The following is a 276,517-nucleotide window of genomic DNA, read 5'->3' as shown; positions in this document are numbered from 1 at the left end:
AATGCAAAAATTGTAATATATACAAATGACCACCTTTTAATGACACACGCACGCTTTGGTCCCACCAGTCACTCTTTGTAAATTGATGTCACATTTCCAGGTCCTCCATTCCCTTCAAGAACTTTGTGGTTGCTTTATACACATCCATCATCTATGAACAGAACAAAGTCAAGGACATAGAAAAAAAAAGAAAAAAAATATATCAACAATCCTCTTCAAGCTGCAAAATCTAAAATTATTAAAAAGTAGCACTTGCCATAAGAACACAAAAGGAGCCCTATAGACACTCCTCTGTGTAGCATTGCAGTGAATCAAGAGGCCATCCTGGAGCCACACACTCACTAGTTATGTGCAGGTGCAAAGCCCTGACGGAGGGGGAGCCAAACACAAACCACCATGAAGGCAGAGTGGCTCATTAGACACAACCATGTACCCCTCAACCAATGATGGTTCTAAACACAAATTAATGTTGTAATGTCTCTGTAACTGCTGGTGTGAATAAGCATGCTAACAAGTTCACCACTATACTGTATCAACTTAGGGTCAGCGTTGTTTACTCAACTTATTTCAGCTAGCCCCAAGTGGACAAAAACAAAAAACGTTTTTTGCAGGTTTAAGATATTCGGGCTAGCTTCTTTGAGTGCTATGTGTGGATTTGAAAACCACCAGTCTTACTCCATGACATCACGAGATGAAATCTAAACGAATGTTGTCTCACACACTGAGTACTGTTTCGCCAAGGGTGGCTGCAGGGCTCAACGCTAAAACCTACATAACGTGACATTTTCGCACATTTGTAAAACTTAACATCATGCTAGAGGAGCAAGACTGCTAGAAGCAATGTTGCAAACAAGCAAACTAAAGCAGGTCTCACATTTTGTACTTCAGTTGCCACAAAAGCAGAACATTATAATAAATCACAGAGAGGTCACTGACAATGTGAACAAAACAAAAAGCAGAGCATCTGCCATTAAATGGCACACTGGAGAAAGAATTGCTCTAGACACCCGCTAATTAAATTGTTAACACCCAATCATAATTAAGACAGAGACATATAATGTAGAACATATGTTTACCAGTCAGCAGATGTCATTTCTATGGTACGGTTCTCTTTTAAGGTTCCAGCACCTAAAGGGGAACTGCCAAACCCATTTTACACATCAAAGTTTACAGGTCTCAAGTAGTACTACTGTATATGGAAAAAGTTGTATAAAGCCTTTTGTCTGCTGAGGGAGCTGCACAAAATTAAACTGATGAATTGTGATGTCATGCAATGATATGAGCAAGAATTTTTTTTGTAAAATGGTTTTGTGAAAAGTAATCCATTTTATATTTTCTTTGTCAGTGTCAATTTTATGTTATACATTTTATAGATAATGTTTTTTGGTTAAGCTAGAATGTTGTGAAATGTTGCATTTTACAATGTAGACACTGCATCTGTCAAAAATATAGACACATATGGTACATTTATACTTAGATTGTATACACACACACACACACACACAAATGACTAAACAACAAAAAGTATAAACTCAAGATGGTGTACCCCTATTTAAAACAATATCTTAATCGCATAATTTACTGTATTGTACATGATGCAGTTTTGCTAGAGTAGTGTCTTCTCTTAAGCCCTTTACATGTGCTCTTGCAACTGCCTTTGCCTGCTTATTAGCAGCATCACTGCACAACAATAGACAGGCTGTTTTCCAGCTGTATTTATAACTAACTTGGTTCACAGTATAAAATGTGTGGAAAGCATGAAAACAATGTGTCAATTATATTTATAGAAGGATTTGAACATTATTGCGTATTTGATATTGATAGCTTACCCTCACGATCGTCCAATGATGCAAATATCCAAATCCTTTTCCAGCAGTGCAACAGCATTTTTAGCCTCTTCCCCAAAGGAAGCTGCAAGTCAGAAGAAACACTTCTCCTTCACTGCTTAATACTTTTCATGGTCAATATGCGCATAAAGAGTTTAATTTATATGTCTTAATTTAACATTTGTACATATTGCAACTTTGTCTCACAATCATCACACGTAATACATACAATTTCTTTTGACCAGAAGATGTCCCTTGTGAACACTTGAAGTCTCAAAAAAAATGAACACCTCTTAAAAAGCATTTAGTTGGAAAGACTTAGTTCCTCAAGAAATGCCCATCATCAACATGAACTTGATGTCATGTAAATACTTATTCTGTTGTCTATGTTCAGCCTATGAGATATTTCCAAACTGATTACCTGCACCAGTTACTTGGTCAGGCGGTGAAGGCAAAAAAAATAAAAATAAAAATAAAAATAAAAAGGTCTTGATGTTGCTTCACAGTCTAATGTTGAGTCCAGTTGTTTTCAGCAGTGCAATTGCAGCTGCATAATTAGTGCAGAAGAGCTTGAGGAAACAAAAGTCTATCAAAAAGCACTTGGCTATACCCTTTAGAGTGTGTGTTCAACGCCAGCATGCCACTATCTGCACTGAATTGGCCAATCACTTGAAAAAGGGTCCAAACTCTTGCTTTTATAACCCATAACTCCTCCTACTACAGGTAACACCACTTAATAAATCAATGAAATCACAGAAGTCATGTCATGTTCCTAAAAATGTAAATATCATGATTTAACAGTGCATTAATCTCAGTAAACATGTCAAACAGATTAAATTTACCAAACAAATGCTCCAAAACTATAGTTTACTTATAAAAACATCACAAAACATCCCTCTACCTATCTCACACTTTGCCAGGCCCTGGGTCTGAAACTGGAGATGATGTGTGCTGCAGGCACAGACCAACTGAACTAAATAAAGATGTTAAATCCAAATCTGTGTCATATTTTCTGAATAAGAAGCAATACAAACTGTGTGATATTTTACAAACATCTTACAAACTCCCAAAGTATCAGTCAATGCATATTACTAAAGAACAGACACTTTAATACTGCCTATGAGATGAGTTTGTTTGTACGTCTTACTTGGTGTAGAGGGCGTGGGGTATTCCAGGGATCTATTCAAGGAAGCAGGTTACCTTGGGAGCTGTGGATTACCATCCATGTATATTGCATTTGAATTTAAGTCTCCTTCTTCCTTGAGGTTTTATGGCAGCTAGCATCCTTGTAGTTGCATTACTGCCATCTTCTGGTGCTTTCTGCCCTGCACCCTACCTCCACACTCAGAGTAGCATTCATTCTTGTGTCCTATACATTGTGACTCTGTCATCACTTCCTGTCTCACTACTGCTTTTTTTTTCCTGCACACACTCTATGGTTTCAGAATCTTGCTATTCTCAAACAGTTTTGACATTTTTCCTGTCAGTTGAAGAATGCTCTTTACATTAGTGTCCAAATTCTCAATCTGGTCTGTTTACAGGGTTCTAACCTGGTTACTTTCCTGGTTCTTCTTATAAATGCCTTCCCCTTTGTGTCATGCTACTCTTGAGTAATTTCCCTCTATGCTTTTTCCCTCTTCCAAAGTTTACTCTTTACTTCTATATTGCCGTTAACAAGCAGCATGTTTCTCAACTTTCTTATTTCCGATGAGGATTCAATCATTCTCTTGCCTGTTGATTGTGGCATTGAAACAGCTTTAAAGATGAGGTCAAGAACTAATTGCAGTACTACAAAACTATGTATTGCTCAGTTTTCTGAAAAACTTCTCAATGTTTTCAACTTTGATATGTTTAACAAATTCAGAAAGAGTTTCTTTCTGTCAACAAATGTCCATTCTTGTACATTACATAATTATTTACATCATACAAAACATTACAAAACAGTAATGTTTTATATTAGGGCCAGGTTTGGCACAATTCTCCACCCAGTCCCCCCCCCCCTAAGAGTAAGACAGATGTACAGTTACTTCCTCTCAGGTTCAGATTGTATTCTTTTCAGTTTAGCAGGGCTTGGCTTTTATCTTCAGTGTGTTGCATCCCTTTTATTAGCCTGAAAGTAACTGCCAGAGATTCAGAGCTGTTCCTGGACATACCAAAGAGGTAAAGGAAATACCTAATTCATAATTTCTGGATTTGACAGAGTCATAATTTGTGCATTTGAACATGTCAGAGTTGAAGGTGCTTTGACCTCACTGAAGTGAGACATGATGGCCCACAGACCTCCAGGATCTGTGAATGTGGCCATGGCTGGACCAGACCACACCACATGATTCCCATGCTCATTACCTCAGCTTGGTAGGTGGCTGGCCGTCTGCGATGTCAGTCTCTCTGTACATACGTTTGTGCTCTGGAGGCTCATGGTATTCTATCTCTATTATGCATATGCCATCCAACACGGTTTAGTTACACCTACAGCCCCATCACAGATCTACTGACAGGACTTACTTAGCTACGTGGTCATAAGCCGTCAAGGTTTTTTTTGGGATCTCATTAGATGCAACAGTTAATCTTCCTGGGGTTCCATTTAATAAAGTAATTTGATGTGATTATGTAAATCAAACAAAAGAGAAGGTATTACCCATATATACAAAGTACACATAAAACAGGTAATTTAATAATATAAAAGATAAAGTACTAGTCTGCAATATAATGAGCAGTACTGCAGCATACACATAACTACCTACTCTACAAATACAGCATAGGACACTTCCCCATTATATTTTTCTCAAACTATAGAAAACCATGTATCAGTACAAGTAGCCTGAAAGCTATCTATGACTCAACACTTCAAACACAGTTGCTGTTTTAACTATTATATGGATTTTATCTTTTACTTTTCTGTTTTCATCTAAATGTATGGATTTATAAAAGTATGTATTGAATTAAAAAAGCCTCTCAATTCTAGTTGTATGGTTTCATGTAGCATATTTACTGTTTCATGCTGTATTTTACTATTTTGTGCTGCCACAACTCTTAACTCACCAAACTATACTGATAAAATACACAGATGAAATATTAAGTAAACTTTTATAATCATGCAATTCCATTTGCTAATTGTTGTACTTCTCACACAGCACATCTCGGATGGAACACGTCATGCCATTAGTGAACCATTTAAAAGTATCACTAGAGGGCAGCAGAGGACATGTTATGCAACACAGCCACACATACCGGTACATGCGCTTCACTTAACTGACTAGCCAATATGTCAAGATGAACTAGATCCAGATGTGCTACAATTGCATTCATTTTAATGACATTTTAATTTCTACAATATTTTAAAAAGATGGTCTAGTGATAGAGCTCTTCTGACCTGATTAAATATATTAAAAGATTTTTTTTTTTTTTGATCTGTTTCATGAATATATCTGTTCCTCTAAACCCAGAAAACTGACCACTTTAGTCTGCCCCATGCCTGCACACTTCCACCACAACCTGTTGGGGGATGAGGACGACTGTGAGGTAGGAAACAGGGTGGGTGTGGGGGGGGGGGGGTTCATCAGGAAGTTGGAATGTGGGTCTCTGTGTGTGATGTGATTGTTAGCAGAAACGTGTCAGCCCCAAGCCCACCGCCACCAACCCTGAGCCCACAGTCCTGCTCGGGTTGTGAAAGTAGAGCTCTGTACGTGAATATCCATGCATGGGTGTGTGTCTGCGTATACACACAGTATACCTCTTAGCCCTGCACTGCTATGGAGGCCCAGATACCTTATCGTTGTCTTTCTAGTGGAACAAGGGTAAACTCACTCACGAGGTCGAGGGTGAAGGGAGGGAGGGGAGTAAAAAGACTCTGGGAAGGGGGCAGACCACAGGCCCATGTGTAGCCATGCTGCGTGAAACCATACTGGATTAGGAGAGAGTTTATAACTCTCCATCTTTCATGTAGAGAAGGTGAAAGACAGAGGAGGATGGTGGTGGGTGAGTGGGAGCGTTCATACTCCTCAACCAACAAGTGACGCATCAATCAGTATACATCTCTTTCCAGTCGTCATATTAACCTAACCTGCAGTTTTAGCATTGTTTCTAATGTCCTTCACTTTTTGTCACAACGCTGTAATGCTGCCTGTTCCTATAAAAAAGGTCATAATTTCAAACACAAAACTATATGACACACTTTGTATTATGCTGCTGGCAGTTTAGATATATTTTAAATCAAGGGGTTGGGCTTTAAAGGTGCAGTCTGTAGAACAGTATTGGCTTCTTTACTCATGTAGTTACATTGTCTCCTCATTTGACACTGGAATACACAAACAGCTGAGTGCTAAGTATTCATAAGCAACAGAACTTTATCCACACAAGAATGACTCACCATATTCCTTTGTTTATGTTTTAGAAATTCATGTTCATAAAATACACTCCATGCTTGTCTTAGACCCATTAATACTGTAGAGTGCAAATGAAAACACATTGCAGGCAGGAATGAATATATTTATACATTGTTTAAATAAAGAGACTTCAAATTCATACTTATTCTGTCAAATTAGGCAACTCCTTAGTGCCACCTGGAAAAGATCTAGCCTAAAAAAAAAATGCAATCTCTGCAGCTTTTGTTTTCCTTCTCTCCCTCTTTCCTCTTCTCTGGCTCCTGAGAGCCAAACTGTGGATGGGTTTTCAGCCACAAACCTCACAGCTGGTCTTTGGTGCAGAGCATCTGGGCGGGCTCCCCTCCCTGATCCAGGAGTCCTGGCAGGACTGGTGGTTAGCCACACCAGCACTTTCACCTGCCTGTCTGCTAAAGTCTCACCAGACTTTAAGCAGCTCTAAGCGGTAACATCAGACCACACACTCAATAGTACTGGACAGCCAAGAGGTAGGTAAGTATATTTAATCTGTGTGTGTGTGTGTGTGTGTGTGTGTGTGTGTGTGTGTGTGTGTGTGTGTGTGTGTGTGTGTGTGTGTGTGTGTGTGTGTGTGTGTGTGTGTGTGTGTGTGTGTGTGTGTGTGTGTGTGTGTGTGTGTGCAGTGTGTGCGTGTGTGTGTGTGTGCAGTGTGTGTGTGTGTGTTGCACTGAAACCATGGTTGTTTCCTTGTAATCCTGCAATCAGCTTTTATTCCCCTTTTTTTCACCTGATGCTTCAACCTATTCTATTTTCTGGCGCCTTGTCAGTTGTACCTGGATGAGTTGGATTTGTAGTTCTTCAAGAGGAACGTTTGGTGACACACATGCTATTAAGACATGACCTTAATGGGCTTTGGATACTGTTTGCATCCAGTGGTTTTTATTTCTAATGCTGCAGATTTACAGTCTAGCAAGAGCAGCGGTGAGACTGTTTAAATGCCACCGGTCAGCATACTGTTGCTTACTGACTTCTGTGGTTGATGCATTGTATGTCTTCCAGGCTACATTTAGATTTTATGTTTCAGAGTGAATAGTAATTAGCCAGCATGGTCAAGCAACATGTTGAGATTTATTTATTTTAGAAGTGAGGACAGGTTTTATGTACTTTACTGTGTACATAAACAGGTTATTTGAGAGATTAACTATATTATACTATAGAAAGGATTTGATTCCATGTTTGTTTGTTTTAAATGTAGAGAAAGTTATTCACAAATGCAGTTTTTCCTCTGCCTTTCATTTTCATCAGCAATGTCATTTTTCTACCAAACACATTAAGTGATAAAAAAAATATATAGAATGCTATATTTCACTTTTTAAGCTCAGTCACAGTGTACATTTTTTTAATCTCTGAGTTTGGGAGGAGTATGCAAATAGAAAGTGTTTTGTCTTATTTGGAGTAAACAAAGATATAATCTTGGGATGTACGATTTTGTATATGCAGTTTGTTAAATTGTGTGTGTTGCTATAATTTTATTTTCCTGACCTCTGTATAGCATTGTGGAGCAATTGTTTTCCTCTGTCCTTTTAACTTTTAAATTCACTTTTACATCACACTGTAATTTATTTATTATGTATTGTATTAGGTAGCATTAGAGTTCATTTGTTTAGTTTTTGCAAAGTCTTAATGTTGCTCGTATGTAATCTCCCAATGAGGCATTTACTTAACTTAACTAAAGGTGATTTGTTTATGATGTGCAAATATTGTAAAAATGTTTCTTGTTTTATTAATTAAGTTCAATGATTACTGCATACACTGATGCGCGGATAATCGATGATTTTTTTAATGTGATTTAATACGAATAATATCAAAAAGCTATTTAGTTTTAATCTCTAATTGTTGGATTAAATTTACCTTTAAATTGCACGCTTATTTTAATAAACTACCATGTTACATGTACATGTGTTACATGTTTTTCTGTTGTGGCTGATCAGTCCCCATCAGGGCCGATTTATTTTACACTGCTTGTGTAAAATATTTTCTTTTAAGTGCTATCCCTATCAAATCATTGACAATCTCGGTTTATTATAGGTTTATGGCCAGAAATTGTTTATTAACAAATACGTTTTATAAATCGACCCACGTGTCTATTTGGTGTGACACTATTAATACCTCTCTAAATTTCCCCCCTTGTCTGTTTTAGTGGCCAAAATTACGGATTCTTTTTTTTTGTCACTGTCAAGCCAGTTTATTTTTTTAGATTCTGTTTGTGTGACGCACCGTTAAACAGTTTTAAGTTCATTACTATAGTGTGAAGCTTTCATGCTGCACCGCTGCATCCACGCCATCTGTTTGTGAGGGTAGCCTTTATTTTAAATGATCAAAACGTTGCATTTTGGGCTTTTTTTTAATTACTTGCTCATTAGGCCTTCAATCAATTTCCACGTGTGGTCATTTCCTCTTAAATGAGTTTCACTACAATATCTCTCCAATACGTGAGTTCTCATGCCAATTAGTAGGCCATATGGCTAAAACGGAACCATGGAAAACACATGATGACATAGGATAGCTGCTGGGCTATTTAGATTTATATTAAACTGATTATCAATTTGGAATATTCTTAACTTCCAATATGTTATAGACTTATTAGTGATAGATTTTCAACTGTATTATATCGACCTTGGCATTATATTGACCTTACAGCGCCAGACTGAAGTTCGTGACATTTAATTTCTATTGATCCAAACGGTATGCCCTGTTTTGATTGTTGATGGGACGATTTGTTTTCTTCTTTTATCGATATTCTGTTTTTCTCTTTCAAAGAAATGCAGTTTTTCCTTCGCTCTCTGTATTTATCTCTTTATTTCCAAACATGAGCTTGATGTTGGCTATTATCAGGCAATAACGCTGTAATGTAAAACAAAGTATAGCTACAACCAATAATCACACGTGTTCAAGGAACTTGGGGCCAAATGTGAGGCCTGTATTCTATTTGTATTTGCACTCTGAAAACAATATTATTGCAATATAAAAGTTCCCTGTAGCCTATTCCAAGTTCTGCAAAGCTAATAGTTAGGTTATTTGTGTTAGTACAGTAATGGAGAAGCATGCCATTAGGACGTCCTTCGGAGCTCTGTGTGCGTGCATGCGTGTGTGCATGCGTGCGTGCGGGTGCAAAAGCGAGAAAAAGAAAGTTTCCCTATATACTATACCCTTAACTTTTGTAAATTGTGTGTGAGACTGATTAGCTTCGTTTTGTTTCATCCCACTTCAGTAAATGTGTTTTTTGGTCAGGGGCAACATTTGCCATAAGATTTCTAGATATCCAAATTAATTCAAATGTACTTTTGCTACCTTTTCCAGGAAAATGTTGTTGCACATAAGCTACCATCCCCAATATCTTAAAATGTTGATGTTTCGAAATAAAATAGTTGTTTTAACTGCTATACTTTCAAAGCTGCTTTCGACACCACGCTCGCTTATTCTACTATTCTATCATTAGGCCTACTCCGCGTGTCAGTCCTCCCCGTCATATCTACTCAACAAGTGTTAGTATTATTGACAGCTTGCTAATGGGCAAACATCCACCTCATACTGTGTCTCTGTATCACACCGAATGATGGCGAAATTGACTCTGTGGGCGCGTGCGTAATCAGATAACAGCCTAAAAAAATGCAAATAAGACATTGTATGCGCACACTGCAAACAACTTGAGCAAGTTGTGTGTTGTCATAGCTACTGCTCCTGTCTTTCTATTAAATCAAATATGCTGCTTAAGTATATTATTTCCAATGATCAGCCCAGTCAGAGTTAAGCCCCATCCAATACAATTACAGTTCAAGAACAACACTAATAAAAAGAAATTTGGGATGGTAACATTTCAAACCACTAAGGCTGATTCCCATTCTACCTTCCAACACTATTGAGTGGATATTTTTCTGTCAGCTAAATACGCGTCTGCTTGCGTGTCTAACCAGGCGCTGCCATTGCAAACATGGCTCCATACGTTTAGTTGTGATCTTCAGATGATGTCAGAATATGAAGTCCAGTGTCCAGTGAAACGGTCCGCGGTGTGCTGACTAAACCTGTGTGAAGCCACAGGCCCAAACATAGCTTACACCGACTGCCCCAGGCTTGTGTTTTCATTGTGGGGGCAAATATCCAATTCCGACCTAACTGCGTCTTTTTAGCCTCCTACTCTCAGTCGTGGAAGCTGTTCTGTGCAGGGAATGGTCCAAGGTTCGTATAACATTACTTGAGCTAACGGTCCGTTAATTGGTAAGCCTATTCTTAATTACCCACTAACAGAACCACAGGCAAAAACACATGCTCGATTAATCAATTAATCATTCCTTGGCCATAAGCAGAGACAACATGTTAACCCACAATATCTGATGATGCTTAATACACTTGATTTCTATATTGTCTGGAGGCTATGACTGGCGTAATGGCGCATGAAGGAGCTAATATCAAATGGATTCCTTCTACCAGACTGGGATTATTGAGAGGTTTAGGAGAGGAACTGGGGTGGGTGCCTGGAAGGGATTATTTTTGGTGTATAAACCAATGCTATTCCTGCGCAGACTGCTCCCCCCATCACCCCCACCCCCTGATCTACGCCGCGAACTCCGCTTCCGCTTCGCACGGTTGGTCATTGATGCGCAGTGGCGGGTTGGAGAGGGAGCGCGCGCGCTCGATAGAGAGAGAGAGAGAGAGAGAGAGAGAGAGAGAGAGAGAGAGAGAGAGAGAGAGAGAGAGGAGGCGCAGAATTGACAAGGCAGAGACTGGGATAGAGAGGAGGGGAGAAGGAGGTGACGGACCTGCTCCTCTGGGACTCGGCTACAGAGTACTACTGCTAGGTGCTATCGCCGGGCTCGGCTCACAAAACGCTCTTCAGCTGTAAAATGCGCGATTAGGCACCGAGCTTTGCCTTGAAGCTGTCACCGAGCTCCGCGAGGGTCTTCACGGTCGCGGCTCCGCTTGTAGGAAATCTGGACTAACTGAGAGAGGAGGGAAAAAGAAGCATTCATGGAGATTCTGCGCAGCTTCGTTGAGCAAATCGCCTGGATTATCTGATTTGGGGACGGGGCATTGCACATTTTAAAGACGAAGACGGTGTTTCTCTGTTGTGCCACCGCCGTGCCAACTCTAGTCCACGACGTGTTTTTGTTTTTAGGTAAGCTGATCCCGCTCTGACCCGGCTACGTGTATTCGTTGTTGCAATTCATCGAAGTATAGGCTCCTCTGCGTTGCAGGAACCACTGCTCTCTGCAGAAATGACAGCGTTTTAGTGTAGAGGGCTGTTTTTTAGGCTTCGTTGTGTCCTGGACTTCACCATGTCGCGATTACAGCAATAACGCTCATGTCTTTTGTTTGGGGAGCATGAATAGGAAATACTGTTTTCTAAAAGAGAGGGGGTCCTGGGGCTTCATCAATGTGCCGCCTTATTCTCCCAAAATAAGTCAGCAATCACACTTTTAATGTGAGCAATTCTTTAGACTGTGCACTTCCCTCTAATTCAAATAATGTCTTTGTTCATTTCTCAAAATAAAGTTATATTGGTGACAAGGATCTTGACATATGATACCAAACCATCTTATTTAAACAAATTCAATTAATTTGCTGTTACACTGAAAACATTCAATTTTTTAAATCAAGTTGGTATGTTAATATGCTATGTTTTCCTATCTTTTAAGTCTACTTTGATGCTGTAGTTATTAGTATAGCACACACCTCCGAAAATTAGTAGACTGCCTTTATTGTCACAACATAAAACTCATTTGTGTCTGTCTGTATATAAACTTATTCAAATCACTGTAAAAATGTTAATAAGCAGATCCAGTCTCACACACTGACATCTTTGTTTGGGTCTTACAGCTGGGACAGTAGTTTTCGTTGCTCCGGTCATGGCGGACCAAGAGGAGACTTTTGCCCTTCAAAACTCTCCTGGTGGCTCGGATTCAAGGGAATTACAGACCGATAATAAATCAGAGAAACAGAACGGGACATCAAGCAAATCCCCATCATCACAGACAACTTACATTCAGCAGGTTAGTATCAGTATGAAGGCCTCAGTGTCACTGCTGCGAGCCGAGGCTGCTTCCACTCACTTATGGGGTCCCTGTAAAAATAATTTAAAATAAAGTATTTATATTCGTCCGAAAAAGTAGGTTAACTATATTGTCGTTTGGGGTGTTGAAATATAGCCTACACGAAATGTTAAAGAAAATATCTGCCAATGTGATGGAGTAATTCTACTAATTTTACTTATTCTAAAGTACAGATATAACTTAATTTGAATCCGATATTTAGTCTGTCTTAGTGAAGTGTTCGTTGTCTCATTGCGTTTCTCAAAGAAACTGATTTTAGAAGATCAGAAAAGTTTCAAAGCAAGTTTAACTTGTTTTTAGACTAGACTTTAGAACTGAATATAAGACTAATACATTCTGTAGGAAAATATGTTAATCGTCAGACATGAACTCTTTCCTTATACTGTATATGCCTAGTTAAGTGCCCAACAGGTTTCAGACTACATAATTACAGAGTAGATCTTAAATAAGTAAATAAACAAGGGTTACATTGCCCTAAATTATTTATTGTTTAAACTTAAATTGAAAATTGAAATGTGTATTTGACTGGCATTTATAATTTCCTCTTTGGCAGCTTTTGACCAACTAAGAAGGCCTCAAAACCCTGTTTGACACTTCTGCGTAAAATTGAAGTTAGAAGCTTATTACAGCATTCCGGTGGACACTTTGGGCAATAATATGCTTTATTTTGAAGGGAATGGAGGGAATAAAAGTTTATCTGCACGAGAGGGAACTCTGGACAAAGTTTGACGAGGTGGGGACGGAGATGATCATCACCAAAGCCGGAAGGTAAGATCACAATATAAAAAAGTATTTATCATCATTATGACGGGAAGCCACTAATCTGAACAAAGAGGGGGGGGGTGGGGGGGTATTGACTGCATGTCTGTTAGCTGATGAGGCTGCAATCATTTCCTATGAATTGTATGTAGGCCTAGAATTAAAATGTAGTTATAGGCCTGCCTGGATTTATTTTGTGTGTGTGTGTGTGTGTGTGTGTGTGTGTGTGTGTGTGTGTGTGTGTGTGTGTGTGTGTGTGTGTGTGTGTGTGTGTGTGTGTGTGTGTGTGTGTGTGTGTGTGTGTGTGTGTGTGTAGATTTAGAAATATACAATGTTAGGAACCACAGGGAAAACACAGAGCATCTGGCGGAGGCTTAGCGCTCTGCAACATCACGAGCGCATATATAGCCTACATTTTTGTCTGGGTGGCCCTTATGGGGAAATGCAATACCATCGACCAAACAGAGAGAGAGAGAGTTGAGTTTGAGTCTATTTTACTCAACATGTATTTAAATTCAATAAAATATACTAATTTCAGGAACATATGTTCTGCCTTTTGCAAACGCTGTGTGTGTGTGTGTGTGTGTGTGTGTGTGTGTGTGTGTGTGTGTGTGTGTGTGTGTGTGTGTGTGTGTGTGTGTGTGTGTGTGTGTGTGTGTGTGTGTGTGTGTGTGTGTGTGTGTGTGTGTGTACGCAGACACTTAACGTGACAACACTTTTGCAGCAACATGTTATGCAGGGACTGTACATGTGTCTCGCTGTCTGCTCCACAGTTGCCCTCAGACTGCATGCAGTCAAAATAGCGCTCGTCTGCTGAGTGTGAACTTGCATATATGCATGATGACCGCTAGTGTCTGCTCATGTCAAAGTGGCCGCTGGCTCACATGTGGCTTGCCATTATAAATGAATGCATATTTATAGTTTAACACAGCAGCATTTCATTGTGCTCTCCAGTGCGGGCAGATGCCAGTTGTTTTCTCACAGCTGCATAAAGTCTACATTATATTCCCGTCAGTCATTTCTCTCCTGTTTTTGGTGTGAAATGATGTTACAGAGCAGCTCCCCTTCGTCCTCTTCAATCCTTCCTTTTGGCTCGTGAGACTAGGCTTACTCACATTATGTGTTTGTTTGTTTTTTTACAATATGACAGCTATCCAATATCTAAAATCCGGCCCGCAGTGAAAAACGTTTTTATAATGCGCAGGTCCTTTTCCAAAAAAACCCCCCCCAAAAAAAAAATTTCATAATGCCAGCCCCTCCCCAAACCAACCCCCCCCAAAAAAAGGGTTTACTCTCTCCAAACCAAATCAAGGCATTTATTTGACATGTTAAACCATCAAACGTGACCTGACTGTATAATTTAGTTTGCAAATTGTAATAATTATAAAAACGAGAAAGTCATAAGATTTATTCTGAAAACACATTTGTTTTCAGTCACAGTTTTGTAAAACTTTGTAATGCATGCCTGTGCCCGCCAAATGTTTGAAAATGGCTAAATTGGATGGGAATCGTTCCTCTACCGAGCAGAAAATCACAACAAACCGCAGCCTATGTTTGCCTACATGTCGCCTTCTTTTTCTACTGTCTGACAGAAATACTATACAGCGCCATAAACCGTGTTTTGTCCTTTGCAGGCGAATGTTCCCCAGCTTCAAAGTGAAAGTCACGGGATTAAACCCCAAAACTAAATATATTCTCCTGATGGATGTTGTTCCTGCGGACGACCATCGATACAAATTCGCCGATAACAAATGGTATGTAAAATCTAACACACACAAAAAATAATTTTTGAGGACTTTTTCTTGCACTTTCAAACGTTTCTTAAATACTACGCGCACGATATTTCACAATAATGGGGGTTGTTGTTTCGAGGGTCGCAGCTACTCTCTCTGGAGCTTATCCCAACTGGACATTTTGAAATTGTTGCCCTGATGGATGAGAATCGGAAGTGAAGATATTATTCGACAGAGAATTATGAACTGTGTATATTCTAGTGCTTGCCAAGAAATGTTGTCAGCGGGGAGAAATGTTTTTGCCGGAGCTTGTTGAATGAATGTTGATGACTTTTCCTATAGCTATACCAGCCTATATGTGCACTGCAACAAGGCTGTCTTTCACAGTGGGGAACAAACAGGGTTATTTCTTTAGTGTCATGTCGATCTCTCTAACCTTGGTCTGGAATCTCTTGTTTTGGGTCAGCGCCTTTCAATGAGGGGATACTTATAGAGGATAATCACATGCCAATACTGCCGATAATGACCTGTCCAAAGCATGTCCTGGAACTAATTTTCCTCTTGATCTAACGATGTTGGAAAACAATGTCTGCCAGCTCTTATCTGACCTCTGACCATCCAAAACCAACTTCTCAAAGTATTCAATATAATTATAAGTTCTTGCATTAAAGAAACACTAATGCAATGTTTTGACCAGGAGAGAAACATCCTCAAGGCAAGTAGCAACAGTGTCCCGATTGGTCTCTTTTTTTTGTCGTTTCTTATTTTAATTTGATATTTTTCTCTTAAATATGCCTACGTCGCATTCAATTCAGATATCCCTCTACATAATTTCAAATGTTTGACAATGAAATATTAGCCTAAAAATGACGGGGAAATGTTGTCTACTTAACATTTTACACTGAGAGCCCGTCCGCTTTCTTTAGTGGCTGCATGGTCCAAGGTGTGACTGTGTTGCTGTGTTGCTGTGTTCAGGTCTGTGACCGGGAAGGCAGAGCCCGCCATGCCCGGCAGGCTCTACGTCCACCCGGACTCTCCCGCCACGGGGGCGCACTGGATGAGGCAGCTCGTCTCGTTCCAGAAGCTGAAACTGACCAACAACCACCTGGACCCGTTCGGACACGTAGGTGCCTAGGACTATATATATATATATATATATATATATATATATATATATATATATATATATATATATATATATATATATATATATTATTTAACCACATGTCTGTGAATACTAGCCTGGTGCTGCACTGATTAACGTCCAGGGAATGTATTTTTCGCTTGGTGTGTTGCTCAGTGGCACTTCAGCAGGGAGGCTTGCCACTGAAACACACTCGTCGTCACTTTCTACTCATCTTTACAGCTTTTACAACACAAGTGCTGGTTTGCACAGCTGAACTTTGAGTAACGATTGTTTTCCTTGTTTAATTTCAAAACTTCGTTACACATTTGTATGAAAATCACCCAGCTAAACTAGACAAAACCAGTGGCGTCAAGACTCACAGAGCTACATTTGGGGAAAAAAAAGTGTTGCAGAGACCGAACTGTGCGAATAAATGAATTAAATAAATTATGAGTATTATTATTATTATTATTATTATTATTATGAATATTGTAATTGTTAATAGTATTATAATTAATAATATTATTATATAGAGCATTATTTAAATTTTAGAGTTGTTTAGTTTAGGTTTTAAGTTGTAGCTGTTTAAAAAAATGAAAAATATACAACTGCCTCCCTCCTATTGGTTGTGATTTGCATGATCAGGCACCATGGCTGAATGTTCAATTTAATTAAAATGTAGTCACTCCTCCACTTCTCCATCACCAGCTTCACGGATGTTATGAAGTTCGGGTTTTTCCTACTTTCTTGTTTTAATTGATACTCTTTCAAACCTCCTCTATTCTGAAATAATTCCGTCTTTTGCTCAGATAAACACCAAAGGATACAGTTCATTATGCCTGTGGAGTTTCCTTGAAACTATATTTGCAGATGTTACAAATTATAACTATATAATATTATGTAATGCAAATGATGGTTTTTGGTGTTTGATTGAAAAAAAAGTTCCTGTAAATATAATCCATTTTTCTTTTTACTGTAAGGCAAAAAAATAAATCTCAGAAAAACTATTTACTTATCGATTTCACAAATTAACTATGCATTCTTGCACTTAATTCTTCATTGAAAACAATCACACCCAAGGAAGATGAATTAAACAACAGGATATTGAATTAGCTGCAAGGAAAATAAATACATTTTTATAAATACTTGAATAATTAATTCAAGTATTGCCTGTTGTCCTTTTGAAAAACAAGCCAAAGGGATAGACTTGTATCACTGAGAAATACATGAATACATGCTTTGACAAAGTGAATCTATATATATAAATATAATTTTCTCCTTATAATGCAATTCACCACACAATGAAAACAGTGTAATATCGTATGTTCTGATTTGGGTCTCTGTGATGTGTAGAGAAAACTGCAATTTCTGATTCTGATTCTCAACTAATTTGAATTTAGACTCTTTGTCATCGTTGATGGTAAAGAAAAATAACATATTTGGTTCCAGTGGTTGCCCAGGTTGATTATAGCCCCCCTAGATGCATTAAAGTTGTAGACCTCCTGGAAGTCAGCTTAGATAAGTAAAGGGGAGCAGTTGTGCATTTCTTTTAAGAGGCAATTGCACCCCCACCCATCTCTTCCCTCAGCAGTTAGGGACTGTGTATGGTATCCATTTCCTAACTTAGCTAAACTCCTCATTATTCTACACTCTATCTGGCCTCAGGCTTTGGTGATTCCTGTCTTACCCAAAACACAAACATCACTTACTTCATCAACTAATGAGCCTGTTGGCGTCAGGTTTTCATAAAATTCTAAGTTGATGGGCACACTGAGGCCAAATGAAATGTCTTGTTGTAGAAATGGAAAAGTCAAACAATTAGCTCTCTTACTAATAGGCCCAGTCATTAGAGGAGAAAAAACTATTATGAGGTTGGCAAATGGTACATTAATAAATACTCTGGTTTTAAGGAGGTATGTAAATAATGTGGAAAACACAAGAAATTGAATTAGAGATCATTAAACGTGTTCATGTTGATAAGAGGATGAGGATTATTTGTTGACCATATAAGAAACAATAAAACATGCAGTCCTGTTATAATGTTCTAGTGATAATATTTAATTTATTCCAATCATCATTCGTACTGAATGCAAATTGACAACTAGTTGGTCGTCAGGTACACACAAGCCCCTCTCTATCCATATAGCGCCTATATCGTTGTTGTTGCATTGCCAAAGCCCAGCTGGTGAAATGAAATTGGAGCTCTGTCGGAATGTGAGCAGTGTTGTAAATTTTGGGTTAAAGTGCGTTTTTGATTGGTTGCAGTGGTTCCTGGCTTGGCCTCTTTCGTGCTGGGAGACAGCACCCTGGGATTCATAAATGAAAGGCTGGTGGCTGGCCAGAAATATACTGCATCGGCTTGTTGGTCCAGCTGGTTGAAATAACTTGTAGATGACTTATAATTACTAGCAGTGAGACATGATACCAAAACATATTGCTGATGTTGAATGGGCCCATTTAGGATGGGCCTGAATTGATCATATACTCCAGAAATGTCTGGTAATTGGACACGCGTCAGCAGACTGAGCTTACCAGCTCAGGCCTGTTGTGAGGAGTCTCCTAGGAAACAAGGGAGGCTGAGCCCAATGGGGCCTGAGTGTTTGTATACAGTTAATTGTTTAGCTTTATTTTTGTATTCAGTTGATATGTCAAGAGGTTGTCTCCTAAATTGTTATATACCACTAACTTGCGATGGCAAATGTTTTTTTAGGAAACAGGATTTTGAAATTATGTAAATTGTGTAATCGTAGTTTTGAATAAGATGGTGTGTTTATTTTTTTGCAGCTTAATTTTTTATTGATATGCTCAGGCAGAAAGAGTGACATGACAAGTACATATATGTTGTAAATGTTTAAAGTATTTGATCATATATTGGTCTCAAAGTAATCAAATGTCGCTTCTCCATACAGTTTATGACAAATGCAGTCTAGTTGAGGATAATGCATTTTGAACATGGTTTCATGGTGAAAATGGTTTTATTTACCATTGTAACATGCATGGTAATAAATAACTGCTGCAGTTTTGGAAAGTATCTAACTAAGTACATTTACTCAACGTACTTAAATACAATTTTGAGGTATTTGTACTTGAGTGTTTACATTTTAAGCCACTTTATACTTTTACGCCTTTACACAAATGTACTTTGTATGCACTAAATGTATTAGACGGCTACAGTGTAGTTAGTTACTTCAGAAGCACAAGTAGTTAAAATGAGCTTCACCTTGACCATCTGCTTACTGAATGCATCAGTAATAATCATCCATTAGTATTGTGTATATATAACAATACAACACGCTGGAAGGGGCCTCTGCATAAGTACTTACATTTGTTATACTTGCTTTTAATACTTCTGTACATTTACTTAAGTAAAATTTTAAATGCAGTACCTTCACTTTTTTTTTCTTCCTGTATTTGAATTCCTAAAAAGCATTTGTTTTTGTCTCAGGTTTCATACAAAGCTGCAGTTTTAGCTTTGATCTCCTTCTCAACTCCTGGAATATTTCTCAGTGTTATTCATTTCCCCCCTCAATTTGCTCCTGCACTCGTCTCCCTGTCTTCCCACACATGTTTTGGCCAGGAGGGTGGAGTGTGAAGTGTGAGGATCGCACTGTTTACATTTGAATGGCAGTGTGCGATGAGCAATAGATGATGGTGTACAAAGCCTGTTGATCCCGAGGCTCGGGGAAACTCTCTGATGTGGTGGAACATGAAAGCAAAGGGCAGAGGCTCGGGACCCAAAGTGATCCCTCACTATCATTAAATACTATCATCCAGAGGTTGGGGGGAACAGAGATACAGGGACCCAGGCAGGGCAGCGGCTGGGCAAGGGAGACGAAGCGTGTGCTGGGGCCCCAGTGGGTGGTCCACAGCTCCCCCCCCCACACACACACACACACTAACACACATACTGGACATCAGGAACCCACACTCTGTGGACCGTGCTATGTTCCAGGTTTAAATGTGCATTTGGATATTTCCACGCAACTTCTAATGTGTCTTCGTGGCAGACATTTTTAGCTCCCAAAACCATGTAGTGTGTTGAATGACGTCTTTGCATTGGTGGGATTGTTGTGTGGTTTGTCCAATCTTGGACGCATCTTTGCAGACCTCAAGTAAGCCTTTAATGAATGCGTGCATGGGAAAATGTTTTGTTTAACCTACTTTTTCTCTGCACTGTGTTCAAATCGTTTTGAAAAGCTCTTTCACTGGACTAAAAGCCTCATTTACAAATCCAGACAGAATGGTAGTGCTGCTTGGAATGTGTGGTTATTATTATTTTTTTCATTTGCACAATGACATTACCTCACAACACAGGAACCAATGCAATCCCACACTTAAAACAAAACAGAGCTACCATGGAATACAGCAACACAATTTAATTTCTCTCAGCCTGAGGCTCAGTTTTGGTAAAACTATTCTCAACCTTAAAGCCACTTTACTGGTATTGTCAAATCAGCAAACACGTTTCCATCCACAAGTGACTCTTCCACAGCTTGCTTATCTAACTAAAATGATACACTCAGCTGACATTGTATCAGGGTCAGTAACTTCCATTAAATCATCTTGCATCTACAAGGTGCATGGCAGGCAGTTGAAAAGCCATTTTTTCCCAGTTTCTGCCCATTACAAAAACCTATTGCACCATGAAATAAGATCAAGTTCAGCTGGAAATTGAAAATGGATGACTGTTGTATTGTCTATGTAACCCTTTATGGTTCACTTGGCTCTAAGAAAGGACTTTGGGGTTATGTCTGTTTAATGCTATAGGATGCCCCCACAGGTACTGGAGGTCAGGGCGATCCCTTGTCTCCTCTCATGCTTGCAGTGAAAGGCAGGTACAAAAACAACCTTTAAGATAACAGATAGGAGGAATGCCTAAGGGACAGAAAGGTGGGGGTCGTTGGGTGTAAACATTAAATAAAAGGAGTGGTCGAAAAAAAGCCCCTTTTTTCAATCTTTAAGAGTGGATGTGATGAAAATAAAAACCATTAGATTTCTTTGGGGCTGATGACCATGACTCCCTGGTCCGTCAAAACAATTAGACTTAAGACCCACGGATGAGAGGGCCTCAAAAGAGAAGTTCAAGGCTCAAGTTCAGCTGTGCAGACGCGTCTTTATGTCGCCAAGCTAGCCACGGGTAGTAGTCATCACTTAACATAAACTAGGTTAGTCAGGTTAGAGGAGCAAAAGGAGAGAGGACATGCTTATGTTATCCTATCACTCTCCCGGGACTGCTGATCTACTCACAGTACTGTAATAATTTCAATATAGTGAGTACTGTATCTGCAAACATACAGTAATGAGTTTGGAGTTGCATAACAGGGGAAGTTTTGTTTCAGTTTTGGCTAGAATAGAAGAAAGGTTAGAAAGAAGAAAGGTTAATATGAGGAAACCATCTACAAAAACAAAAAAAGAGCGCACATGGCCCAATTTTATTTCAAATATTAATGAAAGCAGTAAAACTTTCATTACATTTTGTAACGCAATAAAAGTTTACCTTTTAGTCAAACATGTAGGCTAATTTGTCCAAAAAAGTACCGTTCTTCAAACTTTACAAACATTTTAATTGAATCTATTGGCCCTCTGTGAGATTAATAAAGTATATTGCCTTGACCTAAGATGCTGCCAAGTCTTTTGTTGCCTTTTCCCACCTTTAATGTCTGAATTGCACAAAGTATGCCAAGTACCCCCCTCCCCATCCCCCCATCCCCTCTACTTTCTTTTATCTTTGTCATTAGGCTCAAATGTACTGCAAAATGGTAAGCATTGTCAGCCTACAAGCTTTCATCAAATGTAGAAATTGTGGCAACACAAAATAAAGTTTGGATGCGTGCAGCCAAAAAAGGATTTAAGGGAAATTAAGTTTTTTTTCTAAGCATTTACTAAGAAACCCTAAAGTTAGACTGTGTATCTGTTTCTCTTTTCTGCGAGTTTTATTTTTATAAAGGGTGTTTTGCTGTGATTACATGTAATCTAAGTATCTAACGATAGGCTCCACGTTTTATTTTTTTCTAGATTATCCTGAATTCGATGCACAAGTATCAGCCGAGGATCCACATTGTGAAGGCGGATGAAAATAACGGCTTTGGCTCCAAAAACACGGCCTTCTGCACTCACGTCTTCCCCGAGACAGCCTTCATTGCGGTTACGTCCTATCAGAACCATAAGGTACGTCCTTCGTGGGCAATTTTTGGATTTTCATAAGAGTTTCTGTTGCAGCCTGTGACATAGTAAATACCAACTTTAAATTCACGGCGTATTTTATTAGGCGATTTAATTTGAATAGTGTTTTAAAACATAGCAAACAAATGAAAACGGCGCAGAAATACAAACAGAACTAGCCTACGCATTGCGCATTGAAAACTATTGCGGAATTATGTAAACGTTTAATTTCCCTTTCAAATTAAAAAAATAAGCAACAACAGAAACATTGTTTCTCAAGAGTTCCATTGAATGTTGCCCATTTTTACGGAACTCCGACTGGATGTGCTGACTGCAGGAGAGGAAATGAAAGGCGCTGTTCCCTGTGAGGTTAAAGTAAAGCCTTGTCACTGTCAGCTCAAGTCCCTGATATCACGATGAGTCACTGACAGACGAGAGAAACCTTCAGATACCCGACTAGACGACGTCTGACCTCAGGAGACTTTTCTCCAAGTTCCAGGCCTGCAGCGCTTTGTAGAGCGAGACAAGCTGCAGATAAACCGGAGAAACGCCAGTGTAGCCTACCCGACCTAATAACAAGAGAAACTACAACAACGCATCATTATAATAATAATAATAATAATAATAATAATAATATTAATAATAATAATAATAATAATAATAATAATATTGAAAATTGAGCACTTTGAAATACTTATTGTCAATTATTTGGTTAAAATGTGTTGTTGTTTTAAGTCAATTTTACAGTTGCCGAAAAACGCATACATGAACTTGATTACCGGATGACTAGATTATCTGTAAATTATTATCTTTTCTATTAATTAAAATAACTCTTTGCGTGACAGATGCGCAACATTAGTTTTATTTTTTTGTTTAAAGTTCTCAAAAAACGAAAACGCTGACCTGAAAACTATATCAAATAATATAATAGTCTACATTATATTATAAAAGTCCTATAATATATTTAATATAATTTATAACGGTTTTAAATGTTCACTTCTATTATATAATTCTTTCCGTTGAGGTTTCGGCTCTGTTGTTGCAGTTGACGGTGCAGTAACGTGTAGCCTAACGTTAATGAATAGGCCTAGTAGCCTAAATTAAAATTGTTGCCATGAGTTTGTAAAAGTTGAAATTCTGGAAGATTTCCTTGCTTTTTATTCACACAACAATTTAGAAAAGGGTCGCCTATAATAACACTAAATTAGAGTTAAATGAATGTGTGATTTCACAGTTGTTTATCACTTTAGTTGAGAATTTTGGGGGGAAAGATGTAGAAATAAAACTCAATATTTACTCAGCAGAAATTCCAGGGGGAAAATCTTGGGAATACAGATATATGTAAACAGCGTCTGTTTAACATCATGTTACCATGTAGGCCTATATGTTCTTAGTTTGGGGAATATGGGAGAGAGGGGCGAAAGCTCATAATGTCCCCGCAGCCAATCAGACGTCTCTGCGCTTCTGGGAACAGGAAGCGCAAATGAACGACATGCTGTAGAACCATTCATTATTTTCCAACATGTTATTGGGGGCTCAGATCGTAACCCCGGGCTAATTATTGGGGCTTTCCAGACCTGCAGAAAAACAAGTATTTCTGATCTGCAGGCACTTTACCACAACTGTCTAATCAAACAGTCTAACATCTGCCAAAGCAATATGTGCTGCAGGCATGTGTCCAATTCACCTGTTAGACTCTCAGCTAATGAAATGGTCAAAGTCTCTGGTTTCAAGTATTTCCTGCCACTGCTGCAATTAAAACATTTTTCCAAACTGTTTTCTGAGATATGATTTCCTTTAGAATAAAAAGTGAAAAATGAGTAGTCAATAACTCCAATCTTATATTTAAGTTAGCCTATATTAATACATTTTATTTGAAATACTTAAAAGTAGTTCTATAAATTAAAATAGCCAAAAGCATCTTGAAATGTGTTTATATAGGCCTTCGTTTTTTTAATGAGCATAGTTTGACACAGTCTATTAAAACTGTGGTCTTAGAAGCCGTGAATGAATTTAGCCCGAATGTCTTGAATACTCTCAAATTATTTTTAACAGTATTCATATTCTTTGCTCTGATTCTTTCCACCCTCTGAGTCCAGTCAGTAGGAGAACTGTGAATTGCAAAATACATTATTTTCTTTAAACTGAACTCCAGCTATCACTTGGAATGAGATATTATTTGTCTAGCTGTATTTCTTCTTGGAAGGCCCGGAGAGGGTAAAAAGAGTGCAACAAGACTCTGCCCTTTTTTTTATTCCTAACTTTTAAAAAAAAAGATGAAACAATATGTAAATCCACTGCCAGGCTGCGTGCATTAACAAGAAGCTAGCAAAGTGTCATGAGAGATTTTACAAGGTTTGGTGAGAGTGTCAGCCAGCGTACAGACAAACCTCCAGTCTTGTCAGAAAGCTGGAAGCACACAAGAGCTGCCAAGTCATTACCTGCCAGAAACCACTGCTCATGAGAGGGATATCCCTGGATTGGGTTTAACCTGTTTGGGATTAGCTTTCAGGGTGTTTCTCTTCACTTTTTTTGTTTGATATTTACAAAGACATTTTTACTAAAACATAGTCATAATAAATCACCTTATTTGCATCTGTCAAGCATGCGCCAACTATCTGTTAAGCCAGAGACTGTCAAATGTAACATTATAAATTATGCAATGAAAATATGTCTCATTGAGACATGTTTTAATTTAATTTTTTTTATTTTAGCATCCCTAAAAGCATCTTGGCTTCTGGAAATGTGATCTATTTAATTCTCTTGGGTAACTTGTGAGCAGTTAGATGCATCCAACAACACTTCAAAACTCAGCTCGACAAAAACATGCTGTAATACTATCATTGAGCCTCTTGCTAAAGAAGACATGTCTGTTGTGAGAGTACAGCACATACTGAAATGTTGCATTTTTTTTATTTAAATAGCTCCTATTTTTACGACAAAAAAGTGACACACGTGTTATTTATTTGGGACTACAACTAGTACTTGTAAGTGACACAACCAGCACAACATATGGCTTTCATTGCACAATATGTTACTAATTAGGTATTTTTGCTGTTTTAGATAACCCAGCTGAAGATTGAGAACAATCCGTTTGCAAAAGGCTTTCGTGGAAGTGATGACATGGAGCTGCACCGAATGTCCAGAATGCAAAGGTAGATAGACAAAGTTTTTAAATCTGTATTTTATTGATTTTGGAGCATGTGAAGCGATCTGTTATTCATAATATATTTCTTTAATTGATCCTTGCCCATGACACATGGAAACACTGACACAAACTAAATGATGTCAAATGAATACATTACAGGGATTATTGACATCCTGATCACACTGTCACTTAATCAATCACCAAAATGCAAGCCAGTTATGAGTGTTATTTTCAGTGAGTGTTATTTTCAGTGATGTAAGTGTAGTTCTTGATACCCGGCCAGTTTTCATGCTGAAGACTTTTATGGTTGATCTGGCAGAACCTCTGAAACACGACTGCAACATCTCTGCACGTCCACACAGCTTTTTCTACCAGGATGTTCTGTGTGTGTGTGTGTGTGTGTGTGTGTGTGTGTGTGTGTGTGTGTGTGTGTTGGTTGTATGGCTTGGTCCGGCAGCCAAGGCAATGCACGACCACATTGCTCTCTCTCCATTATTCAGTCCAGATGAGGGATGGAGCATGCGTCCGTACTGCGTGGAAACACATTTTCAAAGGAGAATATCTGGTTTTGAAACCTACGGCCCACCCACTCCCCCCTTGGGCAACCGATACAAACGTGTGCATTCAAATATAGAAATCCCAAATCAGAAAAAAAAAAACTGTAAAGCTGTTTGGCTTTTCCACAAGGTGCTAAAATCCTACCTCCTTCCCATAACCTGTATTCTGAGCCACAATAATTAAGCATTTCAGATTAATGTCATGGTTTATGCTTTGGAGAAAAAGCCATGGAAATCTGGGGAGAGATTTTTGTAGTTTCAAGTACTTGAAAAAAAAAAAAAAATCACACATTTGATTGTATCAGACAGACATAAGTGCCACAGTTTAATACAATGTTTTGAGTGAAATGCATTTCACCTATCAAAACTTGCAAATGTTTAGAGCATGGTAAGAGTCCAGACCACACTATCAATCCTACATGCCATTGTCCGATCCTGCCGAGTACAGTAAGCTATGCACGTCTGCTCTTGGTTACAATGTTGAAGGGAGAGCTTATTGCAAAACCAGGTCACTGTTTCAACTGAGGAGATCCCTGAAATCAAAGAAGCAGAAGTAGCAAAATGATCTATTGACAGATCCTATGGATTAATAGGAGTGAAATACATGCTGGCGTTTTCACTGGGAAGAGTTTTCCCCAGTGGAGCCTCTCTCTCTGTGTGTGTCCTAAGTAGGTGTGATTCACTGATGGTGAATGTTGTTGACTGTCTTTGAGAACAGAACTTTCGATGAATCGAACTGTACAGAAATAAACAATTGATATTCTTTTTTTGAATAAACTGTTTTACGATAATATTTTGGGGGGTCAACTGCAGATAATTACTAACAACTGTATTTGTGTCTGTGTGTGCGCCTGCACATAGTACCAAGGAGTATCCAGTAGTGCCTCGCAGTACGGTGCGCCAGAGAGTGGGCTCCAGCCAGAGCCCGTTCAGTGGGGAGGTCCAGGGCATGGCCACCCCGAGCACCCTGAGCTCCCAGTACTCCCAATGTGAGAACGGGGTCACAAGCACCTCACAGGACATGCTGCCTCAGTCGGGCTCCTACCCCCTGCCACATGAGCACGGCCAGGAGTACCACTGCATCAAGAGGAAAGGTAGGAGACAAATATGGGAGACTGATGTATCAATGTCAGTATCCATATCCATTGATGTTAACGCTGTGGTTCTATTGCGGTATTAGCCTTGCAAGCTGAGCCTTTTTTATTTTTGAATTAATTGGGTGTTTTGGGTAATTTGGCCACTAACTACCCATATAACAGTGATAAGTAAGGGCAACATATGTATTTTAAAATGACCTTCTTCTATAAAAGGGCACACTAAGTATATATATATATATATATATATATATATATATATATATGTATATATATATATATATATGTATATATATATATATATATATATATGTATATGTGTATATGTATATATATGTATATGTGTATATGTATATATATATATATATGTGTGTGTGTGTATATATATATATATATATATATATATGTATATGTATATATGTATATGTATATGTATATATATATATATATATATATATATATATGTGTGTATATATATATATATGTGTATGTGTATATATATATTTGTATATGTGTATGTATGTATATATATATATATGTATATGTGTTTGTATATGTGTATGTATATATATATGTATATGTATCTATTTTTTCACATAGATTATGTCCACTTTTACACAGATTTGATACGAAATTATGCTAAATTTGTACTTGTGTATTTATTTTTCATATTATTTTTCAGGAACGGCGCACGTTAGTAGTGCAAAGTATATAAAGTATTTGCATAAAATGGACAATAATCATCTGAGCAAAAAATACTCAAACATTATGTGTTTATTTACAAAGCATGTATATTTGTTTTTCATGAATAGCATTTAATTGGCAGTCAGATAGTGGGAAGTAATTATTTGTTTTGGTGTCAATTAATTAGCAGTTGAACAGAATTTAAAGCCAATATTGCATTATTCCAAAACGGTTTGTCACGTTATTGACATGGAGTTGCACATTTTTTTACTTTACAGAACTTAAAGATAACACTTGAGTAACACTGTTATTTCACTCTGTAATTCTCCCTGCAGTGGAGGATGACTGTCACTCAGGTGAGCACAGCTATAAGAAGGCCTATCTGGAGAGCTCGTCCAGTGAGGAGGACCATTACTACCGTCCTGTTGGCTACGCCCAGAGCCTCGGCCTGGCCAGTGGGCCCTACCGCAGTGAATCCAGTCAGCGACAGGCCTGTATGTATGCCAGTGCCACCCAGGGTGCTGAGCCAGTTCCTAGTTTGGAGGACATCAGCTGCAACACTTGGGCCAGCGTTTCACCCTATGGGAGTTGCTCCGTCACCACCATGCAGCCAATGGACCGGCTGCCCTACCAGCACTTCTCCGCTCACTTCACCTCAGGGTCTCTGGTGTCCAGACTTGGCGGGGTGGGGGGACACGCCTCTCCGCAGCTGGGCGATGGCCACCACGCTGCCATGTACCAGAGCTCCATGACCCACCAGACTCTGGGCCGCCAGTGCAGTCCTGGGGCTGGGATCCAGTCGCCAGCAGCTGGCCTACAGGGAAACGAGTACCTCTATACACACGGTATACCACGTACACTATCGCCACACCAGTACCACACTGTACATAGTGTCAGCATCATGCCAGAGTGGAACGAAAACAGCTAAAAGAGCTTTTTTTCCCAATCAAGAGATACAAATATTAAAAGGAAAAGACAAAAAAAGGACCAAAATAAGGCAGGGTTTAGATGAATTTATATTTATATTTTTAGAGGACGTGTAGCTGATCATCTTAATGAGATCAGTGTTGGTTCACGGACAGCAGTGGATATTGGTAAGATGGTGTTGAAGTTGGAAAGCAAACATCCTATCACTTAACTTGTTGTGACAGCATCTGCACTTATAAGCAAATAACATAAACATGAATAAAGTGTAGCTGGACCAGAATATACACAGACTGCTAAGGTGCAGAGAAAGTGAACACAGGGGACACTGAACAGAAGAACAAAAAATGCTTCAGATGCTTTGCCAGCAGTCCCCAAGTTGATGGCCTTCTTGTGCGTTGGTGTTTTTTGGATGTCAAAGTACAAAACTCTTGTTTTGTGTTCATGTCCCAAATTTATGTAAAAAAAAAAAGGATATTGTCTACTGTCACATTATCCTGAGTTCTCATTTTCTTTTAAATTTTTGTAGTTAAAATCTTACTTTGTGGTCAAATTGCTATAAGTTAAAATGAATAAGCAGATGGGAGCTTTTGGTGTGGCTCTTTGGCGAATTTGCTTACTCTTAAAATCTCTCCTGTTGCTGGGTACATTTACATGTTAAGGCCATTATGAGAAACATGACCTGGCTTCATTTTTTCAGGTATATTCGTACTAATACAATGACGTACATTTGCTAAATCCATTTTTGGTCGATTTGAGATTGATTCACACAGATAACTGTTGGATTGGGACATAACATAACATATCGTCTTGTTCTTCCAGTATGGAAGTCATCATATGTCCAGAAACACTGAGAACTGATGAAATGTTCCTCTGTGTCTGGATGTGTAATTAGGCACAGGGTTGCTAACACATTACCACTTTATAAGGTGATAATATGTCAGGGCTGTGGGTTTGTCGCCTTGTTGTGATGTTCTTCTGCCCTCAAGTGGACAAAAAAAATCATGAATGCAGCTTTAAGTGTAGTAATTATTCGATACAGCTACATAAAGATTAGCAGTTGGAGTGTGACGGTCATTAAGTTGAAAGAGCATGTGTTGATCACGGTTTCAGTTTCTGATGGAGAGGTAGCTTTACAGTAAAGAAACTGATGTAATTCAGATCAGAATAACAGATTTAAACCCCAGACTTAAAACATATTTCTTGAAGCAATTGGCAGACACTATAAATTATCACTTTGATTTGGGTTAATACTGCAGTTACAAACACTATTAAATCATGCTCTGTTTAGTGAAGACAAACACACAAGCAAGACATGCGGTTTTAACCCTAAATGTGTTTGTATGAGCTCTATATGATTAAACCTATTTTCCATGCCAACATACAGTATACAGTAATGAATAAACAAGCTACCTGACATTCATACTTTTGTTGTTGTTCAGCAATGCCATCCTGCAAAACCTTGCCACAGTCCTTGTGTTGTGCATACGTGTAGGTTGTTACATTGGAAGAAGTCTAAATCTAAAATTATTATTTATTTGGATTGTACACTATACCACACTCTCCATGGGGATTTGTGTGACAAACTACAGCATTGCAGTATAGCATTGTAATTTCAGATAGGTTGAAAAGGTTCTGACATAACAACCCTGCAAAGTTTGGAGATTTTTTATCTTTTTATAAGTTCTAGTTGTGTTTCATGCAGTCTCATGCTGTACTCAGTGAATGCTTGTGCTCTAAAATATTTTGTATTAATCCCCAAAATGGCACTTCTCTGACAATCAAACTAAATGAGTGTATGTTAATTCAAATTTTTAAATGCGTATGGTTGATAGAATGCTATTTGTCAATAGTATTTATTTTTCAACTCTGTAAATCAGCTTGCTCCTGCATGTATCAAAGATAGATGGTCCCATTTCTTTTTTTATAGCCTGTTTTTTTATGATTGTTTATAGGATTTTCTAATCATACTTCAGGAGATTACAGATACAGCTGTAAAAAAAGTATCAAAATTAGATTGAAACACATGGATAACTTTGTAAATAAACATGTACATAACAGAATACCTGCAATAAATTTAAAAAAAAATTAAAGTTGTGTTCTTTTGTCTGTTAATGCTAAATTCTCTTTCCATTTTATTCAGATATATTTGTGCTATGTAAAGGTAAAGCCCCATGGGTGAATTTCATTATTTGGGCTGATTGGACCTCCTCTCATTACTGTTGAGTTTAATTGACATCTTATTGGCTCTACTGTTTGCCTTGCTGCACCGGTCAGGGCAGGATAAATCACACCTTTATTATTCTTATTAATTTGTGATATTATGTAGTTTCATCATATCTCCTCCCACCTTCAACCTGAGGTCTAATCAGGATGACTGGAAACACCTGTGTGGGTGTGCAGGGCCTTCAAATTGTACGGCAATTTGTGTCTGTAAACCAAACATTATTTGCCTGGGACACAGACACCGAAAGACAAGAGTTAAATTCTGATAAATGCACTTGTTGGTGGCAAGAAATCACACTTCATTATTCTCAACATTCATTCACCCTGTAGATTATTCAAGGAATTAAATATCTGCTGTCTGGACAAAGTTGGTAGTTCAAGCTTTGTTGTGTTCAAAACTAGGCCTATACAAGCACTGTTCGTAAGGGTAATAGCTCAGTAGCCAACTATTTTTGACAGTTATCACATCATACCTGTTTCTGTGGCTTCCGTGGTCTTTTAATAAGCTTTTAACAAGGAAGTAATGTACTGTGTATCACGGCTGAGTGGACAAGCCGCAATCAGGCACCAGTGAGGGGAGCTCCTCTGCTAAAAGCGACTGATTAGGTCAGTGACAATGATAATTCAGTATAGTGAGTTTAGTTTAAAAATTTTGTATAAAGGTTTGTTTGTACATTTATTGAAAACCTAAAGTGGCCACAAGTGCTACATGCTAAAATAATCAATCCACAAAGAGCATCAGTTTTCTCTCTCAGAGCTACAACCAAGTTCACGGGTTAATAAATAATAACAAATATAATAACAGTTTATTAAAATATGTATTATTATTATTATACGATTAACTTCGGTCTCAAAGCTGTTTGCAAACCATTTCTATTATGTGAAGCAGTTTATAGAAGCATGGGTTAAATAAAAGTGGATGGTGTAAGACAGCTAAAAAAAAACTTCCATCGCAAATTTGAAATTGTCACGAAAAAGTTGTGCAGTACTTCACCCCAGCAAGCAAATCAAGCGATAACATTGTAATAAATTGATTTATGATGAAATATTACCACATAGTTGACCAGGCCTTAACAATACTATTCTTTACAACATCATAAATCAAAACGGCATGAAAGATGATAGTATCCTGCCCTCTAAGCTCGTTTATGTCATCTTAAATTCCACTCACTTCTGTTTATGGAAATGTTAATTAACTGGTGAAAACTTGAACATATGATACATTGAACAATAATGAAAGCAGGTAAGATATGAAATTGAAACATTCAAAGGAAATTAGAAAATGACACTGTCCATTCCCCTTCCCCCCTATCCCTTGACCCTCACAGTCTCTTGGTTTTGCTACTATTTATCTTTCACTGTCTCTACCCGTCCCTCTTCATCTCTTTTACTCCCCGTAATCCTGTTCCCAATCCCTCCAACCGCCCCTCCACTCTCTCCACCACCCCATGGCCAAAAACAGTGACCTAGACTCCCAGCCTCCTTTGATGTGAGCGATGTGACCCCTGCGCTCCAGATGCCCCTACACCGCCAGTCTTATCCTCTCCGAGAGCCGGCACAGCCCACAGAGAGGACCAGTGATTAACCCCGCACAACCTGGGCCTCCCCTCCACTGCTTAAACACATGATGTATCACAACACCCACCCCCTTGCATCCCCCGCGATTCACCCAAACATGCATGTGTGGGCGAGAACCGATGATGCAATAGGCTCTTTAAACATTTAAAGAACGGGTCAGCTTTTCAAAGGGAGGAGATGGAACCTTTGGCCACTGCTTCAGTTATCATGGTCAGTGCTTGAAAGTCTAGTGATATGTCAGAAGGAAAACAAATGAACATCTAATAAATGGAAAGCCTGGATGATGAATGAAACTTCACACTGGTGCATTGCTGGTTTATTTGGATTATGAGTGTATATCTTTGTCATACCTGTGCTGATAGAGTTAAAGAGGATGAAAAGAAACTTGCTTTTATCTATTAACTGAATATGCTGAAATGAATCTTAGGAGAACTGTTTATTATTCTATGTGACACTTAAATGAGTACATGCAAATTGGAACAGCACTGAATTCCTTATAACTACATCAAGTATCTTTCAGTAAACCCGACATCTTTTTGTTACTTCAGCAGAGAGAAAATTAAAACAAGTCTTCTCAGAGTAATGATGAGCCATGGCCTCAGTCAACCTTAAATCTGAAACCTAAACAAAACATAGTCTGGGTGCCCCACATGACAAAGGAGAAGAGTGCAAGAACAAGAGCATTCCTAGGGGTAGAAAAACGAGGGAGGGGATTACTTTATTAAGATGTACTGAAACACAGATCACCACAGATGGATGAGCCCCTCGCACAAAGAAGGTTTTCATAGAATCAAATCCATCTCGTGCAGGAGTCACAAACATCTGTTTGAAAAGTCCGACTGTTGCAACTTAAGGTCTTTCATTAGAAACTTTTGAAAACCTTTGGACAGCCAGCTAAGACATCAATGTCAGAAGGCTCTGTCTAAGTCTAAAAAGAAAAAGAGAGAAAGGGACAAAGAGGTTCTCCTAATAACCACAGGGTTGTGCTTATCCATGCAATTCTAATAACGAGGCTCCAACCTGGGCTTCAATCGACAGAGCATCTGGGCTATCCACATAAGGAGGCAAATGCTAATATTGCTCTTGCTGGCAGATAAAATAAAGTCTAGCACACTTTTCCTGGCACATTTCCAGGGCAGATGTCTGATGCCTGGCCTGAGGCTTCTGATGAGATGGTGGTGGGGGTCAGTCTAGAATTAGGAGAGCCCTCCATCAGATAACACATTTTCTGGTTCATGTAAAGACGTACAGCATATCAACGGAGACATGCATCACTGTGATGTGAGATCAGCATCTGTGCAAGGCAGCCGATTTTTGCCTCCGCAACCGGCTGAGACAAGTCCTGGGATGGGAGCGCTGAAATGGGAGCACAGACCCTTCCATCTCCCACCATTCAGTCTTTCAGCACCACTCCTGGCCATAGTCCTGGGGAGAGAGTGGGAGGAAAGGGGGGAGGGCAGGGAGCGTCCTCCGAAAAAGGCAGACGGGGATGGTGCAGTGTTGATAGGGTCAGAACCAGAGAGTGTCTCAGAGCTAGAAAGCAGAGGGAAAGCTGTTAATCCATATCCATACGGTGACGGGAAACCTTCATTTTGCACATAAGTACATTTGTGACTTAAACAACCATCTGCCTATATCTAAGCTGTCCTGTCAGTGTAAAATCCTAGTGACTCACAACTATATGCCTTTCTGGAGGATAATAATATCCTTTGATTCTACGGTTTATTTTGGTAAATAAACTGCTTTCCATGGGTTCCGATGATTTTGTTTACAGCTGGTTCAAATCAGCTTGTTCAGACTACTGTTACCGATGGTTTCAAATCAAGTCCTCAGATGGACGATAAAGGTGTCCCGCAGGGATCAATATCGGGCCCTCTGCCATTTACTCAATATATATAAATAATATTTTTTGCATTGAGTAAATAGATCCAAATGTATTCATTATTTATATATTATATATTAAAATATGTTTAAATAACATTGCAACAACAGTCTTTATGCTGACCATGCCATACTGTAAATTTGGCCTTCTCCAGGTTACAGTCTGGTTTTAATGACCTCCACACCCCTCTTAAGAAAAAAAAACATTATACAATCCACAATTTTATTTACACTTACACTGGATTATGGAGATATAATGTATGCTCATGCTGCTACTATGACTCGTAAATCACTGAAAGCCATTTATTGTAATGCCTTTGAGCCTGTGTTTCTATTGCCTAATAGATTACATCGTTTGTGAAGTTCAAGGTGAACACCCATGACACCAGACCATAGCATAGGTTAGCATTCCTCATATTAACCCTGAACTAGGGAGGAATGGTGTCTGGTACTATGCACCTTACTACTAGACTGAACTGCCAAACAAATAGAAATGAGAGACTTTCATTACTCTGAAGTACAGTTCTTGCCAATATTTGTGTGAATGCTGATTCAGCATTAATCACTTTTTTCAACATACAATACTATGACTTTTTTCAACATACTACACTTTGGCTTTTTTCGACATGCTATACTATGATTTTGTTATCACTATTTTTTTCGACAGACTTTTTAAAGGGGTGATAGAATGATTATATAGGGTATTTTACACTGTTCCTTAAGGTCTCCTAATGTAGTATGTAACATTGGTTGGGCTGAAAATTGCCCGAATGCTATTTTATTAGGCCCTTAACTACCCTGTGAATATGGCTCTATTTGGAACAAGAGCTTTTCTTCCAAATATGGTATGCTCATTAATATTCAGAATGAGCTACGCACTGATTGGTTTGAGCAAACTACATAGAAACACATGGGAGCAGGTCTCATTGCAAAGTTATACATTGTTTGTCGGGCTATTACGTTATTAAATTCACTTCTGAGACTTTTTTAAGCGAGAAATCAACTATATAAAGCTCAAATATGGGACGTTTTACGAAAATTGATGGCTAATTGCAAATTTGGTAAGACTGTGTGTCGGAGTTCAGCTGCCGGTGCTGCCTGTGTTGCTGCCTCGCTGCACGGCCTGCCTTCCTTTACACACCCCGGCCTGCTCTGAGCTCCGTTACCGCTTGCAGCCCACAGCACTCTATACCCGCGCAAAGTCACCGTTTTGGGGTTAATGGACCAAACGCTGCTTCGCTGACAGAGATCCAGGGCCTGCAGCTCCCCTCTTCCTGCTAGCTAAATGGCCCGTGTGTGAGAGTGATAGCGCAGTCAGCGAGCTTGTTACACCAGCAATCTCTTACAACAGTTCCAGTTAATCTTGGCTGGCTGTCAGCATAACTAGCTATATTTACAGTTTGAATTTTGTCACGCCACTTATACAACATATCTCTAAAGGTCTTATAAAGCTAACAACCGTGTCCGATTTCAAGTTAATGAATTTTTGTGAAGATTAGGGGTTTCGTTATCTATGACTGTCCCTTCAATCCTAGCTATGTGTGGCTAGCTACAAATCACGGATAGTTAGCTTCATTTTTGGCGTAATTTCTGTATATTTACAGTTTGAATTTCATCACGCCATTTATACAACATCTCCCTAAAGGTCTTATAAAGCTAACAACGGTGTCCGATTTCAAGTTAATGAATTTTTGTGAACAGTGGGGGTTTCGTTAGCTATGACTGTCCCTTCAATCCTAGCTATGTGTAGCTAGCTACAAATCAGGGATAGTTAGCTTCATTTATCGCATAATGTGTGTATATTTACAGTTTGAATTTCGTCACACCACTTATACAACATCTCCCTAAATGTCTTATAAAGCTAACAACGGTGTCCGATTTCAAGTTAATGAATATTTGTGAATTTCAGAGGAATTCTAGGAGGAGCTAGCTCTCATTGATAGAGCTACATCCAGCCGCAGGCTCTAACAATGAGACTCGCGGACAAGCGGCGTTTATTTCCCCAATCGTTTGTTTAAATAACTCAAACAAACATTAAAAGATTAACTGGAACCTGTGGTAACAGATTGCTAGTGCAACAAGCTCGCTGACCGCGCTCTTAGTCACACACACCGGGCATTTAGCTAGCAGGAAGAGGGGAGCTGCAGGCCCTGGAGCTCTGTCAGAGCACCGGCGTTTAGTAGTCCATTTGCCAAAAACTGGTGACTTTGCGCGGGTATGGAGTGCTGTGGGCTGCAAGCCGTAACGGAGCTCAATCGAGCTCAGAGCAGGCCGGGGTGTGTAAAGGAAGGCAGGCTGGGCGGCGAGGCAACAACACAGGCAGCACCGGCGCTGAACTCCGACACACAGTTGGACAAAATTTGCAATTAGCCATTCATTTTCGTAAAACGGCCCATATTTGAGCTTTACATAGTTGATTTCTCGCATAAAAAAGTTTCAGAAGTGAATTTTGTAATGGAATAGCAGAGATCTGCGTGACCTAGCTAGAGTCAGAAGACTACCTGATCTCAGGTCAGTTGTGTAGCCTATGTAAAGGTTCCGGATTTTGAGATGCTTGCGTAAGCAACTAGCTTTGTTGGGATTCGCCCGTTTTCAGCGGCAGTTTCAAAATATGAGATTTTCATAGTAAAGGGGTGTCAGTGGGGCTTTGAGCTTCTATGTATGTCCTATTTACCCACCGAACTGTCGTTATTCAACTATGACAGGGTAAAATCGGTTTTGCATTCCATCACCCCTTTAATGGCTTTTTTTGACATGTTACGACTATTACTGCTTTCAACATAAAGTCTTTGGTGGCATACTGGCTCAGTGGTCAGCACTGCTGCCAACAACCAACCAGCAAGTAGTCACCGTAGAATCTGACCCAGGTTTGATACCCTGTCCAGGCTGGCATTTCATGACGGATTTTTCGACATACTATGCTATGATTTTTTTTTTTCGACATACAACACTTTGACTTTTTAAATGGCTTTTTTCAATATACTATGACTTTTTTGGACATACTATACCATAACTTTGTTATCACTTTTTTAACATATATATGCTACGACTTTATTTTATATATACACTATACTATAATAGTTTTTAACATTCTATACTATGACTTTTTCCGACATACTATACTATCATTTTTTTCGACATACATACATCACTTTTTCATCCCTTTTTATGACATGCTATACTATGACTTTTTATAACTTTTTTCAACATACTATATGACTATTTTTGACATACTATACTATGATTTTTTCAAATCCTGTACTATGACTTTTTTCAACATACGACTTTGTTATCACTTTTTTCAACATACTATACTATGACTTCTTAATGGCTTTTTCGACATACTTTGCTATTAATGTTTTCAACATAAATTAAATTGGTGGCACACTATCTCAGTGATTAGCACTGCTGCCAATAGGTAAATAGTCATTGCAGAGTCTGTCCCAGGTTCAATACCCAGTCCAGGCTGGCCCATTTCATGACTTTTTTTCGATATACTATACTATGACTTTGTTATCACGTTTATCAAAATATATAGTTTGACTTGTTTTATATACTATACTATGATTTTTTTTTTACATTCTACACTATGACTTTTTTATCACTTTTTTCAACGTACTATACAGAGACTTTTTTTCGACATACTACACAATACATTTTTTTGACATACATACGATAATTTTTTATCACTTTTTGAGACATACTATACCATAACCTTTTTATATACTGTACGACTTTTTTCAACATACTATACCATGAGTTTATCACTTTTTTCGACATACTATTCTATGACTGTTTTTGGCATAATATGACTTTTTTCAACATACTATATACTATGATTTCTTTAGATACACTATACTATGATTTTTTTAAACATTCTATACTATGACCTCAACATACTATACTATGACTTTTTTTTGACATAACATACTTTTACTTGTCGACTACTTTCGACATAATAAACCACGACATTTCTTTTGGCATTTTAGGCCTTTATTTGATAGGACAGCTTAGACATAAAATGGGAGCGAGAGGGGAAATGACATGCATTAAAGGGCCGAAGGTTGGAATTGAACCAGCAGCCACTGCAGCAAGGACTGAGCCTTTAGGTACATTGGGTGCACGCTCTACCAGGTGAGCTACGTTTTTATCACTTTTGACATACTATGCTATGACTTTTTTCAATATATTATACTCTGACTTTTTTATCACTTTTTTTCTATATACTCTTTCTATATACTTTTTTCGTCATACTTTGACTATTTTATTACTTTTTTCGACATTATACTTTGTTCGACAAACTATACTATGATTTTGTGATTTTTTGACACACTATATTATGACCTTTTTAAGACTTTATTTCGACATGCTATACTATGACTTTTTTCGACATACTATACTATGTCTTTTTAATTACTTTTTTTCAACAAACTATACCATGACTTTTTTACACTTTACTATGACTTTTTCATCAGTTTTTTTCGACATGCTATAATAGGTTTCTATTAGTTTTTTTTTGTTATACCTATACTATTACTTTTCGACATGCTATACTATGACTTTTCTTTAAAAACATTTTTTATATAATTTAAATATTCCACTTTCATTTAATACATTATTGGTATTATTCAACTTTTCAATGAAATTCTTACTAATTAAAACCATTCCCACTTTTCCAACTTTTCCAACTTTTCCCACTACTTCACCTTCTTTTTACGCAAATATGCCAGCAATCCAGTTTAGCTTTAGCAATTTAGCTTTTCAGCATTCACAAGCATCTTCTGCAGGAAATGTATTTTTTGTTATAATATTTGCTCTTGTTTTAATAAGTGATCCTGAGTGGTGGTGGTTGTTGTTGTTCTGAGTGATTATGATCAAGACCCCTAAATAAAGCATTAACAAATTAACAATCTGGCAGGGTTTTAAGACAAACACATGAAAAAATAGACTGATATGAAGAAAGAAAGGAAAGAATTTTGGGAAAAGAGTCTCAATGCATTTTGGTCTGACAAGAAAAGATTATGGTACTAGTGAGAAAAATGGTTTTATCACGTAAAAGAATATTGAGGAAGCCTGTGTGATTCTGGGCCAAATCCATTTACAGTAACTGATGAGAAGTCTTTGTATGACAGGTAAATTATGACTTCGTAAAAGCCAGTTCAGTTGGGTGAAATAATGTGCTTTACCAACCATGCTATCCAGTTCAGTGCAAAGAACACACATCTATTTATCAATTACACAATGACATCTTGGTGGAGACTCTTTTTAATCACAGCCAGCATTAATCAGGATTTAACATTATGTTTTCATCAAACAAATAGGGTTCACTGTCCTGCAATGACAGACCATTTTTAACCAAAAAGCTGCTCTCAACTTCAGCTCTCCATGGAAGATAACCAAGAGCGAGTGAAATTATAGCATTTGCTCAGTAAAGCCATCATACCAGATTTGAATGATTGGTTAACATTGCAGAAGTCTCATCCATCCTTGTCATGGGGAGACCATGCAGGGTAGACCATAAGTGTTTCAATGTCAAAGCTGGGCCCAGCTGGAAAATGGCCTCCAGCTGTCTCATCATTAGAACTGATAAGGCACCGTGGCCAGGCTCCCTCCATTCCTCACTCAGTCCGTGGGAATTACAGGTACAGACTGTAGGGACTGGCGAGTAGAAAACACGTTGTTCTCTCATACACCTGGGTAGTAGTTTCCCCATATGGAACACATTTAGACTTGTGTCAGTCCTTAGAGATATTGAGCATGCTGGTTTGTTTCAATCTAAACATCTCTTTCTGCTTTATCCTAGTAAGATCGTAGTGTGCTGTATTTGTCTAGCTTCACATGAAACAGAACAAATACAACACATTAAACAGATAATCAGAAGAGCCCTAAAATGATGGAGTAGTCTTCTGACAGCTATTATGCTTAAAATTACCATATAATTACCATAGAAGTACTCATAATTGACTTAAAGGATACTTCAGGTTTGTTGCAGCCTAGGCTTATTGTTTGGTTACACATTCTGTCTTTTCTATAGACCACAAGAAGAGCTACCATAGAGTAGGGCTGTGTATTGGCAAGAATCTGGCGATACAATACGTATCACGATACATGGGTCACGATTCAATATATTGCAATATATTTCAATACTTTTTTCAAAGTATAATTTTAGAAAAACTAATATTTAAAAAAAGACATGATGTTCATAAAAGTCAAAGAAGTTTACTTTAGGTAAACAATTCAGTACACAGAAAATCAAAACAGTTTGGGATTGTGGTTCACAGGTTCTTAGTGAGCTAATTTTTATATGCTAAATTAGGCCAAAGTTCAGCCATAGCTACATTGTTAGCTTCTAGCAAAAATTCAGGCACTGCTAGGCACTGTTAGGCAAGGACACTAGTGGTGCGTCTCAGCATAGCCATCTAGCAGTAGGGGGTTTGAACATAAACGTGAACCACTGTCTTACATGAATATTTTTGAACGTAAAATTAAAAATCGATAATCGACACTGCCTTTTTGAAAATCAATACATAATTGCAAAATAAAATATCGCGATACTCAAGTGTATCGATTTTTTCTTACACCCCTACCATAGAGGCCATTAAAGGTTAGCTAACACTGTGTAATGTTTCAACTTAATATTAACAATATTTTAATACAACTGTATTCCTTTTACTTTTATTTTTTATTTAGACACGATGGAATATGGTCACATTGTAAATGTTCAAATTGATTGGAGGTCTTGGTTAAACAAGGTTGCATGAACACTGATCACATAATCCGATACCAGCATGACACAAAGAGCGTAAATAATCTGCTCATGCAAACTGTTGATTGAGCAGCATTGTGACAAGAGGGTACCCCGCCCTCGTGCAAAAACCCTGCTGGTAATTACGAACCAGCTTTGGGATACCTCAGCCATGACCACAGTCATTGCTCTGTAGGAATACTCAACAGGGAGCTTTGTAACTGCTGGGGGATCAATACCATGCATACAGAGTAACTGAACCCAAGGGTAGTGAGGCAACAACCGTGCCTGCCCCCTGTGTGCCTTCAGAGACAGTGTGCCAACACAGTAGGTCAATACGTCTAGAAGCAACAGTATGGGGCCATCACATTTTGGGACAGTAAATTGACTTATCATGCATGCCACAGCCAGACTTGTGAAAATGGTTCATTTAAATAATGTTAAATCTATCAAAAGAGTAAATGTTTTATCAAAGGTTGGAAATTGCTGTAGTATAAACTTTGAAGGTCCAATATGTAATACTGACAGCTAGCGTTTAGAATAGCTACTGCAGTCCAAATTCAAAATACTGGAGAGTCGTCTCCCACGGCCCCTCCTCCCCAGACTTGAAGTTCACGGAGGTTGCCAGGTTGAGAACACAGCATCCAACAATGTTGCTAGACGCTAGTCTCACATAGCCAGACGTTACTACACAGCGCAGCGGAGTTCCTAATGTTAGATGCTGGCTATGTTGTCAGTCATAAAAGCCCATGCTCAAGTGGAGCTCAGTAGCCTACCCGACTGACAACCACCCTATCTCGGCTTAAAATTACTCATCGTTGGTCGGCACAGTTGTTCTGCCAAAGTTAAATTGCATGTTTCCATTATGAGGAAGTCAAACTTGCAGTTTCTGTCATACGTCTGTCAAGGTGGTTGTAAACAGCGTGTGGCCCCCTTGCCTGGTCCTCAGGAAACGTTAGCAGTTATCGCGTGCTAGCGTGGCGGCGTTAGCCAGGACCAGTCAGGATCACTTCCCTTGCTGTGTCATAATTGGTTTTGCAAGTAACCAACTCAAGTACTCTATATAATTCAATGTGAGTACACAAATGTTGAAATGACTGAAAATGCCCATCCCTAATAGCCGTGATAAATTAGCCTGAAGCTTAATGCTGTCCTGTTCAGGAGGAAATTAACCAACTCGGCGTCCTTTTGGGCTCTAGCTGTCTCCATCTTTCAAAATACATCTCCAATAGTTACCTGGGGTTTGTTACGTCTCTGGTCAGGCAACTGTTAGAAACATGCAGAGTTTTTTTTTTTAGGTAGGGTAGAATCTATCTCCGTTGATCCTGTGAGTTTGTTTGCTGCTTCCATGGCTGTACTACAGCTGTCGCGCACTGGGTTTGCATTTTTACAGGTATATCTGGCAACCCGGCCTGGCTGTCAAAATGGGCAGTCGAACACAAACAGACATAACGAAAAAAGGAGAAAAAAACTGGCTTTAGCATTGTTGTCAGAAAAGACAGTATTTCAGCTTTACATGTTTCCTTAATATCTGATGACATATTGTGGTAATTTTTTGATTTAATACAGTAAATATATTACATATTGCACCATACATTTGTCAAGTTGTCAAGACATTAAATCTATTTTGATTATAGGTTTTCCTCAATTATTCTAATTTTTTTTTTATATTGATCTAAACACAAGTCAAATATATTGTCTTTCATACTTTTAACAGTGTAACTATTACATTACAAGGTGACAAGAATGGGCGAGCCTCTTATGGGATTACTACAATTTTGCTTTGGAAACGTAAAAAGATCAGACTTGAGTGGAGCATATCAGAGATATCGGCTCCTTCTATTAACACCAGTTTCAAATCAATAAATGCTATTCTCCAGAGCCACTCTGAGTTGTTTGTGGCAAGGTATTGATCTCCCTAAATGCAGGTGTCTGCATGTTGCTCTTGGAGAGCCACTGTGGCCTCGCTGTGTGCCAGTTTACCCCCAAAACTCGCCCCCACCCCCTTTGCCCTTTGCTTCCATTCCTCGTCCCTCTCTCTCCCGCCACCTGGGCTAAGCAGCCAGCATGGCACCTCCATAGAGGCCAATGTGTGACTTGATGCCATCAATAAAACCATCATCTAAGATGGACTTCCATCGCGCCCCGCACAGTTAGTCAGGCCCTCTGTGATGATAGAGGCAGGCCCTCGAGGAGACAAACACTCAATATCTCACCAGTAGGTTTTCTCAAATCCATACCAGTTCATGTTTCTGCTTTTTTTCTGTTCTCTGCTCTATGTCATTAGGGTTCTGGGTTAGTCAGCAAGAGTATTCACCGGATCAAGGCATAGTGGGTTTGAAAAGTATGTAAAGTAAACAGTGAATGAATGACAGTGAGTCAACCAGAGAGGACAGTTAAGACTCCCTCTAAAATGGAAAAAAACTGGACCTATAAGCTGTTGTGAAAAGAAGTATTTAGACACTGAAATGGCTGATAAACACTGTTAATTTTGTATGTTGTGGAGTTTTACTGTGAAGACGGAGCATAATGAAGCTTTTTGTGTCTGTGAATCAGCTGTTCTGTTTTTATCTTATCCCTGACAGGTTGTTTGGTTTTTGTAACAGCTTATTATCTACACATGTGAAAAAGGTCACACTTTTATAAATGTGTGTGTGTGTGTGTGTGTGTGTGTGTGTGTGTGTGTGTGTGTGTGTGTGTGTGTGTGTGTGTGTGTGTGTGTGTGTGTTGTGTGTGTGCGTGCATGTGAGAGAGGCTGTGATATCAAGCTGGTGGTCTTTTTCTTTCTCACACTTGAAAAACAAACTGGCACTTGATCTGTAAATTTCCACTTTTACAAGACCAAGCATCAAGTTGCCACATAAGAAGATTTTGTAACATATTGTCTTTTGTGAGAGGATTTAGTATTTGTTGCACAAGCCTGAAAAAGATTTATATGGCATGTGAGGCTGAAAGCATTGGTTAGCAATGTGAATCTAACACTTGACAGTTGACAGTAACAGTATGGAAGACACCCCACGGTCCCATATCTTAACAGAGCACCCTATCAAGATGGATGGCTCTGAAAGGACACTAAATGGCTAAACTGACTGATAGGATAACAAACAGACACCAGTCATGATAGCCAAGTATTTTAATGCTGCACACAAACATACTATCTAATGTGTGTATGTAATTTAGATTATACTAGTCTGGTCTTGGTCATACATGAGCCACTAGTTTTCGCACCACAAATGGCCAAAGAAGTCTTTTGGAGGAGATTTGAAAAATGAGGTGCTGCATATATAGAATCTGATGATTTATGAAGTCAGTTACTGCCATTAAAGTCTGTGAAAACGTATGATGTTACAGAAATTCCCATCATAGTCACTGCTCTGTCTATGTATATCCTTGCTGGTGTAGTTTATACAATCTTTTTTCTCTCTCCTTCCAAGATCCAGACTGTAGGTAACCTACTTCTGCAGTGTTTGGGCTCTCAGGGAGAGAGCTGCTACGCCCAGCGTTGGTCCAGAATGTAGCTGAGATGGATGAGTGTATGACAGCACTCTCCCTTTGCTTTTTCTATGGGAGGCTCGCACTGAGCCACGCTGTGTGTGTGTGTGTATGTGTATTTTTGTGTGTGTGTGTGTGTGTGTGTGTGTGTGTGTGTGTGTGTGTGTGTGTGTGTGTGTGTGTGTGTGTGTGTGTGTGTGTGTGTGTGTGTACTGGCTGTATAAACTCACCCAGAGGGACCCCAGGCCTGTGGGAGATAAAGACCTCTCCTAAAATGTAAACACGCTCTGATGTGGCGAGCGGGGCAGCTGTAGTTGCGCACACACACATTTAGAGTAATGCAAGCCTAAGGTCAAGGTTAAGCTGTACACTCTTTCAAGGCTCACTTTCCCTCTTGACCCTCCATCTTGACAAAAGAAAATCAGTGAGAAGGTGCAAAAGACTGGTGTTACAGAATGGTGGTACTGCTTCTGACGATTGATAACTTTTAGCGCAACACATAAAAAAAAACAGGGAATTGGAGCTTAAAAGCTAAATAATATGTATTTTAAGTGAATGTGGTAAAGATATGGGGAATCAATAACTGCTGTGTAAGATAGCTAGAGATAGTTCAGAAGTGGGAATGAATGAGGTACTTATCCATAGTCAGTTTATTGCCTACAGTAGATGGCGGTTGCCATGCCCCCAGTTTGAAAAAGCAGGCAGGAGTCCCGACACTGAAGAGAAGGATGGTCACAGCAGCTAAATGTATTTTAGCCACCTAAAACAATGCCCACCCTAAAAAAGTTGTTGTTGAGTTGCTGGTCTTCAGTATCGATCGGTAAGTTTGTTTCTTAGTTTTGTTAGTTCCTAACCCGTTCAAAACACCAAAGTCAGACAATAACACAAACAAAATAACTATGGATAATACCTCATACAGTACAAGCCCACTTCAAAAACTATCCCTTTAAGATGGAATGATATTCATCCAAAGGACATTTTCCACAGTCTGTATTAGAATACAAAACATGTGCACTTTACAATATACTGTAGTTAGCATTTGCAGACTTACTGGCAAAAACGTCAGAGAACAGCAAACACAGTTTGGGGCTTTAAGTACAATGACAAAAGACAATAGCACAGTTATGGATATAATCATTGTTGTAAGGCTTTCTTAAACACTGTTAACCAAACATTTGTTCTTGGCTTTGCACCCAAAGATTGTGAGGATTAGCTCATGACAACCTATTCATTTAAAAGATCAGGAATAACTGACCACAGATTAAAGCCAAAATTCTCTAAAAGTATTGAGAAGAAAAAACCCTGCAGTATCAATAATAACCATTATCTCTTTGCCTTACTCGTATGTTCTATTGACAAATTGGGTAAAAAGGTCAAATTAAAAAGTAAATCCCAGTGTACAATGTCTGAATACAAAGGTCTCTAAAAAGCCATGTACACATATTCACAATAATGATCTCTCAAGTGCTGTGTAGGTGTGCTATTACCAGGGTGATGTTTGTGTACAAAGAATAACACACTTAACAAGTACTTAACAAAGTACCTTCTGCTCAGTGAGAGTGCTGTGAAAAATGAGAGGGGCTGGCAGGAATTGCTGGTAATCTTAGCTTGAGTCCATCTTTATTATCTTGGTCAATGGACAGAAGTGGATCCCGAGGTAAAAATATCCAAGCCTGCTTCTCATCAATGTGATGCTCTTATCTGACATTTGAAATACATTCAGCACGATGAGCGAGTGCATGATGTATGGAGCCGTGCTGAGATTGGTCTACTTCATTTATATATATAAATACTGATATTAAAAACCCTTTGTAGTTTAACTTTCCCTAATCATTTCATGTGTGTCTTATGAAAGACACGTTGTAATCACTCAAACTGGCAGTAAATTATAGATACAATTTCTCAAAAAGGCCTTAAAGTTGGGTTTTAAAGCTCCCATATAATGCTCATTTTAAGGTTCATACTTGTATTTTGGGTTTCTACTAGAACACGTTGATATGCTTTATTGTTAAAAACACACATTATTGTTCTCATACTATCTGTCTAAATATACCTGTATTCACCCTCTGTCTGAAATGCTCCATTTTCGCCTGTCTCTTTAAGACATCCCTCCCGAAAAAGCCCAGTCTGCACTAATTGGTCATCATTTCCGGGTTTTCGGCATCATCACTCTGAGTCTCTGCACCATCATTGCAGCCAAGGAATGGCTGTAATGATACTGTGATGGCACTTTGTACCTCCATAGCATTTTGATGCTAGCACCTCATCCTGTTTTATAATTTTAAAAAATACCCTGAATTAGATAGGGTAGTCTGGTCTCAAATCCTGCACGGCCGTTATGCACTCACTCTTATTATTATTTTTAACATTATTATTGTCAGTGCACCGCCCAGGTAAATTGAGACCCGCCCAGGTAGATACAATCCGAATACAATTTTCTTTCCCCCTTGCGAAATTGCGTGCCGCGCGCATTACAGCTGAGCACTTGCTCAGAGTGGCTATTGTTACGTTAGTAGTAGCATGCTGCTGGTGGTCTTGCAATGGGATTAACTGTACTAATAAAACCATAGAAACCGTGCCTGTAGCCATTAACTGTACAGACCCGAGCCCGAATAAAACCCTTCATTTTATTAAATTGTCTGTAAAAGTTTCAAACTACAACTCAGAGGTGTTTGAATGACAGAATACTGTTCAAATGAGATCGAAATGAGTGCAACAGGACATGTTTAGTATAGAACAGCATGTTTAGGATCCCAAAATCACGGATTAATACACTTAAAAAAACGAACAATGATCTAACCAACAAAATGAACAAGAATTAACTTTAGATAGCCCTAGTCTTATATGATTTAACAGGAGTTAGGAGGGGACAGTGCTAAGATTAATGATAACATGTAACTTTCTGTATGGATCATAGTATATTATTACAGGTATTTTATGTGCTGAACCGTTAACATTTGGCACAAAAAAAACCTGATTTAATTGACAAAGCACAACATGGCTACACTTTTTTGTCGTGTTTAAAATTTAACGAGCAATTTGTCATATTTTAGCAAAATACTGAAAGCAGCAGTAATGCAGAACTGAGTAGGCTACATTGTAATATCTGTTTATCACAAGTTATATAATTATCGCGATATTCAATAACATTAGGGAATATCACATATTTTCCTCATATCATGCAGCCTTAATAACTATCCTGAAATTGTGTCAGATGCCACATACTAGGGCTGCACGATTATTTGGATCAATATTGAGATCACGATTAATTATCACGATTATTTGTTGATTTTAACCAAAACAAATGTTATTGTCACAGGCTAATTATAACTGCTTTCACATCCATATTGTGCTACATTCTTGCATACTGTATGTGCATCAAGTTACATGATGTACTGTGAAAAGTTTGAGGCACCCCCATCACCACATGGTAGTTGATGCATGACGTGAGAGCATGGAAGAAGGGCTAGAGCTTTAGGTAGGTTCAATGAATGCAGCAGCACTACCATATGAAACTGTGTTGTTGTGTAGCCTGTGGCTCTTATCAGCATAAGGAACTTAACTCTGTGACAGTTTTTCATAGATTAAAGTAGCATTTAGATGTGGTATCATACAGGCTAGCCCAAAGTCAGCAGACTAAAAGACAGTTAGAAAAACATAATATTAAACAGTAGCCTAGTGTCATGGGTGATTTAAAATACACGTACATGACAGTGATTAAAATGCCAAAGACATACCTGTTCAAGCAACTGGTAAGTAGTTGGGACAATATAAAATGACATTATAAAAAAATCCATTAGTTATATAAATGTATGCATTGCATGTTTATTTTTTACAATCCTTTTCTGTGTTATTCGCGACCACGTGACTGCCCTTTGGTTTTTTTGGGGCTGCTGTGCACACGCTCCATCTTCCCCTTGATCGTTGAGAGAGCGTGCGTCAGAATTCAACAGCTGCACTATGAGGACTCGCCAAGTAGAACAAATATGATTCACATCCAAACAATTGAAGAGGTGAGCTGTTATTGAAGGGCGGGTCTTGGCGTGGCCATAGTGGGAGCGCTAGATTGGCTTTGCAAAAAAGAAAAAAAACGTTGATACGGAGCGTTCTATGGACGGAATGACACATTTTAAATATCGCTCGATCACGCCAATTTGATCGTGGTAAGCCAAAATCGTGATCATGATTAAAATTTGATTAATTGTGCAGCCCTACCGCATAGTGTCGCAATATTTTCATCTGTATCTGTAGCATCTTTTAGTCTAATTTGTTTAATATGTAAATAGTTGTTTCCCTTTTTTATGTTTTTGACTCCCATATGCAGTAAAACCTACCTACCTTTGAAGCAACATATTTCAATCCAGTACAGGGAGGAGGAGGCAAGGGGAAACATTAGCTGTGTTTCAGAACAACAAGGTGAGAAATTGTGGCTCACAGTCTGCAATAGTTCCACTCTAGTGAGCTATTGATTTTGTCCCGTTTTTCTTTGGCTCTGGACACTCTGCAGCCTTTGGTGGAACTCTTTCATTCCCCTCTGGGATGCGGGGTGAAAGGATGCCACCACTGAACAAGTAAACGAAATGTGTTGTGAATCACTCAGGGAAACACCTCCAAAGATGGCTGTCCTTTTTTCAAACTGAGATAATAGTCCTCTTTGTTTGATGCCGCATCCCTAAGCTGCTCAGGGATGCAAACACTTGCTTGAGAGTCAGTCAAGTGCAAAGAAAAAGAGACAAGGACCAGAAAACAAACAGGACTGGGATGAGGAAAATGAAAAATGCAATAAGGCACCTTGTATATCCACACACACATCCGGAAGAGTGTGTCAGTGACATGCAAAGAGAAGTAAGGGTGGACAGCCACCTCACACAGAGAAGCACTGAACGACCAACATGTCACAACACGACAGCTGAGCACTTTAGCTGCCTGAATATTAAAGTATAACAAAGTTTTATAAATCTATATAAGTTAGCAGTTTATTATTTTTCCCCATTTACATGCACGAGTATGCAGCAAGCGTGCAGGTGTTCTATCACATATTGTGCTTTGTGTTAACAAGACACATACATATGCACAGGCACCATTGTGACAATGAAGCATCACCCTAAAACTTTGGGTTTATCACAAGTAGTAGTTTAAATACAGTGGGTGATGATTTAGTTTTTTACTGAACTGTATATCACCAAGATTAATGATACTATTTTTCCTCATATATCATCATGTTCCTCTGGCTTCTTGTTGCTTTTATTTCTTCATAAAGTAATTGGAGAAGGCACAGCATTCAGCAGTTGTCTTTGTTCGGAATATGACATCATGATTTTTAAGACCAGTCCCTTTGACATCTTAAATTATCTATTAGCTGTCTCATCTACCAAAGTACCAAAGTGGTTACTGCAAAACCTGTTTTATAGCAGATAAACATTAACATTCCACCCATCCCCATGTAGCAGTGCTTGTAACTGTGATTTAGTTTGTTCAGAGCTAAATTCATTTCCCCCTGAGGTGTTTATTTTATTGAGTCTATGTAGCCTACATTAAGTTGTCAAGAATAGCTTCAATGTAGTATCAGATCTGATCATAAGTTCTTCAGTGTGAATGGCAGCAGCGGTGAGGGCATTAAGGCAGCAGGCAGGCAGACGGGCAGGCGGCAGATAAAGAGGACTCTATTAGTCTCGGCTCATTGTGCCACTCTGATTTCTTTCTACTTCCTAATTGGCTGGCTTCTGTGGGGTTGGCGGCCATATTTCAGTTTAAAGGGGAATGCTCCATGGGTCACAGGAATAAAGGGGCCCATTTGACAGGTCAGCAGGCTGATGTCTACAACATAGTCTTGGGTCAAAGGTCAAACTAACATCAAGATAGGCCATGGCAGTGTAGGTCAGCTCCTACACCAGAGAGCCCAATAAGTAAGTCGGCAGACTGACTGGAATGTTGTATCTTAGCAAGAATATCTTTGCAAAGACAATGAGGTGATTCATTTCATCTAGTATATTATTTAAAAAACACTCATTGATTTTTAAAGAAAGATTCAGGCCATATGGCTGTGGTGAAACTGTCAGATTAACAGATTTTAACTTACATGTTTAAGAAAAGTCATGCCCATTACTAATAATGTGCATTATATTCAATTACTGAATTAATTGATTTGAAACCATTCACTAATCATTATCCTTCAATACTGAAAATTAGATAATTTCTTAACAGCACCTTTTATTACACAATAGCATGTCTCATGTTGGTCATCATGAGCCTAAAAAATATAACCTTAGTCCTCCCCAGTCCTCCCCAGTTTTAGTATTAACCTACTATAGCATGTCCAATGCTCTATAAGCAAAACACATAATTTTTAACTGTACTGGAGCTGATAAATTGTGTATTATTCCATCCGAATAATCTAATTATACAAATCTCATTTTTAGCGGTTATGCATTGCAGTTAATAAAAAGCAGTAGTGAGACTTTATTTTCAGTTAGAAATTAAATAAATTGTTGATTTTACTCATTATTTTAGACATTACGGGAGCAAAGTAAGACAAAAATAACGAAAGTAATCCAATTATGAGTAATCCATGAATTGCAGTAGTCAGAGGGCTTAAGTAACTGACAGTCAGTCAGACAGACGGTCTTTAGGAGGGATTTGGTTTGTACAACAGATCACATTGGAAGCAGCACCCTCCTAACTCGATTAGAATTAACGTTCACCTCTAGGAAATGAGTAGCCCGAAAACATGAAATTCACCATGCGCATTTACTCACACACTTACACACGTATACGTGTGCACACACACACACAAACACAGGATAGTCTGCCTGGCACCAGACAGCAGTGCACAGCTAAATGAGATGTGTGAGAGCCCCCTGCTGCCAAGAGGCGGACAGGAAGAAGAAACAAACCCTCTCTAATGGAGACATGACATGCTCACTGGGGCGGAAACTCAAACAAACGATTAATGGGCCATGGAGCCTTCAGTACAGCAGCAAAATTCCCACCGCTGCACCCCCTCTATGTACTCCCTTACTCTTGTCCTGTCCCATGTTGGCCGAGGGGGTTCGACATTTCAGAACCCAGGCCACTGCCCCGAGGCGACATATTTCTACCACCCCCTAACCCCAAATCTACCAAGATCCCTGAACTGAATTAAGTGGACAAGACAACATCAATATCGTGAACATCTCAGAAGAACCCTCATGCAAAAGAGAGAAATTCAACAGTAGGACAGACATTTATTTAATGTCCTCAATATATTGCTATGCATATGTTTTAAGAGTGTTACAGCTGTGATAGCCAAATATCCAACTATATTGTAGTCCAATTGTAGCCTACATGTGAGCTTGGTTGTAAAACTGTTTTGAGGAGCCAGAAGTTCTGTCACTATCAAGACGAGACAAGAATCCTGCGATCATGCCCTGACTGACCCCCAGTGGAGGTAGTGACCTAACAACGGTGACGCAGCACCAAATGAGACAACAAGGCCTGGTAAAAGATAAAGAGCAAAGTCCACACAGAAGTATTTCCAGCCACAAGCATGGTGGAAGGTATTGATAATACAGTCACAGACTTTTGTATAAACTTCAACTTTTAGTGACATTTTAGACAAACTCTAGCAGTGTTTCTGCAGGGACAGCTGAGGCGCCTGAATGAGTCCAGGAAGTGATAGGGTGGGGGTCTTTAATTCTCATGGGGCCATGGAGGTCCATCCAGTCCAGTAGCTGTTGCAGTCTCCTCCATTGTCTTCCCTTCTATCTCCTCCAAAGCCCCGGCTCAGCAAAGAGTAGCGAAAGAGAGAAGGGAAGAAGGGAAGCCCCTTACGTTCATGTGTTTTGATTAGCAGGTAATGATCTTTGATCTAATGCGCTGACTGGGAAAGTGCGGCTCCCATTGAAATCCGGTGGATGCTTGGCCGACCTGGAGCCAGTGTCACTTCTCGTTAGGGCCTGCAGCTCCATGACCTCCCCAGTGCCAGTCCCAGCCCCCTCCTCGCAGCATGTGCACCCCGCGTAATGATATCAATAGCAGCAGGGGTGCAATGAATACAAATCCGCGTGCAGAATGTTTGGACAAGAATCCGCTCCCAGCCCTCCCTCCTCGTGCCGCCCCACTCACCACCGCTCAACCTCTATCCCCCACACAAAGGGCGAGGTTAGGCTGTAATCTGGATGGTTGATTTCACACAAAATAGTTGGCTACTGCAAAGAACAAATGCCCCCTGCTGGTTAGCTATAACTGTATATATTTCATAAAGTACTAGGTACTCCGTTTGTACATCCCCTCCATCACGGTGAGTCATACTGGGCTTTGAAATCTGCGTGTGAAAATGTGTGTGATTGCACCGAATTGTTTAAACGTATTCATGCATGCAACTAAAATCATTCAAGCTTCAAAGTATATGATAATGACGGTTACATGCTTAATTGAAAGAATACAAAACTCAGTTGTCCATTTTGCATTTCAATTAGAAATATTGTTTGTTTCACATTATCTCAAATAAAGTACATTTTTCCTATGATGCCAGGCCAAAATAGTTACAGTATTATCTATACGCCAGAGGACTCCAGTTGTTCTTACTGCAGCAAAATATATTTGTATTACTGTATTTCATATCATAAAATATACAACACCAACTGGCAGCTGGAAAAGGAAACTAATACACAGTTCTGTGACCAGGCACACAACCATCACCTATCGAACACTCTGTCCAGTGTTGGGCCTGACATGGCAGTCACCTGATTTCCGTCTCTGGTATTGACACAGCCGTTTAAAGCAGCCTGGCCACCAGTGGCCATAACAAAGGTATGTTCATGGAACCAGCCAAGGAAATCAGGGAGGAAAGAACCAATTCATTTCTTTTCTGAATTAACAAGACTGGAAAAGCTATAAAATCCCTGCTATGAGACCTGTTTATTATCAATTACTGCGGCTCAATGCAGTCAGCACACTGTGAACACACATACATGTGCTGCAGCCATGTGCCTCTCTGCAAGGACTGCATGCCATGTGCACAAGCCCGGTGCACACAGAGTCCTCTCTTCTTCACTCGCCTGGTTCATTACAGCCCTCTGAACACACCTCTGTTGCTTCCTACGAAACTCGCGGTTACATGGTTCAGTGTTTAATGTCCTATGAAATGCAGCAGTGTCAAGAACAATGTCCAAGATGGCTTCGTTTTGTTTGGAGGAAGGGACGAATAAAGCGGATGAGTTGCCCCAAAAAGGCAAACTTTAGTGGTTGTCGAACACAGATTATAAAAGTGCTAAAATTCTTCTGTCAAATTATAGTGGTTCAAAATTTGGTGTAAATTATAAGGGAAGGTTCTTATTTGAAATATAACTTTTAATCTATTTTGACATTTTATTAACTGCACATGTATGCAACGTTTCTATAGGCCTACAGTGTGTGATGAATAGGTCTACTGCAGCAGCATATCAACAGTGAATAGTTGACTAGCCTCAAAGAAGATGACGGTGCTTGTCACGAGGCTGTTTTGTTCCAGGTTTGGGTCACTTCTCTAAATGAGCATTTTACCTTCCGACCAGCCAGTAGGAATGGAGTCAAAACCATGTGATAAGAGATGACACTGCTCATGGGAGTGCCTGGACACTCCTTCACCACTCTTGACTCAAATTAATATCTGAGGCGCGACCCTTCTCACAGTTTGACTGAATTTCCTTAGCATGTGGTCTGTCATCGCTGAGGATGACATCGTTTGAAATCTGTAAATTGTGAACACGCAAGTGGTGCACGCTGTCAATCTGTTGCACGAGAGGCAAATTGATAACTTCTCGCAGGAAGTGCCTGGTCTTGTGCTTCTTTTCTAAAATGCCCTGTGTAAAAATATTGTACGTTACTCGTCTTTATTTTGTGAGAGATTCTATTTTGTATCCATTTTTCTTTTATTAATAGAAAAACCTATATTTTTAATAAGGTTTGTCAGAATGGACCACAGATCAGTCAAATGAGGAAGGTGTTGAATATTTTAGTGTGTAATGCATAGTCACTTTAAAAGCATGATATTTACACTGGTGTAAGAAGTCCCATCTCCTCTGACTCAACACTCTAGCTTTTTTTCCAGTACATCTCAAATGCATTAGCATTATAAAGACTACAGGAAATTAAATATGTATGAAGAAGCTTCCTCTGGTCACACATCTTTTTTCATACAGTGTCTACAATTTACAGCTAAGTACGTTTGCAGATTTTTTTTTTTTTTTATTGTTTTTGTTATTTTATATGCAGTGGTAACAATATATTCAACACTATTATTTTCACAGATTATTTTCTCATAACAAGATGTTCTTCGAATGTTTGATAACGTAATGAAAAGTGAAATGGCCCCCAACTCCATCTCGGCTAAATGAGAGGAAAGATTAAGATAAATAGCTACATCTGGCTCTCACTTGAAACTCTAAAGGAAGTCTAGATAACCCAAGGAGGGTCTGGTTATTCATCACCATCCAGACATGTGCCCGTACACAACTGTAACGGCTTAAAAAAACAGACAGGGACAGACGGAAACTCACCAGCCATGCATACTCCAAAGCAGCACCTGACTTTTTTTTTTTTTTTTTTTAAATAACCATTTACAGAGTTATACTGTAGAGGAGCAGAAAGGAAAGCAATGGATTGACAGCTGGGCCAGGAGGGACCTGGTTAATTTCACCTATCATCCAAACCCTTAGTGCCCCACACATCCCCTTGCATCTCTCTCTCTTTTTCTCTCCACTCTTTTTCTCAAGGGAGCAACTTTTTCTCCAGATCCTGACTGACATAAACCCCAGAGCCTCAGACCCCAAACAGAATTTTCTGCAGACCCCAGGCTGCTTGTCTTCTGTCTGCTTCATCTATCTCTTTCTTCCACGATTTCCATCTCCTTAACCATCGCTGCCTTTGTTCTTGCAGTCGATCGATGCACCATAACTCAACTGGCCTCCGGTGTTTGATGTCTGAGCTCTGGATATCATTTCAACCGTTTTCATTGAACCAGTGAACCACATTGATAATACTATGTCTCACGAACACAGGCGTGCAAATCATGTGTGCACACACACACATACATTGACACACACATACACGCACAATATATATATACACTTAGTAATAAAAAAAGATATTGAGACAGAGGGATAACGTGAGGGGAAAAGAGAATGCAGTAAGTCTTCATGAACAGTAAGCTTTAAAACAGTAGGCTATATATCACAAGAGTAAAGTTCTGTACAGATGTACAGTTAAAAAAAGAAAGACCTATAAGCTAAAACACTTGATGGTAATGTGCTTAAAGTGCATTCCATCAACAAAAATTAAGGAAGATGATCAATTGCTTATGGTTTAATTAAGTGTCTTTTAATCACACATGAACATCATAGTCATTTGCCAGTTTGAATCAAACCTTGTAAATGAATAAGGCCAAATCTTTATTCTAACTTAAATCAAATTTTGGATTTGAGCAGGATTTCAGAGAAATTAAGTGAAAGTTCAACAAGGTGTCTGGAAATGTATGTACTATTAACTACATGATGAGTAAAAAAGGGTTGGTAGATTGGCATAGACCTGCCCTTCTTAATAATGTATCCATATTAGGTTTGATGTGTGATGCAGCAACATTCTGTTTCATTCTCATGCACACAATGCAACCCAACCACAATTGTACCTGTTGGTCAGATGTGTTTATCCGCCTTGCTCAAGAATACATCAGCAGTGAACAATGAACAAAGGGCAAATGCTGCTAATTCACCTCTCCACAAGATTGAACCTGCAACCTTTTGATTTCTCAAACCAAAATCTCCTGTGGGCAGTGCGACCAACAATAGCTACCTGCCTCACATGAGGAATAAATAAATTGATGGTGGATGACATACTCACAAATGGTCACAAAAATACACAACTAACCTGAATTACTTTTATGCTAATTTAAAGAACACTATGGTGCTGTAGAGTGAGCTAAAATAACTAGGGGGAAAACAGCAGCAATTTTCAGATATTCAATACTGGATTTTCTCTCTTCATGATCACAATAATCATATATTTCAGATTTTCTAATAAGTTGATCTAAGTTGGTTTTTTTCAATACAAACAACAGCTTTTATCGGCCTGTAAATAACCTGTTGATGAGATAACACATCTGACTAGATTGACAGAAGCAAAAAAAAAAGTATTTAGTTAAAGGTGCAATATGTAATACTGACAGCTAATGTTTAAATAGTTACTCCAGTACACATTCAAAATACTGGAGAGAGTCGTCTTCCCCGCCCCCTCCTCCCCAGACCCGTTCAAGGAGGTTGCTGCAGCATCCACAACAATGTTGCTAGAAGCTTGTCTCACATAGTCAGACATTAATTTGCGGCACAGCGGAGTAGCTAACGTTAGATGTTGGCTATAATGACGCAGAGCTCTGTACCCAACTGACAGACACACTTTTTCGTCTTAGAACCACTAAAAACACAACAATCTCGCTCACTGTCCTCTCCACCCGACGGGCAGACACACTTCCTAGGCTTAAAATTACGGTAGGAACCGCTAAAAACATAACAACCTCGCGTCCTCTCTACTCGACGGACAGGCACACTTCCTTTGCTGTGAATTACGGTGAGAACCGCTAAAAATAACACTACCTTGCCGTCCTCTCCACCCGACTGACCACACTTTATTGGCTTAGAAGTACGGAAACAATCGCTAAACACACTGCAAACTCAAGGTCCCCGCTTCCCGATTTACAGCCCCCCCTCTCGGCTTAAAATAACTCACCGTTTTTCGGCTACGGCCGCTGAACAGGCTAGCTACACGTTGTAAACAGCCGTGGCCCGTTTGCCTGGTTCTCAGGTAACGTTAGCATGGCGGCGTTAGCCAGGACCAGTCAGGATCACTTTACTGGCTGTGTCTCAATATTTTTTGTGTCTTGGGTACTCTAGCTAGATATATAATTAAATGTGAGTACACGAATGTTGAAATGACATAAAATGCCCGTCCCTAGTAGCCATGATAAATTAGCCTGAAGCTACCACTAGTTACCTGTTCAGGAGGAAATTAGCCAACTCTGCGTCCTTTTGGGCTCTAAACTGTCTCCATCTTTCAAATACATCTCCACTATTTACCCGGGGTTTGTCACGTCTCTGGTCAGGCAACTGTTAGAAACATGGCGATTTTTTTTCATCGATGTAGCTATACGTTTTTTTTTAGGTTGGGTCGAATCTATCTCCGTTGATCCTCTTCGTTTATTTGCTGCTTTCATGGGTGTACTAACCTTACAGCTGTAGCGCGCTGGGTTTACGTTTTTACAGGTATATGTATATCTGGCAACCTGGCCTGGCTGTCAAACTGGGCAGTTGATAACAACACACAGACCAAAAGACAAACAGAAATTCCCTCACGGAAAAAGGAGAAAATACTGTCATTAGCATTGTTGTCAGAGAAGATAGCTAGTGTTTCATCTTAGTATGTTTCCTTAATATCTGATGATGCATTGGGGTCATTTTGGATTTATTACAGTAAATATATTACATATTGGACCTTTTAAGAAGTATATCATACAGTTACTTTGTCATTTGCAGTTGTATTAATCAAGTGTGCCCAACATTTTGTAAAAAGTGATTATTTATAACAAATGTCATATAAAAAATTTCAAAACAATTAATAAAGTTATTAATATACATGTTGAAATAACTTGGAATGCCATTTTGATAAAGGTATGTAGAGGATAGCTGTTTTTTCTTTTCAAATTTTAATTGTTTGTCAACCAAGCCAAATGCTATGACTTGGCTGTTTACATTCAAATTAAAATTACTCTGAGATTTCTTTTATTTTGAAAACGTTTTACAACACAGAGCATAACCAGCAGGTATCGTAGTCGGTAGAACAATTCGGTTTTCTTAAATGAACAGTTACAATCAAATTTTTTGTCTGTGTGGGAAACAATTCAAACCAGACATACTGATGAATGAGATTTGAGCAATACACAATTATTTTATTTCTCAAGCTGATTATGTACAAGGTGTAATTTAATATAATAATCTATACAACTCCGAGCTCAGCTCCCTGAAAGCAGACTGACTTAGCAAACCGTATAGCCGTGAGAGCTCTGATTTGACCCATCATGTCATGAGATAGAGGAGTGTGTTCAGGTGCAATGAGCTGGGAGGGAGTGCAGTTGTCATGTTCCCTAACGTGTAGCAGGATGTATTGCTGGCAGAAGCAGCAGGGGAGATCCAGAGTCTCTCCTGAACACTCACAGCCTCATGAAAGAATGATGGTTGATTACCTGCAGGAGATGAGCTACGCGGGCCCTCCAGAGTCACAGGATAGCACTTTAGCGCTGCAGAGCTACACTGCTGAAGATGACGATAGAAGGTGAAAATCAATCTTTGTCCTGTTTGTAAATTGAGTTTTTTTTTTCTAGAATTGTCCAGAAAATAAGACCCCACACATTTAATGATTTAAAGCATGATTTCACATTTTCACATTGATGATCTCTGCATCTTTGATTTCACATTTATTTGTTTTTGTTAAAGAAATTTCTGAACAAAATGTGCAATAAGAAACATATCTGACCCAAAAATGTTATATGTGGTAAATATGTAAGAGAGCAAATGACCAAAAATCTAAAGGTGTTTTAGAAAAGATGACAACTTTCAGAAACAGATTAGGGCTGGGCGATATGGAGAAAATCAGATATCATGATATTCTTGACCAAATACCTCAATATCGATATTGCGGCGATATTCTAGTGTTGACAATTGGTGCTTTAACAAAATATCTTCGCACTTAGATTTTAGATAAATAATCATCAGTAATGTAGACATAATGTCTAAGTGGGGAAAAGGAAAATAATAGAACAGCTAGAACAGTCTGGTAAGGAAAGTACATCACTTTACTGTAATGCAGACTTTAAAACCAGGAAAAGAAAACACTTATGTCATATTACGATATTACGATATCCAAAATCTAAGACAATATCTAGTCTCATATCACGATATCGATATAATATTGATATATTGTCCAGCCCTAAAACAGATATTATTTCAGTCAGCAAATTGTGGGGGTTATTCACGAATCAACACATAAATATGAATACCTTAAACTGTTAATGCCTCCAAAATCTTTTCTTTACTAAATTGTATTACCTGTTTACCATCAACACCTGTCAACACGGTTACCTGACACTGGTTTTCTTTGTTTTAAAATCAAAATCAAGTAATATTTTCTTTATGTATTACTTACTGTCGATACCCTTTTGTGCCACAGCCCCGCTCTCTGGGAGAACAAGGTCCAGATGGCTTGGGGGGACCCGTCAGTTTTCCTCCACCAGCCACTCTGCTTATCGGCAACTTCACTTCACTTCAAGGAACAACTGACAGCTCTGTTAATTAGCACCTTCAGCCGTTTTTCCCAGACACGGACAACACAAAGACTTTCATATGTATTTTTACTCCTGTTCTCTTCCCACATATTTAGCCTATTATGCCAGTTGGCTTTTCATTGATATCCTGTTATGCAAAAAATACCAAATTAGTGGAGATAAGGAGTGGAGATATGTCTCTGTTTCAAGACAGAATTGAGTGAGCGGGTAGTTAAAATTGGTCAGGAATAAATAGAATCATCATTAACAACAGAAGTGTAGTTAGTTAGTAAACTGGTTATTTGCTCTACTTTATGACATGATTTATTGTAGCAAACTTGAAGTGAACTTCCCATTACCTCTAAATGTTAGTTGTAATGACCACAATAGAGGAAACAAAAAAAAACAAAAAAAAAAAGATGTTGACCCCTTTATTGACATTAACAAATATATGATTATCACAGCATTGAAAACTAATAATACAGACAATAAAAACTTGAGTCATTATAAATCCATCGCCTCATCGTTATCATCACCACTGTCACAGTCTCTACACCACCACTGAACTACTTTGTCTGAAACTGAAAGCCATAAGACACAGTTCACAGTGGCATCAGTGTAGGGTCAGTCCCAGGCCTTTGGCCTCTACCCTCAGCGGAACTGAGTTCCTGACCTGTTGGCCATTTGTCCGAAGTGTAAGTTAGACCTCGGACAGCCTGCAGAGGAGGAGAAGCAACCTGAAGCTTTGATCTGCTGTTACCTTGGATTGGGAGTAATGAAAGTGCCCCTGCTAAATTACAGTGGGGTTCAAAAGACTAATAATTAATCATGTCCAGCAGCTACAGGTGACTGGTACAGATCTAGGTCACATTCTGTATTTAAAAAGCAAATATGATTGCTGGTGGATCGATAGATATTTCTAGATTCTTCACAGCAATCCTGCAAAAATGTTTATCTTCTGCACCAAATAGCAATAAATCAAACACATTTCATCAAACATGAAAAAGTAACTTTCAAGGTTTTCTATCAATGAAAGAATACTGAAAATAGCTGTGATCTGTACATTTTATTTTCTTATTGAGGAATAGCTTAGATTATTGAAACTTGATCTAAAAGTCTTACAATTTGGTAATTTATATTAAAGATCAACAAAAAGAGCTGGCCATGGGTCTGATCCTTTTGTGTGTTTGAAGTGGCCGGTTGGGGGCGGGACAAAAGGCGTTGATTGATAGCCACTTGGCCTATAGGGCCCGCCGAGCTTCCTCTAGAAGGTCACGTCCTGTCTGGCCCCTGTCCACTGCACACTTCCACAACATATCCGGGGTCTCGGCCCTCCAAACTGGCTGGAGCACACAACATACACACACACACACACACACACACACACACACACACACACACACACACACACACACACACACACACACACACACACACACACACACACACACACACACACACACACACACAAACTCTGTACCTCCTTGGCGCCATGCTGTGGCGGTGGTCAGGGCCTTGCGTGCCATCCAGGGTCTGGTGTGAGGGGGAGGGGAGGAAGCATGGGAGAGGGGAAAATAGTCTTCAGCCAATCACAACCCTCAATTCTCCTCATGGAAAAGGTTACAGCACTCCTCCTCCCCTTCCCAAGTGACTGTAACTGTAATTTTAGGTAATTCTGTCTTTCACATCTTTATTACTCAACACACCAGATGTAAAGAATATAACCTAGCTCTGCACCTGGCTGTATATGTATTTAGGCTTCAAAGGACTCGTACGACCATTCAACTCTACAATATCACAGAAAAGTGGTGGCTACGTTTAAAGATGCAGCATAGTGTTAACTTTGAGTGATCCCTGATGAATGGCTCCTTACACAAACTTTTCCACACTGTCCAGTTTGTCGGCCCTGATCATTTCAAGCCCACTCACAAACATCCAGAACTCAAACCACGATGGGAGGCCCGGAGAAGCTCACTGGTTTCCAGCCTTGTCCGTCTGACCTTGGCCAATGGCTGTAGCTCCATCTTTTGGTTGGTAAGTTAAGTGCAGCAGTAAAAGGACGTGTGAAAAGGTTTTTCTTTGGGCTGACACCAAAAAACTGTTTAAAAAAAAATTTTATTTTAAAAAGAGAAATTGCTTGAATAAATTATAAAAAGGAAAGTACATACTTAACACATTACATCATTACATGACAGTGAAGCAAAGTATAGCAGTAGTTGTGTTTATTAATAAAAAGATAACATTGGATTATGCGGCCACTGTTGTTAATCAAAAGCTTTTATCAGCTTGAGGAAATAAGATTTTTCATTTTTTTATTTATTAAACAGGAAAAGATTAAAGCTGTTTTTGTATACAGGCTTACATAATGGAATATGTATTAAAGGGTAATTGAAGGATTCTATTTAAGTACCATTGACAAGTTGATTATAATATACAATATTAGAGTGATGGAAATATTCATGATTAATGTGTTTTACTTATTTTATTCAATTTTGTTCATCACTGTGTATGCGATTAAAATGCTGCACTCATATTTTCAGCCAACATATGAATAATTCAAACTTCCCAAAGCTTTACAATATCAAACAAAAATATTAATAATGCAAAAAATAATATAATGTGCTGAAAGTTTTTAGTAAATAACTAATCAAATAATTATTTGGTATGGCCAGCTTCTTGAGAGCTCTATCTTAACACGTTTTGTCATCTTGTTATCCAGGGTTTGTCTTAAGCTTTCTCCTACTTCAATGTCCAGTGATTATTTTGATTTTCGGTGTTTCTCTGATCCTGGGGAAGACAAATGAAGTGCGTAACCACAGAGAGACAGAGCGCTCACAGAGGGTGAAAAGAGAGTCTGGGAAAACATTCCTTAGACAAGGAATAGAGAGAAGGGAAGAACGGAAAGATGTAGTAATAACATTTTTCGATATGCTCAGTCTTGTACAATATCAAGCAAAATATTACAACCCAGATTAGGATGTACTGCTGAAATTAAACTGACTATAAAAAGGATAGATAAATAGTATATGACACTTTCATTGTTGTAAAGTGCAAATGCATTAACTAACACGGATTGCGGTTGTGTATTATCAGAAATTTTACATTCTACATAATCACACTTACACTGAATGTGCATATCTTAAATAATTACAGCGATTTTAGTTTAGCTTTACACTGAAATCCCATTAACCCCAAGGCATTGTCATATGGTCAAAGCAAAATACACCTTTGCTCTTCCCCTTCATCAATAATGTAAAACAAATGAGACAGGGGAGAGAGGGGAGAGAGGGAGGCTTGTTAAGGGTTGGGGAGAGAGTACTGCAGATGACAAAATTTGAATAAAATACGATTGTAACTAAATTGTATTTAGTATGAAATTGAATTGACTGGTATACGATACAACTTTATTGTCAGCCAAAGGCTGAAATTCTTTGTACATATGGTATAAGAAGTGGTAGAGTGTAAGAGGAAATGTGGTAGAAGGAGATGTATTTAAAGTGCTCGGTAAGGCCAAGGGTCACTTTAGGATCTGTGCCAGAGAGGGGCAGAAGGTGTTGACTAGATGCAAACGAGTTGGCCCCATCAAGGAGCGACAGTGAAGCTGATAACTCACTTTCCACCCACCCAGAGAGGACCTCTTTATAAGGGCTTTCTGATGGGGCAGGCACCTGAGCTTCCCCAAAAATAACCCTGTCTGAGTCCTATCCAATGAGCTGTGGCTCCATGCCAACATAACAGCAAAACACACTCTTGTACAAACATATCCTCTAATTTAATGTTAGCTTCCTTAATTGTGAATTAATGTTATTGATTAGAGACATGCAGGATCAAATAGTCAACTTTCAAAAGATTTTGTTGAACCCTGCCCTTTGGTTGTATATTTAACCTCACCAAATATGCATTTGTGTGCAATCCCAGTGATAGGTCAATTTTTCCACTTTAGAACATACACAACAATCCACAGCAACTTCTGCTTTCAGGGTTTGCGGTCACAATGACACAAAATATGGGAAGTGTGGGAAGATGCTGAGGGTAATAAAAAAAGCAAAAGAGGTGCAAAACTGAACAAAAAGAGGCCTTTGCGTGCTGACTGTATTTCATTTTCATGGCACAAAGGCAAGCAGCGGAAACACTGTCTTGCAGCTTGCTTTAGTCGTAATAGTCCCTGCTGAAAAGCCTCTTTCCTTTCTCAGAGGGTGCATCCAGATTTACAGCTTGACAGCAGTTACAGATCATAGCAGAGACTCAGTTCTCTGGCAATGAAAGATGTTCTTTACATCAATATTGGCAGGTGGTGGTTTCAGGCCGCATGGTTTTCCCTGTTTATTCAGAAAGCATAAGATTGGATACTTGAACATTTATAATGAGACAACTGAGTATTTATGTCGTACATCTGTAAATCCTAAGTAATCTTGAATTGTCCCTGACAATTTCAAGCCCACAGGAAGTCACAGACATATTAAATGATCGTTACTAAACATCCCAACATAATTATTACAAATGAGAAGGTCATTTAAGTCATATAAGTCAAGCAGTGCGCATGTGGCTTGTTTAGTAAGGTTAGGTGAATGCTGGGAGGTTCCCAGTTATCAGGAATCATTGAAACATACCTCGAAAGTTTTTAAAAGAGAAAGGTTTGGTATGTACACATATGGTACGTACATAGTTTGGTATATAGCAAGACTAACCGAATATTAAAAGAAGTTAACTATAGATTATGTCTCAAAAAGTGTATTTTCATTCACAATGTGTTAACCATTAGTGCCATTTCTGAACTCCAGCTTGTCACACTTCATCATAGAAATTTCATGTTTTCAAAGGGATTCAGATCTGTGTGATCATTTTCCCAATCTGGTTCTTGTTCAACTTACTGTAAATGGCCTACAGCCAACACAACCCCAACAGACATTTTTATCTCTAATTAGGAAGTTTCTGGCCCCGAGAAAGTCCCAGTGACTCCAGTTCTCTCCTTCTGATCAAGCTAATTTAAGGTTCCCTTTAAGCGTCTGCATGTTAGGCTGTTCCAAACATCTTCATGAGCTGCATGTTGCCCCAAACAAAGCCACAGCACTGTAATTATCACATGACAATAATCCGAGCTAACCAGCAGTTGAACCTACAGTAACGCCTCAGCTCCACCCAGTCAGAGAGAGCAGCCCTGTATGCCCTTCATTAAAAAGCACAAAAAAAAAAAAGTCCCATTCAAGACATTCGTTAATGAGTTGTCAGCACTTTTCTATATAGGAGAATGAAATTGCTGAGGCGAGAGCGGCTAATGTCAGTCATGTTGGCCCTGTCATTCCTCAAGTGGCCTTTTGCCTCGTAAGCGATAGCCTGAGAAAGGGCAGCAATCTTATCATCGCAGGGAGCACACAGAGAGGAGCCAGACTGCAGGGACGGCTGCTCAGGACACAATGAAACAGACACAACACTCACGTATCTGCAAACAGATAATTGCTTTGATAATGGATTAAGATTAATGAGATAATTACGGAGGGAAATCTCACCACACTGTTTATATATATCTAGAAGGAAACACAGAGTAGGAAGGGGGTTATGGATATTTCCGCTTTTCTAGATTTAAAGGACCATTCCACTTCTTACATGTTTTAGCTCATTCACTACACATCATGAAAGAGTTACTAAACAGAAAACATCTAGAATAATAAAAAATAATGTGGAGGAGGATCCCGAAATTACTGATGAATACACACATACATGATATACAGTAGATCTTCTTAATAACACTTTGTTATACACATAATTGACATTTTTTCAACAATAACTATTTAATACGCAAGTATAATATATATATTTTTTTCTTTCTATTTTGTCCCTTTCCATAGGGGCAGGTTTTGTCCCCTATATGGGAGTATCAGACAGCTCTGCTCTGATTGGTCCACTCAGAGTAAATTAGTGATGATCTTTGTTAGATCAAAACATTGCCCTGTTAAATTAAATTCACTGGATGCTATCAGTAGTGTGCAGAACTTTTGTCAGACTTTTGCCTTCAGTTTGTTTTTTGATCCATCGCCTGTAAAAAGTTTTCGATGTCTACACTCATAACGTTTTACATTAATTTCCATCATCCAGGCAGCCACCAATTACAATTAATTTCCCAATGTTATGAAAATCAACTTGCAGAGAACTTGATCGTGTACATATGGACAAGCAGCCATCAGGCTCATGAGCTATGTTGTCAGAAAACTAAGAGGTTAATAAAAAAATATATATAGAAATCTGGTTCTGTCAGACAATGTCTACAGCTATATACACACACAGACAACACAGTCCCACTGTAACTACAGCCTAGCATTTACATCCCTGTTCTGAGAGCAGCAGTGCTCGGATGCTCAGGCTGTTTGGCATATCTCAAGTGGATGCTGTGTTAGGCCTGGGAACCCTAAACAAAGATAAAGCCGCTGTTCCTGATGACTGGAGAGCTGCTGTAGCACTAAAGAGCACTGGGACCGGGAGAGGGGCCATCAGATAGACGAGGAGGGTGAGGGATGGTTTCACAGAGGACAGGATATGAGGTAAAGGCAGGCTGTAGCTTAGTATCTCTGCGTGAGGATTAACTGATATCGTAACATAACCTCCTTCACTCCAGTTCATTCTGGTCCCAGATAGTTAGGGGACAGACGGTACAAATGCCCAATCTGGAGGTTGTTCGCCACAAATAACTTTTTGTAGCCAGCCCAATGGTTTGCTTAGGGGTGTGTTTCATCAATCAGTTAAATGAAGCACTCCAATATTTCAAATTTTATAAGACTCATTTGGACACCGAGATGCAAAATGAGTTATTTTAACAAAAAACTACAGAACATGTGTAAAAAATGTAAAAAAAAAAATGTCAGCTAATAGCGTGAAAAATACTGCTGAGCTTTTTCAAAAGTAAAGCATTGTATGGACAGTATTAAAAAAAACTCTAAATGGATAAATGGGCAATGTCTTGGAATATGTGCAAGTATTATATTTTTACAGGTTTGTTAATATATTATATATATATATATATTCACTATTTTTTTAGTTTTATAATATGTAGCTTTGTTTTTCTATACTTATATTCTATTAAGTCTCAAAAAGATGTGCAAATATATGAATAATATAATAATGTGTGAAATATGTGTAGGATTTTTTTTTTTTTTTTTTATTAATACACGACTGATACAGCTGTGGCTTCTCATGAACTGCACAGCAACCTGAAACGCTGCTTGCTTTACCCTCTAGACAGAGTAGCTGGTGTGTTTCATGAATGGTGTTATTTGGAAGATCCCGCTGATATGAAATATGACAGTGCTCTGGTGCGTGTCCCGTGACAATCGCCATGGTGACTCTGCTATGTTTGGACCAAATACATTGCCCAACTACCACCCATTTTCTTCCATCTTTAGCAGCATTCACACATACGACTGAAACGCACCAATCTCGGCCCTCGAGTAACCGCAGCCATGAATAACCTTTGATGACAGGTACGCATATCATCCAAAAACCAGCTAGCACTGTAACCACATCCAGATGGACTGAGCCACTTGTCTCCCTCACTTCTACTGGTGTAGTACTGCTCTTTCCTCCCAGGCTGCTGTGCATGTGGTCATGTTTTGCACCTTCCCAACAGCTGAAAAAATGAGCGAATACTCCTTTGCTGGATGATCGACTGTTGTATCTTCTGCAGGATATAAATTACAAGATCATTTGACATGTGGCCAGAAAAAAAAAAAAAAAAAATTCGATACTTCTCAGATGCCAGATGACAAGTCCATTATTCATGACAGAAAAAAACTTTTGTATGATATTGTTGATGAAAATAAAGATTTAAAAAAAATATAATAAGTATAATAAGTCTTAATTCAAATTAACTAAATGGGTATTGTGAGAAGTTAAATTCATTAAGCCTTAGTATGAAAATATATTAAAAGAAATTACCTAAAATATAAAACCTTTTATCCATTACAATACTTTTAGAACATATTTGAATCATGTTAATTAAATGCCACTATAATACAAGATTTATTTTTTATATTATGCCAATCAAGCTCTTAAATTATATTACAGATAAATATGGATATATTCCTAATAATTAAAGGTTATCATTGACACATTGTGAAAAACTGAAATACTGTTTTGTATTGTTTAAGCATCTAAACTGAATCTGAACACTAATATTTAAGGCAGTTATTGTCCCAGTGACATGGCCTCTCTAAACATATATAACCCATATACATTTTTTTTATGCCATACTATATATGCAAGTATACCCACCATAAGTGGTGTGAGTAAACAATGGAGCACAGCAGTCTTCAACACTCCGGGGACACGGATACAAAATGATTTGTAGTGCTGGTTCGCCACCAAAAGAGTGCAGCATTGTACCTTATAAAGATGCTGTACTATTTTTAACCATTTCATTATTAGTAGAAAATTAAAAGTAGAAAATCTTAGGTCTACATACCACAAAACCAGTGGCTTCAACTCCTTCACTGAACACAATTTGGTGGAGAACATTCATTTTACAGAGATGAATTCTCTCACCATAAAGAAGCGGTAGGACTCAGTTTAGAGGTTCACGCAAACCAGTACCTAATTTTTCATATCACATCATCCACTGGAGTACAAACTGGGAGCAATCCAGAAGGCAGAAGACAGGGAACAAAGTCACATCAAACATCCTGTTGTTACCCTGCCAGGGCTTTCATTTAAATAGCAACTAAATGTCCAAAGGGACAACAGATAGAGAAAGTCACACCACAGTTCCCCTGATATTATAACGCTGTTTAATGGAGCGTTATCATCCATAGGTTTCTCACATCTTAAAGATTTTCTTCCAGACACAAGACTCCTGCTTTTTAAAAGTAACGGACCAGAACCAGTGTTTCCTGGAGCAGATCAGGGACACTTCAGTCCCTCTTCATCCCTTTGGCACAGCGTAGAGCCTTTTTGGCTGGCATTTAGCAGATTACAGTATGAGAAACACAGCTTTAAGACTGAAAATGTATATATTTTGGAAAGTCACGTCATAAACACACCAGGTTTTTTTTTCTTCTATCAACATGCAATTGACTACAAATGAAGACGCCCCAGCAGAATATTGTCTTATTCACATCTGTATTTTGATGTCAGTTAATAACGTGTATAGAAATATCTCAGTACTCAAAAACAATCTGCCAACACACATAAGAGTAAACTCAGTTCATTGGATCATTTTTATACATACTCTGCCAAATCTAGACTTCAGTAGTTCATCTCTACAGTCTAGAAATGCTTTCCTCAACTCATCTTTTCCTTTAATCCACAATCATGAAAGACGTCGTGAAATTATTTAAGGTGGTTTGGAAAGATAATAGTATTCATCATCCAGTCTCTCATGACGCCCTCCATCTCAACTATCTCACGCCATCATCCCTCCGTGACAGTTGTCCCTCTGGGTCCTCCTCAGAGTCTCTTCCTCATCTTACCTTTCTTTTGACCACCCCGTCCAAAACCTGACTTATTGACTTCTCCGACCCACTGTTTGCTCTTGTTACGGAGATTCTTCAGGCCTCCACTCTGCAGGAACTGGTGCTTCTGGTGTTTCTTGCGCTGCTTCAGGATCTGCTCGGGCGTCTTCAGCTCTGAGCGCACTCTGCGGCCACCGGGTGTCTGCTGCGGTCCTACAGGGCTCTGAAAGTTAGGATTACCGCCACGACCCCGGCCACGACCTGGGAGACGGAAGGATACAGAAACAAGTATTAAGAAAAAAAATATTTGTTGTATTTTTTGATGGTACATGTAGAACTGAAAGAAGCATGTACATACTTGTAATGTAGACAGTGAGTTCTCCTTTTTTTCGGTCAGAATTAAAGCAAACTAATTTCACCACACCGTTGGAGGTTGGGTAATTCAGATTCAAAATGGCAATATATTTATCTAATTTAAAATCAGCATGTTGGCCTTTTATTGTTTAAATGGAATGACCATATTCCACCAACATATAGTCAGTGGATCAAGGAAGTCATGTACTATCTTAAAATTAGAAAAGATTAAATATACTGCCAGAGGGTCTACTAAGAAATTCCATACTATTTGGCAGCCTTTTTAAACCTGTGTTGAGGATATAGAGCCAACACCATGATTATGTAACCAATTTTTCTGTCACTTCAATTTATTTATGTTATTCATTTTCATTTTATGGATGTGATGTCTGGCTATGAATGACATGTTCATTTGCTTTCTGGCAGAGAGTTAGATGAGAAGATAGATACCACGCTTATATTTGTCCTTTAAATATAACACCGGTTAGCTGAAAAAGTCTGGAAACAGGGAGAAACAGCTAGCCATGGTCTGTTAAAAAACATGGTTGTGTGACTTTCTATATCTTGGCCATAACCAGTTACTTCCTAGTTGCCACTTTTCAACTTTGGTTTTGGCACGGATAAAACAAACGAGAAAAACAGTGTTAATTAGAGTTTTAGATAATGACGAACTTTTGCTTTAAAATGTGTGGCCTCTGAATAAATAAAACTGGACATTTATTATATTTTCTGGATGTATGAAATGATTTAATGTATAAGTAACCTTCTGATTTATTAAGTAGATTTAATTATTATTTTGTAACAAAACATCCAATGATGTAATGGCTTATTTCAGATGAAAACGCTCTCCTACCTCCTCCTGGCCTGCTCCCTCCTCTTCCTCCGCCTCTTCCGCCTCCTCTTCCTCCTCCTCTTCCTCTTCCTCCTCCTCCTCCTTCTCCATCTGAGCCAGATCCTCCGTCATCAACCTTGTATTTCTTCTTCCACTCCTCGTAACTGACTTGCCGTTAAGTGGCACAACGTCTCACAATACAGATAAATGTAGCCAGAGTGAGAGAGAATAGTCAAATTGAACAAGTGCACAAAGAGGATACAAGTTCTTCCTGTTCTTGTTGTTGTTGATGACCTGTCCACCATCTGTTCTGATCTTCTTCTTCTGGTCCTCCTTTCCTGCTTCTCTTACAAAGCGCTTCCTCTTACGGTCCCTACAAATGACAGACAGACTCTAAATTATGGTATGACATGGCAAAATAAATATATAGGTGTCAAAAAGTTGTCAGAAAGAGGCAGATTTAGAGTGAATTAAAATGTTCACCATTTCATTATGCTCTTGTGCTGGTTTAACTTGGCTCCATCATCTCCCATGAGGTCCAGGACAGCCGAGGAGGCCTGCTGGTCAAAGGCAGTGCCCTCTCCGCCGAGACTTAACCTACCATCACACCAAACATGAGTAGGTTATCACAAACACATAGTACATTTTTAAACACGTCTGATGTTATTTTTTTCACATTTAAAAAAAATAAAAAAATAAAAAAAATTGCAATGGTTCATGCCTCACCCTCTCTCAGAGTTGAAGTCTTTGGGTCTGTAGGGGATGTAATAGTCCTCATCTTTGCCCGACTGCCTGCTTCTCTTGTTCTTTTGCCCTTCTTCCCCGTCTTCCTGCAGGCTTCTCCTTTTGCCACCGACCACCACAGAGAACACCCCCTGGTGGGAACATGAAGAATTACATGTTAAACATTGCCATTTAACTGTGCACAAAAGGACGATTTGTTACAAATATTAACATAGTAGAGATGCTGCTCTGTTTTATCAAATGTTCTTACAGTTATTAAAAAAAATAAAAATAAAAAAATCTATTAGACCTCTATCATATCACATATAATACCTTTTTTTTTGTTCCTACTTCAGTTGAATGTGGGACAGTGGTAAATGACATTTCTTCCATCTCCTTGGTAAAATAAAATGCACAGGAACACTCACTACACCATTGGGATCTAGACTCTAGATGGCTTTAAAAATATCTGGCTTTGACCTCTAAATTAGCATAGAAGATCCTCTGCCCTAGTCTGGCTATCACCAGACCAAGCTCAATCTTTTAAGATTGAACATTAGTCTGGGGAGTCTGCTCTGTATTTTCTCTGCACAAGAGGCGTGATCAACGGGCATAGTTCAAATGACTCTGTACGCAACTGGATAGTCCTTCAACCAATCAGACCAACGATCCAGGTGACATAGCAGCGACCACGGCATCAGCGGGTTTCTGCGCTTCAGTGGACGGCTTGTTGAATGTAAACAAAAAGCTGCTCGGTCGCTTCTCTATCGTCATCGTGTTAAACCCGCCAATAGCGCGCCAGGTGGATAAGACAGTTTGTGATTGGTTCCCGCAAATTTGTAACAGAAGCAGGATTGAAATTTTCTTTGAAATAGTGTTAAAATCTCGTCCCCGTGAACCCAATCTCCTGTCTCGTCTCGTGAGCCGAGTGTCTCGTCACTCCCCTACTATATTATCAGTGCTCCACATGTAGGTCTTACAAAAACGCGCTGTAGATGCTTGGTTTCAAATCATAATACCACAGTGGCATGCAAGTTTTTTTTTTGCCTTTATATCGTCCTCTTCTTCGCCCGTGGTGTGTGTGTAATCATCGTCGGCGCTGGTGGAGGGCTTGACGGGCTGGTGCAGCTGGCTTTCTGCAGCCAGGTTGTCTCTCTGTTTGCTGTATTTGTCCACCAGCCGCGTGTCCTTAGAGCGTTTGGTCCGCATCACCTCACCAGCCTGTGTCTTACTGTTAGAGTTGATTTCAAAGATAGTCTACAGAAGACAAAGGGAGAATTGTTTAATTTTTTAATCACAGGTTAGCCGGGAATTTCAGCACTATGAGATATCTGAATTACTATCTACAGTAACTCACCGATTTGGATTTGTAGCCTTTGATGGCATCAACTATTTGAAGGCGCTCCAGTTCCGTTTTCCCCAAACCGGACACTGAAACAAGATCAATCAAATGCTGTTACCAACTACTGCCTGAGTACATCATCACTGTTCTCTTCATAGTTGATCCTCCTGACAAACTGACCTAGTAATGGATGGACAGACATGCTGGACAGATCTGTGTTTTTGACCCGTCTGAAGGACTCAGGTGAGGGGTTTGGTCGAGACTTAAGATACTGCTTGTAGGCGTTCTCGGAGACATGGTGCATATTTTGCAGGTCCAGGGAGTTCTCGTGAATCGTCGTCAGATGAGAACTTTCGTCATCCAGGATACTCTGAGGTACCCGACCAAACACACCCTCTGAATCTGGAAGAGAGGTTTAGATCAGAGAGAGTTGACAGCAGAGAGCCAAAGATTGTGTCAACTAATCAATCCAAGAGTTCATTTATAAGTTGAAGTCCTTGCAGGCATTCTGTGAAGCCTACCTTGTGTGTGTTCATGTGTGGCGAACTGAACAGGCCTTCCGAGGAAGAGGTGAAGGTCGTAGACAAAAGGCATCTCATCTGGACAAACCAAACTGTAGGCTATGCCACTGCGTCCAGCACGTCCCACACGGCCTGATGGGAAAAGACAGATGATGACAGATGGAAAAATAATCCTCATTTATCATATCAACCTCATCACTTCTTCCACTTGTTAGAATTTGGTTAAAAAAAAAGAACTTTGATTAGGGGCACACTCTTGATTGTAATTTGTTGTATAAGCCACTCACCAACTCTGTGCAAGAAGAGCTTGGGCTTGGAGGGGAAGTTGTAGTTAATGACATTGTCCAGCATGGGGATGTCTATACCACGAGCAGCAACATCTGTCACAATTAGCACCATGGCTTTCCGATGCACAAATTTCCCTATGTTTATCTTCCTGGCAGTCTGATCGAGGGCGCTGTAGATATAGGCACACTCCACACCTTCTGAAGTCAGCAGCTGGAGATCAAAACAAAAGAAAGCACCATAAATCAAAGCTGATGGGCGTTTGTTTTTTTCCCACAACTGGACTTACTGAAAGCGTTTTAGGGTTCACACAGGAAAAACGCACCCAAAGAGAGACACAATTGAGTTATTATGCTGTTTGTATCTTACCTCCTTGATGTACTCTACATGGTGTTTGGTGGCTACAAAAACCACTGTCTGCTCCTGAGGCTTCATTACGTTCCTCAGCAGGTAGAGCAGCAGTGCCTGCTTGTCATCCATACGCACGTGGAAAAATGACAGCTGAGGAAAGACCGGAGAAATTCAGATTTGTACGGGATGGGCAGATATAAATATAGGATTTAGCTCTAAGCTTTAGATGCAACATGCACCCTTAACGGTCATATAGTTATTATAACAGTTATTGACTCAGTTACTGACATCACAAAATGTCACATAAAAAAATATTGTTGAGGGCATCCTTAATTTGTTTATCATAATAAAAGTATGAATCCATTTAAAAAAAAAAAAAAAAAAAAAAAGTATGTATGTAAGTATGTTTTCCTCCTTATAAACTTTGTTTATATGGTAGGAACAGTTCTTTTTTTAATGTTTAATACACTTTAAAAATGATTTATTTACCTTAATCTGGTCACTGAGTTTAGAATCCACATCTAAACGAATCAACACTGGTTCAGTTAGCCCTGGCAATATAAAAGAAAAGCATATTTAGTTAGCTTGGGTTGTCATGCATATTATAATGATGATGGTTAAGGCGATGATCTTCAAAAACATCTTCAATCATGATGGATGCATGTTAAACAGAACTGTTGAGTGATCTCACCAGCTCTGGCAAACTCCACCAGCAGTTTGGGCAGAGTGGCAGAGAACAGCAGAGTCTGTCTGGTGTCTGGAAGCCTCCGGATGATCTCCTGAAGCTGCTCAGCAAAACCCATCTCAAACAACCTGAGTGGAAGCAGAACACCGACACGTTCACACATGCAAGTGTGAATCCAAGCTGTGAAATGAAAATATTACACCTTTAAACAATTCCATTTCTCACCTGTCAGCCTCATCAAACACCACATACTCCACACTCTGCAGCTTCAGATTCATCTCACTGACAACGTGCATGAGACGACCAGGGGTACCGATGATTCTGGGGGGAAAGCACAGAGATCATGACTCCAACATACAGTCCATGGATGGGGAGAAACGACAAAACGAGTTAGCGCTACAACAAAACACTCACATGTCGGGGTTCTCATGAAGAGCGGCAAACTGATCATCCATTCTGGAAAGGAGCAAAGACATTTACATTAATTGCAGAGTTAAAAGAGTAACTGTACAGATCTCAGAGTACAACATAAAACACATTAACATATTGAGGGGTTGCGCACCTGTCTCCACCAAGGATCAAGGCAGTCTTTAGGCCAGTGTATTTCCCCAACTATAATACCACAGCACAGTGAGAGAAAGAAATCAGGGACACTACTAAATAATAGCCACAGGCAACATAGATACATGTAACAGCAGTTAACTACAACAACAGTAAACACTCGTCTGACCTCTTTTGTGAATTTCATGGTCTGCAGTGCCAACTCTCTGGTGGGGGTCAGGATGAGGGCCCTGGCTCCTGTTTGGGCTTGAGGGGCCTTCAGCTTCTCAAACATGGGCACCAGGAAGGCAGCCGTTTTACCACTGCCAGTCCTAGCCATGGCTACTATATCCTTGCCATCCAGAATCACTGGGACAGTCTGAAGTGGTGAAAGGAAAATTGGGCATACAATATTGTGACTTTAGAGGTTACAAAATGTTTGATTACGGGATCCTGAAGTGGTGCTGACTTACCTTTCTTTGGATTGGAGTAGGGACTTTGTAACCCTTTTTCATGATGCCTTTATATACAGGGTAACTGAGACCTGAAATCATACATAATGTAGTTAAACAATATTGCCTCTGATGAAAAAGGCAACAAAAAAAAGTGGACCATACTTTACTTAATATAGATCAGGGGTGCAAATTAACTTTTTTGTTCACCGACATGGCCACCTGCACAGGCGGCCCGCTTGCGGAGCTCTGCGAGCTCGCTGTCTGCAACTACTACTTTTATTTACCCACCACTGTGTCTGGTAGGTTGAGCAAATTCACCCGCCAATGAACAAAATCACCCACATATGGCAGGTGGCAGGTGGTAATTTCCATCCCTGATATAGATTATTGTTTCAGCTCAAATGACTATAAACAGGTAGATTTCCAATATGGCAAGTAACCAGTGGACCTGCAGCCCTATCTGTATAGTCTTCACTGGGTCTTACCCATAGACTGAAAGCCTCCAGACTTCTTTTTCTTCTTGTTCTGGGCTCTGACCAGCTGCCTGGTGTCAGGCTCCACATCTGACAGGCAGTCTGACGTGGTCGGGAACCGCGGGAGTTTCCTCCCTGGCTGTGAGCCAATAAGAAAACACAACAATAGCTTGTTAACAACACAACAGAGGTATCAAAAAGCATACACCTATATTATCAATGCATTTTGCTGAATTCAGTCATTAAAACAACAGGTTTTGTTTTTTACGTAATGAGGAGCTTATTTATGCTATTATTGTTCATTTCAAAAGTTTAATTGATGGACACAGAATGTCTCCTACTTCAATGAACTGTTTTGGAAAATGTAGGTAAACAATTAGTATAAAAAGGTATGTTTACATTAATCAGAGGGATGTACGATGGCTGTAGATATGCTCTATGGAATGATGTATATGCTTGTTTCATTGCACTTGTGCAATGTACCAATGGTCGGGTCTCAGAATAAGTGTAATTACAAAGTGGCAGCGATTAAACAGATCAAGTGACAACAAGACAAATACAAACAAATAAAATTGACATTAATGTAAGCGTATATAATCTTAAACTACAAACCCTCACGTAAAAGTTACATGCTATGAACATATTTCATACCTATAGCGTTAAGTCACCCGGTCCGGATAGACCTTTGAATATAGCATACATGTATAGATAATATCCCTGCATGTTTTAATTTATTATTAATGTGTCATATAAGCCACGTTGGTCAAAATAATAAACAGGGGGCATCCGGATTTGAACCGGAGACCTCTTGATCTGCAGTCAAATGCTCTACCACTGAGCTATACCCCCAACTACAGGTAAACGGATAGTAGCCTATCTTCAGTGGCTCTGTGATACAACATGAAAGGTGCGGCTATATTAAATGACACCACGCACACATCAGCAGACAGTTGCTTAATATGTTGTCTTAAAATATTGTTCCTTACAGAATCATCGTCGTTAACTTCAGCAGCCAGTTCAAAGTCTCCGCTGTCAGCATTTGAAGTATATCTCTTCTTCTTCGTCAGTTTCTTCCTTCTTTGCGCCATCCTGAAGCTTTAAAACTCTCTCAGACTGCCGTCGGTACCTTTACTGTACGGCTTATGAAATAAAACGAGTCAAACTAGGCAATAACACTCATAGCAAATCAACACACAACAACACGGTGGGCAGACATGTTGGATACACGTGTGAGCTTCTTCTTCTTCTTCTTCTGCTTCTTGTCTTCTTCTTCCTCTTCCGTTCTGGTATGGTGTGTCGCTCGTCGCTTTAAGTACAACACCGCCATCTACTGCTACGGAGAGTGTGCCTCTAGATAGAAGTCCAATCACATTTCACAATTCACATCTATAATTATGCATATTTTACATCATCTCCACTTCCTCTCATGCCATTAGCCTATATTGTAAATTGTGTAATTTCTATCATCTTTAACACACAACGCCTTACGACATACTTTAGCCTACACCAAGCCAATAATCTAGCAGCTAAACACAGCCATATAACACAATTTTCCCATCCTGCTTTTTTCCACCCCCTCTAAGCCTAAATTAATCTCATCGTTTCAATAAAGAAGACAGACTGATATTTTGTTTGAAATATATAAGCAGAGTAGCATTATAATGAATACTGATTTGCAGATGTCAGGCTCTGCATATTTGACAAATACAAAAAGCACCTGAGATCTTAAGAGAAATGACCTAATTTCTTTTTGCAGGAGTGGAGGGACATTTATCTCTAAATGTATTTACATTTTTAATGTAATGTATCCATTGTTTAGCCATTTATTGTATTGTTTATTGCAATACCAGAGAGAAATGTTTTCTTTTCCATGACAGTTCTTAAGACATGTTTCAGGTCAGTTTACAGTTTCCCCTGATTTATGAGAGAGAACATACATACAGCATCTGCACCCTCTTTCCTCATATTGTGTTAGCGTTTCTGTGTGTGCACTTGAAAGTCTGACACAGATGTCTTGTAGCAGAGTCATGAATCTCGATAACACCCTCATTTCTGCAGCGTTTCTGGTGCAAAGATGTATTATGCACAGTCCAATGCTGATTTAATCACAGGAGGTATACATAAATTCAAACTCTTTGCCGTGATTGTTTTCTCTTTATTTCCATTGAACACTCTGAACACTCCAGAACACTCTGAATGTACAACTGAAGAAAACAGGAACACATGTATTCACAGTATATAATCATAATGTTTAATTTCAACGTCTGTAGTGCATGATGTGAAAAGATGAGCTGGCAGTCAGCCTGCAGTTCCAGTGTAACACTGTCCTAGAAACTCAAAAGGTCATTCGGTTCGTTTTGAAAAAATTATCTCGTTTTGTCTGAGGAGAATGAACAAAGACGTTTTTCAACCTAGAGTCAGATATATCTTAGTGTTAAAAATATTTTTTAGGCATGTACATATTCTATGAGAAATGTAAACAGCATTGCCCTAATATGCCTCTATTGTGTTGATTATGTTTTTACATAACCCAAAACAAAGGGGGAAATCAGAGCTTTTCTTTTTGTTACTTTTCATGAATATCCCGTTATCCAGCAGACTTCCGGTTAGAGGCGACCTGAATTGCTCTGGGATTGGATCTGGAGTGAAATCGTGAAATATGTTACAAGATTTCTCCCAAAAACAGATTTTAGTCCACTGCACAAACATAAGCTCAGAGACAGAATCACTAGGTTTCAGCAGGCATTATGCACTATGCTAATTTTAAGATTATGTTTTAGGCCTATGTATTGCACATGTGATTAACTATCCTAAGTCACTGTTTAAAATATTGTGTGTAGCATATAAAACAAAGCCGTATTTTGTCATTCCTTGTCAAATAATACAATGCCATTGTTAATGACGTAACAATACAAAGCTCTACCTCCATTCATAAATATTGCCCTGCCAAAAGCTTATGTGGAATATCCTTGCTTGACAGCCTTGAATCCAAATTAATCTTTCACAACCAGTTGAATCCATAAGTGAAACAAATATGAGTTTCTTAACTGTATTCCTATTGATTTTGCCTAAAGTGGTAAGTAATTTTGTCAAAATGTGTCATTTGACGCCTCCAATAATCCATGCATTCACTTCTACGCACATTGATTATTTGGCAAATATAAATGTCGGTAATGTTCCTGCATGTGGTTTCATTAAAATGTGAGGCCAACTGCTGCTCAAGAAAACAGCTGCCCAAGACATCAAAAACCCAAATGAACACTGAGATGCTCAGTATGTTACTTATTAGGAGCCAATATCAGGAAAAGATGTCAGCAGTGTTTTTCTTCCTATTTTTAATAAACATTGTTTCTGTTTCTGTTTCAGTCTCGGAGTTCATATGTTTTTGATTATGTGTATTAGGTGTGTTTTATTAATGAAAACCAGTAGGCTATATAAAGTTTGGATTTGATTTATTATAAAAATGCACATTTTCTATTGTCCAGTATGTCTTCAGTTTACAGGACAACAAGACAAGTTTTTGCAGTTTTTTGCATTTGCTCATTCGTTTCTGTTGTTTATAAGCAGCCCCAGTTTCATTTTTTAAATCACACAGTGGAAATGTGTCCTTTGGAACACTAACACTAATATGGCTGCCAAAATGTGTACTGCGCTGTTTGAAGTCAGTGGGCTGATGTGCAGTAAATAAGTCAACACTGTGGCAACAGCCCGGAGCTAATGCCATTCATATTCCCTTACAGAGCCTGGCTGCGGTGGCCTGGAGCCAAATCTGTTCAGGGAGCCGAGAGGGATGACCTGAGGCAAAAGGTGCAGCAAGCCACCTATAGGATCCGCTTTTGTTCTTAAAGGTGATTTAAGTGATAAAGCCTGAGGAGGATTAAGATATGAAGCTGGCAGGGATGGGAAGGTTGTGGTGTTTTCAACTTGGCATTCAAATAAAGCGGGTGTTGGCATCAGTGTGCTATAAGGTCAGCCTCCAAAGCTCCTGGCAGTGTCTTAACTCTCAATTTCCCCACAAAGTCAAGCCCTCATGTTGAAAACATGCCTATGAATCACGCTTTATCTCCACATGAATTTAATTTCTGATGTTGCTTATTATTCATCAGGCCGGGCTTTTAATATTCCTGTCTATAGAAGAAAATAAGGTAGCATGTTTAGATTTTTCTCTTGGCAGCATGGCTACGTAACACCCCAACTCCTACAAATCCCCTGAGAGCCCTACCATTGATTTTACAAAGTATAACGATAAGATCTAAAATGACAAATATACATAGATTTATGAGGACCTAATGCAGGGCAAGCTAAGCTGCATCCTGGGCTAAAGGGGATTTACTGCGGAGTATCTGACCTTTCGAAAACCTGTGGTGTAAGTTGCGTCATCTTGGATTTAGATATACACTGGTTCACTATCCAGTCGGTGACTAAATGGGCACTGAATGAAAGTCATTAGGAAAAACAGATGTCAACATGTCTCAGGTTGGATTTTTATAAAGATGTTCTCCAGCAGAGTGTGTGTAGCAGATGCTGCCTCTAAGCCTTGGAGATTGGAGGGGGGATGTTTAAATTAAGAGATTATTGAGATGATGGTTTGTAAAGCTAAGCCTTTAAATGGTGGTAGCAGTTAAATATTCTTCTACTCTATCTGTGTCAATTTAATTATTTATCAACCACTATTTAAAAGGCTGACCGTGGGTTTAGTGGACCTTTTAAAAATAGTCCAAACATCCAATTAGCATTGCGAGTGATGTGCTGCAGCATATCAGGCAGGCATATCCCTCCAGCAAGCCTTCAAATGCTGGTTTGATTTTCCATGCCAAACGCTGTACATCCAAGGGGCAAATTAATCTTGGAAATCTGATAACAGCTCTTCAAAAAGTTTGAGAACAGCTGTGTAAGAAGAAATATCAGCTTTGGAGTTGCATCCCATGAAATTATTATATTCTAATTGTGATCTTTACTGTCAATGTTGAAACTCTGAAAACTGCTGTTTTAAACATATTTAGACAGTGAGAGGCAATTCACCATCCACAGTCTAAACTCAGACCTGTGTATGTATTTTAAACATTTTGTCACACAGCTAGGTTGTACAGTAAATCGAAGCCAATACTTTTCTGCAAGTCAATACAGAATATCCCTCTGGATCAGCGACTAGTGTGCATCATGCAGCTGTGAATAACCTGGTGAGGGAGACATAGGTCTAAGGGCAGTTGAAGAGGGTCGAGGCCTGGTCTTGGGCTCACTGGGCACTGCGAGCGTGATAGTGCCACCCCCAGTGACAGCAGCAGATGGTGAGAGCGCCCCAGGGTCTTACCCGCAGGACTGCTGGGCAGGGAAACAGAGCAGCCATGCACAAAATACAAGGCCACTGATTGGACTTGCATCTTAAGATGCCACAGGCTGATTAGACGCTGAGAGGAGCAGCGCTTACATGCTTGAGAAGACGTATAATTATGTTAACCCAGTAGTTTCTCTGGACCCTCCACTTACCCAGCAGGGGAGATTGTAGTTTATTAGGTCAGTAAATTAGTATTGGCTGGATTGCAATCCTTAAAGAAATTGTAGGTGTCAGCAAGAATAATTGTATGATTTCTGATGTAGAAGATAATATGCACAAAAATGTATAAAGCATACTGGAATAATCTGTGCTCTTCATGTGTGATCTGTGCTCCTGCATTGCAAAAATGATCACACACATGCAAAGAAACAAGCAGACATTTTAACACATTGTGGGAATGTATCAGTTACAATAAGTCCATTAAATATGTGAAGCAAAAAATGCATTGTATCTTATTTTGAGTATATGAACTCGTCAAATAGAAATAGTAGTAAATCAGCGCATTCTCATCACAATATTCGTAATTCATAAAAAAAAAAAAATGCTTAAAAGGTAATAAAGCAAAATTCAGAAGTGCTTAGATTTCCACAACTGGGGCTTAGCCTTTTGCTGAGACATCTCCTTTGCTTTATAAGGAGAATCCGGCTTTGCACTCCCTTTAGTGTAAAACTGCAGAGGCACATACATCCGGTCAAACTTTCAATTACTTGATATTCTGGGTGCAAAAAGGCAGTTTCCCTTCAAGGCCTCAGTAGTTAATCTTACAGCAAGTGCCAGCATTAAGGCGATAATCATGGGACATGTGACAAAAGCACAAAAACTGTCCCTAAAGGGAAGCGAAAGAAGCCCCTAAGGATTTCTCCCATCAGCCAAGCTGGTGGGGAATCAAAGTCCCTGAAAGTAATGTCTTAAACCTCGCTGATCTCAATGCAGTTTCTTGAATTTTGTTTTGATTTAGCTGTATATAGCCTGCAGAATATCTTTCCATGTTGTAGAGTATTGTGGTCAAACACTCGTGGATTACTGCTCATTAAAGCTGCAGAGAACCCACTGGGCCGAGACGTAATGGCCATTTTCAGTTTCATCTTCTCTACACTTTTAGGGGAGGGTTTATATGCGAAGACAGACGCTCAGAATTAAAGCCCACAGAGCAGAATTAACTTTTCATGTATTTCCTCATCTTGTTGTTTCTTTTTGGTTGTTGCTTGCACAGCCTCAGGCTCAGTTCTTCTTCTGGTGTCTTAATTGCAATTTCATCAAGAATTTAAAGCCATGTAGCCTTCCCTATTCTTGTCACTGCCACTCCAAACTAGCCACCGTGGGGCACTTCAAGGGTATTTAAAGCAGCTATTGTGTGTCGTAAGATAAGTCAGGAGCAGCTTGGGGAAGACTCACTCTCATCATTGTAGTACTGCCGGACCTGCTCTTCCAGCTCCGAATCCATCCTTCTCTCACTCTCTCTTTCATGGCTTTATCACTCAAAGGCTAAAGAGGCTCAGCAGAATATAAATGAACAAGGGCTGTAAGATGGGGAAAGAGGGAAAAGGTCGGAACAAAATATGCATGTGCACACCAGTATTGGGACTTTTACAAGGACTGCTCTGTAATGCTTCACACCACTCAGTTTGGTTGTGTTGATGCAATATGAAAATTTCACATTATAGATTCATCACCCACGTGACATATCACCATGACAAATGGGAATCTTGAGATCTTGAGTTGTGTGGGTGTGTGTTTTTGTGAGTGTGCATGCAAAATGTACTTTTGGAATTAGTATATCACATCAGATAAGGCTTTTATTATGAAAAGAGTTCCTGTTCAAGCAAAGGTTTTACATCTTGGGAAATATGATTATTTTTGCATTCTGGTAGACAGAAGAGAACATGGATACCACTCTTAATCTTCTCATTTAACTCTCAGCAAGAAAGCAAATTACTGTATTTTCGAAAAGGTCATACTGTTACTTTAAGGTTATAGTTTACACACACACACACACACACACACACACACACACACACACACATACACATATACAGTTGTGTTTCCATCACCTTACAGGACATTCAATTGACTTGCATTCATTTCCTGGAGACTTTACCCTAACCATAACCGCTATTTCCCTAATCCTAATCCTAACCATAACCTAAACCTAACCTTTAACCAAGTCTTCACCCTAAAATGTAATGATTTTTGTTATGGGGACTTGCATTTTATCCCATCACAATGTGACTGTGTGAACAGATTTTTGTCCAAGCAACATGAGTAATAAATGCCCACACACAAACAGGAACATTGATTAAAGCTAAGCCTAAATCTGCATCTTTTTCCTCCCTCACCTCCTTATGCACACACACACGACTGTCCACATGACAACCTCTATCATTTGTTTCACACAAACAGGACACACTGCTGACATTTCTCTTCTCTTGCCCTGTTTTTATTTCCCACACACTCACACACAAACAATGACTCATGAATAAAAGCAAAGCGAGGAGAGACAACTCACACAGTTGCCCACACTTAGAAATAAAAAGAGGCACATATGTGTGACATGATTAGGCATTGTTTGTTTTGTTAATGAGCGCTACTGAAAAAAAAGCCTGTCTGCATTCCACTGTTTTCAAAATCTATGTGGAGAACATCTACACTGGCCACTCTAAATATGTCTTTATATGAATAACAGCAATCGTTGGCAGCCATCTATCTGGCTGGACCATATGTTACTTTGGGTGGGGAGGCAAAAAGGGCTTACTGCAAAGCCTGCCTTATCCTCTGGCATTACAGTCTCTAAGAAAGGATTTACTCTTTAATTCTTGATTAGATAGAATTTTCTCCCCAGTGTACAAGCGCAGTGATACACAGAGCATAGATAACCTGCCCTATTGGGAATGTGTGTGTGTGTGTGTGTGTGTGTGTGTGTGTGTGTGTGTGTGTGTGTGTGTGTGTGTGTGTGTGTGTGTGTGTGTGTTGGTCCTTTGGCAATGCTCCCTCTCTGAGACACACACATGCACACACTCACATATACACACCAACCTGGCCCCCCTGGTGTGCCATCCCATTTAGCGCCTGGGCTTTTAACACATTGCGATAGGGCTATTATTAGAAGCGATGAATTATCAATCAGGAATTAATCCTGATTGATGTGTTTTCCCCATAGACTGTTATGGTTTTCCCCCAACTGGAAAAGGACCGCACTCACTTGCTACACTTTGTTTGTTTTTCTGTGATGAGAGATGGTGTTTTTTTCTTTTATTTCATTCTTCAGGGGGTGGCATGAGAGAAGAGAGGACTTTTTTTCTCCTTTTTGTGATCAAACTAGTAGTTCCACCAGCTTCTCCATACTCAGGACGCGATGAGACCGCTGAGGAAGACATACATTTATTAAATTCCTTCACCATTTATCTTCCTCCCCTTCGTCTCTTTGCCTGACTGGCTGCTGAGCTGACTGACTGCCTGGATGGTTGGCTCCCCCTCTCACTGGACAATCACTGGCAGTTAACTCACACTCTGCGTGAGCTTCGCTGAGTCTGGGGTGTAGAGAGACACTCAGGCTGCTCGGGCTTCAGAAAGTGGGATCTCTGCTGGGTTTCTCTCTCTCTGTTTGTTTTGGTGGACTGTTAGATGAGAGCAGAGGAAATCTCTGGCTCTCTCTCCTCCAGCACTGATCACTGGCCATCACTACTGTGCTGCATCCATGACTTTACATACCTGGCTGGTGTATGGGCTTGGATTTATCTTGGTTTGGGTGCTCTGCTTGAAACAGGGTGAGTAGGATATATTTTTAGTATTGAAATGTGAAATGGAGAAATGTGTAGTGCATAGAGACGTGTGTGTGTGTGTGTGTGTGTGTGTGTGTGTGTGTGTGTGTGTGTGTGTGTGTTTCTATGATCTGTGAGAGAATACATTGCACAGATCACTTACAATAGCCTTTTACAGTCAAAGTAATCAATAGCATAATGTACAGCAACACAGGTAATGTGTATATGCTGAAGTATACAAATACAATATAAATACAGTGACAGTACTGTAAAATTAACTTAAAACATTTGCAAAATATTAAAGCAACACAGTAGTAGAATTATATAAAATAGGCTGGTGAACATTCCAAACCTAAACTACCTGAATGGATCATGTTTATATAGTGAACGGCCATGTTGGATGGTGATTCCAATAAATATGCCTTTGTTCTGCATGTAATTGACTTGGGAGTCAAAATCGCCTCCTAACAATAGGTGATATCCATAGGCAGCAAACTAAATTTCCCCATAGAGCAATAATGATTGACCTGATTTGGCTTGGCTGCAACCTTTGTTTCAGTTGCAGCCAAACAAGAAGAAACTGGGGTGATGTTGTGTGCTGAGATGTTGCTCTGCTTGATTCATATCTCAGTGTTTGAGTCAGATCACCTCTGATCCCAACTCCAGACCAGAAGGGGAAATGAGCTCCTGGACAGACTAATGATGATCAGTAGAGCAACATCCGAGTAGTAGGCAATAAAAGCATATATATATATATATATGCCCTGCCCATTTGTATATGTATGTTTATATATATATATATATATATATATATATATATATATATATATATATATATATATATATATATATATATATATATATATATATATAATGCATCATGAACAGTATCAGATTTTCAAATCAATGTTATTTCTGTTTAAAATTCAACAGGAATTAAAAAAAAGGTGATGTGATAGTATTAAGAGGTTTTAATGAACCATAACCATAAAAAACATCACCAATGATACATAATGCTTCATTACAGTAATCATCTTGCATTCATGATTAGTTTCTCATGTGTTTATGGTGCCCTAAAAGTTAATTTTGAGCATTTTTAAGTCCTACTAAGAAAGCAAACCATATATGAGACAGGCAAGCGGTAGTAACCTTTCCTAAATTAAATACAAATGTTCTTATTATAATCCTTAAAATCCTTTTTGTTTTTTCGCTTATGCTGCTTACTTTTTCTTTCCAGCTGTCTTTTCTCCTTGAAATGTTTCTCATAAAAAATGTATAATGTAATGAATGAAATTGGCTCAGTGTTGAAATGCAGATGAGCTTTCCTAGCAAATATGCATGTTAAATGTGCTCAATACCAATAATTGATAACATTAGATTTAGGTCACAATATATTTTTATATATACAGAGTTTATCAACATTTATGATGCACATTAGGAGAGGATCTGATTATACTAAATTGCATTGTGCCATAAAAGCTGAATGTCTTTCCAATATGTCCTCATTATGTTGATAAAATGCACCTACCAGGCAGCTTTTCAATGTTTCATGAGTGCGGTGTGTAACAGCATAACATGCCAGTGAATTGATAAATCAAGTTGTTTGCCAGATGTAAATGTTTGCCATTCCACTGCTTTGTTTATTTCACAACCATTACCCAGCTCTAACGACATACTCCAATATTTATAACAGCTTTGACTGCATGGTGTATCACCAGCAGGGGGGAATGACACATCCCCTAAAGGCTGTCATGTGCTCTCTGTCCCTGTGAGGCTTTACATTGATTCCAGCAGATTTCTAAAATGATTTTGTAAGAGCATTTGCCTGGTATTAGTTTGCTCCTGAAAGCTCCATCAGAGCTTTTGGTGGGCTATTTAACAGAGGCTCGCGTCAGCTCTCTGCCCTCGCACTGAGTCCACAGAGCTGCACAGATAAAGAGGGAGGATTGGTTTCAGCCAAAGCTGATCTTCCATCTTGTGTGTGGGATTTTGGAGGTCAGGTACAGGTGTCTAAGGGGTTTGAATTCACGGACAATCCCTTTAAGCTCTGGTGGATTTGTTCTGTTTAGGCTTAGCCTTACTTTCTTGAGAGAGTTAGACAGTGAGCAGTGACACTGGAGAAGAGAACTAAAGATGAAAGAGGTATTTATATTTCTTTATAAAATTATATTTCTGAAAAGATGTGCTTTAAAATCCCCATTGTATGATGATCCAATGTGTGCCAGCTCCTCTTTCAGCAGCATAGGGACCAAACCTATTTTGGCAGATGGTCGTGTTAACTGATTAGGCATCAGTTGAGAAGGAAAAGTAAACAGCATAATCTAGCTGCATGTTGATTTAGTCCCTCTCGATTCCCTCTGTGCTGTAGCTTCCGCCACACCACTTTTAGGGTGCTGTGTGGTAGAGACACGGCTTTGAGATCACAAGCTGGAGCTGGCAGACAGACAGCTTGGGATGGGGTGTACTAGGGTGAGTCACCCTTAAGCACAAGCTGGAGAAGAGAAAGAGAAGAGAAGAGAAGAGAAGAGAAGAGAAGAGAAGAGAAGAAAGAGAAGAGAAGAGAAGAGAAGAGAAGAGAAGAGAAGAGAAGAGAAGAGAAGAGAAGCATCAACATGAAAACAACTATCAAACTCCAAGCAATGTTCGTTGTTTGAACCGTGACATGTTAAGAGGGGATCTTGATGCCTTTGAGATGTACTTCTCTTGAAATACTATGCAAGATACTGCTTTCAATTGAAGTGAAGGATTGCATGAAAATGAGCTAATTTGCAATGTTTATGTGTTGCATAGCTTCAGGAAGAAGGTCTATGATGCTGCAATTTAAGTCTACATCACCAGGAGAGTCAATGCAGATGCTTCTTACTTAGATTTGGAATCATGACTACATTAAAGTCAAGTGGTTGTTAGGGTGCAACTTGGAAAACTGGATGTCTTCCAGCAGTAACATTCAGTTTTTTTTGTTTTTTGTTTTTTAACCTTGATTTATCATCAGAAATAAATTAAGGGGAATAGTTTGGAAATGTATTGCAACACATATAATGCTATGTATGATGGATATATACAGAAGGTATGTATGGTGTGCTGGTAATTGCCATGCAACCTAATATGACCCACCTTTGTTGCATTTTTTGTAGTCTTCATGTTGTTTTATCTGCACTCCATATTTCCAAATGTCCTGTCTCCCACTGAGGGGATGCAGGGAATAAATCTGTGCCAGACAAATCATAGGCTAATCTATTCAATTTTCAAATATTTATTTTTGTTATGTGAAAATGAAATCATTATATTGATAATCATAAGGGCGGTGTGGGGAGCTCCCAGCTGGTCACCATAGGTTCTGATGGTGGATACCGTGCCTGTAGTGCATACAGTAGGCCTATGTATCATTCCTTCCATAGCCCAAAAGTAGCAGCAACTGTTCTGTGTTTCCTCTGCAGTCCAAGGGCTGCAGTGCTATGGCTGCAACATCATCCAGGGACAGAGGTATGTGGACGTGGGTTGTTCCAACCCAGAGGTCATCACCTGCACCCACTCACACAAAGGCTTCAAACACCGTTTCTGCATCAAGACAGAGAGCAGTGAGTCAACCTCAATGACTAATATTTAATGACTTATAAACCAAAATCACAATTTTCTCTACTCTTCATCCTCTAACTCAGTGAGCTAATGTGCCTGTGTATGATACATATTTGAGGAATATTTACGGTGGAGGGGAAGATTATTAAATCATGATGTATTCACTCGGGCGTGCCACTGGACATTGGCATAATCATTTTTAATCATACTTTATTGTAAATGTTCTTTGTCCGCTGATGTGAATATTCCATTGCTCCCTGCACTGAGGGTAGTTACATAACCCTACTTTGGAGTGCTTTGATGAGTGAATTATAAGTCACTCCTTGTTTGATGTTAAGTCAAATGGAGGATGTGGACTCCCACGACAGGAGAGTGATGGTCAGATGAGTAGTTCTGCTGATATCCATAGAAGCGTGGACAATCCAGCTGTTCCTTTGCTTGAAGGATCCACTCATGTTGAAAGGGCTGATGAGGCACCTTGTTCATTCGCTTGGAGAAACAGCAAGCTCAGAAAAGGACTGACAACAGCCCATCAGAAACAGCATGACAAGCACTTGTCGGTCAAAATCTTGAAGTAGTGTTTCTTGGCAGTAATCTGCGGCCAGTCAGTCTGTTAATCTTCATGTGACCCCGCCAAACCCAAATCTAACAAATGCTGGTAAAGTTCCATAAGACTCTTAGAGTTGTAGTCCCCTTTGTCCTCAGATACAAGACATCTGTCCTTAATCCGTAACCAGTCCAGTGCCCTTCTCTCCTGAACAATGTCATCTCACTTCTCAGCTGCCTCCTACCTATAACTGAAGTGAAGATTCTTGAAAGGCCCACAAAAGAATCTAGATTGAACCCACTCATGAGAATGCGTTACCAGGAAATTGGCTATGATCATCATGTCAATGCCAAGTATTGCTGCTCTAGGATTCAAATTATGCATTTCACATTGGTTATAAGATACAGTATAAGGAGTTATAATACCTCACAAAGTGTGTTACAGTAATTATTGAAGGCCACTTCACATCAGTCCATGCTTTTCTCCAAGACTTTATGGCAACCAGAAATGAGATAATCTATAGCTCTCACATAAGTGTGGATTTAGGTTTGACATGCCTCACTGGGATGCCAAATTTTTTTTCCATTTAAATAAACATGTTTGTGGCAATGCTTTTCCAAGTTACTGCATTTAAGAGCACAAAGTGTACTTTTTATTAGAGGCTTGGTTTCTCAGCTGTGAAGACATCTCCTGTGGAGTGTGCCTTTAAGATCTCTAAATGTCTTCCTCATCATTACACACTTGCAGTATTTGGTGCTTACTTGTGCTTTTTTTTCTTGCTGAGCCAAACACCAGCTCGTCACTCTTCTCTGACTGACTGTCTCCCACTTCTGTCCTTTCAGCGGCCCTGGGTATCGTCCTGACCAGTGGTTGTGCCACATCCAGACACTGCCAGCAACACGAGCTGCCAGGGGTGCGCATCCACTGCTGTGACTCAGACCTATGTAACAGCGCCCCCTCCTGGCATTCAATCACTCTCCACTACATCTGTGCACTTTTCAGCCTCTTGCTGCTGAGGATGTGGTTGTGATATTGAGTCAATCTGGAGAGGAACATACCACCACTGGACTATGGGAGAAACAACAACTATCATCTCTTCTCTTAGCTGCTCATGATTAGAGCAATATGAGAGTTTTACTCAGTGTGGTGTTACTGGTGAGCACCTTGAAATAGCTTTTCATCACAATGTTAGCTTGGACTTACAGTCATAGCGATGGCAAAGTAACCCTGTGAATATGTTTGACCAAAATAAGGATGAGGCAGCTTGCAGTCATCTGTGAATTTATTGTGCACATTCACTCACTCAAGTGTAGCTTTATGTACAATATACATTATGGAATATTATGGGAAATATGTTGCTATAAAAAACAGATCTTTGCTAGAGTCATAATGTCAGTTCATAAAAAGCTTTCAGTAAACCTTGTACACCTTGTACACCTTGTATCAGCGATACACACTGACTTCAGTTTTATAAAGGCTTACACCCACATGTATAGGCTAAGACATAAATCCCATACTATCTGTTAAGTTCATCATCTTTCTCACGAATCTTTGTGTGCAGTATGTTCTTTTAAAGTCACAGACTACTTACTTTGCGAAATTATTTTTTTAGTTTGCTGTCCAGTTCTCTAGGCTAAGCTTGGGAAAGCACACTGCATGTGGTTCTAGAATTGTAAGAAATATTGTACAATGAAAGCATGTAATGTTGTGAATTACTGTATTAAAATGTTTCATATTTTTCAAAAAGAAAATGCTTTGAAATGTTTTATCATGCCATGAATGTCACATGCTACACATAATCAGAGCAAATTAAAATGACTTTGGATTCACATGATTCCATTAGAATAAATGAAACCGTGCTAAACCGTAGGCCAGCTGATTGAAAAAGTGATTTTATGTGCATATGAAAATGTGTAAAGCTGACATGAAAAAAAAAAAATCTAAAATACATTTATTTCTACACTGAATAAAATAAATCCAATATAGAACAACTATAATAGTTTACATCAACATTATTATTTGCATACAGACATTTCATAGAGGGCTTTAGTTTAGTATTATATAGGCCTACTTAAATTATATGTTTTATGTAGGCCTATTATAAACCTGTTAAATACAAATTAGCCCATACCATGTAAACTCAAAGTGGCAGTGCTGCTGGAGCAGAAACTCTTACATTACATTTTAGAAGAATGGATGCTGTCAGCTCCAAAATGTTTAATAAACCCCTCATAGCTGTACTTTCCTTATGCTGATTGTTTGCATGTGAGAAATGTGTAATTATCTCTAAAAGAAAAATATGTTTTGTTCCAATTTAACACAAATGCAGATTTGAACCTAGCTTCAACTTCAAAAGCTATCTGTTTGTTTGCACTAACTCCAAAGCAAGCCATATTTCACTGAAACAGTTTGCCATGCTTTCTATCTCAGGAATCTACAATTTCTTTCAGCTAAATATACTATTATTGAAGAACACAGTCCTGTCAACCCATTTAAATTGTTCTATTTTAATGTTTTTAGTTTTTAGTTTATAGTCTGGTTTTGATACGCTGCTGAAGGAAACAACTAAAGGTGATCCAAATAAACAATAAATATATTTTTAGGCATACAATGGCTTAATTAGATGGGTCTACGAGGCTTAACCCATAGGCTAAACCTCACATCTGAATCAGTCTGATATAGGCTAGGTCTTCTTCAAAATGTAGGCTACCTTTGCGTAGTATCTGAACCCAGGTCAATCAAGGTAGGCTATGTAATCAGGTGTAATCAATTTGAAAATGAATCTGATAGGGCACATGCCAGTATTAAGTGGTATACCAGTACAGTATGTATGAATACACCTGTGCAGGTAAGGTTGCTTTCCGCGAAACAGTGCACACACCGCAACCGCAAATCGCCGCATATGATGCTCTTTGTCCCAGAAGCCCATTGTACACAGCGGAGGAAACCCTGTGGCGTTATTATGTGCCGTGAGCAGCCATCTTGGATAGACTGATCATACTTGAGCCAGGATAACCTGCATTCCTCTTCTAAACAGCTCAAGAACACAAAGCTCAAAAGACTTTCTGGTAAGGACAGAGAAGAGGAAATACTTGAACACACTCATACATACATATATGCATACACAATGTCTGATAAACGTAGAAACACTGGTATTTAAATTATGAAACGGTTGAACAGTTTAGCTAGCCTGTGTTTTCCAGGAGTCAGCTAATTGGCAAGCTAACAGATGGCTAATACTAGGTTGTTTTTATCGTTAGCTCCCAAGAATGGGATATACTTACTATATATTAAACTGCTAGAAAATACAATTAGGGGAGACATTACTTACCCGGCGATGGCTTAATATTGGTTGACAAGCTAACTAAGCAACGTATTTACCATAATCCAACCCTAGCAGCTAACTGGCAAACTAGCATGCTAAAGCTATAGTTAGCTGTCGTTAGTTTGGTGTACGGTGTCTTTTGTGAAATGATTATAGAAGCCAAGTTAATTTTTTAACCTAGTTATCTACACTAATCACTAATTAGATGACATGGACTTGATTGTTCGTGTACCGATAGAGGCAACCGGATTACGTATCGTGATTTATGCTATTTGTTGTCAAGATATGTTATCCATTGATGTCAGCAAGCAGGTAGCTAACCAGCTAACACAAACTAAGACTGTGTCAAAACAGCCCATTTAGCTAGGGCCGTGATTGTTATCAGACACGCTCACGTAGTTGGCTACTAACCAAGTAAATGTCATGTTTTATTTCCTCTTTAGCTTAGTAACATTGCTAGCTTTTTATGTGCTAACTAGCAGGAGAGAGTTAACCAAACCGATGCTATCACTTTGCTGGTTCATCCCTTTTTAATTCTGGTTTCTAGTATAGGAATTATATCGTGATCATCTGTTGTGCACCGTTGCACATAAGGTCCTCCTCTTTTAAGAATCAGAATCAGTTTTAATGGCCAAGTAAGTGTAAACACACACAGGGAATTTGACTCTGGCTTTATGTTGCTCTCAAAGTACATACATGTACAGAAATACGGCTAAAACAAGGACAACAAAGCTGAACAAGGTAAACAAACATTTGACTACTAGGTACTGTTTTGTATATAAAAAGGGTACATATATATACATATACTCATGCATAAGCATATACATACATACACACATGTAAACAAACTGGCTTTACTTTTCAAAACAGATGTGTATAATTTAACTATACTATAATTATTTTTGTTAGCAACAAAGTAGAAACTTCTTAGTGTTGCAAATTTGGATAAAACTGCCTTTGTCTAACAAAGTGCTGCATCATTTCTGTTTCTTGTGCCAATGCACTGTGTATTAGCAGTTTTAAAAAAAATGTTTTTATTGATTTTCTTTTACATGTAAAACATCACTAATTTGATTGTATGCACTGTGAAAGTGTGCTCTGTCTCGCCTCGCTATAGGTAGTGGTGATCTCATTATATTGTTTTTAGAGCTTGAAAGGAATCACATGATTTGAATAGTGGGCCTGCACATCATGGATGCACTGTGACTGTATATGTCATGATTTCCTGATGGCCCAGATTTGAATCGTGCTTCCTCCCCTCTATAGGAAGTGGCTGAGAGGAGGAAAGGCAGGGACACCATTTCTCTGGAGAAATATTTGTGTGTTGGGGAGTAACAGAAGTGCTGAGGCTGCAGTCTGGTCACATGGTCTTGACTCGCCTTCTCCTTAATGAATACTCATAGGGTTTATTTCTACGTAATGAGCACAAAAAGCTGAAAAAGGGAGGTTGGGTATCACAACTGAATCACATTGTTTTTACATCTGTTTGGGAATACCTTTGGCTTTGTCTAAAAGTTTACCTTCGAGAGCTCTAAAAACCATCACACATGAGTCATGTGACAGGAGGCAGCCTAGAAAAAGGCCCATAAATATTACACTATAGGATTTAAAGCATAGCAATGGTGTTTTGTGTGATTTGTTCATGGCCTCCAGTTCCCATTTTAAACCTACTCCGTGTAGCTTAATTCACTTCCATCAGACTATAAGTCAAGTTGTTAAAAAAGTGCCCAATTTACCCAAAATCAAAGTTAGCCATGCTTTAAAGTAGTAAGAGGTTAGATACCTAGATAGTGTATGATCACATAGGAAGTCCATACAGACAGCTTTTTGCATAAGATAGCTAGTTGGTGTTAACCTAAGTTATTACTAAATGTCAGGTCAAGTTGCAGAGTTTGAGGACTGAGTGTGAGCAAAGTCTTTTCTGGGGCCACCAACAAAAACACAGTCACAGCCTGCTCTTATTCCTGCAGGTGGTTTACATAGTTTCAAATGATAAGTTAGCAGCTTCTGCTGTTATAGAGAAGTCATATTTTTCAGGAAATTAGAAATACTAAAACATACTTTGAGTTGTCTTATCAAATTGTATTTTTTATATAATTCATCTCTGAACATAAAGTATACTTTACTATTGATGTAATGTTTGATATGATTTTTTTCAGGCATACGATTTTCAGTGCTCTTCTCAAAGGGTTGTAACTGGAGTCAGTATGTGCCATCATACTCATCAGACTTGACCCAACACCATTTTTATTAAAGCAAAGGTTTCAGTGACGCTTCGACCTGAATTAACCCTAACTAAGTAGCCCTGCAGACCCACGTCATTTCCTGTCTCTGATCCTCTATATTCATCCATTTTCCTACTGAGAGTTTACACCTTCTGACTGTAAAGTCCTTTTCTCTTTACTTGATTGCTCTATTTCTGTTGCTTCTCTCTTAGATTCTCATATCGCAGCCATCCACATTTCGTCTGGTTGTGTCAGCATTAATCTAGTCATTAAACTTCAGATGCAGAAGTATGAGCATAACACCAGCTCAAGGCTCTGATGTGGCACAGTGATTTCAATTTCCAGGAACTGTTTCACTGAGCTGCAGATCGGAGGAAAAACACTGGTTTAAGGCAGACTGTTTTTGCCAGGGGCATAGAAACCACCAGGCTGCTGAAAGATTATGCTCCTGATTGTTAAGCCTGAATTATTTACTTCTCTACAGCAGTTATACTGTTTGGCAGCACCTTGATACAGAAGTACGAAGCAGCCTTTATTCAGCACAAATACAACATGGCCTGATGTCAGGAGATGGCATTGCAAAGTGAATTTTATGGTGAAATGAGAGAAACCGCCTGTTTTCTAAAGCAGCTTCATTGATGTCCTACATGACTGGATCATTTATTTATGAACAAATCTGCATGTTCAAAAAGAACATCTCAACCTGGCTGTTCAACCAGTGTATTTGTACGAGTGCTTTTTTGATATAGGCCTGGTAGTGATCATATTGTGTGATAAATCTTAAGGCTTTTCCCTGTGTGCTTTGTCTGTGTGCTGTAAATGGAGTTTGATCAACGAAGCATTACTGGGTATCAGATAGGGCTGTCCCAAACGATTATTTTTGAACGATTAATCTAGCAATTATTTTTTCGATTAGTCGACTAATCTAATGATTCATTTTTCGATTGATTTAACGATACATTTTTCAATTAGCGATAATTTTTTCAATTAGCGATTATTTTATGTAGTCGGAGACTTCGGCTAGCTTCAGAGCTAAGGTGGGGCTACAGATTAGGTGTCCCTAGAACCCGCGTATCTAAGAGTAACTTTCCGCCTTACATTAAATTAATTTGCACGCAAATTCTATTTATTTATTTTATTCAGTGACGCATCGACGCAAATTATTTGTCGCCGCACTTACATAATCGATGACGTTGACTACGTCGACGAATCGTCCCAGCCCTAGTCTCGGATAGGTGTCAGGGCTATTTTTAGTCTAGCTTTGAGCATATGATGCTGGAAGTGTGCATGTAGTGCTGATTGATTGATTGATTGATTGATTGATTGATTGATTGATTTTATTTGACCCTTTCGTTAGATCAAGCATCGATCATCACATCCATATTAAATAGCTCCATCAAGACCTCCTAAACTTCTGATCATCACGGTTTCCTTATAGACTGTGCACTGCCATCAAATTTAGCCAGTGTCACTGTGTTGTTCTGTCATTATGAGAAGAGACATGGGTTGCTTGTAGCTGTGAAAAAATTGGCTTACTGACCGCTGAGGAGCTTTCTTTACCCCTACATGCTACAAATGATCCATCAACTCACTTCTAACCTACATAAGGTTATTGTAACTATGAATATGGCTAATGGTTGTTTGTGAGCGGATAGAGCAGACAAATGCATCAAATCACATTTAATTTTTTATTTATACTTAATTGTTTTGGTCAGTGGGTTGTTAAAGACGATACAAAAACATGACTGCCATGTAGGCCTAATTAAGATGTAGTATAATAGATGTGCAATATTATAACACTCTTCTTATACCGTAGTGGCTGCTGATATTTTTTTCTTTTGAATCAGGAAGAGCTCTATTTTCGTTGGGAATACTCACCTAGGCACTGTGAAATATCCACAATAGGCAACACACTTGATTTAAGTTTCTCACAAGCCAAGTGAGCATTTGTGCAGCATGTGAAAGGTTGGCTGAGCTTTGAGCTCTGAGATATTTGTAATGTGAAGCATGCTAACTTCAGCTTTAGTGAAAGCTCAAACAATGTGCCACAGCATCACCTGAGTGAGTTTGTACTAGTTTGAGGTGTTTATACTTCCCAATGTTAAAACAAGTAAAGTTGGGTAAATGATATACTAAATGTTATTAAAATGTACATCCTAGAATATTGTATTTAGAGTAATATATCAGTTAGCTAACAGGTGGTACTCTTGAAGTTAAAAAGTGAAGTCTCCGTCCACGTAGATTGTGACTCCACAAAGATATGAGTTTTGTTAACCTCTGTGGTAGTAATATAAGTAATGGGCTATAAAGGGGCAATGCGTCATTAAGGATTAATAAGCAGTTTGTTATTGGTCACCAGACTGTTGCAGTTGTTTCTGTATTTATTTATGCAAGCAGAAATATGTATGAAGTGTGTGGGAAGTGCAGTCATCGCACCTCTTAGTTGGCCAACCAAATGAAAAAGTATTAGTGTTCAGTTTCATTTTTGGTTACTTGTATAGTCTCCACTATTGCATCATTGGAATTTAATAGGAAGTAAATTACCTCCATGATCAGATATGTGTTTTATGGTTTTAATCATTAGTCATCATAAGTCATTCTTGCTGATATTGATGAGCCTGTATTTATAATCAGGTTTAAAATTGCATTATATAACTAGGTAATTACTCAAATGATGTAACTGGACCTTTCACACAATGTATATGTTTTAAAGTGTTAATTCACATTCCTAGAACTATACTGTTTTTATTGCTGTACTTTAGTGTGCATTGTAGGGGTGCACGATTCAGAAAATGTCACGATTCAATATCGATTTTTAGGCTTTCGATTCAAAAACGATTCTAGATTCAAAATGATTCCCAGTATGTAAACGTAGTTACTTTTCCCATGTGATTGCAGTAGACATACAATTTAGTGCAGGGGCTGACATTATTACGGTCATATTGCTCTAACAGGATTATCGTTGTGTTGGCCCTTACATGACCAATTTAAATTAAAATTTGTACAGTATTTGCTGTTTTAATTGCACTCAGACACTCTCTTTTAGTATTGTATGTGTTTTTGTCACTTAAAGCCATTGTTTGTAAGATAAAATAATTGGCTTGTACTTTTAAATAAACATTGGAATCTACATTGAATTATCGCTGTTGCTTGAATTACCTAAAAATCTTTAATTAGGAAAACAACAAATTGCCTAAACTTCCCCTTCTTTTCTCTCTTTCAGAGCCACAATGACCACTGCACCGTACAACTACTCCTACATTTTCAAGTACATCATTATCGGTAAGTGAGCAATGCTCTTCAGCGAGCCATGTTGATGAGCTTGTGGGAGTAGTTCACAGTACATCGATATATTCCACTTCCAAAAGAAGGACCATAGAATGATCACACTTAAATCTATATTTTGTATACTGTACACCACCACATACACTGAGTGGATTCAGAATGTCTCAATATGTCTATAGTCTCTTTTTTTGTTTGATCTTTAATATAGCACCCGATTTCAAAAGAAAGTTCTGCATGGCTGCATTTATCTGCTGAGAGACCGTAATACTGGACAAAAAGACAGATATATCAGTAAATCTGTCAAATGCATTAGTCCACTCTTAGTCTACTCAGATATCATATAGTCAATTACTTATGTCTTATATCATTGTATAACCAATCACTAATGCATAAATGCAATACCCTGTACTGCTAATAAATGACCAGTTTAGCATATACTGCACATGTCTAAATGCATTTTCCTCATTAGAATTATGTTCCACTTTTGTGAGGGCTTGAAGTGAACATATTGCTGCTTTTACGTGGACATACATTTATAGACAGACATATGCATAAACAAACCCCCACAGCTCTGGGATATTTACCCTCCTCTGTGAAACCTAAAACACCCTGCCTCAAAGCTAACAGTCAGCTTGGATCTTAAAGGGGTGTGTGAATGAGTTTATAAGAGCAGCCTGTGGCTTGCTACTTTTTGCTTATACCTTTTTTGACTTTCACGGTTTGGTTTTAAAAGAAATTTTTCAGGCCTTCTGATCCTGCTTGTTGCAGTTGCACACAATTTTCTAAGCTTCTTTTCATTGTTCGAGCAGAGGAAATGCCTTAACCTTGGTGCTGCTTGGTATTTGTATCAAAATTACTGATTAATGTTTTTCAGCATTTTTCTTGTGTGAGTGTTCCCCAAAAGCATCAATAGTTATTCCCAGAATATTGGCACACTTTTGATATCAAGTTATTCAGTCAAAATTTTGATTTTGTTTGATTGCAGCATTGTTTTTCTTATTTTGTTGGGCTGCAAATGAAGGACGTAGGAGCCACAGATGATTACACTAACAGGATAAAGAATAAACGTACCATAAGTGTCAAAATGGTTCTAAACGTGTATTGTCAAACTCAGAAGGGCAATGCACATTATATCCCAAGTCTTTCTCTGTTTCTTATCACTCCATATGAAATTTTAAGTATAGTCGCTGACTGTCTTAAGCTTGATTTATGGTTCTGTGGAGGCTCCACGCAGAGCTTTCGCCGTAGCCTACGTAAGTGGCCTGATGTTTATACTTGTGCATTGGTGTGCTTGTCAAGCCGGCATATGAGTGTGTGGGGAGTGGGTGATAGTATTTATTAGTAGGATAACCCCTTGACATGAATCGTCTCATTTTCGAGGGGGTCCTTTTAAACAATTAAACAGTAAATACAAAACACAAAATACATACATCACTCCCACGCCTGACTGCTCCAACAACAACTGATCCCTCCCCTCCCCCATATACACACAAGTAAAAACACAGTAAATTTGCATACATCCCATATGCTGCTATTTTAGTAGATGCACAAACAGGAGCCAACTCATAAAATAATGGAATAAATCAACAAAAATCGTGATGTCAAGTTAGAAACAAGCAGGTTAATTGTAAATAATTGAAGACAGATGCCTTAAACAAAACAAATAAAGTAATTGAACTAAGTGAGGTGGGCAAGGTATTCCAGTCAGATGGTGCTTTAAATTTAAAGGAATGTCCAATTTCTTTGGAGATTCTGGAATACAAAAAAAGTGGTACTCAGTATGCCTCAGACTATATGTTGATCTATAAGGGATTAAATGTTTCAAGTAAGTAGGATAGTTAAAGAAAATATATTTAAAGATAAACCAGTGAGAGTGCCTTCTAGATTTAGGTGTTGACGAAGCGACTCAAACATCAGGCAATGATGGGTTTTATAAGGACACCTCAGAACAAATCGACAGAGACTGTTACAGCTACATTGAGAGGGATACGATTTGTTTCAGAGGTATTTTGATAAATAACATCTGCATAATCTAATATTGGTAATATTAGATTATGCACCTGACCTGTAGTGTAAAACAGTTGATAGAACGATATAGTGTTCTCAGACTACAGTTTGTTCTTAACAACTGAATCAATATGAGGTTTTAAAAGAATCAGAGAGTCAAGCAAGAGACAAAGATATTTAAATTCATCCACTTTCTCAAGTGTTGTTCCTTCCAAGAAGCAAATTGAACAATTATTAAATGGGTGAAGAGAATTAAATTTAGTTCCGAACAACATATGATTTCTTCTTAAGTAAAAGTTTATGTGAAAACCATTTTTGAACAGCATCAAAGTTAGCCTGTAGTATATGCTCAATATGTAAGATATCTGGTTTGGAGGAATAGATCACTATCATCTGCATATAAATAAATATGACAAGTAGAGCAGGACTGCGGAAGATCATTAATAAAAATAGAGAATAACAAAGTCCCCAGAGATGAGCCTTGAGGTTATAAATTTAGATTGACAGCCATTATAAGAAACATACTGGCGTCTATTGTGAAGGTATGAGTTAAACCATAGTAAAGAATGTCTAGAGAAGTAAATAGCAAAAAGTTTGGCGAGGGAGAAAGTGAGAGAGTGACGGCGATTAGCTTCAGAGCGAGTGCCAACTCTAGAGGCATAGTGACAGAAACAAAGTGTCTCCCCTGTGCTTTTCTGACCAAGGTGGGAAATCTGTAGCAGGGAAAGGTAACCCTCTCCTTAATTTTCCTGATCCCAACAGGAAATGAGTAGGGGGAAATGTAACGCTACTGAGCCACGGCCGAGCGATGTGTAGTTAAATTTTTCGACAGGTGCACGTCAGGCTACGCCGTAAGGGTCCGGTGTAGGTTTGTGTGTCCACGTACCTACGTACGTAGCAACAAGATTTTGCGCAGAAGTATAAATCAAGCTTTAGAGGGGCTGCTACATCATGCATGGGGGCAACACTGCAGGCTTGAATAAAGAATTGTGTTATTCTGTTATTTCCTTGGTTGACGACCTGATCTATGTCTGTCTCTCTCTCTCTCTCTCCACAGGGGACATGGGGGTAGGGAAGTCATGTTTGCTTCACCAGTTCACAGAAAAGAAATGTAAGTGCTGCCCTGATTTTCACTCCTTTTTCATGTGTGCTTGTGCCTCAGCGTATGTAAGGTTGCCAGGTTCAACTTGAGTGCCTACATGGCTTTAGATTTCTTTATACGGCAGCGGAAGTCAGTGGCATACAAGTCGAGTGTGAGCTCAACAGTGAGAGACTCTTCTTCTGTGTGTGAGTCAGCTGCAGCCTCCCATTCCCATTCAGCCCCGTTTTTGTTAAGTGCTACTATTATCGAGCCAGATGCACATTCACTCGCATCGCCACCATCACATCCTGCATACACATGCACACACTGGAAGGATTTAGAAAAGGTTTTCAGTGTCATTTACAAAGAAATTTGCCACTTTCTCGGTGTGATACTTTCAATTTACAACTGTGAGTATGATGACTAAAGACTGTCATAAATTATTGATGCACCTGCTGCTGGCTAACAATGGAGGTCTGTGTTCATTGTAAGCAAAAATTGGCTGTTACTTTCATCAACCTGATGAAGGAAGAAAACCTTGAACACACTTCCTGTCCCACTAACTCTACGTTTTTCTCAGTTTTAAAATTTAAATTAGATAAAACATTGCTAATTATCTAAAAAAAAATGGTAACAACACTAAAATCATTTAAATTGAATCATAGCAAATGAACACAAATACATACAGCAATACAAGGAATGCATGACCATTGAAGGTATAAACTGGCACCAGTAAAACAAGTTGACAAAAAAGAATCAAATTGAATTCACAGTAACCTCACTTCTCCTCTCCCTAGTCATGGCGGATTGCCCCCATACGATTGGTGTAGAGTTTGGTACAAGGATAATTGAGGTGAGCGGCCAGAAGATCAAGCTGCAGATTTGGGACACAGCGGGACAAGAGCGCTTCAGGGCTGTCACCCGCTCCTACTACCGCGGAGCTGCAGGGGCGCTCATGGTCTACGACATCACCAGGTACAGGATGCTTGTTATGTGTTTATGTATGTGGGAGATGCAGTTACTACATGGTCTCAACTTTACGCCAAGTTTTTAGAGGAAGGTTAATGGAAGCAAAAGCATCTGATAAGTGCACACTTCCTCCCGAACAAACACAAACAAGTTGTTTAACTGCTTGTGTCAGACCCTCTTGCCCAAACTGTTAGATGGTATCGGGGGTTTTGCCAAATAAACACAGTTTAACATGTGGAATGTCTGTCCACACCCCACCCAACTCCAGTAAGGGCCCCCATAAACAGTATTTAACTGGAATATCTAATATAAGTTGTTTACATGACTGTTAATGTGGCCAGTCTCAGCTTCTGCTGGGCTAATTGACAAAAATGGGATACAAAGATAAGTGTTTGTTGTGTCATGCAATTAAAGGGTGTGGCTTAAATAACTATGAAATAACTTAAAGTTATTATTCCCTGTAGTTCATTAATGTTGCACATGGTCCAGTCTGGTTTAGGGCATACAGTGTCTCAATGCAAGGAACTCCAGACATTTCTGTGTCTGCCATAGCTTGCTGAAAACACTTGACCAGACTTCTAAGTGACTTAAGCCAGTTTGGTAGAACTCCTTTGTACTTTGGGAAGAGTCACTCTGTAACTTTTGACTCCTTGATGTTGTCATTAGCATCAAACCTGTAATGTTGAGGAAATGGTAATTTATTGGAAATCGGACATTTTTAGATTAGGCTGTAACAAATGACAGAAATTACCGGGCAATGGAGATATTAACTGTTACAGTATGTCAGTTACAGACAGAAGCTGCTGGGTTGAACAGAAGTTTTCACCTAAGAGAAACTAAACAAATATAAATTTTGAATATATCTATAACCCCTAAATTCTTCACTGATGTTCTCCTGCTCTCATTGTTGCACCATCCTCATGTAGCAGCTGCAGGTTCTTTCTTGATCTCTCCTGAGAGATGGCAACATTAGGTCTTTGCCCATTGTCATACTAACCCCTGTCCCTTTGTTGATTTCCTGCAGGAGAAGCACGTACAACCACCTCAGCAGCTGGCTGACTGATGCCAGAAACCTCACCAACCCTAATACTGTAAGTACACAGATAAACATCTTTTCATTTTGCATATCGGAATTATTCTGTTTGTGTCTCCTGCATCTCTTAAACAGCACCCACTGCTTTCTGTATATTTTCTTTTACTGTGTAGTTACTAGGGGTGTCACCATTCTCCAAATCCTCGATTCGATTAAATTTTCGATTCTAAGGTCACGATTCCATTATTTTTTTTTATTTAAAGCACAGGTTGCTATGCCATTTTTAGACTATGCTTTTATGCAATATACTATCTAACCTTTGTTCGCAATTTACCACACTACATTGTCAAATTTAAAACATTTATTAACAACATAATGTAACAATAACTTATATCTATAACCTGCCATCTTTGTAACCGCAGTCTTCTTCACAGAAGATGACATTCAAGTTCACAACAAAAAAACAAAACAGCCATGTCCATAGTCTTCTCTGAACAATTAAGTGTTTTAACAAACTATTTCCGAACAATTGTACATATACCACACAGATTAACTGCCATGTTAGTCGTGCTGCCAGTGGAAGAATATGGTACACGCACATAGCAGAGCTTGCAAACTGTGGCTTTTTTGTCGACAACGCGAATGTTGTCAACATAACTCTGGAACACTGGAAATCCAAAATACTTCCACACCGGAGACTTCAGTGAAAGAGGAGGGGGTTCAAGTTCTGTCAATGGGTCTCCTGCATCTGCAGTTGCCATGCTATCTTTTGACTGGCTGTAGCTAAGTTAGAGGAGACTCGCAGCACTTCGACACGTGTGTTGACGAACTGACCGAAGAGCCGGTTAATTAACCCGAGTAGTGTCACTGAACCGGGAGAATGAACCGACTCACTCCTGTCATTTTACCTCCTTTGTGCCGGCAGCGCTTTGCTCAAGGTGTGTGTGGGTGGGTGGGTGGGTGTGTGTGTGTGGGGGTGGGGGTGGGTGGGTGGGTGGGTGTGGAGCAGGCTACACATGTTTTTCTTTCTGCTTCCGACTGGACGTGACATGCATTGACGATTCCATTTTTTAAATTCGAGATTGTGACTTCATTTCGGTCAAAATCATGACACCCTTAGTAGTAACTGTATTGTATTTCCTCCTGTGTCATCCCTCTTATGTCCTTTTTAAATATACCTCTGTTGTCACTTCCGGTGCTTCATTGCCTTTCTTCCCACTGTCATTTTCCCTCTACCCTGAGCCTGTTGGAAGCCACAGAGCCTGTCCATTTCTTAAATTGAATTTCTTGGTAAATATGATTAGCTCTAAAACACACTGCTCTCATTTACACTCAGTGAGAGCAGTGTGTTCCTTCAGAGAAGAGTGTTTCTGTAATATGCCACTTCCACGTTTTAAACATCAAGTGGAACATGTTTTCCTGGTGTATACACAACCGTAAGGTTTATTTACATCAAACTATTTTCATACACTTAAATAGTTGTTTTTAGCTAGTTTCTATGGATAAATATGAACACAAGGTTATTATGAATATTATTTGAATGATTAGTTTGTGTTGTGTTCTTTCTGTTACCTCTTTACAATAACCAAGTAGTGGAAAAAAAATCAACACAAGCCTATTAACCTACTGTAAGCTCTCTTTCACTGAAGTATGTTGTATCGGCCATGCGGTGGCAGTGTTGTAGTCTAGTCATTACTGTGTTCCTCCTTCAAGGGAGTTTATTTGGCTGCTGTTGTCTAAGATAGGGAAACCTAATGAACACATTATATGATCATTTGACTGATCATATTTGTCATCTAATTGGAAACAAGAGTTATGTAAGACTTTTTTGTAATTTTTCAATATCTGCTAAATGTCAGCTCTCACTTTTCACACTAATGGCCAAGAATTCAAAACGATTTTAATTTGATGAACATGTTTACATTAATATCATTATCAAATCAGCAGTACTTAGATTGGTGCCTGTGGCCAACTTTTATGCAGTGGCAATAGAGCACTCTTCTCATCCCAAATAAGTTTGGAACTGCCATAGCACAGTGAGGATCATTGTGAGAAGTTCTGAAATAAAACAGAAAAAAACATGAGTGGTTTATGCTCAACATGCAGCAGTAGGAGTCTTAGGAGAGTCAGTCACTTCTACATCAAGGAAGCTCATTACATGCCATCAGTACATTACAGGTCTAATTACATCACAGTTGCTAGGGGCACCGTCTCTTGTGCTCATGCGGGCGGGTGGGGGGGGGGGGTCAGTTCCTTAGTGTATGTCTCAATCGATCTCTTAACAGACAAATCAACAGCATAACCATTGCTTTAGGGACAGTCTTCCTATTCTGCCTTTGGCTTTCTTAGCTCTTTGAGGCTGGGAAAGCAAATTTGTCCCTGAGGGACCGAAGTGTCTAGAGGATTGTCTCACTCCTCCCATTCCTGTCTCTGTATTCTCAGGTGATCATTCTCATCGGAAACAAAGCAGACTTGGAGGCCCAGAGGGACGTCACATATGAGGAAGCCAAGCAGTTTGCTGAGGAGAATGGTGAGAGAGACACACACACACACACACACACCATTTTAGGAAGACCGAAAAGAGGGTTCTAGGTGGAAGAAATGGTTTCCTTTTACATTTCTCTTCAACTCTTTAAGGTACTAACTAATAACTCAAACCGATCCATCCTCAATTTCAACAAAACAATAATCCCAGGATGCCAACAAAATGTCCAAATATTTAGAATTAAAATTTGCTTCTGTATTCTTTTCAGAATGTTTATGTTGTTTATATAAGCCCGCATAGTTGATTTCAAGAGACAAAAGTGAAGATTAATATCCTTTTCTATTTATATTACTTGGCCAGAAACAAGGAGAAGGCTTGAGGAAAGCAGAGATATTAATTGAAAGAGGGGGCGAATGAGAACTTAGTATTTGAGGTATGTGAGCTTGCAACTTTTTTTTTTTTTTTTCATCGCGTGTCTGTTTTATGTTCCACAGGTCTGTTGTTTCTGGAAGCCAGCGCAAAAACGTAAGTCTGCACAACCTCAGCCATGTCAGTGACTGCAGAACATGAACTATCCCTCTGCTTACATTCTCAAACTCCCAATTGCCTCCTTTCTCACATTTTGTGTTTATGCTCTTGTGTTCAGAGGTGAAAACGTTGAGGACGCCTTCCTGGAAGCTGCCAAGAAGATCTACCAGAACATCCAAGATGGCAGCCTGGACCTGAACGCCGCTGAGTCGGGCGTCCAGCACAAGCCCTCGGCCCCTCAGGGCGGCCGGCTAACCAGCGAACCACAGCCCCAGAGGGAAGGCTGCGGATGCTAATGACCAAGCAAACCCCCTTTATCCTCCCTTCCTCTTTCTGTCTCTTCGTCTGTCCTGCCCACCCTCCTTTAACCATCTCCCCTCCATCCATTCCTCCACCTCCGTACGTCCATCCACCCTCCTCCCTCACTGCACTAGGAGCTGCATGAGTGCAGGGCTGCGGAGGGAAGAAACGTGTGTGTGGGGGGGGCGGCAGATACCGAATTGGGCTAGACTTGAGCTGTGTGGACTACATCTCTCCCCTCCTCTTCTCTACCAGTCTGTCTCACTCCTCCTCCCTAAACTCTGTCAGTGTGTTGTCGTCCCATAACACTTGCGCTCCTCTTGCACCATTCAGTCTAGTTCTCCCCGTCATAGTATCGTAGACGCCACCACACATCACACGGGTTACTGACACTTTAGATAGATGTAATGTTCATACGATAATGATACACAGAGACTGTTGTTTTTTTATGTTTGGTTTTATAGCTATATATATGACGTGTAAACACTGCATTAAGTTTCATCCACCACCACCACCACTGATCAGTTCTGTATGAATCGGATGTAAATTATACTCTCAAACTCCTGACATCTCTCCTGCATGGTTTACCAATCCAGCATTTTATCGAGACATGCGGGTGTGATATCTCACACGTTAATTTGTGTGGGATTAGACAGTGAAGGCAACGAAGCAGTGTATCATGCAGCCGCACAGGTAGAGGCTCTTAAGTGTGTGTGTGTGTGTGTCAAAGAACGTGTAGCAGAGTGAGCTTTTTCAGCAGGATTCAAACCTGCTTGTGGCTTTTATTTTGTTTCTGCTGCTCGGCACAGAGTGTGTTCCGGCAACACTGATGTTCTCAGGAGAGAGAGAGAGAGAGGGAAGACATTTTAGAAAACCAGTAATTGCCCACTAATTCCTTGGAGTTAATTCCTCAGTCTCTCCTATCGCAGGAAGGAATATTGGGTGTTCTTCCAGCTTGTGTGTTTGAGTGTCTGTGTGTTAAGAAGTTTGATGGGGGTTTCATTTAACTAAAAAACATCGCTTTTCTGTTTTTGATAGATTCATTCACGTTTCTTTGCACCAGCTGTTCCTCTCCTCGCCCGTCTGACCCCAAAACTCTCCCCCCAGGTCATATCAACAGATTCTGTCTTTACCAGCATTTTCTTTCTTTGTTTGTTGCCTTATTATAATTAACGTTATTACTTTTTAATCTTTGTGTTGCTGCACTTGCTCTTCACACTGCTGTTGGACTCAGGTCGAGTCAGTAGTCTTTAATCTAAAAGCCTTTTTAGATTGACGATTGCATTTTACTGGAGAGAAACAAAAATGCAAGTGGCTCACATGTTTAAAATATCTCAAAAGTATCAGCAGCATGGTCTTAAAACAGTCAACCCTCCCTTATCTCAAGTGCTGCACTGAAAAGCTGATCTGTTCATGTGGGCGGCTGTTCCTCTGCCTTGTATAATACAACACCAAGAGCATGCTCCCCCCCCAAAAAAAAAAAAAAACAGTGAAATTGTCAATCCAATTTTTTTTTTTTTTTTTTTTTTTTAAAGTACAATTTTTCTGTACCATAGTGTTTCCCTGATTGGACAGCTGTATATATTGCTTCTAAACTATCGGTGATGACCTCGCTACTTGGGATTTAGATATTGATTTGCTGGCTCTGCCAAGATCTGTACAGTTCATGTGCTAGTGGGTTGCCTGTAATTCATGCTTGGGAAATTCTGTAACATAGTTTCTATTAATAAATGTATGTAAAGGACAGACACCTAAACACCCCCCCCTGTCTGCACACTACTGAACCTGTTGATTGGTTGAGGGGAGGTAGTGGATTGACCTTATGTGGAAACTAGTATTTATGTCTGCAAACTCTGATTCCTCTCATTTCTGTATGGAGTGGAGAATGGGGCACTGTTATGTTTATATTTTCTTTGTCCGCCCCATCATCGCTCCTCCACATGGGAGGGGCCTGCATCGCTGTCTTAACTTTTGGGGAGTGGGGATTGGTTTATTATTGTGGGAAGTTGGTGGGCTGGGTCTTCCTTTTTCCTGTGACCACTTCCTGCTTTTGTCTGTCCACAAGTACAAAAAAAGTACATATGTATAAATTTTTAAGGAGCTGTGCTAACATTTCAATGCGTTCTTGAGTGTATATGATTTTAAAATGTTGACCTTTTGATTTTAATGACAAAATACTCTAGACAGAAAAAATAAATTATACATAACCTGTTGCTGTGCGTCTGTTTTGTGATCAGTTATTGCTTCTACAGAAACGGGCTTTAATAAACAAGATTGCATATTAATTACTGTTAAGGAAGAAAAACATCACGCGTGTAGAAAAGACTAATGTATTTCAAGTAGCACAACTGCTTTGTATTTTATTGCAACAAAAATTGCACCAAGGCTAGAGAGAAACAGACAAAAAAACATATTTACAAAGGAAAGCAAAGTTTTTCTACAAAATTTGTGAGGAAGCTTCGACTAGTGGTATGGTTGGTAAAGGAGTGGAATTAAAAAAAAAAAAGCCAACACTGACAGTACCGTGTTGAAGTCAAGGCAGCTTGCAGTTGACATGTTAGGCATCGCAGTCAGACAGGGCACATCGGGTGAGACGACTACAGCACGAATACTGAAAATGTCCAACATTTACTGACTAGCATAAAGGAACGTATGATGTTACAGTGGAATATCATGGGTTCTTTTAGTCTACAATATTCAGTTTCTCACTTATTCATTATTTTATAAGACAGCAAATGAGAGATCCATTAACATTTCAGTCCAGTGTTTCCCCCAGGACATCGCTTTCTTTTTCTGCTGGGGTGGAAAGGCCTCTGAAACAGCATTTAGACCATGTGACACAAACCCTCCATCAAATCAGTGGTCAGAAACACCGTTTCAGTCTCTGAACCCTCCTTACAGATCAAACAGCATGCTGCTGCAAGGTCGAGCTGCTACTGATGGCTTTTGTGACTGGCATGAAAGGAAAGTTGAATCAGTTTTATAAAAATAAAGCGGTCCAGTCTAAGAACATAACAGTCAGATCCACTAAATAGCAGATCGTGCACCCTGGTCCCTCTCCAGTATAGACTGGAGACAAAGATTTTTGGTATGGCAGTCACAAGCTTAAAATCAAACAAATTCACACAGCTATTCTTAACCACTTGGCCACATTTCTGCACTTGTAAAGTGTACAGCACTGCCAAAAGTGTTTAAGGCACTATTTGTTACCAAAGTGTGCAGTGAAGCAAAAAAGGTAAAGGCCAGAAGTTCATTCTGCCTCATTTGCTTGCTCCCATTATTATTTTATGGCACATGGTTGCAAATACTGCAAAAAAGCATTCATACAGACCAAACACTGACACGTTTTCATCACTCGACACACAACCAATCACTGACGAAATGGTACAAAGCAATGCAATACGTTGGCATGTGTTGGAGGCATCAGGTTATAAACACTGTGTGATTCCAGAAGCTCCCTAATCCTTACACGTGAAAATGGAAAAATGAGATCAGTCGCTTAAAATGTTAGAAGGCATCCTAGAACAAGATGAGGTTAAGTGTTTTGTTTTTGCTCATTGTCGTCGATGAAAAAAATCAAACACTAAACAGTGATGGAAAACGAGTATCACAGGCCTCTTTCGTACTAGTGTCATCGATAAAGGGGAAAACAACCACAATAGATTAGACATGATCATTTCATAAATGATTGGTGAAAAGTCATGTTGATAAAGAATTGGTCCCTTGCCACTCATGAAGGCCAAAAGACACCGTTTAGTCATGGTTAGGGCTTTTCAATATTGCAAACTCTGTCAGACGACGTCTACAGAGAGATTCCTTTGATTCCATCCACAATAACCACAGGCTTAAGTGTTTCAGAACGCGCTGTAGTGTGAGACCTACGCTCTGTTGCTGCTCAACCGCAGGCTTTACCCTCAGATCTCGGACACAAGCTCGGCATGGGCCGCAGTACGTGCGCATGCTCCGATAAAAAGGGTTTTGGTAAGATACGGTTGATATCAGTTTTACATCTTGGTAGTTTAGGATTTTATGGCGCTACCTCTGAACAATGTCACCGATCTCTTTGACAGAGGACAGCAGCTTGCTGAAGTCCTGCTGTGCGTTGGCGCCCCCTGTGGCGGTGGGGCAGATCTGCAGCTCACGCAGACTGCTCTCAAGTTTGTTGATGGCCTCGCGGAAGGCAAACTTGTTCCTCATCTGCTGTATGGAGTCGACGTAGCTCACGCAGTACTTCGACAGGTTCTTGCCGGCCTCGAGCACAGCGCTGTGGCTACCCGTCTGCTCCGAGTTGCGACAAATGGCTGCGCGGAGCAGCTCGGTGCCTTCCAGCACCATCTCGCGCGTCACGGCCGAGTTGGGGGTACGCTCGGCAGCCTGGCGGGGTGCAGTCTTGCGGAGGGAGCGCCGGGTGTTCACTAGGGGGATGAAGGCAGTGGGTGAGCTCAGATCGCCGGGGGAGGTGACAGAGGAAGGGAAGCCTCCTAGGCTCTGGCAGGAGAGGGAGGCGCTCGCTGAGGTGGAGGTCTTTAACGGTTGAGGTTTGGAGGTGGAGCCCATGGACAGCTTCTTGGAGCCTTCACTGAGGGGGGAGCGGGCTTGGTCACTGCCAGTGGTTGTATGGTGAGGCTCTGAGAGAGAGGGGAGGCCCTTAGCTTTAATGTCTGAGGTGGTGGGGAGTTCTTGAGTGGGGCTGCGGGAAATCTTGCCCGTCTTGGCATTGGTGGGTGGCGGAGGTGGGGCTGGCTTGGGTTTCTGTAACTTTCCTCTTTCCCTGACGGATGAAGAGTCCACACCGTGCTTGTGTCTGCGGGCCCTGCACTCGTCTCCCGCTGCCCCTAAAGCGGGGAACACATTGGGCTTGAGAAGCTCAGCATGGAGAGCGCTGGTCTTGGAGTTCTCCAATCCCGGCAACCCTGGCCTCCTGACCACCTTAGGTGTTAACGCCTGAGGGCTGGAACCAGGACTGGCATCAGTCTCTTTGCCTAAGAAGGGAGAGGAACCATCCGATGAGGTGTTCAGACGTGGCGGGGGAGTCAGGGTGCCCATTCGACGGTTGTTTTCCCCTTTTTGCTCACTGGTTCTCTTGCGTGGAAGAGCTGGCTTGCCCCCAAAGGTGCCTGAGTCAAAGTGGCGCTGGCCGAGGTCTCGCGGTAGTGTGACAGACTTCCATTCGGTGCCATCTGAGCCGGTGTGCATGCTAGAGGACCGGAGAAAACGCTTCGAGTTCGACATGGACTCCTCCTCGCTGGGCGGTGTCGTAGCTGCTTTTCCTCCAGGGCCAGGCACCGCAGGAGCTCCCTTCTTCCTAGGAAACAAAGGTCCTGGGTAGGTAGGAGCCCCGTTGGGGATGCCTCCTGCCCCATTATTGTTACCCAGGAACTTTGCAGGGTCGAGGCCATGTGTGATGTCATTAATGGCCAATGATGCACCGTTGTTGAAGCCGTCGCTGTCTCGAGGATCTGGAGTCACGCCCCTCCTGTCAGAGTGGACGTCCATATCTTTGAAAGAGGAGCTGCGTTTGGGCGGAGCTGGTGCATTCTTTTTCTTTTTCTTTATGAGACTGAGAAAGCCGCTGCCACGGGTCTTGTCTTTGGGAATCAAGCGGTCATCCTCATTCAGGTTACTGTCCAGGAGGGGGCGCTCTTTCCTGGGGAGCATGGGAGATGACACAGCTACCTCCAGCTCCGCTGGGTCTAAGGTAGAGCCCAAAAGAACCAGGAAATCATCATTGATAAGGAAGAATACTTTCACGAATTATCGTACTACCATTACAAAATACTTTTGACAGTCTTGAAAAAAAAGTTGTAGCAACAAGGGCAGGACGCGCACTAGGTGTAAATGTGTCTCACCTGGACTATCTCCATCCCGGTTGTCCATGTTTTTGCGGAGAGTTCTGGTTTTGGTGGGCAGCTCTGGAGCCTGCTGGACGGGGCCTAATGTCGCCTTCTTCCCTTTCTTGCCCAGCTCTTTTTCCACCTCTAACAGTAAAGACACGGTCAAGAGTTAACCATCTTATCGCATCTTAATTACTCTGACAGAAGAACGATTACAAGAGGGTAACTGTGGATATTAGAAAATAACACCCACAAGTAAAAGATGCTTTGGATTTTTTTAAAAAGCAGCACCGACCATCAGAGATGCTGGACTCCTGGAACATGGTCTCAAAGGCTTGGTGGGTTTCAGCAAAAGATGGACGTTCTGAGGGGTTCCACCTCCAACCTGACAGGAAGACAAAAAAAAAATAAGAATTAAAAAAGTCCTTCCATATTCCATATTCTAACCGTATTCTGGATGGATGAGTTTTGCTACTCACAGTCCCTCATGAGCTCGTAGACCTTCTCGGGGCAGCCCTCTGGTCGGTCCATACGGTAGTCCTTCTCCAGCAGCTCGTACACTTGGGACAGGTCGATGCCGGGGTAGGGAGACATGCCGTAGGTGGCGATCTCCCACAGCAGCACACCGAATGCTGGAGATGTAGGCACAAGACAGCTAGTTGTGCTATTCATACAACAATCAACAATGGAAACATGTCAAGAGCTAAATGACTGGAATGTAAAGTCATGGCTGGGAATATGTGAAACGTGTAAAATTGCTTCCCCTTGTTGAATAGGAACCTGAAAGAAATTAGCTATTCAAGCGAGAACATCAGGAATCCATTTTAGCATTCAGCGATGAGATCAAACTTACCCCAGACATCAGACTTAATAGAGAATTTGTTGTAGGCCAGACTCTCTGGAGCAGTCCACTTGATGGGGAACTTGGCCCCAGCGTGAGCTGTGTAAGTGTCTCCAGTCATTAGCCTGCTCAGGCCGAAGTCTGCAACCTTTACCAGGTGGTTCTCCCCGACCAGACAGTTACGGGCAGCTAAGTCCCTGCAGGAGACAAAGAGGTGAAATGATGAACAGGAGGTTGTGGAGGAATCCTGACTTTCTAAAAACTAGTAAACTAGTCCAAAAAATACCCACACTGATTTCAACAAAAATATCATGTCTTGTAAAAATAATAATTTCTACAGATGTTTTTTGTTGAGCAGAGGCACAAGCTGAGTCTTGTCAGGTTAAAAAATGTAAATGCAGTTTCGCAAATATGAAAGACATAAATCTTCTCCTCGCTTCTAAAAAGGACCTAGTTAAACGTGCCAGAACAAATGAGCTATGTAACAACATGAACTTGTCTGTGATACAAGTCTCAGAAATGGCGAAAAAAAGAGAAAAGAACAAAGATGTTTTCTTTAGTATTTATGCAGCTCTGAGTGAGTCAACACTACTGAAGATGCCTGACCAATCTTTGATAACTGAAATCAATTTACTCAGAATCAATACTGTACGATCTCTTTGATTAAATTTAGACTTGAACAAGGAAAAGTAAGGTCTTTACACCCACCTGTGTATAAAGTTTTTTTTCTCCAGGTACTCCATGGCAGAGGAGATCTGTGTGGCCATGTGGAGCAGCACCACTGCATTGACCTCCTCTCTGTTGCACTCCCTCAGGTAGTCGAGCAGGTTACCATGGGTCATGAACTCTGTGATGATGTAGAACGGCGGCTCGCGTGTGCACACACCTACCAAGGAAAGGAGTTGGCAAAACAAAAAACGCATCAATATTCACTTAACGTGTCTGTTTGTACTTTACTTTCATTAGCTTGCAAGGCAGAAAAGAAAATGCTGAAAATATACCGCTGCACTGGACTATAAACTATTTAATATGCAAACATGATTGAGTACATCTGCAAAAGACCCTGGTCAGTAGTAACTAGGGTTGCAAAGGGGCGGAAACTTTCTGGTAAATTTCCGGAAACTTTCCATGGAAAGTTTAGCTGGGGAATTTTGGAAACATTCCAATTTTGATTTACTATGGTTAGTGGGATATACAATTAACACACATAGGTTAATAATAGCAATGTATTACCCCACAAAAAAGTACAAAGTAGTATAAACAGTATTATAACAAGCAATATTAAAAATATCCAGTTTATTCCCATTAATTCCCATGGAAAGTTTCCAACTTTGAAAATTCCCGGAATTTTGCAACCCTAGTAGTAACCTGGAAATCCAGACCCAAATCCGAAAGATTAAGGGTCTGGCAGTGAGTAATGAAAATGGCCCAACTCGAGGGGCGGCACCAAGCATGCATTTGAAAATCTCACTGCACGCAATTGGATAACACTACAACCAATCACAACAATACACGGGGTGACGTATCCAGAGCCCCATACGCTTAGCTACCAGCGGAGCTAACTGGTAGATTAAACTGTTGTCATCCGTTTAGCTCGCCTCTGGCCCGCCTGTATCAGGTACACCGATGTGATTGGTGCAGCTCGGCTACAAGGGCATAGTTAATGAGCGTCATTACTCAATGCCAGAGTGACTCGCTGAGCAAATTCAGGTCAGTATTTCATCTGAGCCAAAAGAAATCCTCTACTTAAATGCAGAGGTTAAACGATACACCAAGTTAACATACCTAACAGTTGTACCAGGTTGGGGTGTTTGATCTCTTTCATAACAGCGGCCTCCTTGAGAAACTCCTCCACCTCCATCGTATCCTCCTGGACACAGTTATTGGGGAAAGGTGAGCACAGGCGTAGGCTGGTTACAGTTGCATCCATACAACACCAGATGGTAGCATTATTCAGCCAGATTTATAGCTCACACCGTGTTAATACAGTAGGTGTTAAAATGTTTCCACTTGACTAGATGAATATTGACATATGCCCTTTCCTCATAATATCAAATGTATGGGTTTTTAAATCCAAATCTTATCTTGCATGGACAACTCTTTGTCAACGTCCATTTACCTTTAGTGTCTTGACCGCCACGGTGAGGTTGTACTTCTTCCAAACACCCTCGTACACTTCCCCGTACTGGCCCCCCCCCAGCTTGTGCTTCATGGTAATGTCAGTGCGCTCCATCTCCCACTTATCGTAGTTGGGAGAAACTCCGTAGATGGTGGGCTTGTTGCGCTTCGGCGCCGGGTAGTGCAGCGTGGTGATGAGGCCGTCGGCCACCGTGGAATGGTGGTGCACCAGCTCCGCCAGCGTGTTGAAACGGCTCTCCGACGACACGTACAGCTGGAGGAGAAAGAGATTCTACATTTGAGTAGATGCACATGAGAGGTCAGTTCAGCTTAGGATATTGACAGAATACTTTTAGCAACTTACTGTGATAACACTAATTCCTAAACCAAATATCTGCAATAGTTTGGGATTTTTGATTATTACAAGGTCAATTATTTTCAATTGAGTTAAAAAAATATATTCTGCACTTAGACAGATCAAAGGACTGTCAAAACATTGCAACACAGCTGTTATTACACTATTTGTGTAATAATGCATTAAATTGGTAGTGCTAACACATCATTTCTGTAAGTGATATCAGGGAAATGTATAAGGCCAGATATAAGTGGCAAAGTGCCAGTAATACAGCATGAAATCATCTACTAAGTCTTGACAAAAACACACTAAAACATTATCTTCATAAAGAACGGTGTTAGCCCATTCAAAACTCACAAGGCACTAGTCAGGAAGCTGGTAGAGGGAAGGATATTGGTCAGGGCTCAGTGGACACAGTCTTTTCCATTGTCCAAGTCTTACATAACCCTAAAAATGACTCCCTACAACCTACACTGTGCATTTCTTTACTTGTGAACAGAAAAGTTGTAGTGAAAAGACCTTTGAAATCTAAAGAGGATTTAATGTTCAGTTGGGGGATATAACAACATAAAAACCTTAGTTATTCAGAGCAGTATTAACCACAGAGTCAGTGTGAAACAAAGCTGCAGCTTGGGGGAGTGCTGAGGTAATCTCAAATTATTGGAGAAGTCTATCATACCAGACTCTTGAGTTGTAGCTCAGTGGGAGGATGGAAAACAATATGAGCCGGGGAACCGTGTGTGTGTGTGTGTGTGTGTGTGTGCCCCTCCATTTGTTGTGTGTGTGTGTCTGTGTGTGCATACTTGGCTGCATCTGTCTGTGCTAATGCATGTCTTAGCATGGGCGTCAGTGTCTGGCTGGCCTTGTGTCTGCTGGCCATTATGAGCGGCACAGTGGTGGTTAGAGGCATTCTTGTCATAGCTAGCGTTCCTCAATCTAGCTCACCTCGCTGCATCACAGACAGGAGGGTGACACAGCCAAAATGGCAGCGGCTTCTCGATTGACATAGCAATTTGGGGAAATCCCACAGAGGAAATTCAGCCGTACATACAAATAAGGCCTACAATTATCTTCCATGACCATCAGGATGTGGTACCCTACACCTCATTTAAAGCTCTTACTATCCATGTGCTCCAGACACCCTGCGTTCTTTGCCTAACCAGAGTTCTTCACATTTATGATTTCAAGTAATATATTATGAAAAACCTCATACCTTTTCTTTTTTAGCATTTCCCACCTTTATTATTAAGCAGACAGAAGACATTCTTGGTATGGGTTTGTTAGCTGATGCCTACCTTGCCGTCAGACGCAGTGTTAATCCTGTAATGGTAGACTCTCCCCTCGTACCGCAGAGAAATGGACCTCTGGCCGGGGCTGCTCTCACTCTCGCGGACCAGAAAGCTTCCGTTGATGCCCGAGCTGAGCAGGTACTCGGCAGCGTTGCGTGACACGGGGCCATGGTACCAGCTGTGCTTCTCCAGGCTGTTGACAGGGGTGATGTAGTTGGAAGGCACCCAACCCTGGCCATTCTTGGTCTGTGCCTCGCACCACTCGCCGTTGTGGTTGTAACCGAGCACACGCAGCTTCTCTCCTAGTCAAAGTGTGAGATTTAAAATGTTTAAATTATCCAAGAAGTACCTCATTGGCAGCATACCCATACACAAATAGTATCTTTAATGGTTACAGCTCTTTCTTGTGATCTCAGAAAGTGTATTTCAAGGAGTGCGATTGTTGTGAATCGTCCATATTCTTTGCATTAAGAACAGGCTACCATGGCAGGACACTGCACTTGAAATGAACTCCGCATGTACCTAAAGTCATGTTTCCTCAGATCAGAATCTCTGGCAGGGGCTTTTCTTTTCAACCAATCATTTGGTGACCTTGACTAAAGAAAGGCACTTCTTTACATTAGTTTAAAATGGATAGAAAAAAAAAAACAACTTTAAATTACACATTTAAATCCTACAGATGGCCAAAATTTGTTGACCAATATACAAGTAAAAATGAACCTTTTCTGTGCAGCGGCTCATATTAAAAATGTACTTGAAAGCATTGTTTTACATGATATTTTCTTGTTTATTCCAGTGCACATGTTCTCTCCTTCCTTCCTCTGTTTGTCTGTGCGATCCATCTGTGGCATTGTTTTGCAGTCGGTTCAGAAGAAGGAAAAAAAAAACATGAGTGAGACCATCGACAGGAAGTGAGAGTCAGACGGGGATGAAGACAGAGAAGGAAGGAGACGGGAAGTAAATAAGCAGATCCCTAAGATGCATAACCTTATTGAGACATTTCTAGTGTCTTTGTATGTCACTACAGTAGTGACCGTTAGGTTAGTCAAAAATATAAAATATATTATATATCACATATTTGTGATTACGGTCATATTGATTCAACCATACCAGTAACACACAATATCAAAATGATGTGAATCCTTCCTAGTTGAACACAAACTACTCTACATAAACTTATGAGAAACAACAGCCTTATTTTTCTCTTTTACTTACCCTTAGTTATGCTGAGTGTGTTGTCACCACTGGCCACAAAATCATAGAGTGCAACAAACAGGTTGGGGTCATTCTCACTGGGTCCAGCCAAAAGGTTCTCTTTGGAGTTCCAGCGGCCCGCTTCTGTCAGACCCTGACTCTCAAAGTCTGGTCTCTGGAGAGCTTCTGAAAAAAACAAAAGAGAACACATGCAGTTCACTAAAATGTGAAGTAAAAACATCAAACAATGCATTGCCGATGGGAGACTGAGGGAGATCGGTTTGGTATGCAGCAACATTGTGAGGCAGTTTTCCCATACGGCTTCACACATGTAGGATAATTCAGCAACAAAGTCAACTGTTGCCTCTCCATGTGTCATTTAAAGCCTTCTACATCCCCTTCAACTGGGCTTTGCTCCAACAAGCAGGTCATCAGCTGTGATCCCAAAGTGGGATTAGAGTAATAAACCTGATCATGTGTGACCCACTGTGTCCCCGCTGTCTTTAAACTTTTCATTTCCTGGATTAACCCTGCTTAGTTTTCATTGTCGTGAATACCTACAGCTACCACACTGATAATGTGTCTCAGCATGAATTTTCACTGTAGCTGTAAAATGGATGTGCTTGCGCTCACAGGTAATTAGCCCGAGTTCAAAGTGCTTATATAACTTATAGTTATGTTACAAGCACAGCTTGAATTATAGCAATTTTAGAGCAATAAAACAGAAGGCCAAATTGCAAAATGTGGAAGATGGAAAGAATGCAGAGAAAAGAAGAAAACGGTGAGAGGAAGAGAGGGAACAGAAGAGTGACGAGAGCTTTATTGTGTGGCTTGCTCAGCTGTTGTCACACATGTTTTAGAGGCATCTTATATTTCATCCCCCCAGATCACAAACACCCACATCCTTCCAACAGAGACAAGAGGCTACAGCTGCACTAGGTTTTCACCTTCCAGTGAGAATTTTACATGGAGGAAGATTTGAGGAGGAGTTATTTTAGTGCCATTAGAAAACCAACCAAACCTTAAAAAAAGTGACGAAACACTGAAACTGAACTTTAACTTCCAATTCTCTTTTTAAAAGATAATTAAAAATAGTGGCTAGCTACTGACATGAGACAAACTTAAAGTATTACTGGCCAAGCACAGCAATGCGTTAAACATTAAATGGTAAAATAGCTTTGGGCTTCTACATTTCTTTCATTGCTTTGCATTTTCAAAGTCTGGGGCTTTGTTAACACCGGACAGCAAATACTGACTTAATCTTAAATAATCTTTCTTAAGTAGTAGAAAGTATGCCCTTCTTCTACTGTAAAATTACCTACAACACTAAAGAAAGCTAAACATAATCCAAAAGCTATTATTTTCATCGTGCAAAAAATGACAAATAAATGTAAAACTTGTGTTTAAAATTGTGACATCAGTTTTCACACATCCTGATATAAATATCTAAATACAATGTTTCCTAAAACTCAAAACACAAAAGATTGGACCTAGGAAGTAAACTATGCTCAGACTGACACATCTTTCAAAATAGAACAATGGTCTGAGGGAAAGTTTAGCTACAGGAGACATTCTTACCGTGAGGAACATACCACTGCAAGTCTATGGCTCAAAAGGAGGCAACTAGAACCTTATTTCATTATCAGGCCTATTGGCAGTTAAAAACAATGAATGGCTGTGATCATTTTAGGTGTTGTTTTGTAGCCGTTTGTGTTGCCCAAACTAGATTATGCATATAGCCTACAGAATAAAAAAATTCTAGAAAGTCTCTGACAACAGAGAAGACTCCAGTAAGAGAGGAGTTTACTCACATCTCCAACTGGACATCTATGGCCTGCCATCATAAACCTTATTCCGTGTTAAGAATGGACATTTGGAGACCCAGGGTCTACCCCAGTGTCAAAAGGTCCGCCCCAGTGATATGTCGAATCTCACAGCTCAGTGGATTAACAAAGATTTACAGTTGAAACCGCTTGGGATAGCTCAGTAGCCAACAGAGGTAGACCTTTGCCAACATGTCTGAAATGCTGGTCACAGTCTGGTAAAACATAAAACCAGCTGTCAATGACAGTTTTATATTAGTGCATCATATCATACCACAAGTACCACAGGCAGGAAAACTGTGGACAACTTTAAGCATTTCCCACTTGCATACACCCAAACAAGATGGAACAGTTATCCAGTTATATCATCTCTGTCAATTGAAAACCACATAGCTTATGGTTTTGATAGTTGTATTTCCTTCTACCCTTTAGGTACATAAAAGCCTTCGAAAAGCTACTGGATTCACCTGATTAGGTCTAAGACACATTGTCAAGGCTGTTTTTCTGAAAATGTAATATTTTGGAGATACAAACTTTCCATCATATAATGGAAAGCACTGGAGCAAAACCAAGTCCTCCAGTTACGTAATGTAGCATATTACGACTTGCTCACCACATTTTATTGCATAAGTGTTTGTTAGTTGAAAAAAAAAAAAAAAAAAATCCACAGGTCTAAAGTGTTTCTGCAAAAAGAATAAGGAGTGAGATCATCTGATGTATCGTTTACAGACATTATGCCTGTAGGAGTGCTAAGGTCTGTCTGGTCTAAAGGAGATCAATGGGTAAAAAATAGCCATCCAGAATCTGTGTACTGTACTACAGCTGGGTTTTATTTATCACAATATAAGGATTATAGAAGAGATTTGATCATTTAAAGCCACAGTGCAGTGCAAGATATAAATAAATAGTCCCACGTGTAGCCTAATAAAATGCAGTGGCAAACAGAAAAGGTTTAAACCAGGATGTAAAAGAACTGGGATTTGGAGCAGATCTTAAGTTTTCTGGGAGTTTGTTACAGATATGTGGTGCATAAAAATTGAACACTGCTTGTCCATCTGTAGACTCTGGGGACAGAAAGAAGACACGTCTCAGACGATGTGAGGGGTCTGGACAGTTCATTGCGGAGCAACAGATCAGAAATGTATTTTGACCCTCAACCATTCAGTGATTTATAAATCAACAGAAGTATTTTAAAATCAATTATTTTGACAAGCAGGAAGCCAGTGAAGAGCTTAGAATTAGACTCATGTGATCCACCCTCCTGGTCTTGATGCACCTGGATGATTAAGTCCAGAGTGTGCCCTTTAATCACCAAATATCAGTCCCTCCAGAAAAAACGCGATTATGCGATCGCATAATTCAATGCATAATCAGCCAAAGCCTGCATATTTATGCGGGGGCCAATTTTTTTTTCAAATACGCCGCACTTTTGCCGCATAAATTGCCGATTTCCGCACAAAATATGCAGGGCTTGCATGATTTCATAATCCCCGCATTTTTGTTGCAAAAACATATCTTAGCAGAAAGTTGAAAAATGTTGTGTTTACTTCACACAAAAGCAGCCATTTTCCCCTGTTGCCATGGGAACGTTATGAAGTGATGTAATTACGCGACATGAACATCATCGAAAAGCAGGGTGTTGGGGGAAATCACTTTTTTTTTTGTCTTTTTCATCAAACCGCAGCTTTTGCAAGTTCCCGCAATTTTTGCAATTTCCCGCAATTTTTGCAAGTTCCCGCGATTTTTGCAAGTTCCCGCAATTTCATCGCATAAATATTGCGCGTATTCCATCGTATTTTTGAAGAAAACGTGCCGCATAGTCAAGGATTTTTGCCCGCAACAATTTTTTTGGAAGGACTGAAATATAAATACACAGTCAAAGTCAATGCAGATGAGAGACTAACAAAGTCACCCCAAAAAAAATAAAATAAAAAAAAAGCACTGGATTTAGGTGGCCGCCTTTAGATGTTTAAGAATGGAGCTTGAAGTGAGGAATTTAACTAAAGAGCAACCCATCTGAAAAAAGCAAATTTCCAATTGCACTGGATAGAATTATCAAACAAATGGCAACTCCTTTCTTATGCACGCTAGCTTCGCTCATAAAACTGAAGTTGGGAGAGGTTGACTCATGAACTGCTGCAATGTTATGTTGGTTTAGTCAAGATTGTGTCAATTAAATGATTTTCCTGCCAAAGACCTGATAACCTGAAAATCCTTATAATAAATTCAGTGCATTAAAGCATTATTTGCCAATCAAAGTTTTTTTTTCTGTGACAAGGAATTAATATCAAATTTGATCTTGCTTCTGGGAGATGGTTTACAACCCCAGGTGTGTTTGTGCGATTGTGTCCAACCCAGCTGGAGGAGCTTTGTATAACCTGAAGAAAGTAAACCGAACATGTGTGGCCCACAGCCAGTAACCTGGCATTGTTGACTAGTTGCAGGCATCAGTGTGTAAGGAGGCCGATGAAAGACTTTCACACAGCCTCTTCTGCCAAGTTACACTCGCCAGCCTGAGCACACTGACACAATCAAAGCCAAATGTGGTGCTACTTTTAGGTCACAAACCTGCTATTTTGTGTCTGGTATTTCAGTCTTAAAAAAAGAGAAACCTGTCAGGGGTGCTTCCCTCAGCTGTAAAAGATGCATGTATCTATGTGCCTCAGGCAAAAATAAAAAGACAGTGGTCCCACATCACTTTGTTCAAAAAACACAATAATTAATAATTTATACTGTTTATTGATCCCCAGTGGGGAAATTACTATTTACACTCTGCTTTTTGAAATCACTACACACAGGCCTGAAATACACACAGACATGCTCAGGACCTATTCATGCACAAATGGAGAGATGTCAGAGTGAGTGGACCAGCGCCCTGAGCAGTTGGGGGGGTACGGTGCCTTGCTCAAGAGCACCTGGCAGTGCCCAGGAGGTGAAGTGGCATCTCTCCAGCTACCAATCCACACTCTGTACTTTGGTCCATACTGGGAGTTGAACGAGCGACCCTGCGGTTCCCAACCCAACTCCCTCCCCTTTTTTTTTTTTTTTTTTAAATACAAAGGGCTCTTCAAAAAAGCAGTGACTTTCCTACCGCATTATATGGCACTTTTCAAAAAGTAGTAGATTTAAGCCTTAGAATGTATATAGTCATAACATGATAGGTATTCCAGTAATGAAAATATGTCTGTTTTAGCTTCTTTTTTTTTTACCATGCAGTGATGAGTGATGTCAAGGACTAGCCAACTATTACTCCGTTCACTGGGATCTGAAAAAAGTTTGACAAGGTCTTGTGTATTTTGTCTTACAGTTGCAGTTCAGATCTTTTAACATAATATGATCCAAACATCTGAATAATCCCTTTAAGTCCTTTACAATGTAACAGTATTATTTGTATACATTAGATATGCTTTAAAGCATACAATCAAGTACAAACCAATCAACACTGCTCTGACACAGTTTTAAAGTATTAGTATTTGAATTGATACTGTGTTGGACGACATTGTACAGGTGGATATTATGTCCAAATTATACATTTTTTAATATATGGCAAAGAAAAATAGTAGCCAAAGATTTCCATTTCAGTTCATCTCACGACACGAGTGGCGTGGTCCATATGAATATTGTAGATAAAAAATACAGATAACATAACACTATGATTGAAGTGAAAAACCAAAAAAACGTGTTTTGTCAAATTTGGGCCTTAGCTGAGGAAAGAGATCAAGCAAGACAGAAAAAGAGCTCCACTAAAAAGATGCAGACCTGAGAGCCAGCAAGACATACCATATGTCCAGAGTTTGGCCTGGTCATAAAGTGTGTGGGCAGTGCATTTTAGCAGCACATGCCACAAATGTCCACAAATACCACAGCTGTTTGAGAGAGGGCGACAGCACACTGACACACGGACCATGAATACACATGCAAAAAAATAAAAAAAAATAAAAAGAGAATAAAATAGAAGACATGAAAAAGGAAACTACTGATGCGTGAGCGAGAAAGAAACAGAATAAAGGCTCATTATCAGACTGTAGTTCTCCAGAGTCACGTAGTGGGAGGAATTGCAGCTTGTCCCGGCTCCATTACTGATAAGACACTCTGAATGATTAAATGTGTGTTGAACTTGTAACAAATTCATAGCTATGACTGCACTGCTATGAGCAATAGGAATGCACCCAAACTCACGCACTGATGCAGGACTGAAATTTCTTTAAAAACCAAACTACTTTAAAAAGAAACATACAACATATGTCTGGCTCCATTTTGTCCTTGTGACCAAGAGAGCCCTGCTAGTTTCGATTCCAGTCACCTTAAATGCGCTGATTTACACCTTGAATTAAAGGCAAAATGCAACAAACTACCTGGCACAATAGAAACCAACAGCAGTCTGGGTCCAAAACCATGAATCTATATGTGGTCCACTTCCATGAAGTCAGCCCTAGCCCACATATGTCTGAGGGATGAGAGAGGAAAAATCTTTAGCTTACATATTTCTCTTGCATCATGAATGCAAGGTGGTGGAGAACAAGAGGAACGGATTCAGATCATACATTTGATATGGTTCAACCTAGGGATGCACCGACCTGACTTTTTCAGTCCTGATACCGATACCTGGCCAATACCGAGTACCAATCCGATTCCAGTGTTTAATTCATAAGCTGACTGGGATCATTCTTTTATGTAAGGCAAACATCATTAAAAAGGTACGCTAAATGCAACAGAAGTTTGGCACCATGAGTTTACGAGCACCTGAACGCATAAAGTCCCATCGGAGCCCATGCCCTTTACCATTCTAGGGCTGTACCGAATACCGTTAGCGGCGGGGGAAGCCAAGATTTCCGACTGCACTTGAAGGCAGGTTTGGAAAAAGGAGAAAATAAAAAGGCAACGAAGCGAGTGCATGTACGTTTTTTTTCTTCAGAAAAACGAATATTCGAATCCCTAAATTTAAAATCAAATACCTACTCATCGAACAAATATTCAGATCCAGCCCTATACTGTTCAAGGTTTTATTTTTAACATAACTCAAGGGGAAGGCAAAATGTTGCCACACCGGTGACTTCAGGGAATCAGTTCTGTTGTTTCTCCGTCATCTCAGACTCCTGTAGTGGGTGTGGTGTCTGAAAAAGTGCAGCTGCATGCTACCGGTAAGCTAATGTTACTCTGTGTCTTTAGCTGCATGCTACCTGCCGCCAGCAAGCTACGCTGTGTCGCCTTTGTGTTGTTGCCGTTTTTCTTCGGATGTGTGCAAGTAGGCGTGGGTAGAGATAATAAAACCATATATAAACATAGAATTAAATTGAAAAGATCAGCCCCATTGTCACCGATACCCCGATCCAGCTATATTGGATTGGTGCATCCCTAGTTCTACCCACTGTGGGAGATATTAGGTAATGAGAGGATGTTTAGACCAGAGCCCAATGGAGGAGAGAAGGTGATAATAACTTAACACTGAAGAGCCATCATTATCACCATTTAGAATAACCACAATGGGTCATAAAATATTCAAATTGCATTTTCCTGTTATGTTCATAGAATATCTGCATTCTAATGATGTCAAATTGCTTACTACTTGGAGAAAAATACAAATGAGGCCTCCAGGTCTAATGAAGTAGGCCAGAAAGTTTAATTTGGAGTGGAACATCTCAGCATGAGATCTGCAGTGGCTTCTACCATATGGTCTAAAAATTACAGACTCTTTATCACGGTCATCCACTTCAGTGGGGAGCGTACCAGGACTATTAACTCTATTAAATCATTTGGATGCACAATCTTTGGCACACATAAAAGACTTCACTGACTATTCCATTGCCATTCAATTACTATGTTGATTGTGTACAGACTCGATGTGGCCTGGGGTTCTTCAAACCCCCCTTGTGTCCCCTTCATATATCACAAGCAAGTCAATGCCCACTTTAACTGTGACCAGAACTGTGTAATTAGAAGTAATGGATAAGAAGTAATTGCTAGTCCGCATACTACAAAGAGTATGGGAAATGTGTGGATCTACATTATCTTCTAAATTCATTACAGAAGCCGTGAAAAAGAAGTACTGGAACATAGCAGAGAACTGAAAAGTAGAGCGCAGACTAAGATTAGATCCCCTCTCCTCATAAACAAGAGTTAAGTGGGACACGACCAGGAGTCGGATTTCCTTGTATTCTCTTCTCCGTCTCTTTTTCCACTTCTTTCCTCTTCAGCTAGCCAGTGTGTCTGGCCTCCCTCACCCTCCCCTGTGCTTACTCTCTGCTTTCCCCTCCCCATTCTTCTATTTCCACAGTGCAGAGATCATAGTTGAGCCTTTACACGGTGATACTTCATCTTTTATCCTTCTCCCCGAGTTTCTTAAGCCCCTGCTTTTTTTTTTTTTTTTAAATTACATACCTTCTTTCATTTTTTTTTGTTAACATTTCTCCAATGTAAACTTTAAAATCACTGCCCACGCTAAAAGACGATACTACAGCCAATCACAAAGTATTCTTACCTTCCAAGTAACAGCTGGAGGAGGACGAGAGGCCTTTCTTAGATTTACACCCCACCAATTTCAGGCATATCTCCAACATTTTCATTTGCTTTCTTTCCCTTCCCGCTTGAAAATGTTGTTGCTTGATCAAATCAGACTTCCCTCGACCGTTTCCCCTCTACATGTGTCCAGCAGGAGAAAAGTTCAAACCAAGAAAAAAAAAACTGACAAAAGGAGAAACAGCACCAAGCCAAAATAGGTGTTGAAATATACTTGTTTTCTTTTCCTCTGTCCTTTCAGCTGTTGTTAATCCTCTTTTTCCTCTTCACTCCTTTCAGAAACAGAAAAAGCAGAGTACGCTGTCCAGCAAAGTCTATCAACTTTCTCTTCGGAGCGTCTCCATGTTTTTTTCCCTCTTTTGCTTTTGGGCTTTCGGTTAGCTCCACTTCTGTAAGATACAACAAGAACTATCCAAAAGCGCAAGTTTGGTCCAAAAGCTTGCTAGACCTGTAGATGTGTCAATTGAGTGGGCAGTAGGGCAGTCTGAAGGGTGCCATTCCTCTCTCCTGTCCCCTGTGTGAGTGTGTTTCGGAGGCACAGGGACTACTCGTGCTACAGCTGCCAACAAAGGGCCTCTTTCAGGCTCTGCCTGCTGCACTCAATGACATCAGCTGAGCCCTCCCACCTCCAGCAACAAACACACAATGAGAGGGAGAGACCGCTACCACACACACACACACAAGCACTTCCGAAGAAGAATACAAACAGCACACCATCACCTGAAATTCATGCCAACACAAGAGACAAAAGCTGCAGAGGTCTCATTTCAAACTTTGACCTTAAATAGGCTAGTTCTTCTTCCCTTCTGTTGAAGTCATGAGATGATTAGAAGAAGCTCCTCCTCCAACTTTTTAACCCCCCTTCCCCCCTCTCACTGTCTCTGCTCTAGCTTTCTTTTTGACCATGCTTTTCCCCCCTCTCTCAACCTGAAATGTTTACAGGTTGAGGCGTCCGGTCTGGTAACAGGACCAGGTTGTAAAAGACAAAGCTAAAGCTCTCAGTCAAGAACAGCTAACAGGCAGAAAGGAATAAGATTCAGCAGTCTACTCTGGACTTCACACACCACTCAAACAAGGCTCATTTGCCATAGGCCATTTCAAATTTGAATGAAGTAAGCAACATATTTGAATTCATTAAAATGAGAACATTTATCTTTTGATCTTTAGAGAAACAGCAGTGGTTTGGCTATATCTAAAAAGGAACAAATAATCTTTGACAGAAGCCAAACTGTCTTACAACACAACTTTTATCTCTTTTCTCAGCTGTCTCAAAGTGTAGGGATACAAAACTCACTCAGAGGCACGCTTCTGAACTAAATTCAATGGAACTAAATCTATTGGAAAGGTTGAAGAAGAAAAAAAAGTCACTACAGCTGTGCTTAGAAATGCATCTGGGAATTTCGATGGCATCTGTCAAATAAGTAATGTTTTCAGTTCTGTGGCTTCTGTGCCTTTATACCAATTGTTGTCCCATCTAACTCAACAATGCTAAATACAGGCACACCTATTTTTTTCTAATACTTGCACTTCCATTGAGGTCATTTTCTCTTTAGCTCCAGCTAACCACAGCGTACATCCCTGCTCAAATTAGATTCAAATTCTACTTCAAGGTTTCTTTTCCCATTCTTTATTAAAGGATAACACACGTGAGAATTATGTATTTCTCTGACAAACTTATAGTAGGCCATCTACAGGGGGTGAAGACCATCATTAACACCATGATAAAACCTAATGCAATTCATAACAATAGCCATGCAACAAATACCACATTTGTTATTGTCAGAGAGATGATCGAACTCTTTAATCATTTCTGGAGGTGTACTCTCTATTTTTATTGCAGGATACTGTTATGAGTTTGTTATTTTGTCCACTCGCTTGTGCTATATGGGCTAAAAGGATTGCCGGACGTGATTATGCTGAAGACTGAAACCACAGAAAACACAAGAGCAGTTGAAATCTAACCGACTATGTCTGGTAAATATTTTTTATTTAAAAGGAAAAACATCACTTCAGAGATAAGAAGCCCAGTCATGTGAGTGATTACATATTGGTGGGAAGTCGGCTAGATAACACAATAGCACACAGCATGATTGCCAAACCAGTTAACTGGTTGACCTGGTCAACCCGGAATTTCCAATGACGGAGCAAAAGAGCTGACTAAAAATGTGCCTCATACATACGCCTGTCATTGACTGACAGAAACGGCTGACTGGTCCACTTGACAAGTAATACAAAGATAGAAGAGAACAATATACAGATGTTTCTAAAGACAAAAACTGAATTACGTGCAACATATGAGAACTATGAGGAGAATGGAGTAGAAAGAGAACAAAATAAAAACAATTCAAAGATAAGGTCATGTCTGTCTGAGCAATGGGATAGTCCCACAAGATGTAGGCTGTTGTAGTTTATGAGCAAGTTTGCTAATGGCTGGGCATGCACATTTTATCAATATTAATATAATGGGTATTTTTATGCTTGCTTCATAGGAGACTTCGTAAAAGTCCTTCAAATGTGGAAAGGCATAGTTCAGAAAAGGTACTCTGAAGTTGTTAAACTATTTCCAGATCAACAGTTGGCGGTCAAGATTGATGGAATGGAAATTAATCCAAACAACTCAAAATCCCAGGTGAAATTACAGACTTGACATGGCCTGGCCTAACACATCTACTAGTCTGATACCTCAAGGTATTGTTTGCTTGTCTGTTTGATGTGGGCAGTGATGCATCTATGGGTATTCTTAAACATCTCAGCTCAGTCTTAGTCGCTTTGCAAGTAATGACCTCGATACCCTGAACATTCAGTCACATCGCACCAGGCCCTACATCATCGCTGCAGTGCTGGTATGGCAAACATTTGTGTTCCTCTCATGCGTTGCCCCAAACAGCAATTAAAAAGAAATGCCGGCTTCCTCAAACTCTGAGAAAGGCCCATTAACTTACCGCAGGCACAAAGTGTTGGGGAGATGAGAGGATGAAGGGAAGAGGAGAGGGGCTATAAAAAAAAAAAAAAAAAAAATGGTGGAGGAGAGGAAAAAAGGTTGCAGATGGAGAAACATGAAGCACATTGTTTGGAAGTGAGCTCATAGGAGAATCGCTCGCTCGCGTTTTATAATCCGGGCTTGTATGTTAACAGTTAGCTGACGTACATCCACCCACGGGAAAGATTTTCTCCCTTTACTTCTCATGTAACCCCCGCTTTCCTGATTCCGTTCTTTAAATCTTCAAGCAAAGAAGAGGTTATATCCCCAAACTCGTGTTATGCAACAGTGTTATGATTCAAACTATACTGGTGTTAAAATATTTAGATAACGTTGACATGTCACAAAATCATAATAGCGGGCATTACTTTTACACTTCATAATTTTTTAAAACCATAATTCATTGAGCAAGAATGCAGCTAAATAATTCATACCATTACATGATTAACTGCTACTGACATCTGCTATGAACATTTTTGACATGTGGCAAGAAGGCAAAAGTAAGCCATTAGCTTGTATGATGAATTAGCCTAATACTTGGTTAAAAAGATATTGTCTTTAAATGTTACAATACTACAATGATATCTGAGAACTGCTTGATTTCTGTCCTACCCACTCCATACATGAGGGCACACAAACATAATCACTCCGTCTAATAATGTTTGAAATGTATTTGGCATAAATCCTGCCCATCCAAGTCATGGAAGTCATTACACTTTTAAACTGAGCAAGCTTTCTAATTACAGAGGAGGAGAAGGGCGGGAAATAGACAAAGCTGTGTATGTTCCTGATAGTAATTCTGCACTGCACATGGTTCATCCTTTCATTGCATTGCCTAACCAAACAGTCACAGCAACAAGTAACAGCCAAGTTTACTTAAATATCAGACACTCAAGAACCAGGTGTGTGTGTGTGTGTGTGTGTGTGTGTGTGTGTGTGTGTGTGTGTGTGTGTGTGTGTGTGTGTGTGTGTGTGTGTGTGTGTGTGTGTGTGTGTGTGTGTGTGTGTGTGTGTGTGTGTGTGTGTGTGTGTGTGTGTGTGTGTGTGTGTGTGTGTGTCGCATGCACGTACATGTGGCTGTTTACTCAGGGCCCTCTGGAGAATGCAGCCAGAGTGTCTGAGGCGTGCAGACCAGCACATGAGGTTAAAGGGTTTAGAGTTCTGCATAATTCTCCACTTAGTATTGTCCACAGGGAGAGTGGACACTTTAGATCAAAACAGTGGCTACTCTGGTTCAAGGTTAAGGGCTCTAGCATCCACCTGAGGTGGTAATAACTCCAATCAATGTGGACAACAGTGAAACTGAACATACAGAAGGCAAACTTGCTAGCAAATTAAAAAGAATTCTAAAGCTTCTAATCTAAATCACCACATGCACATAGAGAACTAAAGGCAAACATTCTTTGTTGATTCTCTCTGAGCTTTGAGAAGTTGTTTTCCCCACTGTATTTTACATAGAAACAGTGAAGCTGACCTAGAAGTCATTAAACATATTTTATGATGAAATCGACTTTAAGTGCATGCTCTTGTGTAACTGCTCACACACAAACTCTCTCCAACCAAATCCCTCTCATTTGAGGTGACCCGTTAACAGTCCACTGTCAGCTCAGCTTTACATCAATCTTCAATACAGATGGGCTTTGCAGACCTGCTAGCACGCAGAACTGAGACATAGGGAGTTAAACCCAGCAGACCTATTGGAGGAGGACCAGAGGAACCATTTTTATTATGACCGACACAAAATACGGCAACACAAACCAGGTGACTAAGCAGAACCTTTGCTCATTTCGCCACACGATAGACTGCTGTAGGCCCAGACAAAACTATGCAGTCCCAAAAATATGCAAACCTGCAGAGAATAGAAATGTATGCATGCTAGTCCAGTGTTTAAATTCCATACTTTGAGCAAACAGAAAGCCAGGTCAAATGCACACAACTATTCATCACTTGCGTCCACGCTAATAATTTGTTAAAAAGGTCTGTGGAAATTAAGACGGAGAAGCAATGTACGTGTGTGTGTGTGTGTGTGTGTGTGTGTCTGTGTGTGTGTGTAGAAGAGAGGGTGCTAATCCAGTCATTTTCAGAACTCAGCTAAACTACTCAATTTGACCCAGAGTGCTGGAATGAAAGCACAACTTTTTATATTCCATTGTTTTATGAGTGTGCAGACAACGAGAGCCAAACTCTTTCAGGAGGGGAAGAAAAAGCAGAAACGAAAAGCGTGCGTGCACGTATGAGTGGGAGGTTTGCAATTTTACAGCAATAAAAAAGAGAAAGCTAGTAGTAAAGCCTCTATTACTTGGGGTCTAATTTATCAATTCAACAGCATAAAAAAGACAACACCTTAATAAGAGCAGACAGACAGAGTAAACCAGTCAGAGAGTCTGTTTTTTTTTCCATACTTTAACCTTTGTGATGTTATCTGGATGCCTGTGGAAAGACCCCATGTGTCTGTATGTCCACTGGGGTAAAAACAGAAACAGATACATAGAAGAGTGACTCTGGCAATGAGGCTCTCAGGCAGCAGCAGTGGAGCCGCTTCGGTTCGTCTTTGTGTCTTGCGTCTAAGTGAATCCAGATGCAGCAAGCATAGCAGAACTCCTCTTATAGCGCTATGAAGAGGAGCGTAACACAACACAAAGGGACAGGACAGCATACCAGTACTGTATGGACTGGACTGGTAGTAGGGTTGGGTACCGTTTGGATTTTTACGATTCCGAACCGGTACTTTTAAAACGATTCCTAAAGAGATTTTTGAAAAACTGAAAAATGACAAAAGAAAGGCTTTTTTTAAATTGAAAATGATTTAAATTGAATATATTAACGTTTTAAAGTACTTAAATATATAAGTAAACCTAAGTCACCTAACACATAACTACAATAATTTAACAAATAGCAGTTACACTATTAACAAGTAACAACAAAATAAATGTTAAGTTGGTATGCCAACCAGCTTCAAACTTTAGCAGTTCTTTTGCAGAAAAATGACTATATTTGCCTTCTCTGGCAAGACACTACACCTCTCCTGACTTATGACATGTCCTGCACAGGAGAAACCTCTCTCAGATAGTGTCCAAGAGGTCTGTACACACCCAGGTAGGAGTTTGAAAGGACAGACAATTTGGGGAGGCTGTCCTGCCTCCCGCACCACCAGGCTACACGGTCTTGTCCTGAACGATAGACTAGCAGAGCAAGTGTATATGTTTACTAGCGATCACGTGCAGTCAGTGAATGGTTAATATGCTTTTAGGTCCGTTTTGGTGAGCCTAGAGGGAAAATATGCCATTTTAAAAGTAGCCTACATCAACGATAGCTAGCTAACGGTAGACTACAGAGAAAGTGTGATATTTTACCGTATTTTCCGCACTATAAAGGCGCACCGGATTATAAGGCGCACCTTCAATGAATGGCCTATTTTAGAATTTTTTTCATATATAGGGCGCACCGGATTATAAGGCGCATAGAATAGAAGATTCTGCAGTCAAACGTTTGACTGGGGTTGCGTTATGCATCCACTAGATGGAGCTGTGCTAAAGGGAATGTCAACAAAACCGTCAGATAAAGTCAAACTTTATGAAGCGTTCTGACAACTCCGTTCACTCCCTCCTTATAACATTTAAATCTAAGTGGTCCGTATACGTAATATCGTCGCACTTGGTCCTGACATGTTGTCATCGGGCTTGTCCGCTACCAATCGAAAGCTTAGAAGCTAGGGAATACGATGACGCCCGCCATCGTATCTGCAAGCTGGGCAAGAAGCTAGCGACAATGACAAGTGCGTGGAAAAAGACGGGCGTTTTTTCCGTTGTGAATTGACCAGAAACTTCAACATTGGTGAGGCACAGATCGGTTTGGAATATAAAGCTTGGATATTACATTTCCTTGGACTTTTGTGGATTTATGAAAATCAGGTTTTGGCCAAAATACCACTTTGTTGCTGAAAGGACAACGAAATCAGGTATGGATGCACTCTCGACAGCTGCACAGATTATGGCTAAATTGTTTTATTGTAAATTGTTTACTTTGTAACAGTTGTGTAACTGCTATAAATCATCGTATGCTTTGTATGTGGGCTTAAGTTAATCATTAGAGGCTAAGCTTTCAATTGGTGTGGTGGGCGCCCTGTATATTTTGAATATTTAATGCTTTAAAGTTATAAAAACGCGAATGAGTGGAAGTTTTATCGAGGTTACAGCGACGCAGTGTCCCGTCAACGGGGCAGTGATCCGAGAGGTTGATCCATATATAAGGCGCTCCGGATTATAAGGCGCACTGTCATTTTTTGAGAAAATTAAAGGCTTTTAAGTGCGCCTTATAGTGCGGAAAATACGGTACATCCGTTTTGGAGCGTGTATAAAAAGCCGTCTATCAGCAGTGATTGTAGAGTGCATGTCCAAGAATAGCGCGGACACGCGCTTCACACCGCGAGCGGGCACATGCGCCACCCGGCAGAAAAGGGAGAAAGAAATAAAAAAAAAATAAAAAAAATAAAAGAGTCTGCCACTGTCCAGAGCGACAGAGGGAAAATGTTTCAGTTGGAACCGAAATGAGGAACCAAAATTTGCGTTCTAATCCCGCCCGAATAGCCTACTACCGTTTGCGTAGTAACCGGTTCCATAGTGGAACCGGGTTTCGGTACCCAACCCTAACTGGTAGACAGACAATGTAACTGGCCAGACGATGCCTGAGTGGATAGGATTTTGTTCATGCCTGCTCAATGGAAATCAAGCTTCAAAAATATTAAAATATAAAACTCTAGATACTGCGACACTCAAAATCAACCTCGTATAAAAGTATTTTTATCAAAAAAAAGCAAATGCTCGTGTCAAATCATGCCACCATGGACTTTTATCCTGTGATCTGCATAGGAAGGCTCTCTGACCAAGAGGGCCCATAAATGGCTGAAACCAAATAGAGCTGGCAAATGGAGCTGGCATCCTAGGTAGCAGGTTGTCTGCAGAGAAAACAACAGCTGTGTGTGGAACTGGGGCTGCCTGCTCAGGCATGGAGAGGTGAACATGGGTTGTTTTTGCTGTAGGTGTGTGTGCGTGCACCTGGCGAAGATCTGCCACTCTGCATTCCTAACCCAACTTGGAGGTTGTGTGTGTGTGTGTGTGTGTGTGTGTGTGTGTGTGTGTGTGTGTGTGTGTGTGTGTGTGTGTGTGTGTGTGTGTGTGTGTGCGCGCACACAAAGGAGGGATAACCAGCAAGGAGAAGAAAAGAAGGCCCTTGTCCTGGTGGCCTATTAAGATTGACAACAATGGATGCCCATATAATTAACATTAAAACAAGCCAACAGCCAAAGTGAATCCAAATAACAAAAACCAGGGTGAGAGTCAATGACTCAACAGGACTGTTTGTCCTAAACAGACATGCTTGCACTCTCAATAGTTCTGTGCAAACATCATTTCATTTGTTTGCATTTTGGGATTTTGTCCCCTTTTAAATTAACTTTATTACAAGTAGATGATAATTTCTAAATTTTAGCAGTTAAATGTCTTTTTCAGCAAAATAATTCATTTTAAATGTTTCTAAATTTTCTTGAAATGTAAAATTTAATCAAACCAGAAGACAGGTATGGTGCACCATTAAATTATGTGTACGCTTCATTTCTTTTTTGTAATAGTTTTTTATTGTTTTTCCATGTGAGAAACACACGTGTACGCTTCATTTCATGCACACCAACCACATTTGTTTTTGTAACACACACACACACACACACACACACACACACACACACACGCAAAATAGCAACTACCCAAAACATACATAAAAAGCAGCATGACCTTGTCTTACATGACAGAAATAGTGGCAGATAGAGGTTAACTATTAAAAAAATGCACCCACATAACCATATTGCAAAAGAAAATACACAACTCTCAATTTATAGACTCTGAATGCTGATATCCTGCTGCTAATGTTTGCTGCAGATTATCATTAATTGAGCTCGTTGCCCGTTTTTGTTATTACACCATGTTTATAAAACTAAAAAATGTTATATAAATTGTGAAATCCACATAAAATAAAACCTGAGAATGACAGCAAGACAAAGAAATAGAGAGACAATGGCAAAAATGAGAGAAAGACAAAAATAGGAAGGGAGAAAAAGAGAAGAAAGAAAGGACTAGGGAGTGAGGTAGGGAAGGAAGGGGATTGCACCAGTTATTTGAGGGAGGAATGCACAAGAGGTCACATTCTTCACTCCACTGCTGTGGCTTGCCCTGTGTTCAACTCTCTCTCTCTCTCCCTCCCTCTCTCTCTAAAACGGGTAAAAATACTCAACACAGCTCTGGTGCAACAGATCACATACAAACCAGTGATTCACTAGAAAACCGAGTGGACTGTCTCAAGAGGCAGATTATGAAGAGGCTGTAGGCCACGAATCTATTGATATGGTCATGCTGTTCAGATAAGTTATACAATAGTCCTTCTTCTTGAATGGCATTTTGACATGTCACAGTAGAAAGAGCACAGGTGTAAATAAAATCTGAATGCCATTCAGCTGCTTCAGTTTCAGGGTCCTGATATCGTGCATGCTGGCTCACCACCAGTGTCGTGGCTTACCGGGACACTTGGGATAAAACAGAGCCATCATTGTTAGTAACAACTGTACTTTACCTACTACGGCAAGTCAAAATGTCTGCTGTGGACAGCGCCTATTAACAGCAGGAACAAGATTTATTTATTATCAATGTAAAATACTGCCATTAAAAAAACCAACACCAGCATTTGTCTATTCCAGTCTTATCCTACAATGTTCTAACAAGCGAATATGTTAATAAATCTATCACAATTCAACACAAGACTACAATTTTCACAATTCCAAAAAAGTATTAACCTGATTCTGGTTTTCTGTGGGAAAAGAATGGTCATATGCATATTTGTGGAGATCTACCTTGACTTTGTCATTCAGACTTTTACCATTTCAGATCTGGACATGATCAAATACTGTATACTGTACTGCTTTTTCTGACTTTTTGCACCAGCACATGACTGTCATCAGTGTCCTGAATTCAGGTCATTGTAGACCTTGATTACAAGAGTTAAAACTTGTGAGGCATAGACTAACTTGACTACCATGATTTATCAAACACAGCTGTTTTGACTAGTCATCATCTTGGGTGGTAATAACATGGACTCCTTTCCAGGTGGTCAAAACTTGATGAGAGGGGAAAACACTTCCTAATCAGCAAGGTGTCATTCGGCAAGGGACAAATGTCTTAGACACACACACGCACCCTTACTGACACAATAAGACATTAACACTAAATGTTACAGGCAAACTTGTCAAAGTGCGATCACAAAACACCATCAAACCACTATCAAGGTTAAGTAGTAAACAGATTAGATAAAAGGAGAAGTCCTTTCACTTGAGAGTTGCATGTGTATGTTTGTACATGCCCATTAGTCTGGAGACATAGCCAGCCACAGCGAAGGACAAGTAACCAGGGGCCTAACAGCTGGCCTGAATGAGCATTACTGAGGCGCCTGCTGCGTGGGTATGCACACACCCCCCCTCCTCCCGTCTTCAGAACCCACAGGGATCATGGGAGGAGGTTTGGTGTAGACTGTATAGATTCCTCGAGTTCCAGCCAAGAAAGAGCCAGACAGACTAAAAGAGAAATGGATTTACTTACTGCATAACCGCTGAACACAGCAGCAGCTGCCACACACACACACACACACACACACACACACACACACACACACACACACACACACACACACACACACACACACACACACACACACACACACACACACACACACACACACACACACACACACACACACACACACACACACACACACACACACACACACACACACACTTTAAAAAGTACCAGTAGATTATATTAAAGCCTCTCCATGTGCATTTAAGATTATTAACACATCCTTTGTAGTGGATCAAGAAACATTATGAGCTGGATGTTAACATGACATCTAATATCTCTGTCATGATCACAAGGTTGGAACACACTACCTAATGTAGTCTTATTAACTAGTTGTAAGTGTTGTAATTAGATAGATGAAAATAGAGAGATGACAGAAAAATGAGAGGAGAGAGAGAGAGATGGGGAGTAACATGCAATAAGGATCCCTAGCCAGACATGAACCGGGAACTACCATGGACGGCGCCTTAACCCCTAGACCACCAAGACACCCCCATGTTACCATTTTTCCCTTTTATGTGCTCCACAGACTTGCAAGTCAAATGATTTGTTATTTAGTTGCCCATGTGTTTTCCTGTTTTCTGCCTTGTACATACTGCTCCAGCACCCGCTAACCCTGAATAGTAATGAGCAAATAAAGACAATGAACAAGTGGGGTGTCATCTTCCTTCATCCCCACATTTTATATGTGCCTTGAATATACTGGAAGCTTTGCCAGGCTAGCCTCCAGGTGTCAAACAGGGAAAAATTGCAGGGTAAAGCTTATGAGTAAGAAGGAAAAGTCCTGTTGTGCCCATAGTGAAACCTATCCAATCAAGAAGCTACATGCCAGAGGTCTCTACATTTTCTGTGACCCAACTTGTTTGGCTGATGACCGTAGGTTGGCATGGCTCTCTTTTTGTTGTTTACATATACAAGTTGGCTGTAGAAAAAAAATGTGTCAACGAGGGCAATCCGTAGCCAATCACATGCCAAAAAATGCTGTCTGTAAAACCCTTACACTGTATCCATCTGTTGCTGTTTCCAGTAGTTTTAGGGGGATTTACAGCTAATAGGTTAAGCTAAATAAAAGGCACATTTTCAGGAACAAAATTACTGAATAAACAGAGGACTACAAACTACTCTCTTGCAAACCTGAAGTAATGTATTGAGAGTTCAGAACCTTGTTGCATGGTTTGCATTAAGAATTGCATAACAGAGATGTTGGGAATGCTGGTAAGACTTTATAATAAGGGTATAAATCATAATACTTAAGTAACTATGCAGGATGTATCACGAATTCTTGTTACTCACTATTAAGAAATGATCAACATGATACACACACCAAAGTAACAGAATAAATAGGATCTAATTATACTTTGCCATTATGATCACTATGGGAAATTATACATTGGGTAAATTATTATTATATACAAAAGGGGCTTAATGTGAACACATAACATTTATAAAAGTATTCTTTTTGAATGAAAATAAAATCTAGGTCACAATTTACAATGTACCCTAAAAAAAACACATTTATACCCCTTTAGTAAATGTAACCACCAGGGGGCAAATTTCCCTTTAACCGGCAACAGCACAGCAATTATTAAGTAATTAAATCAGACTATATTGTTGTGAGCCTCTTTATTTTGAACCCTACAACCTCCCTCAGTCACCCCTTTTTTAGGGAATGGCAGGAAAACAAATAAAAGGCATAATTCCATTTCCCTTTACCGAGTGTAGTAACCAGATCAATCTCTGACTTAAGCAAATCTTATGCTGTCACTAATCATGCTTACAGCATATTTGTTTTAATTTTTCCATTTCAGTTAATCTACTTATGGACTTTCATACCCAAAATGGCACTATCGTGGCCAGTTTTGGGAGTAACGCGTTACAAAAGTAACGCAATTACAGTAATGTATTCCTTTTTGCTGTAACGCAATAATATAACGCATAACTAATTAAATTTCGGTAATATTATACCCGTTTCGTTTTTTTAAGAATTCACCAACACCGCAAAACATTTCTTCACAGGAAAAAAAACAACAACAAAACAAACAGCTGTGAGTGTTATTTCCTGTTGCTGTATTCAATGGTTCAGATGGCTGCAGAGACAGATACATTTGCGAGATGGATATTATTTTCAGGAGTTATTACACTGCGTTGAAGTGAGCCCTCCCGTCTCTGTTCCCGTGGTCAGAGCCAGAACCAGAGACGGTACAGACAACATCTGTGTCCCAACAGGTGACGGTACGTCAGAGTGGAAAGCAGTGTGTCCAAGCTGCTGACAGATATAAACATGTTGGGAATTAACGTTTAGGCTTGCTACTGCTACACGTAAATATCATTGCATTTTATCAGCGGTGGAAAGTAACTATGCCATACTTCAATACAACTGTTAAGGTACTTTTGAGTATTTTCATTTTCTCCTACTTGCCAATTGTACGTTTTACTTCCCTATTTTTATAGCTTTAGATAATTTGCATATTCATATTATACAAAATATTATAAATAATCAATGATGTGGATAAAGTGGATAAAGATAAGACTTTGTTGATCCGGTGGTGAAATTCACAAGCTGTTGTTTTTTTTTCGCTGTTTATTTTGGTGAAAGTAACTCAAAAGTAATGCAAAAGTAGTGTAAAGCTAGCCTGACATGGTCATACTCAGATTCTAGTCAGAATGTGATGAACTTCCCGACCTCGAATGGTGTGGGCGGGGCTAAGTTCAGCTGGCATCCAGGCTAGTGTAAAGCATTACAATTCAGGGACAGTAATATTGTAATATAACTAATTACTCTCAAATGACCGTAACTAGTAATCTATAATGCACTACATTTTGGAAGTAACGTGCCCAACACTGGTTGTGGCAGGGACAAGCTGCAGTAGAGAGCGTACAGATATAGTGGTAACGGATGGCTACTGTAAAACTGATGTCAATTTGTAGTAAATATAAGTTACTCAACATCAGAAATGACCACAGATTAACACACACAATGCAATCCAGAACGTATTTTTGTATCTACAAGTAAAAATTATACACAAGACAAAATTAGACTAGAAAGAAGTGATCAAATACTGTCTTCTGTTGTGCTCAGACCTGTTTCTTAAACAGGCCTGGTAATAGAGCCCGACCGATAAAGGATTTTTAATATAAATATTTGCCGATTTAAAAATCCAATATTCTAATATATCGGCCGATATATATTTTTTTTAAATCCAGAAACGAGTAACAAAACATAATTATATAAATTAAAACTAAAATAATATGATAATGCGGTCTAAAAACTTGTTTGTTTTATTAACAGAACAGAGGAACATCAAAATATATTAAAGTTCTGATAAATAAAATGTATAAAAATACAAACTTAAGATATTAAACAAAGGGTTAAACACGAGTGTTGCCAACAGGTGGACAAACTATGCAACGCCAACACTCATAACATGGTTGAAGGGTGTTTCGTCCGCTTTATTTTATTTTTTAAATATTCATTTATCGGCCATTATAAATGCCGATACCGAGAATTTGGAAAATGCCTAATATCGGCCGATAATATTGGCCGGCCGAAATATCGGTCGGGCTCTACCTGGTAACCTACTGCAGCTTGTAATCTGGTCCATGCTGGAAATACAGTGTGAGAGTTATGGTTCCAGAAATGTACTACCATGCTCAATCCTTATGATCTGTGCTAGCTAGCCAGTGAGATCATACTCTTCCCACTGTACAGTACACAGAGGTGCCAAGAGCAGAGACAGGTCTTTGCTTGCCCTTCACTCCGTCTCTCTCACAGGCAGCTGCATGCAGAGGTCTGAACCTGCCTGCTGAGAAGCAGCATGGCGCTAGCTAGCCTACTGTTACCTAGCTAGGGCTTAACAGGAAGAAAAATCATGTGTCGATATTGCCCTCCTGTTGCACTGAGACTCACATCCCCTCTCATAGTCTAACCTGCTCATCACAGAAGGAAAACAAGGACACCCCGTGTCACTGACCCTTGGCCAAATTTCGATCCATTTACCGGCAAAGGCTTTCATTCTGTTTTTATGACCTTCCCTGTCCTCTCCCCCTCTGTGTTATGCAATACTTAGAGTCAGTGGAAAATATTCCTGCCAAGGCATTCACAGCCCTACAGACACATTTGGTAAACTTATCAGTTAGCTGGATGCATAGCATGCATCCAGTTCAATGGCAAGTGATAATTTGAAGAAGAAAAAAAAATTAAAATAAGTTACAGTTTCACTCATCTCTTTACTGATACATTCATTTTTCTGAAATGGAACTTCTGAACAGTTGTCTGAAATGTTGCTCTGCAGTGACAAATATATTTCTGTTTACCTCACCAATGCTTTGCACTGATGTCTTGACATAAAAACATTATGATCCACCTCCCCCCACTGAGTATTAATTAACTCACTAAGCGTCGTGGCTGAGGCAGTTAAAAGACAAATCTATTAAGTTTTTTTTTTAAATTTTGATTTATGGTAGAGAACAAACCTCCCTGTACCTTGGTTATATTGTGTTGTGCTATTCTAGGCAATAAACGAAGACGTGAACCACCCTGAAGGCACTTTTATAAGCCAAAACTAGTAAATAAACCGTTGACTATAAAAACAAGAAGTGAAGTATCTGGTGATGATTATGATTGAAGCTACAACTGTCTGCATGGCCATGCTTGCTTTAGAAAATCTCATTTGATGGGCATTAGACAGAACAAAAGTCTCTAAAGAGGAAAGTAAACCAAAAAACAGACACACTGCTTAATATGGCCATGGATTAAAAGATACACAATTGCCATCACCAGTTAAGACCATTTATCTATCTGTGTGATATAGTGGATATTGGGTCATTGCTTTGAAAAGCATGGTGAGGCTCTGTGCCAGCAGCATGCTAGTCTTCCCCAGAGGCAATAGAGACGCCCTGAGGAGTGCAGCATGGGCGTGAGTCGCTCATTCAGGTAGGGCCCTGTTTCAGGTGTATCTGTGGCTACTATTGCTGTGTTCGAAATTATTAACAATTGCAGGTGTCCTTTTATCTGGCAGCCACCTAAACATTCCCTGTTTGTGCAATGTATGATGGTAGTTTGCTCTCTAACATCAATTGTATGGTACTTTTCTCAATGCATTCCTGCGTCTTATGATGGTAAACAGGATCTCTTTTCATTTTGGGCTGTTGGTTGGACAAATAAATAATCTGAAGGTGTCCTTTGGGGGTCTGGGAACTTTTTATGGCAGACTTTCACTATTATATGCAAATTAACCAATAACACAAATAATTGTTAGTTTCAGCCTGAATTCCAGACACAACCTGTATGTTCACAGTCACATCTAGAATATCTCATGGCGCTTTGTAGTACACACTACACACCATCCTGTACAAACACAGGAGGAGGCACTGTTGAGCTCTGCCACATTACAATACCTCCTTTACATCATAGATGTGGAGGTTTTCTTTAAAGATGAATGTTTCTGACGTCAAAAGAACTATCCCTTTACACCCCTATGGAATATCTCAAGGCTAAACAATACCATGTTTGGTATTTTATAATTGTGTTTTAAAAATGTTTTAATCAAAATAATGCCCAAATTCTTGTATATACAAAACAAAAGCCTTTTTAAACTTACTTATTTAATATTCAAGAGCATGGTGTCTCTCTTATAAATTATGAATTGGTAAATGTTTAAAAAAACAAAACAAAAAAACCCACAAAATTAAAGAAATGTTAAGATAGTTACATCATATCAGTTGTTATTGTCAACACGGCTGTAAACAAACTCCCAGATGAAACGGTTAAGTGTAATCAAAAGTCAACGGAAAAAATACAACACAAAAGTTAGTTCTATTTAAAGATGTTCTGATACCGATATCGGTATCTGCTCCGATACTGCCTAAAACGCTGGTATCGGGAAGTACTGGAGTTTATGCACCGATCCGATACCATGTAATAAAGCCCTAAAGAAAATCTACGTTAAAGTAGTTTATTTTCTTTTTCCGTTATAACTGACTGTCAAACTGGATAATAAAAGAAAGTTCTACGGCATTCGTTGTTTGTATTTGTTCATGTTTCACCTGAGCCACCTGAGACTGACAATAAAGATAGAAATCATATCACATCCTTACAGGGATAGTAGTATACAATTGTTAAAACATAATAAAATATATGACACACTGGTATCGGATCGGTACTCTGTATTGGCCGGTACGCAAGTTCAAGTATCGGGAAGAAAAAAATGGTATCGGGCCATCTCTAGTTCTGTTAACATTTACTCTAATATCAGCAAATATCAATCAAAAGCAAGTGGATTTTTTAATAGCATGCTTTTTAAAATAACAGGTATAGATTTGGTGTTTAGTAACTTTTATAACTTTTAGCTAGTACCAGAAACTAGTAAGTCATTTAAACAACAGGACAGTTGATGTTCTGTAAAGAACACTGTATGACCCTCAGTGCGCCATCACATTGAGAGTAACTCATTTGTTTATCAGTTTACTATGCCAGAGACACCAAGTGAGCCAATATAACACCATAGCTGTTGCAGCGTACCACACATAAGCTTGATTAAAGGCTGACTTTTATTTTCAGATTTATTATAACATCTCCAAAGGTCACCATGTGTCAAAGAGTGGATTTGTTTGCTGTAATATTAATTTGTGGTAAGTTTAATTAAAAGCAGTTAAATGTATTATTGCAGTCATTCAGCTGGCAAGCTGCATTCTCGATGATGCAACCACAGTAGGCTTATCTGTATACTCTTTGATTTCCAATTATGCATCTTGACATACTTCTGTGTATTGGGTTCTTGCCTTCTCACAACAGTGAATAAAACGTACAATGGTCAAACCAGGCTACTTGTTTTCATTATGTAATTTACTTTGTTGAAAAGTAATCTGGCAGACAGATTGGGGAAGCACAAGCCAGAACGGCATCTTAGTATTTGATCCTTGGCCTGTGGCAGCATTTGATGCTGGAAAGGATGCAATGCTAATCCCTGTCACTGTCATTAAACAAATGTATACCACTAAGCAAACGGATAACAGTTAGATAAACAAATTCACTGTCAATGACTGACAAATGACCTTAACAGAAATATTTGATCTTACCATGCACAGCAAAAACGTTACAGGGATGGATCCCATGGCGTGACGACTCTCTCTTTCCACCCTTGATGAAGGCTGGCAGACTAGGTCTCCTCTGGTCCCCTACAAACTTCCCCGGCTGCTGCCCCATAAGGGCAGGGTGCCAGGCCGCAGCCGGGACTCTCCAAGCCGGACTCAGTTGCTCACCGTCCGACAGTTGGTCAACAGGCAGGGAGGGGGTCAGGAGAAGACAGGAACCCCTTTCCCTGGCTCACTCTGTCCTCTCCTGTAGTATGGGTGATGCGGGTCACCTATGCAGATCCGTATTTCTCCAGTATGTCTCAGTTTATCATGCATAAATAGATCCTGGGTGCTTCAGAGGTCAAAGGAAGGCATTTCAAAGTAATCTAGAGGGGATAAAAACAATCAAGAATCATTGATGATTTTATTAAGAGCGATATGACTGTTTCAAACAAAAAAATTCCTTCAAAACACCTTACAAATTTAACAAATGATCCTGGCTTGAATTTATACTGCAACCAACACCCTCACAATAGTGAGATTAATTAAACATGTGCATCCTAGATTTGAAATAACCATTGCAACTAATCCAAGCAAGTTCTTTTAGATTAGTTTCTGTATCAAATAACTCACTATATGCTTAACTGAACTAAAAGTATGCAAGTATGTTAGATTTTTTACTGTCCTACTTCAACTATGTTGTCAGCACACCTACATTACCTGTACTTCCTTCTGTAAACAACCACATTTGCCTCTGTTATATCTAGGATGTACGCCCACTAAATTACATCTTTCTAATGCCAATCAAGCTCTAACATTGATAAACCTCAGTATACTACAGGCAACATACATGACGATCAGGAAATTTAGCGTTGACGGGCGACAACAACAAAGTGCTTGATACAAAAATAATCATCAAAACATCGACATACACAATTGTAAAACTATAAGATCACTGAACTGCAGCATAGCATTAAATATTTTTATCCATAAGGCCGTCCCTGTGCAACTTTATTTTTATTTATTTATTTATTTTAAACAGCAATGTCCAAAACATTAAATCATCAGCAATGAGCACTAAAGTGAAAATGACACACTTCTATCACAAATCCCAAACGTGCACTGTAGTTAAAAACTTATGAAGTAAAGACAAGTAAACAGAAACTTACATAGAAACATTTATATTGTTGGTTAGCTGGCGACCTCAAGCTAATGTTAAAGGTAGCCATGGAGGCTAACTAACGTTAGCTGGTGGTATGCAGCGCCAGACCCTTAAATGCACATCGAGCACTCTACAGTTGGTTCTTGCGGTGTCGTTTTTAACACGCTGGTCATAAATGTCGGACAAGTGCATTCAAATGTCTCACCAAAAAAAAAAAAAATCTGGTCACCACAATTAAATGCTTTGAAATTGGTCTTTCCAAAGCAAGAGTTTGTTTCAAACTTCCGTGTCCACTCTTCCCGTCTTGCGGTGTTTCTTCCCCTGTGGTACCCGGACTGAAGGCACTTCAATCAAGGAGGTGAAGAGAAATCGAGGAAACTCTACCGGCCAGAGACCGACGACTCTTTCTGCAAGTCCTTCCCTCGGTTTACGGTCGCCGAGCTCTTCTTTACTGTCCGCTCGGTTCGCGTACTTATTCATCGCTCTCACGTGAAAATCTGAGCAATAAACTTTGGCCGAGGAGTACTTGTGTCGCTGGTGCCGCCATACTTTACAGAAATATGTGGGTGGGGTTACGTCTGACGTCGCGTGTGTGCGTGGGCTAGTACAGGCCAGGGACCAGAGCAGAGGTTTTATTATGCTGGAAGTGCAGCAGGACATGGCACTTCCAATTCCACTGAGAGGGCATACTCAGAGAAAATAAGTTAAAGAAAACCTACCAACACTGGCTTTTCAAACCCTTTCACTTAATAAAATTAGATGATATTGTGTTTTACAGGAACAACAGCTCCATTTCTGTTACTCCATATGCAGCATGTTGTAAAAACAAAAATTATGACACTGTAAAGTACTGTAAATGTTTTTCACTGAGCTTTGTACACCGCTACTGATAAACCAATATCATTCAAATATATATATAAAAAAGTAAGTAAGTAGCTTCACCACTTTCACCATCTTAGTTAATCTACCATTTAATAGTGATAAGTCAATACCGACTGTTTTAATTAAAAAATAAACATTTTAAAGATTTGCTGTAGCTATACATCTTGGTACCGTTATTGCTAACAGGAAAAGATTGCATACATTAACTAAAACCCCTTATAAAAGACTTAAATTTCTAGACATTTTTTCCTTCCTGTTTTGTTATTATTCAAAAAAAGACTGAGAAGTATTGATATTTATAGAAAATGTATTGCAACAACAGTTTTTTTTGTATAACACCACATATCAAAAGTGTTCCACTATACCTCTGTAAAATGTAAGAACAGCTGTTTTGTGATTTCCGCAGAACTAGGAGAAAATGCCCATCATTTCCATAAGCAGTCAAATAGTAATCATCAGTTTTGTTACATAAAATACAATTGGAGCTGTTCAACTGTCCAACAGGACAATCTCAATAAGAATGGTTCTTGGAAAAAAGGATAGTTCGATCCTCGGATAGGTGGTCAGTCCCTGACATAACTGCTGGATGTGATCTGGGTTTTGTGATAGGGTCACAGTTAGGATTTCGGCTCTTTAACCTTCCTGTTCTAACAGCTTCTGTTGCGTCAACATTACAATCTCCTCCATCACTTCTGGTTTCAAGATGTCCTTGACCTACAGAGACAGCATAAAGCAGACAATTATAAATCAATTACATTGAAAAAAACAAACATTATATGGATCCTGTTGGACAATATTTACATAACAAAGGCTTTATTAAAAAGGTCCCATGGCATGAAAATGTCACTTTATGAGGTTTTTAACATTAATATAAGTTCCCCCAGTCTGCCTATGGTCCCCCAGTGGCTAGAAATGGTGATAGGTGTAAACCGAGCCCTGGGTATCCTGCTCTGCCTTTGAGAAAATGAAAGCTCAGATGGGCCGATCTGGAATCTGGTCCTTATGAGGTCATAAGTAGCAAGGTTACCTCCCCTTTCTCTGCTTTGCCTGCCCAGAGAATTTGGCCCACCCATGAGAAAGAGACATCATGGCTTTCAAATGAGCAAAGTGGCAGTTGGTCAAGGCCACACCCCCACCCTCCACCTCAATATCTACAGACACAGAAATGGCACATACTAAGGAAAGCTCATTGTGGGACTGGCTCTAGTGGCTGTAATTCTGCACCATGGCTGAATTTCGGAAAAGAGACTACAGATACAGTATTAGGGGACCACTACGGCCTATATAAAAGCATCCAAAGAGCACCATGTCATGGGACCTTTAACTAAATATAAGAAAAAAATCCCACTAAGACAAACCAGCAGAATTATACATAATCCACATTCATTCTCACATTTTTGAATGGAGTAATTTGTTCAAGATCTAAGCATTAATAGTAAACATTTAGTTTTTTGTTACCTAGGCAAACCATAAAAGAAATCTTTGGCAATAATGTCTACTTCGGTGTACTATTAATTTGCAGCTTAAGAGGAGACTGCTCAAAAACCCCTAAAACAACTGGGTTGGGCTTGGTTAGCCAGGGTTATTAGCAAGAGAGAACATTTTGCAAACTAATGTCAACTTCAACAATTAATCGAAACTAAGTACTGTCCATGTAATATGTGCCACATAGATGCTTCAACAATACAGTGATAGCATAATTGCTAAGATGCTGATTTTATATAAGCAAAGTATTTATGAGAAGCATAAGTGATTAAGTCATCAGTTCCTCACCCAAAAGAGCAATGAAATCAACCATGTCTGTTCCACAGTGTTTTAGAACAGCAGAGTCAAAGTTAAAGGTCCAATATGTAATTTATGTACTGTAATAAATACAAAAATGACACCAATGCCTCATCAGATATGAAGGAAACATCATTAAGCTGAAATACTATCTTTTCTGACAACAATGCTAATGTCAGTATTTTTTATTTTTGAAATTTACATTCCGTAATTCCGACGGAATTTCTGTTTATGTTTTGATCTGTGTGTTGTTATCAACTTCCCAGTTTGACAGCCAGGCCGGGTTGCCAGATATACCTGTAAAAACGTAAACCCAGCACGCTACAGCTGTAACATTAGTAAGCAGCAAACAAACGAACAGGATCAACGGAGATAGATTCTACCAAACATAAAAAAATAAAAAAAAAAATACAAAAAATGGCATGTTTCATTTCATTCATAACAGTTGCATGACCAGAGACGTAACAAACACCTGGTAAATATTGGAGATATATTTGAAAGAGACAGGAGACAGCTTAGAGCCCAATAGGACGCAGAGTTGGCTTATTTCCTCCTGAACAGGTAAGCATTAGCTTCAGGCTAATTTATCACAGCCACTAGAAACGGGCATTTTATGTCATTTCAACATTTGTGTACTCACATTGAATTATATAGCTAGAGTACCAGAGATGGTTACTCACAAAAACAATTGAGACACAGCCAGTAAAGTGATATCGACTGGTCCTGGCTAGTCCTGGCTAACGCCGCCATGCTAACTGCTAACATTACCGGAGGACCAGGCAAGCAGCCCATGGCTGTTTACAAAGTGTAGTTCAGCGGCCGGAGCAGACAATGGTGAGTTATTTTAAGCCACGAGAGGGGGGCTGTAAATCGGAAAGAGAGGACTGTGAGTTTGCAGTGTGTTTAGTGATTGTTGCCGTAATTCTAAGCCAATGAAGTGTGTTCAGTCGGCAAGGTAGTGGTATTTTTAGCGGTTCCTATTGTAATTCTAAGCCGAGGAAGTGTGCCTGTCTGGCGTGTGGAGAGGACGGCGAGGTTGTGGGTTTTTTGGCGGTTCCTACTGTAATTCTAAGCCAAAAAAGTGTGTCAGTCAGTTGGGTACAGAGCTCCGCGTGAGCACGGGCTTTTATGACTGTCACTATAGCCAGCATCTAACGTAAGCTACTCCGCTATGCTGCGAAGTAATGTCTGACTATGTGAGACAATCTTCTAGCAACATTGTTGTGGATGCTGCGGTCTCAGCCTGGCAACCTCCGTGAACTTGGAGTCTGGGGAGGAGGGGGCGGGGGAGACGACTCTCTCCAATATTTTGAATTTGTACTGCAGTAACTTTTTTAAACACTAGCTGTCAGTATTACATATTGGACCTTTAAGAACTGCTATCAACTCTTGCTGTAGTTTTCCTTTATGGCCACCAGATGTCACAATAAATCACAGAAAAAGTCCAATTGTGTAGGCAGTATCTTTTCATTGCTTTACATTTGAGAGATAGCAGGTGTAATTAAAAACATTATATTATAGTGCATCAAATTGTATAGGATTGCTTCCTACCTGGTGTTGAACTGAGGATTCGTAGCAATAGAGAACACTGGTGTCATACAAAAGGACCTTATGTGCAGCCAAAGCCAGTAGGCAGTTTCTCAGCCGTGAAATCACTTCTCGATCTGACAGACCAACAGGCTGAAAGGGTAGAGACAAGAGATGCACAAACCAATAAGTTAAATATATACAGTACAGGTTTGGACACACATTCTCATTCAATGAGTTTCCTTATTATTTTCATGACTATTTACATTGTAGATTCTCACTGAAGGCATCAAAACTATGAATGAACACATATGGAATTATGTACTTAACAAAAAAGTGTGAAATAACTGAAAACATGTCTTATATTTTACATTCTTCAAAGTAGCCACCCTTTGCTTTTTTATTAATAAGGGGAAAAAATTCCACTAATTAACCCTGACAAAGCACACCTGTGAAGTGAAAACCATTTCAGGTGACTACCTCATGAAGCTCATTGAGAGAACACCAAGGGTTTGCAGAGTTATCAAAAAAAGCAAAGGGTGGCTACTTTGAAGAATCTAAAATATAAGACATGTTTTCAGTTATTTCACACTTTTTTGTTAAGTACATAATTCCATATGTGTTCATTCATAGTTGTGAGTCATGAAAATAAAGAAACACATTGAATGAGGAAGGTGTGTCCAAACTTTTGGCCTGTACTGTACTCACATATTGTACTGTAAGAGTATCTAAACAAAACCTGGTTAACTTTTTAATTTAAAGTACTTTTCTGTTCCCACCTCCAGGCTGGTGTAGAAGCCCCCAGCCTCTTCATCCTGTTGTTCAGGTGTGGGATATAACCACACAAAGCCGTTATTCCCGAGGATGACTGACGCACCACATGGCAGGTTGTGAAAATGTGTTTTCTGCCTCTTGATCAGAGAAGGAGAAAGCTGCACCAGCACTCCTTGCCCCAACTGATATAAAGATAAAATAGATACAAGATATTAGTTCATATTAGGAAAGTAAAGTATTACTAGCTTATTATGGAGCAAAATCACTAAGGTATTCTATCGGTGATAAACTATGTAGAAATTATGAATTGCACTACTTTTGAACCTTGCTTTAAATGTATAGGTCTTCCTAATTTATTACTCCAGAATTCAACCATGTTGTTGCTGCACTAATTACATTGTTAAAAAATACACAGAAGTGGTTACATCCACAAAATGTGCATATTTTGGGAATACCAAATTTTGCCCGCCACATCTGTGATAGCACTGTCCACCCACAACTATGCCCTGGCCCTTTGTTTACACCCTGATTTGTTTGATTGAACCACAAACAGTGAGTTCAAACTGAAAAATGTTTTGGGGTTTCATCACAGCTGTACTCTGTAATTGTGTACACTGACATAACTTACTTTTCCATACTTTAAACTACGGGTGTGCAGGGAAAGGGCTCCATCGGAGAACACAGACTGCACTTCGGCCTAAAAGCACAGGAAAAGAGCAACAAGAACATTATAATTGAGAATAATAAAATGGAGCAGCCAATGAAAGATTATAATAAACTTAAGTTACACTGATGAGATCGCCCTCCTGAAGGTATTCTCTCATGGTGAGCTCATCTTCTGCTGATCGTCTCCTCTAAAAGAGAAAATCAAATAAAAGACAAACAATATATAAAACTTGGCCTTTTGTAAACTTCCCTGTCCTAAACCCATTTCCATATCCTTTAGGATAATGCTAGATCAACTAACAGTGTAATACACACAACACTTTTCCCAGGAAATCACGTTTTCTAGCATCTCACCAGCTCTCCTCCAGGCAGATTGACAGAGGACAACAAGAGGACAGAGTCCAGCCGTGAGTTGGTCTCCACTTTCCACCGTTTCTGTTGAACCTATACGTATTACAAAAAACACACATAATTGACCTTGTTGTAACCATATATTTTTAGGATATATTTAAAATGTCAGACATCAGAAGAGATGTGGTGGCAGTGCCTTACCTCTGTGATTCTGCCAACCACCACATCTCCAACCTCACCGTTGAACCTGCAATTAAATAACATACCACTAAATTATAAATCTACATCATTTCTGCAAAAGCTGCAGTACATAAAACGTACATGACAATCCAGTACAACTATACGCACTTGACTTATTGACTGTAAATGTATAAGAGTCTTAATTGAATACCTTACCTGGTCTTAAGTGGTCTGACACAGATCAGCTTGTCTACTCTCTGCACCTCTCCAGCAACTGAAGCCGTCAGCTTGTCTTCATCCACATAGGTACCATGACCTCTGTGAATAAATGGTGTATTGTGATGATAATGAGTAATACAGCCAAAAAGGGATGTGCTAAAGAAAAAGCTGGCTTTACTATGAGCACCAGATCACCAATCTTAAAGGACTCAATAATTATGTCGTTCCTGTTTAGAGTCCCTATCACAATTTCACTCACATTACATATTGTTTGTCAGCAAGAAAAGGTGGGATTTACACGGATCGCTGTTGATGGCAGACTAGACAGGCTGGGTAGGCATATGGTCTAAATCTTCCATAAAAGGGTAAACAGCTTAATCAATATTATTATGGTCAGAGAGTACAACCAGCTTAAACTCTCCCCTTTTGAAAGGTAACTTTAATCTAGTACAGTCTGCATAATGATGACACTGATGATGATGGTCACATTAAATCTACTTTATGGTAACACTACATTTTCCCAAGTGATCCCAACATCATCAAGCTATTTTAGTTGATTCCGTCCCATGAAAACATGGTGTGGCACTGGCCACGATACACAGCAGCCGATCACACCACCAGTGCACCGACCAAATGCCTACCTCATGAAGCCGGTGTCTGAAGTGATAACATCGCCGGGGACGACCAAATCTTTTCGGCCCAAAGCAGAAACTGATAGCGACACTGGTTTTTGAATAGTTGGTAATCTCATGTCAGCAGCCATGCTTCTGCTTTTGCTCCTTTTTCTTCTTCTTCTTCTTCTTCTTCTTCTTCTTCTTCTTCTTATTTTTCTTCTTCCTGTTTGGCAGTTAGCAAACAACTATGCGTATTATACCGCCACGGCGCCACCTACCGAAGTAAGCCCGAATGTTTTTTACCTAACGTTAGTAGTTTAACAGCCTAATATCAAACCGTCTCTGTTAATAAGATCAGTAACATATAAGAAATGGAAAATTACAGTATTCAAGCGTCTTCTTCTTTTTCCTTCTTCTTTTCCCTCTTCCTCTCTATAGAAGAAGAAGAAGAAAAAACAAACTTTTGAAAAGGGGTGAGTTTAAGCTGGTTGTACTCTCTGACCATAATAATATTGATTAAGCTGTTAACCCTTTTATGAAAGATTTAGATCTTATGCCTACCCAGCCTGTCTAGTCTGCCATCAATATATATATATATATATATAATCTCTGTAACCCATCCTAGGCAATAAGAGCAGTGCAATAAGCACTAAATAAAATAAGGTCTTTAACTCCCTTTATTTCATGACGTGGATGAGAGCAATGGTTGAAAACCTGTGTTCAAGCTTGTGTTCACACGTTTTTTTCCCCCATAGAAAACTGTTAAACATCACTAAGTTCATATATCTGCTCAGTTCTACGATCTTGGACTTGCTTTGATTATTCCAGCCTTTTAGCCAGAACATGATGATTTGCCACACCATTTTAATCACGTTTTGTCTGACACGATTAAAACGTATAAATGCATAAATTATGAATCACATTACAAAAATGGACATGAACGATGATTGAGTGATTGATTGAAACTGATTAGAGGTGAGAGACAAAATTATACTGTAATGTGACAGTGTGGACATCTTCCCTATATGATTTCTGCCGATATTCCATTAAAGACGTTTTATTTTTACACCACCAGATGTCAGCGTCGAGCCACGTGGCCTACTATGGTTTCAGATAACGGAGTGCCGACGTCAGATGTCAACAGACACAAACGTCTCCGTCGTGGCCAATCAGCTTGGAGTCACACATTCTTGTAAAGATGGCGACGGTGAGGCACAGAGGAGTGAAAACTGGACGCTTTACCGTTATTAAACACCGCTGGTCCAGACACCGTAAGAATTGACACGGCAGCGGGAGAGAAAGTGAATCGACCCATTTGTCAGCAGCAGCAAGCTGTTTAGTGCTGCGTGCTGTCGCTGCGGGCCTGGTTGCTTCTGTTTTCGGTTAGGCTGTCGTTGCCTTGGATAGCTATTTAGCTTCAAGTTGGAAAGCGAATGCTAACAGAGGGCTAGCTAGCTGTGTAGCTTCATCGGCTGCTGGAAGCTCTCTGTACGGCATTCATGGATTTATAACCTGACCAGGGGCGAACGCTGGACTGCATGTGCATTTTTTTTAAGTTTTCATTTTTTACGGAAACAGCGCCCATGACTCGCTTGGATTAAACACTTTAGGGGGAATACGGGGCACCGACGATCTGGCATTGCGACACTGTTTGGAGTGTCGAGGCGGAGTGAGTTTGCCGTCATGTATTTTCTAACCGGCTGGCCCCGGAGGCTGCTTTGTCCGCTGAGGAGTGAAGAGGAGCCCTTCCACATCCAGCCCAGCTCCCAGAGGTTTTACTTTGCCGTCTTGTCGGAGACACAGCTCAGCATTTGGTTTAGTCGGGTAAGTGAAGTAGTATCTGTTCAGTCGTGCTCATGAATCAGCTGCCCCGACAAAAACAATGCGTGGACTGCTACTTTCATTTTAGCTAACTTGAGCAGTACATACGCGATTATCCTTGCTTCACCGGCTACAACCACAATGATTTATTTTCAAACAGTTTGAACTGCTGCGTAGCAATCTAGCTGTCTGTCCTACATGTTTATTAAAATGATAGTTCATAAACATCGAGATCAACAATGATTTCATTAGTGATGATGAGCGAGCTGGAGGTATTAACCTGAATGTGTTGGCAAACGGGGTCACCTGCATACCTATTAAATAGCTGAGAGGTGACATTGTTACGCATTATAACAGTTTGAGTATATCCGTATACGTGTGCCACAAAGACATAGTTGTATCTGAATGTGCGTCGTTCCTCCCATTTAACGTTACTCCCTCATTCATGACAAAAGCTTGGTGGCTTTTCATCCTCTCACCTCACCTGATGATGGCTTTATGTTAGTCGGAGGGGGAAGTGTAAACTGGTAGAGTTTCTTGGCTACATTCAGTGACATTTTCTGTTCTTATGACCCTGTCTCAAAAGGCTCTTGAAGTTCAAAGTTCTAAGTTATTATCAGCATGAGATTTTCAATCAAAACAAATACTCACTGACCACATGTTGTGGTACTGTATGTTCTGTCAGGCAGCAGCTCAACACTAATGCAAGATCTTTTAGGCTGCCAGAGTTTAATGTAAATGTCAGCACATCATTTGATCCCTTTATTTTCACCAGCATAATACAGAAACAAAATGTCATACTAACTTGAAAACAAAGCTGCTTTTTCAACATCTTAGATAGATCCTAGGTAGATTTTATTTTCTCTAAATGTCCCCCATCTGTGGACTTGCTCTCTTTTTCTATGTATTATGAAAGTCTTTTAAACAAGATTATAGATTATTTTTTTTGTATAGGTAATCCTGAGCAAAGGCTGTTATCAGTGGGATGTAAGTCATGAATTAAACTGATTCGACTTCACAGAGGTTTTCTGCTGAAACCAGTTTCCTCACTAACGAAACTATATATACTATATATTGATCTCAATATGGCCCTGGAAGTTACTGGTCTAGAGCCAAGGGACCTGTGAAGTTAGGTCCCTTTGCTTATAAACATGTGATCCATGCTAGCAGAATAGAATCGTTGTGGTGTGAGCAGTGAGGTGATATTTAAGTCTGACATTGAGGAGATGTGCGGGACAGTGGCAGCTTCCACAGATGAGATCCTATTTTCACCATTGTCTATGTTTATTAATTTGCTAATAAGATATTTTAAACTCACGACAAAGGATTTCCATTTGTTACCAGGAAACTCTTGTACCTAGAATGCAGAATGGCTCATGAAACCTTTGGTGATTTCCCATTCAACACTGTTTCCAGTGCCAACACCAGCATCTGATGTAGTCCCTAGAAAAGTCCCTGTACTGTGAGCCCTGGGAACTTACACTACACTCCCATCCTCAGTTTTTGAATACACCAGATTCTGCTATGCTGATATGGAAGGGGAGGGGACTATTTGATTTGATAACATGCGGTTGAGCACATTGTTTATAGCGGTCTGCATTCCACACAGCTTGTATATTATTGAGGTGTGGCAACAATGGATCGGGGTCACCGTATTTCCTGAGGCCCACACAGGATGTAACCATGTTTTCCTTCCCCTCTTTCTTAAGAACTTTGCCTGCATGACCCCGAGAGTATCAATGAGGCGTCCAGGAAATAGATTGTGTCAGGAATGTCGATTGGAGCAACTTCTTCCTCTTGACATGCACATTTCACATCTGTTCTATCCATTATGTAATTTCAGTGCACTATCTAGCCCACATCTACAATAGGGATATAGTGGAGGGTTTTGCTTACACAATTTTCTCAAGGTGTTATATTTTCTATTTTTCTAAATAAATTTCTTAAAGCAAACACATATGACAAGCTTGACCCTATATCAATACAATAACAAGAATGTGATATTTAATTAGATATAGTGCAAGTATTCTTATATTGATATACCATCAATATAAAACATGTTTTTTTTGTGTGTAAAGGTATTCTAAAAGTTAGGAAAATTATTGTCATGCTTCATATCACAGCATCTATCAATATAGATATTTTGCTACATATTTCTTTTTATAAACACTTTAGCATGTTGCTCAGCTGATTTAGGGAATCAAGGTTATTGTAAAACGTCCATTTCCCATCCCAGCTTGCTTGCCCCTGTTGTTTTTAGCCATCATTTTGCCTCCAGGTCTATTCTCTTTAATCCCATCAATCCTCGACCAGTGCAGCTTGAGCCCAACTAGTTAAGTCGAGGTGTTAACACTTAATCCGTGCAGCAGCTTAGCCTTGTAGTTGTTCTGTTTGGCCGCCCTGCCACAGCTGTGTGGGAGCTCAGGCTCATGTCTAGGAATAGAGAGATGGAGTTTGTTGATGGTGGCACACTGTTATGCAGTAGTAGCACCCTAGTTGGTTCTGGGTGCCTGCAAAAATTAGCAACTATGTGTGCATGCGTGGTTGCGCGTATGTAATTATTTATGCTCCGCTCCCATGGAATTACTACAGTTACACCAGCTGACGGCATGTAATTGTGGTGGAGCATGGGGAATTAGCAATGAAGGAGAAATACATACGCTTGAGCCACTACTACCCTTCAAACCAAAATGTTGAACTGTTAATTTGATGGGGATGAGAACTATCATGTTTTTCCCCATGTGTATGTTAGAGTAGTTCCCAAATAATCATACAGGCTACCTCAGGAGTAATCTTTCCTTTTTTTTTTTTTAGATAATTTTTTGGGCATTTTAGCATTTAATAGTAGGACAGCTGTAGACAGGAAAGGGGGGAGAGAGAGGGGGAAGACGTGCAGCAAAATGGCTGCAGGTCGGACCCGGACCCTGAGCCGCTGCATTGAGGACTGAGCCTCTGAATATGGGTGCCTGCTCTACCAAGTGAGCTACCCAGGCACCCAGTAATCTTTCCTTTTACCTAGAACTTACAGAACACCTAATGAGTTTGTTCTGATTGTGATCTGATATTATTGCAATTAGTAATGAGGAGACAGGTTTCTATTCTGTTTCCCACGAGGAAGCTTCACCAGTGCAGGAATCTTTGACATTATTAAGATTTCATGCTACGAAAGGGACATTATCGGGTCGACATACTTAAAACCTGCTCTCCCATTACGGTTATTGGGTACGAGGTCTAATGTTGCATAGCTGGAATTACACAAGCTCTTTCCCTGCTTTTGTTACCTGACCAAAGCCATTCAGTTTACTGATCTCTTTTTCCTGTAATGTCAAAGACTGTAACATGTCTGAAAACTCTTTATTTCGTCACAATTACAGTGCAACGGACTCAGTATTAATTAATCTTCAGTAATAATCTGGGCTATTAAAATTGCATTAAGTAAAACTAGACAAGTTTATAACATTAATAAACCATAGATTATCTGCAGGGTTTTTACCCCCACTGGTTGTTGAATAATGCCGATGATTCAAGAATAGGGCTTTGCCAGGTGTTGAGGTTTCTGGTGTTCAGAAACTAACTTTGTTACCAGAGATCCTGTTTTAAAATCTGTTATACAGTTACACATAATAAGTCACTCAATGATTCTTATTTTACTGCAGGTAAACACACCATTCTCATTGTTTGTGGTGTTGTATTAGGGGATTGGAATGAACTGGTAGTGACGATTGTATTGTATCTGCCGTAGTGATTTAGGGATAGAGACTAATTAAGGGCAACTGCCTCAGGCAATGTCTGTCTGTGTACGCCTGTACATCTTTCTGTCTGTGTGGCATGGTAGAAACAGTAGCTTCCCCTGAACATGCTTTTGTTTGCTGGGCTGAATGATATTTTTCAGAATAAATCAGCCTCACGTTAACAGTTACCAGTTTAGCACCAGTCAGGTATCACAGTCATCCCATTCATCGGGAGAGACATTTATCTGTATTGCTTCTTTGCCAAAGAACCTGCATTTGAGGCGGTTTAAATAAGTGTCGACAAATCACCTTCCACGCCAGGAAGGGGACACTGGTGGACAAATGCAGATATCACTTCTAGTGAGCACTAAAAAATGTTCTCATGCTTTCTAATTGTTTAAAATATGTTTCCGCTGAATAGATTATTTTATCATCCATGGTGGTGTGTTGCTGTGTCCAGAGTTTGTATTTGGTTACTTTTAGATTGCTCTAGCAGTCTCATTATTAAACCATTGCACAATGTATTGATTTTGTATTTTTTTGTTTCAGTTAAAATTACATTTTAAGTAAGAGCCTAAAGACAATTACAGTATGAAGCCTGTGTCATAAATGACACTTACATTCAGACTATTTAAATGTAACTTTTATATAGGTTATTTGCAGATGAAATGGCCAGACGTTTTATATTGATCTTTTGAAGATTTTGGCAGTAACAGTATGTGTTCTGTTGTTTTTGTGTCATCATATGTGGCAGTCTGTGACTTGCAGAATGTTTAAAGTGCTCATTTTCTTTCCCATATCCCTTTTCCCCACCCACAGCCCAGTGTTTTGATAGTCAGCTATATCGAGTCTGCAAAGGCGGCTGCCCAGTTTGGCTTCTACCAGAAGGCAGAATGGAAACCAGACGACTCCATGATAGCTGTGGCGGTAAGTACCGCACTCCACTGATATCATCTCATATTTGCAGTTTGATTGACGCCCTTTGCCCCATATTTTGTATCATGTCCGATTACTACAAAACACTAGTATACATTAACGTGTGACATTGTTATATCCTTGTTCAGTCCACATGAAGTGCTGACACATTCACTGGCGATCTCCATCCTCCTCAAATGGTGCATAACAATAGCAATTTAACATTATGTCATGATTAAGCCGTGAAAAGTCAACAACACTATCCTTTGGCTATGTTTTATGTAATTGTAATACTAATTGTTGGGCCACATGTGGTTGACTGTCACCTGTAATCACTTCTTATTCTCTTCCACACACTTTTTCTCTTCTGTCTTACCTGTTTGGTTTTCATTCTACTTTTTGTAACTGTTATTTCCTCTCTTATCGCTTTTCTAACCCCTGATTTGTTGCCTGTAGAGTTTCAGTCAGTGGGTAGAAAATGCTTCAGTAATCGTATACTGACGATAGAATTTGATCAGGATCCTTCTGTTATAGAAAACCACTGAAGCAACTCCCCTGTAACTGCGGTGCATCACAGTAGAGCATGACAAATGCTAGAAAGAGAAAAATGAAAAGTGTGTCTCTAAACAGCAGAGTTTGTCCTATTTTTGCTATTATGCTGATCTCTAGATACAAGGAAGGTATTCCCGTGGCAATAAGAGCAGAACTGAAACACGCCTCTTGAGCTCTCTACATCATGTTATAACTTCACGTTCAAGTGAGAACGGGAACGTACGTATATGTTCATGTATGATTCCTGAAGCTAGACATGCTTTGACTTGCATAGTAATCACTTCAGGTGTGCATCTTGCAGAGGTCCGCAGCTAGCTCCAGGCTTAATGCTGCTGGAGTAGAGTGGCCAATTTAAGCTCTACATGTGGTGCTTTAATCGAATACTGCAGCATTTGAAAGTCTATTACTGGCTGTATTAGTTACTACCATTTAAGGTTCAACAATGAACTCCTCCAGGCATAAGAACAACATCTTAGAAGAACTAGAATGACCTAGTGCAGAACTGTGACAGACAAGTTAGTCGAGATGAACTTAATTTGGGGAAGGCTCAACTTTCTGCCATAGGGATAAGGAATGATGGAGGAAACTTATTATGGATTAAAGTAAAAGTAAAGGGATCAACAGTACTATCCTAATGCCAGTAAGATGTCTGTAGTAGATAAATCAATAAAAGTCACTGAACAAACTGGCCTGACATTTTGAGATAATATTTGAATGCCTTAGTTACACTTTGCTCCCTGTCTAGTCTTGTCATACTTTGTCCTGTGCTGATCACTGTACTTTCTATCTGACTAGGAGTCAATCAACTCAAAGTGAAACAGTAGTTCTCTATGAAACAGGCTGTTGTTCTGTGGTTTATCAAATCACAAATGTTTAAAATTGGCTTTATTGTATTAACTTTACTATCAAAGTAGCCATCTTCCGGTCACTAAATTGGTTTTAAGGTGGGCATCCGTCACCTTTCCCTTGAACCCTGACCTCATTCTTAACAGATGAGGCTTGTAGGCGAGCTCTAAATGGGGAACAGATTACAGCAGTCTGAAAAGGATCTAGCTACCTCAGCTCTTGTAGGAGATGGAGAGGGCCTCATTTTTTGTGTGTTTTGCAAATCAATACATATTTACTTGAATGCTAAATCTGATAAGGGGGAGGATACACAGCCTGTGTTAGCCCGCCCCCGTCCCCCCTATTTAAGTAACCATGACATATCTCCCCCAGGATCTTCCTTCCTGTCATTATATCCCTGCCTTTCTTAAACTGTCGAAGGACCCACAACCATAAAATATGCAAATTATCAGCCCACAAAGATTAAAAGATGTAATTAAAAAAATTCAGGCTCATTTCCATGGAGATGTAATGTTCTCGCCAGCACGTTTCTGTATGTACCGGTAAGCCCACACAAGCTTACTGATTTGTAAGAATGTTAGTTTAACCCAACCTTGCCTCCACTGTCAGGCCTCCATTCTGATCATCAGATCATTTGTAGTCCAGTTCCCTGACCATATCTATCACCTAAGAAAATCCATACCTTTTTAAGATTTTCAAAATATAGTATGTAGTATTGTTCATGATTAGATTTACGTATGTCTGCTGTAAAATTCATTTAAAAAAAAGTATAATTTTTTATCAGCTTTTTTTTTATTAACACAGCAAATCAACATACCCACATTGCTTTGAAGCATAAAGCACCGCTACCCATCTTATATTTTGACAGCTGCACTGGCCTTGTTGTTTCCATATTTTACAAAACCGGTTCTACTGAGACCGAGAGCATAACTAAGTATAATTTACACAAAATATAGCGGCTTTGATCAGAGAGAGACAGCAGGTTTTGATACCATCGGGGAACAGTGTCCCTGAAAGCAACAGAGTACATCATGGCTGGATTTATCGAGTTGCTATTATTTATTTTCAGGTTTGAATGTAAATCGTTCTTATCATTTGTAATCCTTGATAATGAGCCCCGTCTGTGTTGAACTAATGTCTCCTGATACATACTTTGAGATCGGAGAAGGAACAGATGGATGCTGCATCTGCTGTGTCAAACAAACAGACAAAAGAGTTTGAGCCGTGGTAGCAGAATCAAGCTTATAAGGATAAGTGTGTGATCGAAGAAGCACTAATGCAGCTGGTCGGTGTTGCTTGTGGTCTCATGCCTTTTGTTTGACAGAAAACAATGTGTCTTGTAATGATTATAATCTAGTTTCAGTGTTCACTCAAAGCAAAAACAACACCGCATTCACACTACACACACCTTTTACAAAGTGTGGATAATTGAACTTCATCAACCGCTGACATTTTCTGTTCTCGCTACCATTACGCTGAGCGCCCTGCAACTAAGAGAACTGTGTGAAGGAAGTGTCTTGTTGAGTAGTCTCACACAAGGCGAGTGCCCGAGTCAGCAGATGACTCTATCGTCTTCCAAAGGCCATGTGATCAGCAACACATAGGACAACAGCCGAGACTCAGAACGGAAGCAGACGGCATCAAAACAAAACGCTGATTAGAATCACTAGTGCACACTGGATAAACGTGCTGCTTTGGTTTACATGTTTTTGTTCCAGCCATGCCTACAAGCCTGTGGAGTCGACTCTGTTAGCTGCCTGTGGTATAAAAGTGTTTTCAGTTGACCATTAGAAAGTTTATCTCCCTTAAGAGTGTAAATGTATAAATCATGAAATATAACGTAACTGAGATGTAAATAGATATTCGGTCTTGATTATTAACATAACTAATGCTGGGTTTTCCTCACCAAATAATCATGTCTGTCTAATTACTGGGACAATCGATCTCAAGTAATGCTGGGTAAAGTATTGCAGTCATCCACATATTGCATGACCAGGATATTTCCTGTGCAAATGTTTATGTTCTGGTGTTAAGCAGTTTAATCTTTGACAAGCGATAATATTTGCTTCTTTTTTTTTTTATATATCTTTTTTTTATACTTACAATGTGCTGTATCAGTTTCTCAGAATCAGCTTTAATGGCCAAGTTAGTGTGAACACATACAGGGAATTTGACTCCGGCTTTTTGGAGCTCTTAAAGTACATACACAGAAATGGACATACAGCTAATAACAAGGACAACAACGCAATTTAATGCACTTGGAGATTCAGTGTATGGCTGCTTGATGTGTGAACAAAACAATAAATAAATTGAAGTGATTGAAAATAGGGGTGCACATTAATTGTTGCAGCCCTGTTTCCAAGAAATACAGCATTTTCGTATTTTTTTTGTCTGTTGTTTCGTCAAATACCTTTTTGTCTAGCTAATCTGCATCTTTTTTTCCCGGCACAAAATACTGTGAGGGACACGAGAGGCTGTTTAGAAATCACTGTGACAGAGGGTTGTACATGTTTCTCCCAAAACACAACCACTTGTCCTTGAAGCCATTCTGCTGAACATACTGTATCAGGTGATAAAGGGGCTACAACCACAACCACAACCACACACACACACACACACACACACACACACACACACACACACACACACACACACACACACACACACACACAACCACACAACCACAAAGAAGTTTATAGTCAAACTGAATGTTTTAGAGCATCTGAAGCTGAAATGTAATTGTTTTTTACATTTGGTACTGTGGTCAAAAGTCTAAATAATGCCTCATTTATTAAGACCATTGGAAAAACAATGGAGACCTTGTCTAATGGTGTCATGCAAAAGCTTTAACTGCCAGTTCATGTCAACAATGAAATGGTTGACACAACAAAGAGACAACATAACTTATTGGAAAATATTAGCGCAATGACCTCTTGGCCTCTAGGTGTTCATCTCTGCCCCCCTCTTTCTCAGTCCTTCCTTTCATCCCTACACTGAAGCCGAAGTACACATGACATGAATCAATGCTGTGAATGTGTCTGGGAAAGCAGTAAGTCAAGCTTGGTCCCAGGCCCACCCTGCCAAACACAACAGGGAGCAGTTGGAGGAGTTAAAAATAACAGGGCACGCTTGTTCACTCTCTTCCTGGACTTCACAAACACCGAGTTTGATTCTGACTCATGAACGGTGAAAAGTATTAAATATGGGGAGGACTGTCTTGTGTTTAGTTGCAGCCCAGTGTGAGCTGCGGCTCTAATTGTAATGAAGCTGTCCTACATTATCCTTTAGTCCTCAACGATTAACTCTTCTCTAATCATTTTATTTAAACAAATCTGATATGTCTTTGGGAGAATTTGTTTTTGTGGTGTTTTTACTTTGCTTTCCTTTCTTAGTGCCATTACAGAGTCAACGCATCGGTATGCATATGCGTCCGCAAGGCTACGCATCGGCTGCCATTATGCGTCGATGCGTAGGCCAAATGTGTCGTCCCAGTTTTTGATACACGACGCGCAGATGCGCACAATACTATGCGTTGTTGGTGGGGGCGACACTGCACGTATTGGACATACCGAAAATATTGAATCAACTTAGCTGAGCAAATTCATCAAACATAGGACTACTGAGTCACGTGTGTGTGTGTGTTTGTGTTGTGTGCCCTCCTCCCGAGGCTGAAATAGCCTACAGCAGGAGAGAGAGAGACCCAACCCAAATGTATCTATATATTTTTAAAACCTGCTAAACCATGTTTGATCGACCTTTTAATCAATGTATTGGTCAGTGCTACCCAATCGTAGCGCACTGTACTGGTGGGGAAACACGCCAGCATCTGATAAAAAGAAGTCAGCCAGCCAGCTGCTCCCTGACAAGAGCCACTCTCCGAGAGGGTCTGGCTCTGCTGACCGAACACCGTGGAGCACTCTGCTACCCCCTGTTGCGTGGGCGGTGTATTGCATTTCACACATCGCCCGTGACGCTTGCGTCTACTTGCGTCTGCTGTTTAGACTTTGAAAGGGAGCGCGTCGCTCGCGTTGCTTGTTCGCGTTGCTCACGTTGACTCTGTAACGGCCCTTAAGGTTTATTCTTTTTGTCCCTCACACTTCCTTCTACGCAAGAAATTGAAAGGGCAAGAGATTGTTAACTTCGAAGCAACGGTTGTGAGTATCTGTGTTGGGTTCAGTCTCAACACTAAGTGGAAGTCAAGTCATAATGAGATCTATTGACTAGAAACAGCTTTTCTTACTACAGTGACCAGTCGTATATTGAAAGTTTGCGTTTCATTTTCAAACTCCCTGAAAGACATTTCTACCCAATACTGTATATACCTGAGAAATGATTTTGGCATTGGGACCCAGCACCTCGTGGTGACCGTGGTCAGGTCTTGTCAACAGCATACATGTGCAAATCATCTTACACAATAGCAAATTTTGTCTTTAGTCTGGTTACGCCATATGTTATCTGGGCGACTTGTTTGTGTTATGTGGAAATTGCAAATCCTAATAAACGGATATAAAAAAATCTGACCGTAGCTTCATTGAGGCAACAGCAGCAAAGGCTGTTGCCACAGATTTGGTTATGATCAAACAAGCAAAACTAACTGGTCTCAGTCCACTTCAGACATGCCCGTAACCTCTTCTACTGTGGTAGGAAGGAAGGAAACCAGCTGAATCTAAAACTAGTCCTGTTGTCAAAGTAAGTGCCCAGTCTGGCCATAAGAAATAGACATGATAGGGTGGCTGTAAAATAGAGCCCGACCGATATATCGGCGGGCCGATATTAGGCATTTTCCAAACTGCATTTATAATGGAAGATAAACGAATATTTAAAAAATAAAACAAAAACGGACGAAACACCCTTCAACCATGTTATGAGTGTTGGCGTTGCATAGTTTGTCCACCAGAGGACGCTCTACAACGTCCCTGTTGGCAACACTTGTGTTTAACCCTTTAAGTTACATATCTTAAGTTTGTATTTTTAAACTGCATTATCATATTAAGTTAGTGAGGACTCATAAATAACTACAAATAACTAATGTTAGGGAAATCTGTTTTGTTATGCTTTTCTGTATTATTTTTTTTTAATATATATCGGCCGATATAGCGGAATATCGGATTTTTAAATCCCCAAATATTAAATTGGGCCTTAAAAATCCTTTATCAGTCGGGCTCTACTGTAAACCTTTGTAGATTTGTGAAGATGACCGGTCATCCTGTCACTCCCTTGCTCTCTTTCATCGTGATCTCAGTAGTGTAAATCAAACAACAAGGGTTTGTTATGACATATGCCTTTTTCACATATGTCTGCTCCGTAAGTAGTTTACATGTTGAAAAGAACCCTGAGTTTTTTGCCGTCCAAGAATGTTTTGATGACATAAAGGCTACACGTTTCACATATTAAGTCTATGTAAATTATCTATTGGCTATGTAGTGTCTTGACTAGCTGCGTATTTCGTATCTCCAAGAAGCCATATAATTTCTCATCCCTCATTTGCGTTGCAGTTTAATTACAGGGCGAGTGGACTTGGAGAAGTCAGGGACTGCAGAACAATAAAGGCTAGCGTTGCCCAGGCCGTAGTCCTTGCTTTAACTACCAGCTGCTTCCCAGATGTTTGGCTGCTCACACAGCCTGCAGACCTTGAGGCTAACGTAATCACCCTCATAAACCATGGCTAGGACTATCTTTAGCATGCTTGTGTGTATGAGACCGAGAGTGCGAGAGAAACGGCTAAAGCAATTGACAGAGCGAGAGGGAAGGACTTTTTTTTTTTTTTTTGTGTGGCAGGAGTCAAGAAAGGATCTTCAAACAGGGGGAATACTTTATAGCATTTAGCTCTGCTGGCGTTTTGAGATCCCTCCAAGGCCAAAATGTTCCCTCTCTGTTTTTAGACTCTCACTCAGGAGTCCTCAGAAAGGGTTTTCAACCAAGAATGTTTTGGTGACCAACAATTTGGTACAATTTTCTATGGCACAGACGTAGTTCCACAAACATCAATTATGTTATTAGCCTTTGTAAATATAAGCATTGTAAGTATAAGGTGAAAATGACAATAAGAATAGTAAACAAAGAAAGTATACAAATATTTTTCTGGTACTTTTGCTTGAAATTAGCCATTGTTCAGCAGGTGTCAACAGGCTAAAAGATTTTTTTATTTATTTTTTTTAAATAAGGAGCAGACTCCTTAAAATTGCACACTCAACATTTTCTGCAGCATTTTATGTTTTTGTAAACTTATTGCTGTGTCCCCTCTAGAGGATGGATACCAGAACCGAGCTGGGGCGGGTTTGGACAGATATTTAGAAATTATTTTAGAAGTTCGCCGGACGCCGGCCAGGCTCGGACAGAAAAATGCGGCCCGATCCGCACTCCATTCCCTTCATTGATCACACAGAGCTAGTCAATATGTCTTGTTGGAAAGTGACAGACATGTTTTATCTTCAGGTGCGTGCGTGTGTACACACCTCTGGAACTTGTTTGAACATGTAGAAAAGATACCTTAGTATGCTATTACATGCTGTACAGTTTTCTGCTGACTTGCTACTTTCTCTGCGAAAACACGTCTTTCAGTCTACTTGCAAGCCTGAACTAGAGTAGTTACCTGTCAGCTTTTTCTTCTTCATTTCTATTCGATTGGGTTTTTACAGCCGCATTAAGTCAATCCTTTGATGTCCTCCTCTTTCAAATGCAGCATCAAGTCGTAATAGTTGGTTTGAATAGTGTAGTAAGTGCCAACAAAAAAGAGGAAGTTTTACATGAAAAGAGCTAAATCCCCGTCTTGAGTCCTATAATTACAGTATCCTCTATTATGTGCCTCTCATATACTGATTATTGAGTATGTGCCCACAAGACACCCAAGTTATTAGGAGAAATCGGGTCATCATAAAATTGTGTTTCTGCTGCCACAGCAATGCCCTCTCTGTCCTGGGTCTTTGCTTATGCTGTGCACACATGCTCTTGTAAAAACTTTGTTTATAAACCTAGTCAAGTTTATACATGGCCAAGAAATCATCTGTGTTATTGACCAGGTTTCATCTTATTCCCTCACTTATGAAGGAAAGCAGGCGATCTTCGAAGAATGGTTCAATAGTTCCCAGTGAATATTAAATAGTATTTTTGCTTCAAATGCCGAACACTATCAACGAAGACTCTTGAGAGTGTCAAGAGCTGGTTCAGGAGCTGCAGTTTTTTGTTGCTGCTCCCATTTGTCAGAGGACATAAAGAGAAAACTTTTTAAACTCCCTCCCTCCCCCACATTAAGCCACTGGGTGGATTTAGCCTTTTGAATCTTTGTGCCGGCTTGTTTGTTGGGCCTTAGTTGACAAAGGCCGGCATCCTGCCTCTTCCTGTATCATTATCTCAGCATGTGTGAACATACCAATAGTCCTGGAGACATGGGACGTATCTCAATTGTGGCCTTCTCTCTTTATCTCCCATTCCTTTTTTTAATCCACAGTTTTTCACAAATCTGACAAGATGAGTTTAAGTAAATCTGATCATAATGTCCCATGAAAAGATGAATGCTTTGTGTATCTAGTGTGATCAAACTACAGATGAAAGGGATGAGATGTGGATAGTGGGAGACACTGCAGAAGTTTGTCCTATTGTCAAATATTTTGCCTCCCCTCCCTCTCCCATCTTTGATACTTCAGTGAGATTCCCTTCCTCTTGTAATTGACATGCTTTTGAAGTACAGTAGCTGAATAGTCACACTCACATTTCCTTTCAGGGCCCCCTTCCTTTATACTTTTACTCCACCACATTACAGTGGGAAATATTGTACTTTTTACTGCACTACATTTATTTGATTATGTTGTTGTATCCTATTTCTACTCAATTTGGTCCTTTTTTAATTTTATTTAAATTTAGTGTTATGATTTATATAAAGGTGTGCAGTTGTCTGTGGGAGATGTGTGTCTCTCTTTAGTTGCAGATCTGGAACTGGATGCCGTTTTAAAAATATTAAACATTTACTGTTGTTAAATTACCAAATATAGAGAATTGTGCAGCCATGGTGGAGGTACACGCTCTACGAGTGCTTACTTGTATTAGTATGTGGACTGCATGAGCATGTTAGGCTATATTAACTAACTAGGTCATTGTAATGAGACTGTGTCCTACTGTGATAATCTTAAACTATATATAGTGCTAACGTGAATATGATGAAGTGGCTATTTTATCTGTGCAATCTCAGTGCAAAATGACTTTTCTCAACAAGCTAAAGTCAGTGTAACATTGAATGCATGTCCTCACTTGGACAGTAACTTAAACTATGTAAATGCCATAATACAGGCAGTTCATAATCAGTAGCAACTTGTTTGTTATATCATTTTTCCTTAGACTAAACCACTTAGGCCTGTTCATGAGGATTTAGGAAATTATCAAGTCACAGATGAACTACATGTTGGCAGTGTTTTGTGATTAATGTAAATGATGTCATTCAGAGATGTCTCAATTGTTGTGCCACAACTTTAATGTAATTTTTTAAATGACCACAATCAAGTTAACTTTGTTATTAATGTTATCCGTCCACAAAATTACCCCATAAATCATATTTTGAACCTGTATGTAGATTCTAAGTGTGTCTTTTCACATTAAGACGTGCAGTATTTGAAAGTTTAAAAGGCCATTTAAGCTGCTTAATGTTGACACATCTACAACAGAAGCATGTAAGACAAACATTTGAATTATCTACAATTAACATTTTGTTCTGAAGTAGATTGTATTCATGCTGTAGTGTTGTTAAGCTGTTTTTGCCTTTGTAGCTCATCCGCAGCTTTGTTGAGCTCCAAGGCTGTTGATGGGTTTAGCAGGCCTCACTTTGGCTCTGTCCTCTCTCTGGCTGTGGCTGCTCTTTTCTAGTTGAGCTTGATGTTGCTGCTGGCTTTACCCTCTCTCTGGTTTGGGTTTTCTTATTGCTATTAACACTGTCACCACACTAGAAAAGTCAACGGTGACTTTAGTGCGCTGCCACCAACTATCAGCAAAACATCACCATACTGTGAAGCATAACTCAAAAAAATCCTGTAAATAGTAGAATCATGGTTTCTGCATTAAACTCGCTCTGGTTATAGGTGGGTCTAGTCTCTAGCATGACTGAAGTCTTCTTCTATGTGCAGTCATTGCAAAACCATTGCATGCTGACACTGGAGTTAAGATCAGGTTTCGTGTCATGTTTCAGTCTACAGGCTCAATTCCACTAGTTTCCCTCACAACACTGTGTGTCTGCATGTGTATGTCTGTGTGTGAAGTTGTGGCAATAGTGCTGTTGCAACATTGTATGCGCATACAAGTATTGAACTTTACTTATATTTAGACATCATGTGTAGTGTGAGCTTCTCCACAGAATGGAGCCTGAAGCATGTGTTTCAACTTTTTTTTTAAATGCTGACACACTTGTTTTTGAGCATCATTATCAGTAACAGCTCAGCCTGTTCAGGATTGTGCACTGAAATATTCATTCCCTGTGCATAGAAATAGTCTCTTAACTATGACAGTAGTTGAGTTGCAAATATGACCCTGTATAGCTCATACCTAGGAGATATACAGTACAGGCCAAAGGTTTGGACACACCTTCTCATTCAATGCTTTTCCTTTTTATTTTCATGACTATTTACATTGTAGATTCTCACTGAAGGCATCAAAACTATGAATGAACACACATGGAATTATGTACTTAACAAAACAGTGTGAAATAACTGAAAACATGTCTTATATTTTAGATTCTTCAAAGTAGCCACCCTTTGCTTTTTTTTATTAATAAGGGAAAAAATTCCACTAATTAACCCTGACAAAGCACACCTGTCAAGTGAAAACCATTTCAGGTGACTACCTCATGAAGCTCATTGAGAGAACACCAAGGGTTTGCAGCGCTATCAAAAAAACAAAGGGTGGCTACTTTGAGGAATCTAAAATATAAGACATGTTTTCAGTTATTTCACACTTTTTTGTTAAGTACATAATTCCATATGTGTTCATTCATAGTTGTGATGCCTTCAGTGAGAATCTACAATGTAAATAGTCATGAAAATAAAGAAACACATTGAATGAGAAGGTGTGTTCAAACTTTTGGCCTGTACTGTAGAAAAACATGAAATACCCTAAAATACTGATCAAGACTCTTTACTGACAATCTTTATGGTTAATAATAGGGAAAGTAATCATAGTGTTACAATAATTGTTTGTCAAAGAAACCAGAAGGCAGACACCTCTAAGGTGTGGATTTTGTTTTCTTACGATAACCAGCATGATTACGATGTCCTATTTTAACACACAGTGTAACTGATATGTTGCCATCTAATGAATATTTTTGTTTACCCATAAACCCCATTTCTGATTGACTGTCTTCTTATTAGTTCTATCTCTTTCTACCCCTAAAAAGGCATTGAGTGACAAATATGTGATGACATTTAAATAATGAAAATAATGTAATTCAATTTTACTTTTAAATTCCCCTCTGCATCCCTATCCATTTTCACAGTTTCTCTTAACTTTTATTCTCTGAAACATTTTGTGGTCATTTGTAGAGATGGCCCGATACCATTTTTTTGCTTCCCGATACCGATTCTGATACCTGAACTTGTGTATCGGCCGATACCGAGTACCGATCCGATACCAGTTTGTCATATATTTTATTATGTTTACTAACGGTATACTACTATCCCTGTATGGATGTGATATTATTTCTATCTTTGTTGTCAGTCTGGCTCAGGTTAAACTCTTTGTGAAACATAAACAAACAAACAACACTTAGAACTTTCTTTTATTATCCAGTTTGACAGTCAGTTATATCGTAAAAAGAACAAAAATATACTACTTTAACGTAGATTTTCTTTAGGGCTTTATTACGTGGTATCGGATAGGTGCATAAACTCCAGGACTTCCCGATACCATTGTTTTAGGCAGTATCGGAGCCGATACCGATACTTGTAAGTCATTTGTGTATTCTGTGTCCAACAATCCTCTTTCCATCTCTCTGTCTGATTACAAAATTGGTTGGTTCATAATAAAAGTGCTTGAGCAACTACATGATGTTTTTTTTAAAGACAGTCCTTTCTCTGTGTTTTCAGACTGCCAAAGGCTACATTCTCCTGTTTGATGTGCTGGGTGGAGGGGATGACAAGTCCCTCTATGAGCCTGTCTATCCAAAGTGAGTGCAGCACACATCATACTCTCACACATATTGATAGACATGTGCTTAGGTAAAGTGAGCAGAGGGGGCCAAGCTGTAGCTTGCAGGGAGCCTAAACTGTCATTTGTCCTTTTTATAGAGCCATTTAACCATCATTATTATGTATGTTATATCAGTGAATATTACCTGTATCTGCTTGGGGTTAAATGTGAAAACACAATATTGCATATAAAAAACACAGCAACACTATTTTTTGACTAGTTTGAAGCAGTTGAAACAGTGGATATCCCAATGTTAGCCCTGCTAACTTGCTAGTGTTATTACTGGAAATGACAAAGTATAATGACATTGCTGGTTATAAACAACAACAGCATTGATTTATATTAACCCTAAGCATCAACATATTTTTTTTTTCCCTCTCAGGATCGTTTGCTTGCTGCATTTCGTCTCTTTAGCAATCAACCAGCAGCTGTATGTCAGTACAGCTGGTTAACAATGCCAGTAGGAATACAGAGCGCTTTACTACTAAATCCTCTTATGTAATGTTTGCGCTTTACTACATAACATATGGTTGATGAAAGCATGCAGTGAAATTTTAGCTGTTAATTGCTGCCGGTATTACTGGTTTTCTTAAATTAATATGACAAATACACTACGTGTCCAATAGTATATGGACACCCTAACATAACCTCCATATTATAGGTATCTATACAGTACAGCATAGGAGTGTCTGCCATGCTTTTCTCTCTTCCTTTACTAATTCTTCTGTGCTTTGTATCAAGTGTCCATGTGTTGTGTGTATGTGTGGTTTTGTATGTGTGTCTTTCACATTCCTTGACAGCATACCAGCAGAGGTCAGGCAAGTCAGGGCGTATTAATCTTTTTCAGCTCCCAGTTAAAAATGTGTTGCATTTTGGGTTTTCAACAGTTTTCCTCATACATCAGTAAAATGAGTCTCTGTATTAATGTATTTGTGTGTTTGCACAGAGGAAGTCCTCGTGTGAAGGTGACCCCGGGTTATAAGGAGGAGCAATGTGCCCCCGCACTCTCTTTAGAGATGAAGAAGCCTGTGGATCTTGAGGCCCCCATCACCAGGTAGGATGAAGTCTTATCGTCCTTTTATCTCTTTCTCCGATTTTCTCACTCTGTTTTTTGTTTTTCTCTGCCTCTCTCTCATATAGACTCCAGCTCACATTAACACACTGGGACCACCAAAAGATATATTTACTGTGTATCGTAATTCCAGTGCTTCCTGTAAACCAAGAGAGAGCACTGTTTATCATGTTTGGTTTCCCCCCTCCGCTTGTGCATAGCTTCAGCACTTTTTTTCATGTACAAAAAGTTTCTTCTCATTTCAAGTAATTTAAAGTCTTGTAAATTACACAGGCAAGATGTCTTCCATTAAACGTTTGAGGTAAAAACAAAATCATGTCATTCTTGATATAGGTTTACATCATGAATTTATACATTGTGTAGATTTTAAATCCCCCCGATTGTAGTATATTCAGACAGACAGTATGAGGGGAAAAAAAACTTGTTTTTTGAATACCGTACATAAAATGATAATTAGATGATTTTGTTCCTTCACTGTTTCTGAAAAGGCTTGTCACCATTTTAGATGGCTCAAGCCATCAGCATCACCTGTATGAAGACAGACCAATTTTCAAGCCTTTACCTGTTGTAACACACTTCTCTCAGGCCTCTAAGTGAATCATTTCATTTTCATGTAGGCCAAACTTAATGTGCAATGAGGAAAAAATGACCATGTGATCCGTTGTTCATTGTTACCGTAGAAGCCTATGGTGGTTTATAGGGATTTCTAAAACCTAGTCCCCAAATTATAATGACATTGATAAGAAGAAATAACCAAAGCCAAGGAACAACACTGGAGGCTGTTGGATAAGAGCCTGTATCTACTTCCTCCTTGTTTTCTCATTTATGGTGGGTCTTTGCTAATTTCAGTTCTTTTTTTAGTTTCTTTGTTCTCCTAGTTTTTCATCTTCCCTATTATCACCCCCGCATCCTCCAACTTGACATCTTTGTTTGCTGAGTGACAAGAACATTTCTGCTCAACTTTCTTTTCGTGTGTAGTTTAGTTTATCTTTTGTTTATATTATCTGTCTTTTATGTCCTTGTGTTCATCTGTCGCATCTCCTCCACTGTGTGCACTTGACACAGATTATAGGGTAGTCAGCCGAATGAGAGCACTCAGTTGGCATTTCAAAGGCACAGCTTGATTGTGCAGGAAATGAGTGGGTGTCTCCTGCTGTGAAGCTACAGTAAAAGTTGTTGCCTCCTCCACAGTTAAAGTCCACTGCGCTTGACGCCCTCGACTTCCTTTCAGTTCTCCCTTTCTGACTCTTGCTTTTCTCTTATTTGTTGTCCCATTGTGCCATCTTCAGTTAGACTTTGCATACTTTATGGAAGACAATGAAGCGCTTTACACACACATAAACACACTGTTGTTTGTTCCCTTGTGTATTAGAAGACAGTGAGATTTGGCACGGGCAGCTATGTGGCCTCATCACAGCTGGACATTAGAAGTTTCAGGCTCCACTCAGAGGGCACAGCTGGATGATGACTACTCCACTGTTTTCTAACACTGCTGTTTGTATTCTAGTTCCCACTCTTCCTACTTACCGTCCCTACCTGTTTTCCTTTACTACTTCATCCACAGTTTCTGTCCTATTTGTTTGGATCTCAATGCTCATTTCTGTTTGTTCTTCTTCCTCCCTGCAGTCTGCAGTCCCTCCAGGAGGACTTATTGGTGTGCACTGCAGACGGCTACCTCCATGTGCTGCACTGGGACGGGTTAGGCAGCAACGGACGCAAGGCCATCTGCCTCACTACAATCCCCTTCTCGCTAGACCTGCAGTCTGCTCGAGGTTAGAGAAGAGAGCGGATTTGATTCTAGTTGACGGAAACAGAAGTTTCCAATCACTTTCTAATGCTGTGGAATAAATTATAAATATAGTTTTTTCAGCTTTTCAAAGTTAAGTTCTCTCATTTTGTTGCATAGAATAATTCAATGTGTCTGTGTGTGTGTGTGTGTGTGTGTGTGTGTGTGTGTGTGTGTAGGTGGTCCCTCTCTGGACCTGGAGGGAGTGTATATCCGTTGTATGGAGTATTGTGTGACCCTGGACGGCTTCGCTGTGGTTCTGAGTGACGGACGCTTGGGCTTTATCACACCGCTCAGTAACACCATCACCGCAGATGTAAGAATACTCACAGGCCAACGGTGCTGATGTTAAAACACACACTCAGCAAGGTCAAACACATGATCCAAACCCAGATTTTAATAAATGCATAATAGTTATGACATTGAAAAAGCTGATGAAAGTCTGATTCTACAAGACTTGCAGACAGCCAACTGTTCTATAGCTTATACCATCGATATGCATATCAGCATATGACATTATCTGACACCATGACAGCGGAACCACCACCAACCTATTTTAACCAAGACAATCCCTGATTGTATACTGTTTTTTACCAGGCCCTTGTTTCTGCAAAGAAATGAAATGTTCTGCTGGGCTTTTGAGTAGGTAAATTAGGTCTATTAGGCCATGTTCTGGGGTATTTGTTTGTGAAAGAAATCTGTTGAGGTGTAAGTTAAGGAACAAATGTAAAGGCTAACAGTATACATGTAAGTAGTAGATAAATGGAGGCAAAGTGATCAAACTGTTCTCTTTGAGTGTTAAACAAGTAGAGTTGTGATGAGATCTCGTCCCAGACTTCTCGTCGGGGTAAACTTTGTCTCGTGATATCGGTCATAAGTGCAGAGCAGCCGTCAGTAGATGGCGTCTGACCTGGCTGGTCTTATAATACATTGGGCTTTGAAGATGAGTCTGACTTGGATTCCTTTTAATGATATTAAACAAAGAGAAATGTTCTCCCCTCGTATTAAAATGGTCATATATCAATAAAAAGAGCAGCCTACTTCCTTGTTTACTGCTGCAATGAACGTTAGGCTGTAACCTTGGTTCTCTGAGTAAAGACTATTCTTCCAATCACATTTCTTAATTGAAGTTTTCTTTAAAATAGTGTTCAAATCTTGTCTTGTTCTCATGAACCCAGTCTTGTGTCTTGTCTCATCTCGTGAGCTGGATGTCTCGTCGCACCCCTATAAACAAGTTTTAAGATAAGTGAGAGAACTGTTAACATCCTTTTATGGTTTCAGTAAAGTTTAATTTAATGACCTGAGCCTAACCTCAGTATTCCTAAAGAGGACTCGCCGAAGCAACATGTTCAGGTCAACAAGTTTTCAGACTTAATAAATAGAGCAGCACAAACCCTGATAATATGAGCCAATTCAGGACTTGCGGCTATTACTTTATCTTGGCAGGATTTTAACAGTAAGAGTATCTGTAAGATATCTTTTCACATCCAAAAAGACAAGAAGAGCTCAACATTAACACATTATGGCTAGGAATGATGTTCTTGAAATCGGAGATGTGGGTGTTGTTGATACAAATGTGTCCAGATATAAATGTCATATTAAAATCGTGACCAAGCAGTCTGCTGATATTGTTTTTATTCTCTGCTCTAGAGTTTCATTTAAACTCACCAACACATTTTAAAGATAAATATAAGTGATGTGATTAAAGGAAACAAATGCTATGCTGATCTGCCACTGACATCATTCACACATTCAGTTATTTGTAATTCATAAATGTTTTTTTTGTGTGTGACCAGCAGCTGCAGGGCGTCTGGGCAGCAGATGTGACTGATGGCACCTGTGTGGCTGTCAACAACAAGTACAGACTGATGGCCTTTGGCTGTGCCAGGTATGTGTCTGCAACTGTCTCTCTGTTCGTATCTCTATATTACAGTGTTGGGAAGAAAACCTGGGTGTGTGTGTTTGTTTGCATCCGTGTGTTACAGAGATAGATTGTTGTCCATGTGGTGTGTCCAGTGTGATAATCTGTCAGTTTGTGTTTGCCGAGGCCTACCTAGTGTGTGCTCGTCAGAAACTCCCAATGGATTGTGCAATCTGCCAGGTTGGCAGGGTTTTCTCCTCTCTATTGCTCTCGCCTCTCCTTCATCTTTTTATGTATTTTTTAATTTTTATTTTTTTTACCTTTTTGGGAACACACACAGAGTTCCAGTTCTTCATGCAATTATTGCCCAAACAGTCCTTTGCAGATGATAAGAGAAAGTAGAGCCTGAAATCAGACTGTCTCGCTGTACAAGGAAAAAAACATTTTCATCTTCTGTCTTTTGAACGTTTATTTGAAGACACCTTTGAAAACACCCTTTTAGATAAAAGTGCGTGTTACTCTGTAGGTTGCTGTGATTTTTACCACTGAATGAGCAAGAGGTTAACTGAAAGTCAGTATGCAGCAACTGAAGTAATATATTTAGGCCTCTGTGATTAATCCTTTGCAATCACACACACAACGCAAATAATAACCTTGATTGTGTTTTCATTTCAGCGGCTCAGTGCTGGTGTACATGATAGACACCACGACAGGATCCATGCAGCTCTCCCACAAACTGGAGCTCACCCCAAAACACTACCCAGGTATCACAACATATGCGCCCCCTCTCTCGCTTTTTCCTTCTGTCCCTGTTTTTGTCTCTCTCCTCTCTTCGTTTGTGTCACACCCGGGCGCAAATTCTTCCTTAAGATAACCCGCATTCCTTCAGCTGTCTCTTGGGTGCACATGCCTGAGTTTCCTCTTAGGTCACATCTGTAGCTAAAGCTATAGCTCCCCCTAGTGGGCGAACTGCCATGAAGGCCCGTCACTATCTTAACAATTAATCTATTTCAATAGTATCTGTGTCTGTCTTGAAAAGTCTCATGTATAGAATAGAAAATACTTTGTCTACTTTTGTTGTGTGGAAAAAGGTTGAATTTGTCTTTAGTTTGCATGTTCAAACTCTGCTGTTAAAAATGGTACATTAAAACACAGTAACATAAAAACACATTACACAATAGAAGCTACATTAAAATGAAAACCGGGTACTCAATGGTGAGGACTGCCTCAAGGTTAAATAAATAGATATAAAGTGCTGTCTATTAATTTAACTTTAATTCACTCCTCACCATCAAATGGAATTTAGTTTCCTCAAAAACGACCTTAGAAGGTATTAAAAAGTCTAGCTACAGTGGCGCGGAAGCCCAGCTGTCGTATAATGATGGAATAATGTGTTGATTTTGGCAGAAACCTGATGAATAAATGATTTTAAATTGGTTATTCCATTCATCCGTTTTCTGCTGCGTATCCGGGTCCAGTTCACATTGATTTCATAAATTACATCATTAGGAATTAATGTTATACACTGATGGGAAGTACTGGGAAATTGTGATATAATAATAAATAAGTCTAGATCATTTGGTTCCTACTGGTATTCCATTGTACTTTTATACTTTGGCTAGAATGTGTTTTCATTCCATGTGGCGTTAAAAAACAGGAAAAAAAGAAGTCATTCTCCAGCTGTGATTCATGTGGGAAAGAAACAGGATTTTGTAGCTAACACACAGATGGATGGAACATTGATGGCTGTATTTCAAAACACTTTGCTCAGCTAATGCCAGGGTTATCATCAAATAATATCGCTCTGTAATATCAAGCTCTTGATAAAAGACCAAACATTCATGAGCTGCATGCTTCAATGCACAATATAATGTGATTTAGTGTCAAATATTAGAAAATACTTAAGTGTTTGCAAAACTACTCAGGTAGTATTTTTAAAATACAATCTGCATTCTTTGCCTGTTCAGACATCTATAACAAGACGGGTCCAGTCAAGCTGATCTGCTGGTCACCTGACTACAGTGTTGCCATGGTTACATGGGAGTGTGGTGGCCTATCGCTGTGGAGTGTCTTCGGAGCCCACCTCATCTGCACTCTGGGAGAGGATTTTGCGTAAGTCTACACACACACACACACACAAACACACACACACACACACACACACACACACACACACACACACACACACTTTAATGCACTGATAGACACTCTCCATGTAATTCATATAAATTTATATATTCATCTTGTATTGTTTTTCTTCCCCTCAGGTATCGCTCTGATGGTACCAAGAAGGACCCTATTAAAATTAGCTCTATGGCAAGTGAATATATTTAATACATAACATAAAAGGGACACTTCAATATAAAACTCTTGATTTGTAAAGCATATTTAAGAGATTTAAGGTTACAGATATTATTATAAATAATGGTAGGTAATTAGTTGGCAAAATTAAAAGCACAGGTGTTGTGGTTATGTTAAGATTCAGTACCTACTGAATCCTGTTATTTACAAGCAAATTGTTTTTCATTGAAGTGAAACAGAGGTAACGCAAGCTGTGTAATTCTATTCCAGAAAAATAATGATACTTTTTTCTTTATTGCATGCTTTATTGTGCATGTTTAAATGATTTCTCTACGTGTTGGTACTTTGCCTGTTACATGTAAAATGTATAATGGTTACCATTGTGTGCATACTGACTGACTTGCACTCTGCCCTGTCCAGTGCTGGGGAGCAGAGGGCTACCACCTATGGGTGCTCCCGAACAAACCGGAGAGAGGAAGGCAGGAGGAACAGCAGCAAGAGGAGGAGGAGATGGTCACACCTCCCCACCCCTCCCTGCAGGCCGGCATACTGCAGTTCCACTTCATTAAGAGTGCCCTCACAGTCAACCCCTGCACGGTGAGAGCAAACATACTGCAAGTTTTGTGAACACACACACACACACACACACACACACACACTCACACACGCATTAAACATTCATGCTCTGTTTGTTCCTCTCTCGGCTGTACAGAGTAACCAGGAGCAGGTGTTGCTCCATGGTGAAGACCGCCTCTACCTGACCTGTGGTGACCCCTCGCAGGTCCACAGCACCGCTGACACACATCCGCACACACACTTACACCCACACGATGGCAGCCCGCTGCACCATCCCCCCAACCCCGACTCTTCTCTCTCTCAGGGACTAAGCACTTTATTGGGACACAAGCACTGGCATGTGGTCCAGGTAAGGATGCGCATTAATCACACCTGGTTTGATGGGATTTATGCAACAAATAATACAAAATATATTGCGAGCATATTATGTCAGTGCAGCACCAGGCCATCCTGTAGAATCAGCAACAGAGGCTGCAATTATTTTCATTAATTGTTCTGCTAATAGTCTAAAACCCCAAATTGTTCAATTTCATGTAAGACGAGGAAATGCAACAAATGATGAAAAGCAGGAACCATCAAATATTTGGCATTTTAGCTAATCGATCATCAAAAAGATTTTCTCCAAGCTTCCAGTATGAGATAGATCTCGAGCTATACTGAATGTAAAGAACCTCATGGTGATGCTGACCAATACAAAGAAGCAATAAATACTGTTAACAGCAGCTAATAATGCTTAACACCAGTCACAATACCAGGGAGCGTGTGTGTGTGTGTGTGTGTGTGTGTGTGTGTGTGTGTGTGTGTGTGTGTGTGTGTGTGTGTGTGTGTGTGTGTGTGTGTGTGTGTGTGTGTGTGTGTGTGTGTGTGTGTGTGTGTGTGTGTGTGTGTGTGTGTGTGTGTGTGTGTGTGTGTGGTTCAATGGATACCAGGTTTAGTCTATTATCTTGTATTTCTCATAGTATTTTTGTATTCCTCTAGATTCACAGCACATACCTAGAGAGCAACTGGCCTATACGGGTAAGTATGGGAACATGTGTGTTTGTAATTTTGACTCCTGGTCCACTAGGTCAAATGTCAGCACAGTTGTTAGTCATAGAACCGTGTGTTAAATTGTTTATGCAATTATCCCCCATGGGTATTCAACTTGAACTTTCTGGCTTTGAATGTGGTGTTATGTGTGGGACACATAGGCATCTGGTGCCACAAACATTTATTACAGTTATTCACCCAGGCCACATGTGAGCTCAGACTCTAGAAGCTGTCAAAATCCAGAGTCTACAAAGCAGTAATGTTAATAAAAATGGCCATAAAACTGTTTGTGTGTGTTTGTAGTTTGCAGCCATAGACACAGCAGGCCAGTGCATGGCTGTTGCAGGGAGGCGGGGCTTTGCACACTACTCCTTATTCACAAGGAAATGGAAGCTGTTTGGAAACATCACTCAGGTATGTGACATTGTAGACTGGAACATAATAACCCTCTCATAATGGCTTCAGTACAATTGTCAATGAACAACTGGTGACTTACTTTGTAGGGCTGTGTATTGGAAAGAATCTAGCGATATGATACGTATCACGATACATGGGTCATGATTCAATATATTTTGATACTGTGCGTAAGGCGATATATATTGGGATTTTTAGTATAGTGGAAGTATAATTTTAGAAAAACTAATCTTTAAAAAAAGACATGATGTGCATAAAAGTCAAAGAAGTTTACTTTAGGTAAACAATTCAATACACAGAAAATCAAACTGCCAGTTTGGGATTGTGATTCACAGGTTCTTAGTGAGCAAATTTTTATATGCTAAAGTAGGCCAAAGTTCAGCCATAGCTACATTGTTAGCTTCTATCAAAAAGTAAGGCATTGCTAGGCACTGTTAGGCAAGGACACTAGTAGTGCGTCTCAGCATAGCCATCTAGCAGTAGGGGGTTTAAACACAACATAAACATGAACCACTGTCTTACATGAATATTTTTGCAGGTAAACAAAAAGAAATTATTTTTTATTGCGTTTTTGAAAATCGATACAGTATTGCAAAATTAAATATCACGATACTCAAGTGAATTGATTTTTTTTTCTTACACCCCTATTATTTTGAAAGAATTCTGCCAGAATTTCTTTATTTCTATGTGGATCTACATCCTTGGTGTAATATATGCCATCATTTAGTCTGCACAGCTAGCTTCTCTATCACAAGCTAGCTGTCAAGTATTTTATTTTAGGGTAAAGTTGTGTTTTGTGCCAACGTAAATAATGTTAACGTGTGTTTGCATTTTTTCTGTAGGAGCAGAACATGACCGTGACGGGAGGTCTGGCTTGGTGGAAGGACTTTGTGGTGGTGGCCTGTTACAATTTTATAGACCAGCAAGAGCAGGTGAGACTGAAGCACCACTTATTGTTTCTCATAAATTCCACTATTTCTTTCTATTTATCGTGGTTTTAGTTTTGTTACATTCATTAGGACGCTTCCCTCTGTTCTCCCTCTGTTGACACTAGTTGAGGCTCTATCAACGCTCCTCCAACCTGGACAACGCTTTTGCATCCGTGACTAAGCTGCAATCAGACACTCTGTTGCTCAATGTCTTCAGAGACATGATCATCCTGTTCAGAGCTGACTGCTCCATCTGCCTCTATAGCATAGAGAGGAGGAACGACAGGTGGGCTCCTGTGTACACACATTGCACTTTCAGTCTTCAACTCCACAGCACTCACTGTCTTAAACCTGACCTTTAACTTTTCCCAGGATAATCTCATGTGTTTACATTCTGCCAGGCCTTCATTTTTGTCCAACTTTGTCCTGTAGTTTTTTTTTACTTGGAACATATTTGCTTTTTGTGCCTTGTAACAGCAAGGATGATGAGGCCTGATGGATTATACATGCTAAACCTGTACCCACTGTACAATTTATATCTAAGTAAGGATTAGCCAAACTTCTTTTGATAAACTGGATACTATTCTTTACATTGAACACATTTCTTCCTTTCAAACACTCTAGTACCAGGGAAATCCTTGGCACCTGTAGTCATAATAGTAATTGTGTTACTTAGCCACATTTTCCCTTGGGAAAAGAGGCTTTTAGTAAAAGCTATTGACCTAAAACCCCATCACATGACAGAACTGGGCCCCAGCGGAGTAGACATTGTTTTTAATTAACAGGGTCTGGCTAGCCTATGAACCTTTAAAAAAATATTTCTGCGCACTGCAATTTAGTGACCTTTATTTCCAGTCAAGTACATTGAATTAACTGAATCAAGGAACCTCCCTAAATAAAATATTTAAGTAAGCTGCATCAAGTTGTTTGCCAGCATTTCGGAACATTGTCTGCGTAGACTTTTAAAGAAAATGAGATTCTGCTTAGCAGTCACATGCTGTTGCTTGTCTTCATTTTTTTTGTGCCTTAGTGTTTTTACCTGGAAGTCATGATTCTGTTTTTATAATATGTTCACCTCTCTTTAATATTTCAGTCCACACCCGACAGCCAGCGTAGAGTTGTTGCAGGAGGTGTCAATGTCTCGCTACATCCCTCACCCTGCCCTCGTGGTTTCTGTCACACTCACCTCTGTGCGCACAGAGACTGGCATCACATTGAAAGCCCCGCAGCAGGTAACACACATAGAGTACACACACACCTACGCTGACCTATACGGTCTCTATAGGTTGCATGTGCATTTATGTTTTATGTGTGTGTGTCCATCTCAGGCCTGCATGGCAGAGAGCATCATGTTGAATCTGGCTGGCCAGTTGATCATGCTGCAGAGGGACCGTTCAGGACCACAGGTACGAGAGAAGGAGACGCCTGCCAACAACAAGAAGCTGGTGAGTTCGAGCAATAAGCAATGCAGTGGTGTTTCCTGGTCTCAGGTTAGACTTGTGTGTTGTGCACCAGTGCGTCAAGTATTTTTTTTTCCTGTGCTCTTGCTAAAACAACGGGAAACTTTTGAAGGGGAAAAAGGAGAATCTATACTAATGCAACCCTCTTAAATTTTACAAATAATTAATGTTGTGCAACATTTTACCCCTTGTTCAAGCTGCCCAGGTAAATGTTGCTAACAAATCAATATATCACTGGCACATTCAATGTCCAGGGCACTATTTCACAAAAGCAGAATTTATAAATCCAGGATAACCGATAAAGCGTGGCTTGACCTAGTCTAATCTGTGTCCTGGCTTTGTGCGTTTCACCACAGCCAAGCCAGGCTGAGGAGGTAGGACTAGGTCGAGCCAGGATGAAGTAATTTGGATAGATGCGCGTTCACAGCTTTTGTTTTTACAGACTGCGAGGTCGATCACAGATTTACTGATGCTGAAATGGAGAATATGTGTGCATGCTTTACACAGCGTGAGCAGCAGCTTGTTTGATGAAGTGAAATCTGTCATAATGATCACATTCAAGGAGTTAGGCTACTAATCATTTGCACAAATTAACAGTTGTACATTTTGCCTTAAAAGTGAGCAGAATGGTTTCAGTTAAGAGCAGTGGTTCAAAAATGTACATTTTTAGACTTTTAGATGATTCAGTCCATTAACTCGCTATTATCTGCCACGCTTTTTCTCGCTGTTTGATTACAGCGGTCGAGTTTCCTTCTTCCCATATATGCTTTACTTCTTTGTATATATTGACATAGAAAAGAAAATCACTAAAGAAATTAAATTCTGAAATCTAAAAGCTATGAAAATAATTAAGTGATAAATTCAGTGCACACTGTAAACACGACTGTAACAGAGTATTTGTCAGCCTTTTCTAATCTGCCATACTATATTCACCGAACTGTTAACAACAATATGAACACCAGTCTTCATAAACACAATATAGCAGCAACAATGTCACATGAATAATTTAAAAAAACAAGGTCACAATGTTAAAATAATAAAAGTACTTAATTGAACAGCAATATGTACCGGTTGTATTTTAATGCAGGCTAATAACAAAAAGGTAAAACCACTGCTGAGTGATCAGAAAAGGCACCAGGATCAATAAATCCTGGCTGTTAGCCTGGTCAGGAGCAGGCTAGATGCACAGAATAAATCTCCATGGTAATTTATCTGCATCTGCTTTCGTGAAACTGAGTCGAGGTTAAATTCATCAACGATAACTGGGAAATCCTGGATTAATCTGCTATCTAGGTTTTGTGGAATAGCCCTCTGGTGATCTTGATGCTGGCCTGATGATCTTTAGTTGAGGTGCTAGTTTTTTCAGATCTGTAGCCTTTGGCGTCACTGTCACGTGTGAGATAATAGAACTGTTGGAGTTAGTTATAATCTTTAATGTCTCCAACTAAAGCAGCATGCTATTGTTATGGTGCGATGGAAATATCTATTATTAAATCCCTATAACAATTGTTCTTTCTCCACTAGCTACCATTTTGTCCTCCGGTGGTGCTGGCCCAGTGTGTGGAGAATGTGTGGACCACCTGTCGCTCCAACAGGAAGAAGCGCCACCTGCTGGAGGCCCTGTGGTTGTCCTGCGGTGAGGCGGGCATGAAAGTCTGGCTGCCGCTGTTTCCCCGAGACCATCGCAAGCCCCACTCCTTTCTCTCCAGGCGCATCATGCTGCCCTTCCACATCAACATCTACCCGCTGGCTGTGCTTTTCGAGGATGCCCTGGTACTGGGGGCAACCAATGAGACTGTGCTCTACGATGGGCTGCAGGGATCCTCTGAGCCTCTGGAGACGCTGTTCCCCTACTGCACCGTAGAGAGGACCTCCCAGATCTACCTCCATCACATCCTGAGGCAGCTGCTGGTCCGCAATCTTGGTGAACAGGTATGTGGAGCCTCCTGTCTCAAACTAGGGGGGAAACACTTCACTTAGACAAACTTTAGTCTTTGCATTCTGTGGACCATGTATGTGAATACAACAGGTCCATATTATGATCATATCATGAGGCCTTTGATTGTTTACACACCTACAAAGTCCATTCTTTCAGTTCCGTCCATTCTTCTTTCCATTCATTCAAACGACAATGTTAAAAACAACAGACAAAGCCAGAAATCTTGGTGTAGTCATGGACTCAGACCTGAATTTTAAAAGCCACATTAACATAATTAAAAAAACAGCCTATTATCACCTTAAAAATATATCAAGGGTTAAAGGACTTATTTCTCAGCAGGATCTGGAAAAACTTGTCCATGCTTTTATCTTCAGTAGACTTGACTACTGTAACAGTGTCTTTACAGGTCTCCCCAAAAAATCAATCAGACAGCTGCAGCTGATTCAGAACGCTGCTGCTCGAGTCCTCACTAAAACCAAGAAAGTTTTCACTCCAGTTCTGAAGTCTCTACACTGGCTTCCAGTGCCTCAAAGAATTGATTTCAAAATACTTTTACTGGTTTATAAATCACTAAACGGTTTACGGCCAAAATACATTTCTGATCTGCTACTACATTATGACCCACCCAGACCTCTCAGGTCGTCTGGGACAGGTCTACTTGTTGTCCCCAGAGTCAGAACTAAACAGGTGGAAGCAGCGTTCAGTTTTTATGCTCCACATATTTGGAACAAACTCCCAGAAAACTGCAGGTCCGCTGCAACTCTCAGTTCTTTTAAATCTAAGCTAAAGACCTATCTTTTTGATGTTGCTTTTCTTTAAATAATCTATTAACTTTAATTTCTTATACTGCACTGTAACTTTTATTCTTATACTGCACTATCAATTTTATTCTTGTCTTTTAATGTTTTTAATTTGTTTATTAATGTTTTTAAATTGTTTTCAATTGTTTTTAACTGCTCTTTAATGTTTTATGTAAAGCACTTTGAATTGCCCTGTTGCTGAAATGTGCTATACAAATAAAGCTGCCTTGCCTTGCCTTGCCATTCTCTCCCACAGGCTTTGATGCTGGCTCAGTCGTGTGCCTCCCTCCCCTACTTCCCGCATGTCATGGAGCTGATGGTGCACGTCGTACTGGAAGAAGAGGCCACGTCACGGGAGCCCATCCCCGACCCTCTGCTGCCCACCGTGGCCAAGTTCATCACCGAGTTCCCCCTCTTCCTCCAGACCATCGTCCACTGTGCCAGGAAGACGGAGTACGCCCTGTGGAACTACCTGTTTGCCGCTGTGGGAAACCCCAAAGATCTGTTTGAGGAGTGTCTCATGGCTCAGGACCTGGACACCGCAGCCTCCTATCTGATTATACTGCAGGTAGTGACACACTGACAAATCATGCACATATTCTGTTTTTATTGCAGGGATTATCAGACATTTTTAGCCTAGGACAGAAGTATAACAAAAAAATAGTCCCACCGCGGATAAAATCATTGTGCATAATACCTGACTAAATCTGTTGAGGGTGTCATGGTATCATAAAATGTTCCCAGCCTTCATCTTTCTCCGTCTCTTCCATCTGTCCCTTCTTGTGTCCCATCCCTCTCTGTAAAGAACATGGAGGTCCCAGCGGTGAGCAGACAACACGCCACTCTACTCTTTAACACAGCGCTTGAGCAGGGCAAATGGGACCTCTGCCGGCACATGATCCGATTCCTCAAAGCTATTGGCTCTGGGGAGATGGAGACTCCGCCCCCAACACCCACCACTCAGGTAGAGAACTTTCAATGATCCCTACGAATATTATTTCCTCTGCTTGCCATTTTTCTTCGACTCTGTCTATAGATATCAGTCAAGGAAAAGTTAGGTGATCAGGTTTTCCACCAAATGAATGTGAAATTGACTTGTTTTCCATTTTAGCAAATCTGAAACCCCATCAGGCTTTGTACCCACAAACATTATGCTATGCTTTAAACATGAAACTTTAAACTGTGTATCTCTGTCTTTAGGAACCCAGCTCAACTGGCGGTTTTGAGTTCTTCAGAAACCGAAGTATCAGTTTGTCGCAGTCGGCAGATGCCATCACTACGGGCAAGTTCAACCTGCAGAAGACCTTCAGTATGCCCTCTGGACCATCATCTAAAGGGTATGGACACACACACGCACGCACACACACACACACAAACACACACACACACACAGTTACGTAGCTTGTGAACCAGTATAATGTTTTGTTCAAAATGGCCTCACTATAACATCAAAACGTTTCAACATTTTCTTTCTCTATCTCTCCTTCTTCCTGTGTTCATTTCTGTCAGTCGGGATGCGGAGTGCGCAGAGAACATGTATATTGACATGATGCTCTGGCGCCACGCCCGCCACCTCCTAGAGCAGGTACGCCTCCGCGACCTGGGTTGCTTCTCTGCACAGCTGGGCTTCGAACTCATCGGCTGGTTGTGTCGCGAACGAAACCGCGTGGCCCGCGTTGAGGATTTTGTTTCTGCGCTGAAGAGACTCCATAAGGATTTTCTCTGGCCCTTCCCTGTTATTCCTGTGGGCAGCGTCAGCTCGCCTCTGAAGAACGGACGGTGTCGCCCGGGTGAGGATTCAGGCAATACAGGAGCTGTCTAGGAAACTGACCAAACCTCAATCAGTCTGTTTGGTGTTGTTGCTAAAAGCACCCAGGAAGGGATTAACCCATAAATACTTGAAAATGTACATCAATAAGAACATTTTTAACATTAACATGTGAACTGGGGTTTCTATTCCCCAGATCACAATACTTATGGCTCTAATATTATAATATAATATTTCATGGTGTTTTTGTTCTGTTGCTACTCTTAAGTGCTGAGCACGCGACTGTTGAAGTCGCAGTCAGCTGACAGCCTGTTGAACAGCGACATGGACACGGCGCCCCCTCAGGCAGCTCCCAGCAACCTCACGTGGCTGGACGGGCTCGGCCAGAGGGCCAAAGACATGGACACGGCGTCGTCTGCTCACTCCAACCAACACTCGCCGCAGACACATGATGCGTTCCTGTCCCTGCTCACCAACAAAGGTAACAAGACTCCAACACTTCATCCTTGTCCAACTATTAATATATATAAATAAATAAATAAATAAATAAATAAATAAATAAATAAGGAACTCACCCATTGTCACCAGCTTTCCATAGCCCTCCTGAAGACATGCCATTGTCTTTTTGATGCCATTTTTTTTTTTTTCTCTCTCTTTTATTCCTCCTCTTGCTTTTCTGCACCCCTTAAGTGGAAGAGTACAGTGTCGGCTCGGCCACAGACCTGACAGAGACCAGCTCGGTGGTGGATGGGGATTGGACGATGGTTGATGAGAACTCCTCTACTCTGAGCCTGAGCCAGGCCGAGTTGGAGCACATCTCCATGGAGCTGGCCAACAAAGGCCCACACAAGTCCCAGGTGCAGCTCAGGTGAGACGCCGTCACTAAACCTCACTTCTACGATCCCGCTGCTGTGTCTTTGTTTGTTAACCGCTTTAATTCAATGAGAAACCAAAGGCAGTACTTGACAGCTGTGCCTCTCGGTTTCCTTCAGGTATCTCCTTCATGTGTTCATGGAGGCGGGCTGTCTGGAGTGGTGTGTAGTGATTGGTTTGATCCTGCGGGACGCCAACGTCATAAAGCAGGTGATTGGCTTCCTGGACAGCCCCGAGGTTCCCCAAGAAACTGTGCAGAGTGTCCGCAACGGCTTATTGGCTGTCGACACATGGGTCTCCACTGACTGGTGGGTATACCTCATAACTATGTTTTATTTTATGTTTTTAAGTAATTAAATAGAAGTTTAAAATAGAAATCACTTGTTAAATACTGCAATTTTTGGAATCAGAATTTTATGTGATGAACTTAACAGCATTGGTTTAGGCAGCTTAAGCATTGTAACACTGGGAATGTTTAAAATGTGCTTGTGTTTGTGTTTTAGCAAAAGTGGAATGGTGAAGAGCATCATACCCAGTTTAACCTTGTCCTCTCCTCCATCCCTCTTCTTCTTTTTCCAGCCTGGGTTACAAACCATTTCTCCACCTGATCCAGCCGCAGCTGCAGGAGCTGATGGATTCAGCAGCTGAGCAGGTGCAGCCTGAGTCCTTCCAGCCCACCGGCCAGAGCTCCAAGCTCAGCGGCTCCGAAGGGCTGGGAGGTGCTGCGCTTCCGCGGCCGGAGGACAGTAGAGGAGTAGCGGCTCCGCTTGGCCTGGCCCTGCCCTCCCTCGAACCTGCGGGAGGTTTTCCCCGCCCACCCTCTGAGGACTGCCCTCCTGAACAGACAGAGGAGCAGGGAGAGGAGGAGGGAGCCTACGACTGCACCTTGTCCTGAAGCCAGGAGTGTGTGTGAGTGTGCGCGTGTGTGTGTGTGTGCGCGTGTGTGTGTGCGTGTGTGTGTGCGTGCACAGAGAGTACCTCTCCTGCAGGTTCTCCACTTCAGTCAGTATTATCCACTCATCAGATTTGCCCTGTGTCAACGAGAACCCCTGTGGATACGGAGAGACAGACAGCCTGACTGGCACAAAGACACACACAACCACAGACGGGGTTCAGTCGGATGGTTCCTTTTCTAAAAGGCCTCATTTTACCAAAATGTGCGGTTAGACAAAAGGCAACCTATGTCCGTTTGTGTGTTTATACATCAGGTTGTGGTGTTTGGAAGCTGTAGACCAGCACAGGAAAGCACCAGGCTTCTTTTTTTTTTTTTTTTTTTATTATTCCAAGACAGATTGTTTGTTTTGTGTGCGTAACTTTTGTTTGGCACTCATTCAAGTGCAACTGGAGACTTTTGAAATGTTTTTCTTTGTTTTTGTTCACTGTCCAGACAAAAAGCTCCATTGTTGTCCTTTGGTTTAAGAATCAGTTCAAAGACAAAAAAAACAAACCTGAGTTTTTTTTTTTGCATCAGCATCATGCTACATTGCTAAGCAAAATGTAGAACAAAGCTCGAGTCAAGAACCGATTACACGATGCACTGAGGTGTGTCTGAGCCGACAGTACAGTGTGCCGTTCTGTTTGTGTGCACAAGAGGGGTTTCATACTTTCATACCTCATATGATTTAAAAATATTTTGTGATACCTTTTTCAATAATGTGAGTGTACAAGATAGCATTATTTTTCTATCGATTACACCTTGTCCCTCTTGAGTCTCCCTGACTCGATGGTATGAATTCTATGTAATTCTTGAGAAGTGACGACCTTAAGATTTCTAAGAAAATGATCCCTGAGAAGAATCCACTGTTGTGAGTGCAGACTAGTTTCTTACCACTGATCAGTACTGTTCATGTTTTTGTTCTTCACGCACCATGAATTTGCTGAAGTCCAGGCCCAAAGTGTCTGAGCCTGAGTCCGCTGTCTGATCCTCTTCATGTGGTCCAGATTTTAGACAACAAGCAGATCAGCGTTGAGCCTTCCCGAGGTGAGCGGATTTAAGGCTGCAGTGCAGTGAAGGCGCTTTAAAAACCAAATCATATGATGCTTTATCCAGCTTTTAAACCCACATTTGGGTTTCAGTCTCCCTCTGGGATATTCAAAAATGTGTTTCCTATCATCAGCGAAACAGACTGTTAATATTGTGTTATTAAAGCCATCCTACTCTGTAGATTCTGTACCTATCCCTTGTTGAAAGAGCATCATTTGATTCCCTCATCAGTAGTGTTAACGGTGACACGTCAGTATCACTTTCAAAGTGAGGATAAGATTGATTTTTGTCGTTGTGTAATGAATGAGTTGTTGTGTAATTTGCCCCTCATCATCATCATAAGGACTTATATTTCATCCAGTCCATTATGCATATTGCATCCCAGAACCGCTTGAGACGATGATTGCCGGTTCGTGTGTGCTCCTGCGTGGATTTCTGAACGCGTGTACCACGTCGTATTGAGAGCGTGTTGACATGTTTGGTGACTTTCATCACATGCTAATTGATTTTATCATTTTAGTCCTCATTATTATTATTACTATTTATTGGCATTATAGCGGAGTGGTAATTACTAGATTGATGCTTGGTTGGTTTTTATGACCGATGACAAACTTCTCCCCCTTTTAGTTAAAGTCATGTATTGGCTTTCTACCGCAAGCACTAAAAGGTTCAAAACGGATACGTCAGTATTATATTGTGCAATGTATTGAAATGTTACTCAGCTTTATTTTTTATGTTCACTACTTATTTTCCCCAGCTGTTTGCTTTTACTTTTCATGATAGACCAAATCATATTTTAAAGACACAATTTTGCTCTCTTGACGGTGTATACAAGATGAGTCGAGTGTGGTAACTATTGAAATTTTTATTTTATTTTATTTTTTTTTGTGAATGGCCTGCATTGTTAGAACACTCACTATTTACGAAAGGGCAAAATGATGTACAGTCGTCACTCAACATAAATCCCATTGCACCGTCTCCACTCTGAACAAGCCTACAGCCACACTACGCTGCTCCGCTGTAAGCTTTACAAGACGAACCAAAGACTTCATGTCCAGAGGCCTTCTGTTTTAACCGGTTGCTTTGATTGAGCGCTTGACTTGTTATGACGTCACACACACCCTTACCCCGTCCCTGTCATCAGAAACATAAACATTGATGCTCAAAACTAATGCTGCCGGCATATGAGACAATTTCCTACGGAAATGAATATCGCAGATCTTTTCTGGTTTCCTTCTCTGCGGGCAAGGAGCGGTCGGTCAGTTGCGTCTCGTGGTACTCGGTCCTCCCTCCTTCCCTCCCTCCCTCCCATGTACAGTTTAAAAGTTTTGCCTGTTTCCTGACTCAGCTAAGTTTTATGTCTGGGGCGGCAGCAGCAAACATCCTCAATGCAGTGTAAAGATACTCTTGTACATTTGGCTTTTCTACTCATGTTTGGTTTTCTACTTCATCTTTTTTTTTTTTCCCCCCCTTGTACATAAAGACCAATAAATTATTTTTAAAAATGGTTAGTTTGCCTGTATTTCTCATTCTAATCTGCTGTTTGTATGTGTTGTAAATAGGACAATACAACCAACAATGTAATAAGCGTTTTAATTGCTGTAGAAGTACTAATTTAATACAAGATTTTTGCATAATGTAAAATCATCCCATCCATTCAATAGATGGATACCCTGTAATAACAGAAATCCCAATATTCCCAATTGCAACAGTCATAACAATCATTAAATTTCAATTGACAAATATGCAATTTAAAAAACAAAACAGCAGTTCAAGGAGTTATTTAAAGTCTCGGACCGGTCCCACACCGGTGATTTCACTGATTCTGGCCCATTAGACCTCTGCTCAGGATGAAGGTGGGTCGTAGCTTCAATGGGAATTTATTAGGTCACAAATCTTTTCTACCAATAAGTTGATACAGCTGTAATTTGTCTTGCCCTAGTCTCTACTCCCCACAGCACTCCGGGATGGGAGAAACACGTGCTCTGGTTCATTGGCATTTCTTTAAACCAATCACAATCGTCATGGACGGCGCTATGCGCCGGATGGAGCAACAGCGCCTCTGCAAAATAGCCTCGGGTCGCAACTTGTTTTGGTGGACCATGTGTACGTTCACAGTCGAGTTGGGCGAAGGACGCCCTCATCCCTCTAAAAACGCATTTCCTCGTTGCCTCTCTCCTCCAATTATTTCCTTGCGTCTCTCCCATGCCTCATGGGGGGGTGGGGGACTAAGACACGAGGAAGAGTGGCAAGTGGAGGAGTCGAGGAGGCAATTTAAGCGACCTGAGAAACACCTATAGACTAGTCTTGCTCTAACAGGTGCAACAAAGCAAAGAAACAAGAAATTCAGGAAGATGTCGATCAGTCAGTCTATAGACACGTCCCGCAGTCCTGGGAAGAGGTCTAATCAGCCAGATAAAAACTGAAAACACCTGTGTGGGTGTTCAGGACCTTTTTAAAATGTCAAATCAATCAAAAAAAGAACATCATGATCGGTCTTGGAAAAAAACAATTGAACTTTCAGAACAAAAGTGAACAGTAACAAAAATAGGCATTGGTGAAAAGTTAAGATGTTGGACAAAAAAAAAACAGTATAGGTAACCCTTAAAAAACTTAACAAATTAAACATCTTAAAAAAAAAAAAGGACATCCTTCAACAACAGGCATTAAGACATTTCAATGTATATATCCCAAAATAGATTTCAGCTAAAACTACTAATTTCTCCAGCTGATATGAATATTTGTGTGAATGACTGATTTGGTTTTCTTGACTGACTGTTAACATGTGAGGACGATAAAGCTACATCTGTGAGTGAGTTTACACTTAACAAAAATCACAATGCACAGCGCTTGGTTAGCCTCTGAGTCTTACATTAAGACATTAGATTCTGTCAAAAACTAGTTTATTTCACGTCATTCTAAAAGCAGCGTGTTTTTCCTATTTTAAGCTCTAGCAGTGTTCGGTGTACGCTTTAGTCTACAGTGGGAGCACCAACTGCGTCGGAAAGAGCAATTTCACAGCTTTTAAGTCCGACACCTCCCTGCTGCGTCCCACATTTACAGCAGTTCCTCCCGTCTTCGTGCTTTTATAGAAACAAACGCACCTGTTGTTATTCATCACTATTATTCCATTTCATGTTTTATGTAAAAACAAGTCTAGTGGTCTTTTAATAAACTGTTATGTTGTGGAAATACGAACCAGCTGAATCCATTTTGAAAAAGAAAAAAAAAAAAACTGTTATAAAGGTATAAAATCTCTACGTTGTTGACAATTTCACCAGCCAATTAAATTGAGCAGATGTCTGATATATTTGATATTTTACTTTTTTGAAGGGACACTGAGGTCAGCCATGTCTTCATACTGCGGTCAGCTGATATGATCATCTGGCTTTTGACAAAAACAATCTCACCTGCTCTGGAGCTTTTAATTGTATCACACTTATCTTCCTCAGCAGATGGAGTCAGAGTACTTTAAGGACTTCTCGTTACACATTGTGCATTAAAGAAGGAGCATAGTAGGACGATATCTTCTTTACTTGCCAAGTGCTGTCGAAGGCTGATTTTAAGTTCAAACTCCCCAACGGACAACGATTCACATACATAAAAACACACTGTACAGTGCAGCACCTGATAGCTTTAAGACCACTGAGAGGTTAGTGTCCACAACAGTGAACATTTGACGTGTCTTTGGAAGCGAAATGTTAAGGCCTCCTTTATGTCAGCATTTGTTATTATGTGTGACTGAAGCCAAAACGGACAACATGGATCACACAAAGGGGACAAAAGATGATTTTGCTCAGTCGATCTCCCAAGTGCAAACAATTTCCCATGTCCTCAGAAACCGATGCCACCTATGATTACATATAAGAGGAGTCAAACTGCCAACAAGCAACTATACACATGTGGTTAAACAGATTTCATCAGAGTGGGACTGAAGGCAGAGAAAACACAGATGCGATTCAACTATCAAACCACTGGAACCTCTCCACTTTGTTAGCGGTAAACAGAGTTAGCCACAAACAAATATGATGAGGCTTTATAATCCATCAAAATGCAATCAATCTCTTAACATTAGTAACATTCAACCCAGTTTTTACAAAAACATAGCCATTATCTTAGTGTTGGACCAAAGTTTTGAACATTGTGGAGGTAGTGGTGGTCTAATAGCTTCAGAAACCCCCTCCCTCCACACTTTTCTGACGTCAGATAAGAAGTTCTATAACTTACCAAAAACTGACATTCACACCCACCTCACACGGTGATTGGCCAGCTGTGTGGAGGTGAGAAAGGAGCAAGGTATTGAGCTTCTCTCTAGCTCTCTTTTTTCATTCTTGGCACTTTCTATTTCTGTCGCTTTTAATGTGAGCAACCAAGCGCAACACTCTGAAGGTTTTCCAGGAGAGATGGCTTTGATCCCCATATTTAAACAATGCCGCCTTCCAGTGTCGACAACATGTCATCCGATCCCCTTCTTTTGTAGTGTAACCTGGCTGTAACTGTGCCATGGTGTTCTATAAGGGTCGACTATGTGAAGTAGACAGGTAAAACAGGTCGTATTAACTGGGTTGTGATACTTGGGCTCTAGACCAAAAAGATGCAGCTCCACATGAGATGAGTGAAATATAAGAAATATTAGCAATAGTAACCGGTATGATCTGTCTGCAGCAGCACCAAAACTTGGAGGAGAGAGAAATTACAGTTAATGAACAGTTTGGCATAGGGCAGCTCCTCACTGGGTTGAAAATTAGCTGGATGTTTCAGCAGAGTATTTATGGTAACAGAATTTCATTTCATAACTATCTGTATATGACTGCTTTTGGTGACGTTTTTTTTTTTTTTTATAGATGTTATTTGATGATATTTCCTTGAAATAACTATGCAATTTGGTAAATTATAGGGAAAATATGAATTTATTTAAAAGAAAAGCTCAGTAAATATTCTTATTATCGGAAACCGTATTCTCCGCATGTTTTGAATTGTATGCTTGCCTGTAGACTGAACTTTTTTTGAACAATCAGTTAATAAATTGAAATTAACTAATTGGAAGCAACTTAACATGTTCTCCATATTCCATATCATTAGTACCAAACCGCATAGTTCTATCCAGGAAACATCTTAACATTTTTTTATATACATGATTAAATTTATCATTTAGAAATTAAAGACTCATAAAACAAAGATTCACCCATTTGTTTTTAACTTGGATTAATATATTATCTATATTGCTATAGAGTTGAAAATTTGCACCTTCGTGGTTTTTAACTGGTTTCAAATGAAGCTACAGTACATCATTCTGTTTTGATGCCATTTTAGTGGTACAATTAACTGAAAATGCATCAAGGTCTGATGAATTTATCTTCATCTGCAGCCAAGATATGCAGACTGGATAACGTTCCTTTAGGGTCAGAACTAACAGTTATTTACACTATCTATTAATCTTCCGATTTCTTTCTTGATTCATCGTTTAGTATATGAAATTTGACATGCATTGGTGCTGCTGGAGATAGTAATACTAAATAAATAAATACTATTACAGTAACTGCAAATGCAAATAATGTGAGAGAGAACAAGCTGACTGATACTGATCATGTTAATGAGTGTGGAGTAGCATTGCTGGTTTTCCACCCAGTCACCCTCAAGGCTCAGGGAATAATCTGAAATCACTGGTCAGTGAGATTGCTACACGTCCGTGTTTCCCTGTGAGTTCTGGTCTCATCGCACCCAAAATCAATACACATTTGCGTGAACACACCAGGCTGAAAAATGTAAGACCCTGAATATTGCCCTCTGCATTAAATCTTCAGAAAGTGACTCCTTCTCCTAAAGGACACGTTCACATTTTGATTTAAGCCAGCTGTTCTCACTGAACAGGCACAGTTTCCTGCCTCTGCATGCCAGATTCTCTGACAATTAAAGCAGATTGTTGGCATTCCTGACATGACAAACACAGGGTTACGACTTGCTGCAAATCATTGGTGTTATCGAGAAATGATGAAGAGCAAATTGTTAAATGAAAAGCAACTTTCAAAGTTTCCAGTTAAAGTCGGATCAGGGGAACAAAACCGTTCTTTGTTTCCTCTCCCAAACAGATCCCTCAGTATGTTACTACACCTACAGTGCAGATAGCGGTGGTGTAATTTCTGCAGAGGAAGCCAGAGACACATCTAGTCTATGAATGGCCCAAGAGGTTTGCTCATAAAGAGAGTGCAGGGGAAGTAGCCATGCAACGTTATTCATTCAGGAAGCATGAGAGATGAAGAAAGGGAGGAAGTGAGCAAGAGGGAAAGTGAGGAGGGGAGTGAAATGGATTTAAAAAAGCAAAAGGCACGACAGATTAAGTACCAAAAAAAATAAAAAATAAAAAAAAATAAAAAAAACTTTGTTTCACTAACCCAGGAGTGAGCATGAGGCTAGCGGTGGCCAGTGTGTCGGCCGTTGAGTTAGTCAGTTTGTAAGCTGTCTGATCAGCTTACCTCTGGGGTGTCTCAGCGCGTCCTCCTGCTCGGTCAGCTACTAGACCTACTGACACAGTGATGGAGGTCTCTCAGGCAGGCAGGCTGGGAGGGAGCGTGAGTGTGTGCTAGAGTGTGCGTTTGTGTCAGAGAGAAAAGGCGTCAGGGCCGGTCCTCAGTATTGTTCCTTGAAATATTTTCTCGGGGGCCCCTGTAGCTCTCAGCTTGGTCAGCGTCGGCCTGTGTGATGTGTGGCATCCTCAGTATCGGTACATGTCGTAGGTACTGACCCAAGACGAAGGAAAAGCCCATGTGGGAAGCTTGCGGAGGGTGTCCTCCAGTTGAGCAGTCCTACTGTCGGGCCCGAAGAAATAGTGGGTGGAGATGGCAACGGAGATCATCCCCTCAGGGCCAGATGGGTCCGGGTCCCTGGGAGGCTGACCGAGAGAAAGAAAGAAAGAAAGAAAGAAAGAAAGAAAGAAAGAAAGAAAGAAAGAAAGAAAGAAAGAAGACCACGGATGTCAGCACAGACGGTTAACATGTGAGAGCACCAGAACCAGACTAGCAGTTTTTCCAGGCCCTAAGAAAAGTCCCCTTGTCTTTAGCTTGATTGTGCGGCATGTGCTTTAGCTTATGCAATAGATTTTAAAAGAGTTATTAAAAGGTCATCAAGTCAGTCTTAACCCAAGCAATTGTTAATGCAATTGCAAATGAAGTCTCTAAAAATGGGAGTTTAAAGATTTTCACATGACAGCAACACAATCCAACTGTGTCCTGCCAGAGCTAATCTCCTGCACAGATCACTGACTGAGGCAATAAGGTGAAGTTTTGCAGAAATACAAATATGCGAAGAATGAAAAGAACGACATAGAAGAAAACTCAGCATCTGTCTGGATACTCAGATGGATTTCAAAGATGCAGCAGTAGCCGATGATTTATAAAACTTTTTGGGCAAGCGAAGAAACAACCTGTCTTGGAGAATAGTTTGGCTATTGAAAATTCTGCAGATCGATAGGTTTCGACTCAGTGATCTGCTAACTATTATGAAGAATAGAGCAAAGAGGGTTAGCTTAGCTTAGCATAAAGACTGGAAACCGGTAACCTGGCTACAAGTACAGAATGCTCCTTATGCTGCGGTACCTGTATTTCGAACCAGAAGATCCATGTGGGGGCGTCAAGGCCGTGGGAATAAAAGACAAAATATTCTCCGCTCAGGTCGAACTGAGGCGTCCCGTCTCCGAAGGACCAGGTGGAGAGGCTGGCTCCTCGGTGAGGCATCAGATACAGGGACATGTGGCTGGGGCCTGCACGGGACAGGACACAAGTTAAAATATATGTACACATACACATCCAGATCAGCCAGCTGGTAAATGAAAGCATCACATTACTGATAGTTTATATCTGTGACAGTGGCTGTACTTCAATGGTTACAGAACTGCTTAGCACCAGAAGCCCAAAAACCTAATGCACTATAATAATAATAAATGGCTTGATAAAAATATAGTAGTATATCTGCAAGCACTGCGCATACAATGTAGTTGTTCTGGAAATGTAGTTTTTTCAACATGAATGAGTTCAGATGTCCTTACAGTGCTCAGAAAAAAATGGAAACTTGAACATCTACATTTCTTTCACAACTGGGCAAACTCCATCCGCTGAGGAAGTTCTGGTATGATGATTGAAAGCCTCAGGACAGCTACGAAATGGAGCTTGTGGTGAAGATATTTTGTCAACTAGTGTTTCCAAGATGACGGCTGAACTTTCAATCAATAACTGAATGTTTCAAAATGTCTCCACAGACATAAACTCAGTGCTGATGTAAACGCTCCATCCCAATTGATGGGTCACTGGATATTTTCAGTATGCTCCGTCAGTGAATATGCTGCTGTCATCATCCAGGAGTCCTTTGCACTGGTCATATGGCTCAAGTCCAACTGTAGTCACGTGACATTGGTGTCGAGTTGCAAGTCTTTTTAATCCTGTCTCGTATCTCTGCATGCAAGTCCTAGAAAGAATTTGTGTTTTTAGTGTAGTATTTGTGTGGATTTGGCCACACCCTGACCTTTCACGCTGAAGACCATCTTGACCGTCCCCCAGCTGGTCTCCTCTCTGGACAGCAGGCTGAACTCCACCGGTGAGCTGGGTGACACTTCCGGAGCAGGAAGGTACCAGTTCTTTCTGCAAATACACCAAAATACTTTGAGGTGAGGAAGAATATAAAAGTATGAAAAGTGTATACATGGAAGACAATTACATCAAGAGAATGAAAACAAAGAGCATGGAAACAGTGCTGTCAGCTGAGAGGCTGTGTTACTGACTTGCTGAGGAACTTCAACGGCAGGAACCAGGGGTAACCACAGAAGGGCCGGTCCTCACGGCAGCTAGTGCGAACGCTGTCGTTGATCTCAGGGATGTGGGGTGTGAGGTGCTGTATGCCTGTGTAGTCGAAACTGTTCATCCACAGACCTGAGTCTTGGCTCTCCACTTCGCCCTGGAGATTGTGGAAGGTCCGCGTCGTGTGCTGCAGGAGGGCACATCAAACATTTCTCATTTGCTTCTTTTAAGCACACGTTTTCCTTCTACAGCCGTTTTACAGAGGGATTTTCTGCTCTTGCCAGAATTACTTAATGGAGCTCTCTGTGATTTACATCAGCAGGTGAAGGAGTGGACTCATTGCACTTTTATCTAATCATGAAAACAAATGGAGAGATCATGGTGTGCTGTGTCCCAGTTACAAAAAAAACATGCTATACAGGGGCTTTGTGTTTCACCTGCTCCAAACAAGACATTTTAATCATGCAAGCAGGAGCTGCACTGCAGGATAGTCAGTTGAGGCCAAACAAAAAGATTGTAAGATAATTGCAGTAGCCGTGTTCTCTTGGCATTAAAAGTGCTTATGTTGGATTTTTCACACTTTCAATATAAATTTTTTTTTAACAAAACTATATTGAACTATAATATATTTAAAACAGAAAAGACAAATGTAAAGAATTTTTTTTTTTTTTTTTAAATGGATGACATCCATTGAAGAGATGTATATCAGAAAGTATATGCATGAGGGATTTCTGTGTTCTTTCCTTGTTTCTGTGTACATGTGTGTGCTTCTGTGTGTGTGTTGGGACTTTGAACCTGCAGGAAGACTCGTTTTGGCCGCGGGCTGTCTGGACTGCCTGAAAAAGGAAAGAGGAGCCCACAGGACATCAACAGGAACGTGATGATGAATACTGAACCCAGACCAGCCAGGATCCACTTTGTGCTCTGTGCCAAGTAGATGAAGTGCAGCTGAGACAGAGAAACATAATAGGTTACTGGAATGGAGGAACAATCTGCACTGCAGTCATTTTGAATTTAAAACAAAAAATAAAAAACAAATTCCATTAAGATAAATCTCCCCAAAAAAACTTAAGCCACCATCTGTAAGATCTGCATAAAATGTAACTGCCACTCAGTCAGTCAACTATACACAGGTGTTGGTTTGCTTCTCTAAAGTCAACAACAATTCATGAAGAAAAAAAAAAACTGCTCAAAGAAAGCATTGCTGCCAGAAGCTTGATCAACACAATTCAACAGTTTGGTCATGTGTATTCTAGCCTGCATACCCTCCCAATGTTCAAGCTGATTCTGTTGATAGATTTGTTATTCATTGTTATACATAATGTGGTAGCACTCACAAAAAAGGAAGAGAGGAAGATGGTTGCCAGGGTGACAAGAGAGGCCATCACCACCTCAGGGGGTATCTCAGTGCCGCTGCGACCCATGATGGGTGTGAAAATCTCAAACACCACCCAGATAAGGAACATGAAGTGGACGTAAGGCAAAGTCAGGCCCAACATATAGAGCACACTGTACTTCACTGATGCTCCTGCAGAAAGATGGAGAGGTTACTGTTTACCAGATCAAACTGAGCTAGCCAAGGATCAGACCATCAATAATCTTTTGATGAGAATCCCTCTTAAACCCAAACATCATACAAATGGGGATAGGGGCGAACACTTTTAGAGTGTCGCTCCTCTGAGGCAATCATAGGGTTGAACACTTAAAGGTCCCATGACATGGTGCTCTTTGGATGCTTTTATATAGGCCGTAGTGGTCCCCTAATACTGTATCTGAAGTCTCTTCAGCCTTGGTGCAGAATTACAGCCACTAGAGCCAGTCCCACAATGAGCTTTCCTTAGTATGTGCCATTTCTGTGTCTGTAGCTATTGAGGAGGAGAGGGGGGTGGGGGGGGGGGCAAGGTGGATGGTGGGGGTGTGGCCTTGACCAACTGCCACTTTTCTCGTTTGAAAGCCATGATGTCTCTCTCATGGGCGGGCCAAATTCTCTAAGGAGCAGATTCCAGATCGGCCCATCTGAGCTTTCATTTTCTCAAAGGCAGAGCAGGATACCCAGGGCTCGGTTTACACCTATCACCATTTCTAGCCACTGGGGGACCATAGGCAGGCTGGGGGAACTCATATTAATGTTAAGAAAACCTCATAAAGTGAAATTTTCATGCCATGGGACCTTTAAAGTTGCGGAAGAAGTGATTAATTTCAAAAGAATATAACAATACTTGTATCTCTTGACTCTGACTAAAACGGATACCAGTTATTAATAAATCAACCCAAGTTCCCACAAGTGTAAGAATAACGCATGACTCATTACTTTCAAATGTGATTATATTATATTGTATTAATAGTATTGACTGTTTTTAAAGGTACCTGACTACGCAGACACCTTCATTTCTATCCATCCATCCATCCATGAATCAAATTGTGTGCCAATTTCTAGTATTTTTTAAATTTGCCTATGAATAAACATCCATTGTAAATAAAGTTGAGTTGAGCGTTTACCTCTGTGTTTAAATTCTTTCGCCAGCAACAGTCTGGTGGCCAGGGGGAAGGCCACCATTAGCATGGGCACGTAGGCTGAACACAGGCCCTGGTGGGTCAGCCACACCAGGCCACAGCACCATAGCAACAAGCTCACGTCAAAGTAGAGATCACCCAGCTCCACCAAACGGACACCCTGCATGGAAAACACACACCCAACAGATCAACATACAAGGGATATGCATGCATGTTTGGATTAAGACACTTTGGTGGGGTTTTATTTTGGCTGTATGTTACTTTGATAAGTGGGAAATCAGCTGATGAAAAAACTTCTTGTTGCATTGCCAAAAAGGAAAACTTTAACTTTGGGATTAAAATCTGTTGACCCAGAGTAATACAAAAAAATAAATAAATATATAATTTTTTTATATATATATATATATAAAAATCACTGATCACATAAGCAGCCTCTGAAAAGTATCACTTTAATTATAAATATCATACAGAGCAGTTAAGGTTGTTTCATAGACTACTCATGAGGAGATCAGATCTGTTGGCCATGCTGTTAATTACAAGACTGTGCCCTCAGTCCTTGCTTTAGTTACAATCAACATCCATCACTAATACTACAACTAGGGGTGTGCAAAAAAATAAAAATAAAAAAATCGATTCACATTCGTATCGCGATTCAAGCTCTACAGATTCAAAGTCGATTCATAGAATTCCAAAAATCAATTCATTTTTTAATTTTTATATTGTATGTCTACTGCAATTACATTGGAAAAATAACTACATTTACATACTAGATGTATAGATATAACCTACATCTTTTTACAAATCACATCAAATAGGACAATCACTAACTCATGACTGCTGTGGATAAACACTAAACAGGACGACAGAATCAATTACTTTAATTTGGTACGTCCCAGTTCCTTTAACAGGAACTTTACACCATGGCCACAGTTGTATTAAAACTAAAAAGGAACAACACCTCCACTATTGCAGGAAGAATTCACTGACCTAATTTACCATAAATTACTGTAGGATGATTCAGAGGCTTGCTGCAATATTTTGTTACAAAGCAAAATGTCCATATGTACACAAGGAAGTTCTTTTTATAATCAAATGAATGGCAACATCATGGCTTGACTGAGCCGGGCAATAACTGTAACGGACTACCACATCTCTGTCGTACATTTTTCCCAGTGGTGTAAGCATAACTTCCTCCATCTCAACGTAGCCAAAACAAAAGAAATAGCAATAGGTTTCTCTTCAGATCTCAATTTGAAGGCCATCACACGCATCGCAACCACAATAGCAAAGCACAACACACACCCACTCAACAGCCATTTCACCATTCTGCCCTCTGGAAGCAGGTACAGGACACAATGGCAAAAGCCTGGTGCCTGTAGCCATAGCAGCCCAAAAACAAGAGACCGAGATAAATCACTGCTAATTTGTAATGTACGGTGTAGAAACCCCTCACATACACAAACACATTACAAATCCGTACAGCAGTGTATGGTCTCGCATCACTGCCATGCAAGTTAAACCCCAGTAGGAGCTTTGTACAGCCGATTCTGGTCTTGATTGATGTGGGACTACAACTACACTGAAATCATGGTTTCTAATTCAACTGCTCTGCATGTACTTTTGTAGGCAAATACGTGATGAATTTTGTGTTACCTGCTTCAGAGTCATTGTGGTTAAACCAGAACACTGACTCTCAACCAAGGGTAATTGTACCACAGAGGTTACTTCAGCAGTTGCCAGGGGGTGAGTAGATATATACTTAATAAAGAAATTATTAACATATTGAGTCAGTTATTAACACCTGAACATTGTTGCATTTCAGAGTACAGGATGTCTCTTCAATATGAAGCTGGAACCAGGAGATGGTTAGCTTAGCATAAAGACTTAAGCAGCGGTGGATTTTATAGTGGGGAAAAAGGCTTGTTGCAAGAAAGCAAATAAATGTTTTACCCAAAATGTTTCCTAAAACTATACCTTTAAAAAAGGTCCCATGGCATGAAAATTTCACTTTATGAGTTTTTTTTAACATTAATATGCATTCCTCCAGCCTGCCTATGGTCCCCAATTGGCTTGAAATGGTGATAGGTGTAAACCGAGCCCTGGGTATCCTGCTCTGCCTTTGAGAAAATGAAAGCTCAGATGAGCCGTTCTGGAATCCTGCTTGTTATGAGGTCATAACAAGCAAGGTTACCTCCCCTTTCTCTGCTTTGCCCACCCAGAGAATTTGGCCAACCCATGGGAGAGAGAGACATCATGGCTTTCACACGAGCAAAGTGGCAGTTGGTCAAGGCCACACCCCCACCCTCCACCTTGCCCCGCCCTCTCTCCTCCTCAATAGCTAGAGACACAAAAATGGCACATCCTAAGGAAAGCTCATTATGGGACTGGCTCTAGTGGCTGTAATCCTGCACCAAGGCTGAATTTCGGGAAAGAGACTTCAGATATAGTATTAGGGGACCACTAAGGTCTATATAAAAGCATCCAAAGAGCACCATGTCATGGGACCTTTAAAAGAAAGCCCTACAGTGAACCATACAACTCAACTTACTTCGTAATACAAGTTCTTGGCCAGTGTGTGAATGAGGATCATCTTGCCTGTGGCAGCAGCCCCGTAGAGGCAGATGGAGGCATAGAAGTGGTTGTACCAAAACATGGAGCGGCCCAGCAGAGTGACAAGCAGAGCAACAATCAGCACTGACAGCAGGGTGACGAACCAACTCAGGACTGCTACACCTGTAGCACAGGCCAGATCTCGAACATATCGGCCACCTGAGAGATATGGAGATAAATGGTAAATAAAGCCCTAACACACAAAAAAAAAGTTCATCAAACTCTTCTACAGAAAACCATGTGGATTTGGCCCCACAAGTTGGGATTGGACAATTTTTCACTTGCAGTTTGAAAAAAAGAAACCGCAGAAAACACGCAACACAGACAACAAACAAACAAAGTACAGGAAATGACAAAACATGCATCCACCACAGGAAATGGTGACCTACCCCAATTGCCTGGCCGTGAGGCTTTCTTGGCCAGATAGAGGAAGGTGGCCGTGGCTACAATGTAGTTGAGGATGGTGCCAACACGGGATGGGTAAGCCACCACGACTACCCCCAGCAGGTCAAAAAATACCATGTTGCCATGACGATACTCTGAGGAATCGGCCAACTTGTCTGACATTACCAGGTACCTCAGGACCGCCAGGATGTTGTCACCTAAAAACAGGAAGTAAGTTTCAAAGTGAAGAGGTTCAAAGCTGAAATGTAACACAATAAAGCTCTGTTGCATTAGGCTGCATTGATTTCTGCAGTTTGGAGAAGGAGTATGTCAGCTGCACAACCAGACAGTACAAGCAGGACATGATCCTAACTTAAAACCAGGACTGGATAGGAGATCATATGAATTCATGGAAAGGGACAAACTAGGAAGTAAATACTAAGTTCACTCTTTTGGTTTCCACCTTTTGTATTTCTACTCCTACAATCAGAGGAAGGAAATGGTTAATATGACTGAATATGAAAGTGATAACTTCAACATCATGACAAAAAAAGGCTCAGCATTTATAGAGCTGACACATCACATGCAGTAGACTGGGTTTATTGACTCAGTATAACCTTCAGACCAGCAGGGACAGGCTGAACTGAGATAATGGCCTTTGTCATTCCTGCACGGCCACCCAGACAGTATTTTCTGCAGCAATAAGACCATATGCACCATATGTCCGCTTATCCGGGGTGGAATGCAAACAATGCAAATACTAAACACAAGATACTAGTAAATGAAGGTCTGTTACTGTGTATTGGGCCTTACAATCTGCTTTAATCATCAGTTACAGCTATTTTTAAATTAAATTAAATGTAATCCAATTTTATTGGTAATTACAGCATATAAAACATGCATGAAAGACAATTCAGGCTTTAAATTATACTTGCTCTAACAAATGGCTTCATTGTCCTGCACATATAACATTACTATATTCTCCCACACACACTTCTACACCCTCTTACACATACAATAATGCTCCCCCTTCATTCTCTTCGACATACACTACTATTCTCTCAAAGTCACAGCTATACTCATTACATATATGGATATGCAAGAGAAGATGCACAATCTCACTCACAAACACAATTGTCTGTCTTAGATGCACTACTACAGAGTGTTTGTGTGAGAGTATAATGTGTGTGAGCACATGTGATTCATGCCCTCAAGCAGCAGTGTGTCGAAGAGTGTAGTGGTGTATGTGTGTGTGAGGTCAAGTCTGATTATTGGTCTAAATGGCCTCTCATATTTATACAACAGGTTTACACCAGTATATGGGACATGTAGTGGACTTTCCATAAATTGGCTACAATCATGATGTTGAATGTAGATGAGAAATCTGGCTATGTGAAGGCTCAGTAAGAAGTCGCTGTTTAGGTTGCTGCAGCCGAGGCCAACTTTCTTTTTTCTGTGCTGCCCTATTTGCTGCACACACGCGAGTGCACGCGCACACATAAGACAAAGCTCCATTGTTCTTCCGCCTGGTAGGCTCAATGTGGCTTTGAAAGTGTACTGAGTGTACAACATCTACTTGTTCATGTTGGGTTCACTATTCAGCTACACGATTCTGCTTGTGGTTTTACACACAGCTTTCCTTTCTAAATTTCACTATGACAAAACAAAAAACAAAAATCATACGTAACCATTTTATTAACCAATTATTTACTAAGTTAATTTACATTAGAACAATGCTAGCCTTGCACCTTTCCCTCACTTTGTTGAAAGAAAAGCTGTAAAGAAAGAGATTTGAATTAGGCAGGTAAGGCCAAAAACCTGCTGTGTTCATCACAGGCATATACAGAGCAGAGCTACTGGTGTATCCTCCTCATTCACTGTCCCTGTGCTGTATCTACCCTCTCCACCTTACAAAACTGTTCTGCCTTCTTCTCTACAGACTAAAAATACCTTCTACCTACCTCTGAAATCTCACTTTCGCTCTCTAATAATTCATGCCTTTCCCTGAGTCACTGTAGACAGAATAAGGGGAGAGAGATGTCCAGTAGCTGCTGAGAGAGAGGAAATATGCCAACTGTCTCAGGTTTTTAGTGCTGACTGACTGGATTCTCTGCTAAGTAAAGAGAAAATAATTCAGCAACACAGATGCACGAGGTAAATGAGGGCAAGTGCAACAAGGATGGATGTATGCATTTATTAGTTCTCACGAGTAATGAGATCAGCAGAGTGCTCACCAGTCTGAAACTGGGGGTGAGCATGTGTTTTTTTCTCTGTGACAGAAAAACAACGTTGGCAGCTGTTTCTACCACACCAGTCTACTGCTGCAGTGACCGCTCTCTCCTTGACAGTCAGACACACCCACCAGCTAACATGCGCTGAATCTATGTGCAATGAGTGTCAGATAAAAGCATAAGATGACACCCACTGAAGTTTAGTACATGTACAGTAGGTTTACGTAGCTGCATGTGTGTATATGCTGCGTACCTGCTCTCTGTATCGAGTCTGTCAGGATCCTGTCAGCAGTGTCATACTTGGTGTGATAGATAAAACCGTTTTCAATGAAAGCCAGATCAATGCCTGTAAAAAAATGAAATACATGAATACACAATATAAGATTAAAAAAGGAGGGAGAAAAATAAAAAATAAAAACCTTTGCTTTGTATTGTATTTGTGTTGTCAACCACAGCACTACTGTGAAGATTGTTCAGCATTACCTGGGATGTTACCAAAGTCCCTGTAGATGCGGAAGTCCGTGTCAGAGGGGATGATGCCACTCTGAAAGACCTCTTGGCCGACCACAGAGGCAAAGGGGTGTTTGGCTGCGTGAACGTAGGCCTGGACCAGCCACGGATTCTCTGGACCTTTTGGGGAACAGGAAGAAAAGGTTTGTAGGATATTTTATATATTGATTGATATTGATGGTTTTGGCACAAAGAATAACCATTCTGTAGAAGTAGGTATATCATGAGGGTTCTGTAACCCGGTTTCTTGCTGTCTTTACCTCTAGCTGTGGTTTTGGTGATGTAGGCATTTAAGATTTTTCAATGTATAACACATATCAGTAGTGGCGAGTATGTGCATCAGATTATGTCTAAAATATGAATACAATGTTACAGGCCCCTCAGGAACCACAATCAGGCTGCCAGTAATAGCAGCAACAGTGACTCAACTTCAGACAGTCCAATGTTTTTTACAGCAAAAGCTGCATTGCCTTTATTTGGAGGAGGAAACCAGAGGAAAAAACATGCTAACAAACAAACCCGAACATTGTTTGTTTGGTACAGTACCTGTCTGGAAAACAACCTCCTTGCCCCCAACACCTGCAGCCTCCAAGTTAATGAAGGCTCGCACCTGCTTGGCCCACGGATGCTGAGTAATGAAACCGTGACTGGCCTAATGAAGAGAAGGTCAAAAGAGTTAGTGAGAGAGAAAGGGAAAATGTAACAGAGCAAATACGACCTTGTCACTTTACCTGAAGGATATTTTCCTCTGCCCCATTAAAAAGGAAGATAACTCCATGACGGAGAGGAGTAGACTGATTGGCCAGAGAATGGAGGACTTCCAGCATCACTGCACAGCTCACTGCATCATCACTGGCACCTAAGACAAGGAAACCAGTGTTTGTGTGTCAATAATACTAAAAACCTGATTCTACTTGCCTTTCACATTTGTATCAGGCAACAGAAGCTTGGCTTGGCCCAGATCACCCAACTGTCCTGACCCTTTGTGATTAGCTGCAACACACATTCAGGTGATAGAGCTTATAACAAACAATGCATTGCTTCTATGAAAGACACACCAAATTATTCCAATTGCATTGAATAATTATGGTTGTTAGGTTATCATGTATTAATTTTTTTTTAAATAAGTGGGAATGACGGATGTGGGGTGTTCAGGGGGGGAGGGGATGTGTTTCATGTTGTAAGTTGTGTGTTTTGTATGTATAAAGAGCATGTGAACAGGGCATGTGATGTGGAAAGATTAGATAGGTTAGTGGTGAGGAACACAATTTACTGAGAATAAATGCAAACAAAGCGGAAAGAATGCCCAAAGATCAGAGAGCCAAACATGAGGCATCATGTGCTCCAGCTTTCTGGATTGAATGTGTTCACGAGGTGGGGCTGGGAGCCTGTTCACTGTCTGTCTTGGTACCATTCATGCTCCTGTTGCTGCCACTTATGTCGGCTACATCCTAATCCTTGTCCCCTAAAAGCTCTGTGAGAGTTCAGAAGATGGCGAGTAAAAATCAAAGCCTGAATAGTTCATCTGTGCACATTGCAGCTTCAAACTAGAAAAAGTGACTTCAAATGCTTTAATTATAAGTTTGCTGTGCTGACTGGGTTTGCATGTACTGTAGGTACATTAAATATATGTGGACAAAAATATGTGCAAGACAATGTGCTACTTCTTTATTCTTCCCCTTTATTATTTTTAGCGAGACAAAGTGTTTAGAATTTCAAGAAATCAAAGGCTTGGCAGGCAGCAGTGGACATGAAACTGTATGTGTATCTTCCTGGTCCACACCTCTTTGATACATTTCCTTTTACTGGTGAAGCTGTGTGTGCCTAGTTGTGATCATGTGTGTGTTAAGTGGGAAAATATGTCTCTCCGAAAGGCTCAAGGGTGTGGAGTGAAACTGTGAAAATCCCTGAATTAACACAAGACAAAGAAATTATGTCTGCATACAACAATGTGCTATCTATCATCAACAAATTCATAAAATAAAAATATTACTGTGCAGTCTAGCTCTAAGCAATCAGGATAGCCACATTTTCTGGATTGGCTAAATTTCACACTACGTGGTCCACATGACTGCGGTTCATAACATGGGACACAAATGAGGGTATTATCATCATAAAACTAATTGAGGACTAGCATGCTGGAAAGGAAACCCATGGCTTGTGCACACTGTGAGGAAAAGAGCTGCACAGCCATGTTGCAGCTCTGCGAGGCTATACTGTGACTCAGAGATGCTTAAATCTACATGCTCACATCAGCATTCTAACAATGACAATGCTAGCATGTTGATATTAAGCAGGTATAATGTTAAACATATTCACCATCTTAGTTTAGCACACTAAAATTTGCTAATTGGCACTGGACAAAATGAAAATTTGACCCGACGATGGCGCTAGATTAAAAGTGAGGTTTACAATTCATCCTCTGGGGACCGTGAATGCCTGAACCAAATTTCACAGCAAACCCCCCAGTAGATATTTCACTGTGAACCAAAAACGAGAACTGCATAGGGGCACTACAAGAAAAGTCAGGGGATCCCTAAAGTCAGTATGCTTCATCCTCTGGGGAAATCGGATGCCTGTTGAGATATTTCAGTAAGAAATCAAAGTGGTGACTGGCGTTGCCATCCCCAATGCTGATTAGAATGAAAAAATGGTTGTTGAAATGAAAATGAAAAAAAAACTAAAGAATTTGCTATAAAGTGCTCTTCACATCAGTCACAGGACAGGACACAGTAATTAAACCCAAAATGAGAAACCACAGATTCACCATTTTAGATATACAAGATGGCACTTGAGGGGTTGCAACAGCCGATTCGAGAAGTTTTAATCAGTTGAAAAAGATGGATTTGAGCAAATATACAGGAATTATTGTTCAAATGTATATTCTCTTTCATTTATTCAAATAAAAGTCCTCTCCTTTCTGGTAATTCAAGTTTGGCACACAGGTGGGTGGATGTTCTTTGCATGTATCTACACGCAAACTGAGTGGTTTGACTGTTTATCCATAGCTCAATGTTCATCACTGTCAATATTTTCAGTAATAGAAGAAAACTAGGCAGAATTCTTCAAGAGAAGGAGGAATGTTTTTGTACCTGGACTGTTGGCCACTGTGTCAAAGTGGCAGTTGGCTAGCATGAGATGCTGCGCCCCGCTCTTAGGCTCCAGCCTGACAACAATGTTGGTGACACGGTCATAGAAGCTAGTAAAGCCTCCAAGAAAGTCAATAGAGAAAGTGCCAGTGGGATGCTGCACATCTACCGTGAGCTGATGGGGGCCCGCTGCGGTCTCAACCCGGATGTTCTCAATCTGCTCCAATAAGTAGCCCACTGTCAGGACTTCATTCTCCTGGCTGCCCACTGGCCGAGGGCCGACGCTGGTGATCTGCTCCAAGTGCCGTCTAGATTATTAGGTGAGCGAAGAGTGAAAAGAGAGAGAGTATTGTGATGCTGTTTAACTGTGAAGGTGTGGAAAACCATGCCTACGTGTTCCAACATGAAATTACAGTACATTATGTTATTAAAAGGTGCTCTAAGCGATAAATGGCAAATGTACGCAAGTGTAAAATATTGCTTGTATGTAATGTATATTGTCTCCCAACAGGCACTGTTCTCCCTTAATTTCTCAATTTCCATCATTTACTCTTTATTGCTCTCTTTCCATCTTTAACTATATTTCTAAAAAGCAATAAAGGAAAGTTTAAAAAAAAAAAAAAAAAAAAAAGGTTCTCTAAGCGATGTCACACGTTTTTTTAGGCTACAACATTTTTTGTCACATACAGAAAACATCTCCTCACTATCCGCGAGCTGCCTGTCCCCTGAACACACACAAAAAAAACGCAGTCTCTGTAGACAGCCCAGGCTCCACAAATGCCAACAAAAACAAACTGTGCCAACCTGCACCACCAAACATAACAAAACATTCTTCCAGCATTCCAGCCAATAACCGACAAGAAGGATTTGGGGGTGGGGGTTGGGGGGGTTAGTGCGCGGAAGCACGGAAGGGACGGAGAGGGGACGGGATGAGGAGGAGGGAGGGGCGAGCTAGCCTCGTTTTGTTTGAAAATACTTTGAACGTCAACAAGAAGTGACATCACCCAACATCGCATAGAGCACCTTTAATGTCCTGCAGTTCAATGCTACGGTTAAAGACAGTGAATCATTGTATGTGTGAGGTCACAGTCCTGGTTTTCTTTTTAAAACCACCTCAACGTTTCAAAACTTAAACTGCATGTGCATGTTTGGTTCTAAATATTACAGATGCACCATCGCCAACATCCCTCCTTTCCTTTCCTAAGTGACAAAAATGTCCCCACAAAAAGATAGGACTAGAGCTAATGTATGCATTTTTCATTTTATACACAAACAGGGTGTATCCAATCTTTGTTATGCTAGCCGAGTTCTGAGTTTGGACCACTGCCCTAACCCAGTCAGGTTACAGTATGCCATTGTTCTGGATTACTTTGACCTAATCTTCATTGCCACTGCACAGACTCCCTCGGGTGAGGAGATGGAAACAGGAAATTAAGATAAGATATGGCAAGAAAAACAGAAGCTTATAAGCTCATATTTTCTTTAAAAGAAGCAGCTGCTGGGCGCCTGAGTAGCTCACCTGGTAGAGTAGGTGCCCATATATTGAGGTTTACTCCTTGACGCAACGGCCGCGGGTTCGACTCCGACCTGCTGCAGGTCATTCCCCCTCTCTCTTCCCTTTCATGTCTTTAGCTGTCCTCTTTAAATAAAGGCCTAAAATGCCCCCAAAAAAAAAATAAATAAATAAAAGAAGTAGCAGCTGGTGTTTGCTGCAGCATTTCAAGAAAGGCCAGTGTTAGCTCCACAGCTGCACCAGCAGAATTGCTGCTGTGCTAGCTGATGCTCACAGTGGTTACAAAATAATATTATCTGTCATCTAACCATGAAGCCATTTCTTGTAGTCCAGCTGTTACAAGCAAGGATAAATAACACTAAATGCTTATCTTTTCCCTTTGCTTTTGCTCTAGAAAGTCACAAAGTCCCTTACATGTAGTTTCTTTGTAGTGACAAAGAGGTACCAAAATGATATTGAAGATGTCAAAACTGCTGCTTTCATTCCATTTTTACAGCAGCGCCTAATATAAGGCTCTGTTTTAATGCTCAGGCTCATAATTCAATTCTCGATTGACAGGGCATGGACTCATGAAAGCCATGATTGTGAGCAAAGCAGCTCAGAGCACTAATCAGTTCAATGCAGCATGCCTGACTCAGTTATAGAGCAACCAGCATCCCATAGCCCAGCACTTTCAAGAGCTCAACCACAGTGCCATAAACCACGTCTCTCCTTCTCACAGGGATTGAAAATCTGATCAAACATGTAGTACTGTAAAATTGAGGAGCTTTTTGCAAAATGTTGCAGGTTCTTAGAATTAATAGGAGTAGGGGTGCACAATATATATATATCGTCATCGCAATATCAACTGACGCAATATAGGCTACATATTGCGAAAGGCTGTGAAATATCGCGATTCTTTTGTGGTGCTTTTGTGCTTTTGAGTTTTTAACTAGGCCTACACCGAGAGAAGCCTTGCCAACTTTTTATGTACCCGAGGATGACAATAAAGATAAAATCAGAATTCATTCAGTCAATCATTAATTGCTGTCAATAATCAGAGTAGGGTAGATTATTGATTACTCAGGTAGGCCTACCTAGTGGATACAATCTAAACATTTTAAGAAATGCATCTTCAGATTGCTTGTTTTCTTCCACTTAAGGGCCCACACAACCCTAGATAGTGTGATATAAAACAGGAAAAACAGAAATGATTTGAAGTAAAATTACCCGAAATGATTCATAGCCCACTTCCTTTCCTTTTAATTTGTGTTGTAATGAATTTCCTTTTTTATGTCTTTAATACATTGTGTAAGGCAATTTGAACTGCCTTTGGTTATGAAATGTGTTATACAAATACACTTGCCATGTTACCTTACCTGTCAAAACTATTTTTTAGCTTTTCACAGGTTTAGATTTGGAGTTTATAGAATAGTATAATATTAACACGCTCTATGCAGGACATTTCATTTTGACTTGATGGAGGATACATCACTTAAAGACCAGTCCCAGAGGCTGCTGTACCTCTGTACCTCTCATCCCCCCTGAGCCAAACTCTTCCAACCGTTACACATTACCCGTTACACCTGTCTGCCCTGTAGGTTACCTTGGAGGTAATAGGTGGGGGTGGAGGGGAGGGGACACCCGGTAGTGGTTTCTAGGCGGGTCTGTTGCCAAACTAGAGGAAAGGTTAGCTCTGCTGCTTTGAGACAGTCGACATAAAGACAAAATAAATACAAAACTCACCTGGCTCTCCCGGCGTTGAACTCGCCGGTTGGGTTCCCAATGACGAGCTGCTGTAACGACAAATGAACAAGTCCCCACAGCACCAAAATAAACACAGAGACCAGAGAAGCTGCAAGCCCTTCCCGCAGCAAATATATGCTCACTTCGGGCTTCTTCTTCGGGTCATCGCTGTAACCGTTATCCCCCCACCGGCCCCGGGAACCGTCGTTATCTTGCGCTACATAATTCTGTGTCCCGAAGGGTTTTATTCTCCTGACAGCGGTGTCGCTTTCCATCTTTGAGCCAGCGGTACATGAGCTGAAAGCGTCGCTCTCAGGCGTTGCTTCTTTCTTTTTTTTTTTTTTTTTTTTTCTGGACGACCGACGGATCGCGCTGAGGGACAAACTTAAATGAGAGGGCGGGCCGAGGCGCTTGAAAAATGAAAAGCAGAGGAGGAGAGGATATTTTACAAATTGGCATTATTCTCTCCACAGTTCATTATTTAGGGAAATATTCGTTTTAAGATCAGTACTCGTATGCCTGTATGCCAAATATGAATTTAAAGGCCTAAGTATTAAATTGATGTCATTTGCAGTTTCCGAGTGCAGAGTTTGATTAGGCAAGATGGGAAATTGAATATGGAGACATAAAACATATTCTAAGCTTTATATAAAAAAAATTCCCTAACTGTTATCAGACACTTAATCAAATGAGATCATGATGTGATACTGTAAAAATAGTGGACGTCTCATCCGTGACGTCATCTATTGGTTTGTGGACTGCCGCTATGTGGCCCCGAGTTTGGCGTGATTTCTCAGATTTGCTTATATGGGTTTGCTGCTGCTTTGTCGCCACCGTGTGGACGAGATAGGAATAGCAGACGAGATTTTTTGATGTACAACACCCAGTTTATCTTTAATTGCACTTTTCTTTTGTCACTTTTATCTTATCTAAACTTCCAAGCAATACTTGAAAATGTTATATTACATTATCTTCAAGTTATTTAAATACAGTTAAGGAAATAAAAGTGAAAAATGACGTTTTTTAATCTGAAGTAGCAGTACCACACCATAAATACTGCATTGAAAATGACAAAACATTCAGAATGTTAATTAAGTAAAGTACATAGCTATCAACAACAGAATGCACTTAAAATATCAACAACAAAAAGTCATTGACGTCGTTGACTCATTAATGGTATTCCTGCAAGTGTTACATTATTATATAGTCTTTGATGCAATATGTGAGCATTGCTTTAATTTTGTTGGTCAATGAGCTAAGTTGGATTGCTATATAGGCCTACGGATGGGTAGTTTAATAATGCATACTATTTTTTTATGTAAAACATTTACAATTAATCTGCAAAGTAATATATCCGTCAAATAAATGTAGTGGAGTAATATATTTAATGGAGTATACGCTATAGTAGCCCTAGTAGTAAATATTTTACGAGGTAGGCTAGACATCTGTGTTGCACCGGCAATTTTTTATTATAGTAAATATTTTACTTTACACTATGTATTTCCACCACCGCAAAACACCCAACACATAATTAAGCTACAGTTCAATGAACTATTGCTTTTTCAAGGGCTAAGTGTGAAAATGACAGTGGAGGTCAATAATCATATGGAAATCATAGGCCTTTGGTGTCTTTGTTTTTCTCCGTCCTCGGTACTTTTCCATTAGACGCCCGAATGTAAATAGCCGCTAGCCTAACGACAGCTAACCCAACGTAACAGCTAACGTTACGCTATTTGTTTTCTTGGCTCGAGATTTTCTTGCTAATAATCAGGACACGTAAGCTTTAGTTAGTTTTGAAATTTTAATTAACTGTACTATAAAGATAGTTTAGTGCTAGTACTACTTTATCGTTATTTTAACTGTGGTTCCAGGTCAGGGCCAGTCAGTTTTCTTAGGTGAAGTTACAGTAGATCTTTCATAGCATCTTCTGCGTTAGCTTGTTAGCAGTAGTGTGAAGCTAGATACTTTTAGGCTTAGCTGCAACCATGTCTTTCTCTTTCAAAATAAAAGTCGTGGTTTTTAGTTTGAGGGGAACATATTAGATTTGAACCGAGCATGTGTTAAACCAGGATGTCTGTGTTGCATTATTTTTGGTAGGCAGAACGCATTACTGGCTGATAATGCTGCTCACCTAAAATGCCACAAATTAAATGCAGAGGGACGAATTAATAGAACAGCCATTTGTGCTTTAACAACAATATCTCTGTGCATTTTGTGCAAATGAGTGTAGGCCTATTTCTACAGAAATCTAATTAACATGAATTGTGATGCCAGTAGAAATCAGGACAAGTAAGAAAACACATGGTTTGCTTTGGATTATTTTTTGACCTTGGAAATTGTAGTTGAACACAATAAAGGTGCACATCTTTTAACCTAATTTTATGACCTTCATCGGAAATCTCAAGCCACTGATGAAGACCACAAATTGCAGTTGAAAGCTTGGAAATAGCTAGCTAAAAACCCTGTATGCTGTTTCCAAATTGACAACTAAGTAGCGGTACCACACACACAACCTCACTGTGAACTGAAGTAATAGCACAGACAACCACACAAACAACATTTTTTCTATGGACTTATGAGCATTGCAAGAATTTGGGAGCTCTATCAGTTTACATTCAAACATGGATGTTTTATAAGATGATTCCAGTATTTTTAAAATCAACTTATTATTATTATTATTATTATTATTATTATTATTATTATTATTATTATTATTATTATTGGGACTACTTGTAGGCCAAGAGAAAAAAAGGATTAGTATTTCCTGACCGGTATTCCTAGTAGTGTGAAGAAGAATTTTGAAAACAGCTTTTAGATCTTCGTGGTGGGAAATAAAATTAACAGTAATAATTCAACAAAAATCATACAACAGAACAATTAACTGAACAAACAAAATATAAAATATATAAAAATGCAAATAATAAACAGTACTAATATATATATATGAAACCTCTGGTCAAAAACTTTAAAAGAATCTAGTTTACAAGGACCTTGAATTCATGATCTTACTTATTCTGAAAATGACTATATTAATTAAACAGTATATATAAAACAGTATATTAAAAGTAGGCCTATGTTGGGTTTATCAGAAGTTCTGTTTTAGATAGGCACTGATGATGCAATTGGTAATTTGTAAATCGACATCCTTTGTCATATCTGCACTGTGAATTTTCCTAATTTTATCTGCTTTTCTAATCGAAATGTACACTTTGAACTGTGTATGACATAATGCAAACATTTTCGATTCATCCGACCAATAGTTTGAAGTCAAATGGAAACGTGTAACCTTCAATGCGGGTAACTTGACTATTGTTTTTTGTACCAGCTCCCAACTCTCAAATCGATCATTAGCTTGCCGAGCATTGCAGAGAGCAGTCAGCCCGTCGTGTCTCTACCCGAGGCCGGATGGTAAAATCCAACCTCCAGCGGATCCTAAACAGTCATTGCTTTGCTCGCGAGAAAGAAGGAAAACAGCAATCTTTATCTACCATGGCGGATTTGAGTAATGCTATCTGTGACATGATCGGGAAGTAAGTAATTGATGAAAAATACCTCACCTAGCTGACTGCTAACCCGGATATGGGGGAGGGGTGGCTAAGCTAACTTAGCCTGCAGCCAGAGAAAGCGGAAGTAAAACGCGTTTAGCTTTAAATGTACAGTTTATATGTAATGCGCATATCACTCATGTCCCAGCGTTACGCGTTGTGGTAGCCATGGTTAAATTGTCATGTTGAAATAAGATACGGGTATTCATTTGCTGGCCCGAGAGACGACATGAGCAGCATTAGCTAATCTTAGCCATGAACCTCTTCGAACTTATGGTACGTCACTGTAGTCAGCTAGCTAACAGTTAGCATCAATATTTCAACATAGTGACGTAAATTATCTTGTTAATGTATATATATGTGTATATATATATATATATATATATATATATATATATATATAAAGGGCAATATTAACAAGTAACGTAGCTACATTGTTTAATGTGCTGTTATATACTGACAAGAAAAATAGAAAGAAGGAATGGTCATTAACGTTTCTCGTCCTCACATAACGTTAACGTAATAGGTTCCAAGCTTGTAACGTTAGCATTCTGCATGCATTTTATTGTGATAAGAGCATCTTTGTTATCAGTAACTAACCAACCATCAAATTGTTATGGCTATTTAATATTATTCAGGAGGGCTAGCGTTAGCCAGCTCTGTTTCCTATTATTGTCAGCAGCATTGACCATTTAAAAATTGAATGACCGTAACGTCAAATGTTTACATTGTAAATTTGTGGTCAACATTGCCTTTTTAAAACAGTGTACGGATTCGCCAATTAAGACAACTTAACCTTATCTCTGGTTCTTATAGTTATAACATTTGGCGGATCAAGGAAAGGAAAGGCTAGAGAGAAAAAATGGGAGCGGGTTAAAATGTCCCCGTAAATTCCCGAAAAATCGTCAGGTGAGCACACGTTTCTGGCCACGTTGATCTCGTGATCTGACAACCGTGTCAGGTTGATTATTACGCAACTGACTCAGCAGCAGCTTCATGACGGCAGGACGACTGTACACGGTGATGCAGTGGTAACGTCACATGTAAATAAATATTAGCTATCACCGGACGGAGAGATTATTGTCGTTTTTTATGTTAAAGTCTTGTGTCCTATTCCACAATAGCCTTAGCACAACAAAGTGAAAACACAGTGGATGAACTTGGCTGTTTAAATGAATTTACAGAAGGTATTATTTGAAGGGTTTACTTTATGTAGGCCATGTTGTATACACCAAGAGTCATCCAACATATGGATTTGTAACCCAGCTATTTAAAAAAGCCACACCTTCAGTCTTCATGCAAGAAAGATACCCTGACTCTAAAGTGACTGCTCTTAATATAGAGTACTGTATTATTGTCATTCGTCGATAAAAGACAATTTGCAACAAATTTATTATAATATTCATTATCTTTTTCATTTTTCTCATAACAAATTCCAAATAATTACTGGTTTCAACTACCTCTCTAACATGAGGATTTGATGAAATTTTTTTTTTACTTTTGGACTGTTATTTTAAAACATCCTCCTGGGCTGTCAGAAATTCAAAATAATCGGATAAATGAAAAATGCCAAAAATGAGTTAGTTGCAGCCCTAATTTTGGTTATCAGTTAGTTGTCAAGTCATTGTGTAAGCAGAAATGTCAAACATATCCTAGTTTCCTAATTTCCTAACCTTCTCAGTTGTGAGGATTTTCTTTTTGTCTTGTTTGTCTACAGTAAACGGTATCTTCATGGTTTGGACAAAACAAGCTTTTTATAATTTGTTTGTGCTTGAATTATGCACTGTCTGGGAGTTCAATGCGAAAACATATTTATTTAGGTGCTTGTATGTATGTGACAGATGCATATTTTGAATGTTATGAGATCAGTTTATGTTTGTATGAAAATCTGCCATTTGCATGGCTTTGTCAGTGCCTTTTTTAATACCGTGTGTGTACTAAGTCACAAGATACAACAGATTGGGTTTGTAGCAGCAAATATTTTCGGTTGGTTGCTTCCCGCCGCATCCTGCTGCATAGCACGCTGCTCTTTAAAAGTTTCTGGTAACAACTGTAAACATAGTGCCATTGTTATGAGCATCTGCAATTCAAGTCATTAGCATAATCTCAGAAGATAATGTATGGGCACTATATTCCACCACATGAAATTAAATTGCTACAATTCTTCTTGGCACACAATTGCGAAGTTGGTCAAAGCCTATATTTGTCTGGAGTCCCATGACAAGAGGTCGTAGTTATCTAAAATCCTTTGATACATGATGAATTACAGAAAACCTTTGTTATAAGTGAATTGTTTCTGTTACAGTGTTTAATTTTTACATTATGTCCTCCCCTTCCAGCCTGTCCCTGCACTGTAGTAGTACCCGCGGCCCGGGGCCTCTGTGGTGCTCCTGATGCCCCTCTCCCACCCCTGAAGATCCCAGGTGGGCGAGGGAATGGCACACGGGATCACACTCCTTCAGCGCGTCTACTCCACTCAGTAAGTCGAGACACACACACGCAGATGCAGAAACAAGGGAAATCTGTGTTTTGTTTTTTTTGCAGAAAGAAATGTCAAGAATGGGAGCTGAAACATTTCCTGTCACCTGATCCAGTGTCATCTACGCTCGGCACGTCATTACATTTCCTTTAGAGTTCAGTTTATTTATACGCTCAGTTTCTCTGTTTGACCAGAGTAGCAGGCCCATGTGTGCATGTAATTATTTTGGTAGTCGTAGATTATAATTGGACTATGCCATCTACACAATACGGACACTTTTAATGTCACCTACTGCTGTTTTCAGATGTGTTACGAGTGTTTGTTTTTCCAGGATCGAAGGTTGACCGTAACGGAGGAGCCAGCAGGGAATGGTCGCCCTGGGATACTCCACTTCCTAAGTCGTCCCACCGTTACCAAGACAATACAGTGGGATGCTGTCCTAAGCAGCAGCGCGCTCTATGTGGAGATCCCTCTTGACCCTCTTCCTGAAGGCAGCAAGGAGAGGTGAGCCCAGATTGTTAGCAACAGGAGAGACCTCAAGCGGAGCAAAGCTTCAGGTCTTTACAATGGTCTTTACAGTAAACAGACACTTTACATGAGAGTAAAACAAGTACAAATATTTAGTTTTTTTAAAAGATGATGGGAAAGTGATTGGACTGTAGATTTTCAAGCCTTGATTACCTGTTAATCTCAATTTTTAGGCTGATATTACAGATTTAGGTTGTCTCACTTTCATCTGAGAGGAAGCCAAAGAAGAACATTTTTAAATTATCATAACACATTTTTTCTTAAGGGGTATGCCTGTATGTGGAGAGGTAGTTTTCTATTTTCTAACCAAAGCTGCCCTCTGTCCTCCCTGCAGTTTTGCTGCTCTCCTGGAGTTTGCTGAAGAACATCTGAAAGTCGTTAGTGTGGTTGTCTGCTTTTACAAGAACAGAGATGATCGTGGTACGTTCTAACAGTCCTGTTTTTCTCAGCACACCTTTTTCACTCAGAACAACTTTGATAACATTCAATTATTTTGGCTTCTGTGTGGTGACTCGTACTGCATCTTAACATCTGTTGTACCGACCTTATTCTTACAGCTAAACTGGTCCGTACATTCAGTTTCCTGGGCTTTGAGATTGTGAAACCGGGCCATGCCCTCGTCCCTCCTCGACCCGATGTATTCTTTATGGCCTACAGTTTTGAAAGGGACTCCTCGGACGAGGAGTAGCCCTCTGGACAGCCCCTCCACCCCCTGCTTACTTCCCCTTTTCTTCCCATTGTATGTTTGTCGATCCCGTCCCAGCTTACTCATATAAACCACCGTCTGTGGTAAACCCTGGCGGTAGCTCTCTGTATTCATTTCCCCCATGCTTTTTGTGTTCAAGGGAATATGTAAGATGTGCATCTCCTGTTTCCACCATCTATCTTTGTGTGTTTTATTATACTGCTTTCATTAAAGATCGGTGTTGTCACCTAAAAAAGGAGGGAAACTTGTTTTTTCTGGACTTACTATCCTATTGCAGTTGTCATAACTAAGTTCTGGTATAATTTGATTTCTTGTCGAGTCTGCTCTTATTGATATTTCTTTTTTATGATAGATTAAGGTGGAGGATTCTTCATTTCTTGAATGTACAATAAAAAGGTCATCAGGTTTACACTCGGGTACTCCAGCTTTTTTTGATTGGCTATATAATGACTTTAAATTTGTCCCTTTTTTTTTCTTCTCTGAATTGAATTACAAATGCATTTCAGTTGGACCAATTTTATTTTGTAGGACTAACATTTTAAAAGTAATTTTTGAAACATTACTTTTGAGTGACAGCCCCAATAATTGGTACTTCATAGCGGAATAGTGAATTTAAAGTATGAATGCTGTTGCATGTGTCTGATGTAGGTGCTTCAGTTTCAAGTTAAAAGATCTTACGATGAGTGTATTGGTACAACACTTGAGGAAAGTGGAATAATCCAAAGTGCTTTTGCTTCTTTCTGCCATGTATATCTGACATTATTGTGTTTTTGTTTTGGAGGTTGAAAAAAATGCTGTGATTGTGTGACCAATTGGATATTTTTTTTTTCTTAGCATTCCTTTTTTTCCATGGTTGTGAGTTGGTTGTTCACCTACATAGTGGTACCTGTTGTGCTTCTGTGATAATAAAACAGACAAAAACTACCTTGTCTACTTTTTGCGTTTGTTCAACACATTTAAACTAAACTCTTAATTGTTCTTACTTTGGGTTAGAAAATCTGACAACTTGCTCTATCTTCCCATGTTTATTTCAAGATTAAATATCGAGACAGTGAATTTAGCGTTTGTGTAAAACCTTGGGTAGATCAATTTTCTGCCTGATCAAACTGCTGGAGATGCACTAACATGCTGATGATTAACCAGAGTGGTGGATTTAAAAGCACATTTGTTACACAATCATATCTTGTGCATAATATAAAAGCTATTTAAATGCATACAACCTAACAGTATATCATAAAGCTCATTTAATGGTCCCTAGACACAGCGTAACTATAGTATCCAACATACTCGTGCGGCTCACTACAACTACTAAAGAAACTAAAGAAAATCAGGTCAGTTACAAAAGAGCAGCAGCGTTGACATCCAGAGCATGTGCTGTGTCTTCAAACCACCAGGAGGCTCTACAGTACACTGAACTACACATGACTATTCAACCGCTGATTTTAAAGTGTGGAAGTGGAGGTAGGAACAAGAAGGGGGGTGGGGGAGGTAAGGGAGGTAAGACCTCCTCACCACACAGGGGAGTTGGTTTCGAACGGTGGGAGAGGTTTGCTGGTGGAGACCGGAAGTGAGCAGGAGTATTGCACGAGGCGACATGCGATGGAGGGTATGATAAGGGCCTGAAAGGGAAACATCAGTATTTTTCAACCTGGACCCTATTTTCCCATGTTTGTGTGTCTAAGTGACTAATGGGGACAGCAATTTTTGAAATTGGTCCAGTATTGAGCGAGATCACTGCAGCCAACGCAAAAAGGGCAATTGCGCTCCATCAATATACGTCCACTAAAAGAGCTTGTTTTAGCCACTGACAGGTTTTGATTGTTATTATAACTGTCTAACACCAATATGAAAAGGACCCTACAGAGAAATAAAACGTCTTTCTTTAGGCTACCTTTCGCTTGATCCGGCCTGTTTGTTATTGTGTCTAACCAATTCTCGCTCAAGGAGAAGTCTCGTTCTGAAATCTCGCATGAGGTGAATTGTTGCCGGAAGACTACAGTGGAAACGTGAGTGAAGGATAAAAAAAACAAAAAACAATGGTTCGTGTTTGTGCATTTCCAAATTGTGCCAACAAAATGTCGAAGAACACTCCACGCAGCTTTCATAGACTACCTTTGTTGGATAGGGACACACTGAAGTTGTGGCTTGTTGTGATACAAATGGATCCCAACACTCCTGTTCATACACTACGCCTTGCAGACCATCGGGTCTGCAGTGACCATTTTCACCGGGATGACTACTGCCAGCCAAAGAGAAGAAGAAATCTTATACCAAAGCACTTTTTCCTAAAGAAAAATGCTGTTCCAAGAGTGGAGAGACCTGCTGCAGACAGAGTGAAGGTAGTAGCTAAAGTAATTGTGTTGACCTGGCATCAGTAACACAGGAAAGCATTGCAGGGTAACGGCAAAAACAATCAAGCCGAACAAGCCGAACAAGCTGACATTTTTTGAGTGATAGAGTGTGTGTGTGTGTGTGTGTGTGTGTGTGTGTGTGTGTGTGTGTGTGTGTGTGTGTGTGTGTGTGTGTGTGTGTGTGTGTGTGTGTGTGTGTGGTGTTGTGTGTGTGTGTGGTGTTATGTCATATTTTTGCCAGTGCCGGCCCTAGACTTTTGGGGGGCCCTAAAACGGATTTGGTTTGGGGGGCCCCCTCATTGTAATGTGTTTCCACTTTGCATGGCACTGAACCAACTTTTGTATTGTCAATATTAGTTAAGCACATAAAATGCTTATAAGCATGTAAAATAATAAGCATGTAGACTAAACAGGGTCCTATTAGCAGCAACGCTAACTTAAAATAGACTACAGTAAATAAAATATGAATGGTCCTTCTCAGGGCCTTTTGCTTGATATTGACGCATGGTTTTGTGTTGTTTTCATTGGAAATGTCTGAATCTCACCTGTTTTTTATGTGTAAGATGTCCAAATGTTGAAAGGATATGACACAAATAAAAAGGTATGATGCACAAGGCAACCATATGGTGAAGAACATGGTGCAGTGATCCAATGAGAAAGAAAGACAAAAGAAGTTTAGAATGTGAGTGGGTTCGACTCCGACCTGCAGCCCTTTGCTTCATGTCATCCCCCCTCTCTCCCCTTTCATTTCTTCAGCTGTCCTGTCAATAAAGGCCTAAAAATGCCCAAAAAACAATATTAAAATCGTTTTTTAGAATGTTCAAATATGGTAACATAAAACTGCCCCAAAAAAGGGCAACATTTCTATTAGGTAAAACGTAAACATTTTAATAGGAACCAAAACACTAAATGAGCGGTTAGTTTGGAGCACTAACTTTTTTCTTTGTTTGATTATTATTAAAGTATTGAAGTGGCCATTCATATAATCTGTTTTAAAGAACATTTGGGCTTTTCCTTATGATTTCTTATAAGGAACTTTTAAATGTAACTATATGTAGTGACAGTAAATTCCAAACTGATTGGAACATCCACCATGCAGGCACGTAAAAACATATGGATGTTTGAAACTGTCAAAGAATAGCTTGTGAAGATACATAACCCAGTTTGTGTTAACTTTTGTTCTTGTTTATTGCTTTTGTTTATTTCATATCTACTACAACTGCAAAACTTTGATTTTTTTTTGTACAACAGAATCCTGGGAATGCTTGTTCAGTAGGGGACAGTAAATAGCCTACCTAAATTCTCCATTTCGCACGTCTCTGAGATCATTGTTTTGTTGATATTTTGTGGCAATAATTGCATGAAATGTTGTCAGTTTTTGTTTAGGAAGTTTTTAGAAGTTACATTTTTATTTTGTTATTATGGGACAAAAAAAAAAAAAAAAAAAGAGACCTGGGGGGGCCGTAACTGCTTATTTTGCTTTATGGGTAGGGTTGGCTCTGGGTACAACACTCTCGTTCAATACTAATGTCCCCATTAATCACTTATACGTGAATACATTGGAAAATAGGGTCCAGGTGGAAAAATACCAAAGTTTCCCTTTAAGGTGAGTCCTGCTTCATTAGCTGATATTGAGGCCCTGTCCTGAAGAGTCTGTGTCAAAGTCTAGTTTAATACCTTAATTAGCTGATACTCTGCCTACATGGTACATGGATGCATTTGTGTTTATTCAAGTTGCAACCATAGACTGTAAAAAATAGTGGACATAGCAGCAGTGATGTCACTCATTGGTTTGTGGACTGATGTTTTGAAGCCTCGAGTTTGGCAACATGGCCATTGCCATCTTGGTTTTTTGAGACTGGACGTGGCGATTTTTGAAGAGAGGGTGGAGCTAGGGAAGGTGACGCGGCCAAGCCATTATTTTGTTGTGCTTACAATGATGCTGTGCTAAGCTAAACGCTAAATAAGGAAAGTTGCTGATTTTCAACCCTTCTGAAGCGAGTTATCCAGCGGCGGTTTATCAATGTGTAAACACAGACCTCTGAGTACTGGCGCCACTCATTTGCATGTACACAGAAAATGCAAACCTTCCCCTAAGTTACCAGCTAATGCTATAGGTGACTAGAAATTAGATAGTATGTAGGTTTAAGGCACTTCAGCAGTGGCTTCACTTACAGACCCGGAAGCGTTGTCCATTAATTTTACAGTCTATGGTTGCAACTCCGTAAACCGAAAGCAAAAGTAGCCTACTCATTATGCAGCATAATGGCCCCTGTCAGAATTATATTATTGCATATTGGCTATATCAATTACTTTTATGAGCTCATATTTATGTGCAAAGTAATTGTAGTTTAAGTATAAAAAAGCAAAAAAATGGGAATGATTCCAGCTGTGCATTCGACTGTAGGGTCCTGATTTTGAAAAAAGAAATGTTACTTTACTCTATATTGACAGGAAGACAGATCCTGGTCTCTAAGTCTTGTCTCCAGACACATTATAAAATTGATTAGTGCCTACTACTGTACTGTACAGGCGTTTAGTTTCAGACAAGGGGAGAGCTGTGCCTTTAAATGCAAACTGCTGGCTTAAACGTAATTTCGCGAGATTTGCTTGGCGCCGCGACCTCATGTGAGACACCTCCTGCGCGAGCCAGTCCGACGTTACCTCTGCAGAGGAAAACGCAATGGAGCCCTGAACATTTTTCATTTCTATCTCCATTGACCCCAGGAAAACAATATTCGTATCCAAATACTGCTTTATCTGCAATTCATCTGAGGCGTAAAAGGGCGGTGCAACAATGTGGATCCAGGTTCGCACTATAGACGGGAAGGAGACGCGAACCGTTGAGGATCTTTCTAGATTGACCAAAATTGAGTCTTTACGGTTGAAAATACAGGACATCTTCAGTGTAAGCCCACAACAGCAGCGCCTGTTCTACCGAGGAAAACAGGTACACGTCATTTTGTGTCACCCCTTCATGCAACAGTCGGTTTTTGATGTTCTGGCAGGGTTTGGTGCTAGTGGAGAGTGAGTGGTCTCTGGTGCTGTAGCCGTTTCGGACCCATGCGAGCTTCCTGTTTTGATAGGAATTCGCCAATAGTTCTTGCGCAAGAGCCCGGGGTACGCGGCGTGCCAGCCCCAAAGAAAAACAGCGATATTACATGGATGTATGGTCATGTTATCGAACATTATTGCATTGTTTGGGTTTACGCTGAGGAGACCTGCCTGCATGCAACAAATGCCTCACCGCCGTAGACATGTTTGTTTACATTGCCGCGCGAGAGAAAAGAGAACATGGCACTCTGTTTCCACATGTAGACAAGTGCAGTGCAAACAAGCAGCCCATATCACTCACCGATGGCGATGAGCACTTATTTAACCAAAATTAACGGCAGCTTGATTTAACCTTGTAACAGCCATGTGTCCCTATATATCTATAACGCATTTATTTTTAGTGTTTTTGTTTTTTTAAACTGTTTAAACGTTCTGTTAATATGTGGCACCAATATCTGTAAACCGCACTGATCCCGTTAGTAAGCCACCTGGCTCGTGTGCATGCGGTGTGTTATGATGATGTTAATGATCATTTGAGGGAGGAGGGGACTCGTGGCTCCACGTGCACTGACATCTAAAAGCAAGTGTAGTTGTGTTTACACCCTGGCGTCACTAGTGTACAGTTAAAACAGACAAGGCTGTCTGCTGTAAAGATGCCTACCTCTTTCTCTCATGGCCTGACAATTCAGTAGTGCACATACTGTACAACACAGAATTAGAAGGATGAGTGTCATGCTTCCTAGGCATGCTTGTATTTAACCCAGGGCTGTTTGCAAATATTAAGCCTTACTTCAGTATCAAATGATTTTTATTTGTAAGGCAATGTTTCATTATTTAGTAATACTTAAACTCTTTCCATACCAACAATGTGATATGTATATTAGTAATGGATGCAAACATATTTTTTTCATCTCTATTTCAGTTCACATTTAATTCCACCAAAATGAGGTAGATATAGTAAACATGTTTTACATATCTCTGCTGATTCCACCACACCAATAGTTCAATGTAGTTTGGGTTTACTACACCCCATACCTGTCTGATTACATCAGTAGTGCAGCCTGTAAAGATCCTCCACTTTGTCTCCATATAACTGCATCATGACAAATTCTTCATATTAAGATACTGTGATTTAATTGTGATAAGTTAAGATTTTCTGTCACAGTGTAAGATCAACTATATAAACAAATACTATATATATATATATATATATATATATATATATATATATATATATATATATATATACATATACATATACATACACACACACACACACACACACAATATTTTTGAATTGAACCTTTTAGCATGTGGTTTTGAATACTGTTGTAAATAGTAGCCCTATATATTATTGTTATTTAAAATATGTAATATTGAAATCATTGTAATGTTGTGATAATTACACTGTGCAATGCTGATTGTCTACATTGCTCACCACAACTTTTTATGATATTTGATCATATTGTCTTTGCTTATAATGAATCAGTCAGAATTTTCATTCGGAAATTATCCTTGATGGTAGACTCTGGAAGTGCATTCCTCCTCTCTTAGACTCTGTCATATGTCATTCTATATCCTACAATATAACTCAAGAGAATTTGTAAAAACCAACAGTGCTCTGGGAAAATATGTTTGGACCAGTACTACAGTCTCACTTTTTTTGGGAAGAAACTAATGCAAAAACCACAATAATCATTCCATGACTAAAATAATATGTCTTTGGTCTTAAGGCTACAACCAGGCTGCGGTTTTTAGTAAATGTCCTGGTGGGATGGTAGTTCCGCACACTGTTGAATCATGTTGTTAGAAATGTGACAATTTATATATTACTGTGAACAGATGTTAGTGTAACTTTTCTTTATCTCACGTAGTGATTGAAGAAAGTCTGATGTTATGTCAGCAGCTAGGAAATACAATGGTATGAAAACTGAAAGTGCCGTCTTGACATGGACACGTGTTTGAGTGTGTCATGGCGGATGGTTGCATGCAGCCTTAAAGCCTGTGGTTTACCTGTTGAACACACATGGGTATATTTTATGATCTTACACACACACACACACACACACACACACACACACACACACACACACACACACACACACACACACACACTCACACTCATGTTGCAACTGCAACTGTTAAAATAGTAGATGTAAACAATATTTGCACCCTTATACTATAGTGCTATAATATGAAAATAGTTCTGTCTGATTCACTATTTATGTTCTGTTAGTTCAAATATGTTCACATAAAGTATATAAAATAATAAAAGACAGACTAACCCACTTTGTATAATGTGTGAAATGTTAGTGAAAGCCTGCAGTGTATCAGCTGTTCTATCAGTAGTAAGTAGAAGATACTCACTGTTGACAGGACACTGCTCATGATTTATTTAGTATGTAAGCATAACATTACAACGCTGATATTAACACAGTATGATTCAGCCAGGAAGATAAGCCCCCAGGAAGCAAACAGCCCACATGGTGTGTTGGTCTCACATTGTTTACATTATTCACACCTTCCTTCATTCATGTGTGTCAGGCAGTATTATAGGCCAAGAAATTCCATTATAAATGGTACTCTGCATGTTCAAGTTGTCTAAGATACTTCCTGTTGTGTAATTTAATGATAATGTGACATTCAAGAACATTCAATTCTGAGTCATACAGACTGATTTTCAGAATGTGTTGATGTTCTTCTGTTTGTGTGCTGTATATGCTACAGGGCAGAGGGAAAGAAACTAGGCTACTTCAAGAACTGTTTGAGAGATGGTAATGGGTAGAATGCCTTTGTACCGGTATTTATACAGCACATGGTTTTTTGTCAAACCATTATTATGAAAATATATATTTTGTTTCACCTCTTGCACCAGTGCCCTTGGATGCATTTCCCTTATTTCTACTTGTAAACTAGTAAAAAAAATATGCGCAAATGTTCTGAGCAGTTTTCATAAGTCAACTTTAAAACACCATATTGACAAAGAACAAAGCAAGACTGTTCTTCGTTCTACTCAAGATTTTCAGCAACACTAGTAGCTACAATTTAGTTAGTTTACATTTGCTTTATTAATAATAAATTATCTGTTATGCTGGAGTTTAACATTGTGGGACTGTTGGAGCTGTGGTTGCAAATGCTAGGCCCGTGTAGTAAATTCTGTGCTTCCTTCATTTCACTGGAACGTAAGTAGGGAGGGTTAATTAGGGGGTTTCCATATGTTAAGTAATGCATGGAATGAGCCAATGACACGCAGCGGCAGCGTACACTAGCTAGTGCCCTTACATGCACGGCCTGCACTCTGTTAGGATTTAGAGTTGTAGCAGAATAACTCAGTCTAATTCCTTTTCAAAATGGCGTCTTGTTTTTCCCTCCAGCTCACTGCGCACGCTGCCTCTCCAGTTCAAAGTCATGCTTGCCCTTGACTCGGAAGGGTCTCGAGCCAGCAGCCACACAACTTTGCCTCAGTGTTTGTTTTCATGGGTTTTGCAATTTGCCTGTGCATCTCTGTTTCACTTTGAGCAACGTCTCACGTCACTCACATTCACGAGCAGACTCACACACCACTGTCCATGCAGCCTTTCTGCTCAACGCCCACACTCACTTTTGCAGTAGTAGTCTCATTTACCAATTTAAAAAAAAAAAGGTTTGGCCTGTTTATTAAGTGGTTTAAAACTCAGCCTGTATTGCATCTGTGTGCTTCAAATATAAGGTTGTTCACTTGTTTAATGTTTAAATGGTTGGGCTGTCCTCCACTGTTAGCTGTTGCCTATTGTTGGGCTGTAGGAACGCTTTATTGGCTTGCCCCCTTTCAAGCAGACAGTTGCTGTGACCTAGATATCGCTACAATTTGATAATACATGCATTGATGTTGTGGCTCCTCGATTGATGGGTTTTCTTTGGGCATTGCCAAGCGGTAGAATTTCACAGAGAATTTCAGGGGAAGCAGAGTTGGCTGCAGCCATGCATGTACACAGTCACACCCTTCTTTGACAGATAGGCTGGACAAAGAGCAAAGACAAAGAGAGGCACTAAACCCCGATTACAACTGCAGGCTTTCTGACACTCCCACATGTTTTCAAAGTTTTGCCGCTCCTTCTCATAGTAGCTTTAGCTTGCATAGTAGTCAAATTTCCTACCTGTCAATTGTCAGCTCTTACACCTGCATTGTGAATAGTAGGGTTTACCCTTTTTATAGTTTTTTTTTTAGCTCAGATTATTAGAGGACTGCCCAGGTTAATTACCTAATTGTCTCACATGTCTTGGGTTTGGTTTCTTGCGTCAATAATGGCACGTTTGCAGTTAATAAATGTATAAGAATTAGAAGGACAATATGTGATCTGAGTGTAAACAAAAGGGTTGTCTCATAACCAAATTCAAAAGACAGGATTACAACCTGCTATGGGTTAATCCGTCGATATCAATAGACATACTAATTTAAATGTAGAAATTAACATAAAAAAAGAGAGATTCAGAAGGAAGCAATAGGCAACCTTGGTCACCTTTCCATGTAATTCGTGCATATTAACAGTGGACATTTTTGAAAAGAGATTGAATGACTGTGTAGAGAATGAGGGATAAAAGTCCAATGATGGAAGCTTGGTAGATGGCAGGAACACAGACACAGCCCCATGTCATTGTTTTTGTAAATCTGACCTATTTTGCGCAGCTCTTTGCTAAGATGGCCTATGGGCGGAGACGAGAGCGATGAAGAATTTGTGTAGGAGTAAGGGGTTTGGATGGCCTGTTGGAGCGAAAGAGGCTAATTTCTCCTCTCAACAGCAGCGTGGGCCCGGCTTGGGTTTCACACCCTTTAAGCTTCTTTTTAGAGACACTGAGAATAAATGGGCCGCCATGATTTCTTTGTCTTTAAATTTGGTTCTGCCTTTACTCAATGGCTTAATGTATTCTATCACTGCTATGCAGGCATAGATATTAAGCAGGTGTTTCATAGTTAATTTAATTTCAGAATGATTCAGTGCTTCTTTTTTTAAGATTATTATTTTGGCTTTTAATTAGTCTATATCCACAACGTTTCACGTCCGGGATTATTTAGGTGCCGCCGGACATTTCGCCGGATGTCTTTCATTTCGGCCGGATGTCCGTTATCTTCCGCTTTCTTTGTGTTGACATTTTAAACTCTGGTGGATTTATGAGGACCATGGTTAACTGCTCCTCAGACCTCTGCAAGGTAAATCCAGACAGCTAGCGAGACTATCTGTCCAATCGGATTTTTTTGTTGCACGACTAAAACAACCTTTGAACGTACACATGGTCCACCAAAACAGTTGCTTCCCGAGGCTATTTTGCAGAGGCGCCATTGCTCCGTGCTACGCTTGGCACCGCTCAAGACGATTGTGATTGGTTTTGAAGAAATGCCAATAAACGAAAAATAAAATCCCGGTATGGAGTGTGGACTCGCCAGACCCTCCTCCGCAGCGCTGTGGAGGAAAGTCTGGCAATGTGAGAATAGCCTTTAATTGATAGGACAGCTGAAGATAGGTAAGGGAAGAGAGAGGGGGAACGACATGCAGCCATGGGCCACGGGTCAGAATAGAACCTGCGGCCGCTGCGGTACTGAGCCTTGCAATTAGTGCTTTTGAAGCCTTTTAAATTCAATCCCGTGTGACCGCCTGTTGGCAAAATAATAAAACTTAATGCAAAATTACAGCCAAATCTCTTCCTACCCGCAGTTTCAACACATAAGCTAAAATAGAAATGAGGTAAAATCGTATCTTGGCCTGACATCTTCAGTATGTTTTTACAGTATCTCTAAGCAGCCACAGGTTTTTCTCTTGTCTTTTGCCGTTCTTACTGGCCCAATCCCAAAGTGAGCCCTGAGGACTAAGGACTCACAGACTTAATTGATCTCAGGTGCTAAGTGAGTGAGTGTGTGAGGCCACATGGGCTCAGATAGGTAGAAATGGATCGGGACAGCACTTGACAAGATCACATGTTACCTTGGCGACGTTTAATAACAAAGATGTTGCTGACACATGGCGGTTTTGGAATTTTCATTTTAAGTTTGTTGCTTTCCACACGGCCAAGGCCCAGGAGACAGCTACCTGATTCCAAACTCTTGTTTTACGAGCTGGACAACAGGTTGGTCCGTTCCGTGGTTGTATGTCGTGCTGTTGTTTACCTTCTTAATTTCCGGATTTCCCTATCGTCTCCGCGGTAAACGTCACAACGCTTTGAACTGTGGGTAATTCCCTTTGGTGAAGTCTGCATCGATGCAGACTCACGGAAAGGGCTCGGTAAGTGTGTACTCAAACCCTCACGCCCTTTGAAATTCCACATTGGGACAACCCTAAGCCCTTACGAATTTCGCGAGAACGCGCGCCAAAGTCCGTGAGTCTGTGAGTCCGGACTTTGGGATTGGGCCACTGACATTGTACTTTGGTTCCTGTTACAATAAGACAATTAGTATTTGAAAGACTGCCTGTTGAAACTAGAGAAATAATCCTTGTGGAGAGGTTTTCATTTTATTTTATTCAACTATATGATACACCCATACACACACACACACACACACACACACACACACACACACACACACACACACACACACACACACTGTTTCCATGCAAAGGATGTTTTTTTTTGTGTTTTTTTTACTCCGATTGGTTTTAGCCTTTTTTTTTTTTTTGCAAAATCTTCAAGTTAAGTGTCTGGTTTGTCTAAAGCTTTGTTATGATCTGTGCTCGGGACTGAAGTCTCCCTCTGGGACACACATTTCACTGAGTCACATAATGAAGATACCAGATTCTGCATTATTTACGATGAAGGGGAAATGTCATATCCTTGATGATGTTATTCGTCCTCCATGCTAGAGAAAGTCAACAAGCCAATATTTCTGTCCAAGAGATCTTGACCTCCATGAATATATGAGGCATTTTTCTGACATTGCCAGTTTAGATGGTGGTCCTTTTGTTTGAAGGAATATTCAGCTGGTTATTACCGATGTCGGGCTGTAGCACCTCGCAGTGAGAGGCTGATCACACAATGAAGGCGTTGGGGAAAGCGGGTACTGCTTTAATATCATTTATGAGGTTTGATGCGGTGCATGAAATTGTACTCTGTGTTGTTCTGATACTCAGCTCTGTCTGCGTAATTCTCCATCCATCAACACAGTACTTCTCAACGGTGAGGCTAGCTGCTGGAGGTCCTACCAGCAATCTCATTGTCTGTCTGTTTTCTGTTAGTGTGTTTGCCTTTCTTTTCTTAATGCAGTATCAAGTAGCACAGGACAGAGGAGGATAGACAATTACTGAGACTAAATCGAAGACAGAGTTTAGACAGAGAGACAAACAAAGCAATGCTGAAATACACTACCACAGAAAAACAGACAGACAGGTGAGTATAGCAACCACTGTGCGGCTGTGTTTGCACCATTGCTCCTCTGATCTAAATTTCATGAGACTATTAAAAACAGGGAGGGATGGGGAAATTGCGCTTGCTCCCTCTACTGCTCTCCTGCTACACCTTCAACCGCTCTGCTCCTCGCTGTCAAATAACGAAGAAGAGAGCGAGTTAGAGTGGCGGCCATGCTCGTCTCTAGTACAATGGGCTTGTGGGGTTGAGCGCTGAAATGAATAGCTGATGTCTGTAATGAGTTGGCGTGCCTGCCATAAGCTCCATTCCTAAGGCAGTAGCTGTACTGTATACTTAACAGTAGATCGCTTGTGGTAGAAGTGAAAATATGGGTTTCTAATGGGCCCTCATGTTTTTTTTTGAAGAGCTTGTTTTTTGAGAGAACAATTTTCTGATGCCCATACGCCGCACTGCCTGAAAGGGTCACGCTAATGCTGATGACGGTGGTGGCGGGTTTGTGTCAACAGAGATTGTATACATGATTCAGGTTCATGGGGGTGGGGGGTGGGGTTGCTCTCTTTTGGTTGTCATAGCAACCCAGTCATTTCTTTCCCCCAGCTATGTCTCCTATCACTTGAATTCATGTATTTCGTTTCATTTGTTTCTTTTTTATTTTATTTTTTGTAGACAACTGTGTGGGCTACATGTGAGTAGAGCTGCAGTTCATCATCCATTTCTATTGGACTGGATATGTAAACCAATACAAACGTGGTTAGTCAGTGGTGCTAATTGTTTCATTGTTTCCCCCCTTTTATAAGAATAAAAGCGGTTCACTTTGATATGTAGTTTTATGCATTAAATCACTAGCTAAACATTGGCTCATTTGAGAACAGAGAGCAGATGTCGTTGCTGTGGACTCCTAAGCAACATCCTTAAACAACACTGGTGTATTTAAAGGCATGTGGATTTATTGAAGTGCTGTGTAACAATACATAATCGTTTTCTCTCACTGTGCTCAATGTTGTCTTCTGTCTTATGTGTTCTTTGTTTGTCCTTAAGAAGCAGCAGAGTGTAGTATTTGTCTAAGGGCATTCTGTGGCGCAGTGGTGCTCATTTCATACCACATGGATGTCTATTAGGAAGAAAAAAAGTTAAAAACAATTGGGACCATTTTTTTTTTTAGTTAATTAATTGAACATGTTAAAAAACAATACAAAATAGAACTTATAAGCAATAAACAGAAAAGTAAAAAACAAACTAGATCATCAGCAACATACTGTATAAGCAACTCAAATGACATTGTTCATGTTTAAAAGGCATAGAAAGAAGTAAAGAACGTTTCTAGTCCTACCCTCTCTTCATTTTCATTGTTCATAATATAAATTCAAATTTCATCCATAAGTGTCAATGTTTGACTCAGTCGGCTTGAACAGATCAGCTGTTATAATCAAAAACAAAGAAATGTGGATGGATTATCCAAAAAGCCAAGCAGTACTCAAAAAAATAAATCACTGGTCCAGCTCATAGCCATTTAATATTTCTGAATAGTTTTTAAGTTTGGATAAATTGTTAATTTTTTTTATCTCACTTTCACAGTTGTTCCACAGACTAACACCCTTTGTGGTAATGTAGTGAAGTTTCATATTTGTTCTTATTGGTGGTTTTTTGAATATACAGATTCCTCTCACTGTGTGTGTGAAACAGCCCCTGGATCCTACTGGGCAATTGTTGATTATTAGCTCTGAACATTGTTTGAATTGTTTTGTAGTGAATCAAATCTTGAAATGTTAGTGTTTTTAGTTTAATAAATAATGGGTTTGTTGGTTCTCTGTAGGTAGTTTTATGTGTAATTCTTATAGCTCTTTTTTGGAGGATGAAGACTGGATGTGTATGAGTGATGAGTATGAAGGAGCAGTACAGTGTATACAGGGAAGCTTGATTAAGTAGGTCTTATTTAGTATTGCTATTGATTTGGATATTTTGGCTTTGACATAATTTATGTGAGGTCTCCTACTTAATTTGTTGTCTATTATTATTATATAAATGTCTATATTTATGTTGTCTATAAAGAAATTTAATTTCAGAAACTCTTTATAGTTCTATGCCGTTTATCATGAGTTTCTTCTCTGTGTTGGTTGATCAATTCCCAAATATTATAAATTTTGTTAGCTCATTTTCATCAAACCAGATCTTCATCCTGCTCAATTCTTTTTCCATAGTATCCATAAGCTTCCAGAAGCTATCCTTTTAATAAACAATATCTTTGTAGACATTTCTGCAGTTGTCCAAATACACCATCGTTGGCTGCATGGTAAATTAAGATACAATTATTGCTGCAAAAAAATAAACGAGCTATTTGAGGACTAATGAGTAATGAAAATAACTGTGTGTTGCAGCACTATACAATTATGGCTTTTTGCATCTGTAAAGCTGTGTCTATCCATACATGTCAGTGCCTTTTTTTATTTTTATTTTTTTAAATCTTTTTAGATGGAAGATGGCCAGACACTGTTTGACTATAACGTGGGACTCAATGACATCGTCCAGCTGCTGATTCGCTCACAGACCGACCCTCCAGACAGCCACGCCACCAAGGACTCCTCTGGTGTGGCCTGTAGTTCAGGCCTCCCCCCTGACTCCAGGTCAGAAAGCCACAACTCCCCAGCTCCCGCCTCCCCTGCTGCTATGGAAATCCCAACAAATATAGACAATGGCAACAGCAGCATCACTACCAGCACTGTTAACGAAACCAAGCCAGACACCAGCGCTACCAGTAACTCATCCAGTACCAAAAATGGGTTAAACTCCTCCAGTCCGGCACGGGACACCCAGCCCCCCACATCCAGCAGAAACACACTAGTCAACCCAGGAATTGGTGTGTACAAGGTGAGGATGAGAGTGTTAATATTTTGAAAGTATATGCAAGGTTTTGCATGTAACTAGTCAGACTCTTAAATTACTCTCTAAATTACAGAGCATTTAATGCCCTCCGAGCCAAGTCCCTGCCAGAGATTCTCGGGCGGGCACTTTTATGTATCTTGTGCTCCACTGCTCCAAACTCCTTACCACACTGTACATACGAAGTCCACGTCATTTCTGTATTAGATATGTTGAAATAATTAGTTAGTGGCTTAATTTAGCTTACATGAAATAAAGAGTGGATGAGTTTTACCTTAATATGCCTATATACTATACTATATATAGCAGTTTGGAATAGTGCCATTTCGAACATGACAATAATAGGACCACCACGACTGTGATTTTAGTTTCCCTCGTGCATGTGGTGATTTCTTTTTTTTTTTTTTTTACTAAGCAGTTCTCCATTCCTTTCTCAACTGTCTTGAGCTGTAGCACCTCAGACTGCTATGATATATAGTATTCCAGCCAAATAAATCCTTCCATTCTCACTATTTAACTGCTCTGTCTGTAGGTCAGATACCCTGAATGCCTTTAATTTATTAGGACTAATGACATTTGCACAAGCATGCGGCAAACATTGCTAGGGAGGCAGATGCCAAACCACACATAAGAAACAGGTCTTTACAGCCCTGTCACTAACTATCTTACAGATTATAAATAGACTGCAGTCAAAACCCATACGTTCGTGAGTCTACTCTACTGTATTCTACTGAGCTTTGCCGGCTGGCTGGCCCACATGTCTGAGAATTATACAGTATGTGTGGGACTGGACACTTTTTGATGCCAAAAGTCCGATCCAGCATGCAGGAAGATCAATACTGTAACTAAGTAGATTGTAAATTAGTCACATGCCTTCACAGGCTTTAAGCATTCACTGCAGACTTTTCACAGAGGAGCCACACTCTTGAAATTTATTTCAAGAATGCATCTCAAACATTTGTGCTCACAAGAATTTAAAGAACATCATGAATCTCACTAGGGTGATAAATGTTAAATTAATGTTAATTACTCTAGTGTTTACTGAGTTCCTCTTAAGTCCCAGGATGCTGTTGGTGGTAATGGTTCACGTGAGTAGTCTAACAAATTCATTTGCAGAGATTTTTAACTTGCTTAAAATATGAATACACCTGTTATCAATATGTGGTAATGTAGTTGGTGACAAAATCTTGACTGACGGATTTCCTAATAAAGTCTGAAAGTTGTTTTTCAAACTGCGTTGACAACTATAATAATTGGCTGCCCAGGGTAGGAAAAACATTTAAAAAAATCCGATACTCTGTATCGCTAGTAAGTATTTGATGTGTAGCAAATGCTAAAACATGGCATGTTTCTTTGATCAAATGACAAATGGGATCAAAAGAGACCAGGTGTTATTTTTGTCTTTGTGTCTTCTCAGATTAACGAGCTGGTGGACTGCAGAGACGTCAGCATCGGTGCCTGGTTTGAGGCCTGCCTCGAAAATGTGACACGCGCTCCCAAAGGACAGATAACGCCCACCAAGGGCAAGGTGGGCCGGCCCCCAAAAAGGACTAATGGAAAGCTGGAGGCCGAGCAGGGACAGGCCTACGGCCAGGGCCAAACCACAGACAGTAACAGGAATAATGTTGTGTTAGGCTCTGAGAGTAATGGAGCCTCCACCTCTCAGACAGACTCTACAGCAGCTACAGAGACCAAGGAGAGAGAAGAGGATGTCATTTACCACATTAAATATGACGAGTAAGTGATGGCTTATTATGCTGGGGAGAGTGTTCCTACTGCAATTGTGCTGATTTTGGTTGCAGCGATAACAAACCCATCATCACAGGTTTTAAATAAAACTGCACAGTTGAATTTTGTATTTTAGCGGACATCTGACTGCACAGTGTCAGTGCGGCAGCATTTTGGTCTGGTGAACAAAATCCTTATAGATGGTAAAATGCTGTTTAGGATTTGAATGTGCATGTGCTGTGGCTCAAAAAGGTGTGAATGTGTGCCTTCTTCATTGCATATGCTGTTACAGCACAGTATAAAATAGGTTTTTGTTTTTGCTAGTTATCAATGTATTTGCTCGTGCTTCTGTTGTGGCATTCTTCACAAAAACTGTGCACCAAACATACATACATGGTGTGTGTGTGTCTGTGTGTGTGTGTGTGTGTGTGTGGTACTATTGGCTGCAAGCATCAGTAATGGTGGTTTGGCGTTTTGGGAATTGCAGCCTCTGCTTTCTCCTGGCAGTTCAGGGGATGAGAGGGGGTTTGTGTAGTTGGTGCTACAATTTGGACTCTATCTCTTGCACTCTCCTTTTCCTGCAAATTCATTCAGAAGCCGATGTTTCCATGGTAACTCATGAGTTCTCAGGAGCATTACTTCTTTGCTTGCCTCCTTCAGCTTTGTCTGTAATTGCTGTGAACATGCCACCGGTGAGACATAACCTCCTCGCTGCGACTATCATCGCGTGTGCCTGTGCGGTTTCTGTCATGGGAGGATGTGCCAGAAAAACTGTATCAAGGGTTGTTGAGCAGTAAATGTTTGTTTTCTTTTAGACAGACATCATTCCCATTTGACATTCCGAAATCCTTCAAATCCCTGGCATTCTGGTTTGTTGTTTCATCACTTGCAATGGGACTGGAGTGTTCCTGCAGGGACAATCCAATAATGCACACCATTTTGTTTCCCCGTTTTTATTTATCTGTTTGTTTGTTTATTCAGATTATTGTTATTGCCTCATGTTACTGATTCGCTTTATTTGATAGCTGACAGTCAAGAGAGGCAGGGAAGGAAACGAGAGTGAGACACAAATGACAACAAAGGTCCCACGCCAGTTTTAACCCTGGACATAGCTGTAATATGTGATTTGCATCTTCACCACTGAGCCGCAAATACAACCGCAATTTTGTGTGCTGTGCAGCTTGTTTAATATACTCTTTTGCTCTCTACTAAATGCGTATTATCCCTCTCTGTCCTGAGCGCCATTCCAGGTTTATTCCATCATTTTGTTTGCCAGAGAAAAGTGGAGGGTGGGTAAGATTGCTCTGCCTTCCCACACACGCACGTACACACACATTCTCCCCATCAAACACCTGCCTGCATAGTCTGAGAATTGAAAATCAGCGCTACAAAATGAACCACCATTTTTTAGCATTAGGCTGTTCTGGACAGAATTTATACAGAATGTAACGAGCTACAAAATCAAAGGGTTACGTTGGGAGAATCTCTCTTCTGCTCAGAGAGAGAGAGAGGACTCAGATATGGTTTCATGGTTAAATCTTGGCTGAGCTCAACATATGTTTAAGATTCTCTGTGGAGAGAGTAACAAATATAGACATAAAATAGGCATATAATTAACATAATTTATGTTCATGTAGCTTTCAAGTAGACCATTATATTTGCAATATGGAAATTTGAATAAAATTAATGTCTGGTTAAAATTTTGGTTTATATAATTTGCTCTATTACTTAACCGTACTGCAACCACTACACAACAGGATTAGTCCCTGACAACATCCAGACGAGTGTTCAGTATCCACATGTTGGGTTATTAGTATGGTCCCATGGAAACCAATTTCACATGTCACAGTAGGAAAGGCACAGGTGTAAATAGTAAAATTGATAACTGCTGAATTAATTCCATTTAGCTGCTTCAGTTTTAGGGTCCTGGTATTGTGCATGCTGGCTCATTGTCACACTGTCTGGTTTACTAGAACCCTTGAATATAATGTGGCCATTGTCAATGTTATTAGTAACACACCTGTGCTTTTTTACAATAGCAAGTAACAAAAAGGCGTATTGCCATCTGGAGCTCTTCACCTCATGTGAGAAATACAGATGGATAGTCCAGATAGCTGTATAAACTAAAATTGGCGTTTTGGGAAGGTTTTGCTTAAAAAGAGAGGCTTAAGCGCTTCTTAAATGGGCTCTGTCTTCTAATTAGCCAGGATCGACATATGCAATGGAAGAGATCTTACCAGTATCTAAAGCTGTGGCGGTTGGCCTGCCCTTATCGGAGCACAGTTGCTATCTGTGTGCAGCTGAGAGAGATTTATTTGCTGCAGTTAATAAGTGACAATGAAATAAAGTTTAATTTCAGTTTAGTTTCTCTTTCTCGCTCGCCCACTCTCCATCTCCATTTCTACACAGAGCAGTCATTGTTTGATGAGTAGTACCAAAATACAAGATGGCTGGCATTGTTTAATTACAGTTCTATGGGTCTGAGCACATTTAGGGTCATGTTTAGTGTGACTGCAGTCTTTGGCATGGTGGTTTATAGGCATTTTCACAGAGGACATTTTGACCTGTTAAAGTAGAAATGGCACAGGTGAATTTAATAGAATTAATGATGACTGATTGTTATTATTAGTAACAGCTTTGCTTTTCCTACTTTGACAAGTCACTGCTATGAAAAAGGCCTATTGGTCAACTGTGTAAGACCCTGCCTCATTACATATCTCACAACTGTGTGATCACCATGCAGTTAATAACTTCTACATTTTAAATTCTACACTAAATGGATTTAATAACCAAATTTGAGAAATCATTTCCTCAAAAATATTTTTAAAGATGCTCTAAGTGATGTCACACTTTTTTAGGCTACAACATTTTTTGTCACATACAGCAAACATCTCCTCAAAATCCGCTAGCTGCCTGTCCCCTGAACACACTGTAAAAAAAAACAAAAAAAAACCCGTCTCTGTAGACAGCCCAGGCTCCGCAAACGGCAACAAAAACAAAGTGCGCCAACCTGAGGCCTGTACTACAAATCAAGATCAACATGCCCTGGATTTATTTCAGTTACCCGGCTTCACCTAACCTAACAACCGCTGTCCCGCATAAACGGTGTCACGACGGTTTACAACTAGTTCAATCAACCCAGGGTTTCCCAATCCAGCGCCGTGCACGTTCACATAAAAGAGGCGGTGTTTGCACAGCATGACCAATCACAAACATCTACCAGAGCCGCATATTTTACATAAGAAGAGCAAACTATAATTCTACATCAATATGAAGAACACAGACACAATTTTATAGGCAAAACGCAATACAATTGCTGCTTCCTAAAACAGGAAGGAAAGCCAGCAAAAAAAGCTGACGCTGTAAATGCGTAAATCCCAACGCTTATCAATATCACTTCCCCATCAGTCAGGCACAAGATCTGACCATAATTACACTTGTGCTTTTCATAAACTGTCGTTGCTTTAGCCTATTATTTCAGTTGCAACCCTGGCAGTGGAAGCGATTGTGAGAACAAATAAAAAATATAAAAACATAATTCAAACCTGTGTGCGCATTGGCACCATACAGCTCAAGAAGACGACAAATAGCCTATACGTAATTCCCTCATCTGAAAATCTATATCTTTCATAAAAATGTTAACGGGGTTATCGGTCTCTAAATGTTTTAACTTTTATGAGCGCACCTCTCTCTCTCCGCACACCGAGCTCCCCCTGATCTTCTAAGAACGGTGACGCCGTTATCAATCAAGTATTGATTGGTCAGTAGGCGGTGCTTTTACACCGGTTGATCTCTAATCTCCAACGTAACCTGCTTCCGAGCAGGTTAGGTGTTCAGCATAAGTTACAACGGCGATTTAACCCAGTAACAAGTGATCCACCTTCGTGATACACAAAACTCTGGGTTGAACCTGAAGTTACCCCATTAACGCCAAATCTTGCTTCGTAGTACAGGCCTCTGCACCACGAAACATAACAAACAGTGTTCCAGCCAATAACCGACAAGAAGGATTTGGGGGTGGGGGTTAGTGCGCGGAAGGGACAAGTGCATCTCGCTGCAGCCTGCGGGAAGGCGGGGCTTGACATCAAGGTAAAATAAATATATTATACAGATTTATTACATGCAAAATGCGATATTTCAAGCCTGTATTTGTTATAATTTTGATGATTATGTCTTATAGTTTATGAAAATTACATTACATTATGTCATTTAGCTGACGCTTTTGTCCAAAGCGACTTACAATTGCTATATATATCAGAGGTCACACGCCTCTGGAGCAACTAGGGGTTAAGTGTCTTGCTCAGGGACACATTGGTTGATGTATCGCAGTGGGAATCGAACCCCGGTCTCCCACACCAAAGGCATGTGTGATATCCACTGCGCCATCACCAACTGATGAAAACCATCAGAAAATTTTTATATTGTGAAAAGGTTCAATATAGTAGGCTCAAAGTGTCCCACTCTAATCAGCTGATTAATCCAAAACACCTGCAAAGGGTTCCTGAGCCTTTAAATGGTCTCTCAGTCTGGTTCAGTAGAATTCACAATCATGCGAGATGCTCCTTGGATATTCGGCTTCACTCAATGACCTGCACAGTAACACACCTAATCTAAGTATTTCAAAAGGTCGAACACACATAGTAAAATCGTAACGTGATTACCGTTATATCCAAGGGTCGAAGGAGCATTTTAACGGCAGTGCAATTTGCGGCTGTGGTTTAGCTGAAGCTAACGCCACTTAAGCTTTCACGTTACAATATAAAAGGTGTTGACCATTGACTTAGCTAGCACGCAAACAGTTAATTTACATGTCCATGAGCATGTAAGCAAACTACACCAAGAGACCAATACAGAGGAATATTGATAGAAAGCAGGGGAAACTAGTACTTTTATACTTTTTAGCATTGGCTAATTAGCAACCTGCCTGCCATTAGATGTTAGCTTTCAAGCTAGTTAGCAGCTAGCCCCAGAAGCTCATGAAAACAAGGCTTTCACCGGAGCAGTCTTAGGTTATCTCCGAACCACTCTTTTTGTTTCGAAATCAAATGAACGAAAAAGTACACGGGCCCAATTACAGTTAACTGTTGTTGCATGAAATGTCGTTTGTGTTTAGCCTACATCAGTTTCTATCATCTAATGTGAAACAAGAGGCTATATCAGCTTCGCTACCAGGCTGTCTTGGTCCGCTTGAGCGTATGGGGAGTGACGTAGGCCAAAACAAAAATGGCTGACTTGGATGTGGGCGGGGCTTGATGTCAAGCCTTCCCGTAGACTGCAGCGAGAGGCTCCTCGGAAGGGAGGGGGAGGGGACGGGATGAGCTAGCCTCCGTTTTGTTTGACAATACTTCGAACGTCAACAAGAAGTGACATCACCCAACATCGCTTAAAGCACCTTTTTAATAAATAAAAATAAACTAGTACGTTACTTGCTTTTGTATAACAATAAACATGATGTTATCAGATTGTTTTTACCATCAAATATGTATGTCTTAAGCTTAAAAAAACATTCTTCAGGCTCTAGTGTTGCCTCATACACTACAATTAGGTAATGCCTACGATGTGTATGTTAGCTTACATGGATTTCGGGGGAAATGGAGATTGGAGTGAGTTGGAGAGATTTCTGCTGTTACATTAGAATAATAGGATTCAGGTAGAAAATCTGAAAATTGGCCTTTTTAATACCTGAATTTGTCTTTGGATGTCTGTCACATGAATAAACTTTAAAATTTCTCTACCTAAGATTCAAGTAATTAAGAAACATTGCAAGTTGCAGCTTTACATTTTGGCTTCAATTACTAACAAAGCGGAGGTTAAGTAAGACTGTAGTCAATTTTCCTTACTTCTGTTGAAGCAATTATATTTAGCTTGTTTAGTGTCAGAGTATTTCTAACTTGCCTGCTTATCAGCAAATTGAGCATTTCTCATTACCTCTGTTCCCTTTCTCCCTCTTTACAGGGACCTCAGCTAAGCACACAAAGCGCTAATGATGGTTTCATAACAGAAGAGACTGTAAGAGCTAGATAAGTCATGTTGTCTTTATTTCACTACTGATGAAATAGGTGCATTATGCATTAATAAGAGTGTTGATGTGATTTTGGTTTCTTGTTTACCTCCTCTGCGCCTGAAAGTGTTTTTTCCTTCTTCCCACAACTGCAGGGACACTTATTTTAGGTGTGTGATATTTGCAGGTGGAATAACTAGCAGTGTTTCAGAGGAAAACAGTGTGTCGTGTTGCTTAAGAAAGCAGTATGGCCTGAAGGACCAAACGATCATGCATTTTACTTAAGAGTCAAGAGTGTAGTAGAGGTTTGAGAGTTTGCAAGAATTTTTATCAGAACTACCAAGACACGTTTCTTAATGATATCATTTTATTGAGCTGTGTGAGTGAATATTTTATACAAAAACAAATCCTTTTGTATTGAGGTCAATATGTTTTGCTGCAGATAAGCATTTCGTTTTAATGAGTACTCGGGCACTTTGCTACATAAATGCCTTCATTAAAGCCCGGCCGACAAATTGACAGATATTAGCTTTTTTCAGATATATGGCGATATATGTATTGGTGTATATGTAGACGATAAGTAACAAGAAATTGCAGTACAGAAAGGCTAAATGAGGTTTTAGGTCATTTAGAATGAGTAAACCACCATAAACGAATGGTCATACTTGATCAAGTAAGGTTGTAGCAGAAAAACCTCTAAAGGTAGCCTATTTAATTGCACAAGGGGGCATTTTATTGCATATTGTTCAGAAATGGTTTAAGGGACATTGAGGTCAAATGAGATTAATGGCGTGGCCACCACACACCGCATATTTGGGATGTCCTTGAAAGCAACATCCATAGATGGTAGCCTCCCTCTACCCATCAACCATAAAGTACTGATGTCTCTTGTTGAATCACTGCCAAAATGTCTGCCAGCTGTTTTGGGGGCCAAAATGTTCCCACACATTACAGAGCAGTGTTTTCTGTTCTTCTGGTCGTTGTATATCTGGTCTGAACAGAAATTTAGAAGAAATTTAGTTTACAGTTGTACTTTGCCCAAATCTGAATTGGAGTCATAGTTTTGAATCAGTTAGTAATTGGGTAAAAATAAAATCTAAAGAATCCCAGGTAGTAATATCCTAATATATTACTACAACATGCATGCATGTTTTGTCAGATGCAGGAAAGAACAACCTAGACAAAACTAGCACAGGCTTTTTAATGCATGTATCACAATGCAGGACCTGTTTAATAGATCCGAGACAGTGGACAGTCATGTTTCCCCATTAAGATGATTGTAATGCATCCATTATGAGATTCTGTTGCCTTACATGTCTATAATTAAATCATACTCTACTGTCGCAGTCAGTGTCGGTCCCTAAATGTCCGCACTGACTAAATAAAATGTTATTGTTTATTTCATATTACATCAGGCTTCTGTAAGGTTTTTGACTTTGCAATATTTTATTTTAAATTATTATTAATTTATCTATTGCCTCCGTTGGTGGATGTTCTAGGGTCTAAAGTAGGGCCAGTGTACAACAGTGGAGGGAGTGTGAGCTTATGAGGTCTTAAACTCCGGTACTTCTGCTCCCCTTGTGTTGCTCCGTGTTCCCCCTTCTGTTCATGCTGAGTCCCATTGTGCTCTAAGGTGTGTGTGTGTGTGTGTGTGTGTGTGTGTGTGTGTGTGTGTGTGTGTGTGTGTGTGTGTGTGTGTGTGTGTGTGTGTGTGTGTGTGTGTGTGTGTGTGTGTGTGTGTGTGTGTGTACACTTGCATGTTGGTGTGTGTATTGCTTGTATTGTATTCACCCCACCCAAAACTGCAGTAATCCCTTGCCTCTAAAAACCCTACACTGTGCCCCGGCCTCCTCTTCCTGGGAGTACGCTAGTTGTGTGCTACTCTTGCACTCTGTAGGCCTTCTCCTGTTGATTTACAATGGCTTAAAATATGCAACATAGCCTTGTCAGTAAGAAAGTACAGCATAAGTAGTGCATATTTGGACAGGATCAAATCTTCAAATGTCTGGTATTTAAGTTAATTCATGGGTATCATTGGTACTGTTTCAGTGCAGACTGTCTGAGAAAGTACCCAGTTTAGACTCCGGTTTCCTTCAAAAACACACACACTGCACTTCACAATCAATTAAAGAAGGTTGATTAATGGTGTCCAGTATGAGCTGAAGTACATTCAAGTAGTAATTAAGTGGTGATTGAGGTTAAAATCAATATAAAATAATTACATAATGCAGGTGTGAGTTTATCTATTGCAGCGGCTTCAAATGTTTCTCTGCCAAACAGAAATGAGGGTGTGGATTTTTTTTAACATTTATTTTTACTGAGAGTATCATCCCACCCTCCATTTCTGTGTATTGCACGTATTGCTTAATGGAACTAAACCAGCAAAAAGCTAAACATGAAATTGACTGACAGCATTTCTTAACCACTTTTTTGTTGCATCTTTCTGGTATTTGTTAAATTTAAATGTTAAAGTCGGTGCAACATCTCTCTTTAGGGCACTTGTTACCAGATTTCAGCGTCTTTGCCTTCTGGCTAATTTGGGTAAAAGCTTTGTAGCTGCTCTTACTGTATCTCACACACACACACACACACACACACACACACACACACACACACACACAGTGAGTGTTCGCTCATGCAAACATTTTTCTTCTTCCACCTTCACCTCCCACTGTGCAAGCGAACCTGAGTGTGCAGGCTGTTGTGCAGTTAAACTTCAGTGCTAACACATTGTTCATCTGTAAGCATAATGGATGTTGGCAATTCATCTTTGAGTCCGGCTTGATCCCTACAGCTAATGATGATTGGCAAGCAGGAACCTGGGCAGTTAACCTCTCTACTCAAAGTTTGCTAGAAAAGAAAACAATTTAAACTTGTTCAGATCTTCTTTGGGCAAAGGAGGAACATTTTGAGTTGTACAAAATGTGCTACTGGTTTTCCTGATAAAATGTAATTATTGTGTATTGTTGTCTAGTCTTAGTTCATAGTTCTGAATTCATACCAGTCTAATGTCTGTATGGTAAATGTGAAGCTAGATAGCTATTAGCTTAGCACAAAGACTAAACAAGGGGAATGCTTGGCTCTGTCCAGATGTAACTAAATCTGCCTACTTACACCTCTAAAGGTTACTCATTTGTTTATCTGTCTAAAAATCAAGGTGTAAAAACAGCACGTTGTGGTTTTACGGGGGTTATGTGCCAGACTATTTCTTGGCCGGAGGCTGCGACTTTCTGTAGTCTTTGTTAGTTGCCTGGCAACCTCATGTTGACGTCAAAATGGCTAGACTGGCATTATTGTTAGAAGGAATTAATAATCTCAAAACTCCTAAACAAGTCAGATTCTTCAATTTATTCTGGGTTACACCCCGACGAAATACTGTTGCTCATATATCATCATATGATGCATTCATGTAGTCATCAGCGAAGTTTGAGACAAACCTTCAAAAGAGACAACATTAAATATATAAAACCGTAAAGATATGTGGATGTTTTGTTCATCCTAATCCTGCCATTGCTACATATTTGTTTCTTTGCTGTCGGTCATCTTTAGACACCTCACCTTTCGTCACTGCATAATTCTTTGCTCCAAAACCACCACTATCTTAGGTGTTAGACAGATGAAGGTAAATCATAGGTCTAAATTCACATTTGAGTAAACTCATATAGGTCTGTAATGCGAGTTTCTTAAAATCAGCATTTGGTTTTATGTGCATAATCCAAATGTATTACATTTTTTGCCCCTGTGTGCTTGTGTGAGCTTCTGTGAACTTGCACAGAGGCCTATATTACTTATCAATGGAACAGTCTGTGCCTTAATGTATTGAGCAGTTTAATAGTTAATATTCACAGCCATCTATTTTTTACAGAACACACTGTTCTGACTAGCTGTTTTTTGCTGGGGATTTTTACACCGTTCAATTTTGTTCTCCGAGGATTTACTCTTTTAACCATTAAAATGCAATTGATGTCAATTGATTGAAGTGCTCAGTGGTAGCTCAGCCCTACCCATGGCCCATGTAGCTAAGGTATGAAGAAGTGAACACTTTTAAATTCCCAACAACATGTGGGCTGGGTGAGAAATGTGGCTGTCATGAAATGCATTTTATACAAAAACCTGATCTTTGAAGAAAAGAAACATGTATGCAAGTGTATGTAACCATTAACCTCCGAAGGACTGTATTTTGAGTAGATAAGACAACCGTGTGAAAACCGAGGTGCAGGCATACAGATTTCATAAACCTCAACCCCTCTTGCTTCTCTTCGTTCTTCTCCAGTTACCCAGAGAACGGTGTGGTTGAGATGCGACCGGTGGATGTGCGGCCCCGTGCCAGGACCCTGCTGCGGTGGGACCAGCTCCAGGTGGGCATGCATGTGATGGTCAACTACAATATGGAGACACCAGATGAGAGGGGCTTCTGGTTTGACGCTGAGGTTCAGACCCTCAACCAAGCCTCCCGTACCAACAAGGAGCTCCGAGTCAAGATCCTCCTGGGGTGAGGATCTTCCTTCCTAGGTGGGAGGGTGATGCGTTGGGCATAGGGGGGTTGTCTTCATTAGAATATCTGCTTGGCCAATTATTGTTTTTGTTGCTTACCAAGATAAAGTGTAACATTTGTATTTGTGACTTCTTTCCATCTCTCTGTAACACACTCAGTAACACAACTTTTCATCTTCCTCTCTGATTTTTCTTACACACATCTCTCTCTCTCTCTCTCTCTCTCTCTCTCTCTCTCTCTCTCTCTCTCTCTCTCTCTCTCTCTTTTTCTCTCTCTATTGATTCTCACCCTCCCACCAGGGGTCCTGGAGATATAATCGGGGATTGTAAAGTTCATTTTCTGGATGAAATCTACCAGGTGGAAAAACCAGGAGCTCGTGCACTCTCAGCCTCAGATGGACAATTTAAACGTATGCACCAGACCACACACACACTCATGCACACCGAGTGAAAATAGTGGCAAAACATGTACATAATTTCTTTGAAGGTATATATTAGAGCGGCCATACCATAAGACCATCTTCAAGTACGTGTGCATGCAGGTATGATTGTTTCCTTCTTCCAGGGAAGAGCGGACCGGAGTGCAAGCACTGCAAGGCTGACCCCGAAGCAGAGTGTCGCTTCTGCTCCTGCTGTGTGTGTGGCGGCAAGCAGGATGCTCACATGCAGCTGCTGTGTGACGAGTGTAACATGGCGTTCCACATCTACTGCCTCAACCCGCCGCTGGCCACCATCCCGGATGACGAGGACTGGTGAGAGAGAGAGTGTAGCTCAGCAATTAGTCACAACATCCTGCACTTCACAATCAATTAAAGAAGGTTGATTAATGGTGTTCAGTATGAGCTGGTGCATTCAAATAGTAATTAAGTGGTGATTGAGGTTAAAATCAAAATAATTACATAATGCAGGTGTGAGTTTATCTATTGCAGTGGCTTCAAATGTTTATCTGCCAAACAGAAATGAGGGTGTGGATTTTTTTTATTTTGTTTTTACTGAGAGTAAGATCCCACCCTCCATTTCTGTGTATTGCTTAATGGAACTAAACCAGCAAAAAGCTAAACATGAAATTGACTGGCAGCATTTCTTAACCACTTTTTTTGTTGCATCTTTCTGGTATTCGTCGAATTGAAATGTTTAAGTCAGTGCAACATCTCTCTTTAGGGCACTTGTTACCAGATTCCAGTGTCTTTGCCTTCTGGCTAATTTGGGTAAAAGCTTTGTAGCTGCTCTTATCACACACGCACATACACACACATCGACAGAAATGATTGCCTCTCATTCTGCCAGGTACTGTCCCACCTGTAAGAACGACACCAGTGAGGTTGTCAAAGCTGGGGAGAAACTCAAAGCCAGCAAGAAGAAAGCCAAGATGCCTTCGGCAACAACTGAGAGTCAAAGGGACTGGGGAAAGGTGAGACCCAAGGGCACCCAAAGGTACACACACACACACACACACACCGGAAGGCCTGTGGTTCCTCATCAAATTGCCTTGAAGGTGCAAAGAATATTTATATAAATATGAAAAAAGTATTCAGCAGCATTAACTTTCCAGATTGATTTTCCAAACGTCTGCAATTAGTGGGCACATGTAGGCTCAAGAATCCTGCACATGCTCCGGACAACAAATAGAAGAAGCAGCATTTTCATTATCAGATTTACACTGTAACACCTGCCACAAGCATTTAATTTAAAATAAAAAAATATATCACATCACTACCAGATTGCTGAGAATACGTGATAATAAAAAACATATGACATATATTTTTGAAAAGCTACATTTTCCTATGTGAGACTGGCCTTTTGGCTGCCTTGCCTTGCCTAGACAGAATCTTTGAGCACCGAATGGCTATTTGAGTTTGTAACACTTTTCACAACACAATTCAAAGTCTTTAAAATTACTTAAAAGAAGAACAAGACCTCTTCTTTAGGGTTCAAATGCATTGTATTTTCTAGTATATAATGTTTAAATTATATTTACATATAAATGCTGCAGAAAAATCTTCCAGAGCTGTAAAGTAATGCCGCGTTCTATTTACCTTGGAACTCGGAACCCGCAACTGGTAATGACGTCGACCCGAGTTGAATGCGTTCTACTTAAAAGTCGGATTTTCATTGTTTTCATTAGCTCTAGTCCGGTTAGCTATTGTTAGCAACCAGTTGATGACAACGCATTACGCCGTTTTTTTGTGCATGCAAACAGCGTAACAACATGTCCACAGATAGAAGTTAGACATGCCTGTGTGAACTACTGATTTAGTGAGACACAAATGAGACAGAAGTGCTTATAACTTTGTTACTGCAGCTTTCACAACTGTTGATACAGGGGGCAGCCATGTTGGATTTTGAACTCGGGCTACTGCGAGGTTGTACGAATTCCGAGCTCGTAAATACGAGGTCAGGGGGCGTGTTTCCGACTTTGACCTCCGTAAAAAACGATTTCTGAGGTAAATAGAACGCGGCATAAGTTTAAGTAGTTTTTTAACATATAGTTCTTATAGTACACCCCCCCAGCAGCAAAGGTTTGGGAGAGTCATTCATTAATTGATTCATCCATTAAGTGCATTGTTCATGCATAACACACTAATTTACTTTCCATTTACTTCCTCCAAACTGGTTTGTTTTAATATTTTGTGTGAGTAAGTAATCTGCTCTGTGTGTTGTCTTTTTCTTGATCAAAGATAAATGGTTTGCTTCATGTGAAGAGTGACCTGTGAATGGACCTCCTTTGAAGCTGTTTAATACTGCTTGAGTTAGAAACAGCTCTTTTCTTTCTTCAAATCAAACGATCAGAAGTTTTTGATCCAGTCAATAATACTTATATACTTAATATCTACTTAATGTTAGACCAGGCCTCCAGAGGTGATTATTAATGTTGGTTTAAGTCATAGCACTTTAATAAATATTGATGTGTTCTTAATTATCAAGCTCTTTTCAAATAAACATGACTAATTAACTTTTTTTTTTTTCTCACAAGCTCAAAATTATATTTTGACTTTACTTGGCAAAAACTAAAATGATCTCATGCTAGCTTCTGAGGCTCAAAATGAGACAGAAGAAGACTGCTGACATGTATTTAAAATGGTTTAAAAAAAACAACAAAAAAACATCTGTTTTAAGCATACTGTTAAATATGTGTCCTCAAAATCTCTTCAGAGTCTTCTCATGGCAACACTTTGAGATATTGTGTGGCTCAGTTCCATCCTGGCCTGGCTGTCTCCCTGACGCTCTGCTCCATGGTGTAATGTGAACAATGCCATTAAGCATGACTTAGCCACTTTCCTGGAACTGCCAACGGAAAATAACTTGTTTCTTTACCAGAATGCTCCCTTTCTCTGTGGACTAATTGAAAACAGTCTGGCTTGTGTGTTTGGGCATATTTAAGTGCTGTGAGTCACACAGCATTTATTCTTGCAATTTTATAACCCTTAAAATTAAATACGTCTTTCTTTGTCTTCTCACTTTTGAAATCCTGTGTACCTCCTCAATGGAATTCTGATGATTTTCTGAATGTACAGTAATACACATCAGCAGCTCTGCTCCTACACACTATTTACATGTGATCTAAAGGCATTTGCACTCATGAGGACGTGCTATTGTATTTCTGTGCATGCAGCTTACATTCTTTGTTGTCATCCTTTATGTGATTGTAGGGTATGGCCTGTGTGGGACGTACCAAGGAGTGCACAATTGTTCCTTCGAACCACTATGGACCCATACCCGGCATTCCTGTTGGAGCCACCTGGAAATTCCGAGTTCAGGTTAGCCGTTTGTACAGTGCATCACAAATGAATTGGGGAAACTCTGACTAGTGGTAAAGCAATTTGTGGTGTCTCATCCTATACTTAACTCTCAATATTATGACATTATGGATTGTATTGTCATATCTTTCTGTAATATGCCCATATCATCAATGGCTTTCCTCTGTCCACTTCAGGTGAGTGAGGCAGGTGTTCACAGGCCGCATGTTGGTGGTATCCACGGGCGCAGTAACGATGGCTCCTATTCGCTGGTGTTGGCTGGGGGCTTTGAGGATGAAGTGGTGGGTTATTTGTATTTTTTCACCAAATGTTTATTATTCTCCTTCTCTATTGTTACTCTGGTAGATTTAGAGAGTCATGTATGAAGTAGGGGGATTTTATGTGAATATGCTGACCACTTTGTTATGGTTACAATGACCTGCTGTAGGACCGGGGAGATGAGTTCACCTACACAGGCAGTGGGGGTCGTGACCTCTCAGGAAACAAACGGATCGGAGAGCACTCTTTTGACCAGACCCTGACACACATGAACAGGTACGACACATCAAGATAAATGGAAAGCCATCATGTTTTTCTACAGTTTTTTTTTTTTAGATAAGATATAGCTAGAATGAAAAACTTCTTAACAATCAGTAACTGACTTTTCATCAACATTCCTAATCCTTAGTCAGACTTGATGAACATAATTCTCTTGTCTTTATAACTCTTGGATCCTGACTCCTGCAGGGCATTGGCCTTAAACTGTGATGCACCTCTGAATGACAAAGATGGGGCAGAGTCTAGGAACTGGCGGGCAGGAAAGCCAGTGAGAGTAGTGCGCAGTTCCAAAGGTCGACGCATCAGCAAATATGCTCCTGAGGAGGGAAATCGCTACGATGGTATTTACAAGGTACGCATTTTTGTTTTTATTATTTTGTAGTCTAAAACAGATCTGCTCACTTCAAGTAAAGCCACTTAACATACAAAGACGCCTTTACAAATATGGACGGGCAACAGTGTTAGCGTACCATGTCTGAAATGTAGGGAAGCACAGCAGTATTTAATGTTATTCTGGTGTGTAATGTGTGCATTTTAGGTGGTAAAGTACTGGCCAGAGATTGGCAAGTGTGGTTACCTGGTGTGGCGGTACCTCCTGAGACGGGATGATTTGGAACCAGCACCATGGACACCTGAAGGACTGGAGAGGATCGAAAAACTTGGCCTTGCTGTTCAGGTTTGTGTGTCTGTGTGTGTATTTTACTGTATAGACACTACAGATATCGACTAATGCATCTCTAGGATATAAAAGAACTGTTAAGACAGTGTATATATGCATGCTGTATATATGTAGCAGTGTTTCCCCTACCATTGTTTTAGGGGGGTGGCCTGCCTCCCCAAAACTACCTCCCGCCCCCCCTGAAAGAATGACAAAATTCTATAATTATGTTATATATGCTTGAGATAAAGCTGTTTTCACCTATACAGGTAATTCTTGTTGTTTTGTCTTCTTGTTTTTCACCATAAAAGTTCAATTCATTTTAACTTAGGCAGGCTACATTGCATGCGTAACGGATGCGGAACAGACGTTCCAACACTATGCTTTCACTGTAATCAATAAAACTGGCTACACTGGGCACGAGAGCAGCGCGTATGCTCCGGAGCGTAAAAATAGGACGGTCTTCTATTTATATATTTTTTTGCTAGGTGTGTTATACACGGAAATGGATCATAAAGTGTCTATATTTCTTTTGAATTAAACTGATCACACAAAATGACTGTGAATGAGCGTATTTGCAGTTTAATTTTGAGAGTTTCTTTCTCTATTTCTTGTTTCCCTCACCTGCGTCCTCTGATAACAGCTGACAGTAGATTGAATCATTTCCCCGAAAAAAATCCTAGGGGAATCACTGTGTAGTATGTTTTTCATGTGTTTTACTACACTGTCTGCAGTACCCACCCGGCTACTTAGCGGCCATGGCTAACAAAACAAAGAAGGAGGCCTGCGCCCGACCTGGTCGCGGAGGACGGACTAAGCACTATCCCGGGAGAGGGAGGCCACGGAGACGCAAGATCAAGGAGAAAGAAGAGAATTACGAGGAAGAAGAAGACGAGCAGCCAATGGCCAGTGTGTATGAGGAGGAGCCACAGAGTAATGGAGAGCAGAAGACAACCAGCGATAACGGTGGGTGCTTTTACAGATGAATCTCTGAGTCTTGTGAGAAGAGGACAGGTGAGAACCGCGTGAGCAGTGAAACTTCTTTTAAGATGGCTTGTAAATATTTGATATCCCACCAGCGTCTTAAATTTTAATGTTCATTCATTTTGCATTTTTCAGTCTTAATTCTGTGTCTTTACCAGAGTCGCCACCAGCGGTGGAGCCTCCCTCTAAAAGGGTGAAGATAGAGGAGACTTTCCATCTGTCACAGCAGCAGCAGCAGTTAATCCGGGAGGACACAGCCAACAGGAAACTCTGGGATGAAGCCATGGGACACCTTAAAGAGGGACCGGTATGAATCCCAGTACACTGTGACATTCTAACACATCTCAGACTCCTCAACACTGTGTTCACTAGGCATCTCAAAGTAAACACACTGTAGCTGTAGCTACATGTCACAGGCAGACAGTGTGTTGTTAGCAGTGATTTTAGAGAGTAAGGACCATACCAGCATCTAACTGGATCAAAGTGACATTTGCAGGTTTACATGCTGTTTAATGTGCGGCAGCTGTGCAGATAATTAGCTATCTAGCCTGTAAAAGGACAGTATCACAAACATTTCTAATTTCTATTTTTCTGTGTGTTTTTCCTTTCTTCCATTATCACCTTCATTCCTTTTCATGTGTTTCTGTCTGTGTACATATAAAGAATTTCCTGCGGAAGATGGAGCAGATCTTCATGTGCGTGTGCTGCCAGGAGCTGGCCTACCAACCCATCACCACCATTTGCTCACACAATGTTTGCAAGGTGCGTACTGACTGGATGTATTTTTTAAACAACTACTACTCAAAATCCCCCTTCTTGTATTTGTGTGTAAAATTCCTCATGCCGTCCTCTCTTCCCAGACTTGTCTACAGCGATCGTTCCGAGCGGATGTGTACACCTGCCCTGCCTGCCGTCACGACTTGGGCAAAGACTACGTCATGACCCAAAACGTGACGCTTCAGGTGCTGCTTGACCAGTTCTATCCGGGCTACAGCAAAGGCCGATGAGATCGAAATCACATTTCTAAGTAGAACCCGTACATACACGCACATGCGCATCCATTCTGTGCACCCATGTATACCGTCAAGTACCTAGAGCTCCACTTTAAAATGCATTGCGCACACATACTGTACTTACCCACGGGCAAATGTTTATTGCATATACAGCCATTTATGTATACAATCATTTACACACAAACAACCTCGGTAGACACTGACCTCATCTGTTGAACCTGGACTTTCTCCATTAACATCACCAGCCTGAAATTCAACCAAGGACATTTTTTAACCTCCCGACTGCTACTCCCTACAAACGCACAAAAGGAGCCCCAATTCACACCCACTCGCCAACTCAAGATATTAGCACTTTTTTTTTTTTTTTGCCCTTCCACTGTGTTTTTCACACATAAATTGACATTTCATATCATGAAATCAGCCATTAGACTCCTGCCAACCCGTACACATTTCGTGTACCATGTATGCAGTTTTACACCAAAAACACTCAGCTGAGCTGCTTCATACATGTGCAGTATTTTAGTCAGCTGGCAAATAAAGGTGCTAATTTAATACGTTGATTTAGGCACAGCAGGACATAACACCCCCTGCACAACATTCAGAGTGAGCAAGTTTGTTGGGACTGAGAGTTGGCCTGTTAGGACAAGGTAAAATCAGGAAAGTCAAGAATTAATATGTATTTATACTGAAAAGAAGCACACAATGTTTTATGCCTTTTGAAGCACTTTATCAATCATAACGGTTATACAGGAGCACACGCTAGCATTCTGTGAGCTGCTCATGTCACTTGGAATTATGCCATTGCCATACCTTGAGCTAATAAGAATAGCAAATGTGTCGCCAGAGGTACTTTCAGTGCATCTGCAGAAAACAGAAATTTGGCAGCTCTGTTAGGAAATTTCTGGGTCCAACAAAACAGCTTCCTTATAGTGAACGCAACAATGATCAACACGCACAACTCTGTCTGATTTTATGAGTAGAAAATAAATAAATAAAAAAGGCAATTACTTCATTAACATACCAAAGACGTGAGGCTGTAGAGCAGGTCGGGAACAAATATCTACAAAAATCTGCTTCGAAGAATCTGGTGAAGAATTGCTCCTAAAAATAAAAGTATCAAACAGGACCTTAACCAAATTATCTTTCTTTAGAAAGGCACTTTTTGTTAGCTAAAAACAAATGTACAAGATAAACAAACACGTACTACTAGATCTCTCTCGTAAGTGTAATTGAATGCTCTTACATTATTGCAATTATGTATTAAACATTTATGTTAAGACATTTATAAAGGAAGTTCTCACATCTATGTATTTTCACATAGTACCCTCATTCGTGGTTCCACTTCTTCAGTCAGATGACACCAACTAAACTGTTCTCGTACATTAGATAAGTGTGTTCTTGTGTTACCAAGCAACCACAATCAAGCAGGACTTTACACAAACATGGTTAGCATATTTTGTGCTCAGCAGATATGCATCTGTTATTGTTCTCTCTGTAATATTTAGTATAATGTTAACTGGGGAACTCTAGGTATCCAGCATGATCTACTTCTCCTTCGTTTTTTAGAAAAGTGGTCTGATGGATGATTGCGCAGCCAGGATGATGTGAGCTATTTGTTGTCACATTACATCCAGAAGTTACCGAACTTTAACATGGAAAAGCAGCAAAGACAGGAAACAGAAATGTTTGAGAGTTACTGATCAGGTCTGATTGTTGGCTGTGCTGAATACGTAGATCTTAAATACGTAAATACAGAAATGGATTTCTTGACATAGACAGTTGGTTCCAAAAAGAGAGAGAACTAGTTAATTTATGTTGGATATGCCCGATAACAGTGTTTATATGGTTTCACATATAAAATTGACATATGACCCTCAGTATTATCTTGGCCTGGAATAGTGTTTTTTTTATGGTTTGTAAGAAGTGTGTGGATTCAATGTGTAACCTAAAAACAAAACGGCAACATTAGGAACTCATTTGTTTCAGCAGATCATAAGGTCTAACTTACCATGGTCTGTGGCGGAAAATACAGATGAGCAGTAGTTGGCAGCTGTGAACTAAATATAAACAAGTTGCCCTGAAACACTACTTTTTAAGCTACTTTTGTATGCTCACCTTTTCTTAAATGCAGGGCCACATGGAATCTGAGGATGCAGAATTCCACAGAACTTTCTGCTAATTTTTAAAAAATGAAATAAAAAATAAATAAATAAAAAACCTCAGAATGTTAACATGTCCACCCCAAGCAGAAAAAAGGCAGCTAAATTCTGCAGATTTTCATTCTGGATCACCGCTTAAAACTGTAAAAAGAAAAAATAATAATTATAATAATCTGCAGATTCTTTTTTTGACTGTTGTTTAGATGTTGCTCTAGTGCCACAGGTTATGTAACAACTGGACAGGTAAAAGCTTATCATTACCATGTGATGTACACTGCACCCACACATGCTCAGTTATCTTGACGTTTTATCTGTTTGATTTGAGACACCATCACGTATATTATACAGCCCGAGTTAATTTTTTTTTTTCTTCTGTTTTCTATCTTGAGCAGCTGACACAGATTTTCATCTTCTCCAGTGCTGTTATGGTACTTTAAAATGTCTAGGGTTGGCAGGTCTGATAGGAACTAAAAAAAAAAACATCCCACAAGATCTGGACAGAGGTCACCATAATGCATCGGAAACAGTTTGAACACTTGAGTTGGTTTTGTGGGAAAATGTAGCCCACTTCATCACGTTCCCCTGTAACAGTCTTCGAGGCGTAGCCATGTTTAGTGTAGAGCTGGGACAATGGCAGATAACGCGCTGCTGTACACGTCAGTTTCTTTCTGTTCTGTTGACATTCAGATCCCCTTTCATTGGTCGGCTGTTTGTTCGTTTGTGGTAACGTCCTCGTTTTTGTTCAATCATTCAGGATTTTCTTCTCTCTTTTAATCAACAACATGCAAGTACAAATGCTACTATGGTCTTTAAAGCTAACTGTGATGTGCATTACTTCCACTGTTGCTCAATCTTGTTCAAAGATTATTTTCTCCCTGCATTGACTGGCAAGCTAATAGTCCTCGTTTATTTCTCTGCTGTGACTTTCTCTCCCTCTCCTCTCTCTCTCTGCTGTCCTCTGCCCTCCGTGAACCTACAGTACTAACACTTTTTTAGACGTCTTGTGGACGCTTGGCTTCAGTGCTGTGTTGTTTTTATTTTTATTGCACTGTATTGAAGAAAAAAGAAAAGTCGCATTTAATTTTTCTAGAATGCTTACTATTATCTATGTCTGTATGCCATTTTTCTACCATTTTAGTTGCTTCTCTTTATTTTAATCATTAGTCATTTTTATGTGGCAACCTCAAACATTTGCAGCATATTCCAGTCTGAGGAGTTTCTTTGCTTCATATTGTGATCTGAAATTTTATACATGTCATAATAATACTTGATATGTACCTAATTAAATATTTGGATTCCAGAAAAAAAAAAACCCTGCTTCTTCTAATTTTGTCCTGTATCTTACAGATTTCATGAGGCTGATGACTTCTATTTTCAGTGTAAAATGTGAAGTCAGTTACTGTGAATGACGCCAATGTCCGCACCATGAAATTATACTCATAACTAAAGTGGTCAAGCAGACCATTTCCACTCCCACTCCTAAATTAATTACAGTGATGTTAATCACAGCTCTCTGACTAGGCTAACTAATGATTGTTTTTTTTCATAGAAGATTAATAGTAAAATTCAACGGGAAAAGCATTAAAGACTTTTTTCTACTTTGCAGAAACACTATATTATACTAGATATTGTATTTTACTTAAAACTTCTGGTGGCGGATAGTTTGTTTTGATAGCTATTTGAGATCATTTTTCATGATTATTTCATGATCTTTTCTTAATACAAATGGTAAATGTCTATTTGTTATGTTTCCTCCATAGACAGTCAGTGTTTCTTTGCCATGTTAAAAAATAAGTGAACTTTAAAGTTTTTTAGGATTTAAACGACTACCGTCTTCTTTCAAAAAGTAGTGGAAAAGACATTTCAAATGAAGCAGGTCTACAGCAGACACTGTGCCTACATATGGCATCACATAGCCTAATCGTCATGTACAAATTACATTAATGTCATCTTTTCCAATTTAACAGCAATAGCCCTTTTATTACAGAATATATTTTGACTTGTCAGAGTAGGTAAAACACATGTGTAAATAAAACAAATAATGGCTGAATTCCATTTAGCTGTTTCAGGGTCCTGGTATTGTGCATGCTGTCACACTGGCAGTGTCATGACTTACTGGGATGCTTGAATTGAACGGAGCCATCGTTAATACTATTAGCAACAACTGTGCTTTTCCTACAAGTCAAAATGGCTGTGAAAAAGATGCCTGTAAACAATTTTGCCTTGAGTTCTTATTCCTGATCGCAATTCTGCTCAGGTTGAAGGTATGCAGAGCAATGTTGGGAATAAAATGAGGTCACCAGACTACTGTACTCAAAGATTTCAGTTGTTCTGCCCCAAAAGGTGAAACAAAGATAACAATGGAAAACCCACCCTATCATGCCATGTGTTAAGCGGCACATGTGTGTTTGACTAATGGATGTATTAAGAGAACCACTGCACATCTTACAGTGATGCAACTTTAAAACCAGTGTACTGTGGAGCCTCCTACGGCGTGAAGACACGGCACATGCTCTGGATGTCAGCCCTGCTGCCCTTTTGTAAAAAAAAAATAAAGAAAAACACATGGCAGTTGTTTTAAAACGATGTGGGTCGCTAAATAGACCCATGAACACTGTTTTAAATAATTCTGGTTAACAATTAACCCACCCCTCAACCTACAGCAGTCGGTCTACAGCGGCCAAAACACACGATTAGTGCCCTAGGGTACTAACAACGATTAGTGACTAGCGACATCTAGCGGCTAAAAGGAAGTCATGCGTGCTGCTGAAGTATACACTGTACGTGGAGTTCCCGTGTCTTCTGTAATTGAAAGACACTTCAGCGCTAAAGTTATGAATGAGAGTTTACAGTCTGATGCTGCTGATTCGTGCACAGGCGCCTTGCCGATTATGTGCACTCGTCATTGTTTTCGAATGACCGCTGTCTCGAGATGCTTCTCTTTGAGTGAAGATGGTGACACAATCACAATAAGGTTTATAATAAAGTGTAAAGTGTGTGTGAGAGCTGTGTGTCAGTAGTAGTTCCAACCAAAAATAACAATTTGGTGTGACATGCGATCAGACAGCTACGTCAGGCTGCGCACATTTGCATCGGACGCACGCAGGGTGGAAGCGAAGTGAACGGTACAGCAACGTTAGTCTGTAAGCAAGCCAGACAGAGTAGTCTGTTATCTTTTTGTAACCCATATGGTTCAGATGATATCTGACACATGGCGCAAATGTGTCTCTAAAGTGAACCTAGATTTCTTATTTGTCTGGCTGTCAACTTGCAAACCTAGCTGGTTAGCCCAATGGCTAGTGATAATGAACTGTTTTGTATTGTCAGATAATCAGTGTTACTTCGGCTAATGCTCCTTTAGCCATTTTGCTGTCACTGACATCACTCCGTGCGCTGACGACTTGAGATGTCTGCATACATTTTTATTTACTGGACATTGAATTGCTACAAATGATTCATTATGGACAGCGAACGCAGCAATTGCAGGCCCCAGATTGGAGACAATAGCAAGCTAACCTAGCTAGCAAGCTGTCGTGGCTGCTAAGCTTGCTAAAAGCTGTCTTGTCTGCAGTTGCACTGACAACCTCGAGGTATGTTATTTAACCAGCCAAACTCTTCCTCTGGTCAGTTTGTTTTGATCTTAATTTGCACGTGACAGGAGACGGGACGTGATAAGTGAGTGCACTGTAGATCTCTCTATGACCCAGCAGAACAAAGTTTGTTTACTTATTGTTGTTTTAACTACCTTTTAGCTAGCTCGCTAATAGCTAACGTTAACTTCAAGCTAGCTCGCCATTGATCCAGGGAAAAGGAAAAGTTTTCAAAGATTAAACGGGCATATAAAGTGAGTTTAACTTCTTGTAAGTTGGACACAATCACATTGTGATAAACATTCCAGTGTTTAGAGCATCATGTGGCTGTAATAATGTGAGCACCTGCCATGACAGGAATTGTAACCAAACTTAGCCTAGCGATCTTAGGTATGTTCCATCTCGGATCCCTGTTGTGATTTCTTTTGACCTTGCAATATACAATTCTTAGTAAGCACTGTTTAATTGTCTTGGTGTAGTTTTCCCTTGCATCAAAACTATTTTGGAGTGTTGTTTGCAACATCAATGTTCACCGTAGGTGACACCTGTTACCCACTTCAGGTGCCTGCACCATGGATCAGGTGGATATGACAGACCAGATCACAGCAGCTTGTAGCCAACCGTTGGTCCACAACCAAGACCTGATTGTGGCTGACCAAGACTCGGCACCCCAGCAGCCCAGCTCTGACATCATGTCAACACAATCCAAATGGATGAGTAGCTGCACTGAATACAGTGACCTGGTCATAAAGGAGGATAGTCTCAGTAATGGCACCTGTGAAGTTGAGACTATGGTAGCATTGCACTGTCCTGGCGACAGTGGAGATGTAACTGCTGAGGGTGACCGCCTTGCACTGAGCAATGATGGCATGCCAGAGTTTTCTAACAGTGACTTCTCTCTGCCTGAGGTGTGCATTTCCACCAACAGCAATAGCTTTGAGGAGGATATGAACTATGAGGTACAGCAAGCGTATAGGATATTCACTGGCTTTCTCTTGGACAAGCACAAAGGAATCACCAGCCCATTCCTCCATCCCATCGGCCACCAGGAGGCCCAGCATGGTATTGGAGGGGTCCGGGGCCGGGGTCAGGCACAGCTCAGGCAGTCGATGTGCTTGCGGAGGATGGAGGACAAGTTTATCAACCAAGAGTATGAGACCATAACAGAGTTTGTTGCAGACTTCAGGCTGATGTTGGAGAACTGTTATCGCTACCATGGGGTGGACCACTGGATCTCCAAACAGGCTCAAAAGCTGGAAATAATGCTGGAGCAGAAGCTCACATTGCTATCCAGGTAAACATAATGCAATTACACTGTTGAAAATATTGCTTAGGCAAATGTATAAACCCATTATACAGCAGCAATAATAGTGGGCCCAACAGGTGTTTTCTATGTCATGTGCATCATAAGTTAATGTTGCTGGTCAACAAATGTTTGTCTGGCAAGGTTATCTCACAAACATTTACTGAAATAGAAGATGCAATTTTTAGAAATAGCAGTATAATTACTATATTGCCATCTAGTATTTCTACATAGCATACATGTAAAGTGTCTATATTAGGGTTAGTATAGTAGATATTATATATAGTATTTATTAGTATTATAGTATTATCAATGAAAGAATGGGAGTCTGTCAGTGCCATACTATGATCTCACAATGATGATTTGGGATTTACTCAATAACTTGTTTTAAAATGACCACAAGCTAATTCTTTATGCATTTTGAACAAATATTTGGCTGTTGGGTGTACATATATATTTTTTTCCCTCTTCTGTCAAACCAGGACGCTGCGAGAGAGGACAACATTAGCAGTGACTTCTAAAGGACGTTTTGGTGCAGAGGAGGAACGGGGTTCAGGGGGCACCTCCACAAGGAGGAGGTTGGCACCTCGTAGCCTGGCTACCATCATTGTCGGTGGGCATGAGTCTATCATGGTCCAGGCCCTACGGCTGGAAGAACAACAGAGGGCGAAGGAGGAGAAAAGGTAAGTGAATATTTGAGAGAGATTAAAAGATGCTGTCTCGCCAACAATCTACTGTATGTTTTCTGACTTTTCAGGCAACGTGAGCTTGAGAAGAAAGAGGCAGAGGAAATGTCAGCCAAAGAGGTGGAAGAATGGGAGCAGACTTTGCTGTCACAGGCTTCCCCCCACACTGTGCACACACTTTGGGAACTCCCTGCTATAGGGCACTTCCTCTGTCTGGCTCAGACTGCCCTTAACCTCCCAGAGATTGTATTTTTTGATCTGGAGCGGTGTTTGCTGATGCCCCGCTGCAGCTTCCTCCTGTCAAAAATAATGTCTTCCCTGCTGTCCCCACCCCAGCGGAGGGCCACTCTGCACCGCCGGCCTGCCCTGCCTTACCGCCGTTGGGAGTCAGAACTCAGGCAGCGGGTCATGGGCTGGTATCGAGCTGTTGGTGCCTCCAATGATCAGTCAGGTCGGGCTGAGCAGCTGGGACTCTGCCACCAGTTTTTCAGCACCCTTGGGGAGGTGAGTCCTTTGGAGGAGAAACCCTTTCACTTGCTGCCCTTCTACCAGCGAGTATGGCTTCTGAAGGGGCTATGTGACCATGTGTATGAGACACAGAAATGTGTGCAGGATGCTCTCCTGGCCCAGCCAATCCATGAATGTAGAGAGTCTATTTTGGGCTATGACAGCAAGGAGAATGCCTATATACATTTTCCACATTTCTGTGGCGCAGACCTGAGGATCTACTGCCAGAGCCCCAGCACACCCCCAGTCTTCCGTTTCCCTTCTGTATGGGTCAAACGGGTTGATATAGAGCCAGGGACAGAGGGTGAAGAGTCGGATGGGATGAAGGAAGAGGGGGTTACAAGTGACAGGGCGTGTTATGGAGGCTCAATGGACACAGAAGAGCCTGATGATTTAGAAAAGGGGAGAGCAGAGGCACTTGGGGGTTTCAAATGGGAAAATGGGGATGGAGAAGAAGATAAAAGGTTTAAATTGTGGTCACTGAAGGAGGAGGAGGGGTCTGAATCAGGGTCCTCTGATGGAGACTTAAAAATACACACTAACTCCTTATCCCTTTCACACACTAGTCCTGTTGGAGGAAGTGGTGTGGAAATTATTATGAAGGAAGAGACTGTAGAGTTGGGGTATCAATCCAAGCGACTCACATTAAAACAGGAGCAGGGCTTCTCATTGGGCTCAATGCGCACCATTAAAGCAGAGACACAGGAGCCCTGTCTGAGTGTAGGGGAGCACAGCTACACAGGCAGGTCACCTGCTCGCTTAGTGAATCTGGCCTCCCCAACCAAACCAATCAGAATGGAGGGAGGAAGTCCCAGTCAGGGACACCAAAGGTCTTCCTGTGTGGATTGTTGTAAAAGCAAAACTAGTAATGTTAAATCTGAGGAGCACGACTGCGGCTGTGGCACATCAGGGCCAGCAACACAGTTGACTTCTGAGAGTTCTCAAAACTCAAGTGAAGAGAGGGTGAATGACAAAATCTGGACTAAAAAGAAAAAGCGGAAGAAAAAGCAAGGGAGGGAACAGCTGCCAAGGGCGAAAGGAGAGCAGAAGCAGCTGCAACACGTGGATAGGATGAGGCTGTCCCCAGCTGAGACTACCAAGTCTGCAGTGCGGAGAGTTGCCACAACAATAAAAAGAAAAGACAAGAAGAAAAAACATAAAACGGGTAAGACAAAGTTCAATGTTGATCTTGGATTAATAGTTTTCTTTTGGTATAACATCAAGCTCATTTGTGTGCATTCATAGCCAAAATGCCATATTGGATATTATCCTAATTTGCTTTAATGTTATGTTTTTATGTTTTTCAATAGTAACTTGTTGGTTCAATGGTTATATCAGTTATCTTGTTGACAGGAAAAAAGCTTGAATCTTCAAAGAAAATTAAAGATGAACCTCCAGTTGAGCCATTATTTAAGGTAGTCACACTCATGCTGAAATAAACACTCTTATTTATTTAGCGGTCTATTTTAATGCTGTGTATAATATATTGTCTATGTAATTTTATAACTATTTTATAGTCATGATTTAAGTCTCGCCATTCTTCTCCTCCTCTTTTTTCATGTCTCTCTTTCTTTATCAAGATTTTCTTACTTGATTTGTTATTTCTCCTCTGTAGTTGGTATGCAGCAGTCTTGAGGAGTTGCGAGAGCTGATCAGTAAGACAGAAGATGAGCTTGATGACTTGGAGAGCACCAAAAAGAGATTGGTAGGTGGAAATCATAGTTCTACCGAGAGGATTTACTCACATGCTCCAAAGCCTTCTGTATTTGATTCAAGATTGATTGATTTGAGATTTGATTATGTTGGGAGGCTCCTTTTTTAAAGAAAAACAGTAAGGGTCATATTAAAATATAATCAATTATAGTATAACAATTCTTAGAGGCAATGAAAGAAAAACAGTAAATATAAAAAGACATAAAATATAATATAATGAAAATATATAACAAAATATAAGAAGCAATATATATATATATATATATATATATATATATATATATATATATATATATATATATATATATATATATACACCACACACACACACACACACACACACACACACACACACACACACACACACACACACACACACACACACACACATTCATTCAAGGTATGTGGTGAAGAATACAACGTGGTCCAACATTTTCTCACATTTTAATGTTGGTGACTTGACTAAGGTTTCCTTTGCATGTTTGAACTGACAGGGTCGGTGGTATTATAGGAGAGAAGCAGTGAAAGACCTCCACAGCACTCTAATCCGACTTCTGAATGAGCTTTCACCCTGGGAACCCAAACTTGTTAAGGCCTACCAAAGGAACAGGTACAACTCATTTGACATTTAAATGATGATTTAATCAAACCGCCATACTATTTTTATTTTTTTTGTCAAAGCTATGTCCTGATAAAAATTCTTAGTCTTGTTGAGTTTGCGCTCAGCCGACCAGCACAAAGCATAATGACCACATTTTCGATTAATGAGCTCTTTGTGGGATAAAATCATTACTGGACTGTAGACAAATTCTTTTAGGGCTGCCCCCTCTTAGTCGTTTAGTTGACTAATCGGTTGTTTTCGTCTTAGTCGACTAAGAATTCTTTAGTTGCTTAGTCATTTCTTATGCTTTTTTCATACTGAATGACTTATTTACAAAACATTTCTCTGGTAAACCCAATATTTAAAGTGGTGCTTTTGCATGATTCTTTGTGGAGAAACTCAGTTTTACAGATTTGTTGACGAAATCAACTAATCTGTTGGTCGACAAAATCACATTGTGTTAGTCAACTAAGAATTTATTTTATTGATCACTGCCCTACTATCTTTTCTTCTCTTGCTTTTACATCAGGCTTCGTTTGAAGAAGGAATTTGATGATTTCAAGAAGCACCCAGACTACAATAACTTTGTGCGTGAGGAGTGTATTTCATCATCATCGTCGTCTGACGATGAAGATGAAGAGAGGGGTTTGGGAAAGGATGTGTGTTCACTCTCAGATCATTATAGAAGATCAGAAGATGAGGACCTGGAACATATGGTTCCTAGAGGTCTTTGGAGAGGAGGTAAAGTAATTAAATTAGAATCTAACTTTAGTTGCTGTAATGTAGTGATAAAAGAAGTTCCTAAAGGCTGCATTTACACAGTTTGAGCTTATTTAACTGTCCTAGATGGATTTAAATAAATGTGACTACCTGTCTGTTGACACTGTATAGATAATTGATCAGTGCAGTCTTAACACTCTATTATGTTCTCAGCCAGCACCAGGGAGTTTGTGGCTGAGTCTACAGGAGAAAGAACGGTGACCTTCGTACCTCCCAACCACCTAAAACACTCTCTGGCCAGCACAGAGAAGCACGTCAGTCTACTGCCAAGAAGTCAAACTGGCAGCAGTAGCATTACTTCGACCTCTGATTCTGGGCCGCAGTCTAGATCTGAACTGAGACCATCAAATCAATCCAGGGATTCAAACTCAACATGGGCAGCAAGGGTGCCACCCCAGACTTCACTGTCACCCAAAACCCCCATCCTCTATCCCACCACTGGACTACCTAAGGGCTACACGCCCATCCCCACCCTGCTGGCTAAGAGTGTGGGAAACAAAGTGACCTTAATGAAACGGCCTGCTGATTTTACAGGGATCAACAATGTAGATAGACAGAGCAAAGGTTCTTTGGTCTCCCTGCCTACCTCTGCAGTGACTACCACAAAACCTTTAAAAGCACAAAGTTCTCCATCCAGGTCCCAGCAGAACTCACAACAAATGCAGGCACAAGTACTACAACAGACAGAAGTACTGAGACAGCCAGGAATGGCTACAGTGATTGCAGCTCTTCCTAAATCACCACAAGCCAAACCAACCCAGACTGTCCCAAAAAAACCTGTCCAAGTGGTGTACAAAGTACCTGAGAGGCTGGGTCACCTTGTAAGGAAAGACCGCAGCAGCCCAGTCAAGATCTCTGTTCATCCTGTCGTGGACCAGAACACTGGGGAGAAGATCATGCAGCAATTGGTGATCCTGCCTTCTAACCTTCTCATTCACAAAACTGATGAAAAGGTGTCTTCTTTACATAAACAGTCTAAGGGCATCCAGGTCCCAGTTTCTAAAGTGGCCAGCCCCTTCTGTATGTCCACCAATGTGCCTGGGTTCACTTTTCCCGAAAACAGAATCCCTATTCAGCATGTGGCTCCCCTAAAAGATCCCAGGACAATGAGAACCCCTTCCCCTCATCTGAAACAGGGTGCCCTAAACACAGCAGGGCTAAAGGGGGCACAACTCTGCAGTTCCCAAGTTAGCACACCACAAGATATCACGCCAAACCCCTCACCCATCACAACTCCCTTTAGCGCAGTTTCGACTGAGCCTCATAAATCTACAGACCCTAAACAGGAGCTCAAGACAGTGTGTATCCGTGACTCACAGTCAATCCTAGTAACAACTAGAGGAGGCAACACAGGCATCGTCAAAGTCCAGACATCCTCAGACCAGAATGCGCTTGGTTCTATGCCCACCAGTCCAGTCATCACCATCTCCCCTCAGTTTAAAGCCTTCCTCGTATCCAAGACATCACAGACTCTCTGTCCTTCTGCTCCCTTTCAGACTTCCCCTTGCACCATGCCAGCAGTGACAAGTATCTCATTGGCCCAACATCAGAAGCAGGTTCCTTCAGTATTAAAGTCCCCTTCCACTTTCACAACTCCCATGCTCACTGCAGTCACTGGTAGCATTCCTGTTACAGGCCCAGGAAGCCAAACTGTAGGCACTACAGTTGCCTCAGCTGGTGCTGGTTCTACAGTTGCAACAAAGATTGGCCAGCTAGCACAGACACCTGCTGCTGGTTCTCATTTCCAAGCTTCATTAGCAAAAAACACTGTTGTCCCATCACTAAGTAGTTCTGGTGGTGTGAAGCGGGCCAGTACAGATGAGAGATCCCAAGTTACTAAATTCATCCTAGTTACTCCCTCTTCTTCCTCCGCCTCAAATGTATCCCTTTCAAAAGGTACACCCTCTTACACAAAATCACTTACTAGTTCAAGAGTCATGTTCATCAGCCAGCCCACAGCAACATCGTCCACCACCTCTATGGGAAGCATTCTAAAACAGGCAATAACAACAGGGGCTAGTGAACAACTGCTGACCACTTCATTATCAAGTCAAACTCTAAAGATGGGATCAAGCACAGGCCAACCTGTTGTCAACTCAGAAGCATTGTCAAAGATCAAGCACATAACTCTGCCCTCAGGTGGGTTTGATGTGATGTTTTACTGGTATTCTCACGTCTGTTGTATCTTGTGTTTGATTCAGTATGTAAAGATTGCAACAATGGGACATTATCAATTTGTACATGTAGAATTCATAATGTAGTATACAGTATTTAGTAGTTTTAATATTGTTTAAAAGCGCTAATACTAATACCGCCCCATTATTATTCAGCCCCATTATCAATCTATGTAGCTATTGAATAAAATATCTCTTGTGTGTCTCCAGGGGTTCAAATCCAGTTGTCAGGGAAGACAACAACCATTGGACAGACCATAGGTGCCCTGTCACGTTCCCCTTCCAAGAGCACAAGAATGTCTGTCTCAGATACAGGCCGTCCGACAGCCACCACCATTGGACTGGTCCCGATTACTAGTTCAAATACCATCACAAGCTGTTCTGCCCAGATTGCCTCTTACGCTTCTCCAACCACCAGCTCTCAGCTCCAGGGTATCCCTTCCTTTACCATGATCTCCCAAACATGCTCTTCCACATCCACATCTACTGCGGCCACTTTGCCTGCAGGAAACTTGATCAAGAAGGAACTTGGTATGCCTTCAAGTATACTGTCCAGCAACTCTCCTGCTCAGGTAACTACTACTGTGCAGAGTAGCCCAGCCCAAACCTCCACATCCACTCTTGTCCGTCAGCTTTCAAATATCCAAACTGGCATTGGTGAGGAAACCATTTCCTTATCTTCCTCTCAACTTGCTCTCAATAAAACCCCCATCTCCTCTGCAACAACTGCCAATACCCCATTCATCACTTCTGCTACTGGAACAATCCAGCAGAGGATAGTCATCAACACCTCTACGCCCCTTGCTGCTGGCACACAGATTCTTCTTAACAATGCATGCTTTGTAGTCCCTCCCCAGGGTTTGGGTCCAGGCAGCCATGTCCTTATCATCTCTAGCCCTGCACCACAAGTGCCTACTGCCACTCGATCATCAGTACCTCCCCAAGGGGTAAGTCATGTCACTGTAGCCCCTCGAGCACCAGTTTTACCCCAATCCCCAGCCAGGCTGCCTGGTGTACCAGCTGTAAGTTCTCCTTTTGTAGCATGCACACCTGCTGTTGGTCCATCATTGCTAGCAACCACTCCAAATGTCACGCCAATTCAACAAACAGGAACTCCTAGCCTGGCCTCAACGTGGTTAACCAGTAAAACAAATGTAGTGTCTGCTCTGCCTATGCCCATGCCTGCTGTATGTTCATCCACCATTTTGCCTGCATTGTCAGCACCTATATCACCCATGCCTGTTTTACCCAGTCCATTAGCTGTTGCCCTGCACAACCCTGTCATACCAGTTCGCACACCCCTCTCCTCAGCTGCATCTCCTGTGGTAGCAGGCACACAAACTTTGCATTCTTCTCTTCCTGCCCAGCAGGTGGTTTCAGTGACAACTCCGGGCCCAGGCATACAGCCTCAGCCGACAGAAGTTGGTATTGCAGCACCCTCCACTGCTCTATCACAGGCACTAGTGCATATGGGACTAGGCAACAACACATTAGTCCAAAAAACAGTGCCTGCCGTAATGCAACCAGTGCTTGCTGGCACAAGGAGACAGGTATTGCCAACAGTAGCTGTCCCACCAATTGTAAGTGCAATGTCTAGGGTGCAGATGTTGCCCATTGCTACAGTTCCACCAATCGAAAACACTGTCAATACCTTGGAAACAGCACCTGTGGTCACAGGGTCTTCATCCAGCAGCACTGTAATAATCCGTCCAGCTCAACCGATCACATCACTGAAGACAAACAACACCATCCACCCACCTGTCATTCTGACCAATCAAGCACTTGGAAAGCCCTCTCTGCAGACCACATCCTTAGGTATGCATACCAATGTAGCATCCAAGCTACTCATTAGTCCTGATGGCGCTGTTTTGAACCCAGTTCAGTACCAGGTCAATGCAGTTGAGCTGAATGCCTGCCCCAACCAGCTGGATGCACTAGTGGTTTCCCCCAACAGTTCCACTGGAGCACTACACACACATGATTCCTCTTTACAGCCTTCACAGGCAGACAGAAAGTAAACCAATTAACTGAGACTGTGCCAGTGAGGACTCAGACACAGCCTTTCAGCTGCTTAGTTTTACCAGGGCTCATATCTATTGCTTGTAGTAATCCTGGGTTTAGTTGAAGAACTGCTTTCCATTTGTAGTTTGACTTGTAACATTTAGGATACAGTAGTATGTTATACACTCTGGTTAGATCATCTTATAGGCAAACTGTATGCTCAATCAGACATACTGGAAATGTATACTGTGATGGTTTTCTCAAGTGAAAACCGGTGAGGTTGCCCTGAGATGAATGTTATAGACTTACTGACTTTTCGTTTACTTTATGGCCAGTAATGGCACCTGTTAAAACAAAGCAGTAGAACGGGAGGGTAGATAAAATAACAAAATTTCAACTCAAGCTTTTGTAATACTTTTCAATGCCATTAGATACTGCTTCAATAAGTAACAATTGGGATACTATTCATTGGTACAACTAGCTCTACTTTGTCAGTTTGAACAATACAACTGTCTGTGTCCAGATTCTGTCATATCGTCCTTTTTTCAACTTTGAAAACTACATGTTACTTTTTAGAAATATAAATAAACTAATAGATGCATTTGTACTACATGTTTGAGCCCATATAAAATGTTTTGAAGTCACATTTATTTATTTTTACCATATAGATTTTTCAAAAATATTTACTAGGTACATTTTCATTGAACAAATGTGGACATTATTGCATAGGAATAAACAATACAACTGTCCCCAAAAAGTGTGTTTGAGCTGCTTCCTTATACACAGACTCTTGTGAAAGATTTTTTTTTTTTTTATTGAAACAACCACAGTATATACATTGTGTTCGTTAATGTGACTAATTTTATAAAGTGAGGGATAGAATAGTTTTACCTATTGGTTTTGTTTAGCTACGAAACATAAGGAACCATATTGACAGTGACATTAGAAGAAGTTTAGAGGTTGTTTTCCAGTGTCTTCCTTTTGTCTTCAGACAACTGTCCATCTACTACAGAAGTGCTTTAGGGGGAATAGGGCGGAGGCAGCGGCCCTGAGGAAATTTTTTCATAGGCTGGAGGAGCATTTGGAACCTGGAGAAAAGAGGAACAAATTCATCCATATGAAACGGCTGAACATTTCAGAATTTCCCACACTGATAGGGTCACGTACAGTAGTGAATACTCAAAATGATGTTACCTTTTATTATGACTATATTATTCAAATGTACACATTAAATTCAGCATCATTTCTGGAAACTTTAGGGACTCTCTGTGGGTTTAAACAATATTGGTCTTTGTATTGATGGACTCATAAGTGGGTCCAGCAAGATTAAAATAATTTTCTCTCTTAGAACTCCGGTAACTGCTGCAGTAATAAAGGATGGGAATTGTTGAAGGACATTGTGCTTTTGCAACTTCATCTCACATGTGAGGGTGCTGATCTGATCCTCCCTTCACGTTTCCTGTACACATGGATACACATACCTCCCTTGGGAATGAAACATAATACCTACTCCTAGTCTGGTGACACAATAATCTCCCCTTCAGGCATTCATTGCATCAGCTTCACATGCTCTACACTGTGTTCAGAGCCCTGAGGCTTTGTACTGAACAAGTACCCTCTGTACTGTACAGAGTTTAAGTCTAACCACTCGTTAACTGTTGATTGGTGATATTTTATGGTGATATTTTAAAAATGAGAGCTACACTTTAAGTAGGCAAAATAATGTACTTTCTGTTTTTGACTTATCAATATTTTTTCGGACATAACAAATACTTGACTTGGGGACAGGGAGATATAATAGAGGGCCAGTAAAGTCAGTCATGGGGTAACTTCTTGTCCCTCACCGGAGGTCGAAAGCTGCCGAAGTCAGTTAGAGCCATCTTGTTATCTGCGGAAGATCCTGCCTCTGAGTACTGGCCTCCTGTGTGACCTGGTGACCCCGATCTAGGGCTCTGCAGGAGTTGTGAAAAAACAGCAAAAAAAAAAACAGCAGAGTGAAACAATATACAAAAAGAAAAAGATATTTGAAAGAAGTTGTAAATCAGATTAAGACACTATTTTCACATGAATATACCATATTATGTCAATGGAAATCACTTTATAGCATGTATGTAGGTTTGCAGAAAAATGTAATACGTATTTTTACTAGTTAGAATGGCTGATCAATTCTTGCTTTAAATATAGTTTAAATTAAGTGTCAAGGCTATGCCTCATTAAAGGAGTATGATGGGCTCACCCTGATTATTTTGTAGCCACTCCTCTTCTTGAAGTACCAGCATCCCAGGATGAGGAGAGCTGCCAGGATGACCACCAGCAGAACTATACCCACTGCCCTGTGGTTCACAACACAATTCACAGAGAGAGATTTTATATTATCTTATATTATTTTGGCGTAACAGTGTTATGGTGTACTACAATATAGCTACAATAGATTCATATAAGGAAGATTAGAATATAAAAAGCTATGGTACAACCAAGGCATTGAACGCTGATTTTCAAAATAAAATAGATACACATACTCCTCAGCTCTGACGTATCCTCGTCTGCTGCTGGCAAAATAAATGTTGAATTCTCCACGAGGCATCCCGTTTGTACAATTACGCGGCATCAAGCTGAAAGTGAACAGAAAATTCACTTATAAACTGACCAAGTACATTGTAGTAACATAGTGAACAGTTTTATAAGACCATATTTCTTTCAGCGCATCAAATCATATTCCCCTAACATCAAGTAAATAAGGTTAAAGAATGGCCTTAATAATATTTAAACTAGAGTATCATATCAGGTGTCAAACCAATCTGTTGTATTGAACATTAAATATGACAATCAGGAACATTATTCACACACCAGGGTGCATGTACATAGTCCAGGCACACACCACCATGAAGCTAATTGATTTGTTGCCCTTTAGAATATAACTCTTTTTATTTTTATAATAATAACCGAATAGTTTCGGTGTTTCACTTGATGACTTTATCATTTTTTTGACATACTATAATATGACTTTTTATGACTTTTTTCGACATACTATAATATTACTTTTTTCGACATACTATAGGCTACTATGACTTTTTTTTATTATAATTTTTTGACATAGCCTACTATACTAAGACTTTTTTTCGATACACTATACTATGACTTTTTTATAAATTTTTTCGACGTAGACTACTATAGCCTACTATGACTTTTTTTAATAATTTTTTTTGACATACTATACTATACATTTGAACATTCAGATAAAGTTCAATTTGTTCAGTTTACTGAAATAAAATAGGCTACTTCATGGATTACTGCCCTCACAGATTCATACGCGTGTCCTGTTGCATTTTCATCCACTCTCTCTCCTAGTGTTAACTGATGTGCTCTCGCCAGTGCTAATAGGCACTAAAGAGTAGTCTTACAACTGGCTGACCAATGCTTGACAAATATGAGAATGGGCCTCCATATAGCCTACACATTTATAAGTGAATAACAAAAATGTGTATTATATTTAGAAAAAGTTTAATTTTCAACTATACTTAGGTTGCATAAAATGTGTAACATCCGGGCAATGTAAACTAAATCAAGTACGAATCAACAGGTTGTAAGATAAGATAGACTTAATTGATCCCACATTGGGGAAATTAAATAAAAAGTAATTTGACAGCATCACCTTTTGTAGCAGTATGCAAAGTATTAATTGATGCTATGCCAGTCAGTCTACTGCAGCATCGAATCTGTTTGTCCTGTCTGATCAAGTAATAACAATTTGGACTTCAGCTGACAGTAATATTAATTAAAGTTAACTCTGCACAATACAAAATATTCTACAGCTTATAATAGGGCTACATCTGCTAGAAAAAAACAACAACACACCATTAGCTTACCAAATTGGATAATTAGATGGCAGAGAGCAGTTCCTCTGGTTGGGATTCCTTCTCAGACAGACTTGGTCTTGAAGCTCTGTGTTACACTCCTCAAATATCTTCCCTCAGTATGCCGGAGAGCAGAGAGGGGCAGAAAACCCTCATGACCGTCACGGGTTAGAGGCTCATGGCTTAACCCATTGAAGCAGAGTAATTACCGTGAAACCCCGCGGCTCTCAACGCAACATTATTATCCACTCGTGAAACTACAGGCGTCAGCTGCTGGTTTTTCATAAAAAAAAGGTGTGTGTGTGTGTGTGTGTGTGTGTGTGTGTGGCTGCAAGAGTATTGAGGCTACAATCACCCGGTTGGGGTATGTCATAAGGATGCCCTACAACCGTCTGCCCAGCAGAGTGCTATATGGCCAGCTACACCAAGGCCAACGCTCTGCAGGAGGCCAGAAGAAACGCTTTAAAGAAGACAGCGCTTAAGAGGTGAAAAATCAAACCTGGGGACCTGGAGAACATGACTGCTGACCGCAACAACTGGCGGCAGCTATGTCTAGATGGGACCCAAGCATTGGAGGAGGAAAGGACAACAAAGAAGGCTCAGGAGGAACACACCCACACCCATTAAAGCCAGTAACACCAATATCATGTATACATGCCCCACCTGCAATAGAACCTGTGGATCCAGGATAGGCCTATGTATACAGCCATCAGAAAACTCACCGTTAAAAGACAGAAATGGATGTCATCATCGGATTCGATGGACAACTACAAGCAAGCAAGCAAGCGTGTGTGTGGTATTGTTATTCACAAATATCCTCATCCAGGAGCTATAGTAAAATCGGGGGTTCAGTATGCTATAGCTTGATGTTGATATTGATATGAAAATGAAGATTGTATCACAAAATATAGACAAATACCATACAAATAATATTGGGTAATATGGGCATACTGCACAGTTAAAAAAAAAAAATATTTAAGCTATTCTCTTATGAAAGACTGAACAAATTAATATATACATAAAATGTTAGGCCATGATATCAAAGTGATAGGCTATCATCTTTTGTCTGCAAACAAGAACAAAAAGCAAAATACTTTCCAAACACGAGTGAAACACAACACTAAGCAATAGATCATGTTGTCTTTCTAAAATAATTTTTCTCTCAGTGGGAAATACTAGACTACTGCTGGAACATGTTATCTTCATACTATATCCCTTTGAAACAAATTATTAATTCACCTTCAAAATATTTATATTAAAGAAAAGAATGGTTATTGCCTAGACCGACTGCCAAGCCCTCAGTCTACTGGCATATTATAACTGAGACAACTTGTAATACAGTAGTACAGTGATATAAAACCAGATCATGATTAAAAAAAATTAACATTTTTGTCACCACACTCTCATAAACAATGCTGTTGCTGTTGATTAACTGTGATTGGTGCAAAAGAATGAAGTCTGCTACTCCATTTCAAAAGAGGAAAGGAAGGATATCCAGATGACTTTTAGTTCCTCAGTAAACTGTATTGCTGTAGCATAGAACATCCTGAAGGCATCCTTTTGTTTGTTTCAGATAGGATTCAGAGTCTCATACTTCCTTTATAATGGATAATAAAGTCCATCCTCTGACTCATGTTGCAGCAGCTCATTATAAATTATAAAATGGCTCTTATTGTTTTTATTTGTTTTCATCCTTCAAGCTGTGCAAAACAAGAACTGTTAGATGTTTTCCTCAGCTGATCAAAACAGGAGTGTCACAGTCTGAAAAAGGACAAGCTGAACGAGGCATCCAGTCTGGAAGATAGGAAAACTTTGCTTTAGTTTGCAAAACTATTTAAATGTTTCTCCACAAGAGGGAGACCAAAGCCTGTTTATGAAATTGAGTCAGTATTGATTTGTCTCAAACTGT

At 40.1% G+C, this 276,517-nt stretch overlaps 12 protein-coding genes, 2 long non-coding RNA genes and 1 other non-coding gene across 28 annotated transcripts; 8 read left to right on the top strand and 7 right to left on the bottom strand.

Annotated features, from left to right (window-relative positions):
- Window positions 1–76: 76 nt before the first annotated feature.
- On the bottom strand, window positions 77–3,047 carry LOC120546000. Its single transcript, XR_005636770.1, has 3 exons — window positions 2,974–3,047; window positions 1,830–1,911; window positions 77–151 (listed from the first exon to the last, which is right to left on the bottom strand). It is a non-coding gene; the product is annotated as an uncharacterized LOC120546000 (long non-coding RNA).
- Window positions 3,048–6,576: 3,529 nt separating this feature from the next.
- On the top strand, window positions 6,577–30,026 carry tbx5a (T-box transcription factor 5a). 4 transcript variants are annotated; one of them, XM_039778741.1, is made up of 9 exons: window positions 6,577–6,700; window positions 12,041–12,213; window positions 12,947–13,041; window positions 14,667–14,786; window positions 15,741–15,888; window positions 21,907–22,059; window positions 25,117–25,208; window positions 26,620–26,852; window positions 27,872–30,026. In XM_039778741.1, the coding sequence occupies exons 2-9, from the start codon at window positions 12,070–12,072 to the stop codon at window positions 28,462–28,464; spliced, it is 1,578 nt and encodes a 525-aa protein (XP_039634675.1). In that variant the 5' UTR covers window positions 6,577–6,700; window positions 12,041–12,069; the 3' UTR covers window positions 28,465–30,026. The 4 variants fall into 4 exon arrangements, with proteins under 4 accessions (XP_039634675.1, XP_039634676.1, XP_039634674.1 ...); XM_039778742.1 differs by having other exon boundaries at window positions 6,610–6,696; XM_039778740.1 differs by lacking the exon at window positions 6,577–6,700 and adding an exon at window positions 10,941–11,339.
- Window positions 30,027–56,814: 26,788 nt separating this feature from the next.
- Window positions 56,815–60,323, top strand: LOC120545869. Its single transcript, XR_005636750.1, has 3 exons — window positions 56,815–56,961; window positions 58,637–58,719; window positions 59,614–60,323. It is a non-coding gene; the product is annotated as an uncharacterized LOC120545869 (long non-coding RNA).
- Window positions 60,324–68,464: 8,141 nt separating this feature from the next.
- On the bottom strand, window positions 68,465–76,979 carry ddx54 (DEAD (Asp-Glu-Ala-Asp) box polypeptide 54). Its single transcript, XM_039780631.1, has 20 exons — window positions 76,692–76,979; window positions 75,718–75,844; window positions 75,251–75,321; window positions 74,968–75,156; window positions 74,800–74,849; window positions 74,652–74,693; window positions 74,463–74,558; window positions 74,244–74,365; window positions 74,042–74,103; window positions 73,571–73,702; window positions 73,204–73,414; window positions 72,917–73,048; window positions 72,576–72,797; window positions 72,411–72,484; window positions 72,101–72,310; window positions 71,057–71,205; window positions 70,814–70,927; window positions 70,593–70,703; window positions 70,352–70,494; window positions 68,465–69,405 (listed from the first exon to the last, which is right to left on the bottom strand). Exons 1-20 carry the CDS (start codon window positions 76,791–76,793, stop codon window positions 69,140–69,142), a joined length of 2,625 nt encoding a protein of 874 aa, XP_039636565.1. The 5' UTR covers window positions 76,794–76,979; the 3' UTR covers window positions 68,465–69,139.
- trnac-gca lies at window positions 76,483–76,554 on the bottom strand. The gene has a single exon. It is a non-coding gene; the product is annotated as a tRNA-Cys (tRNA).
- Window positions 76,980–84,043: 7,064 nt separating the features above from the next.
- LOC120544915 lies at window positions 84,044–90,672 on the top strand. The gene is made up of 3 exons (XM_039778789.1): window positions 84,044–84,804; window positions 88,236–88,376; window positions 89,764–90,672. The coding sequence occupies exons 1-3, from the start codon at window positions 84,735–84,737 to the stop codon at window positions 89,949–89,951; spliced, it is 399 nt and encodes a 132-aa protein (XP_039634723.1). The 5' UTR covers window positions 84,044–84,734; the 3' UTR covers window positions 89,952–90,672.
- A 1,112-nt stretch (window positions 90,673–91,784) lies between these two features.
- On the top strand, window positions 91,785–108,372 carry rab14l (RAB14, member RAS oncogene family, like). The gene is made up of 8 exons (XM_039778901.1): window positions 91,785–91,989; window positions 97,695–97,753; window positions 100,821–100,874; window positions 101,642–101,819; window positions 102,838–102,904; window positions 105,289–105,376; window positions 105,826–105,856; window positions 105,978–108,372. The coding sequence occupies exons 2-8, from the start codon at window positions 97,702–97,704 to the stop codon at window positions 106,153–106,155; spliced, it is 648 nt and encodes a 215-aa protein (XP_039634835.1). The 5' UTR covers window positions 91,785–91,989; window positions 97,695–97,701; the 3' UTR covers window positions 106,156–108,372.
- Window positions 107,683–144,226, bottom strand: abl1 (c-abl oncogene 1, non-receptor tyrosine kinase). Of its 4 annotated transcripts, none has more exons than XM_039778896.1 (11): window positions 143,860–144,226; window positions 117,812–117,976; window positions 116,603–116,898; window positions 114,954–115,244; window positions 114,620–114,704; window positions 113,543–113,720; window positions 112,847–113,031; window positions 112,473–112,625; window positions 112,289–112,378; window positions 112,009–112,137; window positions 107,683–111,852 (listed from the first exon to the last, which is right to left on the bottom strand). In XM_039778896.1, exons 1-11 carry the CDS (start codon window positions 143,984–143,986, stop codon window positions 110,195–110,197), a joined length of 3,357 nt encoding a protein of 1,118 aa, XP_039634830.1. In that variant the 5' UTR covers window positions 143,987–144,226; the 3' UTR covers window positions 107,683–110,194. The 4 variants fall into 4 exon arrangements, with proteins under 4 accessions (XP_039634830.1, XP_039634831.1, XP_039634832.1 ...); XM_039778897.1 differs by having other exon boundaries at window positions 114,954–115,226; XM_039778898.1 differs by lacking the exon at window positions 143,860–144,226 and adding an exon at window positions 126,092–126,738.
- Window positions 144,227–146,189: 1,963 nt separating this feature from the next.
- exosc2 (exosome component 2) lies at window positions 146,190–152,213 on the bottom strand. Its single transcript, XM_039778900.1, has 9 exons — window positions 152,041–152,213; window positions 151,397–151,498; window positions 151,202–151,247; window positions 151,004–151,093; window positions 150,772–150,837; window positions 150,612–150,680; window positions 149,989–150,165; window positions 149,234–149,362; window positions 146,190–146,614 (listed from the first exon to the last, which is right to left on the bottom strand). The coding sequence occupies exons 1-9, from the start codon at window positions 152,160–152,162 to the stop codon at window positions 146,534–146,536; spliced, it is 882 nt and encodes a 293-aa protein (XP_039634834.1). The 5' UTR covers window positions 152,163–152,213; the 3' UTR covers window positions 146,190–146,533.
- Window positions 152,214–153,195: 982 nt separating this feature from the next.
- On the top strand, window positions 153,196–191,339 carry ric1 (RIC1 homolog, RAB6A GEF complex partner 1). 3 transcript variants are annotated; one of them, XM_039779934.1, is made up of 27 exons: window positions 153,196–153,837; window positions 158,385–158,492; window positions 170,939–171,018; window positions 171,988–172,095; window positions 173,740–173,885; window positions 174,079–174,215; window positions 175,699–175,787; window positions 176,436–176,524; window positions 177,728–177,872; window positions 178,028–178,076; window positions 178,482–178,658; window positions 178,774–178,986; window positions 179,616–179,654; window positions 179,970–180,080; window positions 180,923–181,012; window positions 181,135–181,295; window positions 182,103–182,241; window positions 182,338–182,454; window positions 183,994–184,401; window positions 185,465–185,776; window positions 186,014–186,172; window positions 186,409–186,545; window positions 186,718–186,998; window positions 187,245–187,457; window positions 187,667–187,844; window positions 187,969–188,157; window positions 188,429–191,339. In XM_039779934.1, exons 1-27 carry the CDS (start codon window positions 153,697–153,699, stop codon window positions 188,742–188,744), a joined length of 4,332 nt encoding a protein of 1,443 aa, XP_039635868.1. In that variant the 5' UTR covers window positions 153,196–153,696; the 3' UTR covers window positions 188,745–191,339. The 3 variants fall into 3 exon arrangements, with proteins under 3 accessions (XP_039635868.1, XP_039635867.1, XP_039635869.1); XM_039779933.1 differs by having other exon boundaries at window positions 153,197–153,837; window positions 175,696–175,787; XM_039779935.1 differs by lacking the exons at window positions 153,196–153,837; window positions 158,385–158,492; window positions 170,939–171,018; window positions 171,988–172,095 and adding an exon at window positions 173,486–173,607 and having other exon boundaries at window positions 175,696–175,787.
- Window positions 191,340–191,409: 70 nt separating this feature from the next.
- Window positions 191,410–213,539, bottom strand: LOC120545529 (endoplasmic reticulum metallopeptidase 1). The gene is made up of 15 exons (XM_039779932.1): window positions 213,196–213,539; window positions 209,961–210,265; window positions 207,600–207,727; window positions 207,415–207,520; window positions 206,842–206,988; window positions 206,612–206,704; window positions 204,133–204,345; window positions 203,682–203,902; window positions 201,119–201,293; window positions 199,957–200,147; window positions 199,415–199,567; window positions 198,604–198,806; window positions 198,348–198,463; window positions 197,426–197,589; window positions 191,410–196,722 (listed from the first exon to the last, which is right to left on the bottom strand). The coding sequence occupies exons 1-15, from the start codon at window positions 213,468–213,470 to the stop codon at window positions 196,546–196,548; spliced, it is 2,667 nt and encodes an 888-aa protein (XP_039635866.1). The 5' UTR covers window positions 213,471–213,539; the 3' UTR covers window positions 191,410–196,545.
- Window positions 213,540–216,521: 2,982 nt separating this feature from the next.
- Window positions 216,522–221,377, top strand: oaz1b (ornithine decarboxylase antizyme 1b). The gene is given in 6 exon segments (XM_039779931.1): window positions 216,522–216,725; window positions 219,080–219,131; window positions 219,133–219,219; window positions 219,551–219,723; window positions 220,082–220,167; window positions 220,305–221,377. Coding segments are annotated over 6 exon segments (654 nt in total). The 5' UTR covers window positions 216,522–216,600; the 3' UTR covers window positions 220,436–221,377.
- Window positions 221,378–222,489: 1,112 nt separating this feature from the next.
- LOC120545527 (E3 ubiquitin-protein ligase UHRF2-like) lies at window positions 222,490–257,914 on the top strand. 2 transcript variants are annotated; one of them, XM_039779927.1, is made up of 16 exons: window positions 222,490–222,792; window positions 235,660–236,055; window positions 237,485–237,804; window positions 248,070–248,288; window positions 248,591–248,700; window positions 248,856–249,042; window positions 249,578–249,701; window positions 251,941–252,048; window positions 252,225–252,329; window positions 252,476–252,582; window positions 252,775–252,937; window positions 253,124–253,261; window positions 253,978–254,209; window positions 254,386–254,534; window positions 254,891–254,989; window positions 255,088–257,914. In XM_039779927.1, the coding sequence occupies exons 1-16, from the start codon at window positions 222,490–222,492 to the stop codon at window positions 255,232–255,234; spliced, it is 2,907 nt and encodes a 968-aa protein (XP_039635861.1). In that variant the 3' UTR covers window positions 255,235–257,914. The 2 variants fall into 2 exon arrangements, with proteins under 2 accessions (XP_039635861.1, XP_039635862.1); XM_039779928.1 differs by lacking the exon at window positions 222,490–222,792 and adding an exon at window positions 225,425–225,754 and having other exon boundaries at window positions 255,088–255,234.
- Window positions 257,915–260,483: 2,569 nt separating this feature from the next.
- Window positions 260,484–271,398, top strand: LOC120545819 (uncharacterized protein KIAA2026). 4 transcript variants are annotated; one of them, XM_039780432.1, is made up of 11 exons: window positions 260,484–260,989; window positions 261,551–262,283; window positions 262,775–262,975; window positions 263,050–264,650; window positions 264,824–264,900; window positions 265,101–265,190; window positions 265,693–265,808; window positions 266,329–266,540; window positions 266,733–268,718; window positions 268,964–269,700; window positions 270,124–271,398. In XM_039780432.1, the coding sequence occupies exons 2-11, from the start codon at window positions 261,562–261,564 to the stop codon at window positions 270,769–270,771; spliced, it is 6,390 nt and encodes a 2,129-aa protein (XP_039636366.1). In that variant the 5' UTR covers window positions 260,484–260,989; window positions 261,551–261,561; the 3' UTR covers window positions 270,772–271,398. The 4 variants fall into 4 exon arrangements, with proteins under 4 accessions (XP_039636366.1, XP_039636365.1, XP_039636363.1 ...); XM_039780431.1 differs by having other exon boundaries at window positions 264,839–264,900; window positions 268,964–271,398; XM_039780429.1 differs by having other exon boundaries at window positions 268,964–271,398.
- A 151-nt stretch (window positions 271,399–271,549) lies between these two features.
- mlana (melan-A) lies at window positions 271,550–274,817 on the bottom strand. 2 transcript variants are annotated; one of them, XM_039780434.1, is made up of 5 exons: window positions 274,610–274,817; window positions 273,274–273,366; window positions 272,991–273,087; window positions 272,599–272,706; window positions 271,550–271,842 (listed from the first exon to the last, which is right to left on the bottom strand). In XM_039780434.1, the coding sequence occupies exons 2-5, from the start codon at window positions 273,360–273,362 to the stop codon at window positions 271,774–271,776; spliced, it is 363 nt and encodes a 120-aa protein (XP_039636368.1). In that variant the 5' UTR covers window positions 273,363–273,366; window positions 274,610–274,817; the 3' UTR covers window positions 271,550–271,773. The 2 variants fall into 2 exon arrangements, with proteins under 2 accessions (XP_039636368.1, XP_039636367.1); XM_039780433.1 differs by having other exon boundaries at window positions 274,621–274,812.
- Between the last annotated feature and the right edge of the window lie 1,700 nt (window positions 274,818–276,517).

The sequence above is a fragment of the Perca fluviatilis genome, chromosome 17 (assembly GCF_010015445.1).
Source record: "Perca fluviatilis chromosome 17, GENO_Pfluv_1.0, whole genome shotgun sequence".
In the NCBI taxonomy this organism is placed as follows: domain Eukaryota; kingdom Metazoa; phylum Chordata; class Actinopteri; order Perciformes; family Percidae; genus Perca; species Perca fluviatilis.
The sequence above is the reverse complement of the archived record's forward strand: the minus strand, read 5'-3'. Positions and strand labels throughout refer to the sequence as shown.

Excerpts from the sequence above, each read along its gene's own strand:
- LOC120545819 (XM_039780429.1), top strand. The coding sequence starts at position 261,562 with ATGGATCAGGTGGATATGACAGACCAGATCACAGCAGCTTGTAGCCAA. Across the intron at positions 262,284-262,774 it reads AAGCTCACATTGCTATCCAG|GACGCTGCGAGAGAGGACAA; the intron begins GTAAACATAATG and ends CTGTCAAACCAG. Across the intron at positions 264,901-265,100 it reads CAGTTGAGCCATTATTTAAG|TTGGTATGCAGCAGTCTTGA; the intron begins GTAGTCACACTC and ends TCTCCTCTGTAG.
- abl1 (XM_039778896.1), bottom strand. The coding sequence starts at position 143,986 with ATGGGGCAGCAGCCGGGGAAGTTTGTAGGGGACCAGAGGAGACCTAGT. Across the intron at positions 113,721-114,619 it reads CAACCTGGTACAACTGTTAG|GTGTGTGCACACGCGAGCCG; the intron begins GTATGTTAACTT and ends TTTCCTTGGTAG. Across the intron at positions 111,853-112,008 it reads CCGGGATGGAGATAGTCCAG|ACCCAGCGGAGCTGGAGGTA; the intron begins GTGAGACACATT and ends GCTCTACCTTAG.
- tbx5a (XM_039778741.1), top strand. The coding sequence starts at position 12,070 with ATGGCGGACCAAGAGGAGACTTTTGCCCTTCAAAACTCTCCTGGTGGC. Across the intron at positions 25,209-26,619 it reads CGAATGTCCAGAATGCAAAG|TACCAAGGAGTATCCAGTAG; the intron begins GTAGATAGACAA and ends GCCTGCACATAG. Across the intron at positions 26,853-27,871 it reads CCACTGCATCAAGAGGAAAG|TGGAGGATGACTGTCACTCA; the intron begins GTAGGAGACAAA and ends TTCTCCCTGCAG.
- ric1 (XM_039779933.1), top strand. The coding sequence starts at position 153,697 with ATGTATTTTCTAACCGGCTGGCCCCGGAGGCTGCTTTGTCCGCTGAGG. Across the intron at positions 175,788-176,435 it reads ATGGCCTTTGGCTGTGCCAG|CGGCTCAGTGCTGGTGTACA; the intron begins GTATGTGTCTGC and ends TTTTCATTTCAG. Across the intron at positions 186,546-186,717 it reads TCTGGACCATCATCTAAAGG|TCGGGATGCGGAGTGCGCAG; the intron begins GTATGGACACAC and ends CATTTCTGTCAG.
- LOC120544915 (XM_039778789.1), top strand. The coding sequence starts at position 84,735 with ATGACTTTACATACCTGGCTGGTGTATGGGCTTGGATTTATCTTGGTT. Across the intron at positions 84,805-88,235 it reads GGTGCTCTGCTTGAAACAGG|TCCAAGGGCTGCAGTGCTAT; the intron begins GTGAGTAGGATA and ends TTTCCTCTGCAG. Across the intron at positions 88,377-89,763 it reads CTGCATCAAGACAGAGAGCA|CGGCCCTGGGTATCGTCCTG; the intron begins GTGAGTCAACCT and ends CTGTCCTTTCAG.
- exosc2 (XM_039778900.1), bottom strand. The coding sequence starts at position 152,162 with ATGGCTGCTGACATGAGATTACCAACTATTCAAAAACCAGTGTCGCTA. Across the intron at positions 151,499-152,040 it reads TCAGACACCGGCTTCATGAG|AGGTCATGGTACCTATGTGG; the intron begins GTAGGCATTTGG and ends ATTTATTCACAG. Across the intron at positions 151,094-151,201 it reads TGGTTGGCAGAATCACAGAG|GTTCAACAGAAACGGTGGAA; the intron begins GTAAGGCACTGC and ends TAATACGTATAG.
- rab14l (XM_039778901.1), top strand. The coding sequence starts at position 97,702 with ATGACCACTGCACCGTACAACTACTCCTACATTTTCAAGTACATCATT. Across the intron at positions 97,754-100,820 it reads TTTCAAGTACATCATTATCG|GGGACATGGGGGTAGGGAAG; the intron begins GTAAGTGAGCAA and ends CTCTCTCCACAG. Across the intron at positions 105,857-105,977 it reads CTGGAAGCCAGCGCAAAAAC|AGGTGAAAACGTTGAGGACG; the intron begins GTAAGTCTGCAC and ends TCTTGTGTTCAG.
- LOC120545527 (XM_039779927.1), top strand. The coding sequence starts at position 222,490 with ATGGTTCGTGTTTGTGCATTTCCAAATTGTGCCAACAAAATGTCGAAG. Across the intron at positions 248,701-248,855 it reads CTCAGATGGACAATTTAAAC|GGAAGAGCGGACCGGAGTGC; the intron begins GTATGCACCAGA and ends TCCTTCTTCCAG. Across the intron at positions 249,043-249,577 it reads ATCCCGGATGACGAGGACTG|GTACTGTCCCACCTGTAAGA; the intron begins GTGAGAGAGAGA and ends TCATTCTGCCAG.
- ddx54 (XM_039780631.1), bottom strand. The coding sequence starts at position 76,793 with ATGGCGCAAAGAAGGAAGAAACTGACGAAGAAGAAGAGATATACTTCA. Across the intron at positions 75,157-75,250 it reads CTACTCCAATCCAAAGAAAG|ACTGTCCCAGTGATTCTGGA; the intron begins GTAAGTCAGCAC and ends TCACCACTTCAG. Across the intron at positions 73,049-73,203 it reads GCTCTTCTTGCACAGAGTTG|GCCGTGTGGGACGTGCTGGA; the intron begins GTGAGTGGCTTA and ends TTTTCCCATCAG.
- mlana (XM_039780434.1), bottom strand. The coding sequence starts at position 273,362 with ATGCCGCGTAATTGTACAAACGGGATGCCTCGTGGAGAATTCAACATT. Across the intron at positions 272,707-272,990 it reads GTGGCTACAAAATAATCAGG|AGCCCTAGATCGGGGTCACC; the intron begins GTGAGCCCATCA and ends CAACTCCTGCAG. Across the intron at positions 271,843-272,598 it reads TCGGCAGCTTTCGACCTCCG|GTTCCAAATGCTCCTCCAGC; the intron begins GTGAGGGACAAG and ends TCTTTTCTCCAG.
- LOC120545529 (XM_039779932.1), bottom strand. The coding sequence starts at position 213,470 with ATGGAAAGCGACACCGCTGTCAGGAGAATAAAACCCTTCGGGACACAG. Across the intron at positions 201,294-203,681 it reads CCAAGAACTTGTATTACGAA|GGTGTCCGTTTGGTGGAGCT; the intron begins GTAAGTTGAGTT and ends TTTTCCATGCAG. Across the intron at positions 196,723-197,425 it reads TCTTCTGGTTCGAAATACAG|CCTCCCAGGGACCCGGACCC; the intron begins GTACCGCAGCAT and ends TCTCTCGGTCAG.